General features: G+C 50.9%; 2 protein-coding genes and 3 long non-coding RNA genes across 13 annotated transcripts; 3 read left to right on the plus strand and 2 right to left on the minus strand.

Annotated features, from left to right (window-relative positions):
• The first annotated feature begins 8,451 nt into the window (after positions 1-8,451).
• On the plus strand, positions 8,452-11,754 carry LOC141371134 (uncharacterized). Its single transcript, XR_012375823.1, has 4 exons — positions 8,452-8,579; positions 9,690-10,003; positions 10,823-10,938; positions 11,107-11,754. It is a non-coding gene; the product is annotated as an uncharacterized lncRNA (long non-coding RNA).
• A 63,571-nt stretch (positions 11,755-75,325) lies between these two features.
• Positions 75,326-84,562, minus strand: LOC112811132 (uncharacterized). The gene is made up of 5 exons (XR_003204979.2): positions 84,512-84,562; positions 84,108-84,230; positions 83,819-83,968; positions 76,212-76,360; positions 75,326-75,434 (listed from the first exon to the last, which is right to left on the minus strand). It is a non-coding gene; the product is annotated as an uncharacterized lncRNA (long non-coding RNA).
• Positions 84,563-92,254: 7,692 nt separating this feature from the next.
• ATP2B4 (ATPase plasma membrane Ca2+ transporting 4) lies at positions 92,255-186,435 on the plus strand. Of its 7 annotated transcripts, none has more exons than XM_025855287.2 (22): positions 92,255-92,666; positions 135,816-136,478; positions 146,644-146,841; positions 147,472-147,729; positions 148,398-148,523; positions 148,954-149,079; positions 150,171-150,206; positions 151,766-151,927; positions 154,638-154,852; positions 155,218-155,460; positions 156,036-156,277; positions 159,633-159,864; positions 160,970-161,149; positions 161,997-162,084; positions 163,667-163,773; positions 169,026-169,217; positions 169,677-169,890; positions 170,448-170,659; positions 171,648-171,755; positions 173,685-173,861; positions 176,686-176,793; positions 181,827-186,435. In XM_025855287.2, the coding sequence occupies exons 2-22, from the start codon at positions 136,286-136,288 to the stop codon at positions 182,136-182,138; spliced, it is 3,729 nt and encodes a 1,242-aa protein (XP_025711072.1). In that variant the 5' UTR covers positions 92,255-92,666; positions 135,816-136,285; the 3' UTR covers positions 182,139-186,435. The 7 variants fall into 7 exon arrangements, with proteins under 7 accessions (XP_025711072.1, XP_073740678.1, XP_073740679.1 ...); XM_073884577.1 differs by having other exon boundaries at positions 176,686-176,866; positions 181,827-181,997; XM_073884578.1 differs by lacking the exon at positions 150,171-150,206 and having other exon boundaries at positions 176,686-176,866; positions 181,827-181,997.
• Positions 103,771-119,365, minus strand: LOC141371131 (uncharacterized). The gene is made up of 4 exons (XR_012375819.1): positions 119,170-119,365; positions 117,380-117,617; positions 106,202-107,452; positions 103,771-104,837 (listed from the first exon to the last, which is right to left on the minus strand). It is a non-coding gene; the product is annotated as an uncharacterized lncRNA (long non-coding RNA).
• A 9,226-nt stretch (positions 186,436-195,661) lies between the features above and the next one.
• Positions 195,662-205,838, plus strand: LAX1 (lymphocyte transmembrane adaptor 1). 3 transcript variants are annotated; one of them, XM_025855217.2, is made up of 5 exons: positions 195,662-196,049; positions 198,820-198,932; positions 199,366-199,476; positions 200,020-200,105; positions 201,891-205,838. In XM_025855217.2, exons 1-5 carry the CDS (start codon positions 195,961-195,963, stop codon positions 202,683-202,685), a joined length of 1,194 nt encoding a protein of 397 aa, XP_025711002.1. In that variant the 5' UTR covers positions 195,662-195,960; the 3' UTR covers positions 202,686-205,838. The 3 variants fall into 3 exon arrangements, with proteins under 3 accessions (XP_025711002.1, XP_025711003.1, XP_073740571.1); XM_025855218.2 differs by lacking the exon at positions 198,820-198,932 and having other exon boundaries at positions 195,963-196,049; XM_073884470.1 differs by lacking the exons at positions 195,662-196,049; positions 198,820-198,932 and adding an exon at positions 198,950-199,240.
• The last annotated feature ends 364 nt before the right edge of the window (positions 205,839-206,202 follow it).

Here is a 206,202-nt window from a genome sequence, read left to right on the forward strand (position 1 = left end):
AGGCACTCCATTGTCAAGGCAATCACTCAAGGTGCGGGACATGGTGGGGGGTCCCCAAGTCTGGCTGGGCCCACATGACAGCGATTGCACTCATCTGCATCCCCTGCATGTCTAGCACCCCTCCAAGTACTTTGGATCCTCAGGACAGTCCTGTAAGCAGACAAGGCAGGGATTCTCAGTCACATTCTTGAGATGAAGAAATCAAGAACTCCAGAAGATAAAAGCGCTTCCTGGAGCTCACGTGGCTAGCTGAGGCTTGGACCGAGACACAACACACAGGCTGCAAACGGAGTGGGAAGTCTTAAAGGTGAGAGGGGCCCTCATGGTTCCTGCACTGCCTGCCCCCTCTCTCCTAGAGACCCAGGGATTCTGGCACTGGGACCGGGAAAACTGTGAGCCAATAGCTCCCTGCCTTTCAGAGCAGTAGAGAACAGTAGAATTTCAGAACAGTGAAGTTCTTCCCCTTCCTCTTCCTGTCTTCCAAGGAGCTCGTTACAGTAGGAGGGCTCTCCATCTCTCTGCCTCTCCCTGTCTCTCTGTCTCTCTGTCTCTCTCTCATCCACCAGTCCTATCTCCTTCCATGTCCTGCTTTATTGGATTACGACAAGGCCTAGGCATGCAACAGCTGAAAGCCTCAAGATCCCCAACAGCAAGAAACCATGGCTTGAAAAAAAAAACAGAGAATTTTCCAGAACTGGGGTTCCTGGGGGCTAGAAGCCACATCATACACACATGCCCCTAGGTTAATCTGTGCTGAGTACAGAAAATCATCTGACCCCCTCTCTAGGGCAGAGAAGGGTGCCAGTAATTCCGGGACTCCTGGAACTTGCCAGATACCATAATAGAAGCCATTATGCACATCAACTCATCCAATCCCAACAAAAACCGAAGAAAGTAGGGATGTTTATCCCACGCTGGAGGTGAGGCAACAGGCGTACAGAAGGGCCAGGGCCCGAGGAACACAGCAGTAAGCGGCAGAGCCTGGATTCAAAACAGGGTCCCTCCCAGCACGGGGTCCCAAGTCCTGCTCTCATGCCTCACGTCTGCGTGGGCGCCCCTTTCAAGGCCAGTGGAGGGAGGCAGCTCCTGACTGTTGCTTTCCTGAGGCTGGGACAGGATCTCCCAGGGGACCGGCTGCCTGTGCAGCTGTCTCCTCGTTAATCTCCCATTTGGGGCTAGGGAAGCCCAAGGAATAGAAAGAATGTCCTTGTTGGCTGCCTTGCTGAAGAAATTCTAAACAGCGCATCTGTCCCCAGGCCCCTCCGGAATCCAGAGAGGGGCTGGGCGGGGCGAGAAATCCGAGGCAGCTCCCAGCAGCTGTTCCATCCTGACAAGAAGGAGCTGGGGTTCCGACTTCTCGGGGACCTAAAGCGGTTAGGGTCAGGCTCCCGGCCTGGGAGCAGAGAGCACCTCTTTATCCAGCGCGAGGCCCTCCTGTCCTGCCAAATGGCCAACACTGAGGGTGGGTGGATGGGAGCCAGAGGAGGAGACCACAGCGGGGAGAGAGGGGCAGTCAGGCACAAGAGCAGCCTCACCACCAGGGAACAGTCCGAGGTTGGCTCAAAATCCACCTCTTCCAAGAGCGGGACTCTCCAAGCCTCCCTCATCTGGGTCATCAGTGGCCATCAGCACCTGTGCTCAACCTTGGCCATCTTGATGACGGCCCTGGCTCTTGGATGGCTCCCTAGGGGGCCGTCCTGCCAGCCCTGTAGGAAGAAGCACCTCTCCGCTCTTCAGCACCCCATGGCCTTGGGCTCTCTGCCCAGCCCTGTTCTGTGAGGCTCATGGGGGCGGGGGGGAACACCAGCAGCGGGAGTTTGCAGGGACTGCCCTCCACCTGCCCGTCCTCAGCTCCACAGCAAGGCCAGGGCCAGAGGGGATGGGTGGGGAATGGAGGGCGCCAGGGAGTGACCCCACCTAGACTTTTCTTCCTCCCTAGTCTCTTCCCTGAGGAATAATCTCTTATGTTTGTGCTGCGAATTTGCCCTCTACAGAGCTCTTTTACATCTGGGACTTAATGTATAGTCCCACCAAACTCTGTGAGGAAGGTGTTTTTACCCCTACTTTCCAGATAGACTATGGGAGCCTGAGTGATTTGTTCAAGAGCGAGATGATTTAACATATAGGAAAACAAGACCGGGGGCACCTGGTTGGCTCAGTCGGAAGAGCACGAGGCTCTTTATCTCTGGTTGTGAGTTCGAGCCCCACGTGGGGTATAGAGATTACTTAAATAAGTCATCATTTCTTGGGAACTCCTGCAAGAGAAAAGGGAAATCTCATCCCCAGCTGCTGGAGCAAAGGATGAGTCCCCTCCCTCCCCAGCCCCGGAGAGCTTTTTGACCAGCAAGGAGTGGGGAGAGCATCTCCCGGGCTGAAAAAATGGGAGCTGCCCGCAGACCTGAGTCCTGAGCCTGCCTCAAGGCCGTCAGGGCCCCGAATCCTGATGGAGCACATGAGGTAATGAGGTGGTTGTGGCTTCGGAGGATCTGAGCTCAGGAAAGCCCTAGGGCTCAAGGACATACTGCCCCCCATCTCTGCCCCCACCCCACAGGCACGTGGGCGGCCCAGCACCCACATGCCTGTGTCTGCGTCCTTGTTGCTCGGGCCCCAAGGAGGGAGGCAGACAGACGGAGGTGGACAGGGCTCTGCCCCGCCCCTCCACTGTCTGGAGCGTTCTCCTCTCCTTCCCCCGCCGGCCCCTCCCCTCCCCCTACACTACACACCAGCTCGGTTTTGCCCCTCCTCTCTCTCAAGGTTGTCTCTCGGGCCGGGCCAGCTTCACCTTCTCCAGCTTCCACCATCTCTTCTCACACATCTCCTTCCTGTAGCGGCTGCCGGCCTGAACCAGGGTCTCCTTATGGAGGGAGGACGTGGCTTTTTCCCCCACCCTTCCCATGTCTCCCTTCTCCTCCAGGGGTGACAAAGCAGCCGAGGGACCACCTTCTTCCTGCTTCACTGCAATAAACTCTCCAAACTCAGGCCTCCTTCTCTTTAGACCACCCTGTGCATCCCTCCCAGGCATGGCCAAGCCTGTGGCCCTGGGCATGCCTGAGCACCCCCTCCGGAGCACACCCCCCCTGAGCATGCACCCAGAACACACTGCCCTTTCTTCGGCCCCTTGTCCCCCCCTCCCCCCCGCCCGGGCTGAAAGTTCTCTGTCTCCTTGCCCTTTGTCCCCTTCTGTGCCCTGGGCACCAGAGCAAACAGCTTCTAGCCTTTTCCTGCAGCATGGTACCAGCCCTATCTTCCAGAATCCTTGTCTTTAGCGTATGTCTAACACACGGTTCATACACAGGAGGGGGTGCAGTGTTTCCTGCTGTGGCTACCTGCAAAGAGACTGCGGTGCAAGGGAGCGGGCACTAGAATGAGAGTCTGCAGCCCCAGGCCCCCGCCTTGCTGGGTGACACATGGCAGGTCACACCAGCACCTTACTCTGTCCACCTTCCCCTTGGAGCTCCCTGGGCCCCAGCTCCCTCGCACAAAGCACGTCCAAGCCCGAAGGGTGTTGTCTCTGTCCCCATCCCCATCCCATTCCTCCTGTTTCTGGTGACACAGACCAACAGTGACAAAGAGATGCCGATGGTAAAGGAGAACTAAGGGAAGCAAGGACAGAGAATACGGACAGCACCGGACGTGTCGCGTCTCCCAAGTCAAGGTGTCTGATCCCAAATCAATTGCACTCTGACCCTAAAAGCTGGCTTAGCTGCAAGCCTTCCTGAGCCCCTCTTGGGTCCCGCAGAAAAGGGAACAATCCAAACTCTCCCACCTGGGCCCAGGAACCTTTGACAGGGACACCTATGCTGACCTTTCTTGACACAAGAAGCAACAGCTCTTGAACCGCATGTGGTATGTAATCAACAAATGCCCACCAAAGGATTACCAAATGCAAGCTCAGGAGGGATGCTCCCTCCCCCAGAGGGGCCCCTGCATCCCAGGACAGGCTCCTGGACCCTGGTGATTCTCTTGGGGAATCTAAGAAATCCCCAAGGAGCTGTATCCTGGGAGACAGGCATGATGGCACGTGTGAACCGTGGGGACAAGCAATGGCAGGGGAGACTTTGGCCTTCAGAAGAATGCTACGGGGTGCGGTGGGGGGCAAGGAGGAATGGGGTGGGCGTAGGAGAGGTGGCACCCGGCAGTGCCTGAGGTTCATGGCTCTGGGTAATCCTGCAAAATACCAGGCCGGAAAGATGCGAACTGCCCCCAAGCTGGGAGCGTTCTGCCCAGTAGGAAGGTATTAAGCAGTTACTCAGTTGTTTCAAGCTAAAGCACCCTGCAGAGGAAGGGAAAAAAAAATGTCTTTAGGGATTCAAGTCTCTCAGATCATCTATATACTTGGGTTAAAATCACCTTGCCAATGTAGATGCTACTCCTTTGAACAAGTTGGTCTGAAAATAGGGTCTTTCTTAAAATCAGTACATCAAGATATCATCCCTGCAGAGATTCTGGGAGGTAGAGAAAGATGGGAAGCTGGGAAAAATTCAATATTCCAATGGCCCTGATATTCCTGAGTCCTTTGGTCTGAACCCCTCTGTCCAGGCAGGATTTCACCTAGCACAGAAGGCCGGCTCCCCTGGTTTTAAGTCAGAGCCGGAGGTCCTGGGAAAGCCACCAGCCACCATCTGCAGGCCCGGTGGCAGGCCCTGTGCCAGCCCTCTGCACTGCGTGGATGACCTTATTCCATCCCCAGAGTATCTCTAGCAGGTGGGCACTGCCCATTTTATAGACGAGCTCAAAGGGGTTAAGTTCTTTGTCCAAGGTCACACAGGTAAGAAGCGGAGTGGAAAGACTGCAAAGCCCTCACTCGGCCACTCGGATCAGTGCGGTGTGTCTTGCACAGGGGCTAAATCACTAGCACCTCACGCTTCCTCCAGGAGCCTTGCACACTGAACACACCCAATAAACACAGCACTGGGCCAGCTCCGCGGGGGGCGGGGGGTGGGGAGGCAGACCTGCCGAAGAGATCAGACTGTCCGTGGCTCACTTCTGCCCCCTCCCTCTCCTGATATCCCCAAATGGGGGCACAGGCACACCTGGATTTCTCCTCCAAGCCTTTCTAATGCAGATCTTCCCACACCCCCTCCCTTCCTATCTATTGTCTCTGAGCCCAGCTTCTTGGCTCCTGAGTTCCTATTCATCGATTTCTTTCCGGTTCCTTCCACCCTGAGCACAATGGGCTCCTTCCCGCTTGTTGGTAAACAGAATCCCAACAAGCCCCAGGGGTGTGTTCCAGGAGGGGTTTGAGCTCCTTCCCAGTGCAGATAGGAACCCCAGGCCTGCCCCCCCCACCTCTCTGCCACCTCCCACATTCTTGCACACTATAGCTTGGGAGACAAGGGGCTCCTTTTTGGAGCTCAGGAGCTGCTCACTCTTGTGCCTGGAATCCTGGAAGAGGAATGGGAAGGAGAAAGTGCATGTGTGTGTGTGTGTGTGTGTGTGTGTGTGTGTGTGTGTGTGTGTGTGTGTGTGTTTATTTGTTTTGAGCCACTGCCAAGCCAGTTCACACCATTTCACTCCCAGGGGGAGGTCTGGTGGGTGGGCTTTCTAAGTCCGGGCTAGGACAGCCTGCAAGAAGCAGTAATAAAGAAGGCAGAATCCTCAACCCTAGAGAAAGAGGAAACGCGCCAACAGCTCCTCCATCACGGGGGCTGATGGGGATCCCCTACCTCTCCATCCAGGCTCACATGGATCCTGAGCCTCAGTTTTCTGAGCAGGATGGGAGAGGAACCCCTGAGTCCTCAAGGTCCACCGACAGAGATTTACACAGATCCAGGCCGTGCCTCAATGTTGACTATCTCTAGCGTCCTTCACTGAATCTTTGAACAACACCCCTTTATTAAATGCCAAGCACCAGGGACATCACAATAAAGACAGACAAGGTCCCCTATTCTCCGTGGGGGAGACAGGCAGTAATGGCATAAACAAACAATAACAATAACAAACAAACAATATAATTCAGGCAGAGACAGATACTAGAAGACAACAGAACTAAGGTCATGTGGCAGAGACTGGTGGTAGAGGCCAGTGACATTAGAAAAGGTAGTCAGGGAAGGCCTCTCAGAGGTGGTGACCATTGAGTCCCGGCCTTCATGACCAGCAGGCAGCAGCCGTGCAAAAAGCGATGGGACCTTTTTCCAGGCAGAGAGGGAAGAGGGGGAGCAAGGCCCTAGGCAGACAGAAGCAAGCGGGGCAACTGTGAGGACGGAGGAGGCCCCAGCGGAGCGGCCAGAGAAGGGTGGGAGGTGGGGTGGGAGGCATGAGGGTTCTGTGGGATGTCATCAGAAGAGCCATGGGACCTTCTCCAAGGAGCTCAAACACCTTTACCCCTTTGTGTCCCTGTTCAGGATGCTAGAAGCAGGGAAGGAGGGAAAGGAAGCAGGATTCACAAACTGGAAGGTGACAATGACCAGAGCCAGTATGACCTTTTAAGGAGGAAGAAGCCACAGCTTGGCTCGGGGGCCTGGGTAGGGTAATGGGTGGAAACGGGGAACAGAAGTGGAGTAAAAAGGGAGACACCCCGAGCTGAGGGAGGAGAGACAGCAGGAGAGCCTGGCGCGCTGGAGCATAAAGAGCAGGGACTGAGCAGCTCCCGGGGCCGCACTGTCGTCAGGATGCCGGGCTAGTCCTGTGCAGTGGAATCTCCCCTGGGTCCTTCGCTCAAGAAGACTATGCACCAAGAGTTCCCCTCTGTCTCAGACCTGTCCAAGTCAGACGTCCGTTCATTTTGGGTCTGTCTATAGCTTGAGGTGTGCTCCAGAGAGGCAGAGGCCCCTGCGCTGGGTGCCATGGAGACTGGAACCCAGGTGAGAAGTGTCCCTGCGGGAACCTTCACCTGCTGTGTGGCCTCAGGCAAGTGGCTTCTCTGTCCCCCTCCTCTGGCCATGACAGAGTTGGTTTCAATGATCCCCAAGGTATAAACAGTCTGGGACTCTGAGATGCCACATGGCCTTTGGTTTACTTGACAGAGCCCTGAGAAGGTGGACCTTAGAGTTGAGGCCACCTACGGAGTCTCAGAGCCAACCAGTGTGCAGCGCCCCCCCGCCATGACGCCCCAGGAACAGCCGCCTCCCCACTGTGGTGGGCCCCTCTGCTCCCCTTAGTGCTGAGGGAGCAGCGTTCCAGGGGCATGCCCACTCACTCCTGGTGTCTGCGCACTGCTCAGACCCAGCCACCTCCAAGGAACCGCCCCTCCCTCAGGGACAGGAACTCCCAGAAGCTTCCATAAGTGGCCATCTTTCCATGCCAGGGCCGGGCTGGATGCAGCCCCCACCCCTTGCAAGGCAGAGAAAGGGCCCCAGTGACCATGTAAACACCGCCTCTGCAAGGAAGGAGTCTGTGACTTCAGTGGGGGAACTATCCCCCCCCCCCCGGAGAGCAGCAGAGCCCTGTCCCCTGGTGAGAGGGCCTCGGGTGGGGGCGGGGGGTCAGAGCCAAGATTTCATGCCCTCTGTCCTTTTCACCTTGTTGCTTCAGAGCCAAACAGGCTCCAAACCCTGGCCAGCCCTCTCCTTCCTGGCTCCTTCCCTCTAGCTCCTGCAGGAGCCTGGGGATAGCTTCTTGAACACACTGCCTGCTTTCTCATGCACAATAAATGCTCCCCCACAGAACCCGCTGCGCTTTCCACCACATTAGTAATCAGTGCACAGAACAAGAGCTTTCTCTTCCTCTCCTCCCCCGCTCCGGTCTCTCTCCTCCCTTCTCTGTTTCTCTCCCCCACCGCTTATCTTCTCCTCCTGCCTCCTCCCCACCCGTCACAGAGCCACTGCCACCTCCTGGGAAGCTGAGGTTTATCAAGTCTTTGGCTTTGGCATAAGGAAAACAGCCTTATTTTCCTCACTTTGAGGTGCTGACAGGGACAGCTAGGGAAAGGGTGAAAGCATTATTACCTCCGTGGCTGAATCTGGCTCTATTTGCTCCTGTCCCTGCTCCACTGCTCCTCTGTCCTGTCTGGAGTCCCCCGTCCTCCTGCCCCTCACCTGTGAGCCTTTGCTCCCCGGGCCCACCCACGCCCCATCACTCCTTCATTCCGTACATTCACTCATTTGGAGTCATCTCTTTCAGGTGCCGAGGACTCCAGGCCTGACACAGGGGTGCGCGGGTCCGGGGATAAGCCGTTAAAATACAAACTGTAACCGCTGCCGAGGTGGCGCTCAGCGCCAAGGTGGGACAGCCACCACCCCCTCCCTTTCCTCGGTGGCGACAGAGCCCCAGGAAGGCGCGCTGGAGGCGGGGTGGTACGGAAGGTGCTGGAGAAGAGACCTGCGGCGGAGAGGGGTGCTCGCGGGGTGAAGGGCGGGCGGGAGAGAGGCCCTCCTGGCCCACCGCTTGGCTGCACAACCAGTGGCCTCGGCGTTCAGTGCTGGGCGAGGCTGGGGGGGCAGGGGGCGGGTGCGCAGAGCTAAGCAGCTTCAGGAGGAGGGGCCCGGAGCGGCCGCGGCTTCACACCCGGGCTTCATACCGGGGCTAGGGGCGGGGCGCGGTGGGCCGGGCCGGGGTTGGGAAAGTCCTGTGCAAGGGGGTTTTGACCGGGATGAGGCCGGAGACGGGCGGGGGCGGAGGCGGCAGGAATTAGGAGGAAGGTGTGAGTTGTGAGCGGGACGGTCCTGCCATGGATCGCGCGGGTGGGGCTCTGCGCCGAGGGGCTAAGCGGCATCCAGGAGTGGCCGTGGGACCGACTCCCCGGCGCCCCTGGCCCCGCACCGGCCTGGGACGGCCCCGTGGGCGCGCGTGCAGAAGGGACAACAGAGTGGCCGAGCAGCAGTGGCTGCAGAGGGGACCCAGAAGGTCAGGAAGGGGGCAGACGGGAAGACTGAAGGAGACTGGCCGGCCTCCCTGGGAGCCAGTGGGGCAGAGTCCGCGGTGGGCTTGGCGGTGCCCTGGCCGCCGGCCAGCAGTCTGGGCTCGCCGCTGCCTCTCCCCTCATTGCCTGGGTCTTCCTCCAGCCACCCATCATCAGTCACAGTGACGGCTCCGTGCTGAGCACCAGTTGGCCGTCCAGGCTTCTTGGCGGGCTCCAGTGGATGGACACCCCACGACCCTCCTGCTCAGAGAGCTCTTGCTGCAGGGGGCGGGGGTGGCACAAAATCCCCTCTCATTAAAAAAGCAACCAAGTAATATTAATAAGAAAGGCACCTACTGTCAAAGAAGTGCATGCTAAAGCCATGCCAGGGAGAAGGGGTGGATGGGGGAAGGAAGGGGGTAGGGACACCCTCTCTGGCTCAGGAGCACTGAGACCAAGTGGGATGTGACATCCATAATTCATAGCCAATCAATCCTGCAGGGCCTTGGTGCTCTGACTGACCCCTTCGGAAATCCCTCTCTTCTCTGACAGCTGAGTCCGTCTCCTTGGAGGCCTAGGGCAGGAAGGTTTCTCTGCGAGATGCACTCGGAGCCCTGCAGCCAGGATGATGGATGAGCGGGCAAGGGCTGCTAGGGGCAGCCAAGGCCAGTGGGGCTGAGTAGAGAGAGAAATGTGATGGCAAAGCAACTCGGAAGCAAGAGAGAGGCCCCAGGGGCTGGATGGGGGCAGCAGGGGAGCTGGTCCCTCTCTCGCCATCTCCCCTTGCCTCTCTGTCTCTCCAACCAGGTCCTAAGTCCCATGACGCAAATGACATGGAGAGGTTGGGGACAGCTGAGAGAGGAAGGCGAGAGATCAATGTCCAGAAGATCATCTCTTCCCTCTTTTCCAGGACATGGATTTGGAAAGCCGGGATACCTTGAGGAGCGGCTCACCCAGCAGCTGAGCCTGCTCCCGGTGCCAGGGCCCCAGAACTGGGCCCAGCCCCCCAACTCTCCTGGCGTGAATTCAGCCTCCATTCAACCCCACGTCTTCAGGCATAAAACACACGGGGGCCAGCAGCTAGCAGAGGGAGAGACGCATCTCCTGGGAGTAGGTGCAATCGGGACTCCATACCAGGGCCCCAGGTAGAACAGACCTGCAGTGATCTCTCTGGAAGCTGCCACGTGAGCTGCCAGGCAGGCTGGGCTGTCCATAGTGTGCCAGGTAAGGCCGCAGCCCACCCTTCCCCCAGCCCTCAAGGGCCGCTTCAGGCCTCCGGGCCGCAGGTGTCCTATCCAGGCCACACAGGCCAGCAAGGACAATAGCAGGTTACCGCCCCCCCCCATCCCCGTCACCTGCTGGGGGGAGGGTGGGAACGAAGAAACAGTCAGGAGAGCCACCCTTGCCAGTGGCTCACTGATAGAGGCAGGGCCTGGGGTGGGGGTCCTGGGGCTGGAGGCAGCCTCCCCTCCTGGGCTCGCCCGCCCAACAGACAGAAAAGGACCTCATGGGCGCCTGGGTGGCTCAGTCGTTGGGCATCTGCCTTCGGCTCAGGTCATGATCCCAGGGTCCTGGGATCGAGCCCCGCATCGGGCTCCCTGCTCCGTGGAAGGCCTGCTTCTCCCTCTCCCACTCCCCCCGCCGCTTGTGTCCCCTCTCTTGCTCTCTCTCTCTCTCTCTCTCTCTGTCAAATAAATAAAATATTAAAAAAAGAAAAGAAAAGAAAAGGACCGCATGATCGGGTCATTGAGCTCTTTTCTGAAGGTGAGCCTGGGGCCGGCGGGGCAGATTACAGAGCATCTCTCAACTGAGCACTCCCGGCCCTTTGGCTCCCTTACTCCCAGGTATGACGGTTATACTGACGAATCATACAGGTACCCCCTCCTCGGGAGTTTGCACTCTGAGGGCCACAGAGGGGGGCGCGTTAGCAATGCTATAGCAGTGTGAGCACAGAGGCTCCGGAGGGCTGGGCTGTGCTCAGCTGGAGGACTACCTGGAGGAGGCAGTGCGTGAAGTGGCATCGCCCCCTCCTCACTCACTTAGAAAGCCAGCTCTCACGGGCCAGGCGGCCCATGGACAGCAGCACCCATGATGACAGCAGGGATGGGCCTTGCAGTCAGAACAGAATGCAGATGTTGGCAAGGTGAGCGTTTCTGGAGGTGAGAAGCATGCCGGCCCTCGTCCTGGGTGGGCTGGCCTTTGCTGTTCCCTCTTTCCCCTTCCTCCTCCCTTCAGACCATCCTCTTCTCTCCGACTCCTCCCCTCTCTACCTGGCCCCCCTCTCTATACAGCTGGGCCTCAGTTCCTTCCCTTCGTTCCTCCCCTAGGGCTCGAGCATCCAGGACTTCGGGTAAAAAGCTGATGCCCTGAATACAGGCCAAACAGCACCGTCTGCTTTTCCCGGCCCACCCCTTTCTTGGAACGTAAAGCCGTGTATGATTCTCAGAAAGTTCCAGAAGCTCCCTGCACGGACTAGTTGCCATCCCTCCCTCCTCCGCACCCCCTGGCTCTCTCCCCTGCTCTGTGCCCTGTGCCTGAAAGACTGACCACCTTTAAGGCAGCAGAACCGGGCTCCCTGGACCTGCAGCCTCTGCGGGGTCAGCTGATGGAGACGGGCTGTGGGAGGGCAAAGACCGCTTGGTCCTCATTCACTCTGGTTTCCACACCTCCTGCCAGGCCTGAGGGTTCTGGTGACACCCCTCTAGGGAGGCCACAGCTCTCCCCAGCCCCTGGGATAGCTCTTCTCCGTGTCCCTTCAGGGGAGTTCACACCCTCCTTGCAGGTTTCCCTTCGCCCTGCCGGGGTGTGTCTGCCATCGCTCCCCCCAGCAGACCCCAACTCACACATACTTGGCACCACTCTCCTCACCAGTAGGAGGAAAGAGGGAGAAAACTTGCCCCTAGACGATCGTCCTGGGACAAGGCCCAGTCTGGGTAACACATGGAGAGGAACCTGGGCTTGAATCTTAGTTCTGCCACAAGCTAGGTTATCTTTCTTGTGTTTTACTTTTGTCGTCTGTAAAATGGGGATAGCACTCCCTCTCAGGGTTATTAGGAGGATTAAGTTAAATAACGTACGCACACAGTGCTTGCCATTGTTTGACACGGAGAGCTTGACAAACAGAAGCCATATTGAATTGTGCTGTGAGAGAAATACGAGGTGTGCTAACTTCTCCCTCCGGGAGCCCCCGTTTGGAACCCAGCCAGCAGTCGTGGTGACCCGGGGGGCTGCCCTGGGGCCTCTGAGAGACCTGGAATGTGAGGCCAGGTCGTCCTCCCCAGAAGGGCTCCTTTCCCAGGAGACTTCCACCTGATGCCACTTAAAAATAGGAGCAGCAGGTGTGTGGAAGGGGAGGGAAGATTAACAAAGACGCTTTGTATTGGAATCCCAGCTGTTGAGGGCAGGGACTGAGAGCAGCCTGCCTGTCTGATGCATTTCCAAGTTTCAGGGGAGAAGCTCCTAACACTCATTATCGTACCAAGATCACAGTGTTGGCTTCTCTCCTGTCTGCGGTATCAGCTTTGCTGTGACTCGTTTGCCAAGTCTCAGGCTGCATCCGGAGCCACAGAAGCTATGTGGATCCAGAAACGTTGTTTCTTAGGAGCAGGAACTAAGGCCAAGGTGACAGCAGCTTGGGCCAGTATCAGGGCTCCCTGGTGCCGGACGACTCGCAGGCCTGTCACATCCCGGCCCCAAACAGATGCTAAGAGCACAGATTAGCTAGGAGGAGGAAAGGGAAATGGAGAAGCAGGAGGGAGGCGGGCCCACTGTGCGCCAGATGCCAGGCTAAGGGCTGTACACTCAACTCTCGCATTCGATCCAGACCTCTGACCGGGTGCTATGTCCATTTTACAGATGAGAAAAATCTAAGGCTCCGAAGGATGATGAGCTTTACCACCTGACCCACAGCTAACCAGCAGGATTCCAGCCCCAGTTCTGTTCCCAGGCTTTGTCCCCACAGGGAGGAATGTACCCTCCCCGCAATCATGCGGGGCTGCTGCCCCCGCTGTATCTGGAGCTTCGGGCGGGGGAGTGTTGGAGGTCAGGGGGCAAGAGCAGGGTTGGTGGGCCGGCCAAGCCCGTGGTATTTGGGCCTGAACCGCACAGGCCTGGAGCAGCACCCTGGGGGGAAACCAGGGGACAGCCGGTACTCCCCTTGAGTGGGGAGCTGGGCCCAGGGTGCCTGAAGTTTTCTGAGAGATGGGGGAGGGGTGGCAGAGAAAGAGGCACAAACCAATCAAAGTAATAATAACAATAACAACAGGACTGGCTCCAGGGCCAAAAGAGCCCCGGCCTTGGGGCTGAGGGCCGAGAAGGCTGGCCAAGGCTAGGGCCGCCCCCACTGGAGGAGGCGCCCAGCTCTGGCCTTGCCCTGGACATGGGCGATCCTGTCCAAAGTGCAGAAGTCGCCTGCAGGTCTCCCAGCGTGAGCTCCGAGATGACAGCCTGGCCTGCCAGTGCACCAGGCCCTGAGGCCGTTCTCAGAGAACACGGGGAGGGGGCAAGGAAAGGGAAGCTGGGGAGATGAGAGGGGGGGCAGGAGCTCTATGCACGGTGTGAGAAACGGACTCCTCAGGGCGCGCCTGGGTGGCTTAGTCGGACAAGCCTTCAGCTCAGGTCATGACCCCAGGGTCCTGGGATTGAGCCCCGCATCGGGCTCCCTGCTCCGCGGAGAGTCTCCTTCTCCCTCTGCCTCTGCCGCTCCCCCTGCTTGTGCTCTCTCTTTCTCTTCAAATAAATAAATAAAATCTTTAAAAAAAGAGAGAGAAAGGGACCCCTCTCATGGGGCTGGGGGGCAGGCCTTGGAGACATTTATGTTCCCTCCTCCTTCTGGTCTTCTCAGAAAGTAGAGGGGCCCCATGTCAAAGGAGAACTAAGGCATGGCTCTTTGCGGGGACAAATCCCCCCTGCAGGATTTCTGCGACATTTCCAGTACAAGCATTCGGCAACACTGAGCCAGGGACATTGCCTGTCCTGACCCTTGGGCATAAGCCAGCCGTTGGGCAGGCCCCCAGAAGGACCCAGAATTCGAAGTCGCCAACCACAAAGGCCTGCAATCATTTTTAACTGTTTACACCTAATTCACTTAATATTTTCAGTTGAACTGAAAACTGTTCACATTACACATCCATTTGTTTGTGGGTGTATGAAATCCATTTTCATAATGTTTAATATCTTTGATTTATTGAATTTTCACTTGACTTTTATTGGCCACTCCCCCCTTCTGCACTTGCTTCAAGAGCTTCTCATGGCCCTGGTTTGCACAAACCCAGCCAGGAGACAGGATGGCATCCTGAGGGGTGAGAGAGTGCCAGGCGCCAGCCGGCAACAGGACCCTGGGACCATGAGAGCCCCCCAGCCAGGCAGTAGGAGACAAGGGCTTCAGCCGCAGCACAACAGTGCAGAAGGGGGTCTGGAGGGCACACCAGGAGCCAGAGCTGAAGCCCAGGGCAGGGGGCCCAGGAGCTCTTCTCGGCGGCCCAGGGCTATTGCCCAACCCCAGAGCCCAGGCCAGTGGCCCTCACCCAGGGCACGTTCCGTTCTCCTGGGCTCAAGTGCAAGGTGACTCTAAAGCTCATCGAGGATTCTCAATGCCTGCACAGAACAAGGTTGGGACGTGCAGGACTGACATCCACAGAGATCTAGAAGTTTCTGCCACCACCAATCTATGAAATGGGGCTTTCCTCACCTACAAAATACCAGACCTGAGTCCAAGCCCAGCTCTGCCCCTTCCTAGCTGAGCGACCTTGGGCAAGTCACTTTGATTCTCAGAGCTTTCGTTTCCTCTGTAAAATGGGTTTAGTGATGCGCCCGCCATTGGAAAGGCTGATGTGAAGATTGAAGAAAATAACACAAGCAGAGCTCCTAACATGCTACCTAACACGTAGCTGGGCTTCAGCAAATGTTCATTCACTCACCCTCGCCCCTGACCCCAGAGACCCCGGCACTGTGTCGTGGCCACGCCCACCTCACCACGACCACTGCTCCTGCCTGGCTCCACAGTCCCAAGCTCCATCCTGCTCAGCCCTCTGCACCACGGGGAGGGATGTGGGTGAGCCAGCTGTGTGGTCAAGGAGGGATGCAGGGAAGATCAGGCACTTTGGCCAGGGGAAGGGGAGGTCGTCCATCCCGTAGAGCCAGTGCCAGCCATGCCCCAGCTGGAAAAAAACTGCTGATCGGCCTCTGTGGAGAGAAGCCCAGGGTGAGGCTGCTGCCCTTTCCAGCCCCCACTTTGCTGCCAGAAGACTGAGGCCGGATGTTTCCGAGTTAGGTGCTCTGTGTGACTCCGGAACCCTGGGGACCTCGCCTGCCTGACTGAAAAGGTCCCATCACTTAGCTCCACACCTGTCCTGGGGTCCTCGGAGGCTCATGGTACCAACAATAGCTACAAATCTCGGCTTACAGTGCTGCCTCGGGGAGAATCGATAACCATTGGCAGCCGAGCCTCTAATAAGTCTAATCATCACCATTAAGGGAAAAAGTGGGGGAGTGAGTGGGGCTGCTAATATAGTGATTATACTAATCTGCCTCCATCCCCACCTGCATCCCTCTGCTCTTAGCGTGTCCCCCCCCCCCCCGGAGCCCACCACGAAGGGCAGGGGTCGCCAGCCAAAATGGGCAGCCTGGCTTCACCCTGCTCCCGCGTCTGCAGGCTCTGCAGCCCCCAACACCCACCTCTTTCACTGCTGACAGGTCTGAGTCTGGGGTTTGGGGTTTGGGCTTCAAGAATTTCTTTCTCTGTGAGCTCTGTGAAGCCAATAACTTATTGAATCGCATGTCACAGAAACTTGCATAGTGCTTGCCACATGCCAAGCATTGCTTTACACATTTTGCACATCTAAACTCGTTTCATCCTCATAACAACCCACAGGGTGATGTTATTCTTAGCCCCACTTTGCAGATGTGGAAACTGAGTCACAGAGCTGGTTAAATAATTTGCCCGAGGTGACCAAACCTTAAGTGGCAAATGAAGGACTCGAACTAGACCTAATTTTACTGTCCGTGCACTTAACCCCCTTTTCCATGTGGCTTCTGCAGCCCCTGTTCCTGGCACGTGTCATTGGCTGGCTGAGGCAGTAAGCCTCCCCGGGCTCCTGTTTCCACACAGTCTCCCAGTCCCTCCCAACGATGACATTCAGCACTACCCACCCCCTTTTATTGCATTTAACCCCCCACCCCAGAGCCTGGGGATGTTCTAAAATGTTTTTCCAGCTAGCGTTGGTGAACGTGAGGCCCTGGCCCGTGGGAGAACTCCCTCCTGTCCCTTCTCGCGCACCCTGGCAAGGTCACAAACACTGATCACGCCCTCCTCATGGCTGTGGGGCCGTGACAACAACACAGAAGTTCCCCACAGTTCCCCACAGTGTTTCCCTGATGATTTACATGCCTGCCCATTCCATGTGTCTCACCTGCTCTCAAAAGCCTAGACCCAAGTGAGCCGGAAGCTGCCATCTCCCACAGGAGGAGTTTTTGGGGGGTGGGACAATACAGAGGGGTTCACTGGAAATGGCCTGGCCCATCTGATCTACCAGGGACCTAGCTGCCTGGCAGGCAGAGAAACCCAGCCTCAACATGCAAAATCAGGGCCCATAAGACATAGTTGATATTTTATCTCAGCTTAACTGGTTCCCCAGAACGGCAGCTCTCCCAACTCGGATCAATACTGAGGAACAAATGGGGCGGGTCCAGCTCTGTCTTGTCTCACGCCGCACTCTGTGCCCAGCACAGTGCCTGGTGCATATGTATGGGTTCCGTGATGCAAACAAACTAATGAATGAGTGAATGTTCTCCTTTGTCTCATCCATTAGCTCATATTCCAGACTCCAGACAAGTTCTATTTGGGTTTTACAAAAGAGAATTTTAAATGTCTTTTTAGTCTTCTCCAATGCATATTTTTTATTGTGAAAACTATACATAACATAAAGTGTACCGTGAGAACCATTTTTAAGGGTACAGTTCAGTGGCATGAAGCACACCCACGTTGCTGAGCGACCATCACCACCATCTGTCTCCAGAACTTTCCGTCTTCCCAAACTGAAACCCTGTCCCCATTCAACAGTAACTCCCCAGTTCCCAGTTTCCCCCACAGTCCCGGGCAACCACCACACTAACTTGTGATCCTACGAATCTGACCACTTTAGGTAGCTCACAGTTGCCTACGTTTGAGTAGATGGCTCTATCAAAATTTAGTTCACTGTTCTCTTAGGATTGATCGTATAGATTATTTCCAATTTTTTTTCTTAGTGTCAGTCGCACAGCAACAAACATATCTGTGCAACAGCCTTTCTTTTTTTTAAAGTGTTTTAAGGATTTACTACCTTGGGTTTGATGATCAAAATCAAGAATTCCTGGGGAAAAAATAACTTAGACATTTTGAGGGTTTTCTTACATACGATCAGTTATCTATCCTAAAGGATTTTTGCTCCTTATATATTACATCCAAAACATGGCACCAGCAATGTATAAATGTGCCCATTTTTCTGTATTCTTACCACCACTGGATTTTTCTTTAAACGCATTGCTAATTTGCTAGGCAAAAATCTATACGTCATTGTTAGGCTAAAAATATGTTGTGGCAACTGAGCTTTAGTGGGAAGAAGGCTGAACTTGGAGTCAGATCTATTTTTGGAAGGTGCGTATAGAGCAAAATGTACCCTGAACTGAAAGGAAAACAAATAGCTGCTACCGGTTTTCAAGTATTTCAGCCCAAAATGGGGCTGCAAGAACGAAAAGCAAGGGAAGCGAACAGACCAACACTTGTATTCTGCTGCAGGAGCCCAGGAGTCCAAGTCCGCAAGGCAGTCCCTCCGTCTGCTCACAACTGGATAGACTTTTAAAAACAAAATCCATTTTACAGATGAGAAAACTGAGGATGAGAGCTGTTAAAGTAACTGGCAAGGTCCTTCAACGCATCGGTAATAGCATCAACGGAAATGCATAGACCTCTAGCTGTGTGCTAGGCGCTGCGAGAACACTGTATACAGATCATCTCCGTTACTCCTTACTTCCCCGCATCTCCTGAAGCTGGTCCCATTTGGCCCCGTTTTATGGACTTTTCAAGATTACAGAACATGGATGCATATTTGGGCAGCCTGCCTCCATGGTCTGATACGGCATGCCTCCATTGTCTCTCACGGCCCCCGGTACCCCTTTCCAGACAATGCACTGCCCCCCCTTCCTTTGCTCCTTGCTGTTTCCTCTTCCTGAAACACCCTTCCTTAAACCCCCAACCTTTTTTTGGCTTGGCTAACCCATTTACAGCCATCAGCTCAAAATCAGCCCTGACCACCAGCACCCCACCCCACCCACCCCACACTGGGTTTAGGTGTCCCTCCTACGTGCTTTAGTGGACATACTTGCCCAAGCGCTTAGCACACAGCATTGTGATTGTTTATGTGTCTGTCTCCCCAACGGGTGTCTTTAAGATCACAGGCTGTGTTGTTTTATCTCCATGTCCCTTCACCTAGTTAATGCTCCTGCACACAGTAGGTCTCAATAAGTGTTGAGTGGATGAATGCATTCTTTGCCATTCAAACCCAGATTTGGCCCATTCCTGAGGCTGAGGAATTTCTAGCAAAGAAGGGGCTGCACACAGGGCTGGATTCTCCCCCTGGGATGACTCTGAAGTCTCCTGGGCCCCAGTCACCATGTTTCCATTCTCCACTCCTTCACCTTGAAACCCACAGACACCCTCAAAAAGAACTTTGGGGTGCTCAGGAGGGAGGTGCCACAGAAGCAGAACCTTCAGCCTGGAGGCAGGGCGGTAATTAAATTTGTCAGCTAACAGGCTCATCCTGGAACAGCCGCCCCTCCAGCCGGGTCCTCTGGGAATAGGGACCTGTTTTCGTTTTTGGCTGCCAGAGCCAGGGGCTGACTGGAAGTGCTGGAGCTCTGGAAGCTGCTGGCCCACAGTGGGGAAAGACAGCAGAGTCGGGGCTTGGGGAAGCCCTCCATGTCGCTTGGAGCTTGGGACTGACGGGTTCTCCAGGGGCTGTCAGGGGAGCCCCCAGGACCAAAGGGCGCCAGGGTTCCAGCCTCCCCTCAGACATGGGTCTGTCCTGCTCATACACCCAGCCCTCCGACACTGGCGGGAATCCCGGCAAAGCAGGGGCACGAAACTGATATCCAAGTGACTTCCTGCTCCAGAGCCTAGTCATCGTTACGGGAAAATCAGAACTCTTTTGGTTCCTTGCTTTTAATTTATCTGATATTTCATTTTCTGCTACATGGAGATGCAGGGACATTTGAGAAATCGCCAGAATCTTTTTAAGTCTTAGTACCTACTAAATATCTTCCTCTGGCGCCAGTAGGCCCAGATCTGGGGAGGGGAGCCCTTGGTTTCAGGAGGAGCAGATCAAGGAAGACTTCCTGAAGTGGAGCGTGAAGAGAGCAGCCTCGTGGATCCCAGTGAAGTCAAGCCCCTGTGAGGTTTTTGTCTGCATCTCTTACTTGGCCTGCGATGGAGCCTTGCCCTCCCTTCTGGGATGAGACATCCACACCAGGGGACACTGGGGGCGGCTGCCCTTTGCCCAGCCACAGCGTTGTGGGCTGATGGCACACACTCATACTTTAGGAGTCACCTCTCCCACCTCCCGACATTCCATCTTCGCAGAGGAAAGTTACCAGAGGGGAAGGGAGGGGTCCGGGAGGAGGGTGAGGCGGGCGTGAGGAGGACTGAGCTCTGCCTTGCAGGATTATTAGTCTTTCGGCACTACAGTGTTTAAAGATCAGGATGAAAAATTAAAAAGTAAGAAACAAAACCAGCAAGCCAATTACTCTAAAGAAGCTTCCCTGAAAGAAAAGGGGGAAAATCAATATTTAATTCAGACTTCATTGATTTGCAATTTGGGTCCCGCACTCAGCACTTGATTTTGTTCAGGATTCTCAGTGAGAGATGATGTAGAGTTGGTGGCAATGGGTATGAAGAGCCTCAGGGAGAGGCTATGACGGAAGGCCGAGGACCAGCGGCCTTACCCTGGAGCCAGCTTCCCCATCGGCTCCCCTAGGCACCCCCTTGAGGGCTTGGGGACACCCTGACTGAGCATGAGATGGCAGCCTCAAAAAGCCAGGAGGCATGTGAGGAGAACGTCTGTGTCCGTCCTCCTGCCTCTGAATAGAATGGTATCCAAATCCTCCCTAAAAGAGCTGCCCGGACACACACACACACACACACACACACACACACCACCACCACCATCACCACCACCACCACCACCACTACCATCATTGTCATCACCAAAAATGCCCTAATTTTTTACACATGCAAACTGAAATATCTAGGAATAAAAATCATAATATCTGTAATCTACTCTAAAATACTTCAGGAAAAAGAAACCAAAAGACCAAAACATCTTCAAAGAGAACCCTCAAAGCTTCACATGGTTTCTCCCTTCGTATTCCTCACCCCTTCCGGATACCTTACTCTATGTCAAGTCTAGCCTGAATCCATTCCCTTACAAGCGAGGCAGGTGGCATTCTATTGTCACATCGGCTGACACAGAGACTGGCTGTTCACCTGCCACCCCACCCCCACCTGGGCCCCCAAACAGACAAACAGACAAGGAGGCAGTGACCAGATAGCTCTGTGTCAGCGCAGGCGCACATCAGTCAGTCCCTTGGCGCACACTGTGGCACGCCTGCCCTGCTGAGCTGCCGGGGTGGGGGCAGGGAGGGAGGGGACAGGAACGGGAGAAAAATGGAGAGGTATGATTTTTGGTCTTCTCTGCCCGCACGCAGTCTAGATGGAGACACACACCTGGACTACCCAGGACCAGAGAGCCCCAAGTCAGCAGTGAATGGCATATGCCCCACTAGTGGGTTAGACAGGGAGAAAAAAATAATGAATTAAAATCTACAATACCCCACAGCCTCCCCTCGCCCTTCAGATTTTGTGACAGTTTTCAGTGCTTTTAGATCTATCACCTCCGCTGCTTCTTGTTCGGAATACTACAAAATGGTTAGGGCTGGAATTATTTGTCCCTGTTCTACAGACGAAGACACTGAGGCTGGGGAAATTGTGTAACGAGCAGCATAGATTAGTCAGTGGCAGGGAGGGGACCAGGACCCAGGCCGCTCCCCACGCCGCGGCTCATCTCCGAGAGGCACCGGGAGGCACTGGACTCTCTGACCCCCCAACCTCTGGGCCATCTTCTGTGGCTTGCCTCCTCGCTCGGCCAGCAGGAGATCCAGCCAATGGCCCATTCTTCTACTGAAGGGGAGCAGAATATGTCACCCTGAATTGTGCCACTTTGGCCTGTGGATTACTTTGCTCTGAAGTCAATCAAGGCCCAAAAGACTCAGGAGGAGGTTTTACCTCCCCCTTAACAGCCTTAAAGAACTTAGACAGGAGGGCACCTGGATGGTGAGGTCAGTTTAGCATCAGACTCTTGGTTTCGGCTCAGGTCACGATCTCAGGGTCGCGAGATGGAGCCCAGAGTCAGCTCTGAGCTCTGCACAGCACGGAGCCTGCTTGGAGTTTCTATCTCTCTCTCTTTCTCTCTCTCTCTCTCTGCCCGCCCGCGCCCCCACTCCCGCACCGTGCTCTCTCTCTCTTTCTCTCTTTCTCTCAAATAAATAAAATCTTAAAAAAAAGAATTTAGGTAGGGGGCCTGGCCCGGAAAGAGAGCTATTAGCAGAGATCACTTTTTTTTTTTTTTTAACTGAAAGAGTATCCGTGAGGGCAAACATCTAATTACCAAACATCTGCTCTTCTTATCGTCCCTCCTCCCCCTCAAAGCCCCAGGCCCCCACCCCACTCCCTAGCTCAGGCTGGCATACAAGCCTCAACCGTCCTTGGCTTTCATATCTTTGGGGCTCTCATGCGTACAGAAATTAGATTTGTTTTCCTCCTGTTAATCTTGTATCAATTTAGCTATTAGGCCAAAGAACCTAGAAGGGAACATTTTTCAGCCCCTCCGCTGCCCTTCTCAGAACTTCTCTGGAAACTTCTGCCTCTGAGCCCCTCCCTCCTGTGGGGAGGGTGGAGACGCAGCATATTTGTACAGGAGCTTACGGTGTGGTGGCAAGTCTGGAACCCGAAGACCTTGCTCTCTGGTCTGGCTCCACAGGGGATCGTCCAGGCAGCTGGTCCATCCGGAGGCTGGGGACTCCTTTTGGTCCCTACCTCTGGTGTTTTTCTCACTTCTCCTTCCCAGCCTCTGGAATGTGCCTGAGACTCCGCCTGCCTCCTTTTCCCCAGAAAAGCTGCCACCACCCACACATCCCCTTTTCCCATGGGGTAACCATGTCTCCTTGGTTCCTGTTTCCTCGCTGCCCTCAAATTATGCCGATAGTGGTTTTCCTTATTAGGATTTGACTGCTCATCACTCAGGGGAATAGAACAGGGATGAAGTTATCAAGCGACGGGGAAGTGACAAGCTTCCAGAATCTGCGGGCAGTTAGATAGCCTTGGCCTCTCCTGCCTAAGGCTCTTTTCTGAGGTAGTAAGAGAAAATGGGGGCCCCTCTTGCGTCTGTCCTCTGACTATATTACCCCAAGTGGACTACATGACCTCTACCGCCATCTAACCCTTCCTACGTTAGCCAAGGCCACCTTGATCCCTGCCCCATGTGGTCTTGCCCCTTCGTGCTTGGGCCTGAAAAGGCAGCTAAGGCAGAACAGTTCCTGCCTCCCCTGGGTGACACCCAGCTCAGTAGCTTTCTGTCGTAATTTTTAAGATTTATTTACTTGAGTGAGACAGCTGGGGTGGGGGTGGGGAAGAGGGAGAGAGAGAATCTCAAGCAGACTCCCCGCTGAGCGTGGAGCCCCGACATGGGGCCCAATCTCATGACCCTGAGATCATGACCTAAGGTGAAACCAAGAGTTGGACACACAACCCACTGAGCCACCCAGGCGCCCCTAAAAATTATTCTTTCTTAGCATTTTCACACTAGCTCTGGAGCCTTGACCAAGATACCTCACCTCTCTGAGCTCTGATCCCTCATTGGTGGAAGGGGGTCCAAAATACTTCCTTCCCAGTGTTGAGATAAGTGCCTTATCCATTACAAAGGGCAGTTCTGTGATGAGCTATTTGTTGTGGCTAAGGGACAAACAAAAGACCAATGCTTCTCGTTAATAGCTGTCACTCACTGAGTGCCAACAAGGTGCTGCTTTACTATATTTAGTGCTTTAAATACAGGACTTCCAATACTCGCAAAGACAGTGAGGAAGGCATGGACCCCATTTTAAAAATAAGTTGTCTACAACATTTCACTAAGTGATGGAGCTGAAATTTGAAGCTAGGTGTGTCTGCTGCTACAGTCTGGGTGTTTTTCTCTGCCCCAAGCTACCTTATAAGCAAACCGCTAGACCACACACAGGCTTCTTTCTGTTACTGCATTTATCACAACCCACCTGTCATTTGCTTGTCTCTGGGTTTGTCTCCTAGGAGACCGTGAACTTGCAAAGGACTGAGACAATACATCTTGGTCATTTTCAACCATGCATCTTGGTCCTATCTCTGTGACTGTCACATAGTAGGTATTCACTGCGTGGTTATCGGTTGATTATATAATATGGCCATTTGCCTCTTCTTTCCTCCTCAGCATCTTCAGAGGCCTTGTATGTGGATGGAAGAGTGAGGAGTGGAGGAATAAGCCCCCACGCCCTCTGCCACTCTCTGTCTAGGGGCCCCTAAATCCAGGAGCTGTTCCCAGAAGCCCGCCTCTTCCCTAAGTTCTAAGAGCTCATACATATTCATAAGGGGGAAAAGTGCTGGGAAGAGATATTTATTTTGTTTATTAAACTGTCATCTCGGCAAATTTATAGCAGAAAATGAGTGAGTCTCTTTCCTCCTGAGCTTTCCTTGTCTGAGAGGTGAATGGGTGGTGCCTGGCAGGGTGGGAGAGCGAGGTCTGGGCCATCATCAGCCGATGGCCCCTGGGGTTTGGGAGTCTCAATAATTAACACCCCTCTTTTCTCCACCCAAGTGGAAAAAAAACAGAGACAGATCCAGACCTTATAAAGATGGAGACAGCAAAAAACTGTTTTAACAAAATATTCGCACCTGCTTGTTAATACCCCCTCCGCCAGTACTGAACTTATCCCTTGTTAAAAATTACCCTGAATTATAAAGAACTTGGAAATAATGCAAAAAGATGACAGCTTGTCTCCTCAATGTTATAGTGGACGGTTTATTTATTTAGTTCTCTAGGAGAAATTAGTCTTCGCTTGACTTCTATTGACTCCGTTTTAGGGCCCAGATTCATTAACATTCATTAACTGTACATGTCCAGGCACCTGGGGTGGCTCAGTCGATTAAGCATCTGACTCTTGATCTCAGCTCAAGTCTTGATATCAGGGTCATGAGTTTAAGCCGGGTGTTGGGCTCCGCGCTGGGCCTTCTTCAAACAAAAAAGCAAAAACAAAAAACCCAACCAGTACATGTTAATTTGCAGATTCTTGTCTGATAGAAATGCAAATGTTTCCATTGAAAGGAAAATTATTGCGCTATAGGATACTAGTCAGTTTTGCGTCTAATTTAATAAACTTATTTCAGCATTCTTTTCCAAGCTATGTAAATCTCTTCATCTTAAGAATGAGCTTGAATAAAAAATAAAAAAAAAAGAATGAGCTTTAATGTTTCCTCATCAATGAGTTGAACAGATCTTTGACACATATTCATTCTATATTTGTATGGAAGTAATGGTTTTAACTTTTTTGAAAAGTGTACTTTGACCCACTTCCAGCCCCACACAGTGAGCCTGTTCTGAATAAATATCTCTTATATTCAGCCCCTTCTTCAAAATGGCAAAGCAGGGGGGCGCCTGGGTGGCTCAGTCGTTAGGCGTCTGCCTTCGGCTCAGGTCATGATCCCAGGGTCCTGGGATCAAGCCCCGCATCAGGCTCCATGCTCCGCAGGAAGCCTGCTTCTCCCTCTCCCACTCCCCCTGCTTGTGCTCCCTCTCTCGCTGTGTCTCTCTCTGTCAAATAAATAAATAAAATCTTTAAAAAAAAATGGCGAAGCAGGTAGGTCACACCCTTGCTCCTCTGGTAGGGTAAGAGAGGGCTGGGATGAGATGTCAGGAGTGTCACTCTACAGGATTCCTTTCTGGTGGAAACAGGAAGAGTAGAGAATGTGTCTTTACCTAATGGGGCCCAGCGTAATGAGCAGCCACAGCCCAGTGAGAAGTTACTTGGCTGGTGGCCAGTGGAGGAAGACAGGCAATGGACCTTTCCTGGTGAAGTCACTAGGACCACAACTCCAATGTCACAGCCAATAGCTATTAGGATTCCATTTGCCCAGAGGGTGAGCCTTCTGTGACCCAGGGCTTAGTGGGTCCCAAGTTTCCTTGAGCATCATCACTGCCTGGGTAACTCCTATTTATGTCCTTCCCTCTGGTATTAGCTGCGTCCTCAGGTCCTAGAAACTCTAAATATGGTCTGGCATCCTGGGGAATCAACCCAGCCATGTCTCAGTGGTCTTTTATTTAGACCAGGGAGAAGGTTGCATGTCAGCATTAATCAGAGTGGGAGAAGAAAATAATGTTAATTCTGGGTCTTTCATGTACTAGGTGCTGGGTGGATGCTTCCGTATATTTTTTATGTTGCAATCCTCATGACAATTCTGTGAGTGAGAACTTATTATCTACTAGATTAACTAAAACTGAGAAGCTAAGTGACTTGTCCAAGGCCACAGAGCTAATTAATATAGGGATGGGGTAAGAATTTAGATACCTGGCCCCAAAGCCTACACTCTTTTTTTTTTTTTTAAGATTCTATTTATTTATTTGAGAGAGAGAGAGAGAGAGAGAGAGCACATGAGGGTGGGAGGGTCAGAGAGAGAAGCAGACTCCCTGCTGAGCAGGGAGCCTGATGAGGGACTCGATCCTGAGCCGAAGGCAGTCACTTTAACAAACTGAACCACCCAGGCACCCCCAAAGCCTACACTCTAAACACCATGCTACCTCCTTTGAGCAACTACCTCAACATCTCTTGGGTCAGAAGTCTGTAGATCCAGTTGCTATCCACCGTGAGACCTCAGACAACGTCTGAACCTTTCTCTTCCACGAGGATCACCACCTCCGACCTTCTCTACCACTTCCGTGGAGAACAGAAAACCAAGATGGTCCCAGAAACCCAATCAATTTACGTTGTGGTTTCTGTTGGAGTTGACTTTTCTTCTTGCCCTGAGAGGTTCTCAGAGAGCTAGCTATGGTCATAAGATAATTAGTGATTGGAGCAGACTGAAGTTAAGATGACCATTTAAGAAACCACACACCAGGCTGTGTCACCTCTTTAGGAGCCGAGAGGTCTTGCTTGGGGGATGACTCCCTACTCTTCCTGCTCTTGGCATACCGTCCACACCTGGTGAAACCCTCATGTAGGATGCTCTATTCTCCACAGGCCAGTAAGTGTTACCGCTCTCTAGATGAGTCTTGAATACTTTTCTAGCCATGGAGGTGATGGGTGCACAGGAGCGGTCTATCTTTTTTCTCCTCCCTGAACCCCAGTCTAGGAGGGCCCAGAAACAGAGGCAAAGAGGGAGGATGAGTAGAAGGAAAAGGTTAACGGTACCCAGCCCTCTGCTCCAGATAGCCCACCTGTAGCAGGCCCAGCCAGGGAGAGAGGGGCTGCAACTTACATGGGAAGACTTACTACATTAATTTCTAAATTGGGACAGAGCTCGATGACTTTAACATGGCCCAGAGGACTTCTACCTGAGAGTGATCAGAAAGTTGTGAGACTGAGTGTGGTGTACAGGAGCAGAGGAGGAAACTTCCCAGCTGAATACATTTGAAAGGGGAGTGGGAGACAAAGTCACTTGGCGATTATAGCCCTTGTGTCTTGTGGGTACCATGTCCAAGTCCCACTTCGCAGAGGTCAAACGTGATCTATGCTCTACTTCTGGGCCTTTGCCTCAGTCGTTCCCTGCAGAGACTGCCCACCCCACCCCCTTGCCCTGACAGCTCTCTATCAGCCCATTAAAGCCAGTCTTTTCCTTGTCCACAGACGTTTGGCAGCCAGTGGCTGGGTCTTTTTCCTATCAGTCCCCTAAAGCCACAGCACAGTCTCAGATACAGAATAAGCCTGTTATGGGCTGAATCATGTACCCCCCCCATATGCATATGTTGACGTCCTCCTACTCTACCACACCTCAGAATGGGACTGTACTTGGAGATCAGATCTTTAAACAGGTAATTAAGTTAAAATGAAGTCATCAGTGTGGGCCCTAATCCAATAAGGCTGGTGTTCTTCTAGAAAGAGGAAATCAGGACCCAAGCACATACAGGGAGGAGACCATGTGAAGTCACAGAGAAGACAGCCATCTGCAAGCAAGGAGAGACCAGCCCTGCCAACACCTTGATCCCAGACTTCCAGCCTCCAGAACTGCAGGGAAATAAATTTCTGGTTGTTGGGGCGCCTGGGTGGCTCAGTCGTTAAGTGTCTGCCTTCAGCTCAGGTCATGATCCCAGGGTCCTGGGATCCAGCCCCGCATTGGGCTCCCTGCTCGGCGGGGAGTCTGCTTCTCCCTCTCCCACTCCCCCTGCTTGTGTTCCCTCTCTCGCTGTGTCTCTCTCTGTCAAATAAATAATTTCTTTAAAAAAAATAAAAAAGTAAATTTCTGGTTGTCTAAACCACCCAATCTATGGCCCTTTGTTAGGGCTGCCCTAGCAAATGAATGCGCCTGCACCATCGATATTTGCTGAATTGTTTTTGAATAATACAAATTTGAAGTATCATTTTTAATGTCTTCCTTACACTTCATTACATGGACATTTCATATTTTATTTAACCAGCTCTTATTGTTGAACTTTTGATTGCTTTCAAATGGTTCTCTACTATAAAGAATGCCTCTATGAACACTATTGTTCAAAGAGCTTTTGGTGTTCTGTTGAATTATTTCCTTAAGCATAAATTTTCTAGAAACAGGGTTACTTGTCAAAGACATGAACATGTTTATGGCTCTTAAGGACTGCTCCAATTTGGAACCATATCAACATTGAATGAGTGCACCCATTTCCTGAAAGCCTTACCAGAATGGAATTTGTCAACTTCAAGTCACTGAATTCTGAGCCAGGGATGCTGCTTTTTCCTACCTCTTAGATAGTGCTCCTATTTTTATTTTTTTTTTTCAAGTGGGCTCTACACTGAGCAGGACTTGAGTTCACGACCCTGAGATCAAGACCTGAGCTGAGATCAAAAGTCGGATGCTTAACTGACTGAACCACCCAGGCACCCCAGCTATTGCTCCCATATACTTCAAAGGTACCCCCATCCCCACTGCCGACACAACCTACCTGCCTGTCCAGGTTGTCACGCATTTCTAACTCCTGATGAAAACTCGTTCTCTGGGAAACCTGTCTTGGTTTATCTTGCATGGCTCTGATCTTCCCTATATTTTGCCTTTTCTCACGCACTAATCTCTTTGGACTCTCTGCTAGGTTGTTAGGTAATTGTGTGCAGAGGAGTGGGGTATGAGAAGCCCTAAGAGGAACATTCTGGAATTCCTGGTGATAAGGGCACCTTAGGCTGAAATGTTGAGATAAGTGAAAAATATGTGACCGGACTGTGCCTAAGCTGGTCAAGCAAGTCACGGCGCTTGCAGAGCCTTTCCAGCGTGCTGCAGGACGGGCTGGGACGGTGGTGGGAGCAGGTGGTTCCAAATGATCAGAGTGAAGAGTGCCAATGAGGAGTGAAGGCAATTGGAGCCCTGCCGGGAGGCAGGGATCAGACAGCAAAGGGTCTGGTACCATGCTAATGAATCCAGGTTTCTCTACAAAGCAAGAGGAAGCATTGAAGGATTCGAAGCCGGTCAGTGACTTGAACAGATTTGGCTTTTGTATACCTGGAAGCCATGTGGGGGATGAGTCAGCAAGGGGAGATACTAGAAGCAAGGAGGTCTGTTAGAAGGTTGTTTGTATTCCTCCAAGGGAGAGATGCCCAGGGCCTGAACTAAGGGTCCGGAGTGTTATCATGTGTACTTGCTTGGTCTCTTCAACGAGTCTGGTGTGTGGGACTCCTGAGGGAGATAGGACTCCTGGAGGGTAGGACTGTTTTGTCTTCCTTATGTCTCTCTCAAGATGGTAGCACCATGCTCAGCTCACCCAAACATTTATGAATGAACTGGACGTAGGAAGTATCCAGGGGGAAAAGGAACCACAGTCCTCTATCTTCAGGGAGCTCCCATTCTGTGTGAGAGACCTAGAAACCATAGAACATCTTTAGTCAAAAGGACCTGAGAGATCATCTAGTGAAACGCCCTCATTTTACAAAAGGGAAAATGGAAACTCAGAGGAAATGACCCAAGACTGGAATCCGGATCTCCTGGCTCCTGGTCAGGGACATGAGCCACTTCATAAGCATTTTTCGTGGAGGGCACATAGTGCCTGCTCTTGGGAAACTTCCAGCCAGGTATGGAAAGCCCCACAGGTAGCCAGTTGTGAGGGTGGGATGCAGGGCACAGGTGCAGAGGGCAGACATCAACACTCGGTCATGGACGAACACGGGACAACTGTAGAGCGTGGTGGGTGAGGGGTGAGCAGCGATGGAACACCTAATATGAACCAGGCACTGTCACCGTGGCCTTCGCCAAATGTGCACGCCACCCTCACCACGCACGGATGAGCTGATAAGGTTATTCATTCCCGTGCAGAAGATGAAAACCCTGCCGCCCGGGCTGATAAGAGTCAGGGCTCTGACTTGACCCGGGTTTGGCCGCCTCCTAAGGCATACTCTCACCAGGGCCCCAAGTTGCCTCCACTGAGGAGGCGCAGGGTTTGGGGTGACAAGACTTGGTGTGGCGGCAGAAGGAACGTGGGACTAGAAAGCACAGGCCTGGTTTTACATCTATCTCACTCTATCCCTGCCATGCAGTAGGAGCCATGGGACTTCAGGAAATTATTTAACCCCCTTCAGGCTCAGTCCTCTGTTAAGACGAAGTTAAATCTGCCCCTGCCTACCTTGGTTGAGAGAGTGGTTGAGCGGCTTAACCAAGATAACATGTCAGAAATCTGTTTGTAAACTGTAAAGGAAGTTTTGTGTTTTGGGGCACCTGGGTGGCCCAGTCATTCCTCAGCGTCTGCCTTCGGCTCAGGTCATGATCCCAGGATCGAGCCCCGCATCGGGCTCCCTGCTCCGTGGGAAGCCTGCTTCTCCCTCTCCCACTCCCCCTGCTTGTGTTCCCACTCTCGCTGTGTCTCTCTCTGTCAAATAAATAAAATCTTTAAAACAAGAGAAAAGAAAAAAGAAAGTTTTGTGTCAGTGACAGGGAGCCCAAGACTCAGCATATCTCCTGAGGACCGGCAGCCACAGCCCTGCGAGGAGAGGGGTACCAGTTCCCCTGGGGGAGCTGAGGCTGAGGGCTCTGAGCAGAACTGACGTGGAACCAGGGCCTGTGCTTCTTGGCTCCATTTGTCATGCCATTAAATACCCTATAAACTAAAGTGTTTGCCGAATGACAGACCTCCGTGGGAGCATTTGCTGCTCCTGGTTTGTCATAAGCCTCAGAAAGGCAGAGCTGGCTTCTCCATCAGAAAGAGAGTTCACCGCCTGTGTCTGGCTCAGCAGTCTCAGAGCTGCCAAGAGGGAGGAAAGCCACCACATGGGCTAACAGTGGACAGTTTGGGAGTCTGGAAGGGGATTCTGGCTCTGCCACTTGCTAGCCACAAGATGAGGGAAGTCGCCTTACCTGCTTGAACTCCAGTTTCCTCATTTGTAAAACGAGAAAGCACTAGAAGTCCTCTCCTTCGATGGGATTGGGACGAGGGGTAAATAGGTTATCTACTGTGGGGGCTTGTCCTGTGCATTGTAGTCAGTAAAAGCAAGAAATCATAAAAACAATATATATTTACTTTAAATGTTTATTTTCAAGGACGTATAGGTCAATCTTTTGATGTAAGGCCAGGGCTTTGGGGTTTGCTGATTGGATTCCAAGATAATTTCCTTGCATGAACCTTGCTAGCAACGCGTAATCAGCAATTACTTCAAAGTGGAGCAACAACTTGAAGATTCCTAAAAAGAAATATGGCTATAAAATTCTTTGAGATGTTTATGACTTTATTCCCAATATTTTACCATTGTCTCCCCTATACCTAATTTAATGGCAAGTTTCAAGGGACTCACTTTCACAAGCATTTCCAAAGTCTTCAACCCAGTTGTCTTAGTTAAGGAAACACTGTTGGCTCTAACAATCAAGCTCCTTCATTTTTGGCTCTGCAATCTTCAGCACATGGCTTGATTTGGGGATGAATTAAGTGGGAAGCGGGGGAAAGAGTGATGAAGGCACACCTACCCCTTAGCTACCTCTGCCTGGAAGTGATGTGTACCACCTTGCTCACGTTCCACTGGTGAGAAGTAGAAATATGGCCCCATCCAACGCAAAGGGGTCTGGGAAATGTAGTCCAGCAGTTGCCCAGGACTTAAAGGAGACAGGTTTGCAAGGGCTAGGCAGTCTCTGCTATGGTCCACTATCACAGAAACAACTCCCTCTATCTTTGCACTCATAGTTCACTGATTTCTTTGTTAGTGCTGAGACTGAGAAACTCTCATTTATGTGATATGTGACTAAATTAAATAATTACAGTAAGAATCTTACAGGATCAGTAACAAAAGCAATTTGGTGAGCACAGCTCTATTGATCAAGCGGAAGCATAAAGCGTTGTAGACCGTGGCCAGCCCTGAGCGTTTTGTGTTCCATGCCCATCCCTCATTGTGTTTTATGGAGGAAACAGAGATCAACAACTAATTAGGTTAGTGAATTAATTTAGTGCAAGTCTATTAAGAGACTTTCTACTGTTCTTACTTCATAGGGTTGTTGGGAATATTAGTGAGATAATCCCTGTGAGATGCTTCATATCACCTAATGTCAATAGTCAACCTCGGGGCAACTGACACTCTAGGCTGGATAATCCTTTGTTGTGGGGGTTTGTCCTGTGTCTTGTAGAATGTTTAGCAGCATCCCTGGCCTCTACCCACTAGATGCCAGTGACAGCCTCCTAGTTGTGACAACTAAAAATGTGTGCAGACGTGGCCAAATGTCTCTTGCAGAGTAAAATCACCCATGGGTGTGACTCTGCTCTTTATGGTGCCAGGCACTTAGCAGTCACTGGTTCTATTTTGGTTCCCTTCTCTTCTGGATCCCCACTTCCATACCTTCCACTGAGGAGTCCTCTGCCTCAGCAATGTGACAATGAATCTGTTAGAGCGACAGCCCCCTTGACTCAAAAATGGGAAAAGAAAGTTAATAACATGTTGGATTCATGGGGGCATTTTACCAGTTTTCTAACTGCTCTTACACGGGTGCTAGAAACGAAGATTGCCCTCTGAGAATTAAAACAGTAAAACTCATACACAGTGAATGTGGGAATAAACTGAGATGTTTTCTGGAAAGTGTGACTCAAGAGTTTGGAAACACCCTAGACTCTAATCAAAATAAATTGGGCACAATTTCAGAAAGATAAAATTGTAATTTGTTGAGGGTAAACTTAATCAATTGTTCCCTGTTCAAAGAAAGACTGTGTGACAGAAATAGGGAATGACCTAGTTTTGTTTTGGTTTTTATGCTTATAAACTGCTAAGGGAAACAACCTTGTACCCATCTATTACTTAACAATTGTACATGGGTAAGTATTTCTATAGGGTGAATTCCTAGAAATTGAATTATAGTATAATAGATATTACATATTGCCTTCCCAAAACTTGGTATTTATTTACATTTCCATTCCCACCAATGACATATGTAATCACTCATTTTTCAAAAACATTAATTATAAATCACTTTGCTTTTTAACTTTAGTCAATGTGATGAGTAGAAAATAGTAAATCAGTCTTCTTTTAGTTTGCTGGTGAGCTGAGTTTCTAAGTTCGTATTCTTTTAAAAATTCTTTTTAAATAATTGGACCATTTTTCTTATTAATTTACAGAAACTTTTATGTATAATGGATGGTAACCCATTTTCCGCTGTACATGCTACAAGTATTTTTTCCAAGTCTGCTTCTTGTCTTTTGATTTTGTTTATGATGTCCCAATAAAAGAATGCATTTTACAGTGGAATGCGTCATAACTTTTGTTTGTGAAAGCTCTCTGGAGGGACTCAGGTTCCTCATGTTTCAGTTATACACATTTCCAGTTGTTGGGATCCCTCTCCTTTTCTCATCAAGGCACTGACTTGAGCCATAAAAAAGGTCATGGTAGAGAATTCAACTGTCACAATTTGGCAAAGTAAATTAATAATTTCTTGATATGGCCCGAGCAGCTCAGAACTCTCAATCCTGGCACAACAGAAAGAGCATCCCCCAAAGGGGTACATAATTGTGCCCTGTGCTTTCAGCTGGACAACCCAGACTGGAGTTTGTCCCTCTCCTGCTATACTCTATGCATGACTGCAAGAAAGAACCAGCACAATCCATTAGTCCAGGGTTTGCAGTTATAAGGTCCCCCAAAGCCTTGACCTCAGGGAGCCAGACCATGTCTAGGTCCCAAGAGGATGAGTGGACAGCACTAAAGGCCACGGGTCACCTGTCCTGGGAGGAGGGGATGTTCATACCACCATTGCCCTTCAGCATGAACTCCCTCCTCAACTCCACGGCCACTCTACATATCCTTTGCCAGTCTACTGATTACAAGCCCTCTTCTTTATACCCTCTGATGTCTTAGTAAAGCAAAGTTCCCCAATGTGGTGCCATGAATGGTACAGGTGTGCTCATACCATGGTCTAAGAGTATGCCATACAGGTATTTGTGTCTTCTATCTGCAGCAAAGTTTTGGAAGCACTGTAGTAAAAAGTCATTTGATTGGAAGAAGCAAAATTCACTGAGAACTTAGCAAAAAAGAGGAATTTATTGAAATACAATGGAGGTGTTTCATAAAACCAAGGAAACACAACAGAAAGCGCAAGTAGGCCTCAGAGAGGATGGAAACTGGCAACTCCTCTCTTTCTCCCAATCCTACTCCCTAATAGAACTTTTCTGTTCCATTTGCTTATTAAACCAAACACAGCTGCCTCAGACCTGAATTCATATAACTTCCCACTTCCAGAAAGTTTAGCGTCTCTGAGCAGCACCCCCCCCCAATTTCAAAATCCTGAAGGCAACAATTTAATTAACCTAGCACAAGTCAGGTGGCCACTCTAGCCCATTCTGGTCCAAAATGCAATGATGGGGGTCATGGAGTTTCATACACCCCCAGCTCCTCTTGGGGCATTGAAAGAAGACACAAATGGTTAGGACAGGTGTGGGCAGAGCAGACAAACTGACCCACCTGCCAGGAAAGTTTAGGAATCTGCAAAGTTGAGGTCCCTCATGAGGTCCCTCCTGGCTTTTATGAAGCCTCTGGGTAGAGAAGCACTGGCCTGCCCAAGGGACTCTCCCAAGAATGGCCAAGAGCTACATTCAGTTTTTTAAACTCCAGTCATCATAATTGTGTCCATGAAGCGTGGAAAGGGGACAATGACAGTCTTAGAAACCCGCTGCTGAAGGCGGAGTAAAGATTAAGATCGAGTAGGTAGTGTCTTGATGGCATCAGTCTTGGGGTGTCCAATAATTTGAGTATTTCCATTAGAGAGAACTTGTTGAAATTCCTTTGATTTGTCCTGATCCTCTGGGCCTTCTTTTTCTATGGCATACAACCCTGACATTCATGGACATTTTTTGGTGGGAGGAGTGGAAAATGCCTGGATCCCTTTCAAAGAAATTACTACAATAAAGTTGTGGGAGTAACTACAGGATCTAAGGTCATCAGGAAACTGAGTGGGTACTCAGAGTAACTCATCCCAGAGAAAAGGTGCTCGAGAAAATGTAGATTCCTGGTCTGTAGTGTCCAGATGTACCAGATGCATTTGCATTTTGACAAACTCCCTGCATGAGACTAATGTTCACTGAAGTTTGAGAACCTCTGTCCTAGAACCTGAAGCTAGAGCTTCTTGGAATGAGCCAATTCCCTCGTGCACTCGGGGTCTCATACTCATTTGGGAACGTAATGAAAGCAATGGCACCTCTTTCCAGAAACAGGCACACAAATACCTACACAGAAAAGGTACCTGCAGTCTCAGGGGCTTCACAGATTCCCTGAAGCTCTTCTTCAAACCCAGATTAAGACCACTTCCCTGGAGAAGATAAAGACCCTGGGATGTCTTGAGGGAAGAGGAGGAGAACAGAAAGAAACGGAGGAAAGTGGATCAGGGAAGGGAGACAGTTACACAAACTCATTAAGATTCTGGAGTCAGGAAGATTTTAGTCCCAACCCTGGCTTGGCCACCCACTCACCAGCTGTGTGACATCAGTCAAGTTACTTCATCTCACCAGGACTCAGTTTCTTCATCTGTGTCCTAACAGGATTGCAAAGAATGTTAAGTGAGATAACAAGTATCTGAAGTACTTGGCCATGAAAACTGACACATAGTTGATGATTAAGAAGGGATAACTATTGAATCTGTAGGTCGATCGGTCAATAAATGGCCAGGTTATTCTTCTGAGGAATAAAGACAAGAAGACAAACAATCTAGAAGCCCCCAGCAGGAATACACTCAGGGAGACCAGACAGCAAAGAGGAAGCATTTCCACACTAGCAATCCCACCGGGGAGAGGCTTTTCTCACTATTGTTACAAAAATCAGCATGCAAATGTGATGAGCAAGGGAGAAACAAAGACAGTGGATAAAGAAATGGGATAAGAGCACAAAACCAGAGAAAACAGAACAAATACAAGGAAGAATCTAAGTCTTGAGAACTTTAGCTCCAAAAGGGGCCTCCGGAATCAGCTGACAAGCCCATTATTAACAGAACCTTCTGATCAGCTTTTTTTCCTACATCTCTTTACGTTTTGCCAAAGATAATATTCACTTTGATGCTGCAAAGCCTTAGTTTGCTTTTTGTGTTTCTTCTCTCCATAATTGAATGTTAGGCCATCCTTTTGTTATCGGCAAATTGGGCTGACAAAAAGAGCATTATAAATTGTGAAAATACAAACAAATTCTCCCAGCTCTGAAATTCTCCTTCTACTCAAATGGTTGACACAAATAATCCAGGGGGATGGAATTCCTCGAGTGCAGGAAGGAACAGAGTTCATTTTTCCATCGGCAGAAAGAGGTGGCTCCCCGCAGAGTTTGGGAGACCGGGGCCACCAACATCTAGGGACGCTCTCTCCCTTCCAGAGAGCTGGGCACTGGGGCCAAATGCTGACTCCTCATTCCTGCAAGTCTTGGGAAGGTGGGGGCAGAGGTTATGCTCCAAGTGCTCTGCCTCTGGGGTAACCTGAGAACTTTGAACCCCAGACTGCTAAATTCCAGGCTTTAGAGAGCTCCCAGCCTGGGTAACGGGCCTCAAAGGGCCAGAGCCCAGGCAGGACATGCGGTGACAGCGTGGGTGCCTGAGCGCTTGAGTCTGTTGCTGATGATGCTGCTTGCGTGCGTCACAGGGACCTTTCCCTCTGCTTCCCTGCTGACAGGAGCTGTCCTGGGCATGAGCCTTGTCGGGCCCACCTTCCCAGGGCCTCTTTAGGAGGGGGCCCAACAGGACTTGCTCCTCTTCCATTCCCATCCATCTAGAAGGGAATCAAAACAACCAAAGATTCAAGGAAGTTAGCTTTTGAAGTCAGGCTGTTTCAGCAACCACTGTCTTTATCACGGAGGCTTCCTCACTCTTCTCCCCAGGCAAAAGCACATAACTGACCAACCGTAGCCTTCCCCAGGTCAGGCCTGCTTGGGGGGTTGGGAAGCAATGCTCTAAATTTCTTCCTTTTTTTTTTTTTTAAGATTTTATTTGGGGCGCCTGCGTGGCTCAGATGGTTAAGCATCAGCCTTCGGCTCGGGTCATGATCCTGGGGTCCTGGGACCGAGCCCCACATCGGTCTCTCTGCTCCTTGGGGAGCCTGCTTCTTCCTCTGCCTCTCTCTCTCTCTCTCTCTCTCATGAATAAATAAATAAAATCCTAAAAAAAAGATTTTATTTATTTATTTGAGAGAGAAAGCATGAGAGGGGGGACGGTCAGAGGGAGAAGCAGACTCCCTGCGGAGCAGGGAGCCCGATGTGATGCAGGACTCCATCCCGGGACTCCAGGATCATGACCTGAGCCGAAGGCAGTTGCCCAACCAACTGAGCCACCCAGGCACCCAATGCTCTAAATTTCAAGGCTTCCAGTGAGCTGCTGAGAAAGGTAACCTGGTGTCAGTGACTTTCCTTTAAGAAATGAAATCTGTCAACTACGCATTATGCTACTGATCTCCAAGTGCATGGAGTCATTTATTCATTTATTTAAACATGTTTGAGCTCCTTCTCGATGCCAGGTTCTGGGTTAGAAGCCGGGGAGGCTAGGATGAGTAAGACATGGCTCCTACTCACATCTTGGGAACATAAGACACTCCCAGCTTACTCTAATACAACCAAGTATTAATTTGGTTTCAACTGTTGAGCGAAAAGGAACCTAATAGTACATAGAATCTAAGAAGGCATCAAAAATTAAAACATGGCAAAGGTAGGGAGGCCCCAAGAGCAAGTGGCACCTGGGGACACCTGGGTGGCTCAGTCGGTGAAGCGTCTGCCTTCAGCTCAGGTCATGATTCAGGTCCTGGGATCGAGCCCAGCCCTGCATCGGGCTCCCCCCTCAGCAGGGAGCCTGCTTCTCTTCTTCCTCTGCCCAGCCCCCACCCTTGCTCTCTCTCCCTTTTTTTTTTTTTAAAGATAAATAAAATCTTAAAAAAAAAAAAAAAGAAGGAGAAGGAGAACTGGAACCTGAGATTGGAACACTGTCAGAACCGCCTACCTTTCTTCTCTCAGCTTCTGCCTGATCGTTCAACTCATTCTCAATAAACACCAGTACCGGCCACGTGCAGGAAATCCTCCTGTCCTGGGCTTAGGTTTTCCAAAGTCCAACACCTGAAAGCACTTCATTCTTTCTTACTTTCTATAAGAAAATCCTGGGGAGCTGCCTTGACTGGTCCGTTTTGTATCAGATGGCTACTCTTCGGTGAATTACCTGGTAAATAATATGCCCCCGCCCTCAAAGAAGCCATTTACAGTCAGGGTAAGAGGCCCAGCAGAATAAAGGGGGGTGGTGAGTGTCTTTGGACCAACCCCAAAAGGTGTGCCTTCATTTTCTTCCCTGGGTAGGGTTGCCAGATACAATGTAGAGTGTCCAAATACTGCAAAGGACATATTTATACTGAAAATAGCATATTTTATGTATGTATGTGTGTATTTAGTTAGTTATAGTTGTACTTACAACAATTTGTATTGCCAACCCTATTCCTGAGGCTCTTCAAGGAAAAGGAAAGCAGTTCTGGCTGCTGGATGGTTTGAGAGCCGTATTACTCAGTGGTGGGAGAACGGCTAACATTTCCAGGTTAGGTTCTATGGCAGTAGCCCTCAGAAATTGACTTGGGCTAACTTAAGCCACAACAGGGAAGGTACTGGCAGGCCGTCAGGCAAGGCCACCTCTTTAACGACTCCAGAGACAGCCTGGGAACGGTGCCCTTGAAGTTGTGCATGTGGCTGCTGATTGCAGGGGAACTTCCAGAACAAAAGGAGCATTTGGACGACCTCCCCTGAGAAGAACAGGACCTGGGGCTGTACCCAGCAGGCAGCTCCGCTTACACAGTTTCCCACTTGGTCACTCCAGTGCAATTCTTCTCTCACCTCTTCGAGAATGCATATCAAATGTGAGAGACTGACAGCACTTCAGGATCACCTTGAATTGGTTCTGATTAGTTAGTTATGTAAACTCGATATTCAATATTCAGATTAGTAAGAAGTCATGACTCGAGACAACCCAGTCCTAACGGCCATCTGTCCTGTTGCCCGGGACACAATGTTGGGGGCCGAGGAGAGACACACTCTAGTTGGGTTTGATCTGATGCCTCATCCGTGGAGAGAGCCGATCTGGATCACATGGAACGGGCAGTAGGCACTTCCCTGAGGGGAAAGCAAGATGCTGTGAGCAGAAACGGAGAGAAGGCATGCTCAGGGAAGGCAAAACAAGCAGATGCGTCTGTGTGTTCTGTCTGTGACGAAGAGCTGCGCCCCATCATCCTTGCCCTCTGGTGCTGCTGACCCTGGGCGGGAAAGCTGGCCAACTACAGACTGGGCCGCTCATGAAGCGGCCCCTCAGGCTTGTTCTCCACAGCAGCGTCGTGACAACCCGGTCCAGCAGAGTCGGGGGGGGGGCGGTGTGAAGACAGGGATTTGGTACTACTAGTGCTCAAAACACTTTTAGAGGAATTTGCCTTTTAAAAAATAAATTAGAGCAAAAATCAAGACTAAATCCTCCATCATGTCACTCTGACTCACCGCGTGGCAAGAGGCACTGGGCTCAGCCAGGGGTGGTGGTGTGGTGGTGGTTAAGAAGGAATGTACAGACCACTGCGAACAACCTGCTACCATCAAGAAACAATGGGCACTCCTCCTCTGCCTGAACGGGTGTGCGCTTCACTTCCCCGTGAAATTGGGCTGAGCGGGGCTCTCAACCTGAGTTGGTTCATAGGTGTGGGTCCTTTGCGTGTGCATCATCCAACACCTGGCATGTGGCAGAGACAAATGAGGGTCTTGAGGACAGGTACCTGGACTTGTTCCCAATAACCTGACCTTGCCTGGGTTGAGGATGGCAGAGAGAGAGGAGACGGGCTGGGGTGTTTAGAGAGTCAGGACAGTGTGCTGCTCACCAAATCATTGGCTTGTGGTGATCAAATTCAATGCCACTCAGAAAACGCTGCGAACAGTGACACATAGTACGCCTTATGAGAGTTCAGTAACCGTTGGTTGTGTTGTTTGAATAAGTAAGATACAAGTTCAGCTGCTGTAACAAAAGTTACAGCAATAGTGGCTTAACCAAGAGAAGAGAGCTATGTTTCTCCCTCAGGAATGGTCCTTGTATAAGCAGTCCGGGACAAAATTTGGCAGTTTCCCAGGGCAGAAGACCCAGACTCATCCTATCTTGTCACTCTGCTGTCCTCAACATGTGGCTTCCTTCTCAAGGTCTAAGATGATTGCCCAGGCTCCTGCCATCACATCCACATTCTTGGCAGAGAAAAGGGAAGTGGAACACATGCCTATCCCTTTAGGGTGTTACCAGAAGTGATGTCCATCCCTTCCATTCACATCCCATTGGCTAGAACTTCATCACAAGGCTGAAGCTCTCTGCAAGGGAAGCTGGGAAATACAGTCTTGGTGCCTCACTGAAATTCTGAGTTTTATCTCTAAAGGAGGAAGAGAAATATAAAATAAAAAAAAAATAAAAAATAAAGGAGGAAGAAATACACGTATGTTTAGGGGCCCTGAGCATGCCCTGCTGTGCTCTTCCTGTTGTTTCCCTGCACACAGAGCCAGAACTTGCCAGAGTCCAAGCCTGAAAACCTGGGATCTCTTGAAGCAACACAGAAATGTGGGGGAGCTTGGGACAGTTGAACAGGGGAGGGGACAGAACTCTGTGCTGGGGGTGCGGGGAGGTTGTAAACCGCCTCCCACCATGCTCTTCTTTCCTCAGCCTTTGCCCACTGAGCTTTCACATGCACCTGCTTTCCCTCCCAGCCCCCCTCAGTTCAGGCGACTCCTATCCAGTCTCGCTCTTCCTAGTCTCACCCTGTGTTCCCTTCCAGCCCATACCCTCAACCCTATCATCCTGCTGGAGAATCCAGGAACTCAAAATGGCAACTCAGATTTTCCTATGGTGATATCTGCCCCTTGGAAAGAGACAGTCTCCTGCAGTTACTGGGACATGAATGCTGGATTCCCCAGCAGCTGGCCCCAGGGCCTTCCTCACAAATACAGAGCCCTCCGCCTCACAGCTGTACACACTTCCTTCCTCTTCCTCCCACAGCCCAGGAGGAGGGGGCAGTGGGCTTGGTCTCAGCATCTTCCAAGAGACAACTGGCCTCATATAGGACGAGTCACTTTCCTTCCGGCTGGCCCAAAAGGGACAGCGATCATTTCACCAGCACACGGCTCCCTTCCACAGCTACTCCCCTGCCCAGCCTCCCTGGTGTCTCAGCACCCCCTAATAAAGCTCCCCCTGCCCCTCGCAGGCCTTCCCCCCACCTTTCTGGCAGGACCGGCCAGGCCCACCTTCCTAATGACCCTCTGCAAGAGGAAAGCTCACAACCCCTGTTCTGCTTTGATGAGCTGACCCTGCTTTTTCCAGTCACAAGGGCAGTCTGAGGCCGAATTTTCCATCGGGGAGAAAGGCCGGAGTCAGGGCAAGCCCGGGGCAGAGGGAGGGGCCTGGGGTAGCTCCGTGGCCCCTCTGCCTCCCGCCTTCTTTGGTTTGAATTAGTGGGCGCCTTGAGCTAGAGCAGATGCGGCCTGTTCTGAGAGCTCAGGGAGAGAGGGAGGGAGAACACATTTCTTTTTAATGGGAACCAGATTTGAGAGGAGGAAAAACGAGAATTAGAGAGGAATGAATGCCCAGAAAGCCCAGAAGAGCACCTGGAGGCCTGCCCAGTGTGGCCTCCCACGACGGGCCTGTGCAGTGCCCCTCCCAGGTCCCCTCCTGCCAGCCACAGGGTCACACCTCCACGCGCACAACCCTGTCACTGGCTGCCTTTCGTTCCATCCTCCCACCGGCCCTGCAAAGCTGGCTGCCGGGAATCACTAGCCCACTCGTCCCAGAGTCTCCTAAGACTCTGACCGATTATGGGATTGCTCAAGGTCAGCCCCAGAAGGGAGGAGCCCTGGGGCCCAAGGTCAGCAGCGGGAGGGAAGGAGAGCCCTGGGGCTGAGATGTAACCCCAGTGAGGCGATGGCAGGCACCCCCTTCCCCAGTCTGCAAGGATTTGCATGGATTTGCTTAAGTTATGCATCAGTACAGACTCTGCCTATATTTAGATGTCATGAAATAACTCTCTCCTTTTTAAAACTGAGATGGGGGCTATTTTAAGGTAGCCAAAGGTTACCTATTCGTGTACCATACATGCAAAGCTGTATGGAGAATTACAGTTTCACAAACAATCCTACAACCACACGGGAGCGCAGAGAAGATTCTTTTGTGTTTGCCAAGGAGCGAGAGTACCCCTTCCCACTTTAGAAGGAAAGAAACTGCCCCCTCTCCCCCAAGCAATTAAACCTTGGTGCTGTTGTATCTGCTGTTAGGAGAAGCACAGGCTCCGATCTTGGACCAGGGAAGTCGACCCGGGGAACAAAGGCCAATCAGGATTTGCCGGCAAGAACTGTAATGACTCCTCCTTGTCCTTCCTTGTCCCTTGGCCTTGGCTTTCGGGAGGTCTGCAGGTGAGGGCCTACTGGGCGCCCGCGTTACAAACATGAGTGAGACCTCACCCTTGGCCTCAAAGTTCTCAAAACAGATGCAGCGAGTGATCACGCCCCTATAAAGTAAAAGGTGAGAAGACAGAATTACATACAGCCATTGTGGGAACCCCACTAGGAGTGAGGTAGAAGTGCAGGGAAGGTTCCGGAAAAAACAAATGAAAAAACTGATCAGAGTCTGAACGGATGAGGAAGAGTTGAGGGAGGGGGTCATGAGGAGAGAGGGTGTGGTCCCAGGTGTTCTGGTGGAGGGAACAGCATGAGGATGGCCTGGAGGTGTGACACAGCGGGTCAAGAGACCTGGGGGTTCGGGCAGGCTCCAGCCAAAAAGGGCCTTGTGTCTGCTGAGGGCTTGCTCGCCATCCTCTCAGCAACGGCGGTTTTAAGGCGAAGAGTGGTTTGATCACCTTGAACGTGAGTGTTCCTAGCAGTGCCGTGGGGCTGACAAGCTGTAGGGAGGAAGGTCTGTGAGGAGGTCGAGGCAAACATACAGCAGAGCGATGAAGGTCTGAGTGAGGGCCCTGTCAGCAGGGGTAAAGAGGAGAGAGCAGGTCTGGGAAAGATCTAGGTTAATCAGAAGCACTTAGTGAGTGGGTAGATACGGAGGGAAACCAAGGAGGAGGAAAAAGGAACATGGAGGGGGCCAGACAGACTCTGTTCTCCTGGTTGCTTGGAGAGAGATCGGGAAGCCAGAGAGGATGATGTTGTCAGGGAGATGGGAGAAGGGCAGATTTTTTTTTTCTTAATGGCCAAATAGAGCTGTTAGACGACCCCTCAGGCTGAGGAGCCTCCCCTGATTGGAGACTCTGTAAATCCAGCTGCTTTCAAGTTCAGGCAGCATCCTGCTCCCTCTTGAGGATTTAATTCAATTCAATAAATACTTATTGAACAGCTACTCCTCATAAGGGAAAGGGGAAGAGACGAGAACTAACAATTACTGAGTACTTAAACTGTGTTTAGCAGAGTGTTAAGTGCATTTACATGTAATCTCATCTCCCATCACAGCCCCCTCAGCCTTGCGAGGCAGGGTCATTTACCTGCAGGGCCCTAAGGGTCAAGTAATTTGTCCAAGCTTAGGTGGTAAGTAAGGGGGAGGGGGCAGGACGCAAATCCAGAAGTCCTGCTCCATCTCTGAGACCCATTGTTCCTCAGGGAACCCAGAAGCTTGCAAGTGACTGACAGACAAACTATTTTAAGCAAAAAAAAAAGAGAAAGCTCTGGCTTCTTTAACTAAAAAGCACATGAGTCAGCGGGCTCCAGGCATAGCTAGATCCAGGAGCTCAAATGATGCTGCCAGCTCTCTGTTGTTCGTGCTTATAAATGAATAAATCCATCTCTCTCCCATTGATGTTCATCCTGGCTCATATAGAAGGCAGCATGATAGTTTGGGGGTCCCACAGGCTGAATTCAGATCCTGGGTCCACCACCTAACTCGCTGTGTGACTTTAAACAAATTGCTGAGCTTCCCAGTGCCCTTGTGTCCTCATCTGTGAAACAGGTAAAATAATAGCATCTGCCTCACAGATTCTTGTGAGGAGGAAATGCGATTATCCACACAGGTGCTTGGATAGGGCCTGGCACAAAATCAGCTCCCAGCGTGCCAGCTATTATTGTTGATTTTTTTTTTTTTTTTTTTGAGAGAGAGAGAGAGAGAGAGAATCTTAAGCAGGTTCCATGCTAAACGTGGAGCCCGACATGACCGGCGCCAAAATCAAGAGTCTGACACTTAACCGACTGAGCCCCCTGGGCGCCCCACCCAGCTATTATTATTTCTGTCTCTGCTTCTTTCGAGGCAGGCCTCATTGTGTCCCGTTGCACACAGCTTCCTCCACGTGACCCAGAAAGATGGCCACAGAAACCCCAATTTACATCATCCTCAGGGCTCCTAGTCTCAGAGGAAGAAGACGTTTGTACACCTGGAACAAATCTCAAGCAGACTCTGATTGGGTCTGCCCAGGTCACGTGCCATCCGATGGCGTGTTTTCATTGGCCAGCCTGCATCTGCCCGGCTTTGCACCGTTCGAGGCACCATGATTAGCAGCCCCGCCTGGATCTTCTAGAAGGAGAAGAAGGAGGAATCCTTAAAAGATGGCTGCTGTGAAGACAAAATAACCTATGTGCGGTGTTTTGCTGTGGGTGCTGTTGAAAGGGAGTGATGAGAAGATGGGTGAGGCACAGCCTCCTCTCCATGAGAACTTACAGCAAAGTGGGGAAGACGAGGCAAAGACACACGTAACACCACCAGAAGGCAGATGTTATGGCCAGAGCGCTGGTGTCCCCCCAAACCCATATGTTGAAATCTTAACCTGCAATGTGATGATCCTAGGAGGTGGAGCACTTGGGAGGTGGCGCCCTCATGATTGGGACTGTTCGCTTATAGAAGAGGTGGGAAAATGCTCCCTTGCCCCTTTCTGCCATGTGAGGTTACAGCTGGAACACGGAAAGCAGGCTCTCACCAGGCACCAAATCTGCCGGTGCCTTGATTTTGGACTCCCCATTCTGTAGGCCTGTAAGAGATAAATGTTTGTTGTTTAAGCCACCTAGGCTATGGAATTCTTGTTATAGCAACCCAATGGACGGCGATGGCAGATGTCCTAACAGATTGTCATAGCGAATACCGTTTAAGAGAAGGACAATTGACATTCTCTACAGTTTTCAGGAAAGAAGAGATCACATCTTGTTGGATGAATCAGCACAAGTCTTATGAAGAGGGTAGCAACTGAGATGAACTGTGAGGTATGGGTGGAAGGTTTCTCATGGGGATGGTGCTCATTCGATGTGAATAATTGTGTTGGGGAAGGGGACCACCTAGTTTGAGAATACAGGGTTGTGGGAAAAGGTAATCTTGAGAGGTAAGGCTGAAAGCTGAGCTGGCAACAGCACATAAAAAAAAGTGGGCCAAGCTCAAGAATCATTAGATCAGGGGGCTAGAAAAGAAACAGCTATACATAGATATTGAATTACTGAGATTGAGGGCAGGGTATGTATGATGTGAGTCAGATGCTGAGGTCATTTAGAAAGTCCCGGAGTTATGAGCACCATCAGCCAGGATGGGGAAAAGCCAGGATAAGCAGATGGCCAGATGGCAAAGATTTTTAAAGAAGAATCTTAATTCTTGATCCCCAGTACCCTCCAGAGACTTCTCCGTGACTCATGCAAACTCTAGTTAATCCAAGAGAAGTTGGCTTTCTAGAAGTAATTTTATATCCATGGTAAGTATGCAACCATTCATTCATTCACTGATTCACTCACACACTTAACATTTGTGGGGCATTGCTCTGGGCTCCACGGACACAAATGAATGAGGCTCCGTCCCTGACCTCAAGGAACTTGCTGTGTGGTGCGAACTGCTACTTTGTTCATACTTGCTGGTTGCACACTGTATACTGATTATCTCTTATGTACTTGGCTCCCCACTGGACTGGGTATTCCAGTCAATAAATGTTTATTGACTGATTAATTGTATCTCTGTCCTCAGCCTCCACTTGCTTTGAGAGACTTTAATGAAATAATTTCATTTCAATTATGTATTGTCTTGAGCAGAGTCTGGACGTTGTAATAGGAAGCGAGGAGGAAGCTGAGCCCTCTTCATGAGAGAAGCAGCCTCAGAAAGTGCCAAGAAAGATCTGATTCTGTTGGAGGAAAAGTTAAATTTCGTTTGGGGAGAGGGGAGGGGGGGATTATCCCAGATGAAGTTAACAATAGAAGGGCGTCCAAATGGCCCTGTGAAAGGGACTAGTGTAGGGACTGAGGTGGGGGGCAGGGAAGGGGGGTACATTGGAGGGTGGTAATGACCTTGCTGGGAGCTTAGACACAGAGATCAGAGGAGGGGGTTGGGCTTCAGGTAAATGGTGGCAAGTTAGGAACAGGGAATCGTGGAGTGGAAGGGAAAGGGCTGAGTGGAGAATTTTATTGTAACATATACAGGAGAATAAAGATGACCAGAAGTTCTTGAACACTCTATCCATGAAGAAGTGGGGGCTATTGCTACTCCCCTTGCGTCTGGGCTGGTCTGTGACTACACTGGCCAGTGGAACACAACAGAAGTGAGGTTATGTCTGTTCCAGGCCCAACCTTTAAGGAGAATGGGGACTCCCTCCTTGGTCTCCTGGAGCCCAGAGCAGGTCTATCTTCAACACTGATCACCTGTAGCTTGTCACTACTGAGATCCCAGCATCTCTCCGTGGAGTCCCAGTAGGTTACCATAGACTCCAGCATTGGTGTCCTCCTCCCATCCCCCACCCGGCTTCCCAGAGCTTCTGACCTTTTCTGCTAGGGTAGGTTTTACTTCCAAAACACCTCCTGGGGGCAGTTCTCTTGCATCCCGATTGGGAACCCATCCAGTCCTGCACTTGCCACAGGTGTCCCATTTGAATTTTCTCAGGGTAGCCTGAATCCACATTGTTTTCATCCCCTACCACCTTAACCCCTCCTTGAACAGGTATCTCCAGACAGACTGTGGCAGGATCCCCTGGATCAGTCCTGGTGCCTCTTAGAGAGGCGACGATGAGCGGCAGGTTGGCCCCAGCTCTTCAGTCTCCTAACCAGGTTGCACAGGTGTGAATTCCAGTTCTTCCCCAATTACTACTGCAAGCCTTTCATCTTCTGTCAGCCATTTGCTTCTCTTTCTCCGGTGATCCACATTCTGGCTTTTCCCGGCAGAGCCCTGATCCCTCTGTGGGACCCTATGTCTTCAGCGGTGAATATTGTCGAAATGGGTCAAGCCAACCGGCACAAGATAAAGCCGAGAGGGTGAGAACAACGGCCCCCCAGCCGTGGGCCAGACCCTGTCTTTCTCTTAGCCCACCTTCTGCTCCAGCAGTCTTCTCGAACGGGCTCAGAGGAGACCGTTACCCTGTCCAAGGTCAGAAAATTGGTCACCTGACACTTAGATCTCCTAACGCCCAGTCTGGTTTACTCATAACTATGACATCTTCCCATGTCTGACAGAGTCACGCCTCATATGGCAGGAAGGCCTATGGGGTATTTGGGATAAAGAGTTTACAGAGGGTCAGACTCTGACCTCGGTTGAGAGGAACAGAACACAGCTAAGCTTACTCTCAAAAAACTAACGTTCCGGTGGGAGAGGATGTTAATTCAGTGTATTAAAAAATGTCTTATTAAGCACCGACTATGTGTAAGACGTATATTAAGACCTGTGAAGAATGTGAAAATGAGTGAAATGTGGTCTCTGACCTCAAGAGCTTATGGTCCAGCAAGAGAGAAAGGACAGGTGCACGTGAAGATAAAGTAGCAGTGAAAAACCGGAGCGTAGCGAGCAGTGGGGAGTGAGAGCCGGGAGAGGCTGAGAAGCCAAGGCAGGGATGTGTCCACAGAGCCCGTGGCCCGGCCTCCCCGTTGCCGGGGAACAGCCCACAGGTGGATAAGGAGGTTTTTCCCAGGGACTCTTTGTGGCCCTGCTTCTGGCGCCCGGGAGCTGGGAGCATCCTAGACGTGGTCAGTCTACGTGGCATGTGTGCATATGGTGTGATCGTGTGCTGTCAGACGCACGCACGACAACTCAAATAACCGCCACTGAGGGGACCCAACCCAACGATGTCCATTACCACGCTCGCACTCCCATCATGAATCTTTCTTCAAAAATACAGAGAGGCTTCAATCAGCCTATGAAAGGCAGATGGAAAGATAAATATCTGATGCACTGGGGTGAGCGTCTCCAGCGTGAGGCTAGCAGGAATAAGAGAAAATAATAAAATAGAAGGAAGCACGGGCCTCGCACAGACCAATGGCTTAAGGAATACGATTAGTTCCGTGTTGTGTGAGAGAAGCAGGGGTCCTTCTGTCTGGGGAGAAGGTTGAGCTCCGTGTGGGAGATGGACCCAGGATCAGTCAATCACCACCCGATGTTTGCTTGCCAACCCCACGTTTCCAATGTCTGCCAGTTTCTGAGGCTGAGGACTCAGCCAGACCCCCTCCCCTGCTGCATGGGCGCCCAGGACGAGTCACTGGAAGCCTCTTCTTCTTCTTCATCGGCGACGCTGCCCACCGCCCTGACCCAGTGGCCCCTGCTCCCCACCTGTAGAGTCACAGTCCCAGACTTCCGAGGCTGGGCCTGTGAACTAGGAGAAAAGGAGGCTGGACGACAGCACGGTGCCTGTGAGCACCTGCTGACTCTGAGATGAGACAAACTTGAGTTCAAATCCAGACTCCAGCAACTAATTGTGTGACCTTGGGCAAATTACTTAACCTCTCTGAGCTTCCTTTCTCCAAGCAATAAAGTGTGTGCAATGATACTCACGGTGGTGTTGTAAGGCTTCAATTAGTTAATGCATGAAGCACCACACAGTAGTAGTTTGTTGGTGAGATTCATGGCTCTGGCAGGGACACAGAGCAGCTGGGGTCTGAACCGTCATTCTAGTTTAGACACTGATCTGTGACAGAGACCTGGCCCCCCCTTCACTTCTCCCCCTCCCTGGGGCCCTGCTCCCCTCTCCTCTGTTTTCACCCACTCTTGGACTCTGCTCTTACATCCAGACCCCAAGCACTATAACCTCGGGGATCCTATAAAGTCAGACCATGCCGAGAGCTGCCCAACCCTGAGGTTGCAGGATTCCCCCCTCCCCTTGACCGCCTGCCGCCCTCATTTGCTGAAGAAGAAAGCACAGCACTGCAATGCTGGCCCCTTTTCTCCTTAAAATGCCAAAGGGAGACAAACGCCCTGGGGGCTGGAGTCCAAATCTGACATCCTTCTGCGGCACTATTTGTGATGGGAACTCCAAAGCCATTTGTCACAGTAATGATTGCTGATTCTAGAGCATCACGGTGACTGATGGCCGGGCCACCTAGAGCTTGTCTTTAAGGCTTTCTCTTTCACGAGAGAGCAATTGCTCAGAGTGGTGGCAGGTGGGGGTGGCTAAGGGCTTTGAGATGAGAGTCACAGCTCAGCTTGTTACCAACCATGGGGTGCAAGGGCAGAGAGGGACGCAAAAGAATAGTTAGCTGAGAGAGAAAATTCAAACTCTGTGCATTTGGGTGGGTTGTTTCATCTGAATGCCTCTGGCATATTCTCTCCAGGCAAAAATGTCCCCCAACAAAACAGGGAAAGACATGATACTAAATGTGGTCTGAGCCTTAGCAGAGCGGGAGGGAGATCAGGCCCGGCTGGTTCTGCATCACCCTCAAGGACAGAGCAAGAGGAAATATGGCTGAGAAGCTGTGAGGTAGTAAAGGAGAGGCTTAAAAAAAAAAAAAAAATACTTGTCCAGCTACCAGGAAGCAAGGCAGGGTATACGTGATTTTCCAAGGAAACATCTGGACATCTGCCCCTCTTTTCGAGGAAGGCGACACATCCCTGTCCAAGATGGAGGTTTTGCTTTGCCAATTTCAAGGAAGCTCAGGATAACAAAGAGGTGGGGGAGGTTGGGTGGGTGGGGGTTAGGGTCTGATGTATCCTCTGATCACCCTGACTCGTGACTGACAGCTCAACAAACGGGGTGGTGAGCAAACGAGTGGAGGTCTGCTCACCCTTTCCCAAGCTCCGGGGTAAGCGTGGAAGTAAGGGAAGTTGTAGGTTCACCCAGATCCCCGGATGGGTGACTTTATTTGGAAATAAGGTCTTTGCAGATGTAATTAGTTAAAGATCTCAAGGTGAAATCTTCCTGGATTTAGGGTGGGCCCTATATCCAATGGCTGGTGTCCATCTGAGAAAAGGAGAGGACACACAGAGGAGAAAAACATAGGAAGACAGAAGCAGAGATTGGAAGGATACACGTATAAACTAAGGGATGCCAGAGAATGCCGGCAACCACCATAAGCTGGGAGAGAGGCATGGAACAGAGTCTCCCTCAGAGCCTCCAGAAGGAACCAACTCTGCCGACACCTCGATCTCTGACTCTGTCCTCCAGAACTGTGAGAGAATGAATTTCTGTTTTAAGCTCCAAGTTTGTGGTGAATTGTTTCTTCAGCTCCAGGAAACTAATATAAGGGAGTTGGGCAGAAGAGTTCAGAGACGTGCCCCAAAGTGCCCTAAAGTGCCCCGGAGCACCACCTGGCTTAATGTTCCCAACTTTAGTGTCCATAGGGCCTCTCAGTAGAGCATCTTCAGAAGTAAGAGCTCTTAGGGATGCCGGGGTGGCTCAGTTGTTAAGCGTCTGCCTTCAGCTCAAGTCATGATCCTGGGATCCCATGGTCCTGGGGTCGAGTCCCACATCGGGCTCTTTGCTCAGCAGGGAGACTGCTTCTCCCTCTGCCTGCCCCTCCCCCTGCTTGTACTCTCTCTCTCTCTCTCTCTCTCTCTCTCTCTCTTTCTCTGTCAAATAAATACATAAAATCTTAAAAAAAAAAAAAGAGCTTCTATTATGTTGCCCCCCATTCCTGCTCCCTCACAGCCACCCCAGGAACATACAAACCCCAACCTGAACTGTCCTCTGCACCCACTCAGTGTGGGTCTCAGGTCAAGCCTGAAGATTGCCTGCCTCCTTTCTGCGCCACCACGTCTGCTCATATCTTCCGGCCTCGGTGTGCTTGGTCCTCCCCAGACTCCCTCCCTCCCTCAGAGGCTCAGTGTGAGAGGTGACAGTCCACCATAGACCCCTTGCCTGTTGGACCTCCAGAGCCCACTTGTCATTCTCAGTCAGGGCTGCCAGTCACAGAAAATACCCAGTGATCTCTCTGGCCTGGGGGAAGCAGGAAACCCATAGGTAGAAGGTTAAGGGAGGTCAACACCAGTAGAAACTAAGATCCCAGCACTCAAAGTAGGGACCTCAGAGAAGCCCCAAAACATGGCAGGCGTGTGGAGAAGGCACCATTTTATCCATTATCCCCAGTTCCTCCCATAGATTCCCGGGAAAGATGTCTTCCTTTAAATGGGACGTCTGTGCACGTGCAATGTTTGGGAAGAACATTCCAGAGTAGACAAAGGGCCTAATAGCAACCCACACGATTACACTACCACCTAGGAATAAGGGGTCCCCCGAATCATTCTCTCTCCCTCTCTCCCTCTCCCAAACTCTGTTCCTTCCTGTTGGACACTTTGTCCTCTTCAAAAGCAGCTCTGGAACATCTTACGTTTTATCACAGTCCCAGAGCTGCTTTGCCCCTCCTCAGAGCTGTGGGGGCTTGGCAACTCCCACCACTCAGTCTTCCCTATTCTCCTGGGTGGCCTTCCGGCTCTGTTGCCTGCAGGGGTGGCCAGAAGGAGGAGGCGGGCAGGACTCCTCCTTCCCCCAGGCCTGGGCCGGCTCGGGGAGCTCGGGGGTCTGGGCCTTGGTGGAGCTGCGAGTGAAGGGGCAGCCGGGGGGGAGGGCAGAGGGACAGTGCCCCTGGGACCTTTGATATCCTGGAGGCAGAAGGCCAAGCACATCTTGACAAACACATCCTGGGCGGTATGGGCCGGGCAGGCGTGGAGGGAAACGGGAAAGATCAGACTCAGCGAAGGGATCAAGGTCGTGGCAACCATCTGTTTCGTTGCAAATCAGCTCCATCGTCCCTGCCCACCTCTAAGCGTTCATCAGACTGTGTGTCCCCATGCTTGGTTCAGGACCATGGCTACCAGACGCGTGGCTGTCTTCCTCCCACCCACAGCTGCTCGGAGTCTGTGCCAGACTAGATCCCTGCCCTCGTCACTCCCAGCACAGGACCTTCCTCCATGCAAACCCCAGACTGGCTCACTGGAGAGACGGTGAGCGCATGGGGCCCTACAGCCCCTCGGCTCTCCTCCTGCCTTCCACCTGCCCTGCACACGCATCCAACATCTCAACAAGGAAGGGCTGCTCCCAGAGTGCAGGGGAATCCCCCTTCACTGGTGTCTGGGCTGTGCCAAGGGCAGGCTGGGTGGCCTCCACTGAAGTTTAATGGGAGGGCTAGGGCCACATCAGGGTTGTTTGGTTTGGAAATGCATGCAAAAATGTCTTCAGAATTCCCACAGTTCTCAAGGAAAGGAAGTCTAGCACCCAAGACCGGGGACCAGGGATCAGGGACTGGGTTAATTAAGTCCAGAGGCCTACCCTTTAGGAAAAGCCAGAGTGCTGTCAGGGAACGGCTGGGCGTGGTCTTACGGAGCCCTGGGGAGCTGGCTGGAGGAGGGCAGGCTCTGGGAGCACACTTACTTGGGAGGGGACGTTGCAGTAGGGGAGACAGTTTTACTAATTACTAATAAACGTCTTTTGTTCTTAATGAACCGACTCAACTTACCGCCTCCGACTTGGTTCAGACTCCTGCTTTCTAGGAATGGAGCAGTCCCGAGGCTCAGTGGGTGGGGGGCCAGGGAGACACCCACTCTTGGCTTCCCTGCCAGTCAGGAGGAGAACCTAGGAGTCCGGGGTTCCAATTAGTTTGAGAGAGGGTGAGGCTGGGGGTCCTTAGAGCTGCCAGGAAAAGAAGAGGAGGGGAATGGATGGTAGCAGAGGTAAGTCACCTTTGTAGGAAAGGGGATGCAGGGGGTGCCGGACTCCTCCAGAAGGCAGGTTTTGGAGTCCGGCTCCTGGTTCCCTTATCTGAGGGGCCCCTCTGTTCCCTCCCGCTGCCTGTGCTCCCTCCCTCTTTCCCAAGAGGATGCTGGGACCAGCTCAACATTTTCTCCTGAGCTATTTTGAGGGGAGAAGGGGGGGCTGAAGCTGGTGGGGGAGCCAGATCACTGCCTTCTCTCCGGTTCCCACCGTTCCCTCCCCGACCCGTGTTTCCAGGTTGCCAAGGAAACCACACAGCCTATCCGCAGCTTCGGTTTTGTTCCTGTCCAACCCAGGAAACTTCGGAAGGCCAACTCAGTGGGAGTTCTGCCAGGCCCTGAGTTGGTGGGCAACGAGAGGCCGCTCCGCCTTGAAGCCTCCTGCAGGGATGCCCTCCCACACAGCTGTGCACGCACACACACACACACACACTCACACACACACACTCAGAGGCTCCGACTGCCCACACACACCCCAGCTCCAACCACTGGGCCAGCAGAACCTAGCAGGAGGAGAGAAGAGCAAACACGAACAGGGAGGGATTCACCCTGCCTGCCCCCCACTAGAATCACACGTGCCTCTAAGGGTCACTGTGTCACTGGTGAGGTTTGGGTGCCCCCGGCAGCCCACCCACTCCAACAGCACCCTGTCCCCTCGGGCTTGGCCGATGTCAGGCTATCCAAGGGCGTGAGTCCTAGGGCGCAGGAAGAGGCACCAAGCAGATAAAAAGATGTGCAGGAATGGCCCAGAAGCTCCACAGCAGTGTCAGAGGGGTGTGTGACCTTGAGAAGGTCATTCAAATACTGGCTCAACATCACGTTCTGTGACAGGGGACCCAGGCACCAGCCTCTCCAGATGTTCTAAACATGACTGGGATCCTGAGGGGGGAGAGGCCAGCTAATAAACCACAGTAAAGGGCAGCGGGTTGTACAGTTGACCAATGCTGTCACTTTCTCTCCCTCTCAAATCCCAGAACTAAGGCGAAGCTCACCATAAATGAAGGAACTTGCCAGTGATTTGAGCTGTCTAGCCAAGGCACCAGTTGCTACCCTGAGTGGTGAGTTCCCCATCGCTGGAGGTATTCAGGCAGAGGCTGGGGGCTCACTGACAGGCCTGCAGTAAAGGAGACTCCTGCTCCGAGTGAGAGCTTAGGCCAGATGACCTCTGAGGTTCTGTTGGCAAGCAGATTCCCAAGTCCACGGTTTGGTCTTCTTCGTGCGCGACGGCCTAGGGGCTGAGGGCAGAGGGGCTGACCCTTCCTTCCACACTCCGGCATTCACGGGTGCAGCCAACCTTCACACTGATCAGCCGCATGGCCTGGCTTTGTTCTTCCTGGAGGGCTTGAGTGGACACCTAAGGAAAACCCCAGTGGTTATAAGAGCAGGGAGAGAAATCAGAGAGGCTATATCACAACCAGCTTAGGGTAGAGGCCCTGTCTAGAAAGCCAATTTCTGCTTGAAATGAAGGATTGTGTCTCTTGAGAACAAGCTAAGAAGAGTGGTTTTGTTTTCTCCAAGATCAGGGACTGAGAGAGGCAGTATTTCTGGCCAGGAGAGCAGAGGGTCAATGTCAGGAGAAGAAAGCAAAGCCGAGGCACTATTGTAAGCCCCCGAGGATCAGGGATACTGCTGTGTCCCACAATCCAGGCTCCTGAGAATGGTTGTAGTGCCTGTGCTTTGTACAAGGGTACCCCACGGAGCAAGCAAAATGGGGCTGAAACCCAGTCACACTCTGCCAGCCCAGCAGTACATCCTGCAGAATAGAGGCTGCCTGGAGGAGGGGTCATTTTGCTAAATCTCTCCCAGGGGTAGTAGTGGCCCCGCTCTAACTCGGTCCCACATTGATCTCCTGTGATCAGTACAAGTCTCACCATGACCCTCCCTACTTAAACTTTTCAATGGCTGTTCTGGGCGGGGAAAGGCAAATTTCTTAGCCTGGTTGACAAGACCACAAACAAGACCAGTCCTTCAGGTTTGGTTACCCTGTTTTCTTTACGTCCGGTTGCACTCCAGCTCTATCACCCCACCTGCCTTTCCCCAGACTCTGCACTCTACCATTCCCAGCTTCCTCAACGCTGTTCCCAGCATAGATGAGGCAGGGAAGCTGGTGGCAAACAACAGAAACCAGCTCGCACTAGCTGAAGCAGATAAGGAATATTCAGAAAAGCAAAATTCTGGTGGCTGAAGAGTTGATGGGCAAGCTGGAGCAGCACTTCCCTCCACAGACAGGAACCAAGGGAGGCTGCACGGCAGAGAAGGTCAGTGATAGGAGGTATCTGGTTGGGACACTGCTGGGTCTGCCCCTTCCCTGCCTACATCCCTCTGCCCCCAGACTAGATATTTGCTGCTAAGTTTGCAGGCCAAGATATGACAGACCCTTTTTGTGAATGGCTGCCAACTGTCCCGGCCCTTCTTGTCCGTCTCTCGAGACCCCAAGGGGGGCATCAGATTGGTTGAACTCAGGTTCCAGGGGCCCACCCTCCCTCCACCCTCCCTCCACATCCCTCCTCCCTCCCTCTGCCCATGCCTGTGCTGCAAGAAGTGCCAGGAGACAAAAAATCTGCCTCCTCAGCGTGTGGGGTAGAAGATGGAGTCCCAGGGCTCCTAGGTGGCTCAGTCGGTTAAGCGTCTGACTCTTGGTTGAGGCTCAGGTCATGATCTTAGGGTCATGGGATCGAACCCTGTGTCGGGTGCATTGCGCAGCATGGAGTCTGCTTGAGATTCTCTCTCCCCCTCCCGCTGCTTACTTTCTAAAATAAATAAATAAATAAAATCTTAAAAAAAAAAAAAAGGATGGAGTCCCACCTCCACTGAGACTCATGTGATGGGGCATCCCTCTGAAAGAGGAAGGGTGTTCAGATACCTGGCAATCACACACATGACAAATGTCCACTTCACTGCGCTCTTGTCCCCTCATCAATTCCCATTCATTCCTCAAGTGTCACTTCCGCAGAGCCTCCCTCCTGCCTAGGCAAGCTCAGGTGCTCCTTTGTTGTTCCCATAGCACCTGGTACCTTCTTATTTTATTTTATTTTATTTTATTTTATTTTATTAAAATTTGTTTTCAGGCATGTCTTCCTCTCCAGACTGTGAGTTCCTTGGGATCTTCTAGCAGGGTGCTCTCAACCGTGACCTCTTGTCTGTCCCCACTCCAGTGGGTGGCATCCGTGGGAGCTCAGCAAGTTTATGAGTGAAGGACTGAATGAATATGTGTATCCCTGAGACTCCTCACATGGTACAAGTTCAGCTTACAACACCTCAGATGCCTGGCTGAGTGTGATGAAAAAAGGGGGTCCTTACTATGGAGATGGGGTGCTGAGGAGCTCTCAGGAGCAAAGCTAGGTACTCATGCTCACAGGTATTAGAGAAAAAAGCCTGTCAGCAAGTGACTTTCTTCCCCAGGAGGCTGTGAAGTTGTCCTCCAAAAGACACTGCAAAAGGGGCCTGGTGGGAAATGCATTCAACTGTCACCAGGTCTTAGTTGCTGTAAATCTGGAATCGTGTGGGTTGACATGAAAATGCTTTATAGTCATTAGGCCCCATTGTGAAGGTAATTATGTAAAGTCCTGTTGCAGACACCTGGGCCAGGAGTGGGCTGAAACTGCCCTGAATGGCCCCCACGGGGGAGAAGAGTGGGAGAGAAGCATCTGGAAAGGGAGCGAGAACTGCTTAAAATAGAAGGAAGAAGTAGAAGAGAAGATGAAAGCGGAAAGCAGAAGAGGAAGGAGCAAAGCCGGAGACAGGGACAGAGAGGGGGAGGGGCAGCAGGGGCTGCAGCCAAGGGCTGGAACATGCGCACTGGCCGAGAAAGAGGAGGTCCGTGGTAGAGCTTGCGGCAGCCCGCAGAAGGAGGCAGAGAGAGGCGGCTAAGTCAGCAACCAATGCCTCCCTCAGTCAAGCAAGCACCGAGCAGCACCTACTCTGTGCCAGGCACTAGGGCTAGAAAGGTATAGAACTGTGTATAAAAATGGGCAAACCCCTTACTGTCCAAGGTTCACAGAAAGTGAAGGAGACAAACACCAAACCGAGATTTTATCAAAATTGTTTGGTCGGTGTATAGATACTTGTAAGGAAAAGAATACAAGGACACATTAATGGGGCCCGGCTCCTAGCCTGGGGCAGAGGGGACGCCCACTGGAGACGCCAGTTGAAGGATGAGTTTACCAAGGAGAGAAAGGAGAAAGTGGCTTCCTGCCCGGGAAGCAACTTGAGCAAACACACGGGGACGTGGGCCCCTGTGACAGGCTGGGGCACGGGATGAGCTGGAGAGACAGGGAGGGGCCGCGTGTCCCCGGCTGAGGAGCGGGGGACCGGCAGGTGACACCGAGCAGGTGTTCTCGGGGCATGACACAGTAAGATCCACATTCTAAGGCTGTCGACTTGACTGGAGTGTGAGAGAGGGATTCATGTGGAGGAAGACAGTAGTCCAGGAGACCCGTTAGGCGTTGGTGGCAGTTGTCCAGCTGAAGGAAGCTGGAGCCGTTACCTGAGGCGGAGGACACGGAAGGGCGGGAGTGGCCAGAGGGAGGGCAGGGTCATGACCACGTGCTTGAGACCAGGGGACTTAGAATATCTGTAGATCACCGAAGGGCGTGCGTATCCAACAGGCATTTGAACGTGGGCATCCGAAACTGAAGGAAGAGATGGTGGCCGGAGACCTAACTGGGGCCTCATCAGCAGAGAGGACAGCCGGAATCAGTGGGAGTGGACGAGATCTGGCAAGGAAAGATCACACTCGGCCAAGCGGTGGGCCTGGGCTGGAGCTCCGGGGAAACGCCAGTGTTTAAGGAGCGCCAGCGGAGAGTGAGGGCCCTAGGCCTGGGGACAGGACTTTCTGGGAAGGAAGGAGAGGACAGTGGGGTCAAAGCAGGAGAGTCCAGAAGGTAAAGACGGAAAAGCCGCCATTGGCATTTGCGAACTGGAGGTCATGGACGATGCGGTTTCTTAAAGACTTTTGCGGGGGGGCCCTGGGTGGCTCAGCTGGATAAGCGTCTGCCTTCGGCTCGGGTCATGATCCCAGGGTCCTGGGATCGAGTCCCGCGTCGGGCTCCCTGCTCAGAGCAGAGCCTGCTTCTCCCTCTCCCTCTGCCATTCCCTCTGCTTGTGCTCTTCCGTCTATCTCTCTGTGAAATAAATAAATAAAATCTTTGAAAAAATACTTTTTTTTTTTTATTTGACACAGAGAGACATAGCAAGGGAGGGAACACAAGCAAGGGGAGTGGGAGAGGGAGAAGCAGGCTTCCTGCGGAGCATGGAGCCTGATGCAGGGCTTGATCCCAGGACCCTGGGATCATGACCTGAGCCGAAGGCAGACGCCTAACGACTGAGGCACCCAGGCGCCCCGATGATTTTTTTTTTAAATGGGGGTGGGGTCAGGGTGCGGGGCAAGAAGTCAGACAGTGGTGAGTGAGCCTGGGGAAAGATTAATAGGCCAGTTCCTTTACTCTGCTTGCAACTCATCTATGGGTTTGAAATTGCATCGAAACAAAAAGTTAGCAAAAACAAACAAATAAAAGTGTTTTGTTTCAAAAGAATACAGGCACATTGTAAAGAAACAATTCTAAAAGGCATAAAATAGAAAATGAAAATTCTGCCTTATCTCTGTCTGCGTCCAAATCCCACCCTCACTGGGAACTGTGCCATGGTTACTAGTCGGTGGTTTCCTTTCGGATCCATTTTATTATTTATTTGTTGTTGTCACGAAAATAGAATCATCCTATATACGTCCTGTTTTGCAACTTTAAAAGAGATTGTAGGCATTTAGTTATGACAGAGTACATATTTTACCTGCATTCTTTACCACTGCACAGTATTGTCGCATAAATATACGAAAATTCATTATTAATTTTGAAACTGAAAAACTCAAAGAAAAGCACAGAGAATAAAATAACATACACCCATGTACCCACTGCCTTTTTAAAATAAATGCTAAGCATTTGACATACATATTTCTGATTCTTTCTGTAGAATAGAGTAGGTTTGTTTGAATGGGATATGTTTGAAAAACCCAGGGTGCCTGGAAGTTGCCAAAAAACGCAAGCCTGACATCATCACGACCGTGCCTTCATGCTGCCAGTGGCTCCCCACTGCATCTAGGATCAGCCCAAGCTCCATCACGTGGCCTTCCCAAGCCCATGGACCCCAGCACCCCCCGCCCCCCGGCTCAGCTTGCATTCTCCTCCCCAATTCAGCCATGGTAGGCTGTTCCAATTCTAGCACTTTCCAAACAGGCATTTCATAGGCCCTTTCCTCAGACTCCTCTCTTTCGCCACATTAACTGCCCCCCTCCACCCAGCTACCCACCATCAGTCCACCTGGAGAACCCTTACTTATCTTCAGTGCGGCTCAAGAGTTACCCGGGTGCCTTTCTGGGACACCCTCACCCCCTCCAGGTAAGACAGACTTCTGCCCACTTTGGGCCCCTATGATGCCCTCTCTTCGTCTCTCTCACGGCGCTTTTAGTCTTTGGTCTTCTCTGTTGACCTGGCAATGGCCTGGCCCTGGACTACAAGTCCCTTCGAGAACAAGCTCCATGCCTTATTCATCTCCAACTCTCCGATGCCTGGCACATTCAGCAAATGCTCTTGAAGTAGCCTCGTGGACGCCCGAATCTCTGTGGCCCACCAACAAGGTAGGTGGCCCCAGCCCGATGTTCCTGGAGGCCTCCAAAAATAAGGGTACCTGGGACCGCTCTGGATTTCCAGGGTCGCTGCCTGCAGGAGCCCTGCCCCCTCTCCCCTGTGTCCTAACTGAGCTGAACAGCCTCAAGCCTCTCCTGCCCATTCCCTGGCTCGCCCGCCCACATTGCCAGCCAGATCGCCTCTCCGCAGAGTCAGCAGGGAGCACTCAGTAAAGCTCATTACTTAACGGTCAATGGCCCTGAATCCCATCTCCCCCATGAGCCCACAGAGGCTGTTTGGAGCCCAGCCCCGATTCCTGTAAATGGAAAGCGATTTGCACTCATTCCCAAGATGAATCATTTTGTTTTAATCGCCCGTCCTTTTGCTGGCGGTGCCACTGCCGTGGCAGCCTGCTCTGTCTTTTGGCCGTCTCTTGGCAGGATACCCTTCCAGGTTCTGCTAATCACCCAGAAGAGGGGTGCAAGGAGGAGGAAAGAGAGGGAAATCCCCGGGAGGAACAGAGTAACAGGTAACAATGAGCCAAAGCTAATGAAAGTGACATGATTGTCCTTCTGCAACCCAAGCAAAGATCCCAAACGGGCAGAGATCAGTGCCCAACTTGTGGCCCCCATGGGGGCGCTGCTCCAGAGACCAGATGGCTAATATGAAGGAAGCATCCAGTGCCCCCAGCTCCTGGGGAAAACTTTCCAACCTGGAGTTTTTCTGAGCTGGATTAGCTTCGTGACCTGGGAAACTATGGGGGAAGGGGTCTATTAACAAACAGGGTAATTCCAGGACCCAGAATTCGTTCCCTGAATTTGGGGATGAAATGGGTGCCGTGTAAGGAGAAGTCAGTCAACATTGATTTTCCTTCTCAGGCAGCAATTCCAGAAGACCATGCAGGAGAGTGATGGTGTTTCCTTTCCGTCTATAAGAAGGCTCATTCTGGATCTGTTGGGGAAAGTCCAGCCTGCCATCAGTGAAGAGGAAAGCCCCTGCCCAGACTCTGACCTCTGCCCACGGTGCTGGCCCCCAGCCCCAAAGGCTGCTCCACGCCAAAACCTAGAGTAACCCAGACTCCAGGCTTTCCCTCTGAATAAAGAAGAACCCGCGGCCACCAGAAGTCCAGGAGCGCGCTAGCTCCGCCCAGGAGAATGGACTTTTAGCCTCACTCAGATCCCCACCTGACTGGAAAGGGGAGATGTGGGAGCCAGAGGGGGAATTCCTGGCAAGATAAGCAGGAAGACTGAACAACCCTGGTGGGCACCCATCTCCCTCCCAGACTGCCAATTAGGAGGCACCCAGGGGGCCTGCGGCAGAGGGATGACCTAGAGGACCACTGGGGAACTCTTCCTGCCCCGAGGATCCTTGGACTTCTATTTGAGAGTTTTAAAGCACTTCACAGCATGACCTGGGCAGGGGGATGAGGGAACCGTGGTCACTCCTCAACGGTCACCGAGTCTCTGAGAGAGGAGGTTTTCCACACGGCAGCCCAGCCATCTCTAAAGCCTTTGTGGGGTTGAAGGAAAACACCTGTTTGTGGTAACTTAAGTTTCCCCCTGGGAGCGCCGGGCTGGCTCAGTTGGTCGAGCATGGGACTTTTGATCTCAGGGCTTATAAGTTTGAGCCCCACGTTGGGTGTAGAGGTTACTTAAGATCTTTTTTTTTAAAGACTGTATTTATTTATTTGACAGAGCAAGAGACAGTTGGAGCAGGAACACAAGCAGGGGGAGGACGAGAGGGAGAAGCAGGCTTCCCGAAGAAAAAGGAGCCCAATGCAGGGCTCGATCCCAGGACCCTGAGATCATGACCTGAGCCGAAGGCAGACGCTTAACGACTGAGCCGCCCAGGCGCCCCTAAAATAAAACCTTTCCAAAAATAAATAAATAAATAAAACTCCCACTGAAGAGGGTAAGCTTTCCTTGGTCCCTTTCTGCCTTCTCTCAACACCCTACCTCTTCACCCCATGCAGCACAATGCCTGCCCCCCATGCCCCCTTCCTCCTATGACCATGTACTCTGCAAGCCTCAAGGAAAGTGGACAGGTTTGGAGCTCGCCAAGAAGAACTCCCTCCTCCTCCCTGCTCTGCTACGCCAGAGGAAGGGACAGGCTGGTGTTTCCACAGCAGGTTACTGAGCCTGCTGGGAAGCCGGGACCCCAGGGAAGCTGTGTGAGAACAGCCAGGACCCGCACGTTTCCATCTGCTCCATCCACATGGCCGCTGGGAGCAAGCCCAAGGGCAGAGAGACGTGGGCTTCCTTGCAAAGGATGTCTCTCCCAGGGAAGAAAGGAGAGGAGACTCACTCAACAAATATTTTCTGAGTGCCTACTATGTGCCAGGCACTATTCCAGGCACAGCTCTGTGCAAAACAGACCAAGTCCCTGCTCTCACGGGGCTGACATCGTACAGCGGATGGTAGAAGTTCAGACTGACTCAGGCCTGAGAGACAGCTCCTGGGCTCCCACCGAGGAGGAAATGGAGCCTCGAGGGGAAAAGTGAGTGAGGAGTGAGCTAGAACTGGGTCCCAGCCTCTTGGTCAGCACCCAGGAGAGGAAAGACTGGACACAGGCCGTGACTCCAGCCCAAGCATCCTTTCCAGAGGGCCTGCCAAGAGCAAAGGTCCCTGCGCTTCCCTCATCAGGGAAGATGAGAAGTACTGAGTCCCCTAGGCCCGTCTCCTCCCCGCTTTCCTTCCCCCTTCCCCTGTTCCCCTCCTCCCCTCCTAGGTGGCTCCACAAGCCTCCAGCTGGCTCTTTGCTCCCTTCCTGGCTTAGCCCGTTAGTCAGTGCCGGCCAACAGGTCCTGACAAATGTTCCCTCCAAGACAGTCCCTGGGGACAGAAAGTCCGGGGATACCAACCTGAATTCCAAAGTCCCAGACAGAGGAAAGGTAAACAAACAGGGAGAAGCTGCGGGAGGCAAGGAGTTAAGCTCGGCCTGCAGTTGTCTGGGTTAACGCATAGGAGATAATGTGTGTGCGGGCTCCAAGCAGAGGGCCCAGTGTATGTCACGGCTCAATAAATATTAATCTTCTTTCCTTCCTTCCTTCTTCCCTCCCTCCCTCCCTTGTCTCCACTGGACAATACTTCCAACTCAAACGCCTGATTAATCATTTATAACATCACTGATAGTATTAAGATTCATAAAAATTCAAATGGTAGGCGCGTCGCCCCACCCTCCTGGCTCCAGATTCCGAGAGCAGCGCATCCCACCTCCACTGGGAAAGCGGGGGCAATCTCTCACCCCCGGTTAGGCTTTTAGTTCAGATTGTCCCACTCCTTCGGATGTCCTTGTGTATCAGCGTGGGTGTCTCATCTGTCCAGATGTGGCTGAGACAGGGGACAGACAAGGTGACCACGCCTAGGCCCCCTAATTCTTGCTTCTCTCCAGAGACAGTCGGCAGTTCCAAGGGCCTCTTTGGCAGGTGTCAGACGAGATGCCAAGGACTTCTCCCTGTGCCTGTCCTGGGTCCTGGCCTCTGATCCCAAGCCCCGGCCTCCCTCTGCCCCTTTTCTGCCCTTCATTTACTGCTAATGGATCTCTCCCACATGAATTCTTAGCACCCGCAGATGTATGCATTGATTTGGATGAAGCCTTTATGTATTGCCATCGATTTTAAAGATACCAACAACAGCAAGCTTAAACTCGAATGTGGTATAACAATAGCTCCAGCTCACAAAACACACCAGCCTCCCAGAGGGATTCCGAGCACTTAACAAGTTCTTTCTGGTGCAGGCAACTGTTGTCCCCAACCCCCCGGGGAAAGTAAGACAAAGCGATGCCTTTGCTTATTTTGGGAAGAAGGACGTCAAGGAGAAGGGGTGGGGGTGTGCTTACTTGAGAGGGCGGGAGAGAGGAGTTAACATTTTGAAGTAATCAGTAAATGCATGTTCTTCCATTTTTGGAAACCACCCCCATGACCCCCAGTTTGGGCCACGAGTGAAGGTGGACACATCCTAAGAAGTGGAAAGCAGATCTCCATGCCAGTTTTGGGTGCACCCAGGGCTTGGCTCAGTGCCCCAGAAGACTGGAATGCAGAACCCCTCTGCTGTTCCCTCAGCGCCTTCCAGGCATCCAGGGGTCTCCTGCCTGGCTCTGTCCCTTCCCCACCACCCCTCCCCCTCCTCTTCAGAGCTAATTTACTTCTCCCCTTCTGGGCTCTACCCTCAAAATCTTGAGTGGTGTCACTCTCAGAAGCTGGACACTGGGTGACCAGGGACACTTCAGTCCCCTTCCCTACCAGCCCTCCCTGACCTATTCAGCCAAGTCTTTTATTTATTTATTTTTTAAGATTTATTTACTTATTTGAGAAAGAAAGAGAGGGGTGGGGGAGAGAGAGGGGGGAGGGGCCGAAGAAGCGAATCCCTAGCAGACTCCCAGCTGAGTGCGGAGCCCGACAAGGGGCTCAATCCCACCACCCATGAGATCACAACTGGAGCCGAAATCATGAGTCGAACACCCAACCGCCTGAGCCACCCAGGTGCCCTGGCCAAGTCTTTTAGTGTCTGTCTTGGAGAGGCCCCATCCCTCCTTCCAAGCCAGGCCTCCTATCTGTCACCCACCAGATGCTCTCCCAGCCGGCTGCTCTGGCTGGCCACCTTGCCTTGTAGTCGGCTCCTGGTCTCAACAGGAAGTGACCCGTCCCTCCCTAGGCCCAGGGGCCTCCCTGCCGTGGCCCCTTCTACAACATTCTCTGCCCGCCACTCAGCCTCACTCCCCTTCTCCTTTTATTCTACAGTTTCCTCTCCTCTTACAGTGTTCGGAAACCTGCTTTCAGTCGGACCGGTACTTGTGTTCTGTGTGCGTGTAGCCCCTTGTCTGACCTGTCTCCCGAAACAGCCAGGCTGAATTATTCATTAGCAGAAGCCAGCCTGCGAACTGACTGCCTAAAACCAGAGGAGGGTTTGGTGAGCTGTTCCGGTATCTTTTATTGATGCACTGAGCTCTTTTTCTAACTTGCTAGCATCCCCGAATATGAGTGGGGGGCCAAGCTGAGGACAGGAGCAAGGACAAGGCCTCGAGCCCTGACTTTCTTCCTCCCCCATTTGTGGGTCTGGCTGAAGTGCTCGATTTCTCAGGGGCTCCCTCCTCTGACAGAGAAAAATGGTGATTTTTGTCCTCTGGTTTCCCAGACATCATAGGAAGACATATAGATCTTCTTCCTAAAGTGCTTTAGAGGTGTCTTTGGAGGTTTCTGAAGGAAACGCTCTGCTTTATGTTCATTCCTCACCTTCCTGCAGGCCCAGGGACTCCCAGCAGGAGGCAAGTTTCCTAAGCAGTCAGACCAGCCCGCGGCCCCTGGACGGAAGGCAGGATATAGGGGAAAGGTAAGCAGCCCTTAGGGAGCTCCATTCCGAAGACATGTGGCCTCTGCGCTCAGGAAACTTCTGGTCTGGGAGCATGGAAAGGCACAGAGCAGGGCACATTCACAAAACAAAACAATGACACAAAGCCCCCTAAATCGCAAGTTAAATGTAGCTACGCTTCTTCAGTGGAGAATGGATAGGGCAGTGAGGGGAGCAAATGAAAGGAACGGGGGCACATGTGAGCACGCAGCCCCGTTCCCCTGGCCGGCCCTGCTCCTGGACACCCCCAGCCTCTCTGGCTTTACCCATAAGAATAGCAACCCCTGGAGCACAGCTCTCCTCTCCCAAGAGACCAGATGGGGAAACTCAGGATGAAAATCTCAGACCTCTGCTCCCTGCCTTCTGAGGCTGCTGACCACAGAGAACCAAGGGTTACCTGAGGACAAAGGGCCAGAAGCTTGCCCAGACTACTCTTCTCATCCAGGGCCACCAAAGCCTCCTCTGACTTCAGAGGCAAAGGCCTGGGATGTTGGGGTTTGCTAGCCCAGCTTGCTGTGGAGTTGCCCCACTCACTCCCAGTCCAAAATGCTTAAAGGGGCCAAGGGGCCATTCTGTCCTGCCCCACCCCGCCCCCACCGGCCTGGGCTGCAAAAGTAGGAGAGGCGGAGAGGGGGGGGGGGGGGGGGGGGGGGGGGAGACCAAGAGAAGAATGGGGAGGAAGGGGGAAGGTGCAAACCTGGGAATCCCAGTCCTAGCTTCTGGCTTCTCTAGAAAAGGACAAATTCAAGACTTTGGATGTAAGGAACTCCCTGCAGCGGGCACAAAAGAAGGTTTTTTAAATTTTATTTTATTTATATAATTTTTAGAGGATAGGAGGGGCAGAGGGAGAGGGCGAGAGAGAATCTTAAGCAGCCTCCACGCTGAGCACAGAGCCCGACCGACGACGGGCTCCATCTCACGACCCTGAGTTCGTGACCTGAGCCAAAATCAAGAGTCTGACACTTAACTGACGGAGCCACCCAGGCGGCCCCAAAGCAAACGCACGTTGGATGAGCTGTGGGGAATCGGTCCCCAAACAACCACACACCCTTCTGCTCCTTCTTTCCCCCAGACGGGGCTATCTGTCACCAGCCCCGCCCACTTGACTTGATCTGGGCCTGGTGTTCTCTGAAGCCAATTTGGCTAATCTGAGGCATTACAGAGCAGAACAAAGCAATTGGGCTCAGCCAACTCCAAGGTCCCAGATCCCTTCCCCTGCTCAGCAGGAGGGCTGGATGCAGCCTTAGGCCTTGAAAAAGAAAGCCTGAGAATAACCCAAAGGGGCTGTTAATAAAAACAGTAGGAGTGTGGCCCTGGGACTTACACACAGGTGTGTATACATGCACACATGCCCTTCCATTTACACAGATTTGCCAAAACACATCTTTTTCGCGTACGAAGCTATACACTCATAAAAGCTGAGATGCACACTTTCCGGTCCTGATGTACCCTCCCCCTCCCCCAGTCACATGAAATCACACTCCTTCTACCCCACTCCAGTTGCCCCTGTCTCCTGCACTGGGTGGGCTTCTTCCAGAAAGTCCAGGGCCGGGGCGGGGGGGGGGGGAGTAACTGACATCATTTGCATTTTTTACAGGAAGGGAGTGGCGCCTTCAGCCCAAGACCCTGCACCTGCCACAGACCGACAGCCTGACATCCCTGGATTTCACCTAGCTGCTCTGGGGAGATGCGTCTTTCCCTGGTCTCCGCCCCCCAACCCCTCTACTTTCCTCAAGATGGCTCTTGGCTCCAGCCCATCGGACTATAACCTTAGTGCCTGAACACAACACAACCCTGGGACGCTGACCCGTCGTCCTCTGAGGGAACCCAGGCCACTGTTCCTGCCCCATCCTTCCCCAACCCCGCCTCATCCAAGAAGTCTTCTCTGATTCCATCTGTTGTGCTCTAAATCTCATGGCCCCCGGAGCACTCTGGAAGAAAGTGGCTTTCTCTCTATGGCTTGTTTCTGTTCTTGTGTCAGCTCTGACTCGTGGGGGTGCGGGCTCCCTCATCAGATGGGGGCTTCCTGATCCTCAACACCATGTCCCCATCCACCCCCACCCCTGCACCCTACAGAATCCTGTCCTGGGAGTGGACTCAGGAGAGGGAGTCCTCTGCCTGGTCAGCACAATTTTCGAGACCTCCGCTGCTGGTTTGCCAAGGACCCTGATGGAGTCCAGGGCCATTGAGAAATAGAACCAACGACAGGAGGTTAGAGCCATTTGGGTTCCAAGAGTTAAAAGCTTTTCCCAGAAATGACGATATAATTCTCTGTGGAGAGCAGCTCCCCATCTGGTTGCTGAGGTGGGAGATGCTTCTCACTCATTTCCTCCAATTCCCTGAGGAAAGTCATCCTGTGCATGGAACAGGGGAACATGGAACCGAGCCAGCAAGGTGAGCAGCCACACAGAGGCCGGGAGGCTAGGAGTCAGAAAGGAGAAAGGAAGAGAGAAGGAGGGGACAGAGGGAAAGCACGGAGTGGAAGACAGCGGAGAGATAGTGTGCAGGGGGAAAACGCAAGAGGAGAAGAGAAACAGAAAAAGGGAAAAATAAAGAATGACCAAAAAAAAAAAAGAACTACGACAGAATGAGAAACTGGATGACCCAGAAACACATACCAAGACCAGGACAAAACTCTAAGAATATCTCCGTCTGGAGCTTCAAGAAGTGTTCTCAGGAAGTGAAGTGTGCAAGCTGGGGGCTGGGGGACCTCAGCATCTGCTCTGGGTCAGCGGCATTCTGTTAGATACCTTGTAACACCCCCGTGAGGTAGGCGCTACTGTTAATGACTCTCTACAGATCAGGGAACCTGGGATTAGAGAGGCGAAGCGACATCCCCCAGGTCACACAGCTGAGACGTGTCAGGGCTACGATTCAAGTCCAAGTCTGACTCTGAAGCTGGTGCATCAGGCTTCTCCACTGTTCTCCAACTATGAAAGTGCTCTGACCTAGGCTCACTTTTTACCCAGTATGTCAACAAGCATTAATTAAGCACCTGCTGGGTGCCCAGCAGCAGCACAGAAGAGGTCTCTGCCCCCCAGAATTTATAGTCAGGCTGGGGTTACCAGAATTCCTCTGATGTTGGATGTCTTGGTCTTGAATCTCCAGGCTGACAGGATCCCCCTAACAGAGAAATTGCTGTCCCTTCACTTCAGAGTCATGTCCAAGTTACTGACAGGGACAGGGGGGATTTCGACGTCTTTCTTGGTCACCTAATCTGGATCCATCAGATTGGGACATTGTCTCATGGAAATTCTTAGTCCACTCTGTCCCCAGTCCTTCATGAGGCCATCTGTCTTAGGACGATGGGAATAAACAAGGAAAGAGGGAAGTCAGAAGGTTGTCTGGAGTCTGTGCTTCTCTCCCAGAGGCCCAGCTCCCCTGAAAGGTCATGAACATCCCTTCCCTTGCTGGCTGCTCAGACAGTGGGGCCGGTGGGGCGGGGGGGCGGGGGGGGGGAGGAATAAGAATGACTGAAGCAGAGAAGAGGAAGCTGAGGGGCGCTTAAGGAACACTACAGGGGCCGCTGCCCAGAGCCCACAGCCGAGGCTCTCCCTCCTCACACAGAGTCAGGACTTTTGGAGAAGCTGGAGGAAGGGCACACAGCAAGACAGGGCCTGGGTTGCATTGGGGTCTCAGGAATTCCTTTAGAGCTTTAAACTTAGAACATCACCAATTTCCAACGGGTTTTGGAAGGTCTTGGGTAGAGGTTGGGGGAAGGATTCCCTGAGCTCTCAAGGTCACTAAACAGACTACATTATGAACTATTCAGACATACAGAAAACATAAAGGACAAGATCATAAACTCACACTGTAGCTGTTCTTAGCTTACATAAACAAACCGCTGTGAATCCCACTGAAACCCTGCTTGCCTCCCTGATGACAAGCTCCTCTTCTTCCCCCAGATGACCACTCTCCGGAGATTAGTGTTTACTACCTTCCAGAGCATTCAGCATCCTAGGATCCCTGCCTCTTCTATGGAGAGTGGGCCAGAGGCCCTTGGGTCGGTCTTTGGCATCAGGACTCCGCTCACCCAGGGCTGTCTGATAGGGCTCCCCCTCCCACCCTGCTTCTCTCTCTCCCTTTCCAGATGGCTGAGCAGACAATCAATATTTATGTGAATCCGCCAGGCCTGCTGGACAGGGAGGCCCAGCGGACAGAGGCAGAGTCCCCATCCCCAGCATGCGCAGGTTGTAACTCAGACACAGAACTCAGCCGGCCCGTCCCTGCGACTCCAGTGGCCAGGCCTGATGTGCGCGCCTTGTCTCGTGGGGGCGTCGCCTCCCGTCCCTGCCAGAGGTTCACAGCACCTGTCCACTCTGGTGGAAGGCAGGACGCAATCCCTGGGTGAGCCTGCTGAGAGAATAATAGTTTATCCCCCCTACTGTGCAGGCAGCAACACAGCTGCCTGGCTGGGGGGAGTTTTGGGGAGAGAACCGCAACACCTCCAGGGCCCCAGTTGCCCACCAGCAGCACGTTGTTACCTGCACGTGGCTCTCCTGAAGGGACACGTGCTCCCCAGCATTCTGCATGGGTCACCCCTCCTCCTCTCAGCGTGCCCCCTGGTTCTTGTCCTACTGGCTGGGCTCCACCCTCCTCAGGAAGCCGTTCTTAGCTAAGCCTCCCTGGTCCTGAGCACATGCCCCCTTCCCCGCGCCCCCGACATTCCTTAGTTTTCACGCAATCGACTAGCACAATTTCCTCTTGTGAAAATGTAGTCCTGTGCGCTGTAAACGGTCCTCCCTGCCCCACTGTAAGCTTCTAGAGAGCAGGGCCCTAGCTGATCCACCCTGGGCATCCTTCACACCATTTCTGCAAGTGGCTCCATAAGTGTGTGTTGAATGATTGGATGATCTCTACCCCCCCACATCTGCCCGAGGGTTTCTCCGGGATGGGGCCACCCATGTCTTATCTTTTCTCGGAATCTCCCGGTAGAAACAATCAAAGGGACACCCATTCCTGATCGCTGAGTGAGTGGGGAAAAGCCCTAAAAAAGTCTGCGGCCAGCCCACTCAGCCTCTCTTCCCCACCCCCTGCTCACCCACCACCCATAGGTCCCTCCCAGGCAGCAGTAGCGCCTATCGGTCTCATCAAGCTCCTTTGAAACCTCTGGCTGATTCTGTTTTGGTTTGATGGGCCTGATCTGAGGCTTTGTCTACCCATTTACCAGCCTCTACAAGTGTTTGTATCCAAACCAACCATAAGACAACAAAAGCATACTTCGTGCGGCTTTCCTGCTTCCCCGCGAACACAGCACTTACACCGTAGAGATGATCTTCACGGTCGTAACTCCATCTACACATGTGGAAACTGAGGCCTTCTGACTCCGGTCCACCAGGTGGCCCTGACACCCCTCTGGCTCTCTGTCCTGCCCATGCAGCCTCCCACAAAGCACCACCTCCAGGAAAGGCATCGACCCCTTGAGGCTGGATAGAAAGGTCTTTGAGGATAATTGAAAGCCTTTTGCAAGAAAGAAGACGGAGACAGCCTTCAAGTCTGTGCACAGCTGGGGCTGCTCTCCGGGTTCCTGGCCAGCCAGAGACTTTGGGGTGGGGGCCAGCAGCTCCTGATGGAGGCCAGGCCACCTGTGCCCAGGCACGAGAGCACTGCTGGGGAGCCGGTGCCCCCAGCCCAAGGATCACCCAGCTTCCTCCCGGCCACCGGCAACCCGGACAGCAGCAGATTCCCAAGCAGCACAGTTAGACTCCGGGATGACCTGAGGCCCTCAGGAATCAGCGAGGCATCCTTACTCTTGACCACACTCGAACAGTGCCCAGCATCCTTACTCTTGGTGTCCTCCAGGGCCCACGGTGGTCACAGGTGCCCCTTCTGAGCACTTAGCACAGGTGGCCACTCTGACCCCTGTGTCTTCCCGTTAGAAGAACCTGTGAGGAAGGAGAATCCCTATTTACACTTGAGCCAGCTGGGACTCGATGACTAAGTAACTTGTGGGAAGACTTGTAGCTAATAAGTATCGGCGTGCAGATCCAAATGTAGGTCCTTCTGAAGCCAATACCCACAACCTCCCCGCTCTCTGCTCCCCAGAAACTGCCACCTCCACAGATCTGCTCAGTAAGACTGCACCTCGCCAAGTCAGGACACCTTTTTTCTTTAGTATAGTTGACACACAATGTTACATTAGTTTCAGGTGTACAACATAGTGATTCAACAAATTTATACCAGAGCATTTATTTTTAATTGTATTTCTTTCCTTTTAATAGGTCATATATTCAAAAAGTCTCAAACTCATACATGATAAGAGTACTCCGTGAAGTCTTCCTCCCACTCTTGATCCCCAAACATGTAGTTACTCGTCCCAAAAATAACCACTGTTGTCTGATTCCTGTATCTCCTTCCATATATACATTATGCAAAAGAAGTAATTATGTAGAAGTATTCTTTCCCCTATCTTTTTTTTTTTTTTAGAGAAGGAGGGGGGAGGGGGAAGAGCAGAGGAGAAGGAGAGAGAGAATCTTAAGCAGGCTCCATGCCCAGCTCAGAGCCCAACGCGGGGCTCCATCTCACAATCCTGAGATCATGACCGACCTGAGCCACAGTCAAGAGCCAGGCGTTAACCGGCTGAGCCACCCAGGCGCCCCTCCCCCATCCTTTTTAAACAAATGACAGGATATTACACACATGGCTCCATGTTTGCATTTTCCACTAAACAATGTGTTCTGGGAATTCTTCCACATCCATACATAAAGTGTTCTTCACTACTCCTGATGACTGCAAAGTATTCCATTGTCTACCAATCCATTTAACCAGTCCCCTGTGATGGGCATTTAGGTTGTTTCTGATCTTCTGCTGTGAAAAAGATTGTTTCGGTGAGAAACTGTGTGTGTGATGTCATTGTGCTGTGTGCGCACGGGCATCTATAGGATAAATTCCTAGGTGTGAAGTTGCTGAGTAAGTAGGCTCCGGAACTGAACATTCCCAGTGGGAAGCAGAATAGGTTGGTGAAGAGTATATGGATATCCTTCACCCTGGCTCTGTCACTCACCAGCAGTGTGACCTCTAGCAAGATACGGAACCTCACTAACCCTTGGTTTCCCAGTCCGTTAAAGCGTTGGCTTCCTTGCAGGGTCGCCGTGAGGGTTCAAGTGAAAGAAACAATATAAATAAAATGCCCAGCATGAAACCTGGTTCATGCAGGGACCAGAGACAGATGATCATTTCCCCTGTCCCCCAGTCCTGGGAAGGAATTTCTCCCACTGACTGTCCCTCTCACCCTTTCCATTCCTCTCTTCCAGGTACTGTGCCCCCAGTGACTCCTTAAGCCATCTGCCTGACGTCTGGGTTCTATGTGGAGCTCAGTGTGTCTCTTGCCCTCCAAGTAACAAGGCTTCCAGAAGACAGAGACCCTCTTAACCATTTCTGAAACACCCTCACTGCCTGACAGAGGTCCTGGCACACAGTGGATGCTTGGGAAAGGTCTGCTGAATTGAAATCAACTCCAGCTCCCAGATTCTTGGTCCTTCGGCAAAGAGAGACAAGGGTCACCTCCAGCCAGGAGGCTGAAGAGGTGGCCAGCCTCCCTTTCAAGCTCACAGAGGCTTGGTAATCAGGAAAGGTTTTTGTGCCATATTTAAAAGCCCTAGCTCCTGCACCGCCCCCCCCCCATCTCCCACAGCCACCCACACACCCGGAGCCTGGTAGAAAGCATTCAGATAGTCTACCGCTGGGGAGGGGGTGAAGAAGACTCCCTGGCCCCTGTCCATCCCCTCCCGCGTGTGTCCCTGGTTTGGACCACACGCCGCCACCAGGGAGATCATCGCTAGGGACTGTTGCCCAGAGAGCGCAGGGAGGTGGGAGGAAATCATGTCGATTTCTCTCTGGGAGCATAAATGCTTTTTAAATTGCTGTCACAGACAGCTCCTTGGGAATGTATTATTGATGGCGATTGAAATGAAAGAGGGAGAAAGCAGCCATCTCTCCTTTGCTAGCAAGGTGCCCCCCGCCCCCCGCTCCTGCCCCTACTCCTCCCACCCCTGCTAGACTTGGGGCCTGAGGCGCCCACAGCTGTCTTCTCACCTGCCTTCACTTCTTCTTTCTTTCTTTTTATTTCCCTGTTGTTCTCTTTCTGTGTCCCCTGCTGGCTCCCACTCCTCAGGCTGGCCCCTTTCTGGCCTTGAGATAGCTCCATCGCCCTCACTTCCTGCCCCTTCCACTCGCCTGTCTCTCTGGCTGTCCAACCTCCCCCCTCCCCCTCTCCTAAATGTCCACCATGTAGCCCCTCTCCCTCCCTTCCCCATCCCCCCCCCCCCCCACCTCGTCCCAACTCGATCTCATTCTCTTCCTTTTCTGCTCGGCTCCGTTCCTCAGGGTCCTGGACCCTCAGTTCTTCTCTCTCCAACCAAAAGAGGCCGGGCTACCCAGGTGGCATTTCCTGACCCCCAAACCTGGGATAGGGAAATCTTTACTTCAATCCTCCTCTTGCACCCGGACTTTCACCCACAGTCCCCCGAATTCCCAGCCTGTAACTCCCGCTTTGTGCCGGTTGGTCAGGTGAGCTCCCATCTGGCCCACTGGCTCTGTTTGGGACCAGCACCAGCAGAGCCCGGATAAGCTGTCCCTGAGGACTCAGGGTGGAGAAAACCCCCACGCTCCTTCCTTTACTCAAGCAGGCGGCTCACATCCTTGGCTGTCAGCGGGGTTTTCCCTGCAGTAGGACCAAGCCTCACCTCTCTCCCGAAACTGGAAGCAGCCAAGGGCTCAGGTGTGGGCTGGATGGCCCCGGGCCTTCTGGCCAAGGGCCTTCGGTGCCTTTAAGAAAGCACAAGCCTCCTGGCACCACCGGCTCCTCCTCTACCCACTTCCCCAGCCTGTGGGGGGGAGGGAGGGGAGCCAAGATGGATATACCTGCAGTGCCCCCTCCAGACAGCTCATAAATAATAGCTGATCTTCCTGCGGGGGACAGGAACTGGTCCACTCCCGCGGAGCCTGGGAGAAAGGTGACAAGGCTCGTTTATCTACCTCCTCCTGTGCTCTCCCGCTAGTAGGAGCATACGCCTCTTTCCCCCTGGTGCCTTGCCCATTTCTCCCTCTCAGAATCTGTGAGCAGGGAATGGGCTGAGGAAGAGGGCAGAGTGTCCGTCTCCTGCTTCCCCTGAGGCTTTCAATATGCCTGCCTTACACCACCACCCACAAGTGTTTCCTGAACAGCACCTCCTACCACTCTTCCTCCACACCCCCCAAACCCACCTGTCCCCCTGGGGAGCCAGGGGCCTGATTCACAGCCTCCCCCTGCCATCCCAAGGGCCAGAGCCATAGACTCAGAAGCTGTAGTGAAAGCAATCCTAGTTGCATCTGATGTTCACATGGTTTGGGATTTTAGACCCAAATGCAGTGGATTTCCCGAGTCTCTTCGACAGTCCCCCAGTTCCTGCTTCCCTTCCCCTCTGCTGGGGCTTCAGCGCCCCCTTCTCTCCTCCCAGACTCTCCGCCCCTGTATACCCCACGTCCCAGCCGCCCAGAGAGCTCACACTGCCAACCTGGGCTGGTTCAGCTCAGCTCAGTCCGACCCTCCTGATGGGTTCCAAGTCAGTGCCTCCACCTGCCCATTACCCCCCAGGGCCTTGGCGAGGCAGGTGTTTGGAGCCTCGGGAGCAGAACTCCCCCCAGATTCTCTGAGACCGCACCGTCTCGCTCTGCCATGCCATAATCCCGGTCTCACTCCCGCCAGGCCACCCTGGAGCCCCCAGCTACCCATGCAGAGGGCACCCCAGCACCACCATTACCAGGAAGTGCTGCCCCAACCCCACCCCCCAAGGCCGCAGGCAGACTGGCAGGGACCACTGAAGTCGGCCTTGGGGTAAGCTAATGGCAGGCCTGGCTCCTGATAAGGATGTGGGGAGGAGGCAGGGGTCTAGTGAAGCAGCTGCCTCTGTTCTAATCACTGCGGCAGATAAACAACAGCCAAGGGGCCTAGCCTGGGGCTACCTATGTGTCACCCTGTGTGCGCCCCGCCCCCCCAAGCTAGCACCCTTCACCCAGACAGGACTATGGAGATTTCCTGCCTTTCCCCGTGCACCTGCTTGTTCTGCCTGCTCTCCAGCTCGCCCTCCATCCCCTTCCCTGCAACTCCTGCCTGCCCCTCTTCCTGTTTCCTCCCCATCCCTTCAACTTCTTTTCTGCCTCCCTTGTTTTCTTTTTTCTGTCAGTGATCACTGTCTCCTTTCTCTCTCCCTCTGCCCTTCCCTTCCCATCATCCTCCATGCTCCCTCCCTCTCCTGATCCCTCCCCACCCCCCCAAATCCACACCACCTTCCCTCCTGCAACTATATTTAGCTCAGAGCCTCAGAGCGGAGGGGGGGGGTGTTTGGAAAGGCACACTGGGCTGGCGGCTAGTCTTGAAGGGTCTGTCAGTGTTTCTGTAAGAGGCTCAACTAGGATGAGTTTATAACAGAGCTGTTTCTTTTCCTGACATAAGCCCCCCCCGCCCAGGGCAGAGTGGAGGCAGAGAAGGGACTTCCAAGTCTCCCCAAAGGTGGGCCAGCTCTTCAAGAGAGAAAGGAAGTACAGATTAATTCAGAGAGTGGATCTAGTCTCACACGACCACACAAGTGAGGACTCTGTCCTGGGTCAGGACCATCGGGAGACGGAGGACAGAGTCCTTCCTAACCATAGGTGGAGTGAGCAGTTGTTCTCCTAATGTGACCTGAGGAACTCTGAAATACAGCTTTCCCCAAAGACGTCCCCAGCCTGCTACGGACTCCGTAATCCCCACCACCGTAGCCATTTCTTTCTGTTAAACCAACACCTCTAGAAGACCTGTAAAAATCATATCCAATATCGGAGGGACACTTTCCCACTAACTACGTGGTTTGAACACACCATTGCTTTTGATCTTCACAAGTATGAGATCAGGAGAGAGAGCCTAGTACGCTCACATAGCTGGCTTGAGGACACCCAGTTTAGTATGCACTAAAGCTTGAACTTGAACCCAGGTCTTTTTTTTTTTTTTTTAAGATTTATTTATTTATCTGAGAGAGAGAGAATGTACAAGTGGGAGGGGCAGGGGGAGAGAGAATCTCAGGCAGACTCCATGCTTAGCACAGAGCCCGATGCAGGGCTTGATCTCACGACCCTGAGATGATGACCTGAGCCGAAAACAAGAGTCAGACATTTAACCGAATACATCACCATTCATTCACTCACTCCTTCATCAGATATCTAGTGAGCGCCTTCTGTATACAGACGCGATGTCATACCTTGGGCAGACCCAGAACCCAGGGTGGGGGTACCCAGTCCTATGAGGTATCTGTGCTAAAACCACCATGCAGCCTTTGGGCCAGAGTTACTGGTTCAACTGGTGGTGAGTGGTGGTTGAGCTTGAGCAGGGAGCTAAGACATAACCCTATGTGGACCATCTCCAAACCTTTGGCCTTACCCTTCCCCGGCTTCCCCGGAAAGGTGGGCAAAGAAGAAGCAGAGCAAAGGGAACTTGAGTCAGTAGACTTCTTGGTCTCTTGGGCCCTTCTAGGTTCTTTACCTTTCTAAGCCCAACCACAAAACCCATATCTACTGCCCTGTGGGAGGATGGCTGTTCCCCTGGGCTTAGGACCTGGGAGTCCTGATGCTTCACCCAGAGCAGAGCTTGAGAGACTTCAAGCCAACCAGAGACCAGCTGGGAAGAGGCATTCCATTCTATCCATTCCTCACCTTCCCGGGACAAAGGAAGTTAGTTCTTAGATTCCTAAGTTACACCCGTGGCTTCCTCTTGGGCTGGGAATACCATTTATAACCTGAGATAATGGTAGATTAAAGGGTGAGGGGAGGGAGTTGTCAATAGGGCCATGGGACCGGGAGGGTGTTTCCCGAGTAGATGTGCCAATCATCGGAGTCCCCCCCACGCATCCATCCGAACACTCACTTACCAGGCAGCTAAAAGACGACTCTTAACACCTCAGTTGTTCCTCTTTCTCTCGCTTCTTTCCTGCACAAGACCTGCAGGTGGGAAGCGGGGAGACTTTCCAGAAGTCTCCTCTTGCATTCCTCTGCCTCTAGGAAGAACTGCGCTCACTCCCTAGGCAGATAGACGGATAGACAGATTGCCCCAGGTAGCCCATGCCTGTAGCCAACCATCTCTGCTGTCCAGAAGCTTTTATGACGTTTAACCTGAGGGCCAGGCGGCACCAGCTAAGCTGCATCCACCACCCTCCCCTGAACCCTTTGTCTGTCCTCTTCGCTGTTCTGTTTTTCATCTGCTGCTTTATTCTCCTGGCTCCTGGGAAGAGCTGAGGACTGGGAGTCAGAAAACCTCATTTTGAATCCCAGCTCGATCACTCACAGTGGAATGGGCACAGCCTCAAATTCTTTGAGCCTTAGTTTCTTCATCTGCACCAGGACTATAATAACACCCGGTTGCCATGAGGATCAAATGAGCTAATGGGTGGGAAGCAGTTTTGTGAACTGTAAAACGCTGTGCTCAAGTGACGGCTTATCATTAATTCCCCTTGTTTCTCGGACACCAAAGAAAGAAGAGCTGGGGAGCGCGAGAGGACTCCAGGTCACAGATGAGGACTGTGCATCTGCATGCTCGCTCTGCCCTCTGGCTCTCCTGGTGACCGTGGGAAAGCCAGCTGACCTCCGAGCCTCCCTTTCCCCATCAGTGAGGGAGGGTTAGGGTTAGCACGTTTGCCTCCTCCAGCTGAGGAGAGGAGGTTGCTCATAAACAGTGATTGCTCACTCTTTCTTTGGGAGACGCTCTGAGCTCACCACCGCCAATTACGGTTTATTGAGCACACATGACACAGTCCCCCGCGCTGGATAAACAGACCTTTCTAAGGCGTAGGCCTTGCCCAGGAAGAGCAGCCGACGTAGCCCAGCCCTGCCAAGGGGCAGAGCAAAGCCTCTTCTGGGCACACGTGTTCCTCTGCTCCTGGATGGCCTCACCTGAGCAGAAGGGGCAGCTGGGTCCCACCCCTCTTATGAGCCCCCACCACCCAGCGGGTCCCCGAGTGATCAGAAAGAAGGAAGGCTTTCCTCATCATGTCCGGGACTACTCGGCTGCCAAGAGCTCAATGTCCCTTGCACCTGTCCCTTATCTCTGCTCCTGCCACCCCCCGAAGGTGTTTCAAGGTGATATCGCCGCAGTCACCCCGTGCCCAGTGCCCACTGCTGTGGCTTGTCTCTCTCCCATCCATCCCACCCGCTGCTGTCCGATGAATCCTCCTAAAATACTACTTTAGCGTCTCTGCTCCCTGCTTGGCACCTTCAGTCATTCCCCGGTACCCAGGGGATGAAGTTCAGGCTGGACGCAGTATGACAGGGGGGTTAAAACAACTTCAGGATCAAGAGAAGCCTGGCCCCGCCCTTGACCGCCAGGTTGCTCCCACCTCTCTGAGTGTCTGTTTCCTCAAATGGAAAATGAGGCCAACGGTACTGATACCCTACTGTGATAAAGCCTTAGAATGCGTGGCCAGCACTGTGCCTAGCTCACAGAAGTTACTCAGGATCCGTTAGCTTCCTTACGCTTCCCTCGCTGTGACCTGCCTGCACGTCTTCCTCAGCACGGACACGGTGTGCACCTAACTGTACACCCATCCTGGGGATTCTGGGAGACTGACACTGACACCAAGACATCATCTTGATCAGGGCCAGGAGAGCACGGAGGAGGACGTAAAGGGCTTTGGGATGATAATCAGGCTGCTGACACATCAGGCTTCAGGCTTCAAACAGAAAGGAAGGATGAAGTCTACCCCAAGTACCACTGAGCGAGCGTCGGAGGCTCCAGGAAGGCAAGAAACGCGCCCTGAGATAAGAACACTGGTTCTTGGCCTGTAAGAAAGACGCTTCACGTAGCTGAGCACATTTAAATGGCCTTGGCACAGCTCCTGGGGAACCCAGTCCAAATTCTTTCAAAGACTGTCAAACCAAAGAGACCCAGGCACCATTCGCTGCGGAGCCCCCACCCCAGCAGCCAGGAGCCCGAGGAGCACAGGGACAAGGGACCAGTGGGCGCGGCAGACTCGGCAGCCGCAACGTCAAGATGACTTCACTTACCGAGTTATCAAAAACCACAGTGTCTGCCAAGCAAGAGTGTGAGTCACCAGGACCCACAGGGAAGAGGGCCCAGGGACAGTGTGGGGCGGGGCGGAGCAGACAGCATGACACGGTGAGGAAAGCAAGTATTTTGAGGACACACTGGTTCAAATCCTGATGTAGCTCTGAGACCTTAAACTCTCTGAGCCTCAGCTTCTTTATCTTCAAAAACAGGAATAACCTAAACGCCGATTGCACAGCCTCATTTGGGGATTAAATGAGTTCATCTGTGTAAAGGCTTTAGCTATAACTGTGACTTATTTTGATAGCCACGTTCTTGATTTATCCGAAGTTGGGGGGAGAAGGGGCACATTCTCTCCTCATCTTCTGCTGCCCTTGGCTTCAACTAGACTGACCTCAGCTCTAACGCTCTTTGTCGGAAAGCTCCCCGCAAAGTTCTGGCCTTCCTGCCTTGGTTCCGGCCATTCCCTGGGAGGCCAGACGACCTGGCCCAGACCCTCGGAAGAGTCAAGACCTGCATCAACCTCTGACATCGTCGCCTTTCATTACTCTTCCTGCGACTTTGACAAAGCTAGGCACATACCCGATAATAAAACTGTTTGAATGAGTGAATGAGCCGAGCTTAGAACATTAGGTTGCTGAGATCAGGGTTTGGGGTCCCAGCTGTCAATGGCTCTCAGAGTCCAGGCCACCCTTGCCGCTCGGCGCTGCTGGTCACTAAGGGATGGATGAGTGAGTGTGAATGAGCCTCCCGCCACTCAGCCAGAGCTAAAGCACATTCCCTGCAGAGGGGTCGGGGGCCTTTCCCTCCTTCACCTTACTGCTTCCCATGATGCTGATCTCGTTCAAAGTGACTGGAGCCTCATAGGAAAAGAAATAACCAGATAGAACCAGACCGAGATGGCAACACAGGCACTGCTGTTAGGGCTAGGCTGGGGACAACTTCAGACAGGCTAGGAACACAGTCCAAGCGAACAAGTGTCCCCAGGCTACCATGAAAGGAGTTGGTGCTGGGGATCTAATCAGCTTAATAGGGCATAGCAACCAGACAACCAGCAACCATAGGGCTCCCAGTGGCCACCACCTCTCTTGGGCTCCAGCCAACTGTCTGGAGCCCAAGAGAGGTGGTGGCCACTGGGAGAACAATTCAAATGCAGAAGGATCCCAGCCAAGATAGCATCCAGCCTTGGGGAAGCACTATAGACTGGTCCATAACCAAGCTAAAGACCGAAAGGCACTGGCCCCCCTCTCTGATTGGAAAGGGCTCTCAGAGGGGACACAGGAGCCTGGCGGGTGTGGCTGCCTCACTAGTCCTAGGTTGAAACATTCTTCAGCTTGCTTCCCTCAGGCATTTGCTAGTTAGGATATTCTTCCTCTCATCTAAGCACAGAATCTCCAGATGAAGAAGAGGAGGCTAGAGGAGAAGAATACCGGGGAGGTGATTAATACAAGCCCTGCTTCTCCGAACGGTAATTCAAAAACTGGGGCTGGCCAGAAGCCAGGTGGCTGTGGGTGCCCGGGAAGGCAGAGGCAGGGAGCAAACAGGAGTGACTGACATGTCTAGCTGCGACACACTGAAGAGCAGGGGCCTTTTAGTCTAATGCGTTATGGCAGTATCTTACCTTATAGGTAGAGAAATCCCCTAATGGTGTGACCTGTCTAAAATGTGACCTCGAGATTGGATACTGATACCAGCTAAAATCCCTTTGCTCTTGTGAGTAAAAATCCGCCCCCGTCCCCAGCTGATTCTCTGAATACTAGGGGCCTTGGATTGAAAAGGATGGGAGCAAGGCCCCCAGGAATTCTGGAGTTTTGAGGCAAAGAGGGTAATTACTTCAGTCTCAGGAATGGGAAGATACAGGGTGGACAACTCCTCAGGAGGACATATCTCTGTCTACTGACCAACTGCTGCTCCCTCACCCAACCTTAGTAACCTAACATCCTTAGGGCTGTTCCTGGGATTCAGTGCAGACTAGGGTCACCCCAAAAGGAGGGCTCCTAAGGAACACTGCTTTGCGTCTGGATCTCCCTATGGCCTCGCCTGTCCTATCGGGACAATACTGCCTGGAGGCTTGCTCTTGCTCCCCATCTACACACTCTAACATGCTTATCCTGATGAAATCAGGTGGAACCAAACTCCAGGGACAATTTGGAAGGGGAAGGGAAGTGAAAAATGGTAAATGTAGAACAGGAGATGTGAGGAGGAAGAGAAATTCACTCCTGGGATTAGAGGGAAGAGACAATATATATATTTTAATGAATATGGGTCTCAAGTCCCAAATTAGTCAGGATTTCTTTTCTCATTGCAATGAAAAGAAACCCAACTATCCCCTGGCTGGAGCTAAATCTGCAAGGACATCAGGCCTGGCTGCATACAGAGCTCTCACCATGTGGTCAAGACTGATTTCTTTCCAACTTATAGCTAGACTTTCATCTACATTGGCTCCATTCTCTAGCAGACATTGGCAAGATGGCCCCAGGAACAGCAGGTGTTAACCCTCCTAGCTTCCATTCTACTGGAAAGAGTTTCGACCAAAGTCAGAATTGAGTCTTATTGCCTGGTTCGGGTTCTATGCTCACTCCTGGATTCCAGGAGTGGGGTCATCTGCTCCCAAACTGCAAGATCTGAGCATGGGGGAGCAGTGATTTTTCCAATAAAAGTCAAAGTGCTGTCATCAGAAGCAGAGAACGCAACAAATGTCCTATAGACCCTATCTGGAATCAGCAAATCAAGTTTCCTAACATGAGGGTGTCCAGTTAGCCACGAAAGTACGTGTCAGGGGTAGGGGAAGCATTTAAGCAGGTGGATGACATGAGGAACTTCTGACATACTCCTGGTCCCCCAAAGGCTACCGTCAGTCTTATCCACCTTTGTCTTCAGTCTTAAAGCACGAGGTCAGGACGTTTGACTTGAACTACCTCCCAGGCGTTTAGGAAAACTGCGTTCAAGAAAAATGAAGAATGGTTAGCAAAAATGTCATTTTTCCTAGTGTCTAAAAGAGGCAGAAACTACTTGGAAAATTCTAGTTTTCCTAATTCAGGGGATCTGTTTAATTTAGTTAGCTCCCCGGGGCTCCTGGGTGGCTCAGTCATTGAGCATCTGCCTTCGGCTGGGGTCATGGTCCCAGGGTCCTGGGATCGAGCCCCGCATCGGGCTCCCTGCTCCGCGGGAAGCCTGCTTCTCCCTCCCCCACTCCCCCTGCTTGTGTTCCCTCTCTCCTGTCTCTCTCTCTGTCAAATAAATAAATAAAATCTTTTAAAAAAAATTTAGTTAGCTCTCGGGGGTTGAGTCTATCCACCAAGATGCCAGACCCAGTAATAAACTATTTCGGGAACCCTAAACTTCTGACTAAATGTTAAGAGAGGTCAAGTAGAAGTAGGGGATGGGGGTGGAGAAAAGGCAGAGGTTCAGGAGCCGTGGACTCTAGACTTTGGAAGAGAAAATACGGGCTCTGGAGTGAGGGAACCAGGCTTGAAACCTAGTGCTGGGGCGCCTGGGTGGCTCAGTTGGTTAAGCATCTGACCCTTGATTTCAGCTCAGGTCATGATCTCAGGGTTGTGAGACTGAGCCCCACATCCAGCTCCACGCTGGGCATAGAGCCTGCTTAAGATTCTCTCTCTCCCTCTGCCTCTCCCCTCCACTCCCTTTCCCTCTGCCCCTGTCCTCCACTCTCTCTCTCCCTCTCTAAAAAAAGACAAGAAAAAAGAACCTAGTAGGGCTATATACTAGCTATGTGACCTTGGGTAAGTTACTGAACCTCTCTGACCTTCAGTTTCCTCTTCTATAAAATGAGGATAATGATACTAACGCCTCAAATTGTCATAGGCTCAAATACAGTAGCATAACTAAAACCTTTATCACAGTATCTGGAACTTCAGAAAGTATATGATCAATGGTGAGTAGAGACTCCACCCAAGACTTCCTATTTCAAAGATTTTTTTTAAGATTTTAACATTTCAACATTTACTACACCATAGGCAGCCTCAGAAAAAGATGAGGGAAAGAGAGGGTGTTCTTAGAGAGAGAGACATTGAGCCTATTCTTCACTTCCTTGCTTAGTATCTGTGGCTTCCAACAGAGTCAGAGACCCGCAGCCTATTCCCAGGCCTGGCAAAACCCACGATTAGCCCAGACCAGGCAGGTGGCATGTCCCTCCATCTTAACGACCTCCAGGTAACAGATTTCTTGGCCTCCTTGCCTCCGGAATTCTATTAGGTAGGAGATGCCCTTCCTTGTGACCAGCTCCAAAACTTCCAGCATCAACCATAGTTTACACCCGTGCAGGTAGTCATTCAACTGTGGATTCATTCTCAGTGTAATAATTATTGGGCCCCTGTTATGTCAGGTACCATGCCAGTTGCTGGAAATACAAAAATGAGTAAGATGCCCTTGCCTTCAAGGGGCCTGAAGTCTGGAGGGAAGGAGCACATCAACAGTCATTGTAGTACGTGGTAAGCCCCTTAACAGAGGCCAGCTCTGAACAGTTTGGAAATCTCAGGGGCACCTAACCTGGCTTTGGGAGAAGGAACGCAGGGAAGGCTTCTCGGAGGAGGTGACACCTGAGCTGAGTCTTAAGGGACTGCTGAGCAAGCAGATCCAAGCAACAGTTATTTTGTGACTATTGTTTCTCAGCCTTTATCACACAAGAAGCCAAACGTTGCTTATTGTCAAGCTGATTATCACATGGAGATGATATCACATTGACTGCACTGGGGTAATTACCAAGCTGAAATTGTAGCCCAATGCCTGTGATTCCAGGGTAATAACAGCTTGGGCACTATGACCTCTTGTGGTGAATGATGCCCTATAGTCCTGAAACGGATGCACCCTAGGGCTTGTTGCAGCCTCCACCTTCAGTGGAAGGTTCAGGAAAGTTAATGGAAGTGACTGATCCTCACAGAGATTGGGAGTGGTGGCCCGCTAGAATAGAGCTTGGAATCATCTTTTTCCCTTGATCCAGAATCAGATACTGTGTGGGTGGTGACAAGGACCACCCTGCCTAGAATGTGGAAGGGAAGAACCAGATGACCTCCAGAGGTCCTCTCTTTTCAGGGTAGCAGACAATTTAAGAATCTGGCTCTTTCAAATTTACCCCAAGGACCTTGGCTCAAGGTACTGCTGTTGGTCTTCCCCTCAGACTAATCAGCCGGACTTCACACCACAATAGGAAAGGCGTCCTGGGCTCCCACGCCGCAGATGTGGCGAGCCCACGGGGCGTTCAGAAGGTGAGCACTTTGCAAAAGCCCACTCGGCAAACCCAAAATAGAATGCTGGCCACTAACATTGGTCAGATAAGCTACACTCCTCCTCGCAACATGAAGAGGAATGGTTTTTCCTGCCTACACACTTTCTCCTCCCCCCGAACTAAAATCCCAGAAAAAAACCGAGAAGATAAACGAAGCCAGATTGCAGCAACCGGTTGAAGCAATCCCTCTTCACCTCCCCTTGGTTCTGGCTGCTACCCTCCATCATCCTCACCTGAAGTTCCGGTAGACAAAGGTGCCTTTAAGGTAGACCCCCCCCCCATCACAAATGTCAGTGCGGAGCGGGGTGCTAGGGACGACCCAGGACAAGTCTTCAAGTGTCCCACATCTCCGTTATTGTCCTCTTTCTGTTTCTGGTGGGTGCCTGTCAGAATTTTCGGTAAGAAGGGCTCACGTTAGACCTTCTGAAGAATGTGCTGGCTTCTTAAAGATAAAAGCAGGAATGTGTAACCCAAGAAGGCAGCAGTCTCCTCAGGGCGATTTTAAGGAAGAGTGTTCTCTACCTGTTGAGTCCTAGGCAGGTCTGCTTCGAGGGAGGGATACAGACAGAGAGACAGACGGAGTGACTTCCCTGGAGCAGAGGGTGCCAACTTCTCCAGGGGTAGGGAGCGGAGCGGGACAGACAGCTGTTGGGAAGTGAGCGGTTTTTGTTAAAAGATTCCTGGCCCCAGCTCTCACTACCCTTCCCTTCACACTTGGGTCTGCCCCTCCATTTGCCCATTCTCCTCTCCCCACCCCTTCCTACTTCCTAGGTTAAATACAGAAAGTAGTTATCGGCTTCCCTCCTTCTTCTTCCTCTGCTAAAGCCTCTGCAGGGGGCACAGACATTTCTGCCATCCTCAGTTCCTGCCTTCTGGAAGCTCTTCAACTGAGATGGACACACAGACTAGCCAGACATTTAAAATACCTCCTCCCTGCCTTTGGGTTGGGCCTGGATACCACCCCCTCTCCACGTCTGTTCTTTATTTTCAAACAGCACAGAGGGGCGGGGCAGAGTCAGAACGATGACAGCTGGCCCCAGCTTTGTGACTTACTGGTCATCAGCCCTCCCATTTCCCCGGAAACCAGTGTAATGACACCTGTTTCTTAGGACTGCCAGAGCGAAAGGAGATAATGCAGGAAAAGTGGCCTGCCCATTGTCTGGCATATAGTAGGGCTCAATAAATAATAGTTGAATGAGTGACTGAAAGGTAAGTGCCCAACGCAAGCATTTGCCCAGGCCCCAGTGGGAAGCCTTGGTTCAAGGAGTCATGGAGATGGGGGCTAAGGAGCTACTTAAATAATGGGAAAGACTGAAGGAGCCAGATGCCCGAGCCTCTTCTACAAAGCCAATCCCACTCTAGGTTTCTGTAAGGGCCCATCTCCTGTGGTCCTCCCCAGGTGAGAAGGTGAAGGAATCCAGGATCCAGTCTCAGCTTGAGAATGAACCAGAAGGGCTAGAATCCAGTTCTTGAAATGGAGGCAGATTCCACTGCTGCCTCCCCTTTCCTGCAGCCCCTCCCAGCAGGGCTGCTCTCCCCAGGTCTCCCCAACACTCCCCCAGTCTATGGATCCTGAAGCCTGCAGAACCCACTTGAGCTGTGCAAGGTGAGGGAGCTCGTCAGCTCCAAGTAGGGGAGAAGAGCCCTGGACCAGCCGGCAGAGGACCTTTGTTCTATTCCTGCCTGCCAAATGAATCGTGTGGCGATCTCAAGCAGTTCCATCAACCTGTCCGAGCCTCCGTTTCCCCAGGGGCAGCATGGGAATAATACCTTCACACCCCATTCTCCCTACCATATAGGATTATTGCAAGGGTCAAATTAAATATTCCACATAGAAAAGGCACTTTGTAAACTGCGAAGTTCTCTACAAACACAGACGAGTCAGTGGAGGCTCTGGAGTGGAGGACCTAGGAGATGGGGCCAACCGGAAACTCTTCCTGTCTGGCATGGGGGCCAGGATGAATCCTAGCAGTTGGCTTTTCTTTGATCTGCATTTGAAACTTAATGAGCACTTAAGGCATTGCTGACACTCTAATTAGGATTAAAAATTAAATTCAAAAGCCATCATTTGTTTCCTTCTTTCCACACTCACTCCCTCAGCTCTGCTGAGCATAGCCATTAACCCAAAACTATTTTTAAAGTTGCTGTGCACTAATTTGTTATACACTGAAACAAATGAAAGACAGATATTTTGTTAGAAAAACAAATCACAATCAAACTTGGGTTAAAAAAAAAAAAGCACAAACCTAGTTAATGAGTTCAAAGTGAAATTAACACCAAACCACTACAGCCTCCAAAACAACTGAACCAGAATAAAATTGGAACAGCAAAATAGGCTCCCAGGTAAATCAAACTGATTCTGCATATCCTCAAAGGCCACAGATCCAAAACAAACAAACAAACAAACAAAAACACCCCACTTCTGGCCCTCACCTCCGCAGGTTCTGGCTTTCCCACACGAGATTCTGTATTCCTTCATTTCGCAGGATGCCCCCCCCCACCCCCGCCAGACATCCCAGAGGCGCTAAATCACTGGGGATGCAGAAATGAGGGAGACAGTCCCTTCCTCCCAGGAGCACATGGTCTGACAGGCTTTCCCTCTGTGAACATACTCCCACTGCCCAGTGCCAGTGCCTTCCCCCCAACACTGCTCTGCCCAACCTCGTCTGGTACAATGGAGTTCCCGGCACCCCCACTAACCCTGGTGATGGCCAGCATCAGAGCCTGAAACCGTCAACACACCAAAACACCAAAACCCCAACAAATACAACTGAGCCACAAAGACCTCTGTGGTGACAGAGATTGGCGATCCTCTGAGACCAACTCCTCCAAGCCCGCAGAGAAAGTGTGCTCTGATTTAATTCTGCACCGCACCCATGCAATTCAGACGCCATGCTTTCTAAGGACCTCAGTAAAGGCTGTCCCATCCAGTCCTCTCCACAGGAACTGCAGGAAGTGGGAAAAATGAAATTGCTGCCTGTCGGTGGGGATGAGCACCCACACTCAGCAAGGGGGCGAGCCGGAAGCCAGGCCTCCTGTGGAGGACCCAGCAAGGTTCCTGCAGGGGAAGGATGGCCCCGGCTGGCCGCTGAGACAGCGGCTGAGATTCGCTCCTCGCTCACACACGTACAGCCAGAGCTGCCCGTCCTTATCGCCCTTGGACCCTCCCCACTGAAGCCACTATTGTCTTCCAGGAGCAGAGTGCTCCCCATCTGGTTCCTGGAGCAACCCTCGCCACAGACTCAAGAGTGAGCGGTTTGATTGTATTATCTATCATCTTGGGGGCTGAACCTTGGCTGTTACCTAGTTGCAGCCTCCTTTTATCTCTGTCATCTTGGCCCAGGCCAATTTTATGGACTTCTGGCTCGATGTCGGCCTATCCCTCTTACCCCCAGTCCCTATGGGGGCATGCTTGTCCCCGAGCCTTTAGGGCCAACCTGTGGCTCTATCAGTTTCCCCAGCTCTGTCTTCCTGGATCCGGTTTCCTCCCCTTGCCCGGGGTTATGTATGACAAGGACTAGAGGCATGGGGGCAGATGTTGCTTGGATAAACAGCTTGCCTTCAGCCATCACCAGACTCCTCGGCACGGGAGTGGGAAGAGAGACACTGGGAAGAATTTCAAAGTCCAGCTGGAGCCCCACCAACTGGAAGAAGCCATCCCCCAAAAGCTCCAGCCCATCTTCAGCTTCCCCTTCACTAAGCTGTCTTCGGATTTTTTCTTTTTTTTCTTTTTTTTTTTTTTTTAAAGATTTTATTTATTTATTTGAGAGAGAGAATGAGATAGAGATGGAGAGCACATGAGAGGGGGGAGGGTCAGAGGGAGAAGCAGACTCCCTGCTGAGCAGGGAGCCCGATGTGGGATTCGATCCTGGGACTCCAGGATCATGACCCCAGCCGAAGGCAGTCGCTTAACCAACTGAGCCACCCGGGCGCCCTCGGATTTTTCATCTAGATCCTTTTAGACATGATCCCACGGTGTTTTGTTACCTCTTTTTTTTTTTTAGGTTTATTTTTGTTTTTTATTTGAGAGAGAGAGAGTGCGTCTGTGCGAGGGGGAGGGGCAGAGGGAGAGGGAGCACGAAACCTAAGCAGGCTCCTTGCTTAGCTTGTCACAGGGCTCCATCCCAAGAACCTAAGATCACAACCCAAGCCAAAACCAAGAGTCAGACATTCAACCGACTCACCCCTGTTGTTATCTATTTCATGTGTCTCCACAACTAGATGGGAGGCTTCGAGAAGACAAAGACTGTGTTTTATACAACTATATGAAACTGCCGAGCATCGCACTGGGCACGGATCATCCCTGCCTGCCACCTAGCTTTCCAATCTACCTTCCACACCACTGCCACAGCGAGCTTGCTCAAACAGACCTGGGGGGGTCACTCAGTGCCCTCGGTAGTCCAGCCCCCCAGGCTTCACTCCATCCTTCTTACCTCTGTACCTTTGCTCATGCCATTACCCTCACGGCTCCACCCCACTCACCCCTCCAAAACAGATTAAAGCTTGCTCTTCCAGGTTTTTCAGGTACCTCCAAATACCATCTCCTTTCTAGAGCCTTCTAACATTCCTGTCGGAAGTAGCCGTTCCCTGGAGTATCCATGGAAATATGGTAGTTATTGCTGCTAATCTCTTACTGTGCCTAATTTACAAATTAAACTTATCATAGGTACGTAGGTAGGAAGGTGCCCATAGGAAAAAACATAACATATATAGGGTTCAGTACTATCCAAGGTTTCAGGTATCCACTGGGGGTCTTAGAATGTATTCCCTGAGGGATAAGTGGGGCGAGGGGGGGGGGGGGACGGACTACTGTGGGGCACCTGGGTGGCTCAGTTGGTTAGGCGTCTGCCTTCAGCTCAGGTCACCATCCCAGGGTCCTGGGACTGAGCCCCAGGTCAGCCTAACTGCTCAGCGGGGAGTCTGCTTCTCCCTCCCCCTCTGCCTGCCGCTCCCCCTGCTTGCGTTCTCTCTCTTTCTCTGTGTCAAATACATAAAACCTTCAAAAAAAAAAAAAGGGGGAGGACTACTGTATTTTCATACTTCACTCTTTAACATGCATTACGTAGCATATAGTAAGCACTCAGTAAATATGTTTCAAAGAATAATTATAACACCTTCTATTATGGTTACTTGTGCTATGAATTTATCTTTTTCCTCCACTAAACCATAAGCTTTATTATCTCTGTACATCTTGTCTGGGCCCAGTGGATGTCGAAGCAGTAGACAGTCAAGAAGTGCGTCCTGAATTGAATAGTAGGTATCCAGTAATGAATAAAATGAATGAATAAAATTCACTGAAATGAGTGTACCTAAATGGGAGGTAGCAGCTCGAAGGGTTTCTATATTACTTTCTATATTACCTCGTACAAGGGACCAAAAAACCCAATTCAGTGTGGCTTATACATGCACAGTGAGTCATGTAACCAACTCATTTGTAGGAACAGCAAGGGCACAGTAGGCTATGAGGTACAGCTGACTCAAATGTTGCCAGGGACTCACTCTTCACCTCCCCTCTCAGCCTCCCTCCCCACGAAAGCTTTCCCCTTTCCCGCCGTCAGCGTCCTTCCGTGCGCAGGTAACATGGCTGCTGATAATTCCAGATCCTCACTCCTCACAGTGTCCACTGCTGGAGGTAAGCAACCCTTGTTCTTTCTGTGGTCCTAAGTTCAAAAATTCCAGGAAAGGATGTAATTGGCTCAGTTTGGGCCAAGTAGGGGTGGGACCTCTAATAACCTGACAGCTCCCATGTTAACAGTGAGGAGAAAGACTGTCTTAAAGAAGCGGGTGTGGGTGTGGGGAGAATGGTGGCTGTTCTGGAGGCAAAACAGCAGATACCCCCAGGAGGGAGAGATGCAGTTCGCATTCAAAGGCGTTGAGGAGAATCAGCAAGTGGGATCTGGGGAACTCAAGAGGGAGCTCCCAAGAGGCCAGAGGAGCATATTCTGTTGAACACGTATGCGGGTCCTCCCCACACCCAAGACCTCAAGCCTGCTGCTGGAAGAAACAAGGCACCGAGGTTTCTGGGTTTGCAGAAAACACAGGTTTCGGTGGCTGGCTCAGGTGTAGAGATAAGTCTGCGGCTAAAGGCCCCTAAAGTCACCTTGACCCATGTTTCACATCCTTCCCTCCTGCCTCCACAGGGCTGAGGGCTGGAATGGGGTGGAGGGTTCCTCTTCTCTCATCCCACCACCCCTGCCCGGGCAGAGGGAGCCCTGGGCTCTGAGAGAAGGGAGGACCTACCTGATGGCTGCCATGGAAGCCATATTCCTGGCCTGCCCAGGAATCCCAGCCGGCCAGAGGTGGGACACACATCAGAGCCTCCTGGGCAGCACCTCGCCCACAGAACAGGTCTCCCCGGAACCCAGGGAGTTTGAAGAGAGGATCTTGCCTTTCACATACTCACCAGCTAGGAACTGGCATCATGTCTCAGCCCCCACATGCCAGGCAGCCAAAGTAGACTTCTCCTTTAATGGGACCACACATCTGGCCTAAATTGTTACTCCTCCAAGACAAGTTTACTGAACAGTTGGGCAATGCTTCCACGCACAGCCACTGCAGACACAAGCTTAAAATATACTTTAATACATTTAAAGCACCATTCTGGAGCCCGGCTTTCTCATGATAAAGATGCAACTGACACTCATTGGGCTCCAAAATGTCAAGTTATTGCAATCCAGCAGGGAGCCTGACAAGCCATTAAATCTGAAGCTCTGTTCTGCGGATTCCTTTCCTTCCATTCCCATGTCTTCCCCAACAACCCATCTCGGCTCCTGAAGCTGACATTTTCGCAGGACTTTCCAAACTCTAACAAGGTATGGACCTTATCCTTGCCAGCAGGTCTTCCAAGGAAATGCCCTGTGGAGTGGGGTGGGAGGCACCAAAGAAGTTGGGAGGGGGGCGGGGAGTGAATGAGAACAAATCTCACCCTTGGTGTCCTCTAAGCGCCAAGGAGGGTGAAACTTGGAAAAGAAGCCCATGGATGGCTTCTGTAGAAGGTGACCCTAAAACCCCCCCAACACCCCTGCAACCTTCTACCAGCTGGGCAGGAGAGAAGAGGCACAGGACAGGCAGAGGCTTCTTTTGGACCTGGCTCCCAAGATAGGTGGCGGCAGGCAGTCCCCAGCACCACCTTGGGGGAGCTCTAAGTTCTGAGCCCAGTGTAACTAATCTAAAAAAGTTTCCTTCCTTTTATCTGTTTAACTTTCCCCGAGGTTAGAAATAGGATGCAGATGATTTCCTAAGAAACAGTGGGATAGGAAGACAAAGAGAGGAGAAAAGGACCCAAATGTTAGGCAATTGGAGAGGATGCTAAGGGGCAGAAGGAAAGTAGACTCTAGAAGCCCAATTCACAAGTCTGTTTCTCCATGTGCCTATGGTTCTCCGTCCTGGGGCAGGGAGGACAGTATGCAAAGCAGGACAGGCATGGTGTGAAGGGCTGGGTTAGGCTGGAAGGATCTAAGAAGCCTCTTCCCAAACCCTGAAGTTCTGGTAGGTCACCTTCTTCACTGCACAGTTGACAACCTTAACCTGTGTAGGTTAACATGCCTTCCAGAAGCATATGAATACGAATGAGTGGTGTGCTGAGGTAGGTGTGGGAATACATCAGTCAATGTAGATTTGTTGTGTGAATCAGTCGATGGTGCATGTTTGTACTTGAAAGCCACAATCAAAATCCAGGCAAAAGCTATGGGTGGTACTCTTGCACAATGCTGGTGGGGGTGTGGCTGTGGAGGTGTGATTAACAATTTATAGGCTGTGTATAAGTGCTCACAGATGCCTGAGTGAGGGCAAATGAAAAGAAATGTGTGTCGGAGTAGGACACAAGCACAGGAAAATCCTTGGACTTTGGAGTCAGTCTGATTGGCTTTGCATCCAGGCTCTGTCATTAGCCAGATGTATAACCTCGGGCCAGCCACTGATCCTCAATTTCAACTCTGAAATGAGGATAATAATAAGTACCTGCCAAGACTGCCATGAGCATTGGAAATGAGACCATATATACAACCAAAGCTTTTCTGCTTTAGCCCACACATAGTAGGGCTCAGAAGAAAGCAGCTATTATCATACACCGTGGATGGGCCCCTGGTAGGTACGGAGGTAAGAGGGGGCAAAATACGACCTAGGATTGTGTGTGTCAAGTCTGGGTGAGGAGGTGTGTGCTAAGATTTGTCTGTAAGCAAAGCTGTGTACTTGTGTGCATCCAAAGCGATTCCTTCTCCTCCAGGAGGCCCCCTATTCAGACAGGGGCAGGAGGGTGGGGCCGGTGGCGCAAGGTGCCACAGACACCTTGGGTTTCTGGGTCCTGGGTCTAAGTGAGTAAGAGGTTGAGAGGCCCTTAGGAGCTGCAGGAAGCCAACAGCCAGCAGAAGCTTCCTTTTTTCCCTCCACCCAGCAACGGTTGAATACCGCCACCCACATCCACTCCCCACCTCCACCCCCCACCCTACTTTCCTTCCCACACGTGACAGCAAGGGCGGGGAGGAAACCAGAGAGAAGAGAGGATTCCTCCCCTCCATTTCTCCATTCCCCCTTAAGACGAACCAGGAAGCAGCGGCAGCTCGAAATCGGGCCACCTTAACAGTAGAGTAATGGTCTGGCCTCCAGCCAAGCCCCACCTCCGCTCCAGCTCTCGCTCCTCCCCCTTCTCCTCCCTCACTGCTCCCGGAGAGCTGGTGAGCAAGAGTCTGGCCCGAGTTGGCTGGAGCTGTTGCCATGACAAGCATTTTCTTAAGAAACCTCTGCTGTTGAGACCGTCCAAAGCTGGGGGTTGAGGGGGGGGGAGCACGAACTTCTTGGGGAACCATCCCTCCGAGGAGAGCAAGGCCAGAGACACCCGTCCAGCTCCCCTGAACCCATTTTCTTCCAGGAACCTGAGAGGTCCTTCCCTTTGGGAGGGCCGGGGGAGGAGACCCAGCCCACTCCCTGGCCGTAGCTGGAAAGGCGAGAGGGCAGAGGCAGCATCTCTAGCGTGGTTGCCACACTGGGGAGACCGGTGGGTGGTCACCCCCACCCTACCCCGTCCATGGAAACCCGGAGGGAGAGTCCCGCTTGGAGAAGCCTGGATCTTTGCTAGAAAGAGAGGTAGGCTTGCAGAGAATGAATTGACTCGCGATTTGCAAACTTTGTTTCTTTCTTTGCTCTCAATGGCTTCTAAAACTCCCCGAATTTCCTCTGCCTAGCATGTTTCTTGCGACTGGGTTTGGAGTGTGTGTGTCTGTGAGCGTCTCTGTGTGTGTGCGCACAGATTTGTCAAACACCGTATTTCCTAGATTCCTTTCTGAGGGACCGAATAATCAAACAAGTGATTTCTTTCTCTTTTCCTAGTTTTTGTCATTCCTGGGCCGCGGGGGTAGGGAAATGGAGGCACCGTCTTTTTCACACCCAAACTGAGCTTTTGGAAAAAGCATTTATTTCCCCCCATCCGTTCCTGCCCTCCCCCCTCCCCCTTGGCTTGGGAATGAGACGCAGAATGGAAAACTGTTGCAAAAATATTTTCCGCGTCTGTTCCCTTTCTCCAAAGCCCCAAAGAGAGATGGAAAAAAAAAAAAAAAAAAAGGACGGAGTAAGAAATTTTCAACAGGAGGGAGGGGCTGCAATGAGGGGCTCACTGGGGGGGGGGCGGACGTCGGAGAAGTTGGGGGCTGGGGAAGGGGAGTGCACAAATTAAATTTCTTTAGCTTTGTAGAGAAACCTCAGCAGTTTCTCTGCCGCTTGAAAAACATCCTCAGACTTTCACGTCTATAATTAGCTGTGGAAAAAGCTGGGAGTTCCCTCGCCCCACTGTTGTTCAGTGTGCGCCGAGCGTCAAGAACCAACTGTATGAGTGTCTCTGAGGGCACCGCCCCACACATCTCTGGTCCCAAAGGGGAGGAAAGAGCAGGGGGTGAAGTTAGAAAGTTTGCAGTTCCGAGGCTGGTGCCTGTGGGGCTGGTGAGCGTTGAGCGGTTGGGGGTTGGTCACGGGCATCCTGGGGAGGGTCCCCCGAGCGTCCTGGGCCACTGCGCCGTCTTGCAGAAGAGCTGGAAATGATGGTCCCTCCCGCTCTCCTGCACACGTTCGCTCCCTCACATACTTGGCTGGCTCTTGGGGTGGAGGAGGCCGGCTGGCACCCTCCCCAAGGCGAGGCCCGCCTCAGGCGCTCCCCCGTGTCTCCGAAGGACCCACCGCTCTTCTCCAGCTGCGTGGGGGGGGGGGCGACGCGGGAGTGGCTTGCGCATCCTGGGAGCGAGTGGGCACTCTGCTGGCCAGAGGCACCTCCCCCGGGCATTCCTGCCGGACTTACAACAACTTGCAGACGCGGTGTCGGCGCCGGCTGGCCTGGTAGGGGGGATGTCAGATGGAGAAATCGCGGGCACGCAACTGACGCGGCGGGGGAGGGGAAGTGAATCCCGGGCTACAGCGCCATCTCCTCCTCTGGGTGGGGTGTCTGGCTGGGAGGCTGCAGATCCTCCCCTCCCTCCTGGAGCTCCTCCCCAGAGCTGCCCCTTCTTGCCCTTCCTATTCCGAGGCCCCCTCCAGCCCCTTCAGCGCCGGCCCTCTTTCCGCGGAAGGAAGGGAAGAGACCAGGGTCATCCTAGGCCGGGACAGGTCGTGGAGGGGGGCCCTAGGTGGTCAGGACGGGCTGGCTGGGGGAAGGTGGAGGAGGAGTGGGGCAGGAAGAGGTGGTGGCTCCGATGGCTCAGTGAGCCTGGGTCCCTGTAGCCTAGGGGTGCTGGCATGGGGAGCGGGCTCTGGGAGGTGGGTCCTGGGCCTGAAGCTGACCGATCAGCGGGGTCAGTCGGGGGAGGGGGGAGGAAGCACCTGCCTTCTGCCCCAGCTGGTTTGGTTGGAGGGGTGGTAAAGGTGGGAGCTTAGCAACTGGAAAGAAGGAAGCAAAGGGCTTTTGGAGGAGAGCTTAAATGGGGGCCCAGGAAGCAACGGGAACCAATTTTCATTTTGAGGCTTTGGATGATTGATCTGACTGCACCCCAAGGCCAGGCAGCTTCTCCCTCCTTGTCTTCTGATGGAGAATGGAACGAGGCCTTCCCCAGTGGGCAGGGGACCCAAGACAGGATCCATGCCCTTGTTCTGTAGGAAAGGGGGAGGGGAATCCATTTCTTTGCTCCTGCTGGGGAGCCCCATCCTCCCTGCCACCATCTTGCTGAGGTACAACCCCGAAATCACCCCTCCCCCCGCGCGCCCTGCCACCGTGGGGGCCCATAATCCCACCATCCCAGCGGTTGGCCTTCCTATTTTCGGTGCTCTGACTAGGGGTAGGTTCTGGTGGGTTCGGGGAGGGCTTCTCCCCGAGAAGTAGGTCCCTATCTAGCGCGCGCCGAGGCGCCGGCTCCCCTATCCCCCCCACCCCGCCGAGGCCTGGAGTCGCGGGGCGGGGCCGGCGGGGGCACCTCCTCTCGGTTCCCGCCGGGGCTGCTGCAAACCCGCGGCCTCCGGGCTCTGTGCGGCCGGCGCCCCGCCCCGTCGCGGCCTCTCCCGCAGCTCGGCTCCGCCCCCTGGCTCTGCCTTCCCGCGAGTACTCCGCGCGGGAGGCGCTCGAGCGGCCAAGCCCAGGTTTGCCGCCTCCCGGCCTGCGCTGAGCCTCCGGCCCCCTCCCCGGCCCCTCCCCGGCCCCTCCCCGGGCCGGTGCCACCTCCGTGTCCCTGGCTGGATTCAAGGGCAAGTCTGGATTCGAGGCTGGATCGAAGGAGGAGGCGCAGTCTTAGCCCCGGGACTCTCGGCGCCTAACACAGTACCTGACAGGTCATAAGGTGCTTGGTCAACGTTTGCTGAAAGAAGGAAGGGACATTCTGGGAGAGCCTGAGAATCACCCTCCTCCGGGCTGATGTGGGCTTCAGTTCCCCTCCGCACAATGGAAAGCCTGCACCCACTGTGATGGTGGGAGGGAGTGGCTGAGTCAGGTTTGTCCGATTTCTTTGGTGTTTGGTGTCAGAACAAAGTCAAAATGGGAATGCCCGGTTACGGGCAGAAGGGGAGCAGTTAGTTTGCCCAAGGGGTGAGTGCTGGAAGAAGTAAGGCGGTGTGGAGGGTTGGCGGTCCCTGAGCAAAGATATTAGGGAGGTTCACTCTTCCCCGGTGTTGGCTGGAGGGTCTTCAGAGGAAGAGGGGCCCTGGGGCTACTAGGCCCAGCCCTGACTCAGCTGCCACCTGTCAGCTACTCAGCATTCTACAGGAAACTGCCTCTATTTCAAGAATTTAGCTGCGCTCAGTAATCCTCATGGGCCCTTTACTCTTTTTTGCCTGTGTTCTTGGTCTGGGACCAAGCACCCAAAGATATGGATAAGCCCTGCCCATTTAGGGCCTTCCAGATCTATGAACCTTTGGAGGGAGGAAAGGAAGGTGGTCGTTCTGGCTCCCCAGGACCGTAAGAATCATGTTTGGCTTAGGTTGACCCAGGTGTTTGGTTTGACCTTGAAAAGGAATGCCCTACCCTGGGGCCTCACTGTTTTCCCTGGAGGAATTCTTCCAGCCCTTTGATGTCTTCCCCCCCCCCCCCCAAGCCTATCCCTCAGACAGAGCTCCCTTCCCAGCCCAGGTCCCTGTTGATTCCCATCATCCCCAATTGGTATTTGGTCAAACTGGGATGACATCCTTTCCCCTGCTCATTTCCCCTTTCCCCTTTTTGTAGAGCGGGTCATAGAAAGAAAGCAGCTCCTGGGGCTGGAGTCGCCAAGGCTTGTGCGGAATGTTTTGTGCTTCCTCTCCCAACATCTCTCTTTGTCTCCTCTTTCCTCTTTCCCATGTATGAGCCAGCCTTGCTCCACTGACTTACTTCCTTTGCACATGTTAAAAGAGAAATGACAGGGACTTTTGAATTCTGCCTCCACCTTAAGCCAGCCCTCTGTGTTCAGCCCACAGGAATGTGGTCTGAGGAGGGAAACCAGGCAGGATCCAGTTAGGACCAGAGCCAAGGGCTCCGGGTCAGCAGAGGAGCCTTTGGAGCCAATTTGTGTTGGGGAGCGGGTGGAGGGTGGGATAGTGGAAAGGCCAAAGGAGAGAAAAGGGAGGTGAGAATCGAGGCATCAAGGGGCAAGGATCCCTCCTCTCTACTGCCTTCGCCACACTAATTCCTCTCTGGCTGAAGTTTTCAGCCCCATCACTTCTCTGTGCTCTGATTTCCCAAGTGAAGTACAGAAAGCTCTGGGACAATTCAGAATGATGAACTAGAGTGGAATCAGTGAGACCCCTTTGCTCTTGCCTTCCTGCCCGATCACTAGGGCACGGGGAGTGTGAGGTAGTGTGTTTACTGGTGGGGAGGTCAAGGACTCTCAGATATAGGCTCGGGGAAGCTCTCAGCTCAGAACACCTCTAGCAGGATCCACCTAGGTTGCAAAATCGGTGCTAAAAGTGCAAACCAGTACAACTCCTCCAGAGGGCAAGCTAGCAATATAACAAAACAGCATATGCATTTACCCAGCAGTCCTACTTCTAGGAATTTATCCAGAAGATGCACATTCACAGATACAAGAAGACATATGCACAAGGTGATTCTTTAACGCATATTTGTAACAGGAAAGGAAATCACTGGAAACTACCCAATGCTCATCTTTAACAGACTGGCTGAATGAACAACAGTACATCCACACCATGGAGTACTATGCAGCCAAAAAAAGTAGGAGCCCTGTGAACTGATGTGATGTGATTTCTAGGATATGTTAAATGGAAGATGCAAGATGCAAAAGAGTGCATATTGTATGCCACCTTTGAGCTGAGAAAGCAGGAGAAGTAAGAGTTTTTTTGCAAACACACACACACACACGCAAAGGATAAACCAGAAATTAATTTAAATGGTTACCTATAGAGTGGGTGGGAACAAGGTAGAGGAGATAGAGACGGGCATGAAACTTTACTGTTTATACTTTTTTAGACGGTTTTGGGTTTAAACTAGATTTAAATTAGATCCAAAAGAAAGAAAACCGCAAACCCCAAAGCCAACCACAACAGAAACAGTGAACCTAACTGAATATCAGTTTGATTACTCTTCAAAGAAAATAATTAATTCAATTAATTTTTTTAGTTTAATGCCTTGACTCTTAGTGGAATGTATGTTCTCGGGATAAAAAGAACTACAAAAAAAATCTTGAACTTTATCATTGTGTTACTAGTCATGGTTGTTGGTGTCAGAAATTGGAAACAGTTTTTTGTTTATTGTAGGCTAGATCCAATGAGTAATGATATTGGTAGCTCTGGAAATCAGGGTTTCACTATGGAAGAAGAGAGACAAAAATACAGAACCAGGGAAGGTGAGGCAGAACCCTGTGATCCTTTATCTCCTAGGTCTATTCCCTGGAAGGGTCTAGAAGCAAAGCTACCCGGTAGTGGTGTACACGTCTCATGCCCAGATGTTTCTTTCTAAGGACCACCAAAGCAGTGCTCCCTGGAGAAATGGCGGGTTCTAAGTGTGGGACTGGGGAAGTACACATGAATCATGTGATGTCAGAAAGCTAGACCGTGCTCATGGCCAAAGGACACAGGAGTTGGCTTCAGGAAGCTCCCACAGCACAATTTCAGGACACGCTGAGCAATGAAAAGAATAACAGTAATAGATTGTGAGACACTGAATAAAAGATGCCACGACTCCATTCTGACAGTTAAAGTGGAACAGGGAGGAAAAACTCTTAGCACAGAGATGCCAGCTGATGACAGGTGGAGGCACCGAGAGAACTTGACATTTACCAGTGTGCGGCCCCTCAGGTAATAGCTGGTTCACGCCAGGCTTACTAACGAACGCTAAAACCACTGGGTGAAAGGCTGATCTCAACGCCTATCACCTCATGGATTACTTACTCCTTGCAAAATGAAAAACCTGTCTTTACAACGGGGAGATTCAGCACTGACCACCCTAACCAAGTGACCAAACATCAGCCATAGTGGGACCACCCAAGCCTGAGTTCCTCCTGATGCGCTGGATGTGCAACCATGTCACCTATATTCTTGTCAAAAATGTTTATCTGGAATCTAACCATGAGGAGACAAGAAACGAATCTAGAGTGTGAGCCATTCCGCATGACAGCTGACTGAGGCTTGAAAAAAGTGAATGTCATTAGGAGAAACATTGAAATTGTGTGCTAAGGGAGAAGGGCAAGGAGGCAGAAGCCAGGCTAGGTGTAAAGAAGCTAAAGAAACATTATCGCCAAAGGCCATGAATAAACCTTAAATGGATCTTGGGTCAAAAAAAAGACCGTAAGAGGCATCCCAGGACAATTGGACAAATTTTAATACAGATATGAGATGATATGTAATTATTAATTGTTGAAGGTGTCATAATGGTCATGATAATGGTTTTGTGGGAGAATATGCTTATCCTTAGAGAGTATGCAGAAGTATTTAGGGGCCAAGTGGTTGCAGGTGATTGTCAAATGGTTTAGCAAAAATAGTATGTGTGTGGGGTAAGTACTTTGCATACAAAATGTTAACAATCGGTATTCTCAGTGAGGGGTCTGGAGTTGTTTATTGTACTATTTTTTTCAGTGTTTCAGTTTTGGAGTTTTTCTGATACTAAGCTGGGGAGAGAAGTCAATACCAGGAAGGACCCCTAGGTTCCTGGACTCCTCTCATCTCCCAGACTCCTGACCCACAGGAGCATCCTTTCTCGGTTTCCCCAGCCCCACACAACACAGGGAGGGAGCTTCTTGATAGGATGGTTTCCCCTGGGGGTCTTCATTCTCTCCCTCACTGCTGTCAGCACCAAGTTTTCCAAACCTCCAGGTGGGAGCAGCTGGGGCACAGTGGGTGGGCCAGGTGGGCCAGGGGCAACAGGTGAGAGCCGGCATTCCACCCCCTCCCCCCGCCATGCTGTGGGCCAGCTAAGGAAGCCTAGGAACCGCAGGCATCTAGAACCATCCACCTACTTTTGGGGGAGGGGGTCCCAGGCTGTGAGAGAAAGAATCCACCGACAGCCCCAAGGCTGTTTCTCCCCAGCCTTTCGTATCCCTTCTCAATTACATAATTCAGTGATTCTGGGAGAACCTGGCTGTGCCTGTCCTAAGCCTTCATGCTTGGGCTAAGCAAGGCCTTCTGGGCCCCCCCCACCCCCCCCACCCCCCCGGCAGGGACTGTGTACCGGCTGCACTGTCAGTGGCCCACATCATCACCGTGCTAGCCACCCCCACCCTTCCAGCCGGGTCCCAGCTCTGGAGAGAGATCAGGTTTCCAGGACTGCCATTCTCCTTCTCTCTCTCTCTCCCTCTCTCTCTCTCTCTCTCTCTCCCTCCCTCTCCCTTTCTCTCCCCTCCCTGGAAACCCTGGCATGACTCAGGGCTCTTTTCATGCAGGAGAGGGCTATTGATCCTTTAGTCAATTCCCCTTCTGTCTTGCTAGGGAGCCTGTAAGAGCACGAGCCAGGAAGTTGAAAGGGGGCAGACAGGGCAGAGTTTGTTCTTGGGTGCTGCCAGGCCTGCCAGAAGAGCATGGGACTGGGAGTCAGAAAACTAGTCATCTGGCCCCTTCCCTGCTGTGTGACCTCCACTAAGGCAGTGCTGTCTCTGGGCCTTTGTCTCCCCCACTGTAAAATGAAACCAGGCTTGGACAAAGGCATTTCTGAGTCAAGGCTCCTTTTCTACAAAGGGGTAAGATTCTCAATGCCCAAACCAAACTCTTTTTATCTTAGATCCTAGCACAATGTAGCACGGCGGCCTGAAACCAAGTTCCATCCTTCTGTCGAGGATGCCCAGAGGTGAGGAGTCCTAAAGGAATCTGTCCTGTGGATAGCTACTCTTGAAGTTTGGGAGTGGGACAGGTCCTGAGATACCCCCACCTCACCTGCCTGGATGTTCACTTAAGAAGTCCCTACTCAATATCTTCCATGTTCTTCTGCTATGTCCTAAGCCGGAAACTAAGAAAGATTGGCTAGAGATACAGAGGTCCAAGCCTTCAGGGGATTTACTCTCTCCTAGGGAACATGATATCCCCAGAGTTATTAGACGAACCCATGAACCATATGAAATTTCCGAGATGCAAAAAAGGCAATTTCATATGGTTCAGCTTCGTGCTAATATTAGCAGGTACTGGAAATCAGTGACTGCACTCTGTGCTATGGGAGAGAGAGATGAGGCTTTCATCCGAACCGTGTGTTGGGTTTGGAGAAATTTGGCCAGCTGCTGGGCCAGCCTGCCCTCCCTCTCAATCCAGACTTTTGGCCTTGGAGGTAGACACATCGGCCAAACCCTTGTCCAGACTCTGGCTGAGATTCCAACATTAGCCTTTCTGGTAACTGGCCAGGTCAGCTGCCCGTGGGGAGAGAGGAGAGTGCTGTCCATCCACAGTGCACTGTTCCTCTGTCCTGAATGCCCTGCCTCGTATCTTGGGAGCTGAGGCTGGACGAAAGTCAGAAAGGAGGGAATTGGGAACATCCACGCTATTCTTCACTACCCTCCCCCCCAGTCTGGTGGCAGACAAGAGCAAGATCACACACTTGAAGCCTCATCTGGCACAGGGACACATGACCTGGTGATGCTCGGGTCTGAAGGGTACTAGTGAGAATGTGGAGACCCGAATTTCACAGGGCTCACCTGGAATTATTCTTGGAGGAGGTGTTGCCAAACAGAGTCTGAATGAGGAGAGAGGATAGATCTGATGGAGGAGAGAGGATAGATCTGATGGAGGAGAGGTTGGGGGAGGGGAGGTGGGTTGGGAGGAAGAGCCGGGCTGCGGCATCCGGCAGAGGGCAGAGGACACCAAGCATCCTGGAGAGCCAGATGCTCTGGCAGGTGAAGGAGGCTGCCTGTTGCCCCTCCTCCCTGCCCACGCCCCCCCCCCAATGACTCCAGCCTTTGTCTGAGCCAGCACCCGGGTCACGGGCAGGATGGCATCTGGCCTCAGCAGCCGCCCACTGCCGGCGTGCTCTCGTGGTGCTTGTGGACCATTAGGATGATTTTTTTGATGTTTACTCCCTGCCGTCTGTACCACAACCTTCTTTGTGGGACACACTCAGATGACATCTGTTAGCATGCTAGGACAGACACAGCTGGCGTCCACATTTCCAGGGGCTTCCTGACCTTGGTGCAGGGGAGGTTAGTTACCAGGCTTTGGCTGGAGGGTGGGGGGATTGTTCATGTTATGAGCCAGAGCATTTGAGATGGACAGAGTTGGGAAAATGGTGCAATTCCCTCTTTGGCAAGGGAGAAAACTGAAACCTGGAGACTTACTCACCCAAGGACATCAGGCGAGTTTGATAGTTTGAGGCCAAGCCAGAACTAGAGCCCACTTCTCCCCACTCCAAGTCTGTGGCTGGGCCCCTGACCCCGTCAGTTCCACCCATGTGACCCAGACCAATGCCCAGCTTCCTCACTACCCAATCTCTCTACCTGAGACACAGGGAGAACCACCCCGATCCCTCCGAGGATGATGTGTAGTAGCATGGTGAGGTCATGTGTTAGGAGCACTTTGGAAAATGCCAGAAACCAGAAAAGTGCTGTGCCATGATTGTTATTGTTGCTGCTTTTCTTAACAATCAAGGTCATTAGCACTGAAGAAAATGCACAGGAGAAGTCCTGCTGGCCCCACCCTCATCACTGGGGAGCTCCTAATGGAGCTGGGTTTCCTCTCTTGGAACTTTCCTCGGCTCCGCCCAGATAGTGGGCCTGGAGTTGGGAGAAGCAAGGTGATTGAGAGGGGGAGCTGGAGTCCTGGAGAGGGGTGGGCAGAACCTTCCCCCTGCCTGGGCCTCCCTGGCCCTGCCCTTTCCACAGGGTGTGCACCTCTGAAAGGTCAGAGGAAGTGTGCAGGGGAAGCCCTCTGATCACTACTTCTTCCTCTACCTGCTGGGTTGGCTGCAGAGCTCTGATTTGGGGGCTAAGAGTCAGCAGGTTGGGGCCGCTGTAATGTGACGGACAGAACAGGCTGATGTGATTGCCAGAGCCAGTCTGTCATTCATTCGCTCGTTTGTTTATTCATTTAACAAACATGAAGTGAGCACAAACTGTATGCCCGGCACTACATTAGGATTTCGGGAGAAGTCATGTCCAGGACGCAGGGTGGCTAAGAATCACCCCCTTTTGGCTCAAGGACAAGTGTCCTGAGCCTGGGGGCCCACAGCAAGCCCTGAATGGCACAGTGTTCCAGAGAACTTGAATTTGTGTCCGTGGAGAGCAGGGAAAGATAACCCCCGGCCTCAGAAACAGAAGGCCTAGGTTCCATATGTAATTGAGCTGAGAGGGGCCTTAGAGACCATTGCAGGGCAGCCCTGTGTTACCAGTGAACCTCTGGCCAGATGGTGAAGGCTGTGCCCTTGTCCTTTACCAGAGGAAGCCCTCTCCTGGGCCAGGGCACGATGCGGAAGCTGGGCATCCATCTAGTGTGATATATCCAGTCCTTAAGCTGCCCCCCCCCGCCCCCGTGTTGTCTGATTTTGCAATCCCGTGCCTGCATCCTGGAGCCTCTGAGCCAAATCTGGCAGAGCTGTTCCATTGCTGGGATGCCCAGAAAGGATCTGAATGAAACCTTGGAATGAAAACAAACTTCCCAGAGAAACCCTCCCGTTTCTCCTGTAATCCTTAACTTCCCATTTCCCATTTCAGCCCCTCTACCCTACTTTCCAGAGGCACTGTGGTATCACAGGATAAAAGGGTGGATGTAGAGTTGGTTGGTACCTATGACGCAGATCTTTATTGAACTTCAATGTTCCCATCTATAACGTGTAAATATTATCACCTTTCCTGATCTGCCCTATAGAGTGTTGTGATGGACAAACGAAATACGGTAGGAGAAAGCATTGCATACACCCTAAAGGGCTAGGGATGTGCAAGTGCTAGCTAAGCATAAGGCTTCATATTCCAGGACCTCCTCTCATTCCCCACTGCTCATTTCTTTTTTTTTTTCTTAAGATTTTATTTATTCATTAGAGAGCGCACGCGCGTGCAGGGGGAGGGGCAGAGGGAGAGAGAGAATCCTAAGTGGACTCTGCACTGAGCACAGAACCTGATGCAGGGCTCGATTTTATGACCCGGAGATCATGACCTGAGCCCAAATCAAGAGTCAGACGTTTAACCGCCTGAGGTTTCCGTTCCTTCTGTCTGCTGCCCAGCCCCTTGACCCCACTACATAGCATATCCTTCTCTGTTCTCTCACTGCCAGCTCCAGATGCTGCTCGCCCTGGGTCCTCCCTCCTTGCCTAGATCAAGACCCAACACAACACGTGTTGTGTGTTAAACAATAGTGACAACAGTAGAAGTGATAATCCGACCCACCATCCATTCATTATGTGCTAGATACTAGGATTATCGCATGTAATATTTGCAACAGGCAATCAAGTCTTCATTTGACAGGTCAATAAAAGGTATTCATATAGCATAAGGCTGAGGGCCAGCCCTAGCCTAAAACACACATAGATTTCCTCTGTCCATTGCCGAGTGAGTGACTGACTGGTTGACGAGAACATGGAGAGATTCTGCAGCATTTATTGAATGTCGCCTGAATGTCAGCTGCTTTCACATTATGTCATAGCCACCACCTGAGACAGGTGCAGGATTCGTCTTCCAGTTCATCTGGTTACAAAGCAGCAAAAAAACAGGGCGGGGGGGGCGGTTTTTATTAGAAGCTCAGAGAGAAATATCACAGACCTTAGTGGGGGAAAGTGTAGCCCCTGGGGGGGGGGCTTCTCTCTGTGCACTCCCTTTTCCTCTGCTCCCTTGTGCACGGGCACAGCGTGATTGAGATCAACCCAAGCAGGGGGTTCAGCCTCCAAATCCATATGACCTTCCTGCTTAGCCCTCCAAGTAGGTGAACTGAGTCTCTCAGCCCAAAGAGATGCCAAGAGGTGCTGATTGCAGCTTAGGTCCCGTGTCCACCCCTGTGCCAATGATCTGTGGCCCTGCTGGAGGGAAGTGGGGACGAATCAGACGTGGCCACCGAGGACTGTGCCTTCAACAGGGGCTACAGGAAGGAGCAGCTGTTTCTAGAGGGGACATTCTTTGACCTTACGTAGTGGATTCAAACCCAGATACGCTCTTCACCACAGAAACTGTGTCCAGGACATTGTAGAGATGATGCCCTGGTTTCAGCTTCTAAATAAAGGGCATGTGAGTAGTTGTCCCAGAATCTGTGGGTTTGGCTAGGAGGCCTGGAAAAATAAAATTAGCATTTGTGAACCCTGCTATATGCCAGGCATTGCATATACATTTTTTTTTAAGTTTTATTTTTGGGATGCCTGGGTGGCTGAGTTAGTTAAGTGTCCGACTCTTGATTTCAGCTCAGGTCTTGATTTCAGGGTCATGAGTTCAAGCTTTGCATTGGGCTCCATGCTGGACCTGGAGCCTACTTAAAAAAAAAAAAAAAAAGATTTTATTTTTAAGTAATCTTTATGCCTAATGTGGGGCTCGATCAAGAGCCGAATGCTCTGCTGACTGAGCCAGCCAGGCACCACCACCCCCTTTTCTGCATATACATTATTTTTAATCCTTACAGCACTACTACAACATGCTATTGTCCCAGTTTTACGGGTAAGAAAGCTGACACCCAGTGAGTTAAGTATCTTGCCCAGAAATCTTCTGGCCGGTTAAGCTTGGGCTGATCTTTGACCCAGGCCTGTCTGACACTGAGACTCATGTCCTTTCTACCATGCATCACTGCCTCCCACAAAAAAGGACTGTTTTACTTTGATTCTGCTGGAATATACACTCCATGAGGGCAAGGTTCTTTGTCTTTTTGTTCACTGATGTATCCGAGGCAGCTGGAATAGTACCTAGCACACAGTAAGGACTCAGTAAAAAACTGAGGGGATTTTGCTTTGGTATCTTCTGTACTCCTGGGCTTCCCATGGTCAGAGGACAAAAGGGTAATATTCTAACCCCTGGAGAATGACCCACTGGGTGTGCCTCTGGTCCCCACTCCACTCCCACAGTCCACGTTGATGGGGGACATTAGGAGCAGTCCTTCAATGTGGAGGCGTCAAAAGAAACGTATGGCCCTGGAACCATCTCTGCTGGTGGGCACCGTCTGACCTAAGACACTTTGTCCTGTGAGGGGAGGAGGGGAGAGGAGGTTTCCCTGACACTGGAAAAATCTCTTTCCTGGAACTAGGAAATGAATGCCAAGTTCCTCGATGGCTAGAGAAAAGAATGCTAATTTCCATTAGATTTTCAGCCCCAGGGGTCAGAGTTCACCAAATCCTGGATTTCAACCCATGCCTTTCTATGGCAAAGCTCTGTGTTCTCAGTCACCCTGTCAGCATTCCCAGTCCCAGCAGCCTGGTCCTATATAAGAGTGAGGATCCAGTGGAACTGGGTTCAAGTTGGCCTGGGCAACCGTGTGCCCATGGACACATCATTTGACCTTCTGGACTCAATTCTCTCGTGTTCTGGCACAGAGCAGGTGCTCACCAAATTTAAATTTTTCCTCTTCCAACCATTCCTTTCTCTTTCTTCTCCCTGGATCCTGCCATGAGCCTGCCTACCTGCTCCCTGCTAACCTTTGGGCTCAGTACATTTATAGAAGGATAATAGCCCATTATCCCCCACTAACCGAAAGGCCCAGAGGCCCCAACCTCCTGCAGCTGTCCACCAAGGCACCTACGGGGGCCAACCATGGGTTGCATCATTTCCCATGACAGGTTACCCTCCAGGGATGTGCTTGCTCTTCGTGCAACCACAGTCCTGGAAAAGAATGGCAGCAACCAATCTTACCTTGTTGGCTCCTGCCCTGCATTCCTCCCCTGGAAGCAGATGCTGTAAGAGCCAATGCTGGGAAATCTCTTGTCGATGAAGGGAGCGAGGCTGGGTCACCCTGTGGCCCAAGGATGCCATTACTCTTTGGTCACCCAGGTCAGCTGCTGTTGGAACTGAGCAGGCCACTTGATAAAGAGGCAGGAGAGTCCCAGTCTGGGAGCCCCTCCCCTCTCTAGCTGGTATGAGGCAGCAGCTGGGCCAAGGTAATACATAAAGCAGAACTTGCCTTCCCTGAGCCAGAAGGGGCTTGGCACTGAGCGCCCGGGTCGGGTCCCGGTTCTTGCTCCTGCTCCCTATGGATCGCTGGAGTGGTCCAGGTCCTCTGGGAGTGGGGGACGTTCTCCAGGATGGCATCCAGTAATGGGAGATGCCTTCAGAGGAAATGAGGGTGTGAATTTTAGCTGCGAGTTTGTGTGAGCGGGCCTATGGCAGCTGGCTGGCGGGTTACAGCGTCAGCCGAGCCCACTCACAGCCTGTGAGCTGCTTGGAAGGGGGGGGTGGTGCCTTAGCCATCTCGGAACACCCAGGGTTTAGCACAGCCCAGGGCTCATAGGATGATCGTGAACATAAAATGTTGGATGGATGGATGAATAACCGGATAAACAAATAGAAATTTTTCATTAAACTGGAGTCGAGATCATAGCAATGTTTACGTTCTTCCGTCCCAGGGTCCCCATCCCTGTTTAGCGCTTCCTCATCTGGTGCCTGAAGAATGGCAAAGGCCTCCTACTGACAGGCAGGGGCGTCTAGAGGCATGAGTTCTAGATTCGAAGTTGGGAGGCCTGGGTTTTGAACCATTCGAGTTGCTTTATCGCGTTTGGGTAATCACTGAGCCTCTTTCCAGACTTCAGTTTGTTCATGTGTCACATGAGCCGTTTGACCTAAATGCACTTCAAGGACATTTCAACCTTCAAATTCTCTGCCTCCTCCTACCAAACAACCCTGCAGATGAATGAGAATTGGTTACCGACATTGAAAAATCCGAAGATTTCAAATAGGAATCCAAACGTCTTGCTTTGTCTCAGAAGTCAGAAGTGCTGACCCCGTCGGCCTCCCTCTTTCTCAGGACATCAGTTAGCAGTTGCTGAGTAGCTTCCTCCGCATTCAGACAAGCGTGTGCCTGGGTCCTTCTCCCCCTGTCACCTAATGCTCAGCCTGCTTCGCTTGTTTCGTGCCTGCCTCGTCCCTTAGGCATTTGAGTTTGCAAACCTAGAATGAGAAAAATAAAACTTCTAAGTGTGGAGGCAAGGGCACCTAGGATGGGCCGGCAGCGCTGAGAGGCAGCTGCTCATGCTTATCCAGGCTTAGGTGGCAGAGACTGGGGGCAGCTTCCTGGGAGGTGGGGTGAACAGAAACAGGAGCCGGTGCCCCAGGAGACTTTGCTTAGGGACATGGCGCCCCAGAATTGTTGAGCCAAGCTGCATCTCCCCCTTCTTGGCCCCTCTCCCCGTCCTGGACCCATGCCGGGAGTATAACTCTGTATAACTGTGTAAATATAACTCTATGGCCACTACGTCAAGGTTTGAAGAGGGCTGGGGCTCCATTTTAGAATTTTGACAATGGTGGTAATTCCCTTTTTGTTCCTCTCTGCTGTCCAACCTCCCCTAGTATCTTTGGCACAAAGCAGGGCAGGGCGTTGGAAGACCAAGTGCTTAAGTGCCACATGAGGCAATCCAGGAGGGCAGCTCTATTTGGACGAGTGCCGTGCACATTCTCCCGCTGACTAGCTCAGCTCTTCTCCTGCACCACGGCTGTGAACAGCTGCCCCCCCAAGAGCTCCCCAGGGCCAGCCCAGTTCGGGGTCCCGATCCCAAAGTCCCTTGTCTAACTGGGAGCTAACTTGGGCCCCAGCTGAAGTCAGGGCTGTTTCCCAATCGGCTCCTTAGTCATCCCGCCCGAGCCCCAGGCAACTCTGCCTCTGTTACCTTAACCAGGGAACACATCTGCTGCTTACCCATTCACCGAATCTTTTCTTCATACTTTCTGGCTTGTACGCTTTTCTTTAGCGTGTTACTTTTAGTTTGATCGATTATTCTGTGGTCTGGTCTAGTCTTGTGTGTGTGTGTGTGTGTGTGTGTGTGTGTGTGTGTGTGCGTGCGCGCGTGCGCGCGCGCGCGCGCGTGTTGTTCTAAAAAAAAAAAAAAAAAAAAGTCTGTATTTCCTTCCCCCAGCCAGGCATTACTCACAGTCGTCATGCCTCATTTGACACCTTTCATATGGACATGACATCTCTAAACCCCAGTGTACACAGCAATTATGCTTGTCCCACTCACTTTCAGAGACACTGCATGTTCAGGCGGGCTCTTGTTGTTTTCCCAGTGTCCTTTAATCCGGATGGTGGCTATTGAGCAAAGTGGTTCTTTTTGTTTTTACAGATCTCCCCCCAACCCCACCCCAGGATAAAAGGAATGCATAAAAATCTCTAACATTTACTGAGCACTTACTCTATGTTAGGCACCCATACCAAATATTGAAATTGCATGATCTCCTTTTCCTCCTCAGGACAATTCTGTGAGGAAGGTGGCATTCCTATTCTCCTTTTTTCCAGAGAAGAAACTGAGGCTCAGAGAGCGAAAATATTTTATCCAAGGTCCCACAGCTACTAAGTGGAGGACGGGGAATTCAAACCATGCCTCTCAAATTCCAGAGTCTGAGCTCTGTACTGCTTCCATACAAGATCATTCTAGAAAGTTTGGAAAATTCAGAAAAGCATAAAAGAAAAAAGATGTCCCTAAGTCCAGAGATAACTGTTAACATTTTGGTGTATTCTCTAGTATTCTTTTATATCTATCGGTGAATATATACATTTTTTAAAATTGGAAACACATTAAACATTGTAGGGTTTTTTTAAGATTTTTTTTATTTTCATTTTATTTTTAAGTAGGCTCCACACCCAACGTGGGGCTAGAACTCATGACCCTAAGATCAAGAGTCGCATGCTCCACCAACCGAGCCAGCCGGGTGCCTTCATTTTATTTTTAAGTAATCTGTACACCCAAGGCAGGGGCTTGGACCCCCAACCCCAAGATCAAGAGTCACATAGCTCCACCAACTGAGCCAGCCAGCCGCCCCCAAATATTGTGGTTTTGGTTCTAATTTTTTCCTACCCAATCCTATCTGTATCGTGAGCATTCTCCTACATTATGAGGAATTGGCCACAACTCATGTCTCAAATAGGGTCCAGGGAATCTAATAATAGCAGGCTACCAGAAGCAAAAGGTTGGTGTGATTTTAGAAGAGAATTAAAGATACGAACGCCCGCAGCCTCTAACTTGAAAGTGGACAATCTGGAGCCAGCCTGGGTGGGGCGCAGAGGTCTGCACCTGGGATGAAGAGATCAGAGAGGGGAGAAAAGCTTGCAACTCTTGAATTGCCTTTGAGAAGCTCCGTCCCTCCCTCTGAGTGTCTGGATCCCACATGGATGTGCAGGCCCACTTGTGTTTGAAGTGAGAGTTACAAATGCAAAGTGGCTTTTACACAGGCTCAGCTAAGGGCTAGGAGTTCTGGAAGAAGATATGAAACACCCTAAATCAAGCCCCCTATAAACCTGTGAGTGGAATTACTCACTAACGACAGAGAGGCTGGCCCTGCCTGGAGGATGTGTGCTTACACACTGGCCTCTGGTAGGAAAGAACCGTGAGGCTTTCCTGCCTCCTTTCTCTTAAATGTGTATGTGTGAAAGAGGCTGGGTAGATTTTATCTGCGGCTATATTTTTAAAGGAAAGAAACCTTTTTTTTTTTTTTTTAATCATCCAAGAATAGAGCAGGGAGGGGCAGAGGAAGAACAGGAGGCTGTCACCAGCCGTAACATAATGAGCAAATGCAGGGCTGGGGGCAAAGACAGCATCTAGTGTATAGGACAAGACAGAGTGATGCTTGTGGTAGGTCATTCGACACCTCCTGGGAATGACAGCTGAGTTGCCAGCCTCTTGAAGGTTGCACCAACCGCCTGTTATAAATTCAAGAGTGACAGAGTCCTGGTGACCTCCATGACTGACACGGTCTTATCCAAAGGATGTTGGCACGTGTTCAGTGCAGGCTCCAGAGCTGAGATAGGAGGTCTTGGGTTCATCCACGAGCTGGTGCCACCTCACTGACTCTGGGGAAGACTGCCACCACTCTGTGCCCATGCTCTGTCCCCTGGCCTACAGGGAGGTTTCCCTCCTTCCTGGGCCATCTTAGGGAGATAGACGAGAAAAATGGAGAGAGATGCTTTGAGTTTCCATTATGAATGTAGAGGAATCTTCATGATCACATTGGCTGTTCCAGAACCTTCTACAGCAACACAGGAAGAAGACCGGGTGCTATCATTGCACATGTCACTTAACTGCTAAACGGTAGCCTTTTCATTCTACTTAAGATATCAGATAATAGAGTCCTGAATACCTTACAGGGTTATTACAAGAATCACATGGGGTAATGGATATGGAAGTGCTTTGTACACTGTAGAGTGCCTAAAATATGTGGGTTATGATTTATGAAGATTCTTGGATGGGGATCTGACTCCTCTGAGGTTTGGAAGGCCACCTCTCCAGCTTATATAAAATTTGAGCCCTCTTCCTTGGGTGCAGTGGATTCTCTGTATGGCTGTAGATGGGAAGGTGAGTCCCAGCAAGTGTGACGGAGTCGCTCAAAGTTGGTGAAGAATCTGGGACTCTCCAGGCATTAAAAAGAGCCCCTTAATTGAATTCCACTCTTGACCATGCCACTAGCTAACAGTGTGACCTTAAGCAAGCCCTTAACTTCTAAGCTCAGTTTCCTCACTTGTTATTTGTTCCTAATCACAAAGGATCCTTATGATAACCAGGGGGAGAGTATGGAATCTACATAGAAGTGTTTGAGAAGTTAAAAGCACTCTCCGTGTGTGAGAGTACATCCTTAGAGCTCAGAGGTGTTCCTGAGGATGCTGACCTGAGCCAGTGATCCATTAAGATGAGAAGTCCTAGAATCCTATTATGTCAGTGCTGGAAGGAACCTTAACTCCAGCCCCTCAATTTTACAGCAGAACTGCGGCCCGGGAAAGCACGGGGTTCCCACTTGTACCCTGACCAGGCCAGGCTCTACTCTAGGGCTCAGGTTCCCCCCAGGCACAGTGGGGTGCCCTCCAGTTTACCTCCCCCTCATCCCAGCACCTCTGAGGAAGAACTGAGACATTCACTCCGTATATACTGTAATAGCCTGTGTTAGAGCCTCTGGGATTTACCTCCGCCGTCCCTTGCAGCAGGATGTAAACCGTGCCTTTCGTCCTGACATCCCAGAATCACCCCAGTTTTCATCCCTTCCCTCGGACATCACGCAAGCATTGATCATCAACATTTAGGGAGCCTGCCCTGCAGGGCAAAGTGTGGAGCTGGGCCCTGTTACCAGCGGGCCGCAGCAGCTCAAGGAGGGCAGCTCAGGGATGGGCTCTCCGGAAGAAACCCTGCTGAGCAGTTGGCTGAGCAGCTGAAACCACAGGGCGTTACTCTTGGGGTGTTAGGGAGGCCAGGTGAAGGGAAGGGCGGGGTGAGAACCGGCCGGCTTCCCCGCGGCGTCCCGAGGTTGAAGGGTGTGGCGCGGGGAGGACGAGGGTCCTGGGGGAGGGAGCCGGGCCGCAGTGAGTCATTGTCCCCTCTGTGAGCCATCGCTAGCTGGCCGGGGTGGAGCCGCCCGCCTTCTGGGGGGGGGGCTTTGGCGCGGAGCCAGACTTGTAAGGGGCTGAGGCCTTAGTGACCCCAGCTGCTCCCGGGGCTGGGCGTCGCTGGAGCGGAGCTGGAGCAGAGCTGACCGACTCGTCGGAACCGGCTGACCCCCGGGGCGAGGGCGACGCGGGTGGGCGTGGGGCCGGGCGGCCGGGAGAGCGGAAGGGGAGGCACCGGGCGCCCCGGCCGCAGAGCCGCGACCCCGGGCTCGCGGGTGTGGCGCTCTCCGCCTGCCCGTCCACCGGGCCGAGGCCACCGCTCTGGAGGTCAGTCGCGACCTGGTTGGGGAGGAGGTTCAGTGGCTCGCCCCCCTCCCGAGCCCTGGGCCCAGGGCTCCCTGGCCGGGTGGGGGTGGCACGGGCTGTAGGACCCCGGAATTCTCGGCGGGAAGGGGTTGGCGCTCTCCCCAAACTGTTTCACTTTGGATCCAAGAGGAGACGGGCTTTTGGGCCTGGGCCCCCAGTTGCTAATTCCCTGAGTCTCCCTCCCTCATGCTTCTCTTCCACCTCTCCCCACCCCAAGCAGGAGATCGGGTCACAGTTGCCTTCTCCCTCCCACTTTCCTTCTGTGCGCTCCCCACTTCTGGCTCTCAGCCCCCAGAGGAATCTCGGGCCCCTGTGCCCGGTTTCCCTTTACTCCCATCTCCAGCACCCCCCCACCTGCACCCTCACCCCCAGAATCAGAATTTCTAAGTTGATTGGTACTTTCTTATTAGGCTCATATGGTCGAATGAAGTATACTGTGTTGTTCAAGGACAATTTTAGACCATGAAATTGACAATAGAAGTTCTCATCTAAAACAGTCTTGCTAAGTTTTGGTAGATCCATGGCTATCTTTGATCGTGCAGATTAAAAAATGTTGCAGGCAGAAATAGTGGAAACCTATTTTTCTTTTTCTGTCCTCTCTAGCTTTCTTTTCTCTGGTGCACAAAATTGAACGAATATTCATGATACATTTTCTTTACTGGCTTATGCATGTCTCTCTTCACTACTTATTTATGTAGGTTATTTAGTATTTCAATAACCTAATGAAGACAACTAAACCCACTACCCAAGCCAAAAATAAGGTCACTACCATAACCTGCATCCACCTATGTGCCCTTTCTATCCCATGCCCCTACCTCATCACCCATTCCAACCACTATCGCGAATTTTGTGTTTATCATTCTCTTGCTACATATATGTATGCCTAAGCAAATATACTACTTAGTTTTACTTTATGTTCTTTATTAAAAATATATACTATATACAGTCACCTGGGCTTTTTTAATTTTCATTCAATATTATGATACTAAGACTTATCCCTGTTGAATGTGGCTGTAGTTCATTCAATTTCACTGCTATATAATATTCTCTTGGTGAAGGTATCACCCTTTTTCACAGTTGTGAGCAGAACTACCACAAACATTCCTATTCATGTCTCCTGGTGCATGTGTACAAGTCTCTCCTGAGTATAGATCTCAGAAGGGAATTGCTAGGCCTTGGTATATGAATATTCAACCTTGTAAGGTAATAACAGGTTGTTTCCCAATACATTTGTAGTAGTTTTGCCCCTACCAATGAAGTGTAAGAGACGCTATTGTTCCATGTCCTTTCAAGTACTTGGTATCCTCAGACTTTTTAATTTTTGTTAACCGAATGGTAGAAATAATATCTCTTATGGTCTTGATTTGCAGTTCCCTGATTAGCAATGAAGTTGAGCAACAGAAATAACACAAATAGATCAGACCTACAAAAATTGCAGATATTGGGGTTATTAGGTATAAAAAATAGGGGTACCTGGCTGGCTCAGTCAGTGGAACATGTGACTCTTCATCTCAGGGTTGAGTTTGAGCCCCACATTGGGTGTAGAGATTACTTAAAAATAAAATCTTCTAAAAAATTAAAATAAATAAAATAATTTTTAAAATATATTTTAATATGTCCTGAGAGGGGGTGCCTGGGTGGCTCAGTTGTTTGAGCATGTGACTCTTGATTTCAGTTCAGGTCATGATCTCAGGATCCTGAGATTGAGCCCCACGTCAGGCTCTGTGCTGATCTCTGCTTGTGATTCTCTCTCCCACTGCTCCCCCCCTCAGATAAATAAATAAATCTTTTAAAATATGTTATAAGAAATAAGAGGGTATTGAAAGAATGATGGACAGGAAACTCAACTAACCAGGCAGATAATCAAAGGGAACTTCTAGAAATGAAAAAATTTCTACAGTTACAATAAAGGATATTTAAATTTCAGTGAATAGTTTAAAAAATGATATATTACAGCTGAAGATAAAATTAGCGAATTGGAAGATATTTCTTCTTCTTTTTTTTAATTTTATTTATTTATTTGACAGAGAGAGACCCAGCGAGAGAGGGAACTGCAAGAGGGGGAGTGGGAGAGGGAGAAGCAGGCTTCCTGCTGTGCAAGGAGCCCGATCCGGGGCTCGATCCCAGAACCCTGGGATCATGACCTGAGCCGAAGGCAGACGCTTAACAACTGAGCCACCTGGGCGCCTCCTGGAAGATATTTCTGAAGAAATTATAGAGATGATGGAAAATGTGGAAGAGGTGTACAGGCAGGAAAATAGAGCAGGGGTTGACAAAGTTTTTCTTTAAAGGGCCAGAGAGTAAATATTTTAGGCTTTGTGGCCCTTATGGTCTCTGTCATAACTACTCAGCTCTGCTATTATAGTGTGGAAGCAGCCTGTAGTTGATATGTAAATGAAGGGGTATGGCTGGATGCTAATCAAACTTCCTTTACAAAAACAGGCAGCAGGCCAGATTTGGACCGTATGTTATAGTCTGCCCATCCCTAGAATAGAGTAAAAAGATCCCAGTGTACCTTTAATTAATGTTCCAAGAGGAGATAATAGAGAAAACAGGAATATGACAATATTTGAAGAAGTGGTGGTCAGGAATCAATGAAATACAATCATTATATTTATGATACCTAATGAATCCCAAGAGGGATAAATAAAATTCACCCCTAGACACATCAAAATGAAACTACAGAACACCAAGGGTAAATTATTTTAGAGTAAACCCGAAGTTAAGTTGCTTTCCAGGGAATGACATTTAGACTGACAACTGATTTCTCAGCCTCAATGAGAAGAGCCAGAAGACAGTGGAATAATATCTTCAAAGCGCTGAGAAGAGAACTGCTAACACGGAATTCTAGCATCAGTGACAGTCTTTCAGGAATGAGGGTAAATAAAGGCCTTTGCAGACAAACAAAAACAAGTTTCTACCAATAGTGATTTCTAAAGGAAATAGTTCAAGAAGAAGAAAAATTACCTTAAAAGAAGTCTAAAATTCAAGAAGGAATGATGAGCAAAGGGAATTGTAAACGTGGTGCTAAATTGGAATACTGATGTCAAAGAAAATAGAGACAACAATGTCTAACTTACAGGGATAAAATGAAACTACAGTTAAAATCCCCAGTAACAATAGCATATAAACTGGAAGGTGAGTAGTTGGAGTTCAAGCGTTCTAAGGTCCTTGTGTTGTTTGGGAAGAGGTTAAAGATACTGATCATAGGGAGTTTTTAAGTTAAATACATATGTTAAGGTTTCTAGGCTAACACTATAAAACTAGAAATAATGTAACTTCAAACTAGGGAAGAAAGAAAAGGAAACAGGAATGAAGACAATAGAAAATGTGGCCATTAAAAAAAGGTTTAAGGTTGTGAGCTAGAAAAAATAATAACTATTACCATTTATTGAGGAGCTACCATGGAGTCATTTTGATTCATTAACATTCATAATTTCATGTGATATGTGTAAGAGTGCCAGGCAAAAAGAAAGCATAAAAATCATAGTTTCTGTTATCACTGCATCTTTGTGTTCAAAACAAGGTCTGGAACTCAGAAGAAACTCATTAAAGAATGAATGAAATGGAAGTGAGTATTGATTCCATCTAAAGATGAGCAAAGGGAGAGAATCGCAAGCAGACTCCCTGCTGAGCATGGAGCTCGATGTGGGACTCCATGCAAGGCTTAGTCTCAGGACTCAGATCATAACCTGAGCTGAAATCAACAGTCGGTCGCTTAACCAACTGAGCCACTCAGTCTTCTCCTCAGTCTTCTTATCTGTAAAAATAAGTCATAGAGTACTTGATGCCAAATAATGCTCATTAAATGCTAAACGCTCACTAAATGGTAGATTTGGGATTCGACCATAGCTACTTTCCCTTCTACCATGTAGTAGATTTTTCCTCTCTTCTCTAATGCAGAAGCATGATGTAACAGCTGAGAACATGAGCTTTGGAATCAGGCAGACCCAGGTTCGTGGCTCAGCTTGACCTCTAGTTAACTGTAGGACTCTGGGCCTCAGTTTCTTCCAACTGTTGAGAGGAGATAACAGAAGCTATCACAAAAGAGTTATAAGACTCGGAGAATGCGTACCAATCACTGGGGTGCTGGAGATCACAAATTAGGTCCCAATTTAATATAAGGGAGAGTAGGAGCTGGTGAGTAGGCTCCTAGGGAGCAGCAAGAGGAGAATGGTTTCTAACACGGGACAAGAGATTAGTCTAAATGACTTTAGGTCCCTTCCAACCATAAGGTTCCTTATACAGAAGTCAAGGAAATACTGCACTATTTCCACACTCACCTTCGGACCGGTGGGCAGGCCCCTAGTGTCTCCACACCCAACAGGTGAAATGGGCTGATGGATAACATTCCATAATAACCACAATAATTATTTGAGTGCTTACTATGGGGCAGCAATGTGTGCCTTTATGTGGATTAATTATCTCAAAATCTTGCAAAACATTTTAAATGAGGTTACTATTATTATCCCCAGTTTATCGCTGCCAAAAGAATGAACAGAGACATTAACTAACTTTCTTAAGGTCAGACAGGTAATGACAGTGGATGTGGGCTCACTGAGCCTGTGCTCTTGATCACTGCACTATACCATAAGAGAAAAAGAGAAAATGAGCCCTCGTATCTGGAAAGCACCTTCAAGGCAATATTGTGGAAGAAGTGTAGCCTTTGCCAAACTCTGGTTTGGATTCTAGCTCTGTATTACCGTGTGGCCCTAGACAAAGTACTTAGCCAGTTTCTTCTCTGTAAAACAGGAGCACTATTATCCACTGCCCAAGTTTGTGGGGAGGGTCAAATGAGATAATATCCAAGGTCCTCGAAAAGACTGGAGACTCTGTATTTCCACTGTGAGTCAGAAAGGCCTTAGCTCTACCTGTTCTATGCAGATGCCTATGTGCCCTGAGCCAGTGATGGGGTGACTTTGGAAGAGTGAGTAGCTGAAAGCCAACTTTTTCCCTTCTGCTTGAAAAGAGAACTGGTCCGTTGCCCTCAATGCCCTTCCACCACCACCCCTGCTGCCCCCCCCCGCCCCCACACCACACACACACACACACACACACACACACACACACACACACACAGAGCTTGGTGTTTAGAGAGCCTGGTCTGTCTCCCCTCCCCTTGGCCTCGCCACTCAGCCTTGCCAGGTCACCTGTTGTGTTGTTCGATGTTGCGCCAGGCCCTCCGCGGGCTCCCGGCCCTGGACGTGTCAGAGGCCGCTGTCTGGAATAACTGACTTCTGAACCATCGGGCCTCCACCTCCATTACCAAGATGGGGCTGAGCTCCTGGCGGCAGCTGCACCAGGCTCCTCAGTCTTGAACTTCGTCTGCTCTTCCTTTCTGCCTCTCCTCACCTGTCTGCGCAAGCACTGTTCCATTTGCTTTCCTATCTTCTTTTTTAAATTTTATTATGGCAAAATAAGAGAACATAAAATTTAACCTTTAACCATTTTTAGTTGTATAATTCAGTGGCATTAATTACATTCACATTGTTGTGCAACCATCACCACCATCCATTCCCAGAACTTTGTCATCCCCCCAAACAGGAACTGTACGCATTAAACAGTAGTGCCCTGGGCGCCTGGTGGCTCAGTTGGTTAAGTGTCCGACTTGATTTAGGCTCAGGTCATGAGCTCAGGGTCATGAGATCAGGCTGTGTGCTGGCTGTGGAGCCTGCTTAATATTCTCTCCCTCTCCCCTCGCACCCACACTCTCTCTCTTTCTCTCTCTAAAAATAAAAAAAGCACCCCACCATCTTCCCCCAGTCCCTGGCAACCTCTACTCTACTTCCTACCTCTGAATTTGGGCCTAGAGTAGGTGCTTCATCTAAATGGAATCCTGTAATATTTGTCCTTTTGGGTCTGGCTTCTTTCTTTTCTTCTTCTTTTTCAAGATTTTATTTATTTATTTGAGAGGGAGAGGCAGACTCCCCACTGAGCAGGGAGCCCAATGCAGACCTCGATCCCAGGACCCTTCAATCGTGACCTGAGCCGAAGGCAGACGCTTAACAACTGAGCCACCCAGGTGCCCTGGCTTCTTTTCCTGAATACGATATCCTCAAGGTTCATCCATGTTGTAGCAAATGTCGGAATTTCCTTCCTTTTTAAGGCTGAATAATAGTTCATTGTCTGGATAGACCACATTTTCTGTAACCATCCCTCTGTCTTGAATCAAACCTCCTTGGGTATATCATGGTTTACTGTAATATGGAGAGAACTGTCTCCTTCCTGGAGGCAGGAAACTGAGGAGGTGGTGGGGGGCAGTGCAGCCCAGTGTGCTGTTTGTAAACTCGGCTCTGGAGCCTCTTCTGGGGTTTCGCCCTTCCAGAGGTCTCTCTTCTCAACAGATAATGCGAGTGACATCACCTGGACCTGGATTGCTAGTTGGAAAGGAGAGCAGGGATTACCTGAAGCTACAACCTCGCCTTTGCCTGCCTTCCTGGGGACAGAGGCTGCTGTTTCCCCCCGGGGGTACTCTGTTCTCAGTACTGCAGGCAACGGGTCTGGAGACTCCAGAGCAGCTTTTGTTTTCTCTGCTTGTTGTTGAAGGTTTTGTTGTGTGTATTTCTTCCCCTCATCGGTGTGTCATCTCTGGCGTCCTGCTTGGCTTGGTGCCCTTCTGGATTTCTGTATGCGCCGTGCTAGAACTCTGGGGCTTCTTAGTACAGGCATGTCCCCATCTTCCTTATGAAGACTTCTCGGTCTGGGAGTTCCCTTCAGCAAGGGGCCCCTTCCTTCCTTTCCCTGCCTCTTCCCCGCCTTTTCTGTTCGTGCCCCCTTTATACCCCTGTGGAACACCAGCAGCTGCGCTGTCTCTGTCTGGACCACAGTCTGCGCCCTCAAGGTGTCCACAGGCTAAGAGGGCGACGCACGCTGACATCACACACCCCCTCAGCGTGTCTCCCAGATGCGTCTGGGAGGAAGTCGAAGAACCCAGACTTACCCTCTGAGCTCATCAGGACAGGAATCCGCCAGCTCCAGTGCCCTGGGTAGGGCCTCACATTACCTGACCGCGGGATATAGGCTGCTCCCTTGCTCTCTCGTTCCTTCCTTTCCCCTTGTCATAAAGGACCATGTGGCCTGTGGTGTGTCTTAGCTTCTTCCCGGCTCTTCCTGTGGTTGCATGGCCTTCACGGAGTCATATCACCTTTAAGACCATGTGTTATAAAATTGGTAGAAAGAGTAACATCATCAGTCCTGTCTACCTTAAAAGGCCCGTCCCCAAAGAGCACACATCAGAGTGCTTTGAAATGGCAAGGCATCACCCGGATGTGAGTTCTTACCACAAGCTTCTTTGACTCTCCGGAGCTTTTCTGCCTTTCTGCTCGGTCTTGCTGACACCACTTCCCAAGGAACCTCAGGCAGGCAGTTCCCCAGATGGAGCCGCAAAAGTTCGAAGTTCTGGAGAAGTCTGTGGATGGGGAGTACCAATGACTTCCTGGTACATAGAGCCCAAGACCCAGACCCAGGGCTGGGAAGCATGGTTCACTAGCCTCTCAGTGCAAGGTCTCAGTGCAAGGGCCCTGGGCCTCTGTACACAGAAGAAGTGACAGTCCTCTCAGCTTTCGTCTGAGGTAGGCTGTTCTTGTTATCCTTGGTTTTCAGCTGAGGATTCTAAGGCCCAGGAAGAATGGATTTGGAGGAGGGGGCGCGGAGGGAAAGGCAAGCCCCGAGCTGCTTGGGAAGAGCTGGTATGGGAGAGCCCGCGAGCTGAGAGGGGCAGGAGTCTGGCCAACGATGGGCAGCTCTGGCCCGCAGGCAGAGCTCCGGGAGGGACAGGGACCGTGATGCCGGCTGCTGTGGCACCTCAGCCCTGCTGAGTCCATCCCCTGGTCAAACCGGATTCACTCCCGGTTTTCTTCCTTAGCTATTTCTTAGGGGCTGGCGATCCAAGGCCATGCTCCAGGTTGACGGCTAAGTCAGCAGCTACTTGCAGCTAAGTCTTGCAGCTACTGACCTAAGGCACCTCTATTAAGATGTTCGAAAGATGCCCCCCTCAGATGACTACAGCCCGTGGGCACATGACCTGTCCCATGAGGCTTAGGCTGTTTCACTCCCAACCACCTCCTTCCCTGGTTCCCGTGTTCAGGGCACACTCTACACGGCAGGAAAGCCCGGAGAAAGCTCCCCCTTTGCTCGTGGTGTGGGCCTGAGCCCATCAGGAGAGTCCAGGCTGTGAGTGAACTCTCCCCAGCAGCGGCTGGATGGCTGCGAGCCGGCCTGCAGGGCAGAGTCTAGGGGTGTTGGACACACACGGAGGAACAGGTAAAGGAGAGATCTGCACCCTTCATTTGACACCCGATCACAGATTTCTTTGCCTCATCGACCTCTGCCTATATTCTGCTTTTCCATGTGGATGGAATAGCCTTTTTGTCCCAATGCCCAGCACTGTGTTGAACTCATCAGGGCTTCGTTGTAAAATGAGGGGGTTTGTATTATATTTTCCTTAAAGTTCCCTTCGTGACTGTGATTCTGGAATTCTACGAGATGTCTGATATAGTGGGTAGGAAAAGCAGAGGGTCTGTTCGCCAAAAAGGCCAGGAACTTACTGGCCAGTGCCATTGCCAGGGATGAAATTGGGGTTAGGTCTGGCCTGCCCCCGAGCATGTGGTCAGTCAACCCCCGGCCCGTTCTGCTTGGAGAAGGTAGCAGAGCATCTGTGGTACTTCACCTACAGGGCTGCCTCATCCCTGCTTCCAGGTGTGGCAGAGTCCCAAGCAGCTCTGTCTCCTTCCTGTCTCCCCAGTGTGAGCCGAGCAGGCACCAGCTCTGGAAGAGGCATCCAAGGGGGTCCTCCTGCAATGCAGATCTCTGGCCCTGAGTCTGAAAGGGAATTCTTTGGCCAGGTGGCCCTGTTGCCCAGACAGCTCCTGCTAGGAGGACATGGTAGCATTTTTGGCACCTGACAGTGTGCTGCCCCACCTGGCTCCTTTGGAAAGAGAGTGAAAAAGTCCTGACCAGGGGGCCTGGGAAGGTGGGGCATTAGGGTGAGCTTCAATTCTGGGGATCAGCACCTCTCCACATCACTTCTGGGGATGGTCATCTCCCTGCCCTCCTTGCAAGCAAAACTCAGAGTCTTTGGAGGTCCTTGCCTTTCCCAAAGCAGCTCAACTTCTGCTCTGTGCTCCCTGCCTCCTAGGTTAGGTTGGCTGGACATTTTAGAGAGAAAGGTTGCTCCTCTTCCTATTTACTTCCTAGGTTTATCTCAGCCCCTGAGAAGTAGCTTATCATCCTATTAATGGGGCCTTCCACCCCAGCCTCCCCAGGAAGAATGGGAGCTGTCAAGACTGTCCATTTTCTTTTCCCTAGAACCTTCTGTAACCTCCTCAGCATTTTACCACATCCCCCTCTTGTCTTGACTCTTGAAACTATTCCCAGAGGAAGAAAAGGCAGTTCACCCTCCTACCCCTCTTTAGAGCCAAACCTCTGTTTGTTCTCTTGGAAACCATGGCAACCTGGCCTAAGAGACCATTTCTACCATCTTGGAAGTTAATGTCCCAAAGCCTCGCACTCACAGCTGTGAGCTCTCTGGCTCCTTTTTCCAAAGGGCGACAAGAGCCTCTGGTCCTTCAGATCTGCTAAGAGGAGAAAGTTTCGAACAAACCAACCCCTAGACGATCTTTTCACAAGCAGGTCAGCGATGGGAGCGATGGATTCTGTAGGGTCTGGAGTATGAATACAGGCAACATTAGCTGGGAACCCTGAAGAGTATGCTGGAGTGTGGTCTACACTTCTTTTTCTTCTGCCTTTTTCTTCTCCGCCCCTCCCCACACTTACTCAGTTACTCAGAAGACTGGTGTTGGGGGACAGTTATCTGTTAGCTTCCACCAACTGTTTTTTTTCTTTTCCTTCTCCTCAGCATGTTTGTCTTTCTAGCTCTGGTGCTACCTTTTAAAGCCCAAATCGGGAATCCAGGGAGCCACAGTGATTAACTGCAGGAGCCCAGTAAGAGAATTCCACAGCCTTAGACGGCAAAGTTTCCAGGCCTCACTGCCCTGGGACTTCCCCCCACAGAGGAGTCCTCTTTCTTGCGCTGCCTCAAGGAGGAGGGGGGCAGGGAGAGCAGCTGTTCATCCTCAGCGTCTCCGTGGACTTGGCTGCTGGCAGAGGGAGAGTTCCGTGGCTGAGACCCTAAAGGGAGAGCACTGACCCCTCCCCCCAACCGAAAAGGATTGTTCTCCAGTGATGGAGAGCTCACTGATTGGGAACAGATGGCCAGAGTGTGTGAGCCCGGAGATGGGGGCGTGGGGGTCGGGGCAGGGGGGATGAATGCTCTTGCAAACTTTTGCAGAAGCAAGTGTCAGGCAGATACCGTAAGATGCCTGCAGAGGTCTGGCCCTGCTGGGTCACGGTCCCTCTGAATCCGGGAATCCTCACGCCGCGGTGGGGCAGAAGGCAGCCCTGTTGCCAGCGAGCTGGATCCAGCCTCCATATGTCTATTCCCCACCCATGTGTTACAGGCTCTGAGTGAAAATGAAGTGGGAGAGTGGAGCTATCTTGCAGCTTGTGGTGGGGTAGGACCGGCTTATTGTGTTCAGTTCTTGACTTTTCCACCTCTGTGGACGCTTTGAAAAGAGCCAGAGTCAGATGGTAGTCCCAGGTGCCTTTCAGTCTGTCTAGGCTCCCAGCCCCTTCGTTCATCAGGCCACTTCTTTATTTATGCCAGATTGAGAACTTGGTCGTGCACACTCAATCCTGATTTTAGTTTTTAATCCGCGCAATAGTCTCATGTCCTTTCTCTTCCCCCAACTCGTTAGGGCTCCTCAATTCTGGGGCCTTGGTGTTAGCCATTTGTTTGCCCTTACTTCAAGCACAGATCGAAGCACACATTTGGCTTAGCCAGGCAAGCTCCAGAAGGATGATGGAGGATGCAGGTAGACTCACAGAGTCCATCCTGTGTGCCCTTGGTCCATCATCCATGACCCCAGGGGCATAGATTGGCACTGTGTTGGTGCTCACTGTGATAGCCCCATCGTGCCCACCGGCTTCTCAGCATGCCCATATCCCTTCCACTCCTTGCACCAGTGTGCACTGGACAGGGTTGATCAGTTCCAGAAACATAAGGAGAATGGAATTCCATCCAGTCGGGCTGTTGCTGAAGATGTGGGAACGAGAATGAGAGATCTTGAGATTGAGGTAGATGGGGTAGGGGGAGCGGGGTGGGGGAGATAGGGAGGGAGAGAAGGAAGGAGGGAGACTGGCAGACTGGGAGAGAGGGAGAGATGGGGAAAATGATATACATACATATAAAAAAAAGAAAGTGAGAAGCTTGGAGCCGAAGTATAGGGAGAAAAATGAGACTCTCACCATAGTTCTCCCAGGCTTTTCCTTGGAGGTACTGCAGTGGTGTTTAAAAATGCTGTGCGTGGGAGTTGAGAATTGAATGGGTGTTGGGAGAATGTCAATTCTTTATGTTTACCTTTGCCTCTCCCTAGAGAGTGAGTGATTTCTGCAATGATGGCCGGTCTGCCTCTACCTGTACCCAGAGAGCCCTGGGACTGTGTCCTGGAGAACAAGAGAGAGGCACCAATCCAGCCAGTCTACCAGGACCCCAAGAGGGAGGAGGGGGAGGTGGGGCAAGTGGTGAGGGAGTGGTTCTTGGGACTTGGAGGTAACCGATTCCCTCTGGGGATTGGGTCCCCTTCCGGGACTTCCATGCTTCTTCTTCCCTTGGAAATGGAAGCCCACTGGAGCAGAGAAGCGTGGTTCGTCCATTAAGTCCACGTGAGGTCAGGTGCTGGCGCAGGGCCTGGGATGGAGAGGTGAGACGACCTTTCTGCTCACTTGGAAGAAGAAGACGTACTCGCCACTTTCTCTCCTCTTCCATCAACGATGACCAGCTGAGGCTGAGTCACCTCTTCGCCTGCCCTCTGTGTCTTTCAACAATGGGCTCTGTGTCCATCACCATGGGGATCTGGGCTTTTTTTGAATAGATGTTCTCTCTTGCCCCATGATTTTTGGAAGCTTCCTCTACCTTGGGGGTTCTGAGAGGTGTCTGCTTCTCTTTGTCTTCTTATCTATCCCTCAGTAAGGACCACTCAGCTTGAGTTAATACCCTGAGACTTAGGAATAGAAACACTGGTGTCTGGGGCACCAGCCTTTCCATCAGCCTCCTCTCAACTGTCCGGGACGGTGCCCCACACCAGACCCTTTCCTCACCTCCTCTCTCTTGCCTTCTTGCCCTAGAGGAACAATGGGACGTTGATCACAGTTGGTTTGACAGGCTTAGAAACCATGCCTGCTCTGCTCTTTTGACCCCAAGGTGCTGCCAAGACTGATTTCTGTCCCCAAGTTCTGATTTTCCCAGCAAGACTTTGTCAGCTAACCAGGGCTGTCAGTTAGGACGCTGACCTCTCCTGGGGCCGCCGAGGGTGCTTCTCCCTTCTCCTGCCCTCTCTCCCCTCGTGGGGTTGTTTTCCTCAATACCCTTTCAGAGTTACGGTGGCATCTGGAAACATTCAGTTATAATCAGAGATGGAAGGAATTGGAACAGTTCGTGGGATTTTTGCTCTTTTTAATACTGCCCTAACTTTATTTTATCTGAGGAACATGCCCATCAGCAGTAGGGTTTTTTGGGTTTCTTTTCTCCTCCTAAGGATATACCAAATCCAAAAGGAGCTGGGATAAGGTGGAGAAAAACGGATGATAAAATCCTGTAGCATCTTTTGTATTCCCACCAGCTCTTTCCGGAAGGAGACTCTCTCTTACTGAGATGTTATTTAGTGGTTGTCAGCCTGTAGCATGTTTGTCAAAGTTGGTGCACATTTTTGGCTTGCGGTGTGTGTGTGTGTGTGTGTGTGTGAGAGAGAGTGTGTGAGCGTGATTACCACATGGGCTAGTTCCTTCCACTCTCTTGCCCTCCTTGAGCTGCCTCTGACCCACAGCCCATTTCTTTTTTGTTACTTTATTTTGGGTTGGATGGTGGAGAAGGCAGAAGGCCACAGTGCCCCCAGCCAGTGGCTAATTTCTGATCGCTCCCTGCCTCCTCTGCCAAAAACCTTTCCCATGTGCCTGGTGCCTCGAAGACAAGGGTGTCCCAGGAGGAATCAAGCTCCCTTCTGATCGTCCTGCAGTCTCTGAGCCTTGAGTGCCAACTCCTTGGTACCAGCTAGGGGTCCTTGCCACCTTGACTAAAACCTTCCAGCTTGTGCAGGATAACCCTTCACCCCAGAGCTCCCTGAAGGGTGAGAATTGGATGAAAGTTCTCTGTGTAAGTGGAGAAACACATGTCGCTGCAGAGGCACTTCCAGAGGTCCAGTCCTGGCAGACCTCCAGCCAGGGGGATGCTTTGGGGCTCTCTCTCCATGACTCCTGGTGGAATCGTCTTCACCCTGGTGACATTGGCAGCGATGGGGGCTGATGGCAGGGGGCAGAAGGGGGGTGTGAGGAATGCTGCTGGCTGGAGCCTGCCTTTGACAGGAAGACAGAAGACAGAGTGGCTTTGTCTCCTTTTAATATTCGAAGTGGTGCCGAGGTGAGAGGACACGGAGTTCCTCTCTCCTCGAGGAGCTGAGGCACAGGCCTGTATGAGCAAGAAGACACACATTCCCGGCTTGAGAGGAATGTACCATATTCTTCACTTCAGCTTTCCCTTTCCTGGACCGGGTCCTAAGCTCTGTTCTCCAGCTATACTCTTTCTGTTCCTGAGAAAGTTGTGGTGGCTCTTTTTTTTTTTTTTTTTTTTTAAAGCTGTATGAGGGGGTTGGGAAGGGAAAGCTTTAAAAGTAAAATAATAAAAAACAGACCGCTCTGCCGTTACAAGCACATAAATAGCTTCACTGTAGCCGGGCTGCACACTCGCTTTGCCATAGCAACCTGGAGCGGGTGTTTATAGCATCCTGTCACCCTGACAGGAAAACAGCTGCTTCTCCCCCAGCCCCACGGCCCTGCTGCCTGGGCCTCAGAGCAGTGCGCAGGCACCGCACCCCCCCCCCGCTTCCCCCCCCCCCCCCCCCCCGGCCAGGGGCTGCTGGGGCATGGTGGGGAGGGCAGCCTGGGGTCCTGATGGGCCAGCAGTGGGAACACAGTGGGGAGGGGGGAGCCCAAAGCGAGTGGTGGGCATCTTGGGTTTCCACATTTCCCATCCCTGCGTGTGGCCCCCTCGGTCTCCCATCTCCTGCTGTGGGCTGGAGGAAACAGGGGCGCAGAAGGTGCTTGGTTCCTCCTGAACCTAGGAGAGGCCTGGGTGTTCTCTGAAGCTCACCAGGTAGCTTGTTTCAACTTTCTGAATAAATCTTGCCTCCTGTTGCAAGTCCCAGGAGGTCCTCTTGAGTCCCGATTTCTGGAGGACTCACAGGAGAGGGGCTTTCCTAGGGAACGTCGTGGGTCTCTCTGGGAAAGGGGGTGCCCTGAGATGAATGGAGGCAGAGACGGGCACCCTGGGAGAAGGAAAAGCAGGAGGAGGTTTGTGACCAGACCCTCCCATGCCTCGGTGATCAGTCGAGGTCCGAGAACGCTGTCCGAACTGGGCCCCTCTTCAAGACCTGCAAAGGGCATTGCCCTGGTGTGGTTGGAGGTGCTTCCGATGTTGTTTGCAGAGACGCTTTGTCACCTCTGCGGTGTCCTTAAGGTGTGGGCCCCAGACCGGCCGTGGCAGCACCCTTATAGGGAACGTGTTAGAAACGCGTATTCCCAGGCTTGCCCTCACACCCCTGAATCCAAAAGTCTGGTGGCAGCAGCAGGGCCCAGCCATAGGTCATACTCCCCTCCTGGGGACCTTTTTTTTTTAAGATTTCATTTATTTGACAGAGAGTGAGAGCAAGCACAAGCAGGGGGAGCAGCAGAGAGAGAGAGAAAAGTGAGGGAGAAGCAGACTCCTTACTGAGCAGGGAGCCCGACACAGAGCTCAATCCCAGCACCCCGGGATCATGACCTCAGCCGAAGGCAGACACTTAATGGACTGAGCCCCCCAGGTGCCCCTCCTCCCGGGGATCCTGGTGTTCACTTGAACTCGAGAACCACTGCTCTAAGGCAGGCTGCAAGTGCAAGGGAGAATGACCGGTCGGCTTTCTAAAGCTCATGGGGTCCGTGGTGGCTGTTGGCTGTGCGGTTTGTGAACAAGGAAGGGCGAAGCTGGGCCAGTGGGGTGACATGTTATCCGGGGCACCCCTACCCCCCTGTCCTCATGCCCGCCATCTTCTCTGCATAGAGTCCTTGCTTGTCTGCCTGGGACTGGTAGGAAATGGGTGGACTGAGGGAGGGCTGGGGGAAGGGGGGATTCTCTGTGCTCTGTACAGGGGAGACTGTCATGGAGCAGAGGGCGGTGATGGGACTGCCGTGCTGGCCCGATGTCCAGCGTGTGGAACCCTGACTACCGTCTGGGTCACACAGCCACAGTACTTGGCTTCCTCTGCTGCTGAGCTCTCGCCGCCCGCAGCACCCCCTCCTGACGGATGAGCTGTGGCCTTCTCTGGCCCAGGCCAGGGGCTTCCCCCGCCCCTCTGAGGGCTCCACCAGCGCCTGAGGCCCGGGAGCTACGAGATCCTGCTCCAGGAGCCAAGGGAGATTGACCCCCCTCTCCCTCTCCACCAGCCTGGCATGACTCTGCTGAAATTTGTTTCTAAAAATAACACAAGATCCAATCCAGCTGCTAAAAAGCCCCTTTGTTCCCTTGGAACCAAAATGTGGAAAAACCACAGAAAGCAGCCCCAAGAAAGGCAATGTATGTTGTCCAGTAGAGTATACGTGCTGGACAGTTGCATGTTACCGCCCAAGGTCTGTGTCCGGTCCCAGTTCTGAGGAGCTGCTCCCTACTTGGGTGTAAGAAGCAGATACCCTTGCAAACCCACACCCTGAGCATTTCCCATGAGCAGGTGGGAGGGACTGGGGGAGGCCGCCAGCACCCCTTTCGTCAAACAGCAGACCTTCTGGGTGGCCCTGTCACTCCCACCTGAAATCGGCTCTTGTCCTCCTTAATTAGCTGAAGGAAATGGTCAGTGTTATGGTTCCATCCTCCACATTTGTTTTAAGCTCTAGCTTGAAGTGAGTACTCCCCCACACCCTTAGGGTCACAGGAGGCCACAGAGGTGACCCAAGCCAGTATGACTCAGATTATGTGGAAGAGGGTACATTCCCCATGGCTCTGAGCCTGAGGGACTGCCCTTTTTCATCTTGATATATTGATGCAATTTTAGGATAAAGCCAGAGGGGGGACACTGCCCTCTCAGGCACATTCTGCTTTAGTGTCCCAATGCATGCCGAGAAGCTTCCCGCCTTCATCTCGAAGGTTCCCCGGGGGTCTCTGACGTGAGCTGAATCTCAGCAAGCGAGATGATTAGGGACAGGCTACCAACCTTGGGTCAATTCTTGATATCACTGTGCAGAGAAAGTTTATGCTCTCAATGGGCCCTCCCTTCCCCTGCCCCCTGAAGGCATCAGGCCTGAGCCGATAAATTTGGTCATCATTGCCATAATGTATTTTAGACAGTACAGCCCCTCTAGGACTGCAGGTTTTCAGGATCATGGTATGTTTTGTTTTTATTTGTTTGGATCTCAGGTGCAGAGTAGGGGGCTGACCATACCATTGGTTCATGGCTCATTTTATCACTGGGCCACACGAGGCCCTTTGCGTGCTCACTGTTACCTCGCATCCCACATTTACCCCCTTCACTGCCCATGAGCAGCATTCTAATGGGCTCATACATATCTTTTTGTTTAAATGCATCCCTTAAAATGTATAGCATAACTTTAGATCATGTGTTTTTAATTTGTGTAGAAGTTATTAAAGCGCTCTGCCCCACCCCAACGCTGTTTCTAAGATCACCGGAATCGTGTGTGTACATCTGATCTGTGTTTCTAACTCTTGCCTAATAACCACTGTTATCTAGGGCACATATTCTGCCCGCCCATCCCTGGACAGGGAATCTCAGGTTGCTGTCACTGCCAGTAACGTCCCAGTGAACATCCTTATGCGTGCCCCCTGCTGAACTTGCATGATCATTTCTTTGGGAGACGCACCCAGGAGTAGAGCATGGGGCCAGGGTGTGCGTAGATGTAGCTTTGACTTAGGAGTACCAGGTGACTCGGGAGAAGAAGGAAGAATTCTGGATCCCCAAGGCTCAGGGTTGGAGGGTGACACCTTTTCTCCAGCAAGATAGCTTTGATTCTCGCACTACCTTTCTGCTGTGGAATTGAAGGCTTGCTCAGCGTGGCAGACGGGGAGGAGATGGGTCAGCGAGACAGCCTCATGGGTACTGCCTCCCAACCAGGAAGTGAGGTTCTCTCTTCAGGAAGGAAGGAACCTCTAGAACCCAGGTCCTAGGAGCTGGCTGAGAATTAGCACTGGGTTCCAGGACCTAGACCAGGACCACAGGCCACATCGTAACATCCTGTGGTCAGTGCAGAAGCCTGGTTGTGGCGCCCTAGTCCTCACTTGGCTTCCTGGCATGGGCACGGCTTTAGGGGATGACGACGGGGGTGACGCCCACCACCTGGACTCCAGCCTCTGACCTTCTTCCCCCTTGCCTCCAAAGGGCCTCCGAAGACCGAAGGAAGCTGTGTGCTCAGGTCTGCTTCTGCAAGCCAGGGGGCATCGGAGGAACAACAGGGCAGGGCAGGCCTGGGGAGGGAAGGAAGAGCCTGGGACTGTAATGGGGATGGGCTGCCACACCTGAGTGGCAAGAACTGGCCAGAGTGGGCTAGGATCCGAATCATGGAAATGAGGGGCCTGTAATGAGGAAGGGCAGAGAAGCCTCTGCGTGGGGTTTAGACCTGCAGAGAGAAGGGCCAGCCAGGGACGCTTCACGCCAGGCAGACCGCCATATTCAAGTGCTTGCCATATTTCTTGACAGGGCATGGCCCTCTCAGAAGCCTGGGAGTGCCTGAAAGGAGAAGTAAAGCTTTGGAAACGGTAGATGATGGCCCAGGAAATGCCCCTGCTGGAGACAGGAGAGAGAGAGAAGCTAGAGCAGGATCTCTCTGTCTCAAATCACCACCGAGAAGGTGTTTCCCTGCGGGCTGGCTCTTGGGCAAGAAACAGAAAGGTTTATGTGGACCTCCTCATCAGGCTTTCGGAGGTAAAGCTGTAGCTTTTTTCCCTTCGTGTCACAGGAATGTCCTTGCCTTTGAGGCAAGGTGGCTTGGATTCAGACTTAGGGCACAAATCCTGGCTCTCTGAAGCTCTGTTTCCCTGCCATAAAATGGCGGTGCCCTCCCTATGGGGCTGCTGGTGAGGATTCAGTGAAACAATATGCGTAATGATGGTAAGAGCTGCTGCGCGTGGACCGTCCACTCCGTATCAGCCACTATGCGAGGCACTGTATGTCACACACGCGTGTGCCCGCGCCTGTGACTTCTCATTCCCACACAAAGTGCCAACTCTGGTACCTGGCTCACTGTGTGTGCTACTATTATTTCCCTCCCTTCCAACCCCCCACCCTATCCCCTCCCTGTTCCTGCAAATAGGGAGGAAAACAGAGCCTCACTTGGCCAAGGGAGCTTCCAGTCTCCCATCCAAGTACTAACCGGGCCCGACCCTGCTTAGCTTCTGAGATCAGACAAGATCGGGTGCGTTCAGGGTGGTGTGGCCGTAGACAAAGGGGAGCCTCCGGATCAGAGAGAAGGGAACAGGTTATGGGAGGGGGGCTGCAGGAGCAGGTTTCATATTTCAGTTTGGTGCCATCTAAGGTGGCACTGGCCTTGCCCCCCCCCCGCCCCCTTCAAAATCTTGCCTCCTTCACCCCTCACGTCCCCCGTGGCAGTGATACTGGTACTCCAACCAAAGCATCTCTGAACACTACCAACACACTCCTGAGCAGAGGCTCTGGTAAAGAGGACAAGCCAGGGCAGGGCAGGGCACCAGAGTCTGCTCTACCGAGCAGCCCGCCCTTGCAGCCTGGAGGCCAGAGCTGAGTGTAGCCCTTATTATTCCAGGCAGGTCCAGCTGCAGCGCTGAGCCAGCCTGATTCCCTAGCCCCTGGCCCCTCCTGTTTCCTTTCTCCTGTTTCCATTCATACTTCATTTCCCATGCATCATGCCAGATTCAATAAGAGCCTTTGGCAGGGGAGATTCAGGGGGTGGCTTCCTTTCAGATCCTCAAAAGACCCTACTCGATCCCCTACACGGGAGCTACATTTTCTCCTCGTAGTCTGGGGATGGATCTCTTCCTTAGTGCCGGGAAGGTTTCCAAGAGTAAGGGATTCCTTGGACAAAATTGGAGGAAACAGAGTGTCTGACTATTGTTTATGGTTTGATGGCTTAGGGCATGAGGTTCTTGTCTCTGGCAGCTCCCTGTTTTGGAACTTGCTAGCAAACCTCACTGCATTCTGAGTTATCAGGAAGTGCGGGGTGGTTTGCTTCTCAGGTGTGTATGGGAGTGGGAGAGGGTCTGTTTCAGCCCCTGTAATGTAATGTAGTTGATTCTGAACGAGAAAGAACAGGAGGAAGAGTCGACATTTCCTCTAAGTGGAAATAAGTATTTTCTGTACTCCAGAGATGCTGCATTTTAAAGGACCTCTTAGATGTTTGTCAGAAAACGAGGAGGTCCAGACTCGAGGGAAGGAGTAAAGTGTCACAAAAAGAGCACCAGACAGCCAAGGACGCTGACTTGCCAAAGACTAAATCACTTATCTCGTTAGACCTCAGTGTCTTCATCTGTAAGGCGGGGGGGGGGGGTCCCAGCTGTCCTCCCTAGAACTGATATATGACAGTGCCTTCACACGTCATTACAAATTGTAGAACAGACGTCACAGGACTTTAGGAAGAAAAACATTGAAGTGATTCAGCGATCATGTAAAGTAAGTAATACAATTTCTTGCCCCTGAAGGAAGCGATGAGAGGGTTTGCTCTTCCATCCTATCGTCCTTTAAGCTGGCACAATGCTAGAAAGTGGGAGTGAGAACGTACCTTACCCAGAATGCCCCGAGCTGAATGACTAATCCTGACCTGACAAGAGGTGGTACCTCCCAGGCGTCTGAGCGTTGCGTCTGAAGCTGAGGCTGAGGCTGAGGCGGTGTGAGCGCTTACAGATTATTCTTTGCCAGTTGCCTAATAAGGATAGGGGCTAGGCAGGCTTGGCAATTGCAGAGAGCTCACATTCTAAGAGCTCAGAGAGAAGTATGGGTGCCTGCAAAGCCTCCGACTTCCAGAAGAACTTTCATAGCGATCCCACCTTAACCTGGGCCCCCAGCTGACACAGCCCACTTTGACTCTGTACCAGCCCTTCAAGTGCTTGCCCTCCTCTGTATGTGTCTCTAGCACAAATCTGAAGCAGACAAACTTCATTCTTTTCCACACGCCCCATATGTTCTAATCATAAGTGTTCTTTTTGATTGCCCAAGTGAGTGAAAAATTTCTCCTCTTTGATATCTTGAGGAGAGGTTCAAAGTGAGGAATTCTGACTCAGACTGTCCCTTCTTCTTTTCTAGAAATCTAAGTTTGCCTAGCCTAGTGGTATCGCCAACGGTTATAACCTAGCGAATGGTTATTGCTGATGAAGATGCCTTGGAATTTTCCATTCTTTTCGAGGGTTGGGAGTTCCCTCCGGCAAGGAAAGATGGAGGAGCACATGGAGCTTGTTGGCCTTCTGCTTAAAGGGCTAGATACCAAAAGTTCATTAAGATCACAGTAAGCCTTCTCCCATCACTTGAGAGCAGACATGCTGGACGCTGGGCACCTTTCATCTAAGACTTCCAAGCACTATTTCTGTCTCTCATTCCTGTCCTTCGTCACTTTCTGAGGATGTGTGAAGAGGTGGGGCTGATTCCGCCCCCCCCCCCAGGTAAAGGCGGGAGGACCTGAGCCCTAAGAAGGACAAGTGACTTGCCCAGAGGGTACCTGGGAAGATGGTAAATCTGGTTCTGAATCTGCTAGCAATTATTCAACAACAACAACAAATTAACTGGCTGCCCCCTGTATGCGGGCTCTCTTCAGGCCCTGGGGATAAAGCAGTGAACAAGACAAGTGCAGACCTTTGCCCTCGAGGAACATAGAAAAAAAAAATAAAGAGAAAAAAAGTAAAATCTGATTTCCAGTTTAGCACTCCATCAGCACGGTTCTCAACATCCTCTTGAAAGGTTAAGGAGTTCTACTTAGGGTCAAGATGGGCTCCTTACTGCTATAGCCCTTCCCACTGCCTCCAGGCTTAGGCGGGAAGCTGAACTGGAGGGACAGTCTGCGGTACCCCACCTATCCCTGTGCCAGTTGGGGTGAAGGGAGTTTGATGCGCTGCCTCAGGTTCCTTCCAGACCTCGGCTCCCCAGGCTCCTGGATGACATCAGAAAAGAAAGGCAGAAAAAAGAAAGGCAGTATGATATTTGAAAAGCAGTAGCAACAACAGAACAAAACCCTGCTTGCTTAACCCTCTGTAGGTCAGAGTCACTCTAAAAATCTCTGGTAAAAGGAGAAGGCAGGGGGTGCACTAGGCGGGAGGCGGGAGTGTAAACCTACTCCGTCCCCTGGGACCTGCCCGAAAGAGGATTGATGGGAATCAGCAGGAACTTTGGCCACATGTGACTTTTGGAAAAGTAACTGGTAAAAGAGTCAAGCCTTTATCTGATGGTTCTTGTGCTTCTTTGTTCACCTTTTAGAAGGGAGGCCATCATCTATGTATTAGAGAGGGGCTGTCCAGAGCCCCTTGCCACCCCCTGGTAACTGAACTCAAGTCAATGGGGACTGTTTAACCAGGGCTGGGCCCCCAGGTTCTGGCGCTATATTCAGAAAGAGCCCTGAGGGGCGCCTGGGTGGCTCAGTCGTTAAGCGTCTGCCTTCGGCTCAGGTCATGATCCCAGGGTCCTGGGATCGAGCCCCGCATCGGGCTCCCTGCTCGGCGGGAGGCCTGCTTCTCCCTCTCCCACTCCCCCTGCTTGTGTTCCCTCTCTCGCTGTGTCTCTCTCTGTCAAATAAATAAATAAAATCTTAAAAAAAAAAAAAAAAGAGCCCCTGAGGAACGCCTGGGTGGCTCAGTCGGGTAAGCATCTGCCTTCAGCTCAGGTCATGATCCCAGGGTCCTGGGATCGAATCCTGCTTTGGGCTCCTTGTTTGGTGGGGAGCCTGTCTCTTCCTCTTCCTGCTTCTCCCTCTGCCTGCCATTCCCCTGCTTGCACTCTCGCTCTCTCTCTGACAAATAAATGGATAAAATCTTAAAAAAAAAGAAAATGCCCCTTCACATTTTTTGAGCCCCTTCACAATTAAATGATCTGGGGGCGCCTGGGTGGCTCAGTCGGTCAGGCGTCTGACTCTTGATTTTGGCTCGGGTCATGGTCTCAGGGTCATAGGATCAAGCTCCATATCAGGCTCCGTGCTGAGTGCAGGGTCTGCTTAAGATTTTCTCTCCCTCTGCTCCTCCCCCCCCAAATAAATAAATACACAAGCAAACAAATAAGTGGCTGATGTGTGACAGTGGGTCCCACACGACAGGCAGGAGCTGCTCTCTAAAGCTAAACAGGACAAGGATGAGCCTCTCCACCTTCAGCCCTTTCTATCCTCACCTGCACATAGCTCTGCCCCTCCCCCAGTCAGAGGGGGAGCACCTGCCTCTCTGAGGAGAGAAATGCTGATCTGAGACCCTCTGGTGCTCACTCCCACAGGCTAACGCTGCTCTCCTGCTGACCTTGCCGTGGCCCTGGGCTCTATCCGAATTGATTGCTGTCTTTTTTTTTTTTTAAGATTTTATTTATTTATTTGACAGAGAGAGACACAGCGAGAGAGGGAACACAGCAGCGGGAGTGGGAGAGGGAGAAGCAGGCTTCCCGCGGAGCAGGGAGCCTGATGCGGGGCTCGATCCCAGGACCCTGGGATCATGACCTGAGCCAAAGGCAGACGCCCAACGACTGAGCCACCCAGGCGCCCCGAATTGATTGCTGTCTTATCCCTGCCAGTCCAGTAACTTTAACACTCAGATTTAACTTTAAACTCTCTTCCTTCTCCTCAAAGGTCCTTCTGTCCCCTTTATGTAAAAAGGCTCCACCCTGTATGGCCGGCTGCCAGAGCATTTTACTCTCCCCTTTTGGAGAGAGGGAAAGCTTTTTGGAGGGGTGGGCTTAGCTCCAAGACCTGAACCTAGTACCTGACCTGCTGACAGCAGCAGCGGGCTGCAGGATTTCCGTCTGGCTGGAGGCTGAGTATTCTGAGGGCCCCCGAGGATGCGGGCATCGTCTATCAGGTTGGCCTCCTGGCATGTAACTGTATGTGTTGGGTGCAGGATGCGCGGGTGGCAGCCTGGCAGACCACCCTCTAGATCACTCCGGTCTGGACTCCTCTTCTGACCCCTTCTCCCCAGTTAGAGGCAAGGTCAGACGAAAGGATTTCGTGGTGGGCCCCTCAAATGAATAGACAAGGAGAGCATGAGAGCCGTTAGTTTCTGAAGCTGCCGGATCCGTGTCCCTTGGCTTGAGAGCGGTGTGTTGGCAGGACGGGGGTGTATCTGAAATTACTTCTCTACACGGAAGTTTGCAGGCTGCTGGGGCCTCCTAGGGAGGAACGGGCCCCTCCTGAGTCCATCCGCTCAGCTCAGGCCTCGGCGATCGGTTTGGCTCAGGCATCAACTGTCACCGAAACCCTTGTGCTAGAGTGAGTCCCTCTTGCCCTCGCAGATGCCGGATCCCCGCGGCCACTCTAATTGTTTTTGTCTGTCTCTTTGAATCTTTATTCCAGAGATCCAGTTGTCAGCGGCATCCAGGGAACCCTCCTCTTCCTCCTCCTTCTCCGGCTGCCTCTCTACCATCGCAGTTGCTGGTCGTTGCTAAGGTGGCCTCCATGGTAACATGCACATCCTGTTTACACCGCCATCCGGGCAAGTTGGTCTAAGCTAGGAACCTACCTGCCCTGGACAAGCACTGCCATCACTACCTGGGGACACCAATCACCGTGACACGTGGTCCAGCTTCCACTCAGTTCCCCCATCCTCTTCCTCCTCTCGCTGCCAAGCTTCATACACAAAAAAGGATCTGGGCTAGAGGCTGCTCCTCCAAAGCCTATTGCACAGGATCTAGTCCATCTCTTTCCCAACTGGGCTCCCAGAGAAGCAAGAAGTAAGAAGTGAGGCAGAAAGCCAGGTGTCCCTGATCAGTCGAAGGGGAACTCCACATTTTCTCTGGTCAAGGGGCTTGGTAACAGCAGACAAAATGACGAACCCAACAGAACATGCCTTGCCGGCCAACTCGATGGTCGAGAGCCATGAAGGGGACTTTGGCTGCTCAGTAATGGACCTGAGGAAGCTCATGGAGCTGCGTTCCTCTGATGGAATCAACCAGATCAATGTCCACTATGGAGGTGTAATGAATCTCTGCAGAAGACTGAAAACCGACCCTGTGGAAGGTAAAGGCCGGACCAGGGGCGGGGAACCAGAGCAAGGTGGCCAGTGTTCAAAACTGTTGCTTCCCTAGCTCCTGGAGAAGGCAGTGGGAGACCTCCCTGGTATATCTGTGTCTTTTGAGAAAAATGTGGTCTCTGACGCACTGAAAGGGGGTTGAGGCCATGGAGAGCCGTTTCATTCCTGGAGATGGTGTTCTCTGAAGATCACGCTTTCTTCCTTTTTCTGTTATCAGCATGCAGAAAGGAGACAGTTTACCTCTGTTTCACAAATGTATATGTTAGAGATGCTTTTATCAGCAAACAGTCAAGTCTCTGATTCAGGATCGGTCTCTGATTACAAAAGAATTTAAGATACAGTTCTGCTCCACACTGATCTTACAGTGTAACTGGGGAGAAGGGGCACCAAAAGAAATGAGTGAGTCCGTCTACCCAATGTGGCACTTCTCTATTGTGGACAGTTAGAAATAGGGTGCAAAATCATTGGGTATATAGAAGTACCTACCATATCTTTGGATTTTCACTCTGTTTCATGTCAGGGAATTATTGATGACTTTCAAACCCTCCTGGGTGTGCTTTTAATATAGTTCTTCTTAATCTAGTCTTAAAAGAGAAAGGGAAACCTGGCTTCATGCTTGCCTGGCTCAGTTCAGTTGCCCAATAAGCCCTGGTAATATAAAATTTTGCCTCCTCAAAATGGAGACAGAACCAAAGGAACCTTGTTTTCTCACATACATGGTTATAGCATCTCTGTTACAAGTTCTTACTTGGTCCTGTCAGTGAGGCAGGACACGGCTGAGTAGCATAAGATAAAGCAAAGATCTTGCCCTTTAGATGCCTTTAGCCTCTTGAGATGTGCTATTTCTGAGCCTTTCTCGGAGGCTACATCACGTTTCTTGCCAAGTCTAAGAAGTTTTGACCCCTGGCCAATGTTGTAAGTTTGTGACTTGGAGTCCGGACTCTTCAGGATTAAAGAGAGAGAGAGAGAGAGAGAGAGAGAGGTTTCTGTCTAGATATCTGTACATTGCCCATGTCTTACTTGCAATCAGAGAGAGCTGCCCTCCATGTTCTTTCCTTCTAGAATTCAGTTTCCTGTCTCTCATGAGTTCAAACTCTACCTCCACCATTTTCTAGTTTACAGTTACTAGTTCGTATCACTGAACAGTTTACTTAGCCTCTCTGAGTCTCTTTCTTCTTTGAAAATGATATTAACGCCTAGCCCGTACAGTTATCAGGATTAATACATGGGGACTACATATACATAATGACGTGCGTACAGTGCTCAAGCTTATAATGGGTGTTCAATAAATGGGTTGTCCCAGATTAAAATGGAGCCCTTGTGTCTGACGCCATTTGCCAGAGGGTGAGTGCCCATGGAGTGCAATGTATTATTTTCTCAGGAAAGGCTACCCTAGCCAGCGGCCGTTTCCTCCTTTCACCTCTTGATGTCAAAGAGATCTGGTTAGGATGGCCATGCTTAACTAGCTGCTTTCTCAAGGCTCACTCTTTGCCTTCTGGCTAGAATCTAATGACTGCCCTTTGGGCACTGCTTACTTCTTGTCAGCTAGATTTCTTTATTCTGCCACTTTTGTAGTAGCGTCGGCCTTAAATAGAGGCTGTTTTGTATCATATGTTCACTAAGAAATGCAGGAGCTTAGAAGCACCCGTTAGAATTTAGGCGGGACCTTTCTTGTTCCCTTCCTACACCCTTCTTGATCCCTGTGGTCAGCTGTTTCTCTCACAAAGTGAAACTCAGGAGTCCAAATCAGTTGGAACCTGGGACGCTCCGAAGAGCAGGATCCAGACTTCCCTCCCCATTTTCCAACTCCTTTCTCATAGCTACTGCTATTCGCTTCCTGGTTCCCAGAGTGCTTCCTTTCCCAAAGGCCATCCTGTATTCCACTCTAATCTCGACCTCACACAGCAAATGTTATCGATGTAGTCAGTGCCCTTAGATTCTTTCCCATTCCTAGTTTCAGACCTATAGTTGAAAGCCACACCTTCTGATGGCAGGTGCTTCGGACCCTGGCCATGCCTGAACCCCAGGACCCCTACCCTGGGCGCCGTTGTCTGCTGCCGTTCCCCAGCTTCCTTAGATCACAAATCTGTATCCTGGTTTGTTTCAGTGTAGGACTTATCAGAGGGCTGCTGCTAGAGCTGGGGACGCAGGGTGTCTGAAAACAATGTTTCCCTGAGTAATATTGACTCCCCAGTGCCAACAGTGACCTCCTCGTGTGTGAGAGGAGTAAAGGCATCAAAAAGGAGACACAGGGGAGCGATGACACAGAAGTCTCTCCCCCGACAAAGGTGATGCGGAGCTGTTTAGTGGGGCCATCCGAGCAAAGAGCATCACTATCCAGGTGCCTTGATGAGCTGATGCTATAAAAAGCCGGCCTATTCACAGAAGACCACACTGAGGTGCCTGACAGCCTAGCACAGTTCTATCACCCGCGGGAGGCCTCTGCAGACTAAGAATAAGAATAAAGAAATTCACCTGGTGCTTGAATTCTGCCCGTTGGAAACCTGGTGAAGACTGGGGAGATGGGTTCCTGGAGTATGACCCTTCCCTTTTATCTTCTGTTGGGTTGACAGCATCTTTTGTGTAGATTTGACAGATTGTTTCAAACCATAGCTAGTAAGGGGCCTTATGGGAACTTGGAGTTTATAATATTTATGACGCTAACATGGCTTTGTTATTCGAGATTTACACAATCGATTGTAGAGGCAAGTGGGATTTAATTCTACTCGTCCCCCATGCCCCCGCCCAGACCCAAAGACTTAAATGACTCACCTAAGTTCTTCGGACTGGGTAGGACGTGATAGAATACATCATGTTTTCTGACTGAGTCCGTGAATGCTCATCGGCCTCTTAGGCTAGAGCGACAGCACAGAGAATCTCAGAAGCAGAGATCATTTAAAAGTTTGTTTTATCTTTCAGTGCCTGATAAAATGTCTTAATTGGGACCCAGCGCTAATATTGATGCAATAGTGGCTTATGTTCCCTGCGTATGCGTGGCTAGTTGGAGCAAGAGCGGTTGCCCCAGGGGCCGAGAGCTGGTTAGACTCGAGGTTGCTGGGAGGCGCTCGGCTTCCACGGCATCCGGCATCCGGTAACCACCAGACGCCAGGCTGAGTGTGTGTGCAAAAAAGGGAAGGAAAGTTACAGGGAAACCAGAAGGGGTGGGGGAGACATGTAAGAGGATACAAGCTTGCACCTCGGCGACTAAAGGCCTCGGCCTTCATGGCTCTGTCAAACAAAGGCAGAGAGGCAGGGCTGAGGCTGTAGGTCCTGAGTGAGTGAGCTGCATGGCCTCGGCTTTTATGTAGGGAAAATCTGAGCATTCCGCACCAATGGAATCTTCTTAGTTGGCCTGCTTCTTTCTTCATTCCAATGTCTTCATCATCCTCCCTCTATTTTCTCTTCTTTCCTTACCCCATTACCCCCTCCGCAACCAATCTCTCCAACCCCCAGAGAGCAGAGTGTCTGGATGACACCCCCTAGAGGACAGGCTTTTACCTTCCCACTGGCTTTCCGGGCTTTGGTGGGTGGGAGAGAGCTTTGTGACTTTGGAACGGGAATCTCCGTGGCTTAGGGGGAAGGAAAAAAAAAGGTATTTTCCTAAGTTTCAGTCTCTCTTTGCGTGTAGGAAGAAGAGACAATCCTAATGAGATTCTTTGGATCTAGATAGAAGAGTTGTGTGAATTCTTCTTTCTCTGTAGAACTTTTCCACATTGCTCCTCAGCTCTGCTTCCCTTTTTAGGAGGAAGAATGATGTCTTCTGAGGAGGAGCTAGGCCAGCCACAATTAGGAGGAAGGTCTGGGCCCAGATGAGAAAGGGCAGACAAGGGAAGCCCTGACTGAACGATAAATCATTGCCTGTGGGCTACTTTCAGAACGCTAAAGACGATTTCTGTGGATTTGGATCGAGCAGAATGTTGGTGGGAATTTCTCTTTCATGTTCCCTCTGTACCCTTCGACTTCTCCTCTGCAGAGCTGAGGGTGTGACAGGGGTACAGAGGGTTTCCTCTTCCTTTTCAGCCACATTCAGGTGCTGGGGACCCCAGGGCGAATACGGCAGGCACAGTCCCTCCTTCCCTAGAGCTGACAAGAGGATACACAGAAACTAAGGCAATTTCAGAAATATTGTCACAGTGCTGTGATGGGGAAGAGCTGGGTGTGATGGAAGCAGCCAGGACGGGGACCTAAGCTGAAGGGACTGCAGGGGAGGGGAAGGGCTTGGAAGGTGAATAGGGACTCCTGTACCTCTGATTGTCTGGGACAGCTCCGTCCTGACCACGCTCTGTGGTAATTGCTGCCACTCACTGAATGTTCCTGATAGAAGATGCAAACATGTGTGCCTCACAGCATCACTGAGCAGCTGCTAGGTTTGGGGAGCTGAGATTCTTTGGCGGAGTAAAAAGCAGGAAGGGAAAAAGTCTGTTTTAAGACCACCCAGCCCGAATTACGACTCTGGTTCATTAACTGCAGGGTCTAGGGTACTATTTCCTGCCACCCTGAGATCGCTTGCATTCCTGTTCCCAAGCCTTGGGTCAGTGGCATGTTCTACCGAGCACTGTCCATTTTTCTACAAGCTGGGACATGCGGGGATGGGCTCGTCCTCCATGTGGTAGATTGAAATTTCCAGTAGCACTTTCAATCTAGAAAAAAACGGAACACATAGCCCCAGTGATAAACAATAAATGCTTACCCACAACACTACTGTATTACTATTAGCACTTCCAATGCTAGTATTATTTACGTAGTAAGATAGGCAAGAAACTGAGGTGGATGAAGTAATACAAAAAGTTCTGGTATTTCTCCCCCACTCCGGCAGATGGATGCGCCCTACTTAGAGACCACTGCTTTAGAGAATGCTAGTGTGGGGGGGCGGGGAGTAGAGAACCAGGCGAGTGAATACGGGATGGGAGGGATGGGAGAGGAAGATGGCAACTGGCTTCTTTGACATTTTCCTCCCTGTCTTTAGAGCGTATAGTGTGTTTCAAAATAGCTGCATTCAGGAACACATCAACTTCAGAACAGAAGCAGAGCCAAACTCCTTCTCTTTCCTCCAGCCCTCTGCCCTGCGGCCACCACCTTGAACTCTTGCCCCAACTCTACTCAAGATGCCAAATACATGATCCTAAAAACAGTGTATGTGGCCTCTGCCTGACTGCAGAGGCCAACAGTCTGGGCCACTCTGCCCGTCACGCTTGGGGGGGGATCTATTGGCACTACTTTAAGATGTGAGAGAGACTCAAGCCAGAAGAATATCTTGGCAAGAAGGGAGAGGGTGGAGGTGGGCAGGCCAGCTCAAACGGCCAGAAAGCAGCTACGTTGTGATGTGAGCAGATGAGGGCAAGTCCAGTAGCTTCATAAAAGAAAGACTTAGTACTTTATAGAGGGGTGGGAAAGGCTTCCTACCAAACGCACGAGAAGCGACATCAACAGCTGGAAGGAGGAGGGTAGGCGATGGAGAAAGAGGAGGGTGAAAGCGCTCTCCCTCTGCTCCTCCTCCCCCTGCAGGGAATTCCACGTTGCATCCTGGGAGTTCCCTGTCTGATATGAGTTATGTGCCCAGGGCTGAATGAGGCCAACAGCGTGTGACAGCTCTGGCCCTCTCTTCCCTCTCTTCCCAGCCCAACCCCTGCCCTGCGAAATCCAGTCCGCCCTTCCTTGCCCAGAGCGGGGCTTCTGGGGTAGCTGGCATAGTGCTGCCAGGCAGGGGCCAGAGAAGTCTTGATGGGGAGACGGGATATGTCTTCCTGCCAGGAGCCCTTTGTGCTGCAATCCTTTGGGAGCTCAGCAGAAACCCTTGCGAGTTCTGTGTTGTTTTGAACTTTCTTATTGCCTTGCATCGAACATCAGCTAGGGCTGGGAAGCAGGATAGCACTCCCTCCTTGGCTGAGGCAGATGTTGTGTCTACCTTTGGAAGTAGGGCTTTCGCTCTTTTTATTTAGCTCCGAGGTGTGAGCACCGGAGAGTACGACACTGGAGGGGCGCACGCACATGCAGTGTGGGAGCAGGTGGCCAGCGGAGGGCTGCGGAGGGCAGACGAGGGAGCTTTCTTTCTCTGCTCCAGCTTTGGAGGTTGCAGAAAGGGCATAGAGTGGAGGGCCGGACAAAGGGAGACATGCTGCCTTTCTGAACCGAGAATGCGGTAGAGGCCATTCTTCCCGAAGTCCAGCGTCCTCTTGCCATGACCCCGGGGAGACGGCTTTATCCCTAGGGGCTGGAAGTCCAGCAGACTGAGAGCACATCTCCGAGCTGTGGGTGTCGTAAGCTGGAGATGCTGACGTAAGGAAACTGCTCTGCCTCCTCAAGAAGTGGCCTTTGGTTAAAGCCTGTGGTCCCTGTGCTGATTTTAAGCTCCTCCTCCCCTTCGCCCCCAATCCAAGGTGTTTACGGTAGGACCTGAAAGGCATTCTTCCTTTCTTTGGACTTGAAAGGTATTCCGATGTCTGTTCTCATATACCAAAGTGGACTGCCTTCGAATCAACCCAGAGAAACCTCTCCCTTGCATTATCTGTGTGGGAGAAGATTCTGCTGTCTCTTTGGCAAGGTATCATAACTCAGACAGCTGGGAAGTCCCCCGTGATGTCTAACCTCACCCCACCCTTTCTGGGGCTGAGCTGGTTCTCATAAGGGGTGCCTCTGCCGACAGCCCTTGGCGTCCCAGGGAGGCGGGCAGCCGTGGCCCTTCCCTGCTGGAGCCAGGCCACTGAGGGCTGGGCTGCAGGCTCTCCTCCCCAGCGCTGGTTCCCTGCACAGGCTCTCAGCACACACAGATTTTCCACTGCTGCCTGTTCCATCTCCAGCCAGCCTGGGCAGGGGCCATGTAACTCCCCAGCATGGGGTGGGGATGATGACTTCACAGCCTGACATTCTTGTCGCCTCTCCCAGCTCATGTGTTCAGTCTGGTGCTTAGGGCCAAAAGTACTCCTGATTTGGGTGGGGCTTTCTCGCTCATGTTCTTGGGGACAAAGATTCCTCTCTCCTTTTTTTTTAATGTATTTCTAAGGGAAATCCTTTTCCTGCGTTTCCAGCATTCTCTCCCTGCCAAGTGTTCCTTCCCCCCTCCGGGAAGCTGTGTGAGTATTTGCAAAGCAACTGCGGAGATCGGGGACTAATGCCCTCTCCTTGGCTAGACGGGTATTTCTGTGGTATCACGGCTGCAGGGAGCAAGGCCTGAGAGCCTCTGGGGGCAGGAAGACTGGAATGGAAAGCCCAAAATTGGGGATTGGCTGAGCTCCGGGTCCCACATGGCTTTCCCGTGCCCCCTAACCACGGGTCCAGAGAGGATTCCCAAGGCTACTAGGCTCACAGCCCCCACCAGCCCCTCCCTGCCCCAGGGCACGCTGGGAACTGGGACCGCCACTTGCCCGTCTTAAGGCAGCCCCTGCAAGAGCTGAGGGTCGCTTAAGGTGGAGCAGACAGATGAGAGAAAATGGCAAAAGGGAAGTTAAGTGTGTGACTCTGAGAGCATCTAGGCCGGAGCAAAGCCTGACCTTTTTCGCTTTCCTTAATGGGTCTTATTTGTCTTGCTTGGGTCCGAAAAGGCCTTCCTGGACCTTTTATTGAGCACCAGATCCATAGGCTGGACTCTGACGGGCCTGGTGTCATCACCTCTGAGGACGGGGAAAAAGGCAGGACTAATTCAGCCCAGGTGTGAACAGTGGGAACAGGGCGGATGGGCTTCGAGGCACAGACAGAAGCAGCACGTGGGCTGCCCTGCCCTGAAGGAAGCAGGGTGACCGACCATCCTGTTGGCCTGGGACCCAGGGGTGTTACAGTTTCCGGAGGGGGGGAGGGGGCGGGCCGGAGCCTCAGTGCCCAAACCCGGGAAGTCCCAGGCACACTGGGACTGGTTAGTCACCCTACAGGGAAGCCTCAGTGGAGTGCAGCCAATGCCACACCCCGGCCCCCTCGGGTGTAGCCTGGTGTCCCGTTGCTTCCCGAGGAGTGGTGTCGCCTCGGCCGCAGACTAGCCAGGTGGTTGCCGAACCTCTCTGGGCCTTAGTCAGCCCCGATGAAACGTGGGGTTCACAGTAGCCGCCACATAGGGTTTGGCGGTGTCTGAATGAGAAGACACGAGTGTTCCTGCTGAAGCATCTGGCACATAGTAATCGCTTAAATGTTAGCAACCTGATTTATTACTCATCCATTCAGTTCATTCACCACATTTGTATGCGTACAACGTGCCTGGCCCTGCTGTAGACCTAAGGAACAAAGACAAAAGTCCTGCCCTTGTGGAGGGCAATAGACAAACATCTTAAGTGAATACATCATGTAATGTGTTAGGGAGAAGGCCTGTGGAGGGGACCAATGACACAGGGCAAGGGGATCGAGGGTCCTGGAGCAGAGAAGCCACATTACTAAATAGGATGGCCAGCGTCGGCCTCACTGAGAAGGTGATGTGTGTGCAGAGAGCCCAAGGACGGAGGAGAATAAGCCCGAGCCAGTGGGGAGCCAGCTGAGCCAAGGGAAGAGCTCGTGCAGGGCCCTGAAATAGAAGCTTATCTAACGCGTTCAGGGAATGACAGGAAGGCTCACTGGGCTGGAGCGCAGCGAACAAGGAGCAAACAGTAGGAGTTAAGGAGTGGGGGGGGCGGGGGGCTCTTAGGGGGCCTTATAGACCATCATAAAGGCTTTGGGGCCCAGTTTTACTCCCAGTAAAAGCCAGCAGAGGATTCTGAGTCGGTGAGTGGCAGGGGTGGGGTTTGGAAAAAGATCATTCTGGCTACTGTGTTGGGAGGAGACTGGGCACAGGACAGCAAGGGTGGGAGCAAGGTTACCAGTTAGAGGACAGTTGTCATCACCCGGGTGAGAGAGAATGCCCGCTCCGACCAGGACGGTGGCAGTGGAAAGTGAGACCTGAGTGGACCTTGGGTATTCTTTGAAGATAAAGCTGCCAGGATGTGCTGGCTGAATGGATAGAGTGAGGAGAGAGGGAGAGAGAGAGGAGGCGAGAGTGGTCACAGGTTATTAATCTGAGACCAGGGAGGGAGGGCAGGATGACCTCAGTTGGGGGCTTTTAGTCAGACCGTTGTCGTAGCTGCTCTGGTTTTGGCCTCCGTTGGGCTCTTGGGATGTCCCTTAAGATGATCTCTATTATCTGCTGTCTGCTCTGCCCTCATAGTCATCTACCCACCTTGCTGCGGGGGGCAGGGGGGGAATGGCACCTCCTCGCTGCTTCCTTGAGAAACATCCCAGGGAGATGAACAAATGGTCAGAACTCCTATTTCCCACAGGCCAACCTGGCCTCCAGGACAGCAGCCCCAAACTGGCACAGCCTCGAGCTCTCGGGTCCTCAGGGAGAAGGACCCAGCCAGGACCCCCTGGCTCCTCTGCCTCTGCCCGCCCGGGGGTCAAGATGCCCTTTCCCAGGCCCTTGCTCTCCCTTCCCACTGGGAACCTGATTTCCCAGAGTGCTGGAGACAGGGAGCCTCTGGGAAGCAGCCCAGTTTGCTTCCAGTTCTTTGGCCAAACCCGCTCCCCCACAGAGCGTGGCTGTACCGCTCAGCCAGAGGCCAGGGCGGTGCATGTGGGCACCAGGAGGCAGGAGGCCCTGGATAAGAACATCAGCCCCGCTCCCCTGCCTGGCTTCCTGTTCTCCCTCTCCGAAGCACTGGCCGGCCAAAGGGGTCTCCCTTCTTCGACTGTGTAAGTGTGGAGGCAGGTTCACCCTCCCACACTTTCCCTCCACGCCGGGTCCTGCGTCTACCCTCCTAGACAGGTGAGGGTCTTGAGGACCTCCCCTGATGGTTTTGTTTTTTGGGTGGAGAAAGGGAGGCCGTCTCAGACCCTGCAAGCAATACCCCGTTGGGGACCCATCTTCCCCATTTTCAAAGTCTTGTTCTGTCCAAATGTCTTCCTTAGGTCTGACCCGAGTCTCTCCCTTTGCCACGTAAGGTAGTACCCTCGGGTCCTGTTGAGTGGAGATGGGGAGTGGAGGTGTGCCCGCACGCCACGCCCCGGGCCCCTCCAGTGGGAGAGCGCCTCCCACGGACTCGAGTGTGAAGAAGTCCTCTGGCCCTAACTAGACCTCCTCCTTGGGCAGAACAGGAAGCACGGGGGTCTTTATTTAAAGGTGTCTTTGGACCCCCTTCTCCCATCATCATTTCTCCTCCTTGTTTTTCTTACCTGCTCCTCCCGCTCGTATCTCCTTTTCAGGTCTGTCTGGGAACCCTGCGGACCTGGAGAAACGTAAGCAAGTGTTTGGACAGAACTTCATCCCCCCCAAAAAGCCCAAGACCTTCTTGGAACTGGTGTGGGAAGCCCTCCAAGATGTCACCCTCATCATCCTGGAGATCGCGGCCATCATCTCCCTCGTCTTGTCTTTCTACCGTCCCCCTGGGGAGGAAAATAAACGTGAGTGTCTGGGGCAGCCCGGCGTGACTCTGACCCCCACCCCAAAGCACCAGTATTCGTGGGGGACAGCTTTGTATCTTGAAAGTTTACCCCACTCTCCAGGGTTGGTTCTCCAAAGAAAACCAACAAGTAGCTAGTCAGCCATTCTTCAGCCCATCCTGATTCCAGGGTCTTCTTCCCCTTCTCCCAGCACATCCTTATGCAGGATATCAGAGGTTCCCTACCCTCACCCAGCCACCAAAACCTGCTTCTCAGAGTGCCCCCCATCAATTATCTGGCATTATGGGAAGTAGCAGTGACCTAGAGCCCGGAGCAGGGGGCCTGGCCTTGTTGGGAATCCTAAGTTCTATACATGCGACTGGCCAGTAATTTGCACCGACGTGCTTTGTGCTACTTACTCATTAACTTCTTTTGGGCTAACGTAAATACTTACATTGGTGATGACACGATGCCCAACCCAGCTGTCCTCCAGTATCCTCAGAGGATAGCTCCTCTGCCCAAGGGTTGTATTTTCTATGATTCTCTTTCCCTGACTTTCCATCCTGGGGGGCTGTGGAAGCACTCCTCTCATTTTTAGTGTTTCCCGATGCCCCCGGGTGACCCTTACGTTCTGTCCTTTCCCTGGGCTAGAGTGTGGTCTACCTGTAAGTAGCCCAGAAGACGAAGGAGAGGCGGAAGCCGGCTGGATTGAGGGGGCAGCCATCCTCTTCTCCGTGATCATCGTGGTGCTGGTGACTGCCTTCAACGATTGGAGCAAGGAGAAGCAATTCCGGGGGCTGCAGAACCGCATTGAAAAGGAACAGAAGTTCTCCGTGATCCGAAATGGCCACATCATCCAGCTGCCCGTGGCTGAGATCGTGGTGGGTGACATCGCCCAAATCAAATACGGTGAGAGCTCGTGCTTCTTGTACCCTGTCATCCTCCCTATCTGAGGGCTGGGTCCTTTGGCACAGGGGGGCTGGGAGTCACTGAGGACCCAGAAAGACCCCAAATGGCATTAGCTTCTAGGTTCGTTGAAAGAGGTTTGTTGTTTTTTTTTTTTTAAAGATTTTATTTATTTATTTGAGAGGGAGAGAATGAGAGACAGAGACCACGAGAGGGACGAGGGTCAGAGGGAGAAGCAGGCTCCCCGCCGAGCAGGGAGCCCGATGCGGGACTCGATCCCTGGACTCCAGGATCATGACCTGAGCCGAACAGGTTAAGCAGTCGCTTAACCAACTGAGCCACCCAGGCGCCCTGGAAGAGGTTGTTAAGAAGGATTCAAAGAAAGAAGAAAGTCTCCCCAAAGAATGTCACACCTGTACGCTGTGTATCTCAGGGTTAAAAACACATAATGTTGAGGCCATGGGAAGGCGTTTAGGGATCATTGTTTGAATTTATAAGGAGTCTTGTCAGAGATGAAGGCGTCTTTCAGAGGTTCTCCAGGTACCCCCTGGGCCATTGCCCTATAGGTAGGGCCCGCGGGAGCCGCCCTGAGATGCGGTTGGCTGGTTCCCACCCTCTGACAAGCTCTTCCCTGCCCTCTTCCCCTGTTGCCCCTTCCCTCTGCACACTAGGTGACCTGCTGCCTGCGGATGGGATCCTGATCCAGGGGAATGACCTCAAGATTGACGAGAGCTCTCTGACTGGGGAATCAGACCATGTCAAGAAATCCCTGGAAAGAGACCCAATGCTGCTCTCAGGTATGGTGTCTGGCTGCTCCAGGCCTTGCCCTCTATTCTGGCCCTGCCCCATCTCCTTCTCCTGGGCTCTTTTGGGGCAGGAGCATACTAGTGGGCTGAGTACAAGGTCATCAGTCAACCGAAAAGAGGTTCTCTATGAAGCAAGTGCTGTAGGGGCCTTGACAGGGCTCTGCTGGTTAGCGGTGGGAGTGGGGGAAGGAGCTCTGCCCTAAAGCAAGCCGTTAGACACATTTTTCTCCTTACCCCCCAATTTGTCCGTCTATTTCAAATGGGCCCAGCTCTTGACCTTTTCCTGCTATCTGCTGAGTATATCATTATCCATGGGGGAAGAAGGAAGAGGGACTGTTTTTTTCTAAGTTTGTATTCCACACCAAAGCTTGGCTAGGTATAAAAAAACAGCACTCCTTCCATCTTTTCCTTTCTCATATAGGGACCCATGTCATGGAAGGTTCTGGCCGGATGGTAGTAACTGCCGTGGGTATCAACTCCCAGACTGGAATCATCTTTACCCTTTTGGGAGCCAGTGAGGGAGAAGAGGAGGAGAAGAAGAAAAAAGGTAAAGGGCATCTGGGATGGGATTGTGTCCCCTCCCATCCCCATGGACAGACTAGGAAGCAAGGGACCAGATCTGGATGGAATGCCTGGTGGGAAGAATCTGCTGGATGAAGAATGCAGATATCCAGACTTCTTGCGGAGATAAAGATGTCGAGCCTGGCTCCCCAGGGTGCTCTGATGAAAACCAAATCAGGTCGCCTTTGAGTCTCGACTCCTGTGTCTGTTTGCGGGTTATAAAGGCGTGAGATGTAAAGCTTGCCCCAAATGAGCTGGCCAGGTGCTGTGGCCCCGGCAGGCCTCTGTGTAGTCCCCCAACGCTCAAACAAGAGGGAGTAAGCAAACCATCCAGGCTGAGGGAGGACTGCTGAAAGCCTGGGCTGTCAGTGGAAGAGACATGGCCAGGAGAGTGGGAACACAGAGGTAATGTCTACCCCCAGAGTTAGCCCCGTCTTTGCCATTCGCTTGCTCCTAGAGGAAGGACAAACAAGGAAGGAAGGTGAACAAGAAAGAGATACTAAAGAGATCGACACCTTTCCCCTCAGCGTTCCTTCTTTCCCTGGAGAAGAGAAGGATTTCTGTCGCTTGGCTGGAGGACCATCTCAGGCTGTTTCGTGGACGGCAGTTTATCAGGAAACAAAACCCATTCCCTTGGGAACTAGACTAGATTTTTGCAGCTACCTGCAGATGAGTAAGGAGGGACCCGGCCACAGAGACACCTTTCAGAGCCTTTGCCTTCAGGCAGAACCGGTTCCAACCTCTCACTCTCTAACCCCTACCCCACTTCTGCAAGTGATGGGACTCAGCCGGGAGCAGCCTCCCAGCAGCCGCTGTGCTCTGGGAGAGAGCAGCCCAGGTGTGGCTGTGCGCTCACCTGAGGGAGAGGTCTGGTCCACATCCCGGGGAGTCCTGCGACCCCAAGTAAGCGCGGATGTGAGCAGAGACGTGAACTTCCTTTACATCCCCTTCCCTGCCACCCCACCCCTTTTTGCTGTGGCCCTTTTGGGCTCTGAGCAGGACCGACAGATTGGATACCTGATCTCTTAATAGTCACTTTGGGTCTCCACCCCACTTTTTTCTTTCTTGTTCAAACAGGTAAAAAACAAGGAGTCCCTGAAAATCGCAACAAAGGTAACCTCTCCACCCACTCATTTACCATCTCTACCTGCCCACACTCAATCCAGACCTTTCCAGGCCATCTGCCTTCTCCCTTTTCCTCTCCATAAATCTGTTATCTGCTGCTGGGGGCCCCCCAATCCCTCATCCTGAGGAAGGTGCAGAGATTTGGGGGTGGGCTCCAGGTCCCGAGCCCCATCTAAGATGGGACAACAGCACCCCCTGCTGTTGTCTCACGGACCCTCCCCATCAAGGCTTCTCTGGGGGAGCGCGTGGGATTGATCTGCTCTTCCCCGGGACGCTGAGCTCCCTGCTTCACCGCCCTAGGCCAGATTTAAACACCCACGGTCATCCATTTCTGGGCTAGAAGACTTCAGGGTCCCCACGGTGAAGGGAGTCGGGGTGGGCAGTCCCTGCACCCTCCTCTTGCTAGCTTCCTCATCGGTGTCCTCTTCTGGTCTGGAGTTCTTCTCTGCTAGGCTTCTTGGGGTGCTTGGACAGAGCCCGTTCTCCGTACCTCTCCCCACTTCCTTCTTTGTTCTCGCCGTCTGTCTTCTTCCTCCCGATCTGGTGTGTGTTTCTTTTTTGGTGGCTGTGTTTACATCCCGTCTCTGTCTTTTTTGTGAGTCTGACAACAGAGACAGTATCTCAGGAAGGGCATCCTAAGCAAAAGGGCCGAGCTCCACAGGGGTGAAGCCGGGGGTGGGGGGTGGGAACCGGCGAGAATGGCTCTCTTGAGACAGCTACTGGAGATTTTTTTTCCTCTGTACCCACGTCATAGTAGTCTTTAGGAGTAAAGTCATCACATCGGAGAAGCAGGGCTCCACAGAAATAATTCTTTAATTTCAGGTCTCTTTAACGCTTCTTTGGAAAGCAAAATGGATTTATATGTCTATCTTTATCCCTCTTTATTCCAGAGGGTCCCTCCTACCAGTTTCTTCCCTCTCCCCCAAAAGACTTAACCCTCCCCACTCTGTACCTCCCCACCTTCGTCAGGGGAGAAAGGGCATTTCCTTCCCCAGTTATTCAACTGACATAAGAAGGAGCTGGAAAATACCCTGTTTGGGGGTCTGTGTTTCTTCGCTGACAGTCTATAGGGAGAAAGAGATGAACCTTTTAACAGAGCAGACTAGGACCCTCAGGCTCTGGAAACATCTACCAGCCTTCCCCATCAGTCAGCCCCTTTCTGCACTAAAGATTCACTATTTTAAGCACTGAATTCCAGGAAGGATGGTTGTTGGTAATAGCACTTAGTGGCATGACTAATCCTCTTGCTGGAATAAACCTGGCTTGGGGCTCTGAGGTGGTGCCAGGAAGCTGCCACTGAAGAGGAAATCCATACCCTAAAAGCACTCCCGTTTCATCTCCCGTTGTCAGAGTATCATTCTAAAGGCCCTAGCAGAGGGTGGAAGGCATGTTCCTTGCCTGGCATGGGGTGAGAGTGGGCCAGAGCTGACGCTGGGGGTCCAAGGTGGATTCCAGGAAGGAGACAGAGGAGTTTTGGTTCCCACATGCTTGCTCCTCGGCGCTACCACCTCGCGCACTCACCTCTCCTATTTGTGTGCACACCCTAGCAAAGACTCAGGATGGAGTGGCCCTGGAAATCCAGCCACTCAACAGCCAGGAGGGGATCGACAATGAGGAAAAGGAGAAAAAGGCAGCCAAGCTGCCCAAAAAGGAGAAGTCGGTGCTGCAGGGCAAGCTGACGCGCTTGGCTGTTCAGATTGGGAAAGCCGGTGAGTAGGGCAGCGCCTCCTTGGTATTGGGGCTACTCTGGATCCTCGCCACTTTGGCTGTCTTCCTTCTGTCCCAGCCAGGCCGGCAGAAAGAAGCCGAACCTTCCCGGGGGCTCATGCAGCCGAGGTGGCTGTGCCCCTCTCTCTGCCCCCCTCTGGCCACTCCCTGGGCCTCTTCGGAGAGAAGTGTGCTCCTGTGTGCGAGGGTTAAAGACCCCACGCTTGGTCTCTGCCTTCCCAACAGAAGGGAAATAAAGGACTTCTGTCACACGGGGGAGACTTACGTTAGCAAAAGGAGGACATGGACAACCACTCACCCGTTCCATGGGTTGGCTAGTAAATTCCTTCAGGAAGAGAACCCCTAGTACAGGACTAGCACCTGGCCTGGCAGAGCGCGATAAATGCAAAATGAGGACTAGAAGACACGGGAAGACCGTGATTTAGAGGGGTCTTTCCAGAGGAGGGGTCCCTCTTGTGTATCGTGAGAGGAAGTGGCTTCTCTAGCCCCTGCCTCTACATTCTCTCTCCACCTTCTGGCGGGGTGGGGCGAGGCGGGGGGTTTGGAGGAAGAAACTGAAGGAAGATTGCCTCTTCCGTGGACACACGTCTCAAGGGACCACCTTGTACCACTGTTTCATTTGCTCCTGACCCCGCCCTTCTGTGGACCACAATCCGTCTAGTCCGGTACATTCTGCGGGGACAGTTCACCTGGGATCTTGTTAAAGTGCAGATTCTGATTCAGGAGGTCCGGGGGCGGGGCCCGAGATTCTGCATTTCTAACAAGCCCCCAGGTGGTGCCAATGCCACTGATCCGCTAACCACACGTCGAGTGGCAAGAATCTATGCAGGGCACTACCGTAGCCACTAACCACGCTGTGTCCCCTGAAATGAATTACAATTAAGTATGAGTAAACATTCAGTTCCTCCATCACATCAGCCTTGTTTCAGTTGGTCAATAACCACACGTAGCTAGCGGCTACCTTACTGGACGGTGCAAACGGGGGATGTTTGAAGCATCACGGAGAGTTCAACTGGACAGCATTCGTCCAGTGTATTCATTCAGTTCTGGTCCCCAGCTGATGGTGACCACCGTGAAATCTCTTGCATGTCAAGTGTACATGGGGGACATGAATTGCAGGTGTGGAGTCAAGTTACTGAGCCTGGCACACGGGTGTGAAACATTAAACAGACCCCACCCAACCCCTCCTATGGTCCTCTGAACCCCTGCCTTGTCCTTTAGGGAGTACAGGCTTACCTGATGGCTGGCCTCTAGTCTCCTCTCTTGTTTCCGTTTATGTTTCAAGCTGGGCCAGTAGGAGGTGAGGCAAGTCTGGTGCTTTGTACCACCCTGGGAGGGAGTGCTTCCTTGAATTTTGGGCCCTCGGCACCTTGTTTGCCTCACGTTAGTCCTGACCCTGCTGAAGCAAAATTCAGAAGAATATGCTTTTATTGATAATAATCACCTCTAGCCTTGCTCTGATCCTCTTGCATCATTAGGCCCTCAGGAAAAGCAAAGACCCACACTTACTATGGTTGGAAGCAGAGCTCTTCCCAGATATTGAGCCACAGATCGGTACAGTGTGCCCAAATACTGATCCCCTCCGCCTTCAGGGTGGCCAGGCAGTCCCCAGGGTGGTTGGAGCCCCTAAGCCAGTTGCTTTCTGACCTCAAAAAAAAATTCTTCCATTCACATCAGTGTGTCGGACGACCAGCCTGTCCCAGCTTACTTGGGACTCTCTTGATTTTACCACTGAGAGTCTCACGTCCCAGGAATCGGCTCAGTCTCAGGCAAGCCAGAATAGTCGGTCCCGCAACCAGTGTGCCATTTACAAAAAACCCTCTGTGGGGAAGTGGGTGTAGGGTTGGGTGAAATAGGCGATGGGGATTAAAGATGACACTTACCATGATGAAAGTAAATAAATAAATAAATAAATAAGATTAAAATTTTTTTAAATCATAGTTGTTTCTTGATCTTCTTTAAAAAAAACTCTTTGTGCCTCAATTTCCTCATGAAAGGGGATGATGATACTAACTATCTCACAGGGGTTTTGTGAGGATTAAATGAGTTAGTGTTCGTGAAATGCTTGCCTGGCCTATATAGTAAGCACCACAGAAATATTTGCTTATTATAAACATAAGTTACTGTCATATTCTGTCTATGCCATGTCGAGAGAAAGGTCAAGAAGCACTGTTCTAAAGGTTAGCCATGTGGGTGACGGGCTAACCCCATAGGGGCATCGCTGTAAACAAGTCGGGTGAATTACCCGACGTTCCTCAGCTGCTAGGGGAGAAGCCCAAACTGATAAATTCCTAGGAAATAGGCAAATACAGTCACTACATTATGAACTGTAGAAAGAGGGTAGGTCTGAGTTAGAATCATAAAGTGCTGTTTTAGAAAACTAAACCAATTCCTTATTCATGAGCGAGGAAACAGGCCCAGAGAGAGACAACGACTAGTCCGAAGCCACGAGTCGAGTCGGTGCCGTGCTGAAACTAGAACCTGTGTCTGTGGGGGACAAAACCAGCGTCTTCTCCCCCACACGATAATGTGCACGCCGCCGAGAACGGATAGGGGATTTGGGTCTGACTCCCCAGAAATAGGGGATTTAAACCTTGGTAGCAAAGGCTCCCCCCTATGCCAGCCCCCTTCTGGCTGGGGCGCCTGGGGACACCCCCGAGCCTGGGCTCTCGTGCCTTGTTTCCGGAACAGGCCTCATCATGTCTGCCATCACGGTTCTCATCCTGATCCTGTACTTTGTGATCGACAACTTCGTGATCCGCCGCAGACCGTGGCTATCAGAGTGCACTCCCATCTACATCCAGTACTTTGTCAAATTCTTCATCATCGGCATCACCGTACTGGTGGTGGCCGTGCCAGAGGGGCTGCCACTGGCCGTCACCATCTCGCTGGCCTACTCTGTGAAGGTAAGGCTGCAACGGGGCCGCCTCTTCTTTTGGGGTAGAGGTGGGAGGGGAGGGTGCCATGGCCTCCAGTGACAGGATGGGCCATCCTATCTCCGCAACCTCTGGGGGGCGCCTCACAAGAGCAGAAGCCTCTGGCACCACGCAAGGTGCCAGACTTGCCAGATGCAACGACCATCTTGATGGGTTGCATCCAGGTTGAGGTAACCCAGGAGCATCTGAAGAAGAGTCACAAAAATTGTCTCCTGCATTTTTGTGCAGACAAAAGCATGGGACGTGGAGACATGTTCACTAAAAAATGGCCTTTGACCTATATTTGGCAGAGCTCCGTCGGTCTCCTCTCAAGTCTGTTCTCATCTTCTTTGTAGAAAATGATGAAAGACAATAACTTGGTGCGTCACCTGGATGCTTGTGAGACAATGGGCAACGCCACGGCCATCTGCTCTGATAAGACCGGCACGCTGACCATGAACCGCATGACTGTGGTACAGGCTTACATTGGAGACACTCATTACCATCAGATCCCAAGCCCTGACGCCCTCATGCCCAAGGTCCTGGACCTTATTGTCAATGGCATTTCCATCAACAGTGCCTATACCTCCAAGATTCTGGTAAGCTCTTTCTTTACCTGGACAGTTAGAGTGGGTGGTTGGAGGGGACCATTAATTTTCTCTGGACAGAGGAATTTTCTCTTGTCTATTCTGCCTGAGTTGCCACCCCACATTCCCACTCCCTACTCCTCAGTGAACATGTTTGCGGTGATGAGGGGTTGATTCGTGGGAGTATCCGAGTTGGGGGTGGGAGGCAGGTAGAAATCCGGGTGTCTGAAATGCCCACCAATCACCATATCATGGCAGTATCTCTAGAAGAGATAGGTTTGTCAGGGGCAAATTACATACTTTCTAGAAACTAAGAGAGGGTGTTCAAATGAAAACCCACACAGAGCGAAAAACCAGCACCAGCACCACCCCTAGGGCAGACTAGAACATCGCTAAGCCCAGAATGGCTCGGGGACCACAGTTACCACTGACCGCTGTCTGCTTACCCTTGGAAAAAAGACAAATGCGGTCTCCCCGCAGGGGCTCCGGGCACATACATGAATGTTTCATCGGGGAGTTCTTTCCTTCCTAAGGTCTCTCCCTAGTCAGGGCATGTTACTCAACAGCGTATCCAATTTTTCCCTCAGCCTCCGGAGAAGGAGGGAGGCCTCCCACGGCAGGTGGGCAACAAGACCGAGTGTGCCCTTCTGGGCTTTGTCACTGACCTGAAGCAGGATTACCACGCCGTGCGCAACGAGGTGCCCGAGGAGAAGCTCTACAAGGTGTACACCTTCAACTCTGTGCGCAAGTCCATGAGCACGGTCATTGAGAAGCCCAGCGGGGGCTACCGCATGTACAGCAAGGGCGCCTCTGAGATCATCTTGCGCAAGTGAGCACCCCTGCCCCCACTTTTCCTTCCGTTCCAGATCCTCCCCGCTGGAAGGTCTGGGTGACACGTGAGCCCCCCTTCCAGGTGGTGACACCATCACTAATAGCTGAGCGCTTATTCAGGCCGAGGCTTATTTTCAAGTGCCTCGGGTGTCCCCTTCTGCTTAATCTTCGCAACCCAGTGCAGTAGATGCTATTTTCATCCCTGTTTTACAGACGAGAGAGCAGAGGTACGGGAAGTAAAGTAACTTGCTCAGGGTGAAACAGCTAAGAGTGGCGCAGCCAGGATTCAGACCTCAACAATCCGAGCTTTCATCTTCTCATGTGAAACCCGAGGAGTACCCACGGGTTACTATGAGTAGATGGGTCCATGCGCACTGGTGCGCCTAGGACATGTTGTGAGTTCGGTTCCAGAATTGCCGCAATGAAACGAGGCAAATGAGTCTTTTTGGTTCCCCAGTGCATACAAAACTCATAGTTACACTAGATTGTAGTCTATTAAGTGTGCAGTAGCCTTTTGTATAAAAAAACAACGTACATACCTTATTTTAGAAATACTTTATTGCTAAAAAATGCTCGCCATCATCTGAGCTTTAGCGATCATCAGCTTCTTGCTGGTGGAGGGTCTTGCCCCCGTGTTGCTGGGCTGCTGGCTGATCAAGGCGGTGGGTGCTGAAGGACCGGGCAGCTGTGGCAGGTTCTTAAAATAAGACAATGACATGTGCCGCATTGATTGACTCTTTTTGTGAATGATTTCTCTGTAGCATGAGATGCTATTTGAGAGCATTTTATCCACAGTAAAACTTCTTTCAAAATTGGAGTCATTTCGCCTCAAACCCTGCTGCTGCTTTATCAACTAAGTTTATGCACGATTCTAAATCCTCTCCTGTCATTTCAACGGTCTCCACAGCATCTTCATCAAGAGTAGATTCCATCTCAAGATACCATTTTCTTTGCTCATCTGCAAGAAGCAACACCTCATCTGTTCAAGTTTGATCATGATATTGCAGCCATTCAGTCCCATCTTCAGGATCCACTGCTAATTCTAGTTCTCTCGCTGTTTCCACCACATCTGCACCTACTGTCTCCCCTGAACTCTTGAACCGTGAGGGTCAAAGTCATCCATGAGGGTTGGAATCAACTTCTTCCATACTGCTGTTAGTGTTGATATTTTGGCCTAAATCACGAATGTTCTTTATGGCATTTAGACTGGCGAATCTTTTCCAAAAGGTTTTCGATTTACTTTGCCCAGATCCATCAGAGAAATCTCTATCTCTGGCAGCTATAGCCTTACAAAATGTGTTTCTTAAATAATAAGTCTTGAAAGTTGAAATTACTCCTTAATGCACAGACTGCAGAATGGATGTCGTGTTAGCGGGCATGAAAACAACATTAATCTCATTGGGCATCTCCATCAGAGCTCCTGGGTGACCAGGTGCATTGTCAGTGAGCGGTCATATTTTGAAAAGAATCTTTTTCTGAGCAGTAGCTCTCAATGGTGGGCTTAAAAACATTCCATAAACCATGTTATAAACAGATGTGCTGTCATCCAGGCTTTGTTGTTCCATTTACAGAGCACAGACAGAGTGGGTTCAGCATCATTCTAAGGGCCCTGGGATTTTCAGAATGGTAAATGAGCACTGGCTTCAATTTAAAGTCACCGGCTATGTGCGCTCCTAACGAGCAAGTCAGCCTGTCCTATGGGACTTTGAAGCCAGGCACTGACTTCTCTTTAGATGTGAGAGTCCTAGATGCCATCTTCCAGTACGAGGCTGTTTTATCCACATTGACAATCTGTTGTTTAGTGTAGCCACCTTCATGAATGATCTTAGCGAGACCTTCTGGATCACTTGCTGTAGCTTCTACATCACCACTTGCGGCTTCAGCTTGCACTTTTATGTCCCAGAGATGGCTTCTTTCCTTAAACCTCAGGACCCAACCTCTCCAACCTCTGCTGCTTCAGACTTCTTCTGCAGCTTCTTGATCTCTCTCAGCCTTCAGGGAATTGTGGAGAGTTAGGGCCTGGCTCTGGATTAGGCTTTGGCCTGAAGGGAATGTCGTGGCTGGTTTCGTCTTCTATCCAGACCACTCAAACTTGTTCCAGATCAGCAATAAGGCTGTTTTGGTTTCCTAGGAACAGCGTTTTTCATTTCCTTTGAGAACTTTTCCTTTGCATTCACAGCTTGGCTGCTGGGCACAAAAGGCCTAGCTTTCAGCCTCTCTCGGCTTTCGACTTGCCTTCCTCACCAAGCTCAATCATTTCTAGCTTTTGATTTAAAGTGAGACACATGCAACTCTTCCATTCACTTGAGCACTTAGAGGCCACCGCAGGGGTATCCATGGCCTAATTTCAATAGTGTCGTCTCTTAGGGGAGAGGGAGGCCCGGGGAGAGGAAAAGAGAAGGGGAAAGAGCCAGGCAGTGGAGAAGTCAGAACACACGCAACATTATCAGTTAAGTTTGCCACCTAAATGCAGGTGACTGTTGATGTCCCCAAACAATTACAATAGTAGCATCAAAGATCACTGATCACAGATCACCGTAACAAATAAAATAATGATGAAAAAGTTTAAAATACTGCAAAACTTACCAAAAAGTGGCACAGAGACATGAAGTGAGCAAATGCTGTTAGAAAATTGGTGCCAACAGACTTGCTCGATGCAGGGTGGCCACAAAACTTCAATGTGTAAAAAAAAAGAAAACAAAAACAGTATCTGCGAAGTGCAGTAAAGCAAAGTGCAATGAAACGAGGTATACCTGTACGTAAAATGCCGGGCACATAGCAAGTACTAGAAATGGTAGTTGTATGTCTCCTTCTCCTTCTCATGCTCAGTTCTGATTATAGGAAGTTGCATAACTTCATCAAGTGGCTAGACCGTTCACAGGTCATTAAAGCTGACCTGTGTAGATCCAGGGCCAGTAGCTGAATTAACCGGTGTCTCTGTTCGGCTCTAGCCACCTTCTTTCAATCAGCCCATACCTGTGGAGCAGGCCCTACGCACCAAGTACCGTTCTAGTACTATGCTAGAACCGGGAATTAAAAATGTCTCTCCACCTTTGAGAAGTTCAGAAGACAGGTGATCCATCCACAAATGACCCTTGGCGTCACATTCACAGATGAGCAGATGAATAGGACCAGACGACATGGGAGAGTCACACCCTCCACTTACCTAGACCTTATCCACCTCCAGACCACCCCACCCCAGCCAAAAGGGACTCAGCTGGACAATGGATAGATTTCTGGCCTTGGGACAGTGTCTGTACGAGTAATGCAGAGGCACCAGAATGTCTTCAAATGAGTGTAGAGACATATTGGGTGGGAAGGGGGTGCCACCTCCTCATTGTGTGCCTCCCCAGGTGTAACCGAATCCTGGACAAGAAAGGGGAAGTGATGCCTTTCAAGAATAAGGACCGAGACGAGATGGTCCGTGCTGTCATCGAGCCCATGGCCTCCGAGGGCCTCCGAACCATCTGCATAGCTTACCGGGATTTCAACGACGGAGAGCCCACATGGGACAATGAGAACGAAATCCTCACTGAACTCACGTGTATCGCAGTGGTGGGCATTGAGGACCCTGTGCGCCCGGAGGTGAGGCTTTGGCTTTGGCCAAAGGGTAAGAAGCCATGAAGGGAGGGGCGCCTGGGTGGCTCAGTTGGTTAAGCGACTGCCTTCGGCTCAGGTCATGATCCTGGAGTCTCGGGATCGAGTCCCACATCGGGCTCCCTGCTCAGCAGGGAGTCTGCTTCTCCCTCTGGCCCTCTTCCCTCTCGTGCTATCTCTCGTTCTCTCTCTCTAAAATAAATAAATAAAATCTTTATAAAAAAGAAAACATGAAGGGAAGCCTTCCAACAGCCTCTGGCCCATGAGCAAGGCAAGCGCGACATAATGGGAAGCCAGCCCAAAGTCACGGGAACTGGGGGGACTCGTTCCATTTCTAGCTGTGACCCCAGGCAAGTTACCTAGCAGCTTCTCACTTACAGGGATAGAGGTTTCTGTGCCTCCTGCTTCACAAAACTGCTGTAGAGTGCTGAGCTGGTAGAAGCTGGCATTCTGACGGTTAATGCTGTCTGAGGGGTGAGAGGCATAGGTTTTATTGAGCTTATGATCTGGTGCCTGAGAACAGTCAGGAGGCGGAGTTAACCAGGACACCAACTTTGCCTCCAGCCACCTTCTTTCAATCAGTACATTCTTGCCGAGTGCCCGTAGAACCGCTGAACCGTATTCCAAACACCAAGGCCTTGAAAAAGTCTCTGCTTATAAGAAGTTCAGACAGATGGACTATGAGTTGGTCAAGGCCCAAGGGCATGGGAAACTATAAAGAATTAACTGGCTGGAGTATGGGCCAGGGAGGTGGAGAATGGTAAAATCTTCTCCTAGAAAGGAAGACAGTGGCCAAATCCCAAAGTATATGCCCTGCTAAGGAGTCTAGACTGTAGGGAGAGGAAGCTTTCACGCCTGGCTCCTGAAGCAGATTTCCTCTTCAACTCATGGTACAGGAAGGCAAATTCAAGGGTAGTATTATGGGTAGGACAGAAGTGAGGTGGCACCAAACAATATAACAATGACTAGACGTGGCCTGTCCCCATGGTGCCACTCCTAGGGTGCCTCTCTCCTGTCCACAATGAAGGGACCCCGGACAGGGGCAGCTCAGCAGGCCTCACCGCCCCCACCTCCTCCTCCTTACTCTCCACAGGTACCCGAAGCTATTGCCAAATGCAAGCGAGCTGGGATTACTGTCAGAATGGTGACAGGTGACAACATCAACACAGCCCGGGCCATCGCCACCAAATGTGGTATTGTGACACCTGGGGATGACTTCTTGTGCTTAGAAGGCAAAGAATTCAACCGACTTATCCGCAATGAGAAGGGAGAGGTGGGTCCCGGCTGGGAAGACCCAAGGCCTCATTTGGCACCTGGTCGTTGGGGGGGTGGGGGGCACGGCTCTCACATCTGGGACACGGGAGAAAGTGGCTGGGTTTTGTTCTTGTTTGTTTGTTTGTTTGTTTTGAAGATCTAATTGGCTTTATTAAATGGTTTCATGAATTGGGCAGCATCCCATATAGCAAGTAGGGGAAGCTGTGAGGAGTTGGACCTGCAAGCGCGTGGTTTGTTAACTAAAATCTATTTAGAGCAAACCTTCTGCCGGGGCTGCTCAGGTGGGAAAACTGGGAGTTTTCTTTCTTCTCTTCATCCTCCGTCCTAAGCTGTCTTTTGAGACAGTGTCACTGACTTCTCACATCTTCCCGATTGTGTTCAGCCATGGGATGCTTTCGTACTGATTCCCCTCCACCTCACCCTCCTGTGTCACTGCCCTGTGACTAGTGGTGGGTGGCACGGGTCTGCGAGAGGATGTGGTCTGGGTGTGGAGCAGACCAGAGCTTCCTGGTCTGCACAGAAACCAAACTGGAGACCTCAGAAGCACCTTAGCCAACAGCGGGCCCTGGCCCACCTCCTGTCAAGGGTCCAGGAAATAGGGCATTGGCTCCCCGGTAGGGAACTGGGAGGGAAGTGAAGACACGCAGGGCCTGAATGGTCACCATCAATAAATCTGCCCTGGGGGACTGAGCTGGCTGTTTCCGTCTCCCCTGGAGGCCGTGGTAACACCCACCATGGGCTGTGGCAGGCCAGCTCTCCCAGAATCTCAGAGCGCAGGGAGATGTAAACTTCGCCCGGACGGCTATTCCGAGCTTGACTGACCCGGTGTGGTCTGGTGTTGGCAGGTGGAGCAGGAAAAGCTGGACAAGATCTGGCCGAAGCTTCGAGTCCTGGCACGATCATCCCCCACGGACAAACACACATTGGTAAAAGGTGAGCTCGGCTCCTGACCGGGTGCCTGGGGCAGATGATGGCAGGCTGGGCAACAAGACAGAAAACAAGAACCACTGGCCAAAGCAACTCTCTTGTCTTGAATAGGAAGGTCCCAGGAGAGCTGTCCAGCTCATGGCAGGGCGGGGGAGGGGAAGCAGACAATTTAGCAAACATCTGCATAGAAGACCTGTAATAAAGTTGTCTTCAAACATCGTATCTTGTTTGCCCATATTACTGTGTACTAGTCAGAGCAGGTTAAATTGTTCCCATTTTGCCATTGAGGAAGTTTGAGGCTGAGAAGACAACTTAACCCAGATTGCCATGCTGGTGAGCGGAAGTGGTACGGTTCAACCCCCAGATCTCTGTCTTCAAATCACCCGGCGCTTTCTCCAGCACATACTGGCTGCCTTCGGGCCCCCGCTAGGCTAACCTGATGAGGACAGACTCAGAGCTCAGAGCGCCACCGGGAAACAATTGACAGCCTTTGGGTGATACTATAGAGCCTCCATCATCAGAAAGAAAGAAGGAAAGAACAAAGTAGAAAGGGAGGTGGTCCACACACACACACACACACACACACTCACACTCACACTCACACTCACACACGCACACACTTCTAGGGCACCAGCCTGGGCTCCAGAGAAAGGGCATCCAGGTTTCATGTGTGTGTGTGTAGATGTGTGCACACGTGCATGTGTGTACCTTCTGGTGTCCAGCTCTGACACCCTGATCTCCTGTCCTCTCCTTGGCTGGAAGCAGCCAGCCTCCTGGCAAGTGTAATTTTCCCTTTCACTCTTCCCTCCAGTTGTTTGCTTCCTGCTCCTGCTCAGGTAGCACATGGCCTCGTTGGCTGAGATAGGATGGAATGATGGCTGGGCTTCACCTGCTGGCTATGGGACCCTGCAAGGCCTTTCCCCTCTCTGGGTTTCAGTTTTCTCATCTGTAAGGTGATAGGAGTTGCTCAGAGCATGGATCTCTCTGGATCCCCTCCAGGCCTCTGACTGTATCATGCCTGTGGCTTCCGGCTGCCTGTTACTGGACCCTTGGCTTCTCCCCCTTCAAGGTGCTGTGCCTGCTGGCGCCCGAGGCTGAGACACTGCTCCCCCCCCCCGCCACCACCAGGGGGCAGGAGAGCACCGTCCGCCCAGTGCCCAGTCAGCCAACCTCAGCCCTGTGGGGCCTGGTCTACCCCTTCTTGTGGTTGTTTTCAGCTAGTAGCTGGACTTCGATGTATAAATGGCCTGTGTTTCTTGCCCGCTGCCAGGGTGAAGGCTGGACGAGGTGCTCCTCCAGCCCTCCCTCTAACCCTCAGATGGCTGAGCGGAACAAGGCAGAGCAGTAGCAGCTTCTCAGGAGCTGACAGATCTGTCGGCGCTCAGAAGGGGGGGTGGTTACACTTTCAACATGCTATAAAGTGAGCTTGTCACCCACAAGAAAAGAAAAGAAAAGGAAGGGAGGTGGTAGCAGGGACCAGGGAAGAAGACCCACAAAGGGCCTCGGTGGGGAGCAGAGGGCTTTCACACGGCCTGCGGGTAGCGCATGTGGACTGGGCTTCCCAGGCATCATCGTACTGTTTTCCCAGGCATCATCGACAGCACTGTTGGGGAGCAGCGGCAGGTGGTGGCTGTCACCGGTGATGGCACAAATGATGGGCCGGCTCTGAAGAAAGCAGACGTTGGTTTTGCCATGGTAAGCAGCTCGGCGCACTGTCCCTGCCTGCAAGCTGCCTTATCCACCCGGAAGCCAGGACGGGCCTCTTGCAGCCTGCTGCTTCCTGTACCTTCACCCCCTCCTTGTGCTCTTTTCTCTGACACCATCTCTCCTGCTGACCTGGCCGGTAAAAGTTTGTGTAATGGGAGACCCATCAGGTATGAAGACTAGATGACCCAGGCAGGGAAATCATGACGCCTCATTACCGTGAACGTGGTGATATTGTCTGCCTAGGCAGACCATAGAAAATTCAGGTTCCCTATGAAGCATGTATGCCGTGGCCAGCACTGTTCATCACTCTGCTTTTCACTTGTGAGGCCAGGAGCATCAGAATCACTTGGAAAGTTCATTTAAAATCATGTATTACAAGGTTCCACAAGTGGATATCTTGATTCAGTAGCATCTGGGTAGGTCCCAGAGATGTTTGGCATTTCCTAACAGCCACGCTTGTTGATTCTGAGGGTTGCAGCAAATGTGGAAGCCCCCAGATGGCCAAGGACGTCCTCACACTCAAGTGGCTTGTGATTGTAAGCCTCCCGTGTGTATTGAACTATTGGTGATTTTTAAGCAGTGGAAAGAGATTCAAGAAGTAACCTGTCTTTACGGTGCTCCCTTTAACAACAACAACAACAAAAACATTGATTCTAGGAAGTTTCAAGAAGACACAGAAGTAGAGAGAATAGTTTAATGAATCCCCATGTACCTGTCACCCAGCATTAATTATCAATACCTGGCCCAACTTGTTTCACTGAATGTCCCACCTCCCCAACTTCTCCCATCTCCAGCTGGACTGTTCTGAAGCAAATAAAGGACATCACGTCATTTCATTTGAATGTTAGTATACGCCTCTGATAAGCGTGCATTGAGGACATACATCTAGAAGAATCATAGCACCATTGTCTCACAACAGTTTGAGCCCTTACTATCATCAGTCATCTAGTCCATCCCCCCATTGCCCCAAGTGCTTCATAAATTCTCTTTTTTTGTCCAAATCAGATCTAAATAAGAGCCATACGCTGCAATCACTTGCTGTGTCTCTTAGAGCTCTTAATCTATAGCAGGAGTTTTTGAAGCGTGCTCCTCCTCCCAGCTGGGCCTGGAAACCTATAGAAATGCAGATTCCCAGGCCCATCGCAGCTCTTCTGGATCTGACAGCTCAGTGTGGGGGCCCAGCAATCTGGGCTTTCACAAGCTCTTGACATTTCTGTCACACCCTAAAGGGTTACGAACCACTGGTCCTATAGGATCCTTGTGTCAGATGTCCCCAAGACCAGCCTTTACCATTTGTGGATTCACTGGATGGGCTCATGAGACTCGGCATAGGGTTCGTACTCATGTCTAAGACTTATTCCATGGGTATAGTAAGGGAGAAGTCTGGAGGAATCCACGTGCAGGCTTTCTGCTCTCTCCTTCAATGAGGGCTCACACAGAGCACACTCCTCCCCTGGCAACACACGTGTGATGTTTCTACCTGGGGAAGCCCATCAGAGACCCAGTGCCCAAAGTTTTTATTGGGGTTGGTCATATAGTCACTTTTTGCCTAATACGTGCTAAGATTCCAGATTCCTAGGGGTGCCTGGGTGGCTCAGTCAGTTGAGCATCCAACTCTTGGCTTTGGCTTGGGTCATGATCTCGGGATCGTGAGATCGAGCTCTGCATTGAGCTCCACACTCAGCAGGGAGTCTGCTTGAGATTCTTTCTCCCTCTGCCCCTCCCCCCATTCACACTTGCTCTCACTCTCACTCAAATAAATAAATAATTAAATCTTTTTTTTTTTTTAAGAGAGATTCCAGACTCCTAGAAGGAAAGAGAAAACATATTATTCAGGCACAGTCTAGGCACAATGAACCACTAATTAATTTTTGGTTAATTGTTGACTGGGAGCGTTCTGAGAGCCAAGGTCCCAGATGCTAACTCAGGGCCAACCTCACAAATAGCCCTTTCTAAAGATAACAGCACACTATGTCAGCTCTCCTGCCCAATCCCCTCCATCTTTTTTCCTAGCTATTTAATTTTGAAGGAACCAGGCTGGTTGAATACACAGATTAATGCATAGTGTAGATTTTGTTGATTGTATTCCTGTCATATGCAATCAGATTCTAGATCCCATCTTTCATTAGGGGCTGCAAAATAATGTCCAGATTTTCTCTATTTATTAACTTGAAGACTGCTATAGAAAGAAACTTGCCCTCAAGGATTATTTGGTTACTCTGAGGTTGAGGCTCCGGTTCCTATATGAAAGGCAGCTAAATGCCTGATCCTTTTTGTTTATTTACTAGTTTTCAAAATGAGTTGACTTTTTAGGCTACCCCAAAGATGACCAATGAATTATATATATATGTTTTTAAATTTTATTTTTTAAGTAGGCTCCATGTCCAAACGGGGCTTGAACTCATAACCCCAAGATCAAGAGTTGCACATTCTACTGAGGAAGGCAGCCAGGCACCCATGAATTATATTTTTTAAATTAACTCTACTAAGTTACTCTACTAAAAACCGTTCATTGTTTATTTTTTTAATATCATTATGAACTCACAGATTTAAGTATATTTGATGCGTTTCAATCCATTGCCTTTGTTATTATTTTGACGTTCACATTGACTTGTCAATAGCCTCATGAATACTGCTGGGTCCTTTAGATACAACCCCAGTTGTCCTTAATACCTTCCTTGGCTTCTGGCATGATAAGATGTTCCAGAATCATCATACATATTTCTCATCCTAGATCTGGAATCATCCATTTCTCAAAGAGTCCTGCTTTTTAGTAAGAAATGGTACTTAGAGAACACATCTGAATGTCAGGATGTTCCTTACTACCACGGAAATCATTGTTTCTAGATCTTTTCAATGGTTTTGGTCAAAGCTAGGAAATAAATCTTTAATGTCTCTTTTTTGTCTTTGCATTTCTTTATTTTAAAGATAAAATACTTCATGAGTCCATATTGGCATTTTTAATTCAAATTTAGAATTATAGAACTCTAACTTACTACTTTTATTTAACTTCCCTAATTTTATGTTTATATCTCTTAAGCTGAAAATTTTGATTCCTAATGGCATTAACATAATCCTTACTTGTTTTACCCTAAAATGTAAGTAACAGTCTCAAAATAGCAATAATAATACAATTACTCTACCAAAAACAGTTCAAGATTTTTCTTGTAGTTCTTTTTATCCTACAGGTATACTCTGCTAGGTTCTACCACCAAGGTACTATGTTTTTTTTAAAAGTCATTTGGAATATTTTTCCTTTGTGTGATTGTGCTACCCACTGGTTATACCAGTTCATTTATACCATGTTGCTTTCCATTTTAGAGATTGCTTCTTTTTTTTAAGTAGGCTCCACACTAGGCCCCAACGCGGGGCTCGAACTCCTGACCCTGAGATCAAGACCTGTGCTGAGATCAAGAGTCAGACACTTAACTGACCAAGCCGCCCAGGCGCCCCTACACATTGCTTTTTAAACTTAATTTTGGGGCGCCTGGGTGGCTCAGTCGTGAAGCGTCTGCCTTCGGCTCAGGTCATGATCCCGGGGTCCTGGCATCGAGCCCCGCATCGGGCTCCCTGCTCCGCGGGAAGCCTGCTTCTCCCTCTCCCGCTCCCCCTGCTGGTGTTCCCTCTCTCGCTGTGTCTCTCTCTGTCAAATACATAAATAAAATCTTTAAAAATAAATAAATAAATAAACTTAATTTTGATTTATACTCATATAAAGTAGTTATATAGTTCTAAAGTCAAATATACAAAACAAAGTCTATTCCTAGAAATCCAGCTTCTACGCCAATCACCTCCACCCTATTGCCTCCCCTCTTAACCCTAAGTAACATTTCTTTTGTTTTTGGTGTATCCTTCTGTTTGCTTCTTTAAAATATAATCCAATGTATGATATATTTGTATCCTATTCTCTTAGGTAAGTGATACTTATCTATACTGCCATGTATACTTACCTACACACATACCATGCACTCTTCTTTTCCACATTCCATAGTAGAAAGTATATATAGTCCTCCTTTCTTTTTTTTCCCCCCCTCCTTTCTTTTTCCAGTGCATGTGACACATTGTGTGGATGTGTTGGAGAACTTTTTGATGGGGAAACTGAATTGTATAATCTATATAACATATTTGTTTATTGTAATCTGGATAGGAAAATATTACTACCAGGTAAAGAGAACAAACCGTCTACTACTGCAAGCCACATCAATGAATAAGCTCCTCTGTGGGCTATAGGCTTTCCAAGACATGGACTAGAAGTAGGGGCTGGGGTTCTTAGGGATGGTTTTGCGTCCCATAGACCATTAAAGATAGACAAGGTTTAAATAGATGAGGAAGGAGGATGTTTCAGGTTTAGGGAAATGGTGTAAGTAGAAGTCTAGACTCTAGAAGTAAAGGACAGATTCAGGGAACTGTGAATAAACCAGTGGGTTTTGAGCAGAAAGATTATATAGGAGCAGACTGGAAAATGAATCTGAGTTCACCTGTTGAGGGCTCTGACTACCAGTCTAGAAATTTTACTGTTTCTATAAGCACAGCTTTCAACCATTGTCTATTGAGAAACCTTTAGTGGTTCCCCAGGAACAGGAATTTGAACAAGCAATAGGACATCTGAACTTCACTGCCAGACTACTCCTGCCAGAAAAAAGTGTAAGGTGACTTAGCGGTGTGGGGGAGACAAGGACTTAAGTGAGACATTGGCCGTGGCAAAAGAAATATAAGAACTTAGGGGGCAAAAAAAGAATTTAGGGGCTCCTGACTGGCTCAGTCGGTGGAGTGTGTGACTCTTGATTTTGGGGTTGTGAGTTTGAGCCCTATGTCGGGTGTAGAGATTACTTCAAAATAAAATCTTGAAATAAACAAAGAAAGAGAGAGAGAGAAGGAAGGAAGGAAGGAGAAAGTAAGAAAGAAAGAAAAAAAGAAATCCAAGGTGGGGGAGTAGCGAAGAAGGGAGAAAGGAATACCAAAGGTAACTGTCATTTCCAGTTTGGGTTCAGGAGTAAGATGGTGGCATCAGGCCCTAGCCCTGCTTTCTGCGGACTGACAGCAACACATTTTCTCTGGAGGAGAGGAGAACTCAAAATACAGTGGTTCGGTCATTGGCATTAGCGTGGGGAGTGCGCCCTCTAGTGTTCATGGCCGGTTCGGAAGCTTCTTGGAGGTCTGGAAACGCAGTCTGGCTTCAGAACGTAGGTAAACTCTGCTTTATCCAGATCCTCACTGCTCTCCTTCCCTCTCTTACTCAGGGTATTGCAGGCACGGATGTAGCAAAGGAGGCATCAGACATCATCCTAACAGATGACAACTTCACCAGCATTGTGAAGGCAGTGATGTGGGGGCGAAACGTCTATGACAGCATCTCTAAGTTTCTGCAGTTCCAACTCACTGTCAACGTGGTAGCCGTGATCGTGGCCTTCACCGGAGCCTGTATCACTCAGGTGAAGGGGGTGCGGGGTGGGCCGGGAGGGGAGGGCTGAGGCGGGGGCTAGGGAACCTGGGCAGTGGGGTCCTGGCTACTGAGGATTAAGGACAAGAGTTCCCCCAGGGGGGTTGGGGCAGGAGTCAGCTCTCCTAGGTCTCCATCTGCCCATGCAGGGGAATGCGAAGTTATCTCCCGCTAACTTAGCACGTGCATGTTAGCCACTATGATGAGTACTTCTACGGTCTTCAGAAACAACCTTGCAAAGTGGGTATTCTCCCCATTTTACAGGCGAGGAACCCAAGGCTTAAAGAGGTTAGGTAACTTTCTCAAGGGCACTCAGCTAATAAATGGCCAGATCCAAAGTCTAGGTGGATAGCAGGAGCTAGGCCGTTGCAGGGGCAAAGCTGAGGCTGGTGAGGGAGGTAGGGGCTGGTTTGCGAGGAAAGCTGAAAGGACTGGTGCTTCTTCCCACCAGGATTCCCCACTGAAAGCCGTGCAGATGTTGTGGGTTAACCTAATCATGGACACTTTTGCCTCACTGGCCCTGGCCACGGAGCCTCCTACAGAGTCTCTGTTGAAGCGTCGCCCCTATGGCCGAAATAAGCCTCTGATCTCACGTACTATGATGAAGAACATCTTGGGCCACGCTGTCTATCAGCTCACCGTCATCTTCTTCCTCGTCTTTGCCGGTGAGCCAAGGTTGGGGCTGGGGCTGGGGACAGGGGTCGGAGTGCAAAGCAGAGATGGGGACAGAGAACGGCCCAAGGGAGCAAGCTGAGCACGGGACAGGGGATGACAGCAGCTGCACCCACCGGGGGTGTCCCTTGCCCCGCTATGTGGCACATCATACTATTTGACATGCTCCTCTTGAGAATGTCACTGGGTGGCTTTCTGTAGTTCTTTTATTTTTTAAAGATTATAAAACGAAAGCTCGGGTCACGTGGTGAGTAAATAGTGGCACTAAGATGGAGCCTGTTGTCTGCCTGGCCCTCATGCCGCTTTCCCCCCACGCTGCACCTTAAGAAGTCAAAGTCACTGGAGCGGACGCGGAGAGAGAGTCAGATATGCTGAGACCAGAGCTGACACTTAAAGTGTTTGACAACTAGCGTAGCTCAGATACTGACCCATTAGAATGGACACCAGCCGTAAGCCACCAGCTTGGCCATACCAACGTGCTGTTCTGACTCAACCTGAGCCCTCTCGGACACCATACTTAACCCGCTAATGCTTCCTTTGTCCCCACTAGGTGAGAAATTCTTTGACATTGATAGCGGGAGGAAGGCGCCTCTACACTCGCCCCCCAGCCAGCACTACACCATTATTTTCAACACCTTTGTGCTGATGCAGCTCTTCAACGAGATCAATTCCCGCAAGATCCATGGAGAGAGGAACGTCTTCGCAGGCATCTTCCGCAACCTCATCTTCTGCGCCGTGGTCCTGGGCACCTTCATCAGCCAGGTGAGCCTCTGGCTGGAGTCGGGGCAGGAGGGCTGGGATGGCAGAGGTCAGAAGCAGGGAACAGGGTTCCCTAGGTACCCAGGAGAAGCAGGGAGGGAAGGATGGGGACTCGGGCTGCAGATCGAACGCTTTTGGATTCCCAGTTGGCCTCCATTTGCACATCGCTCTGGAACTGGAGCCTGCTGGGTCAAGTGCTGCGGTGCAAGGCAACACGTTGGTGGCAAATAAAATATGATTGGTGGGATCCTTTCCTTGTCTTTCTAAAGAACAGAAATTTCACAGAGTGGCCAAGAAGAGGGTCACTCCCCGCAGTCCTTTGCATGCCTCCTGCCAGCGTACGTGAGACGTGCGGGTACGTGCCGTAGGGCTCTGTCCTTGTCTCTGCCCCTTCGCTCATGAGGGGCCCTGGTAGAAAACGCGGCGCAGTTCGCAGACAGAGAGGAGTGTGGCATGGCGCACAGGCAAATGGACAGATAAGCCTCTTGTAGAACTGAGGTCAAGGGCGTGGCTGCCCTGGTGGTGAAAGCATTGGGTCCCTTCCTCCTTGCCCTAGTCCCAGGTACGCTGAACACCTGCAGATACAGGAGACTGTGAGCTCGCCCTATACTAAGGGCTTCTGCCCTCCGCAGCCGGGGTCCCCCTCGTTGGCCCTGCTCTTCGATTCCTCCTCTCTGTGCCTTCTCTTGGCACCTCACCCGCTGGCGGCAGTCACGAGAAGCCTCCAGCCCCCCTGGATCTGCCCCTCTTACCTTGATAATATCCATAGTAAGTAGCTCTGTCTCCCCCTCAGAGTCTCTAGAAAGACTGTGTCCGTCTTCTCTTCTCCCCTTCCAGATTTCTTCTTTCTCCTCCTCCGACAAGCAGATCAGGACTGGCGCCACAGGGATCATGGGCCAGGGCTCTGACGTCACTTTGGTGGCCTCGGCTAGAGGGCTAGCTGCCCATGACTCGCCTCCCTGATGGTGGGCTGCCTCTTTCTCTGTTCTAGATTCTCATTGTGGAGTTTGGGGGCAAACCCTTCAGTTGTACGAAGCTCACCCTGTCTCAGTGGTTTTGGTGTCTCTTCATCGGCATCGGCGAACTGCTGTGGGGCCAGGTGAGTACCGGCAGGCTTGCCCCATGCGCGGCCGGCGCACGCTCTCTCCTCTGGAGGAGATAGGACATGCAACGGCGGCACCTCCCAGCTCCTCACCAGCATCTTCTCCTTCCCTCCCCTTCCTCCCCCCTCTTTTCGAGGTTTTCCCGTCTTGCAGGATCCTGGAGTAGCATGATCCGTGCCCACCATTTCCGAGTCTCTGGATCTCTCCTCTAACCATGCCCAGAGGCAGGCAGATCCAAAAGTAAGGGTCTTAGAAGTAGAAGTTTACAGAGCAGAAGTCTTTATTTTAATGAAGCCACAGTCTGGCTGTGAGCTGCTGATCTGACCTAGTTTAGGGCCCCCCTGCCCCTCATGTTCACCACGGCCTTACTGAGTTGACTGGGTTGAATGGCTGACTCTCACCTTAGGTAAATCTAGACCCACCAGGTCTCCAGAGAAGCAATGTAGCACCCAGTTCAGAGCATGGACTCTGGGACTGGCTACCCGGGTTTGAATCCCACATCTCCTTTCTACAAGTTGAATCACTTCGAGCAAGTGCCTTAACCACTCTGTGCCTCCTCGGTCTCCTCAGGTTAGGAGAACAGGATCATTGTTCATCGTTGTTAATCAGCCAGTCAGTTACAACACAGAAATGACTTAGAACAATGTCTAGCACCCTCTAAGTACACAGTAAAAGTTAGCTATTAACATGATAATAGGATCAGGTCCGGTAAGTTTTGTTCCTTCCCAGATACCACTTTGCACATCCCCCTCATCCTCAGCTCTGAGCCAGACCAGGCTCTGCTTTACAGACCTCCAGTCTCCACCGATGGGCACCTAGCCACCTGGGTAATGGCTTTGCTCTAAGTGGCCCCAGAGATCCTTCCCTGGGACTGCAGACCTTCCCCATAGACCTGCTAGTTGTTTCTTTCCTACATCCCAGATGCCTCCCTGATCAGTTGCTGTCCCAGTTCCTACCATGAGTCCCTCCACCCTGTTCTGTTTGGTGGCGTTTCTTTACCATAGGTCCCTTTTACACCTGGGTGAAGTTTGGTTGTTTCACCAACTGTCTGAAACTCCCGTCTGGGTCTGGTCTCACACATGACCACACAGTCTTGAGGCTAGAGACCAGCCTTCCTTCCGCATCACAGCAGCTCCTTCCAATCATCCAAAAGCAGACATTCTGCCCATTTCAAAGTCCTTGACTCCATGTTGGACTGCTCATACAGTCCCTCTCTCATCCCAGCCCTGTCTACTCCTCGTCTTTGTGTCGGGGAGAACTGATTGACTGAGCTTCTTGAGTGACTTATTTTGAATTGCAAGCCCAACCTACTGCCCATGTCTGATAATACTTGTCTATCCCCTCTTCCCCAGCCTGTCCCACCCACTTCCTCGCCCCAAGCCCAAGAAAACCTCTAGTATCCTTTCACCCTTGTTTTATAACACAGGAATTACTTTGCACACGGTAACTAGAAGAGGGCCCTTCCCTTCCGACGCTTCCCTTCCCTTTGCCCATACACTCGCAATGGGATCATCCTCTCCTATCCCCAGACTTGTTTCCCCCCAGGCTCTGGTCCCTGTCCCTTCTTACCATGTGTCATGCATTATAGTTCTACTTCCCTTAAGAGACACATGGCAAAATAGAAATGAAGAACTGAGACAAAAGGAGAATCAAGTATGTAACTAACTAGGCAGATGGCTGGCCGCACGTGCAAATGTCAGTTCTCCTTCGTGTGTCGACAAATACAGAAAACCTTCCTGAGGGCCTGCCATTTGGTAGGCCCTGAGGAGTGCTTGCCTGGCTAGGTTGGCACCTCTCCCACTGCCCCCCCGCAACGGGTGATGGGGCAAAGAGTGACCTACGCGAGGGCCTGACCCCATATGAGCTGAGGGACCGCCCTCTCACCCTGATTCTGGTGTCTCCCCTTTTGCTGCACCTGTTCTCAGATCATCTCCACGATACCTACCCAATCCCTGAAGTTCCTGAAGGAGGCTGGGCACGGCACCACCAAAGAGGAGATCACCAAGGACGCAGAGGGGCTGGACGAAATTGACCACGCAGAGATGGAGCTGCGCCGAGGCCAGATCCTCTGGTTCCGGGGCCTGAACCGTATCCAGACTCAGGTACTCTGATAGTGGCCTGTCCCCCTGCCGGGAGAAGACATCTCTCCGTGTTGGGAAGTGTGGGAGGGGCAGCCGCTCTTGGCGGCCAACATCTCTTCCCTCCCTAAGGCTCACTGCCGGTGGGCAGCCCGAGCTCCCTAGCTCCAGGGGCGAGCTGCCTGGGCCTCTCTGAGAGGAGAGGAGTCATAGGGCCCAGAGCACCGGACGCAAACTGGTAGCATCGTGCTTTAGCTTCCAGTCGGTTCTAAAGCTCATTTTGCCACCCTCCCTGGGGCCAGCAAGCTTCCTGTGTAAGGTCTCTTGCAAGCACCAGACCTGACGTCAGGGTGGGAGATGTTCGGAGTCTATCCCTACCCTTCAGAAGGAAGGAGTTAGACAATATCCCTAAGGCAGCATCGCCAGCATACACTTTGTATGCATCCCCAAGCTGCTGTGAGGGTAACATAGCCGTTATCTGGAGGGGTCTTTGTAAAAGAAACTCACCCTCTCATATCTTCCCCACTCACACTTTAAGGCCATGGTGGGGAATCTGACGGCTCAGTGTGTATAAATGACAAAAGTCTCTCAATGCCTGAGTATCTTTTGCAGGATTCAGATTTGCTTCCCCAAAAGGAAGAAGCTATAATTTCCTCAAACCTTTTCCCTTCTCGCAATTTCTGAAAGAGCATAGATGGCTGCTCTTAAGCGCCCTGCCTATGGAGCCCTACAGTAACGTTTTTTCCTCCCGCTTTCCATGCAGCAACTGTAACCACCTGCTCCTGGGTGGGCGGGCTGGTCTAGGCCCTGGTCATTCTATCAGGTTCCCTGTTCTTGCCCTATATGCCTCTGTTCTATGAGTCCTGAGATTTCCCATCTCCAGAGAGCAGGCCTATTCCTCTCTGCTGGTTGGCTGGAGATCCCAGAAACAAGTTCCACTCTCAAAAATTAGCTGCCGATGGCGTAGAAAGTTCCCTAGTCAAGCCCACCTCGTTCGGTCATAGGGAAGAGAGATCAAATGAATCCTCACCACTGCATACCTGCCGGGAACTTGTCCCCCATAGGCAAGACGGTGACGGAAGTGGGAAGGCAGGGCTCGTTGGAGAAGCCCTGGGGTTCCTTTCTGCTCCCTCGGGTTCCTCCCCGCAGAGAGGGAAACTCCCCAGGGCCTGCAAACCCCACCCTCACCCCCCTCCAGGCCACTGGCTCTTGTCTCTAAAGCCCCGGTGCTTTCCTTCAGGTCTGCTCCTTTCCAAATAACCTGTCTGCTTTTCTCCCTTCAGGGTCACTGCCTCCTCTTCTCCTATGTGATATTGTTTTCTCCCTAGCCCAGGATTCCCTCGTTCCGGCTTCTCCTTGGCCCCTCGCCCGTCTTCCATCGCGGGGGGCTGAGCTTCATGGATCTCCCTTCCCCTCTACTCCCAGTTCCCACTCCCTTGACTCTATACCTCTGGGTTCGGATGCACGACCTGCCCAGTTTTCACTGTGGAAGTGGGGGCCTTGTGACGTTAGCAAGCTCAGGAAAGTACCTTCCCCGTAGCGGTCCCCCCTCCCCATGTGCAGCCCCTTCCCTCCCACGGGATCAGGCCGCTCCGTACCCCGGAACTAAAAACTATATAACGTGACGAAGGGATGGTAGTTTAGCTCAGACTTTGGTCTGAGTCCGGAAACCAACCCTAAACATTCCGCGGCTTCTCAGGAAGCTTTATAAATAAGAACAACTGTCTGTCTCCTAAGGTGCCTGTTTTGTCACCTTCTCACCTGGGGAAGCAAAGCGAAATGAATGGAGTCAGCCCCTGCTATTAAGCCTGTGGGCGTTTTTTAAGATGGTGCTACCAGATCCTGAAGGATAGAGGAATTCCTTTTGATTTGTTCCTTGTCACTTAGGGGTCAGGGATCAGGACAGTAGGTTTGTCCCAGGCCCCAGACCAAGGCCGTGGTTGGTAACCAAACGGCACGAATCACCTCTGTGTCTGAGAAGTAGGACACAGAGAACCAGAGACCACTTGCTAGACTGTAGCCGCTGACCACCGCCGCCAACCAGCACGTCTTGCTCCCCCGCCCTCGGTCTGGCTACCGAGTTATTGCCAGACGTTGCCAGACGTTTCAGGAGCCCCGGTGCCGGTGGCATTCTCGCTAAGGAGTCTGGCTGCTGGGTTCCTGAGCTCCCTTCTCAGGGGCCCTGTCTGCTTCAGCCCAAGGAGCAGGGTCTCAGGACACCCAGAAGCAGGTGAGCCCGGCAGTTGGGGTCTAGGAGCCTTTCCACCCCAGCCGCCTGTGTGTGGCCTACTACCTGCCTCGCTTTTTTTCTTTAAAAACGCAGGAATTCTTGTCCTGCAAAATCTGCAAAAATCGATGGTCAACTTAATTGGTTCAGAGGTTCCTGAGGCTCAAAATTCAGTTACTATATTATATTCCACCTTCTATCTTAAATGGCATGCCTTATTTTTTAAGACTACAGGTCAACACAATGAATAAGCTGTCACTCTCTGTTAGGGGTCACGGGGTAGAGAAGTCCCTTTAAATTGTAGATACTTTTGGACACCCGCACACCTAAAATGTCCTCCGTAGGCTGCCAGGGAAGAGAAGACCGGATTCTGGCTGGGTATTTGGACTCCATGGCAAATTGTTCTTGAAAGGAAGTGGGCTGTGCAATTAATGGTTTTCCCCTTCTCCTCACCGTTGCTTTGTGTATGAGGGAAACTTCTCTCTTGCTCCTGCTCCTATCCCCTTTTCCCAGCACTTTCCGTCCCCCTGCCCTAACCCTCCAGGATCCCCGCCCCCACCTGTTTCTTCCCCTCTCTCTGGACTGTGCAGCAAAGCTGTCTCACTCTCTGATTCTTTGCAGATCGACGTAATTAACACATTCCAGACGGGAGCCTCTTTTAAGGGAGTCCTAAAGCGACAGACCATGGGGCAGCACCTTGATGTTAAACATGTTCCTAGCTCATCCTATGTAACAGTTGCGCCAGTCACATCTCCCCCCACCACTTCTGTTCCTGCTGCTGTCTCATCTCCTACTCTGGGCAGTGAGTGAGAGTCTATTATGATGCATGATTTGCTAAAATGACCACAAGAGAGCACGTGGCATCCACTTTAACAAACCGTGGCATCCACTTTAACCAACTGTGGTTATCTTTTCCTTTTGGTTTTTCCCTTTGACCTCTGACTTAAGGGAAGAAAAACGGGACAGAAATCCCAATCCCAAACCAGGCTGTGTGCCCTTTTATTTTATTTTATTTTTTAATGTTGAAAAACTATTAAACCATAATCATTTTAACGACAATAATCCTGCTTTCTGATCGTTCCTCTGCATTGCCTGTTTCTTCCTTGAGTTTTTTGTTTGTTTGGTTTTACTTTGAGTTGTTTGTTGGTTGGTTGGTTTTGCTTTGTTTGGATATGTTGTTGCTCCTCTCCTCTCCTGCTCCTTTGAGTCTAAACTTGATCTCCTGAGGTTAGAGGCGAGGTTGGGCCAATGAAAACCCAGCCCTCTCTTCCTGGGAGGGAAGGGGGACAAGTTTCAGATCTCCTGAAAGAGAATATGAAGAGAGCTACCCTTCCCATGGGCTTTTCTACCAGGAGATCCCTCATCATTGAGCCGACGTTGAACTTGGCCGATAATAACAGTCCTTCTGGGCTACCGCCCTGTCGTGAGCTGGCAACATTGGCGTAGAAGCTGCAGCTGAGCGTGAAGAAAAGAAGGAGCTCAGTTCAGTTGCACAGGGCTGCGTGTCCCCGAGGTTTCACTTTTCAGGGACGGCAAACCAAGCTCTGGTCTAAGAGTCAATGTATTCACATCTGGGCAGGAGAAATGTATATGCAAAGGTCCAAATAACTTAATTTTCTTCACTCCAGCTTTTTCCTTTTTAGGAATTTCTGAAGAGCAACTTTTGTTTTGTTTTGGTCTTTTGCTTCCCCTTTCCTCTAGTTTGACTGTCTCACCCATAGCCAGCCCTTCACGCCTTATTTTGCACATGAAGTTTTAGGTGCCTCTTTCTGGGCCAGCCTATCAGCTGGAACATTGTCAGTGTTTAACCTAAGATCTGGTGCTCCCATCAGGAGATGGTTGGATTCTTGCTAATGCTTATGCCTTACAATTCCGGGTCATTTCACCTTCCCCAAAGGGGACACAGAGAGGAGAGAAGGCTCTTTGCTGATAGTGCTATTAAGGTATTTGGTGGGGAAGAAGTCTCCGTGTATTAAGTCTATTGTGAGCTTCAGATATTTGACGATTTTATTTATCTCTTCTTCCCCCATCCCCCCAAAACCCCAGAAGGGAGGGCACGGTAAAGAAAGAACAGTTGCATTATCTGTGGTTCACGTGATTGTGAGCTGTGCAGGTTAACCAGAATCAGATTATTTGTTGTCTTTGTGGCCAAATGTAAGTATTCTGGTGTGAGATATGAGGGGTGGGGTTTTCTGTAGATACATATTTCTTTAGGCCCTAAAGCAGTCAAAGAACTAAGTTAAGTCTTACCCTGCAAAAATCTAAGAGCTTCTCCCTCTAGTCCTTCCATATTCCTTTCTTATTTCCTTTTTTCTTCAGAGGCTTTTTCCCTGTCCTTCTAACTAGTATCTGTTCTTTTTTAATTCATGCCTTTCTGTGAGGAAGGGCTAGTGTCAGCTGTCCCAATGATTTGAAGGTGGAAAGAGACTAAGCAGAAGACAGAGCCCATCGGGTTCTTATGGAATTGCTCTTATGGAAAAGAGGGTAAGCTGCTGACCCTCAAAGGCAGAAACTGAGTCAGGAGACAGCCACACCCGCGCTCTCTCCAGCTGCTCCTACTTACCCAGATGTCCTAGAAGAAATAGTCACGCATTTCAGGACCCCCGTCCCCATTCCAGATCTCCAAGTGAATTCAGTTACTTGTCTAACCTTCAGTAGATAAATCTTTAAGATTTCCCTCTATAGGAAAACCCTTAATTCCTTCTCTTCCCCTGGTTTCTGAAAAGAGAACAGAAGACTATAGAATCTAGCTGAAGAAATGGAGTCTTCATCTGCCCATTCACTGAGCTCCAGAGAGTGGTCCTTAGCCCTCATACCTAATCGAAAGGTCCAGCCTGGTAAGGACTCCTGAGACACGAGAAACAGTCGCCCTTCAATCAGCCACTTCTATGTGTAGGACAGGGGCCACAGAAGAGCCATGTCCCAGAGGTTTTGGGGGACAGTAACTGGGGAAGGAAGGGCTGATTGGCTGAATGGAGAACGCCTACAGCTTTCACAGTGGCCACTTCACTAGCTGTGTCTTGTTCCCCGTACTCTGCTCACGCACCAGGCATCAGGGAAGGAGGATGCCACCTTTGCTTGGGGTAGACTGGTGGTGATGTATCTGTGTGACTGTTCATCAGCATGTGTTATATATTCTCTGTTGGAGCTGAGCAGCATTCTGGCACAGCCCCAAGCCCTCCACCCCCCACCCCTTCTCTCCCCCACCAGGCCACTAGAGGTGCCGCCTAGTTCCCTGACTCCTCTTCCTTCAAGCTTCCCTTGCAGGATGCTGGTTTCCCTTTAGATTCTAGAAGCCCTGCAGTCTAGCCGGATGACTGTTCCTTGCTCCCCCAAAGAAGGTATTTTCCCTATTGTTTCCATCTACCCATTCCAATTCACTTTTATCTCCCTTATTGTTTGCCTGTAACAGTGTTATTGATCACCCCAACAGGTGAGAGGAAAAGCCAGAAAACAGGGCTCCAGACCCTGGCTCTAACCCCAATTTTTAAAAATCTGTTTTCTATTGGATTTCACATATAATTATTTTCATTAAGTATTCAGTTGCTTCAAAAATAAATAGAAGCAAGAAGTTTGAAAATCACTGATATTGAAGATAACCAACTGGTGGTGTGAAAAGGTACCTCTTCTTCTGCAGCACTTGTTAAAAACTTGGAAATCTCAAGAGCAGGTGAAAAGTGTGGGCTATGTCATCCCTCCTTACCGGGGGTGGTATGGCTTTGAACCCATCTCTTGACCAGGGAGAAGGCACTGGGTTTGGACTCACTTCATCCAAGGTGCCTTGCTCTCAGATTTGACGGAGATCAGTTAAAGCTTGGGGGCCTCTGGAAGACCAAATGGAGCCTCTGTTCCATCTGATCTCACCTAGGTCTGGAGCAAAGAGAACATGACAGGTAAAATTCACCCATCAGATTGTCAACAGCAGTCAGAGAAGGATGGAAACGTAGGTCCTTACCTTCTGTTCAGCATGGCGAATGTGTGCCCAGGTTCCTTGCTTCTTCTTGGCCGAAGTGTGGAGCCGATTCTACCGAGCAGCAGAGAGTCCTTTGCCTTCTAAGCTCTGGGCACCCGCAGTCCTGGGTGGGCAAGCTGTTGTGGCGTGAGGCAAGATAAGGAAAGCCTTAGCCAGCGAAGACACAGCTTCAGTGAATCCTCTTCATGTGTTAGTCTTGAAGGGTCTGTCTAGTAATAGCATTGCCCGACTCTTTATGTCTCCTTTGTCTGCACATTCTTGCCTCTTCCCTAGGGACCTATTCTTTGCTGAAACAACAGAGGCATGGAAGAGGGGCCCTAGGCCACCACTCAGCCTCCCTCCCTTGCCCCTCCTACCACACCGGTCTCTCCGGCAGTAGCCTCATTTCTTTCCTGAGGGAACGATTTTTGGACAAGACTAGGCTCAGCCACCTCCCCACCACCAAAACCATCCTCCAGCCACTTTCCTCTCCCTTGGCCTCTCTCTCCCACCGTCTCAGGATCCAACCTACTGCCCCAACCCCAATTCTGCCAACCCAGGTTCTAAGCCATACTTCAGAGAGGCCTACCGTTCAGAAAAGCAGGCTGCCAAAAGAGCGGGGACCCATGGATGAGGCAAAGGCTGACCACAGGAATCAGTTGTTGTTTATTTTTTTCCTTTTCTCCCAATTGACTGAATCCCTTCCTTTTTTGTGTGGTAGAAAGAGACTTTGACACTTAACGGGGCAGTGCGTTTCCCTCTGCCCACTAAAGCCGCGTGGTGTTTCCATTCCTCCATCTTCTTCATCCGCCTCATCAGAAAAGCCACTTGTCTATAGCACGGCCTCCAACCGGGTGGTTTCTCTCCTGGTCCCATCCCTTCCCTTCTCCACATAAGGTCATGCCCCCCAAAACCCAAGAAACAGCTGGAGAAAGCCGCAGGCTGGGGCACAGGTATTATGCACCAGAGGCATGGACATGCACTTGAACTGGGAGAGCCAGCTCTTCTCTCCGTGGTCAGGAGGAAGGCATCTTCTCATACCCATGTTTCAGCCCCATCTGCCAGGGGAGGGACGGAAGGAGTGGAGTTCCACTTTCTTGGGGGGGCAGGGGACATGGCAGAGGTTGTGGGATAGAAATGTGTGCATGTTTCCTGACTGAAAGAGCAATTATTCAACTGGAGAGTATAAGAATTTTAATTTCTTGCATGCTGCTGACACAAATGAAGAGTGCTTTGTCTGCCTTGCTGCACGGTATCCATAGCCACTTATCACCCAAAGTGTATTATGTACGGACTGGTATGAGTTTGACTCTTTAAGGGTTTTAAGCAGATAACTAAACTTCAATGTGTAACTTTTCCATTCCACGTTCACAAAATGTTTGGCCTCGACACAGAAAGCCACATGTCTGAATCATCTTTTAAGTTCGGCTATTAATTTGCACCTGGTTCCAATGTTCTTGCCCTCATCCAAAAGAACTAATGAATCCTTGTTTTCTGTTTCATTTTAAGAATGGATTGTTTGGGAATGCTAACTTTGCTTTGGGTTTTCTACCTTTTTTTTTTTTTTTTTTTACTGCAGCTTTGAAATATTCAGTTGTTTGCCATTACTCACCCCACCCCACCCCCATGCTTGAAATTTGATGTTTCTGGCGTTCCATAATCTCTTCTTATGTGTTTGGTTTCGGCTGCTGCGCGGTAGTGTTTTGTAGTTGGAGTTTTGTTTCTCTCCTCAAACCACCAGTGCCTTGTTCTACTGGTCCGTTCTCACCTTCGTGTTTTCTTATCCTCCCTTTCCTTCCCCCCGGTATAGATCAAAGTGGTCAAAGCATTCCATAGTTCCCTCCACGAAAGCATTCAGAAACCCAAGAACCAAAACTCCATCCACAACTTCATGACCCACCCTGAATTCGCCATAGATGAGGAGGTGCCACGGACACCACTCCTGGATGAGCATAAGGAGGAAAATCTTGACAGTCCTAAGGCTGGGACTGGGGTGCTCCTGTTGGATGGTGAGGTCACGCCATACGCCAACAAAAACAACAACGCGGTGGACTGCAGCCAAGTGCAAATTGTTGCCTCCTGTTCAGAGAGCCCTCTGCACAGCCTGGAGACATCTGTTTGAACTTCATTCTCTGACTCCCATCCCGCTTTCCCCATGTCCTTTTTCATCTGTCCCATCAGTAAGGTGACGATGGGGACTTTTCACTGTCATGTCAGCTGCTCCCAAGTACGTGTGAACCCCCACCTGACCATGAAGAGGCAAGAGCACAGACCTACGAGGATGTCGACTTAAACTTGAGCTGGGGTTTGTAGCAGGACCCAGTCAAACCCCAGGCAGGTAATGAATGGTAGGATCTACTCCTTGGGTGTATCAGTTGTCATTTTTAAAGAAATGATGACAATCCTCTTGGCATCTACCCCAACCCAGACTCTCCTCAGTGTACATACGTATGTCACCATCTCCTGACCTCTGATTTTTACCCTATGAGTCTGTGCCATTTGTAAGCTAAGTCGAGGGTTCCGAGAGACAAATGTCCCCAAATGCAATGTGTTGAGGGAAGAATGGAATGTATAGAATCAGCCCCATAGAGTGAGTGTTTTTGAAATGACTTCCCCATTTTCAAAACTTACACCTAAAGCCCTCTAGCTCTTTCTGCCCTTCTAGTCAAACCTCCCTAAGGTTCTGTTGGTCTTTTGTGACCACTGTCTCCCTTACCTTCACTCTTTCTTGTTCTTTTTTTCTTTCTTCTTTTCTTTTTTTTTTTTTTTTAAGTTGTGATGATTAAGAAAGTGGAATGGACTTGGCTGAATTGAGTCAACTTTGGCCATTCCCCCTTCTGGCCCCAATGGAATCCTTGGCTTAGTCCTAGAGGCAGATAGGTTTCTTAGCTAATGGGATCCTCTTGAAGCAATCGAGAGCTGGTAAGAATGTATTTCTGTTGTTGCCAGGTTACCTTCCCCTTCTGAACTGCCATCTTGTCAGGTGTGTGTCCTTTCTAAGTGCCAGGGAGATCAGCTTTGACCGTGAAGCTCGCATATGTTTGTTAAATAGTTTTTCCCATAAGCCTGAGCTTTCTCCTATTCCTAAAGTGGTGGCAAAAGAAGGGGTTGAGAACGGCCCTGCCTCCTAACTGGACTGGGATATTGAGGACCCGCAGCTGGCAGGTCCACGACAAGACAGACCATCAGAGCCAACTCTTGTACCATCTTCCCTTGGGTTGACCACTCCTGCTTTTAAAGCCTTCCGCCACAGCGCTTCTAGAACCGGACCTGCTTGGTGCGGGAGTGCGTACTGAGAAGACGGGAGAGGCAGAAGGGCCATTCTAGCAGGTTCTGAGAAACCAGACCCCTTGAGCTTAGGCGCCCAGGTACCAGCTTTGACATACCCCTCAGCTTTCTCATTCTGCTCTGTCGTGGCCCCTAACTCGTCTGGTCTCAACAGGCCCCAACCTCTCTCGCATATTCCACTTTTGAAAGTACCCATCCCAAAGTGGGGTCCAGTGACATTTTGCTGACTTAAAGGAGCAAAAGACCCACCCTGGAAAGTTCTCCTTCCTCTCTTCCTTTGCTCCCACGCGCCCCCCTCGAGGCCCTCTCCAGAACGTGTTCAACTGCTGCACATGAAGCCCTGTGCCTTCCTTCCCTGAACGCTGCCCAAAGCATCCCCCTCCCGTCTGCCTCTCAGGAGGTAGGGACCTCACTAGGAGATTTTTTTTAAGTGTTCCTTAATGGGACAAGGTGGAGCCACGTTTGCAGGAGCTCCATTTTTATCCCTGCTGGTGTTGACATAAGCTCTTCTGTGCAGGGGCTCGTTAACTCACGTCTACCAATTCCCATGAAAGAAATGAAGCCCGTCCCCCTGTTTCAAGAGTGATGGCGGTGTGGGGGTGGGGCCTGAGGCTCTTCCGAACCTGCCAGACTTCCACTTGTGAGCGTAAGGTGGCCGGAACCTATGCTCTCCGGCCCTCTCCTGGGGCTCCCTCCTCGCTCCCCCCTTCCTCCTGAGCTGTCCTGAGGTAGGAAGAGCAAAGACACAACACCCCCACCACGTCCCCACTGTTGCACAACCCGCCAGATTTGACTTGGGCTTTGTAAAGGTCACATGCTTCAGCAATCTTTTCTCTGTCTTAAATCCTCATGTGGGAATAAAACAGCTCACCCAAGGTGTTAGGTGTGCACATATATATTTATTAAGTACATCGGAAGATTTCGTTCTGTCAAGTCTTTTATTACCTCAGATCAGTTTAAAAAACAAGCCAATAACAAACGTCGGAGCCTATCGCACCGTTCCTGTTCCCAGAAGACTCTCGTGGTGCCAGACGGGTTACTCTTGAGGGCTTGTGTCTACTTGTTTAAAGTCAATGGCTTTTGTGTGTCTTTTAGTTTCCATGGTAGGAGAGAAAATAGAGAATATTATGCAAAAATATATAGTTTTCTTTAGCTCAGAAACAGATATTTTTGAGTCAGCCATATGTATTTTGTTTAAAGGTTTTGAAATAAAGTGCTGTCGTGTTACCCTGTGGAAGGAGCATATAACCAGCTGTTGTACGTGACAGGCAACTTAGCGTATTTGTGACTGGTTGTAAAACCAATGCACCGTACTTCCTTTCTCCAAACAGCCATCTTTATACTTAGGGGGAAAAAAAATGTGTTGGGTTCTAGACTTTTTTAATATAAATTTTGTTGATATGGAATTGAGTAAGTTTAAGTGTTTATGTGCATATGTTTTTTATATAAGTTTTTTTCTATTCAGTTTTAGTGATCCAACTGGCAGTGAGTAAATATGGCGTAAGGTAATAGAGCTTTCCCCCCATATGGTGCTTTCGATCTGAAAAGGGTCTGATGGGGAGAAGGGGAAATAATTCTCCTAGAGAAACCTAGGAAAGTGGGCAGTGGCCTGTGGATGGGAAGGAAAGCAGCCAGTGAGAAAGGAGTGTGCATCGCCCATGGAGTTGGGTGCCAGGCCTTTTAGTAACTAGTGTTCAGGGTCAGGGGGCCTTGGCTGGATGTTGTTTTTTGAGGAGTAGCTGGTAGAGTAGTACCCAAGGCATGAATATCTCTCGGGCTGCAAGGGTACTCTGATTGGGGCTTTGCCTATTTTATGGTTCTTTCACCCACGTTTTATGGGTTCTTCTTCACCCTGGGAGTTTTCCATTAGTGAGCTTTTGTGCAAAGCTCTGATTTGGGACTTCCCCTCTCCTAGAAAGGTTGTGTGCGATATATGAGATGGGGGAGAGAGTTCTAAGTGGAAGTCACAAAGGCCGGTCCTAACGCGGGGTGACCGCCTTGGGGCCAGGTCCTTCCCAGAGGTGCCCTCTGCTCTCTGAAGTGATGACTCCCCCATCCCTAAAGGTGTCAGAGAGACCACCTCGCAATGCTTCTGACACTTGTGGGTTCTGTAGGGTCTGGGTTTCTTCTTCCACTCGAGCTTCAGAGGGGAGAGTTCGCACAGGTCTATCTGAGCGATTACCTCACTGCCGAAAACCGAAAACCCGGCGGGGGTAGGGGCAAGTCCGCATGCAACCTCGAAATGCCTCACCTCCTTTCTCTCCTGCTTTCTTTGCCTCACGATCGATCGAAGCATCCCGTAATACCATCACAAAGTGCACACTTCCTCACTCTCCATATCTAGGGACCACCTACAGCAGCGGTGGGGACAAGGCACTTGTAAATGGCTGCTATTCTGAAGCCATTCTAGCCTTTTCCTCAGAATAGACCAGATGCCCTTCCATGTAGCTAGTGCCAGTGCTTTGCCTCCCAAGCCCTGCTGTCAGGCCTGCTGTCCCCTTTCCTCTTGCTGAAGAGAGACGGAGGCAAGTGAGCTCCCCGTGACCGAACTGGCCTTTGGTTCGTGTTTGCTCCCCATCTGTATATAGGCCATATGTGAATATGCCGTATCTCTATGTGCCAACAGATCTATCTACGTTGTCCTTTTCAAAATCAGCACGCAGGTAGGAATTTGGAGTTTCTTTCTTTCTTTTTTTTTTTTTTTTCAGTAACTAGTATAACAAGCACTGGTATTTTTGTATAAAAAAGAAAAACAAAACAAAAGATTGACTGTTGTGGTCTGCATGACATAAACAAACATGGTGATATCCAAGCAATGTGTACCCCAGTGTGTGTTGCCATAATTTGCAGTTCGGCTTAACGGTGCACCCAATCTGTATTTGCATTCTGATATTATTTAAGCTCTCTGTACAATGTTTTGCATGTATTTATATGGTTCGTAGGGAAAAAAAAATGCTGTAAACTGGCAAATCTGAAATTCAAATATGTTGTCCACTGAGACGGGAAGAAGAGGAGTTTGAAAAGATGGGGAAAAAAGGGATATTTTTTTTTTTTGGAACCAATAAAGCTTGTTGCTGATGAGCAGAAACCAGTACTGCCGTGCACTGAGAATAAAAACCCCATGCCCACTAGTACCTGTGTTGTCCTCAATGTGTCTCCACTTGTGGGTCATTGTCACTGAGGCTCTGCTGGAGTTTGAGGAGGGACCCGCCGCAGCCGCATCGAGACCCCCGTCCGTGCCAGCCCGGAACTCAGCTTGTCACTGGCCCCTGCCACACTTCTCTGCCAACACAGCCCTCTGGCCACTCGCGGCCCCGCTTGCCAGGTCCACGCGCTGGTGGGACAAGCTCTGCTCGGCTCGCTTCGGGCGGAACCCCGGAACAAGTCGGGGCACAGTGAAGCCAAAGCTTTTGAGAAAGGATGAACTGGGAAGGATGAGAGTCAGAGTGGCAGTCCTTTCTTATGCTCTTTGCCTTTTTTTTTTTTTTTTTAATGAAATACATTCTGGAAAAATTCATTCCCCTGATATTAGCACCTTTTTTTCCTACCTTGCCTCTGGGGCTCTCCCCGTCTCCTTTCTCCAAGTTTTTGTTCTATTCCATTCTGTTAATTGTCCCATTCACCAAGTCTCTGGCAGGACCTATGAGGCCCCAGGTTCGGGCCAAAACCGCTTCCTGGCAGGTCATTTGGGTTCTGAGCTTTTGTATCTCAGAACTCAGAACTCCCTGCCCCTTTCATCCCGGCGCTCGATCAAGTTCCCTGCTCTCTCTGAACACATCAAAAGGAGGAAAGGACTTTGTGGGCTCCCCCTGGTCTGTTAGGAAAAGTATGCGGGAGAAGGACAGCCCAAACTCTGCCGGCTGTTTGAACAGGCGGCTTCTGAAGGTGGAGTCAGCCCTGGAGGAAAAAATCTTCTGGAGTATGAAGTCTCATCCCCACGTCCCCTGCCCGCCCCAGCTCACGCTCCATGGGCACAGGCACACTGCCTACTTCATTTCTTTAAAACTTGGACTAGGGCAGAAAAAATGAATAATTCATAACAGGGGGCTAGGTGTTGTTTGATAACAGAAGTCATTTGCAAAACAGAACTAGTCTTTTTCCCATTATAGGTTCCCTCCCAATTACCCTTGCTAGAATGGGATGCAAAGCACACAGGCATGCGCACACAGACACACACACACACACACACACACACACACACACAGGGCTAGAGTCCTTTCTAAAGTTTGGCCCTGAATTGCCCCTTACTCTCGCCTTGTCTTGGTTGGACCCAAGATCTGTGCCTCTCTATGAGGCCAAACTGGATCTTAAGCATCTACACCGCCTAACTCCAGTGTGCGGTAAGGTGTGGAGGATGAGCCTCAAAGTAGCTCTCTGACTGCGACCCATGGATCCTCAGGTATTGTTTTAATGGCGTCTAAAACCAGTTCAGCTCCTTGGCCTGAGTGATGATACAGAAAAGTGCATGCTCTTTTCTTCCATCTTTTGCCCCACCCCCAGTTCTAGAAAAGCATAATTGCTCTGCCCTCCTTCTTTAATAATGGTTTGCAAACCTTTCTCAGCCACCGTATTCTCTCCCTGTGGTCACTGGGTTTGTTTGAAGCTCTTCACCAAAACTCACTGGTTCCCTCCCAAGTACACCCACAGCCAGGCAACTCCCTGCTGACTTAATCTGTGGCACATCCAAAGATTAGTCATTGGGTACCCGTGAACTAGTTACCAGCCCCTGACCTGGGTCTCTTAAGACATGGCCTTCATGTCACTGCAAGCATGAAGGAAGGTAGAAATGGCACGTCCTTTACTGGCAAATACTTTGGAAACCCTGTTGTAAATAAAACATGTAAACATGTTACCATGTTGGTGGTGTCATGAACATTCAGTTGTCCCCAACATGAACCTAAGCCATGAGCGATAACGATAACAAGCTGCTGGATCCATGGACTGTCCTACTTTCAGCCTTGAAAGGGAGTGGCTTCGGGTTCTGGGCTTGGCCATATCCTGATGCAGAACTAATCATATGTCTTCACTTCCCCGAAACTTATGTCAAAGCATACTTCCCTGTCCTCAGAAAACACACACATGGAAGGGAGCAGTCTCTTTGGAATGGCCTCCCTCTGCCATCTCCTCAGAGGCCAGTGTCAAAACAAGAATGCCACTTCACCCTGACAATGAGACCCACCTCTGAGAAAAGCCAAGTTACCATCAGAAGCTTGGCTTCTGCTCATGAAGTCTGAGCAAGGGGGTGACCTGAACCATCTGAGTAGCCAGAGCCCTCACACTCTGAGCCGGGTACCTCCATCTCTGCTCTTGGATAGACCTGGTCCCTGCATTCAGGCTCAACCAACACTCGGTTTCTCCCCTGTCCCCTGTAATAGAGGCCACCTGGACCATCCTCCAGATGCAGCACCACTGGTTAGCTTACAAGGTTTTCTGCATCATACTGGACCCAGGAACACTATGTTGAAGGACTGTGATGTGTGTTTTAGAACTCCAGATCCCCGTGGCTTGGCCTTACTGACAGTAAATACTTGTGAAAACTTAGTTGAGGGACGCCTGGGTGGCTCGGTCGGTTAAGCGTCTGCCTTCGGCTCAGGTCGTGATCCCAGGGTCCTGGGATCGAGTCCCGTGTCGGGCTGCTTGCTCAGTGGGGAGTCTGCTTCTCCCTCTTCCTCTGTCTGCCGCTCCCCCTGCTTGTGCTCTCTCTCTCTCACAAATAAATAAATAAAATCTTCAAAAAAAAAAAAAACTTACTTGAAAGAGGAAGTGAAGCTGAGGACATCAGGGCCAGGGACTAGCAATGGCCTTCAGCATCCGTAAGAAGGAGAACAAATCCACCCGTGGTAATCCAGAACCCTTCATGTGAGTCAAGAATCCCCACGTCTTCCCCACTTAACCTTAGGAACTGAAACTGCTGCCGATCAAGTAGGAGAGAGAAGGGGTTCAAATCTTTGCGGCTCACCCCGTGGTGGAGGACCTAAAACACAGATGTCGGGGAGCTGGAATAAGATGATGAAGTGTGGCCGCCCAGGAGGCAGGAGACCCTCATCCTGACCCGTGCCTCTTGTGTGGCTTGATTTTCCATCTAGACAAGGAGATAGTTGAAGTACATCAATGATTTTCAGATTACACTTTGAAGATCCGAAAGGGATTCCTTAGAGATGATTCAGAGCCCACAGGTGTTCAACAAAAGTAGCTTTAAAAAAAAAAATGTATTTGGCTTGTAGGTCAGCGGTAGCACTGAAAAAAATGCCTTAAAGGTGAATTCGTCCTCTCTGAGGTGATACCATAACAGCAAGAGTTGTGTGATTAAATACACAAGCAAGCCTAACTTGGATCCTGTCTTGATGGTTTCCCATTATAATTACCAATGTAAGCACAAACACAATAGAGTAAGACTTAGTGATTGTAGTCCATCCATCCTGCTAAGATTGTTATCTAGCTGATTCATCTTTGGAATTTGTTGTGAAAAGAGCAGAGGTCTGGAGATCCAGAGATCTCGCCCAGCGGGATGGCATAAAATTACAGAGCGGAAGCAAGTTGGCTTCTTTAAGCTATGGTGGAGAGCACTGGCCTGGGGATTGGAAGGCCTAGGTTATAATTCTGACCCTGCTACCAAGGGTCTCCCCAACTCTGACACTCTTTCCATTCTCAGTCTAGTGTCTAAAATTGCTGTTAATAACCACTGGAGAATGCCTAAGTGGCAGTTCTCTTTCATTGCTTTATCTCCCCTGGAATGTGGCATTATCGTGTGTGCTTTGGACAAGAGCACATACCGGGACATGCGCAGGCAGGCTCGGCCACTTATACCTGCAACAAAGACAAATTGCTCCACAGCCCTTAGAGCACAAGAAATCTGTTTCTTCCCTAAATCTAATAAAATCTAACCCCAAACTAGCTACCACTCACCAAGATCTGCAAGAGGCCTCTCTCAGTTGTTTGTTCTCATCACCTCCCCTCAGGTATTGGTCCACTCATCATTCAACGAGCGTGTGCTGTGCCAAGCACTGTTGTAGGCATCGGGGATGCAGCAGGGAACGAAACAAAGTCCCTGCCCTCTTTGAATTGAGTCTCATGGAAGAGAGACAAAGAAGTAAATACATAGCATGTCAAATGGTCACAAGGACCAGGGAGAAAGGTAAAGTGTAAGGGAAATAGGGAGCATGGGACATGAGGGTTGCTCTTTTGTCGATTTTATTTATTTGTCGGGGGGAGAATCCCAAGCAGACTCACTGCAGAGCACGGAGCTCGACTCAGGGTTCAGTCCCAGGACCCCTGAGATCATGACCTGAGCTGAAACCAAGAGTCAGACGCTCAACTGACTGAGCCACCCGGGTGCCCCGAGCTGAAACCAAGAGTCAGACGCTCAACTGACTGAGCCACCCGGGTGCCCCAAGGGTTGCTCTTTTGTAGAGAAGATCTCTGATGAACAAACATTTGTGAAGATATGTGAAGGGAGTCAGAGAGTGAGCTAGGTAAATATGTGGAGGAAAGAGATTCCAGGCAAAGGGCCCAGCAAGTGCAAAGGTGCTGACGCAGGAGACCGTGATGTGTTTGAGGACATACAGGGAAGACAGGAGTCGGAACGGAGTGACTAAGTGGGGAAGTGCAGGCACGGAGCTGGGAGCCGGGCAGAGTCTGCAAGCCCTCTCAAGGCTGGCTTTCATGAAGTGGGAAACCATCGGAAGGTGTTAACTGAGGACTGCAGTGATCTGTCCTACAGTAGAGGGCCTTTCGTGTGGCTGCCATCTCAGGGAAAACGGAAGGACGATGTAGATTGGACGAGCACGTGGGCCATGCACATGTGGGCCCACCTTAAACCTGAAGGACACGGGTAAATCCGAGCCCTCTGTCACGCTGGTGTCCTATGACACACAGAACAGTGAAAAGAAAACGCGTGTTCCAAAAAATTCAGATCTATTGCTTGCCACCGGAGTTCAGGAACGCCCTGGTTAATGAAGTGATCGAAATGACATTCTACTCACTCACCCAAGAAGGGAACAAAGAAAACCCTTTTGACCTGCACCCTTCCTGTTACGCCCCCCACTCCTATTGCCACACTGGCTCTCTCATCCCCAGGCGGGCCCTCTGCCCTCAGGCCTCCTCTGAGATAGGCTGTACCTCATCTGATCCCTAATGTGACTGCCCGCCCACCCCCGGGGTTGCTGAGGAGTTGCCTCCTTCCCGCCCAGAGCCCCAGGCTCAGAACTTCTCTGCGTGTGGGGGCTGGCTGAGGGGAACCAGCGTGCTCACAGCCCTGGGGCTGAGGGGAGACTTGGGGCTGTCAGCAGACATTTGCTCCTCCAGACGCGCCTCACAGCTTGCTCAGCTCCGCAGCTCTGTCACCCCTAGGACTCAAGGGGGGGCTGCCAAATCCAGAACTCCAGAAGGACCGAGGGGGCAGAGGTCTGCCCTGCTCTCAGGACACCAGACTTAAGGAGAGGGTTCTCTTGCCTGTCAGCAATGCCAACCCACCTCCTCCACCAAGGCCTAGCCTAAGTGGGGGACAAACAATCCCCTAGGCCGCTCACACCCCTTGCTTTCAGATTCTCCTCCCTCTCTCCTCAAGGGCCTTGGGCAGAATGGGGGCGGGGAGCAGAGAATCTTTCCATACTTTCTAAATCTTTTTGTTCTAACCCTGCTCTCTCTCAACTTTAACTTAAAAGGAAAGTATTTGCTGCCTTTGTTCTTGGTTTCAGACTTGCCTGGACTGGAGAAGGCCTCCAGCCCAGGAGCAAGCAAACACGGAGGGTGGAGGATTGCCACCATTAAGGCTCCAGCCGTCACCTGCCAAGGGTTGTCTCAGCCCCCAAACCTTCAGGAACAAAGCCCAGCCGGAGTTGGCTTTCACACAGGGCAACTTCGGCATGTTTGGGCCCAGAGATACAAAAGCCACCGTAGATGCCTCCCTGGGGCAAAGGAGACCCAACACAGGAGCCAGGTTGCCCTTCCTACAAGGGGCAGCGAGGGCCGTGCAAGACTTGTCTCTTCCCTTCACAGCTGAGCACACAGCAGGAAACAATACTAGACGCCCGTTTCTTTCTCAGTAGCTCATCCTGTTATACACTCAGGTCATAAATTCACAGCAGCAATAAGCTCCTAAGAGAACTTCTCAGAAGGCCCACTTAATTCTGATGGTCAGGCACTGTGCCAGATGCCAGAGATGCAATAAGTAAAGATTTTATTTTATTTTTTATTTGAGAGAGAGAGAGAGCCCAGAGGGAGAGGGAGAGGGAGAAACAGACTCCCCACTGAGCAGGGAGCCTGACGCGGGACCCAATCCCAGGACCCCGGGATCATGACCCGAGTGGGAGGCAGACGCCTAACTGACTGAGCCACCCAGGCGCCCATAGAGATGCAATCAATACAACAAAGTCACTGCCCCGAAGGGGGTTCAAAGGCTACCTGAGGAGACAGGCGTTTAAACAACGGACCCCAGCAACTGAAAGGTATCATGCCTGGTGCCGTGGGGACCCAGAAGGGCATAAAACCAGTTCCAGAAGGGGAGGTCTTCACAGAGGTGGTGACACAATGTATTTTTTAATCACAATTTTATTTTTTTATAAAATGACACCTAATCTTTATAATAACTTAAGCAATAGAAGTCCAAAGAAGAAAATAACAAAATACCTCAAGCCCCACAACCCAGAAATAACCAGTATAAACTCTTCAAATGGGTTTTATTGGAATTTTATGAGAGAGAGAGAGAGAGAGAGGAACTGCTATCACAGTGAAGGAACCAGTGCAAAGGCCCAGAGCATGGAAGTGATGAGCCGGGTGTGCGTGGGGTACAGAGTGCCGGGAACGGGGTGCAGGCTGAGGCTCAGCACGGTATGCAGGCCAGGCCCACTGCGTATGCAAAAAGCCAGGATGCCTAGTGCCGAGCGGTGGGAGACTTCCCATAAATCCGCACTTAAGGAATAAGGTGATACATGGCAGGAAGGCAGGCTGAGCATCAAGAGAGGAAGAGGGAAAGGCAGGGGGCAGTCCATTAAGTATAAAGAACTGAGCCCAATGCATAGTGAGATAATCACATAATAACAACCCCCACTTAATGAGCTTGCATATGCCAAGTCCTCAGCTGAGCATTTTTCATTGTTAGCCCAATTAATTTTCACAACAGCATTACCTAAGTTGTAGTATTGCTATTTTACACCCAAGGAAACACCCCAAAAGATTAGAGGACCTGTGCAAGATAACCCAAGCAGTCATTTAGGATCTGAATTTGTGTGGATGCTCTTAACACAGTGCTTCTGTCTTTCCGGAGGATTCCGAAAGGTTTTTAGTATTAACATCACTGAGTTAGGGCAGAGCCCCTCCTCTTCAAGGGGTTTTGCTGACTTGGATGCATAAGTTCCGTGGGTTTAAAACCAATCTTGATACTTTTTTTTTTTTAAAGTAGGCTCAGTGTCAGATTTGAACTCGTGACGCTGAGATCAAGACCTGAGCCAATATCAAGAGTCAGATGCGTAACCAACTGAGCCGCCCAGGCGCCCCCAATCTTAATATTTTAGGATCACATGTTACATTCAACCCTGAAATCATTAAAAGTGGTTAAAGGGAAACACCAGAGCAGTCAGGTATAAAGCATATGCCCTATTTCCCGGGAATGAGTAGTTTTCTTCCATTATCATGATGAATAATTTCACACACCAATTTTGGGTTTGTTGGTTTGATGTGCCGTCACAAGCCCGCAAGGGAAAGGAGAGCAGGTGGCAGGGCTCAGCCCCATCTGGAAACCTGGAGCTCACTCTGCAGAGCCTCCTCTCAGAAGGCAGTTTCCCTCAAGTGTGGGGGGAGGAGGGAGTCCGGAGACCAGAGGGAAGATTGATTAGTGTGACTCAAGCACTCTGGGTAGATAAGAGAAGCAAGGTCTTAAGATGATCACGCAGGAGAATTTCTTTAAAAAAAAAAAAAATTTTTTTTTTTTTTAAAGTAGCAGTCAGGGTTCTAAGGTTTGGTTCTATTGGCCCTTTTCTTTGTACCACCTTCCAAGTTCCCAGTTGACACACAGCCTTCTGCTGGAACCAGTGGCTCAGGAGAGGCCGAGGAGCCCTGCTCTCTCGCCCACTGGTCCCGGCCACCGGGGCCATGGAGCGAGGGATCTTCTTCTCCTGAGGAGTCCTAGTTCTACTCAGACCCATTCCGAAGGACAAGCGGGCAGAGACCCAGGTTCCAGCTCTTGAACCAGCTGCCTCTAAACCACCTCTGCTTCCTGCCAGGTAAGGCCACGCAGAGGGAGAGCAGCAAGGGCTTGGAAGGCAGAGCTTTGGGCAGAGCCAGCCAGGAGTCACCTGCAGCTACAGCCCCTCTCCCCTGGGGGCCCTGTGAGAGCCTGGACGTGCAGAGCAGGGGTGAGCAGCCCCCAGAAGCCGGGGGTCTTGGCGTCCACCGGGAAGAGATGGGAGAGAGGCATGGTGCTGAGGCCCTGGCTGTCTTCCGTGCCAGGCCCCTGGGAGTCCATTTCCTTGTGGAAAGCCAGGTCAGAGGCCCTTCACAGCCTCATAAAAGTCTTAGTGACCCCTTCTCTTTGGACTCTGCCAAGATGCAAAGAGCTTCGGGAGATGGGTAAGGGAAAGAGAAGGGAGCTAGAAACAAATTTTGAACAACTGTCTAAGTTTGGGACACTTTGGGTAGACTCGGGGAATGAGGTATCCAGCCTCTGAGACAGGTGCCCAACAAGCAGGACTGGGATGGATCTCCAGAAGAGTCTTGCAGAGACAGCCAGCAGCCAGGGGCCAAGAAGGACAGGGCTTCAGGAAGGAATGGCCTCCGGGGCCCCCGCTGACCCAGCATCGCCTCCATTCTGAGCGTCACACCCAGAGATTCTCAAAATGTGAAACATAGACCAGCTTTGTCAAAATCACCGGGAAATGTCAGTGAAAACAGCCTGCCCCCGTCTCAGGAACCCAGAGAAACAATCACGAACCCCCCACCACCTTGTCCCATCTTTAGTCCCACTCCCTGCAGACCACGGCGCTCCGGCCAACCCAGGGAACGGGGGGGGGGGGTGCAGACACGTTTTCTTCTCCCTTATTATAGCTGAGCAGCATTTCCTGTGCCCCATGCTTCATTAGCACATTGGTGGTGTCGTTTCCTGTGACGACTCTCTGTTTCCATTCTGGCAAATGTTTGCTCTTTTCTGTCCGCTTTGGGGGTTGGGGGAGAATGAGCTTCTCACAGAGTCTCTCTCGAGCCTCTTGGCAGTTTCCCCCTCTATACCCCTCACACTTCCACCAGAAGGCTGAGAGCACAGCGTCTCCCTGAGCCACCTCTCTTGGGGAGCACCGCAGCCGGCTGAGCTCCCGCCTCCTGCGGTGGGCCCTGTAGCCACATCCAGGTAGAACCAAACCTGTTGTCATTTTTGTGTCTGGGGCCACGCAGCCTGACATTTCAGGGGGAGAGGCCAGACAGATGCAAGGTTGGGGGGAAAGAAAGTTCTAGAAAGATTGAAAACATGAAGATAAGGAGGATTCCTATCAGTCTTATCTACTTAAACTGGTTGCGATGGTATGTAAAACACCAACCAATTTTGCCTTTTCTCCTGGGGGATGGCAACTTAGGAGGAAGAGCCAGGAGAAGTGGCAACATGTGTTAGCTGTTGATAATTAAGAGAAGGCTTAGGAGGAGCAGCTGAAGCCAGAGAGGTTGCCGTGACAATGGATTCGATCACCCCAGCCCTTTCAGAAATCAGGGGGAGGACCTCGGACGCCAGGACTCTGCGGGTAACTGCCGGCAGCCTGGACAGGTGAGTGACGTGGGGTGGTGAGCTCCACCCTCCCCTGATTTAGACAGACAGCCCTGACTGACCCCAGGGGCTTCTACCCCAGCAGCACTCCCAGCCCGCACAACCACGCTGGGAGTGCTGCTGCTCAGTCCACTGAGACCACCAAATTCTAGGCTTAGAGAAGCTGGCTCAGGACTGCTGGGAGGAAAGGAACAGGTATTGAAGAGAAATGGGAGTTGCAGGGGGAGAGGGAAAGCCGTGTTAACACAGGATTTCCTCAGACCTCGCTGCCTGGCCTGGTTGGATTTCCCACCTCCCAGAGGCCCCGATTGCTGTCCTCAATCTTTCCGGTCTCAGGTCCCCGCAACCACTCTCCTTCCACCCAAAAAAAACTAGGTCCCACCATGATGGAAACAAAAGGCCTGGTTTTTTTTCAACGATGTGTTTCTAGGTTCTAAAAACTTTCCATGAGTGGAAAATGTAAGCATAGATGTGATAAAGATATGTCTTTAGGATATAAAATCTCACAAAACTAATCGCAGCTATAAATTTTACTGCTAAAACCTTCAGGGCCATACTAACAAAAAGAAAAAGTCCAACAGCAGTGGAAGCTTCGGCAACAGTTGTAGGTTTGAATCTCAGCGCTGCGGTAAGAGTGGAACTCAGCGATAATAAATTTAAAATCGCTGTCATTTAGGGAAATAAATGTGATTACCATAACAAACAAATATATGTCCCTGCAGGTGGACAGAGCATTGATAGGGAATGAATTCATAAAGCTATCAGAACCCTGAAGTCCCCCCAAAATATCTACTTCTGTGTTCATTCATGTTTATTAATTCACTCATTCATTCAAATAATTCATCCTGCCCTTGCTAAGTGTCAGGCACTGTTCCAGGCACCAGATAAACAGGATAGACAAGCCCATGGCTTCCTGGAGCTTACAGTCAAGTGGGAAAGTCAGTTATGAACAGATAAACAAATGGAAGTATAATATAATGTCAATCCGTCTCAAGTGTATGAAGAAAAACCAGGACAGAGTTAAGGGCCTGAGAGTAATAGACCTGTCTGAGCAGGTGACATTTCAGAAGACACATGAGGGAAATGAGGGACTGAGCTACACAGACACCTGGGAGAGGGAGCTGCAGGTCAGAGGCAGGACTGTGCTGTGCATGGACAAGGACCGGCCAGGAGTCCTGGCTGTTGAAGTCAGAAGGAAAGTGGCGGGAAATGAGGTCAGATGGTAGGCAGAGGGGTGCCTGGGTGGCTCAGGCAGTTAAGTGTCTGGCTTTTGATTTCAGCTCAGGTCATGATCAGGGTCATGGGATCAAGCCCCGCATCGGTTCTACGCTCAGCATGGGCTCTGCTTGGGATTCTCCCTCTCTCTCCTCCCCTGTGCTCTCTCTCTCTCTCTCAAATAAATAATCTTAAAGAGAGAGAGAGAGAGAGAGAAGAAGAAGAAAGTAGACAGAGGCCAGAACATAAGGTGCCATGACATCCTTACTGGGTAGGAACTGTCACTGTTATCCCAAGTGTGATCAAAGTCATGCGGGTCACAAGAAGAGAGGAGACATGATCTGGTTTACTGTTAAGAGGATCATGCTGGCTTCTATGTGAAGATAGGATGTTGGGGTCAAGAGTTGAAAGCAAGACAACCATTAAGGATGTTATTGCAAAGGTCGGCGTGGAACACACGGTGGCTTGGGGCGGGGGGAGGGTGGCAGTGGAGGAGTGAGGGGTTGGGAAAGACGCCCAGGGTTAAGCAGACAGGATCTGCTGGTTGACTGGAAGTGAGGTGTGAAAGAAAAGGAGCAGTCAAGGATGGCTCCAAGATTTCTGACTGAACCCCTAGGTGATGGGAGACACCAGAAGAGAAGCAGGCTTCTGGGAGAAGAACAGCCATTCTGTTTCAGACCTACTTGGTTTGAGATGTCCATTGGGCAGCCTAGCGGAAATGTCCAGTATAAACAGGGTAAACAAGCCTAGGACTCAGGGGGACAAAAATCTTCCCTGGTAGTTGATCTGGTTTCTAATATTTAGGTCCGCTAATGATTCCTGCTGTAACCTCTACTGGCTACTTCTTATTACAGTAGGCAAAGCAGAGCCATAACCCCAGCCCTGTCAGGGAGTCACAAGCAGCAGGAACTCAGCCCTGCGTTTGCATCGGTTACATTCCACAGAACGGCAAGTGTTGCTTGGAGACCAGCTTCACAAGTCCGTACATGGGGGTTGCTCAAGTGCCCGCAAGCCAGACTCTGTCACAGAGGAGCTCCCTCACGGTGTGGCGAGTAACCCCTCCTTCCACACAGGATAGGATGCCCAGGAGTAGGAAATGAGGGCAGATGAACCCGATTTTGCAAGTTTGGAGGACAGGGTGGTGCAGCAGGAAGAGCATGATCTTTGGGCCCCAACAGACCGAGGCTCACATTCCATCTTTGCTCCTTCCCACCTGTATGATCTTTGATACATATTACTCTGCCTTTCTTGGTCTAAATCTCGGGTTTCTGGCCACAAGGAGAGATGAGACTGTTGTAAAGATGAAATGAGTTTCACACACACGCAAACCCTTGGCATCCAGTAGGTGTTCAAAAGGGACAGCGCCCTTCTCCTGTGTCCAGTTTCCCTCTGTCCACAAAGAAGACCCTCTCTCCGACCAAGAGCCCAACCACCTCAGCTTTCCTTCACCTGGCTCCCATTCCAAGTCCTCGGGCTCCAATTCCTGCAGGAAGCCTCTCCTCTAACCTCCTCAGCCTCCTACAGCCTGGGGCATGGCGCTTGTTTTTCCTCACAGAGAGAAAGACCAGAACAGCGCCATCTTTTCTGGGTTTGCGGGATTCCTTGCCATCCTCCTGACCACTGTGATTTTCTACAGCCTGTGGAACTGGAATAAATGGAAGAAACACCGTGAGTCCCTTGATTGCCCCAAGTTGAGACACTCGAGCATCAATCCTGTAGCCTGGCATTCAAAGCCCGGTTTATTCTCCAGGGATAAACTGTTGTACTGGGGAATCCTCTGTTCTTCCCTGACACACTGGTCATTGTCTCACTCGAGGATCTAAGCTGTGGCCCCAAAAGGCTCAGTGCTGATTGGAGTTCCATTTTGAAAATCGTTGCCCTGGGACATATTCATGCCCACACACCCCCCCTGCACACACACCCCATTTCTTCCTCCTGCTTCTGCGTACCAAGTCTTCTAGTTCAAAGGGAATTGGGTAAGTGTGCAAATGTATTTTTTATGATACATAGTGAGGGTGGGGAATGTTTTCATCCCCACGGGCCCCCACATTCTGTAACACAGGCCCCTGCCGTGACCCCCGTCTCTCTCATTACCTTGCAGGACAAGTCCCTTACTTCCGAGTTACCGTCATGCCCTTACTCTCTCTGTCTCGACCCAGACAAGGAACCAAAAATATTTATGACTCCTTTCCCCAGAGGCAAGAAGAGCTGGGTAGGTTTTTCTTTCTAATCCACAGAGCACAGATGTCACCGAACTTCTGTACCCAGAATGTACCTCTCACGACCCAGAGGCAGCTTTCTTTAAACACTCGGACCTTTCTGCCCTTCAGGGAGCACAGAGGAGGATGATCTAGACAGAAGCAGAGAGCTCTAAAAAGGGGGGTGGGATCGTCTACAAGGGGGGGGTTGTTTTATCTTGATATGAAGTTAGCAAAAGATAGATGGGTGTGTCTAGGGACGGGGAGACATACAGAAAGAAAACATGGCCTCCAGCATTACAGGTGGTGAAGCTTTGCCCCAGGAGCAACCAACCCCTATGCTAGTTAGTGTCCTCCGGTCCTTGCTAGAAACCGAGGACAGTTCCAGACCTCAGAGCACATCATTCCCCTTAGCTCTGACCCTCTCGCCACAGAACATCAGTCCCTAACACCAGACACCACACAAACCCACTTCACCCACACTGCGGGGACTGTTCAGGCTGAAGCATTCACGGGACTGGCCTACTAGCTTCAGGACTTGTTCTCTGGTCTTTCAGGGAGACGTCAGTCAAGGAGTAACGGCATTTTCAGCACTGAGGGCCTCCTCTCCAGAAATTCTGATAGACCTCCTTCTGAGCCTGTGGTAAGAGTCAAGTGAAGGGACAAGCCCCTTGGGAGAAATGACATGTCTCTGGCAGAACTGAGGTGCAGAACTGAGGTAAACGAGTTCAGGTCGCAGATCTCGTTTCCTGGCAAACAGCACGTCCCCTGGCAGTGGCCCTGTGGCTCTATTAATAAGTTGGGAAGACTAGCCTCAGGACCTCCCTACTGCCCAGGGAGAAAAATTGAGAAAGGTAGGAACAATTGTTCGGGATTTGGGGCAAGGCACCAGGGCACATATATTCAAGGACATGATGTTAGAACTGAAATGGACTGTTTTAACAAAGACAAGTAACAGCTTACCCAAATAGAGTATTTTCTCCTTCCGAGTAATCACCTCAGGAGGGTATACAAATATTCCAACAACGCTGTTGGTGCTCCAAACATCCTTAAAACCCCGCCTGGAGAATTCCTTCTGGGGCCTGTAGCAAATTGTTTCAGTTATCCTCAACAGGTATATTTGTAAGTCATTGAGGACTGTAGCTGGTGTAGAAAGTGTTCGATCAAATGGGGGATATTTTTCGGAGGTTACCAGGGGAGCGCTACGGTAAATAACAATGACCCTATGTGTCTTATGATCTGGCTCTGAAGGCAGCCCCCAGGGAGGAGTCCCACAACACTGTGGAGCAGAGACCACAGAGACAGCAAAGGGAGGACTTTGAAGCTCAGGGGCCTTATCTCCATAGATAAGTTCTCATTTGCTCCTCAAAGAATCAGTCCCTTCAGTTTGTGGTCATTTCAAGAAAACACAGTCCTCGCACAGCTGCTGAGCCTGTTGCTTCCCAGCCTCTCATTACCCAGAGCTTTGAGTTCAGGAACCCTGAGGCCAGCCCCTGGTCCTCCTCCCACCTGTCTCACGCCTGGGCTCTGCTCTCACCTCCGGGACCCCCTGGGGGAGCAAGTCCGCCCGGCTGATAACGTGCAGGGAAGAGGGAACTTCGCTGCCGAAGTGAGTTCCGGCGCTTGGTCCCAACCCCGTATGAGGCCACAAGATGTTTGGCTTGGACTCTGTAGTGCATGAAGAACACTTCGAACCAGTTGCCAACATTTAAAAATCAAAAAGATTTCACATTAAAGTCCAGATGTCCAGCTTTTCGTGAAAAATCAGAAGTTCTGGGAACAGCAGACTGGCGGCCCCAAATGGCCCTAATGGGCTGAGTCTGTATGTCAGCTGCACCTTTAATAATAAGGGCAAAGCATGTGTCCGTGCTTTCGATGTGCCAGGAACTAGTCCAAACACTTTTGTCATACACCTGCTCCTCACAGAGACCATATTATGTAGATATTTTGATTGTCCCCATTTTATATGCTAGGGAAGTAAGGCACGAAGAGATTCGGTAACTTGCCCAAACTCTGCACAGAGTGGCTAGGCTGGGATTTGCACCCTGAGTCTAAGGCTGAGTCGCTACCTTTGGCCACTATGCTATATTGCCTCTCAGCAGGCTCTGAGGCAGCAGGCTCACTCCAGTTTATAATATTCCCCCCCACCCCAGAGACTCCCCGTTGACCACCCACCCACCGTGGCCAAAAGCCAGTGGCAATTGATCATCACATTTACACTGTTGCTTTCCTTAAGCTTAACCACTTTGCTCATACCTGCCTAGGATCTAGGGCTTTGCATTTGGAGACCCCCGACTTAGAGATTTTCTCCAAGGTGAAGAACCGAGTGAAGGAGCGATCAGATAGTGGTACTGGGTGGGGAACTAGAAAAGACTTCGCCTGTATTTCTGCTTCCATCCTGTCACCGGCTTTCTCTTCTTGCTTATAGCCCTCCCAAGCAGCCAATGCCCTCTGGCGGCACAGAGACCATACTCCTGCCAACGGTTATGCAGTGGGCATCTATGACAATGCCACAGGGCTCCAGATGTGTGGGGACCTCACTCCCTCAGCAAACTATGTCAATGTCAAAGCAGCCCGAGACTGCCTGAGCATTTCTTCAGAGGATTCGAGAGATTACATCAATGTCCCCACAGCAGAGGAGATTGCTAAGGCTCTAGCTTCTACCAACAGCACCCCCGCGAACCTCTTTGCCCTCCCACATGCCCAGGAGCTGGAGTTTACTGAGGAAAAAGACAAGGGCTGTGGGAATGCCAGTGACCGCACCCGTTTTTGGCCTCCAAGATCTGAGAGCGATGATCCACTCAGCGATGGGGATGGTTCTTCTGAGACCTCAAATGACTATGTCAATATGGCAGGGTTGAATCTGGAGACCCTCCAGGGGAAGCAGCCCGAGATGGCTTTCCAGTGCTACAGAGATTATGAAAATGTCCCATCAGCACCTACCAACGGAAACCGGCAGCAGGTGGAGGAAGAAGGGACCTCCTCAAACACGGACCATGTGGAAGGCTGGACGGATGGTCCAGGTACCCACATCCAATTTGTCATGCAGTCAGGGACGTTTCTGGCTCTAGGGGAACATGTGACCTGTCAGCCATCTGCACAGAGTGAGACTAGTCAGATAAAACACGGAGAAGAAATGTCAAACGACATTTCTAGCGACTATGAGAATGTGCTAGCTGCCAAGTCAGGAGACAGGGACTCCAAGCAGGGGCCAGACACATAGCTCCTTCCTGATGAATTGGGACCCAGGCACCCAGTTGGAGAGCTCTGTGGAGTAGTCTATTCTGCCGGACCCCTGGCCACTATAGGGTGTGGTGAAGACCACTGACCATCCTTGTATTTCAGTGGGTTCGTCTGAACCCAGTAGACGACAAAGAGGCTGAGATACACAGAAGTTAAGGAACTAACAAAAGCCAGCTTCTGAGAAAGCCAGAAAGGAATTCTTCTCAAGCATGGTGCTGTTATCTCTCATACTAACCTAAGAATATTTGCTGAAACTGCCTTATAGGATGGTTAGTAGATTAAAAATTCGATAGTTCTTTTGTGCACAGTGGAAACATGAGGAGGGTTAAAATCATTACCTTTGTGAATACCAGCAGGATGCAAAGCGAGAATATGGGTTAGTTTGTAATCCAGGCAGAGGCCAAAAAGAAGAAGGAAGTCAGAGTTGGGGTGGGGCAGCAGTTTCCAGTTGAAAAAGAGTGTGGACAACGAAATGCTAGAGAAGATGTGGGACAGCAGAACGGTCATTCATTGCAAAGCACAATATCCACTTTGGAAGTGTTTGGCAGTTTCTCACGAACATACATTTACTATACAGCTCAGCCATTCCACTCCCGGGTGTTTATCCAAGAGAATTGAAAACTTGTGTTCATACAAAAGCCCATATATAACTATTTATAGCAGCTTTATTCACAATTGCCAAAACTAGAAATAACCCAGGTGTCCTTCAACAGGTAAATAGACAAACTGTGGTATGTCCATGTAATAAGGTTATCTATACTCAGCAGTAAAAAGGAATGAACTATTGGTTCGTGCAACAACCTAGACAAATCTTAAAAGCACTTTGCTTAGTGAAAGAAGCTAGCCCTAAAAATCTACATATTGTATGGTTCCATTTATATGACCTTCTGGAAAAGACAAAACTATAGGGATGGAAAACAGATCAGTGGTTGCCAGGTTTAGGGAAAGGAAGTTTACTACAAAGGAATTTTTAGGTTAATGGGGCTCTTCTGTATTGGTATTGTGGTGGTGGATACAGGACTCTGAATTTGTCAAAACACAGAAAACTATATAGCACAACCAGTGACTTTTATTGTATGTAAATTTTTTTAATTAACCATGCTGTCAGGGAAAGCCAGGATGGAATGCAGATTAAGACAAATAAACCTAACTATATTATAGATGTATGATACAGCCTCACTGAAGGGGTGAAGGGAAAAGAAGCTGGCCTAATTAACTTTAGGAAACAATGTTTTCACTTGAGACTATAAGAAAGACACAAGAAAACTACATAAACACTGTACTCTAGTTGGTAAATTCGCATCTCAGAAGAATATAGGTTAGCAATTCTTTTTTTTTTTTTAAGATTTTATTTATTTGACAGAGAGAGACTGAGCGAGAGAGGGAACACAAGCAGGGGGAGTGGGAAAGGGAGAAGCAGGCTTCCATTCCGAGCATGGTCCCAAGACCCTGGGACCATGACCTGAGCCGAAGGCAGACGCTTGACAACTGAGCCACCCAGGCGCCCTAGGTTAGCAATTCTGAAAGTACTTTAACTGTAGCTTGAACAAATAAATAAATATAGATAAGGAGGGACAGGTTTCTCATTATCAGAAAGGCTACAATGAATTCTGTGGTGCTGGATTAGATTTGGAGGTATAGTTTGAACTCTTGTTTATTTAAATATATATACGAATAGATACAGAAATAAATATAGATATGTGTATACATAGGCTAGCAGACATATATTTCTTAGCTCTGTCCACTAGAGGGTCTAGAAGAATTGACACCCTAGAAACAATGAACACACTTAGCACCCAGGTCTTGGTATCTAAATATCGTTCTCACTAGAAGGAACCAGAGCTCCTTGGAGAAATGGGCAGTTCTAGGGCTGGGGTAGGGCAAACACAGGACGGGGGCTTAACCATCTTGTAGATTTAAAAAAAAAAAAAAAGGAAGAAAGAAAAAGGAGGGTGGCAGGGGAAGAAAACACAAGAAAATATGAAGGTATGTCAAAAGGAGCCATTTAAAAGAGTTCCCAGGGGCAAAGCTAGAACAATTTCAGCAATAAAAATAAATAATTATGATATAAATTTGTAACTCAACAAAATAAACATTCTCGAGTCCATACCAATAAGTGAATAAAATGTAGGAGAGGGAGAAATCTTCCTTCCTGATGAATTCTGAGTAATAAATATAGAAGAAATGAGGGGAAAACAAAATCGCTACTAAGATACCACAGAACTGTATGTTAACTATTCCGGAATTAAAATAAAAGCTTAATTTAAAAAAAACACCACAGAATAATTGCTATAGGCAAGTCCTAATCAATGCTAAAATTAGTGGATGACACTTTGAAGAGAAATAAGATAGTTGCATAGCTTCAAAGATCTCCCCCCAAATATTTATACATTGCTATGATGACTCTCACACATGTCTGTCTACAAATTAGTCAATACTTTCCCCAGAACTTAATTCCCCTCTCCTTCAGTGTGGAGTGTGGGTTGGATTTAGTGACTCTTTTCTAACAAATAGAATATGGAAAGGCGAGTGCAGGCGGGGCGGGGGGGTTGGAGGGGGGCCCGGTGTGAGGGGAGTGGGCAGGCAAATTGAGAGCAGACGCCATCTTAACCATGTGATCAAGGTTAACTCACCAGTAATAAGTCAAGTTGTATATGATCAAGGAGAAGGGTACTTCACCCCTAGTATTCTTCCCCCAAATCCACAAAACCCTGTTCTTATCATGAGAAAAAAAATCAGAAAATCCAGATTGCATAACATTCTACAAATACCTGACTTGAAGTCTTAAAAGTGTTAAAAGTCACAAAACACAAGGAAACACTAAGAAACTGTCACAGATTAGAGGACACCAAGGAGGCCTGATGACTGAGTATAGAATAATGGTAACTTGGATTGGATCCTGGTACAGAAAAAGGACATTAGTGGGGGGAAAAATGATAGCATTCAAAAAGTCCATATTTTAGTAAATAGTATTACATTGATGTTAGGTTCTTAGCTTTGATCATTGTATCACGGTCATGGAAGATGTTAGCATTAGGGGAAGCTGGATGAGGGATATATAGAGATTCTCTCCTATTTTTGCAACTCTTCTGTAAATTATTTCCAAATAAAATAATTTTAAAACATGGATAAAGTGAAGACTTCTAGCTTCATACCATTTAAAGAAATATGCCTTGTTCCTTCTTCTGCAAAATGGGTATAACATTAAAGCATAAGATGGTATAATTGTTCTGGGTATTTTCTGCATTGTTTTGTTAACATATTTGATCAGTCTCCCTATTAATCTGTATCATTTTGCCTGCAGGAAAATATATTTAAATCCTTTGTATCCACCGTGAATCTTAGCAGAAGGCCCAAGATAAAGGCAGGTTATTGATAATTGATAATTGATGATCGATGATAGTGTTTCAGTGCATGTACTTAAGCCATAAAAAGTTGAGGGAGGTTTTTTCCTGTGGTACAGGAATCCAGGCTAAGGCCTAAAGCTGGGTATAAAA

Source organism: Callorhinus ursinus, unplaced genomic scaffold, assembly GCF_003265705.2.
Source record: "Callorhinus ursinus isolate GAN/ISIS: 27379988/994484 unplaced genomic scaffold, GSC_fseal_2.0 scaffold57, whole genome shotgun sequence".
In the NCBI taxonomy this organism is placed as follows: domain Eukaryota; kingdom Metazoa; phylum Chordata; class Mammalia; order Carnivora; family Otariidae; genus Callorhinus; species Callorhinus ursinus.

Coding starts and splice junctions, on each gene's coding strand:
- ATP2B4 (XM_025855287.2), top strand. CDS start 136,286: ATGACGAACCCAACAGAACATGCCTTGCCGGCCAACTCGATGGTCGAG. Junction 147,730..148,397: donor CATCGCCCAAATCAAATACG/GTGAGAGCTCGT, acceptor TCTGCACACTAG/GTGACCTGCTGCCTGCGGAT. Junction 155,461..156,035: donor CCTATACCTCCAAGATTCTG/GTAAGCTCTTTC, acceptor TTTTTCCCTCAG/CCTCCGGAGAAGGAGGGAGG.
- LAX1 (XM_025855217.2), top strand. CDS start 195,961: ATGGATTCGATCACCCCAGCCCTTTCAGAAATCAGGGGGAGGACCTCG. Junction 196,050..198,819: donor ACTGCCGGCAGCCTGGACAG/GTGAGTGACGTG, acceptor TTTTCCTCACAG/AGAGAAAGACCAGAACAGCG. Junction 199,477..200,019: donor CCAGAGGCAAGAAGAGCTGG/GTAGGTTTTTCT, acceptor CTGGTCTTTCAG/GGAGACGTCAGTCAAGGAGT.